Source organism: Lissotriton vulgaris, chromosome 8 (genome assembly GCF_964263255.1).
Source record: "Lissotriton vulgaris chromosome 8, aLisVul1.2, whole genome shotgun sequence".
Lineage (NCBI taxonomy): Eukaryota > Metazoa > Chordata > Amphibia > Caudata > Salamandridae > Lissotriton > Lissotriton vulgaris.
Window position 1 is genome coordinate 472,290,113 of NC_141696.1, and position 288,358 is coordinate 472,578,470.

At 45.3% G+C, this 288,358-nt stretch overlaps 1 protein-coding gene across 1 annotated transcript; it reads left to right on the top strand.

The window, feature by feature from the left end:
• The first annotated feature begins 23,800 nt into the window (after positions 1–23,800).
• Positions 23,801–228,229, top strand: RAI2 (retinoic acid induced 2). Its single transcript, XM_086934267.1, has 2 exons — positions 23,801–24,088; positions 226,055–228,229. The coding sequence occupies exon 2, from the start codon at positions 226,159–226,161 to the stop codon at positions 227,833–227,835; it is 1,677 nt and encodes a 558-aa protein (XP_086790393.1). The 5' UTR covers positions 23,801–24,088; positions 226,055–226,158; the 3' UTR covers positions 227,836–228,229.
• The last annotated feature ends 60,129 nt before the right edge of the window (positions 228,230–288,358 follow it).

Genomic DNA, 288,358 nt, shown 5'->3' on the forward strand with positions numbered 1-288,358 from the left:
AAGTCGAAAGAAATGCACAAGTTATGGTGTAGTACAACAAGAACACTTTCCGAGGCAGCATGTATGAATCATCTCTACTCTAGTCTGTTTCCAGCATTGATATTCAACAACAACAGGACAGAGCAGGCACACAGTGACGGCACGTCGCTTGGCATATCCGCCATTTTAAGAGTACTTTTTTTAAAGAGTTGGACAAAGAACATATCCAGCAACATAGCATTTTACAATTTAAGTGAGTAAATCAATGCACCGCAGTCATCCCACCACTACACTCGACTCCACTTCTATACAGACATTTATGTCTGCTGTGGTTGTTGTTGACGTGTTTACCTTTTATGCCACTCATGAAACGTCCTCCTGACTTGTTATTATTCAAGCAATCATCTCCGATACTTGTACTGACTGACTGTGAAGATCGGCCTGCAGTGTTGAAGTACAATTTTGTTATTACACAACAAGAGTAAAAATATTGTTGACTTGAGTCACTCTTTATTGTGTACAGTAAGACTACTAGTAAACTTTGACTTCACTTCATGCACAACAAACAAACAACAAAAACACAAACACCAATCATTCAGAGTCAGGTGTCCAATGCATGACATTCATTTTCATTACCTGTTCCTTCTCATCTTAAGTTAACGGGCCGTCTTTTTCGCCATCATCAGCATGGACGGTGCTGTTGTCATACTCAGTGTGCCGATTGAGTCCCCTTTCTGTACTCAATCTAAAGCAATGTATCAAGCAGCAGTAGAAGTACAAATTTCTTATTAAAAATAGCTGCAAGAAGGGGAAAATTGCCTTGAGTTACGTTTGTGTACTGTAGAAAGATGATTAGTGCACAATGAAATAACTTCATGCACAACAAACAACAACAAAATCAGTCAGTCTGCGTCCAATTCATGGCATCAATCATTCATTACCTGTTCCATCTCATTTCCAGTTAATGGGCAGTCTCTCTCGGCTCTGAAAGGAGGATAGCTATAGTAGTCATCATGTTCCACTTCTTTTGGCGGAACTAGGAAAGATTTTATTTTGTCTTCTATTTTGCATCATCCAATCATCATCTGTCTTGAGGGCAATGGATTAAGGGAGATTCAGGAGGATGGAGTGAAGGAGCTGGATTCGGAGGACTGTACTGTGAAATGCAGACACATGAAACTTGTATATTGAAATAAGAAGAGTAGAAGACGGTGGTGATGGATTTGTTGTGATTCAAAGTTTGTAACCAGAAATACAGACACACAAATAAAGGAAAATAAGGGAGGAAGACAGTAAGTGCGAGCCTAATTGTCAGGGAAGTATAGCTCGTCCTCAAACTCTGGGGGTTCAGCCAGTAGTAGGTAAGCATGTGCTGATTCATTTTGATCATTGTTAACCTCTCCAAGGTTTTGGGCGAGAGACTAGTCCTTCTAACTGGTACAATGGAACCAGCAGCACTGAAAACACGTTCGAAAGCTATCTGGCTTGCAACAGGGCAAGCCAGATAGCTTATCGCCAGCCTGCTGATCGTTGGTCATTCAGCCCTTTTCCTATACCAATACTGCCATGGGTTATGATCAATGTACACCTCTGTTTGGTCGTCCAGATAGGGCTAGACCATCCGCTCAATGTTCAGGGGTGCTGCTGCTAACCTTTGTTTGGGCTCTTTTCTCTGTGAATCAGCACTGTACTTAATCCCAATGCCTAACTGTAAATACCAATCGTGTAACAATTCTACTGGGCCTAATGATCCAGTTGTTGTTGCTGTTGTCGATTGTGATGGTAAGTGTTGTAAGCCAAACGCACTGCCCTCAGCCTCCCAAGTTGCACTTGAGGCCGCATGCCCTGCTGCAGTACTTCTTGTGGGTTGATCTAGCGGGCTTTTAATTAGAAGCCGTTCATTTTCCAATTAACTCGCTGCCTCAGCTATCCAAGTTTTGTAGCGGGCAACATCCATCTCTGAAAAAGGAATTAATGTCTTCAGTGCCGATTTTGCCCATGGATCCAGAATTCTGGCAGAAATGTAATGTTCTTGTGACAAAATTTTATTTTGCACCCTTGTATTTTCAGCTAAGCGACGGGCTAAGCTCTCCACCAAGTCATAGGCTTCTTTTTTTTCCTCTACGCCTTTGTATGATTCAGACACCTTCTTCAGCTGATGCTCTAGCATTTGCAATAATGGGATAGCTTGGCCCATTGTACAGTCCTCCTTGCTGACTGCACGTGTGAAGACCTCAAAAGGACAAAGCATGTCAGTCAGGCATTTAACTAGGCAGCATTGGTCCATCTGAAGGGTCATGCCTTTAACAGTAGCATCCAGTCTTTGAATGACATATTCATTGAGTGGCCTGTACTGCTCAAACAGACAATCAAGCATGTAATACGTTGTGTTCCGACGTGTTGCCACCTCCTGGATAAGTGCTTTGACTGGCATGTTATATTCACGTTCAATAATCCTCAGCTGGTTCCGAGCTTTAAAAGAATGGTTGAAATGAGTGCATATTCTTCGGCAGATGGTCAGTAAGTTGCTGACTATGGGTTCTTTTTTCAGAAAATCTTCAACTACAATGTTTATGCAGTGCGCCAAACACAGAACCCTGAAATAGGAACCAAGCTCCATGGCCTTAAGTACGTTACTGCCATTATCTGTGGCAACAAAACCAATACTAAGCCCTCTTGGGCGCAGCCATTCAAAAACCTTGCTGCAAAACTCTTCCAAAATGTTTACAGCAGTATGAGATTTCCCCATGACGAACATGGCTACAGTTGCATGTTTCCGAGTAGCTTTAAAAATCTCAGCTGTTTTAACAGCACCTTGTTCAGATAGCTTATCTCTAACCCCCACAAAAGAGACCCAGTATGCAGTGATGCACATGTAATCTGTGGCTTGGCAACTGGTCTACTGTCTGTTATCAGGTGGATATTGTGAACAGCACTCTGCTGCAAAGCTTGTCCAACCAATTCCAGCACATCATGATGTAGTGCCGGAACAGCAATTCTTGTGAAATAGGACCAGCTGGGAACCTTCCATTTAGGGCAGATGGCTGACACAAATTCAAGGAAACCCACCCCTTCCACAAATGAAAAAGGGAGACGGTCCAGTGCTAACATTTTAGCCAGCTTCGCATTGTACAACCGTGCCGTTGGGTGGTTGCGTTGGAACTGCCCCTCCAACCTAAGCATGCTCTCAATGGTAGGCTGGATTACTTTCCTTTGTGGTGCTGTTGTTTTCATTAACCCACTTAGGCTTAACGACGCAGTTTGTCTCATTGCAGTACTCGGTCGCCTTGGTGTCTCAGCCTGACTCTGAGTATGGCTCTTACTGCGGTGCCACTCAGATGTTACTGAGGAGGATGTGGGCGGTACCACTACACTACTGGGGACAGGGCTAGAAATGCTTCCCTCTTCTTCACCTTCCACCGCAATAATATCGTCCCCTGATTCTTCATGCCCAACTTCAATGGGTTGAGTTTTTTAACTTTGTTTAAAGTGAAGTAGGTGAGTCTACCACACGTTAGTGTAGTGTATTCTGAGATGACTTGCTTGACCTCCGGTACCATAGTTTGTACCAAGCTTACCCCGCCAAACACCTTGTCGACAAATTGAGCATATTGCAACATTCTCTTTCTTGGTGCTAACAGAACAGAAGTCCCAAACTGGGGAGGAGAACTTTTTGGCACTGCTCGATGTGCCACTTTCAATACCAGATGGACTGGAGGGTATGCTTGGAATGTGACTCTGTGCAGCTACACTGTGACTTTTACTACCACTACCTACTGAGATGGTTGAGCTGGATGTAGGTCCCAGCCGGGCCTTTGAAAATATGGCAGCTGGAGGTCGTGGTGGTGTAACCTGTGTTGGTATCCCTGCTACATCCCGCTCAGTAGCAGCCTTTCTGGATAGGGTGAGAGTGTTGGTCTCCATCCCCTTTGGGGCGGGAGTGATGTGCGTGATGACTGTCTCGTCTTCATCAGCATCATCCCCCTCTTCTACATCTACCCCCATAACTCTAAGTTTTCTGAAACCTTCCTTTTCAGAAGCATTGTCTTGTGGCGTGCATCACTCTCAGACTGAGCTGGTGGCTGCCAAGTGGCATCACGATCATCAGAAGCGGGGCTTGAAGAAGAAGATGATGGACTAAGCCTCCTTTTCCTTGCTGGTGGTCTGGAAGACAATAGATCTTCCGAAACAGTGTAGGAGTGTAATCCCCTTCTTTCTGACTAGAGGAGAGGATCCCTACTTGTCACATGTACCTACCTGTGCCAACTAGAGACCCCGAAATCTAACACTAAGCTGCTGGCGAAACGCCTGGATCCCCACATGCCGGGGCTAGTGGAGGCGGACCAGGTTGGCTTCATCCGCTATCGGCAGGGGACGGATAACGTGCGTAAAATTGCACACTTGGTGGGGAAAGCTCACCACTGGAATATACCGGCCTGCCTCCTGTCATTAGAAGCGGAGAAGGCATTTGACCGGGTGGATTGGGCTTTCCTTCGGGCGGTTCTGTATAAGCTAGGGTTGGGTCCGAACATGGTCGCTAGGGTCATGGCACCATACTTTGCCCCGCAGGCCAGGATTAGTGTAAATGAGCAGCTCACTGCACCCTTCTTCACCCATAGGGGCACTAGGCAAGAGTGCCCCCTTTCACCCTTGTTGTTTTCCCTGGTAGTAGAGCCCCTAGCGGAGTTGATCCGGCAGGCGCCGGACATTCATGGTATCCACCTTGGAGGACGCGAGAACAAGGTAGCGCTTTTTGCGGATGACCTTATTCTTACTTTAATGCGCCCCCAGGTGTCCCTTCCAGCTCTACACTCTCTATTGCGGCTTTTTGAACGGGCCTCCGGCCTTAAGATTAATCACTACAAATCCTGGGCCCTGAATCTCACTATTCCGAAGGAGGAGATCCCTGTCCTTGAGAAGCTTGCGCCGTATAAATGGGCCTCCAACCACATTTGCTACCTTGACCTCCAGTTGACTCCCTCTCTAGACACATGGATGCAAGCAAATTGGCGGGAGTGTCGGAAGGCGGTCCTGGAAGACCTACGGAGGTGGAATCCCTTAATGATATCATGGCTGGGTAGGCTCAATACCATTAAGATGTCAATCCTCCCTAAAATGTTATACCTATTTCAATGCCTCCCCACACCTATTCCATTGCATCATATACAAGGCCTCTGACGAGAACTTACGGCCTTCATATGGGGCGGTCATCGGCCACGTTTCTCTCAAAAGCTTCTTATGTCACTGTGTGATGGGGGGGGCTGGCCTGTCCCAACTTGGTGGATTATTACTGGGCCTCGCACCTTCGTTTCGTGGTGGAATAGACGACGACGAAGAGTGAGAAGGTGTGGTTGCATATGGATCGGGTGGTGACGGGGCGCACCATTTGGGATCTCACATGGCTTGCACGCTCTAAGAGTGCATATATAGCGGTGCCTACTAGAACGGTGCTGGATATATGGGACAAGGTGGCGGAGAGCAGAGGTCTTACGACGTTTCCCTCACCGCACACCCCTCTAGAGGGGAATCAGCTCTTCCCGCCGGCCCATCGCACGCGCGCCTTTGCAGCCTGGGCGCAAGGGGGATGCAGGGTGATCTGTGATCTGTATGATGGGGGTGCACCTAAGACCTTTTCTCAATGTAGAGAGGAGTTCCGTGTCCGTGCAATACGCTCAGCTGAGGCACTGGGTATCTGGGAGCGAGATGCAGCAGGCAGCTACCCGCGCCTTCGCCCCCTTTGAGTGGCTGGTCCCCTCCATTGACGAATCCAAGGGACTGATATCTCGGATCTATCAGATTCTGCAGGACCCTCCTGTAGTGTCCTCCCACCTGAACCAACAGCAATGGCAGTCTACATCCACAGCGGACATTACGCCTGCGCAGTGGGGTCGGTTATGGCAAGATATCCCCAAAATCTATCGCAGGATCCCGCAGCGGGAGAATGCATATAAAATTATGACTCAATGGTATTATACACCCCAGCGTTTGCATAGGATGTTTCCTGCGTCTTCTCCCTTATGTTGGAGGTGTCTGACTGCATCTGGGGACTTCATCCATGTTTGTTGGACATGTTCAGCATTGACCATGTTCTGGAAGGAGGTACTTAGCCACATTAGAGGGGTGTTGGGATTCCCTCTGCCTGAAGTCACGAGCATTATTCTTTTTTTTTTTTATTCTTTTTTTTTTTTTTTAAAGTACATATTTTGATCATTCAGGACACAGGCTTAATAATTAATTCTCATATTCTTTAAATACAAAAGACAAATACTCAATCCAAACATGCATTAGATAAATAGTTAAGACTTCTAAAATGGAAAAGCTCATGTAAAATCATCAGAATATAAATAGGAGGGGGAGACAGAGTGCATAATTATATTTCCAATATTAATAGACATCCAAATATGCGGATTAACAATTCATACATCTTTTACATGAGTCTCCCTCCAATTGGTTACCGGGGCCCAGAACCTTCTTCCGAAGTCCCGTACTTTCCCCCTCTTATACTCATATAGGCAGGTCTCAATATTGTGTATACCAAGGAATCTAGATAGCCACATTTGAAAGGATGGTGCAACTGTATCCTTCCACCCCGCAGAAATCAAGATCCTAAGAACGGCAACAGAAATAAATACCGATGCTTCTTCTTCCTTGCCCAAATTTAAATTTGAATCTGTACCCAGAATCATCAGGGTAGGGGATAGATCGATCTTATGACCTAGCAGCCCCTCCCATAGTTTTTAAATCTCTTTTTTCACTGGAGTCAAGAGAGTGCAAGAGAAGTACATTTGCAGTAGGTCTGCTTGACCCCCCCACATCTTGGGCAATTATCATCCGCTCTAGCCCCCCATGTGTGTAATGTTGCCGGGGTATGGTATAGGTTAAATACCGTTTTATAGTGTTGAGCTCTTAGGTTTGTAGCTCTGAATATTCTTTTATTCAATGCTATAGCCTGGTCAACATCTACATTCGGGTTCCCTAATTTGTTAGACCATGCAACCTCTGTTTTATCAACATCATCCTTGATCTCAGCCCGAAGGATGTTGTATAAAGGCTTGATTTTGCTGCATCCTTTGGACAATACTTCCAAGAGGGGGCTATTTTCAGGGGGAGGTGGCTTTGGTTTAATGGACTTCAGGGAACGGTCAACCTGGGTATAGGCGAACCAGTGATTATCTGGAATACCGTGCCTCCTTTGTAATGCCTCAAAACTCATAAATCCTTCTACATCCATTATGTCCCGTAGTGTATTAATGCCCAGTTCCCTCCAAATTTTCAAAACCCTTCCAATCCCAAGCCTTGAAAAGAGGCTGAATCTGTAGATGTGGATATAAGCATTAATTTTGGGGATATTACATAGTTTTCTACAGGCCTTCCATACCCTCCAAGCGCTATCAATAATCTTGTATCTTGCTTTTTTATAAAATCTTCGATCTACTTCACATAACATGATACCAGTAGCCTTTCTTCCCAATAATAATTCATAAATGGAGGGGGGTTGATATGCTTCTGGTCTAACATTGTCAATGTTAACATCTAATTGAAATAGTATTTTCATTTGTATTAAAAGACAGGTCCAGTGGTATAGCCTTAAGTTGGGGAGATCCAAGCCCCCCCTTTCCCGCTGGAGAGATAAAAGACTTGTTGACCTTCTTACTTTGCCGTATTGCCAAATAAATTTGATGAAGACCGATTCCAGTTTTGACATTATTTTTTCCTCAATAAATAGTGGTATGGCTCTAAAGAGATATAAAAGCTTCGGGAACATCGTCATCTTGACTGCATTTATCCTGCCAATCAAAGAGAGGTGCAGTCCATCCCATCTTTTTAGGTCAGTCTCTATTGATTTTATCAGTGGTAAATAATTACCTTCCACTATTTTCTCTACAGAAGCGTTAATTGTGACCCCCAGATATACTGCTGCATCCACGTATCTAGAATCTGCCTTTACCACATTCCCTGTGCAAATTATCTGGGTCTTTGCTTCGTTTAATAGGTAACCTGACTTGGAGCCAAATTGTTTTGTCAGATCGACCAACGTTTACATTGCTTGTTGGGGATCCTCGGTAAAGACGGCCAAATCATCGGCATAGGCTAATATTTTGTTTTCAAATCCATTTATTACCACCGGTTTTAACCTAGGGCATCCCAGAATTGCCTGAATAAGTGGGTCAATATATAGGGATAAAAAGAATAGGGGAACATGGGCATCCTTGCCGGGTTCCTCTTTTAATGTTGAAAGTATCAGATTTCTCACCCATGACCGTAACTCTTGCCACAGGATTAAGATACATAGCTTTTAGAGCTCCGATAATTTTTTGCCCAAAACCTCTCCCTATCAAGATTTCCCACAGATAGCTCCACACCAAACGGTCGAAAGCCTTTTCCGCGTCTAGCAGGATCATTGCGACTTTCCCCCCCGTGACAGCATGGGCGTCAAATATAGCTATTGCTCTGCTTGTATGATCGGTAGTGCCTCGTCCACGGACAAACCCATGCTTCCACGGAGAGACCAGACCGCCAATGACCCTGCCCATTCTAGAGGCCCATATTTTGGAATAAAGCTTGGTATCGGAATTAATCAAGGATATCGGCCTATATGACCCCGGATTCTCGCTGGGTTTCCCTTTTTTGTGGAAGATAATGATGTTTGTCTCTTTCCAAGATTCCAGGGTTTCTCCCTTGTATACTATCCCATTAAAGAGGTCAGCTAATAGGGCTATGATTTCGGATTCAATACATTTGTATACCTCCAAGGGGAGGCCATCCGGGCCGGCAGCCTTCCCTGGAGCCAACTCCTGAAGGGCAGTTTTAACTTCCAGTTCGGTAATATCTCTGTCCAGTTCCTCTTGAAGGGAGGGATCAAGACAGGGACCAGAGTCTTCTAAATTCGTATAATGCCCCCCGATCATTGTTTCTTCGTCATATAATTTTTTATAAAAGTCTCTAAAAACACGGAGGATGTCTGTTGTATCTGTGTACTCTCTACCCCTTTCTTCTATCTTTTTAATAGTGTTTTTTGACCGTTCCTGCCTAAGTCGCAGGGCTAAGGCTCTGCCGGCGTGTTCTCCAGTTTCATATCGACTGGATCTTGTAGCCTGATATTCACCCATCGCTTTCTGAGTGGAGATTTTCTGGAGATCTGCCTTGATTGCCATAAGTGCTTTATGGCTGCTGCTACCGTCTCCCCCTGATGCAATGACTTTCACATGCTCTTCCTCGATATTCATGAGTCTATCAAGTAATTTTTCTTCTTCTTTTCTATCATCTTTTCTTATTTTGGTCGAATAGCTAATAGTTTCTCCCCTCAAAGCCACTTTAAAACAATCCCACACTATGTTCCTGGTAGAGCTATATCTATTGGCCGAGAAAAAGTCATCTGCCCAGCTCTTAATATGGGCAGTAAATCTGGCATCCTCCAGTAATCTCCTCTCAAAAGACCATGGTGGTCTATTTGTTGTACGGTAGCTCCTTTGATAGGTTATTACTAAGGGGTTATGGTCAGATAGTATTCTTGGTAGTTTAGTAATAGTTACCTTATTTATCTCTGGTGTAGAGATAAAAAAATAATCCAGTTTAGAATGCTTCTGAGCAGGATTGGAAAAATATGTGAAACCAGAATTATTAGGCTCCTTGACCCCCCAGATGTCCACTAGATCTATTGATTTTTTTCAAGGATTTGATTGCCCTGTAAACTCGTGATTTTCGACCAATATATTTTACATTATTCTCCCAGCTAGCAGAAATATTTAGATCCCCACATATTATTACAGGTACAGCCCAACCTGCAAGTTCAATCTCTAAAAAATCAAAGATTTCTGGGTCGTCGCCATTCGATCCATAAATTACACAAATGGTAAATCCTAACTCCAGCTCGGCAATCACCCATCTGCCATAGCTATCAGCTTTTACCTTCTTAACCCCCCCCCCAAGGTTTTCTTTATCAGAATAGCCACCCCTCTGACCATTGAGGTTTGCAGTGAGCACGCAACCAGATCAAATCCATTTATTGACATGAGGTTTCGTTTTGCCCATGGGAGGTGCGTTTCTTGGAGGCATAACACATCAATTTTATTGAATTTGACAAATTGGTTCATCCTTTGTCTTTTCCTCCAGTCGTTTAGCCCTCCGATATTCAATGTACATATTTTAATGTCTCACATCTTTATTTCTAGTTTGACCTTTTGTCATCTTCTGCCTCTTAGATTTGGTATTATCTTTCGACTGAATTAAGTGGTTCCTGTGTCCTAATATGATCTTGGCCATAGCGATGCATCCTGAACTCCCTTTTATGTCTTTTTTCATTTTTTTACCCCCCCCCCCCAAGCCCACCCACCACACCCAACCCCCTCTTCCTCCCACCACCCCCCACCCTGTCCACCCAGCACACCCACCCACACTGTGAGGCACACAACACTTGTTTGTGCGTGTGATGGTCATGCAGTTGCAAATGAGGATACCTAAATACCATGATTAGTTACAATAAAGTTACAGCCGGGAAAAAAAAAAAACAACTACCATAATTATGACAAAACCAGCTTAAACACCCCCTAACCAAGCTAACCACACATAAGGAATCCACACATTACATTCCCTTTTTTCATTCTGACCATTTACTATTATTTGTCTAGGCTATCCAAATATTCTTTGGCCTTAATCTCAGATGAGAAATATAAAGTCTTCCCTTCATTAATAACCTTAAGCTGGGCTGGATTTATTAGGAAGGCTTGAAGTTTCTTATCTTGAAAAGGCTTTATTAGCCCTCATAACCGCCAGCGTCTTTCCACTGTCACATGGCAAAAATCAGGGCGGACAAAGAAAGAAACACCATCGCAGTTCTTCTTTGCATCTGGTCTTGCCCTTTCCGAGATTGCCTGTCGGAGTACGAAGTTCCCCAGAAAAATCAGCACTGCCCTGGGTTTATCTCCTTCTTTAGTATTTTTTCTTATTTTGAAGGGAATACGGTGGACTCTCTGTATCTCTTTGGTCCAATCCCATCCGGGCAATTCAGGGAAAGCCTGTTGGAAAAGTTTCACGATATATGCTCGGATGTCTGACCCTTCTCTTCCCTCCGGAATTCCTAGGACTCTAAGGTTATTCCTTCAGAGACGATTCTCCATCTCCTCCAGCTTCCATTGTATGTCTGTAACTTGGGAGCATTGAGCCTCGACTTTAACCGTAGCAGCTGCCATCTCAGTCTCTGTAGTGACCACCCTCTCCTCTAGATTTGACACTCTGTCCCCAGTGGTGGCGCAAGCCTTGGAGAGCTTTCTCACTACCCCCTGCATTTTTCTCATGGCAGCCTGTGATTTTCTGCTGTCTTGGCGTGTCTCCTCGCGGTGTGCTAATATGTCCTGATGGATTGTCTCAAGTAGTGACATTTGAGCTTGTTCCAGATGAGGGCTTCCTAGTAGCGGTTGTGTGGAGGAATGATCCCAGGTGAGCTCCTGATGCTCCTGATGCTCCTGGTATTCCATCTCTTGACTCCAGTCAGCTTTTTTTTTCCTCAAGGCTGTGGTCGGGATGTTATCCTCCAAATCAGTGTCCGTCTCCACACAGGAGCTACGTTCCTCATCCTCATCAGACCATTCTCCTCCGTCAGAGACCGAAAAAAATGCCTCACTGGGGTCATTTTCTTTATCACCACCACCCCCTCCTATAGCGCCATTTAGTATTGTTTTATCTTTAGTAGTAAGGGGGATTAAGGGTTCAGATAATGCTCCATCTGAATTACTAGTGTCTCCCCTAGTGAATTGGGTGCCTGTATCCAGCTCCTGTGCCTCAATTATAGCATCACCGTTTTTGTTTAATATAGGGGCTGGATTTAAACCCGCTGCCTTAGTTACATTCTCAACTTCATTCTCGACTTCATTTATCTCAATAGTCTCAATCTCCATTAATGTTCCTGTTGTTGATAATGGGGTTGGTATTTGGGTCTTGGGGGAACACGGCTGGTTCAAGTCATTTATAATCTCAGGTGTTTTAATATCTTTGCCCCCCTTCTCCTTACCCGCTTTTACCAGGAGGTCCAAAACTGATGCAGTCGCCAACCGGGTCTTGGGGGCCCCCTGATGACGTTTTTTTTGTGGCACATCGGGTAAGGTGGTGGTCTCATCGCCGCAAGAGTTGTCGGGGGCTGCATTACCAGCATTACCAGCTTCTTCTTTTTGCATTTTCTTTCTCTGTGTTGATTTGGACCCCTGATTTACTTTGGGCGCCATTACAGACAGAGTACTCTGCCTAAGGTGCTTCACTGCTTGACGGGCTTGGCTGCAATCACTGAGCGCTACTTCGCTCTTTTTTCTCCCTTTGCTCCTGCTCCTGTCGCTGCAGCAGCCCCTCGGTCGCGCTTGTTTCTGCTCTGGCTGCTGGTGTTGAGCGGCACTTCCCCAGCCACCTCCGTTGTTCAGTGTCAGGTCTCTCCTCCACGGCTGACTCCGCACTTGGCTCCGCAGCTGACTTCGCAACTGACTCCGCCTCTCAGCAACGCGGAAGGCGAAGGTAGCAGGTAGAGACCATAGAGTCAGCCGAACCGCCCGCAAAATCAATTTCGCCACCACGGCACAGGTGAGAGTCAGCATCCCACCCAGCCCTCCGAAAGCCGGTGAATGTTTTTTCCGCGAGTATTATTCAACCGCGGTTCTTCATATCCGATAGCATGCTGCTTCAGAAATGGATTCCCCATGCATGTTGCTTGGTCCCGGGCGAGTTTTCCGTCTGTATCCTCACTGCTGTACTACACCGGCCGTTCAAGCGGCCGCCATCTTGCCTCTATGCATCCCTCCCCCACGAGCATTATTCTATTGGGCATCAAACCTGTTGGCCTGAAGGCGCTCACACCGAGTGACTGGACTCTGGCACTTCACATGCTAGGGGCGGCCAAACAGCTCATAGCCTTATACTGGAAAAAACTGAAGCCCCTCCAGTCCCTGCCTGGTTTGTGCGTTTATGGCATGTCATCGCTATGGAGCTCTTCACAGCGCGGCAGCAAACATGTGTTACCCGTTTTAAGGCTGTCTGGCAACCTCTGATTAAATATATTTGTGCAGTTGAGCGTGCGCGTCACATGCCTACCAAGCTTAGGAAAGGAAAGGAAGGAGCAACTTGGAATGGACCCCCCCAGGAGGTGAGAAGCGTTACCCTGGGCCCCTGGAACTTGCTGCTGGGACTGTCTGCCCCCTAAGCACCACAATCCTAAAGCGCTGTGCCTAGAAGAAGCGCTGTGTGCCTGCAAAGTGCTAACCTTGTCCAGGACTGTTGCAGCCTGCTGTGCCCTTGAAAGCGCTGGCCTGCAGGAGACTGCCTCGTGTCTCCAAAGCGCTGTGACCAAGACTGCCCTGCTGTGAGTGCTTTAAGCGCTGTATTGCCCTGGGAACTGCTGCTGGCCCAAGCACTGTGAGCGCTGCTGTGTACGCTAAGCGCTAGAACCCTAAAGCGCTGTGCCGTGAAGGCGCTGTTGCCCTGCAAAGCGCTGCACTGCTGGAAGTGTTACTGCCTGACCTGCTGGTTCCTAAGCGCTGTATTACGAGGACTGTGCCCCCAAGCGCTGTGGGCAGAAACACTGCTTGGCCTGAAGGAACTGTTTTATTGGGAAGAACTGTCTTATGCCAGGACTGCTGTCTCTTACAGCGCTGCGTCTACAAGCTCTGTTTAGCCCCCTGCAGTGGCCGGTGTCCTTGATACTGTTTTCTTTTGGTGCTAAAGTTAACCCCTGGCTAGGGGAGTGTTCTTTGCAACCTGTACTTGAGCAGGAAACGTGGTTGATGCTGACCAGGTGCATAAGAAAGGTTGTCTCTGTTGCACGGACCTAGGAAATGTTACAGTCACTGTGTCTACTGCCTACCTGTGTAGTTTATTCCTCTTACATTTCTAGGCCTATGGTGTACTTACCTGCATGAGGTTAAGCCCCAGGTGTTTAGGCCATGTTTATACGCACAGTGTTACTGGCCTAATGAGTTCATGCATGATGTGCCTTCCTGTCTAATGTTTTATGTCAAGCTGAGATGCCCAAAGGCTGATGCCTAGTGTTTCTTCCCCTCACAGTGATATTGCTGATGTTCTATGCCATTTTTATGTGCAGTGTTCCCGTCCTCGTGATTTAGGTCTATGGCATGTCTATGCCTAATGTTAATGCTGTACGCTTAATGTTCTTTTCGCAGGGGGTGCTGATGTCATGCCTAATGTTTTCCCTACCAAAGGTATGTGCTCCATGGTAGATGTGATTATGCCTGCCTAGGCCTGATATTAAATTTGCATGCCTATGCCAGATGTTGATGCTAGGTGTTTAAGGTTCCATTTTGCAGGAGGTGCTAATGCCAGGCCGGCTGTGTTTATGCCTAGTGTCCTATGTTATGCTTACAGCCTATTGCTAAGGTGATGCCAAGGATTAATGCCTGTGTTTACACTGCAATACTGCCCTTGTGTTACATGCCAATTGATAACATTCTTTTTATTTTCAGCCCGGACACTAATGGACTTACTTACCCTTTTCTTACTTTTCCCATTTTCCTTGTAAATAATTCCCCTGGTATCCACTGCCCTGGCGCCCGTTGGCACCCTATTGTGATTACTGGGCTTTACTGTGTTTTACCTTTGTAGGTTGGAGACATACATGAGTTATTCTTTTACTTCCAACCCAGTGTTGTGTCTCTTGTTGTGTGCCTGGTGTGTTGTCTGTGGGTACTGCGTGGATGCTTCACACATGTCCTCAGGAGTTTGGCCTGTCCGCTCTGCTCCATGCTACCCCCGTAGAATTGGTAACCCCATTTCTAACATTGTTGGCGGGCAGTGGGATAGGACTTGTGTTTGCGCAGTACCACAGCTGCCACAGGTTACACTTCAAATAAAGCTCTGAAAAGTAATTACAGTTTTTGGGGATTATTGTTTTGCTGATTATTGTGTTTTCTTTATTATTGCTTCCTCCTGAAAAGTGTTTCTGGAATTGTGTCCCCTTGTTGTACTGTGGGTGGTGTGTCCCGGGTGTAACTTGTCAGGATGGGGTTGGTTTATGATGAGGACGAACTCATGGAGTACAGCGAGCAGGAAGTGATAGATTTCTGCAAAGAGAGAGGGATACCCCCAGTAGGCAACATTAGAAGGAAGTTGTTCCTTTACGAAGCCCTCAAGAGGGGAGAACCCTTAGAGGTAGGTGGGGACCTGTCTGATTACCCCTCCGCGTATTTGAAGGGTGGATTTGGTAGAGACCAGAGGGAGGGCTCCCAGTCCATAACTCCGGAGGGTGGTTACTCCGATAATGAGGAGGAAGAAGGTTATAGGGCAGAGACGCCAGTAGCTGATGAGGACACCATAGATAGGGAGTCTCACACTGGGTCCAGTCCCGGGGGCACTACCCCATCCCTTTCCCTGTCCCTAGAAGAGCGGGTAGATAGGAGGGAAGAAAGGGAGTATCAGCTGGCACTGGAGAAGCTCAGGAATGCCAAGGGGTTAGCACAGCTGAGGGTGGAAGAAAAAAGGCTAGAGACGGAAAAGGTCCTAGCGCAAGAGAGGATAGCGGAGGCGGAGAGGGCCTTTGGCAGGGAGAGAGTAGCTCAGATGGGTAGGTTGTCCCCTGAGAGTGGTTTTTGTGGTCTGAATTCACCAGTGAGGGTGGGATCCAGTGGTGGCAGCGAGAGTGATTCCAGTGCAGGGAGTCCCAATCCCAGAGCCCAGGAGACGGTGCCTGATTCCCAGGAAGAGGGGGACGGGTTAGTGGTCAGGGGCAAGGGAAAACTGTCCCACCAGTCCTGGGGTGAGTTTGCAGAGGAGTGTTGGACTACATTGGAGGATTGGGTGGTGAGTAGAGCAGTAGAGGATTGGGAATGGCTGTGCCATGCAGTTATCAAGGAGCACATGCTAAGGAGTTGTTTTCCCAAGCTGCGTCACCATCTATTGCAGTGTAGGTTCTCAGACCCCAGGGAACTTGCACAGGAGGCATACCTTTGGGTAAGTGCCAGAGAGTCTGAGAGGGCATTGGGGATTGATCCAGAAGGGGGTGGTGCAGGGATCTTCCGACCCAGCAAGGCGGGAGAGGTGAGGAATAGCCCAGCTAGGTCCCAGGGAAGTGAGAGGGTTGTAGGGCCTCACATCCTATCTACGGGAAGGAGTGAGACGGGGAGGTGTCCCAAGGTGCCCCAACCGCAGTCACAGGGCCTGGAGAGTTTCAGAAGGGAACCCCAGGTTGGGAGCCTATGCTGTCCTGATGTGCCTTCCAGTGAAAGGGATCCCCGCGTGTCAGGAGAACCCGGAGCATCTGTAATCGAGCTCCAGTGGTTCGGGGGTCTGACTGGTTGCAGAGTTTAGATCCTGGGTGCCAGGTTCAGGGGTTGCTTGACCTGGCGGGTGGGACGTCTGTAACCAGTGTCCCCCCGGGTTTGACTCTCAGGGGTACTTCTCCGGGTAGGAGGGTGCGGAACTCTGGGAGGGGGTGCGGAGGGAGGAATGACTCTCCTCTGGCACCTGCCCAGCCACAGGGCGTAGAACCTGGACTGGGGTGCCAGGTTCAGGGGTTGCCAGACCTGGTGGGTGGGACGTCTGTTATCAGTGTCCCCCCAGATTTGACTCTCAGGGGTACTACTCCAGTTAGGAGGGTGCGGAACTCTGGGAAGGGGTGCACAGGGATGGAGGACTCACCCCTGTCACCAGTTCAATCTAAGGGTTTAGAATATAGGTTGGGGAGAGAGGGGTGTCCTGAGGGTGTCCCACGTAGGAGGAGAGGGCGGAACCCCAGAAGGAGAGGTAGGGGGAGGAGAGCCTCGCCCCTGATGGCTGTTCAGCCTGAGGGTTCGGACCCCAGGTGGGAGGACCAGTGGCAGTTTGGTAGGAGGAGAGTGGTAAAAGGGTAATACGGGCCTGGGGCTAGAGCCTCCCACTCTGTGAGGGAGCAAGGGCCAAAGACTTCTGGATGGCCTTGAGGCCAGTCCTGGCCACGTCCCGCTAGAGAGCTTCAGTGGGGTGGTTTGGTTGGTGAAGGGAGGGTTGGGCGAGGGAACCATCGGGTTCCAGAGTGGAGAAGGAACTGCAGGTGCTCCTGTAGTTGCGGGCCTACGTCCACCTTTTTCCGCCCCAAGCAGGGAAGCCCATCAAGGCAATGATTGGTCTACCCTGGCTTTTGGCTGGGGGAGAGTTGTGTAGTATAGGCCATGTGTGGTATGAGATACCCTGTTTGATGTGACAATGTAATGCAATGGTGTGTTCACTTGTAATACCCCCATTGTAGAAATGCACCTTAGTTGTTCGGTACCCAGTCACCCCATTTGGAGGGAAAGCCTGGCCCCAGGGTGCTCTACTCCTCCCCTTGAGCCAGTTAGAACTAGTTCCCCTGAGAATTCCAGAAGCTTCTGGCACTGACTGGTAGGTGGGGTGAGGGGCCTATAAATAAGAGGGCTGTGCCACCATGTGCTGAGACAGAGCAGGGACAAGAACGTGAGGGGACCTGCTGCTAGGGGATACCGCCACTTGGGCCTGTGTGCTGGACCCTGCACCTATCTAGAACCCCTCGGCTGTCCTCAGGGCTAGTGGAAGCTCCACTGCAGGAGTTCAGGCTGCTGTGTAGGAGGAGGGCCACGCTACAGTGGAGGATGGTGAAAGCCTACCGCCCTGTTTTGATGAGTTCCCTCTAACTGTTGACCTGGCCCAGTAGTGCCTGCTGCTCTGCCACCCGGCCACCTGAAGAAGGAGGGCCCCCCTAGGTCCCTGAGGCTGGTGGGACCTGGCGCCACTCAAGCGCTGCACCTGAAAGCGCCTGAATAGGAAAGTGATATATTGGGGCGGGACTGGACCCCCCCAGGAGGTGAGGAGCGTTACCCTGGGGCCCCTGAGGCTTGCTGTTGGGACTGCCCGCCCCCCCCCCCCTTGCGCTGTGTGCTGGAAGCGCTGTGCCAAGAGGAACTGAGCCTGTCAAGCGCTATACCTCAAGCCCCAGAGAAGAGGAGCTGAGGCCTACCTGCCTAATCGCTACGTGGAAGGGGCTGCTGGTATGCCCCCACGTCCTGTTGAATCAAGCGCTGTGCTGGTAAAGCGATATTGCTGAAGACGCTGCTGCCCTGCGAAGTGCTGTGAGTGTTAAACCGCTGTATTGCCCCGAGACTGGCTGCAGTCCCCCAAGCGCTTGGTGGCTGCATGTGTGCTGGGTTGGGGAAGTGCTGCCGGTGTTCACACCGCGTATGGCCGCGCTTCTGGCCTAATTGAGACCAGCGGGAGCCTACCCCGCACCGCAGATTGCCGCCAACTCACCGCCGCTGCCCGGCAGATTCGTCAGCCTGGGAGCGCTCTCTGACAAATCACCGCTGCAGCCTGGCGCTATATTAAGAAGAGTGCTGCTGCTGTTTGTGGCCTCTGCTGCGGCCCCCGGAGCCTGGGGAGGGACTCCGCGGTAGTGAGCAAGCCGCGCTGGGCCTGGTGAAGCCGGGAAGGGCGGTATCACGTGGCTGGGGCGCCGGCTACGTCACCGGCCGCGCCCCCAGCCCTCCGCACACCGATTGGTTGTTGCCGCCGTGCCCATTGGAGGGCACGCCCTGATTGGCGGCTGGCGCCGCACCTCTGTGCCTGATTGGCCCTGAGGCACAGGAACCTTCCAGAGCCTCGCGCAGTCGACAGAAGCCCCGGGTCCCAGGAGGGGGGCCCGGGCGAAGACCGGAGGAGGCCACATTGTGCGCCCCCTCCCCAGCGACCGCCGCTAGCCCGTGTGTAGCCCTAGCTGTAGGAGGGCAGGCTGCAACGGTTGAGAAGCAGGAAGAAGCCGCGAAAGACCCGGGTCCGCCTGGACATCGCCGAGGGGAGCTCCAGGCCAGACCAAGATGCCCCAGACCAAGATGAGGAGCCGGTGAGTGGGGCTGGGTAATTCAACTGTTGGGGGCCGGCCGAGGTGCATTGTCGGCACCTGAGGCCACTAGGACCCGCAGTGGGAGCCGGCGCGGGAATCTGCCCGCACAGTTGCACCCAAGAGGAGGGGCTCCAACGTGGGGTGAGCCGCCCGGCCTGATTTATGGAACACAGCTGCCCTGCTGGACAGTGGGCAGCTGCAACAGGAGGCATTTTGGACATCCGTCCCAGACGTGGATGGTCTTGGGCTGAGGGGTTGGTGCGGGACATGCCTCTGAGTGGAGATCCTCAGGCGGACACGTGCCAAAGGTGTTTTATGCCCCAGAGTGATAATCTAGCGGGGTTCCTGCCAGTTAGCCTATCGGCATGTCACCCCCATTGCAGGTATAACCACAGGTGTTTAGTTATCTGATTTTCCTGTCCAAGTGAGCCTAATGACCTGCCCTCCATAGATGTTTGATTCCGTGTACCAGCAGGGAACACATGCCTAGGGTTGATTTATAAAATTATGCACCCGTGCTGAGGAGGATGCCCAGACGTCCTTCAGCTTATGTTTATCTTGCATTTATGGGTAATGGGGCTACTGCTAAAGTTATGCCTCTCTGTTCTTACGCTTTGGGCTGATGCGGTACAGTGAGTTATATGCCTACGCATAATTTCTACCTAATGTGTTATGCGTCTATTGTTCCTTTTTGCAGGAGACGCCAATGCAGGTCATACTGTGTTCTTTTACTGCCCCTGCTTAGGCCAACGTGGATGCTATGCCTGAACCATGCAATGTTGCCTGTGTTTTACAGGAGTGGTTTACTTATGCTTCACCAATGACAAGTTGCCAGATGGTGTATTCGGCTCCTGTGTTCTGCCCATACCGTGGTGCCCAAGGTTAATGACAATTTATGCTAATGTCTCTGAGCCCACTGTGTACCTGTGCTGGATACGCCCTCATGACGCCCAGGTTGCCCACGTGTTTATGCTAATGGTTGCCCGCCTACCCCCCGGTGATGCCTATGTGCCTATGGGTTTGTGCTTAGGAAAGAGCCTCCGGGTCCATGCAAACATGTGAGATGCCCCTGGGGTTTATGTTGATGAATTCCTGCCTAATGTTGACGCCTAAGGTTAATACTTTGTTTCTATTTCAGCATTGCAACTAATGGACTCACCTTGCTTTTTCCCTTTCCCCTGTAAGTAATCCCCCCTGGTATACATTGCCCTGGCGCCAGTTGGCACCCCATTGTGATTACTGTGTTTTATGTTTGCATCTTTAGTACAATATTAAAGTTATTCTTTTTCATCCAAATTGGTGTTGTGTCTCTTTTTGTGCTGTGCCTGGTGTGTCGTATGTAGGTACTGCGTGGATGCTTCACACATGTCCTCAGGAGTTTGGTCTTCTCGTTTCGCACCATGCTACCCCCCGTAGAATTGGTAACCCCATTTCTAACAGACTTAAAAGTCATTGTGTGGTAGTCATCTTCCCATAAACTGTCCAGTTGAATTAGTCTTCAGCAAGCTACTGGCAGAGTGGCTTTAACCCCTGGATTTGCCATGAATGTCCCCGACATTTATAGGGTGAGAAGCTCCATAGCCTCTGTGAAATTCTTTATTGTTTTAAATAGTTGTCCAAACCAAATGTGCTTTAAAATACACAATTGTCCACTACATTTAACTAAATATTTTTGGGGTAGCATAGTTACAGTAATTTGAACTGTACAATGAAAATTATGATGTACTGACTTTAGTATCGCTAGGCTGAAGGTCCCGGTAATGAATTGTGTGGGTGAGGGTACCTTTGAAACAAATGATTACCTATTGTGTTCCCTGTTAAGAGGCTGTATCTTGCATATGTTATTATTTTAACTGATGATACCATTTCCTTTTTTTAATACACAATATTTATAAATCACCTGTATAAGAATGATAGTAGAGAACGGGCTTTATCAGTAAACGTTTTGTACATGTATTTTTGGGTTGGGCCCGTCTTATTGTGATAATTGTGACATTTTAATGTTTTTATAACCTGCACTTCTATGGTATTGTATTGATGCCGAATAAAGTATATATATATATATATATATATATATATATATATATATATATAAATATATATATATTTCTTCGAATCTTCACGTCCTCGTGTTTGTCGACGGAAGTCACGGCACCACAACAGTAGGTTAGTTTAAATGTTATTTATTTTAAGTACACCATGTGCAAATAGTGCAAAATGGACGGCCTACGCGTTTCGACTGCAATCAGTCTTCAACTGGACCATAGAGTCCTGGCTGTCTAGAACGTTTTTTTAAAGTGCTCAGTGCTCAAACCATCATTTGTTTCCATAATTAAAACGCCTAGGCTACCGACTTCATTCACAGTTTAGGCCACAATTGATCGTCATTCTCTACATAACTTTATCTTTGTTTGCATTTTTTCTATACATTGTAAAGTACTTTCTCCTTATGCATATGACTACATCGATAAAGTGAAAAGTGCCAATTCAATTCACAAAGAGATCTAAGGACATCAAGGGGAGGAGGAATAAAATGTGGATAAAAACTGTACATTTTTTTATATGGGGAGAGAAAGCGGAAATATTGTGCAAAAAAGTTTTGTGCAAAAAGTTTTGTGCAAAAAATGGCCGAGTCCTCGAACAGGATTTGATCAGTCATTGGAGTTCATTATTAATTTTAATTTCAATTTTTTTGTGATCATATGTTCTTTTCATGCTCCCTTCAATGGATATTTCTGTAAAGTACTTGATCCATATCATATCCATTTGAAAGTTTCCTGTCAGAGCCATGAGTGTATGCTTTATCAGTAAACGTTTTGTACATGTATTTTTGGGTTGGGCCCATCTTATTGTGATAATTGTGACATTTGAATGTTTTTATAACCTGCACTTTTATGATATTGTATTGATGCCGAATAAAGTGTATATATATATATATATATATATATATATATATATATATATATATATATATATATATATATATATATATATATTTATATTTATTACCTACTGGCGGTCGCCAGTAGGTAGTTATAGTTAGGACCTAGTTTCCATAGGAAACCCGCAACATTCTATTGGGAATAACTGGCGCTGGTTAATAAATCTTCGCGAATTTCTCAAAGAAGATGGCCTGCTCCGCTCCGCTCCGTCGCTGAAAGTTTTGGGGGGATTCATCAAGTGGGGGCTGAGAAAAAAGGGGGGTCCCAAAACGTGTTTCCCCATGTTATTTTCCATAGGACGATTGGCTACAGCCCGAACGGCTGAACGGAATTATAAGAAATTTGCGAAATGGTAGAGTCTGATTCGCAGATCACGCGTTTCCTTAAATTATGTAAATTCCTCCAGTAGTTCCTGAGAAAATTGAAAGAAAAAAAATATATATATCTATAAGCGCGTACCGTACGAGTACCGTGCGCGTACGGTACACACCCGGTACGCGTACCTTCCTGTGCACGAGCTGCATGCTGATTGGCTGCCACTGTCTGCCAACACTACAAAACAGAAATTGTTGGCAGCCATCTTGTGCTCGGTAGACTGAGGCACAAGAGAGCAGAAAAACAAACGTGTAGAACAGAAAAAGGGGGCAGAGTAGAAACACCCTGACCCCCTAGGCCTGCCCAGGTGGTCCCACAAGGACCCCCAAATTTTTTTTAAAAACCTAGTCTGTTTTTTTCAAATTACCCCCAGGGGGGACCAAATCGCGGGGGCATAGTGATAAAGAAGTGTGGGGGGGCCTCAATCCCCCCACACTGCCCCGGGGACCGCCACCCCCGGGGCAAAGCAACACAGCCCCCTGGCGCTTACTGGAGGCTCCTGATGGGCTAGTTGGCCCCCTGGGACCCCCAGTATGCAAGGGGAATTTGTTTCCCCTCTGCAAACACACCAGGGGGCTGCGTTGCAGAGAGGTGTAAAAAGGGGCATAGCCTCATTACACCTCTCTGCAATGCAGCCCCCTGGCGCATACTAGAGGTTCCAGGTGGGCTAGTTGGCCCCCAGGGACCCCCAGTATGCAAGGGGAATTAGTTCCCCCTTATATTAGTTATATTATAGTGAGAGGAGGTCTGCCACTCTTTTACAAGGATGATGTCATCAGTGATGTCATTTGAGATGTCATCAGTGATGTCATGAGTGATGTCACTGACCATGTCATGAGTGATGTATATGTGACGTCATCAGCAGTGCATTGCGGGCGCGCGAGTTATAGTTAGCTGAACTAACTATAACGGGGGAATTTCAAAGGTTTTGTATGAGTAAAATGACCAGCTAACTATAACTGGTGTGAAACCTATGGTTTTTTCACTGAATTTAAAAGGTTTTTAAAATGCTAATTTCTAACTATAACGTGTGTGTAACCTATAGTTTTTTCAGTGAATATATATATATGTACAATAGTGTCTTACAATAATGTAGTATTATTTCAAGATAAACCTAAAAATTACCGTCCCCATCCAAGACACCTTTATATTGTTTTTTCCATGGGACTTTGCCCCCCCCCCCCCCTTTCCCCCTGAAGATATATATGGAAGGAAATGTTGTCCAGTATTCGCCCCTACGTACTGGTTGCGTGCACTTGCTACTTTTGACAGTGGGCGGGCGCACAGAGAATTGCTGATTATATTCTTCTTAAGCGGATGAACAGTGGTCACACCCCTCATTTAAAGTCATCAGCCACAAATACTTTTGAGAAGAGAGTGCACAATCAGGAGTGTTCAAAGAACGGACTTGCATTATTTACTGGTGGAATCATAACAGAAAAAAGAGCTGAAAGACAGATGAAGGGCAGTGGGGAAGAGAACAATGCGAAAAAGTGTGCCTTTAAGAAAGAAAGAAAGGAGAGAGTGAGAAATAACGAAAGAAAGGAGAGAGTGAGAAATAACAGAGAGAGGGGGCGGAAGAAGAAAAGCGAGAGGGAGGGTGACGAGAAAGACGTGAAGAGAGAGGCGCTTCGCAGACAGCAGGCGAGCGGCGGAGGGCGAGGGGGCGGGAGCGGGGGAGGCGGTGGACAGCTGCGGCGGCGGAGGTCCCCGGCACATCCCTCCAGTTCCTGGTTACATCTCTGAAGCCTCGCAGGAGCGGCCGAGGCGGGCGGGAGGCCCCGGGCACAGGTGTACAGAGAGGCGGTCAGGCGCCGCCCTCCGCCGGAGGGCCTCGTGCTGCACGGAGCGGCCTCCCGGGCACAGAGAGGATGAGGCGGCCCAGGCCCTGCGCGCACCGCCCGCAGCCCAGGGGGGACTGACGGCCGCGTATGGAGCCCCGCTAGGAAGCGGCGCCCCTCCGAAGCACGGCGAGGTAAGACGAGGACACGGGTGAGGGCAAGGCCTGCTGAGGGAGGGGGCCAGTCCTAAGCAACCCCGGGGCCTGCGAGGGCCCCGCGGGTGTGCGCACTTAGGGCCCTAGCTGTGGTGAGGAGCGGGGGTGTCAGGGCAGCGAACCCCTTTCTTTGCACTGTGTGGGTCCGGGAATATTTGATTCACTCTGTCCTCAGGGTTACCCAGACTCCCCTTCTTGCACGTTCGCATTAAACCTTGAAATGTCACATATGCAAAATAAACAAATGCCCGGATATTATCCGAGTAGAGCGCATGCTCCTTCGCTGACAGCTAGCGGTGTTCAGGACCCCAGGGCGCGCTGAATCCTGAACCGGCCTCGGGGACAGATTCTTTCCTCGTGAAAACGCGATTACATCCAGATCTTTCCTTAATCCGATTGCCGGCCATCCCCCCTCGGTTTTCTCCTTTATGTTTGGGAGGTTTGTTTGCCCATTGCCTTTGCAATTTGCACACACTACTGCACTTGAAGGCGCGTGCAACCTCTGAATAAACCCGTTCAAGGCAGACCTTACTCAGCTATTAGAAAAAGGGGCACAGATGGGCACAGGCGGGCACCAGACGGGTGTGTTGGATGGCACCAGGCTTTGTTTAATCATGCAGGCGTTAAAGGGTTAAAAGACGCGCAATTGCGATAGCACAGGTCAGTATGTGGTCCCATTTCTGTTCATTTTTCACGCTATAAGATTATGATAACACTTTAATATAATATTTTATATATAACAACGCACTTCTATTATAACATAATGCGATTTTAAGTGATATAGTGCAGGCTCATACTATCGATTCTGTATATTATAAAGCGATTAATACAATACTTTAGAATAATTCCGTTCCCCACGTGGCATGTCAAAAGCCTGGCATTTCTTGCCCACGTCGATGCCATGGCTGTCACAGCCTTCTGGGAAGCCGAACCTTTTGTTTCCCCGCCACAGAATGAGATCTGCATATTCAGTGGAATGCAGTCACATCACAGTTGCTGTTTTGGGGTGAGACGTGTTGCCAAACAGCTGCTGCTTTGTCTTGCTGTCCCAGAGGTCCCACGGGAGCGGGCCATTTTTCGGGTTGTGTTTTTTGGACACGCATGGGATACGCTGTGTAAAGGAGGGAGCTGAGGAGCGGCACGTACGCGCGCAAAAATAAACAACATGGAGTGTAGGGGGTTTGGGAGTAGAGTGGGGAGTCGGTGAAAGTGGTGCTGGGTAATTGACATTGAGGGGGGTGCTAATAATGTAGGCTTTGAAGGGGCCAAACGCAAGCCAACAATAGCAAAATGTGAGCCATCACTAGCAGCTATCAAGTACTTATGGGTCTGGGGGTGCAGTAGCAGCTTCTCTTTAGCACCCCATCCCCCAAAAGAGCACCTGAACAAAATATAGGATGCTTGTGTCGCCATTACGGAATACCCCATTCTGTTGGATAAATTACATAAATTCGTTTATTGTGAGTAATACAAACACACAAGTCTGAAAGCAGCGCCGCGAGGCAAGTAGGGTGTGCTAGTAAGCGCTATCTAAAGCAGAAGCCATTTATCTTTTCAAACGTAGACTCTCATGTGATAACCCAGGGCTGTACAGAAATGACGAGGCCGCCAGAGCTAATGACGCGTGTCCTCCCAAGATATGAAATGCCGTGCTATTTAGAATAAAACATGATGAATTCAGGGTCTGAAACCCCACTATCTGAGATTGTGGCAGCCCACCTAGTCGCCACTCCGCCCCCAAAGCCTGCTCCATGATGTTAGTAAGTCCTAGTGTAGATAGGACGTGACTAGTAGCCGGGAATCTGTGTGCCCGGCCATGCTGAAGTGAGGAGTCGGGTTGTCACGAGGTTAGTTACTCTCGAAGTATTATTGTGAGGGTTCTGGGGACATGCATGTAAAAATGCTTTGTCACGAGCTAGGGTATGCCTGGAGTGCAGAGCAACCATTTGGTCTGGGGCGGATTGCATGCACTGGTGCATCGACATAGCTTTCACAAATTGATTGCTGGAGCAACTGCAACCTTTCAGGGGCATTAGCATTGCATGAAAAGGTGAAAAAGCAACATTTGCAGGAACAAACATTCTTTAAAAACGACGTTTTGCATCCGCAAATAAATCCAAACGTCGTTGGAGAATTGTACCGGGGCCAGCGCAATTTATATTGTACTTATAAATGTAAGTGCAAACTTGGACTAGCTCCATAGCTAAATTCTTCTATATTATTTTCCCGATAAATGACAGCAATTTACAACTGAACACCGAGCACCCTTAAGTGTTCTTTCATCTGCGAAACAACCTGGTCTATTCCAGCCCATTTGTACATAGAAAAAACACACGTGATATCCGCTAATGCCATCGGGCACAACATATAAAATGACTGTATGTACTCTGAGACTGGTTTGTCACTGATTATGTCATTGGCTTCCGCCAATAGGGTCACACAGTGCTTGAAATGGAAATATGGAGGTACTCCTTATCCCAGTGTTCCCTTTTGCTGCTGAGAAGTGGCGGTGCGCTCCCATTAAAAGCATCTGCGCAATGCCAAGAAGTGCCTGTTCTATCTATCCTTCACAAATTAAAGCATTGGAGTACCTGATAGGTTCAAGCTGTTTAAAGTATTGGGAGCCACAATAATTATAAAACTGGAGAGGACCAAACTATGCAGCAGGGTTGACTAAATTATGCAGCAAGAAAATGGAAATTATATGGCCCATGTTTGTGGCAGTATTACTTCATTAACATGTTGCCGTGTTTTTAGTAATACATTTTGATCCCCTAGGGCTAGAAACAATGTTTGGTAAAGTCTGCAGATTATGCAGCAGGTGATGGATTATGTGGGAAATCCATAATGATGTGAAAAATGCTGTGCCTCAGAATCACACAATTCCAGTGGCCCTGCCCATAGTGTGCTTGCATGTTTCGGAAATACCTTGGTCTTCCCTTCCGGCTAACGTGAGCATCTAAGAAGAAACGGTGTAGTTTCGGGTGGCTGGATGTTTGGATGCTAGAGTGCAAGGATAGGTGTATGGCTGATTGGTTGCGTTGATGGATGAATGCACTGATGGATGGCTGGTTGGGTGCATGAATGGATGATTGAGTTAGGAATGGAGCGATCGATGCTGGCGAGCTTACGCGGAGAAATAGGAACGTAGATATATAGAGGCCAAAATAATAATAAAACAAGATATTATATTTCCTTGGTCAGAATTGGATGAATTTGATATTGCAACTTTTGATTGAGTCTATACATAGTATATCTAAATGATGTAATGTTGGTATTGTAAACGTGTTTAGCGCTTCATGCAAACCGATAGTCGAGGTTAAAAAAAGATAGACATGGTGGTGTGCGGAGGGACACAAGGCAGCCTGTGTCAGTGGAGGAGATATAACCGATTATAGGTAATAATGGAAATTGAGGGGAGGGGCGAGCATGTCCCAGCCTCGCACCCCCTCCCCACCTGAACCCAAGACAGAAAACCATGCATTTCTGGGCCCTGAATGGAGGGGAGGCTGCCAGGGCCCGCGGGCAGACATTTGCAATTGCATTTGGAGCGCCGTTGTGTGGCGCTTCCGACACTGCCGCTCTTCACAGAGGGAGCGTCGGTTTTTGGAGGCAGGATGAAAGCGGGGCTCTGGGGGATCGGAGGCCGCAACTCCAGTGCGCAGGAAGCGGGCCAGGCAGACGGCTCCGCCTAATGAGATCCGGGACGGCTGCCCTCGTGACCGCAAGTGCAACTGGCAATGGCTGCCGGGACGGGCGCTGCGGCGCGAGGGTTCCACCCGGAGGCGACACTGAAGATACAATAGAAGTACAGATGTACTTTCACACAGGACGCTGTACAAACACCAGCCTGCGTGCTGGAGGAGCCAACTCACGTGTACGGGGAAGGGAGTGCGCGCGCGCTCACGCACCGCACGCACAATCACACCTACACAAACTATAGACACTCAGACGCGTGCACATACATTACACCCTTGCACAAAATACGAAGTACCACAGGCATTTGAATATATACTTATAAACATGATCTATAAATCCGTCTGTCTGTGTGCGTGTCTGTACGCCGGTGTGCCTATGAATCTGTATGCCTGTCTAACTGTGTGTATATGCACGCTTTTATCTGTCTTTTTGTGTATTTAAATAGCAGTAATTCTGTGCATGTATGTACCTGTCAATGTATATATGTCTGTGTGTCTTTCTTTTAATCTGTCTATGTAGCTGTCAGTTTCTGTCTATGTGTTAAGGTATATGTCTCCCTCTGTGTGTGCGTGTAGCTGTCGAACTGTATCTGTCAACGTTTTATGTACTTGTGTGTTGGTTTATATGTTTGTGTGGATCCAGTGTACATATGTTTCTGCATGTATGTGTCTGTATGCATGTGTGTATGTATGTGTGGGCTATCTAGGTGTGTGTGTTTATACATAAATATATTTGGCTACCTGTATAGGCATCTGGCAATCTGTATGTATGTACCTGTATGTCTTATATACTTCTATCTCTAAGTCTGCCACAGGATTTACGCACGTAGGTGTCTGCCTCCGTCAATATACGTGTCTGTGGGCCTGCATCTGCTTTTCTAGTGAAGCAGCATGGTTGTTTCCTTAACTGTTTGTGTGAGTCTGCCTGTGCACCTCTTTGTTCTGCCAGCTTTAAAAGCTCTTTGTTCACCCGGCCGTCTTGTGCATGAGCGTGCTGGTGTGTGTATTGCAGTCACCCTCAGTGCAACCCCATCTATTGCTGGTTAACCAGTTCTTCACCGTGACCATGCTGCCTGCAAAGCGTTCACATACAACCTGATTCTGTTTGGCATATATGCGGAAGTGGGGGTTTGTGTGCCACCTGCTGAAGCAGTGCCCCCGTTCGCACAATTATTCATGGGGGAGGGGCATATTGCAATTGTGTCTCTTGTTTTCTCGTCCCCCATGGCGGCACCCTTAATTGCTGAGGTTTGCTGATCTCCGGTTCTCTGTAAACGCGGACCGTTGAATATTTGAGAGCACTTATTTACAGTTTTTTGAATCTGCTGTTGTTTGTTCTGTTGTAAGAATTGTCAGTGTGTGTACCCACGTGGGTGGCCAACTGTGCATGTGTGCGCGCACGCGCTCATTCATTTAAGACTGTCTCATGCCATGTTATTTATTTAATATATACATGTCATGTAATTGTATATATTCTTGTCATGTGGTTGGAAGAGAAACGCGTTGTAGCTAGGGCTTTCGGTTTCATTTTTTAAATATCTTTTTGTATTTATCAATACTTAGTTTGTTATAATCTTATTGCTATATATACATATGTAATTAGGAGTTCTGTGAAAAAATGAAGTTGTAACTAGTATATTTCCACATTTCGGTCACAGATAAATGTACACTTAAATGTAGATGCCTGCCAGAATGTAGCATATCCACCACTCGAATTACTTTCTTATATTCACTATACTAATTCAGCACTAATCCTTAATGGATTCCAAAGTAGCGTGCTACTTGGCGAAAAAGCACTTCAACACCCCATCAGCGGTAGAAAGTGCTATATAAATGTAAACCCTTTTCCCTCTTCCATCCCTCCACTATCTTTCTCAATCCAAATAACTGACTAACATATCCATTACTCAAATCACTTTCATATTTCACTATACTAATTCACCACTAACCTTTTATGAGTTCAGGAGTAGTGTGCTACTTCCCGAAAAAAAGCTTTGACGCCTTGTCAGGGGTAGTAAGCGCTATATAAATACAATTACAATACAATACAATTACAACATATTGCCTGGTAGTCATGAGTGAAAGCATGAACAGTCACTGAATAGCAGACCTACTTCCTATATTTTTCAATTTCTAAAAATAATTGTAGACAGGAAACCCATTTGCCTCTTTGTGTGAAAATCAATAAAAATGGAAGCATAAGGCCAGGATTCAGAGTTTATTGGAATGAAGGTTCTAGTTATTGTACCCGATAAATAACAATACTGTGAGGTTCGTTGTTTATTTAGGGTGATAAAATACCACCTATCACAAGTTTTTGGGGAACAACATGCATATTTAGAGGTTACTGCACCAGAATCCTTGTGGTACATTAAATAGTACCCCAAGGTACTGATCTGATAGATTCTGACACGTTTGTCCCGTCAAAATTTAACAAAGGGTGAGATATTTAAAACATCCGGGAATTACCGGCTGTGGTAAATCCTCTAAATTCATCATTCCAACCCCTGTGCAAACAGGAGTTTGCACAGGGGGTTGAAACATTTGGACCAACTTGTAATCAGGGCCTCAGATCCTTATTTGCAAAGTAGCTATGGTACCAACACTCCTCCAAAACACATAATTTTATTGCTTAATCAATCAATCAGGGAAGTTTTAAGCACACTACTCACTGGTAAGGGTCTCAAGGTGCTGGGTTTGGGGGAGCAGCTTCAGTCTGTCGAAGAGCCAGGTCTTGAGGGTCTTCCTGAAGGTATGCAGGGTGGGGGCGCTACTGATGTTGATTGCCAAATTGTTCCAGGTCTTGGCCGCGATGTAGGAGAAGGTTCTTCCACCAGTTCTTGCTCTGCGGATGCGCGGGGGTGCGACAAGGGCAAGGTCAGTGGATCGGAGGTTCCTCTTCGGTACGTGGAAGGAGATTCTGTAGTTGAGGTATTGGGGTCCGGTGTTGTGCAGGCATTTGTAGGCGTGGGTGTGTATTTTGAAAGTTACTCTTTTCTCGACGGGGAGCCAGTGGAGGTTACGCAGGTGCTGGGTGATGTGTTTGTGTCGAGGGATACTTGTGTCGAGGTATTCAGAGGACGAGTCTGGCTGCAGTGTTCTGTATGGTCTGGAGTTTGCAGAGCAGAGACTTGTTGATCACACCGTACAGGGCGTTTCCTTAGTCCAGTCTCCCGGGTATGAGTGTGTTGGTGACGGTCTTTCTTGATTTGGGGGGAATCCATTTGAAGGTCTTTCAAAGGATGCGGAGGGTGTTGACGCAGGTGGAGGTGACAGCGTTGAACTGTTGGGTCATGGAGAGGGAGGAGTTGAATGCGATGCAGAGGTTTCGGGTGTGGTCCGTGGTGGTGGGGTAGCTGCAGAGAGCGGTGGGCCACCAGGAGTTGTCCCATGCAGATGGGGAGGGTCTGAGGACAAGGACCTCTATCTTCTCCGAGATGAGTTTCAGGCAGCTGCGGCTCATCCAGGATGCAACATCTTTCATTCCTTCCTGGAAGTTGAGTCCTGTGGTGACGGGGTCCTTTGTGAGAGAGAGAGAATGATCTGGGTATCGTCAGCTTAGGATACTATGCTGAGTCTGTGCTGTCTGACGATGGAGCAGAAGGGGGCCATGTAGAGGTTCAAGAGAGTGGGGCTGAGCGGCGATCCTTGGGGTACTCCGCAGTTGATTTCCGTGGGTTCGGAGAGGAAGGTGAAAGTTTGATTCTTTGGGTTCTGCCAGCAAGGAAGGAGCGGAGCCAGTCGAGGTCGGTTCCCTGTATGCCAGCTTTGTGGAGTCTGGCGGTGTGTGTGCTGTGGGAGACGTTGTCGAAGGCTGCAGAGAGGTCGAGCAGGGTCAAGGCTACGTTGTGTCCTTTGTCGAGGAGGGTGGGGATGTCGTCGGTGGTGGCGAGTAGAGCAGTCTCACTGCTTCGGTTGCTACGGAATCCGGATGGTGAAGGGTTGAGGATGGAGTTTTCTTCAATGAATTTCGTTAGTTGGATGTTGATGGTCTTCTCTGTGACTTTTGCCGTGACGGGGAGGAGGGAGATGGGTCGGTAGTTCTTGAGATCCGTGGGATCTGCAGAGGGCTTCTTGAATAGGGGTCTGACTTCTGCGCGTTTCCAGTTGTCGGGAAAGATGCCGGATTCGAAGGTGGCGTTGATGGTGTGTTGTTCTGGGGTGATGGCAGCGGTGGCTCTGTGGAAAATGTGCGGGTGGCTGAGGTCCGTCGGGGCTCCTGAGTGGATGCTTTTCATATTCGATGCAGTGTTTTTCGGTGGTGACTCGGGTCCAGGAGGAGATGGTGTTCTGGCTGGCGTTGCGGGAGGATGAAGCGGGTTCAGAATCAGGTGTCTGGCCGTTGAAGTTGTCGTAGAGGCATTTGATCTTCAGATGGAAGTATGAGCCAAGCTTGTTGCAGAGGTCCTGGGAGGGGGTGATGTCCATGGTTTCACTGGGGGGTTTGGTGAATTCCTGGATGATGCTGAAGAATTCCTTGGAGTTGGCGAGGATCTTGTACTGGATGAAGGTCGTTTTGATGAATCTGATGTGTTGGTGGTATTCTGTCATAGCGTTCTTGTAGGTGGTTTGGTCCTCTGAGGATTTGCTGTTTCTCCAGTTCTTCTCGATGCGTCTGCAGGTGCGTCTGGATACTTGGAGGTCGGCGGTGACCCAGGTGGCCTTCCTGGGGCGCTGTCTCTTGGGGTTACGTAGGGGGTGCAAGCTTGTCTGCGCAGTTGTAGGTCCATCTGTGGAGTTCTATGGCTGCGAGGTTGGCGTCGGTCGAGGTGGCGGGGGCATCGCGGTTGAGGGTGGAGTTGAGCGGGTACTCGGTGATCTTGCTCCAGTTTCTTCGTGGAGGGCAGGGTGCAGGTTTGTGCTCCATGGGTTTGTCGACGTGGAAGAATACGCAGTGGTGGTCCGTCCATGGGGGTTGTGTGGTGTGGCTGAAGTGGATGTTGTTACATCCTGCGAAGATGGGGTCGAGGGTGTGTCTGCCTCGTGGGTGGGGGTGTGGTGACGAGTTGTTTCAGTCCAAGGATGTCCAGCAGGGTGTCGGAGTTGGGGTCGCTGAGGTTGTCGAGGTGGAAGTTGAGGTCTTCGATGAGTATGTAGTCCATGGAGGCGATGGCGTGGGGCGTGATGAGGTCGGCGATGGTGGTGGTGAACGCAGTTCGAGGTCCGGGAGGTCTGTAGGCGAGGGTACCCCTTAGGGCCGTTCTGGGGCTGGTCTGGATCTGGAAATGGAGGTGTTCGGTGGTGGGCGGGATGTTGCTCGAACTGGAGGTCGTGAGTTGGAGGGTGCTCTTGTGTGCAATGGCAAGTCCTCCTCCTGGGCGGTTGGGGCGGTCCTTCCTCTGGATCTTGTATCCGAGGGGGATGGCGGTGGCCATGTCGGGGGCCCAGGTGGAGTTGGTCCAAGTTTCTGTGAAGAAGGCGACATCTGGCAAGAGGGTGTTGAGGAGGTCCCAGATCTCTACCGCGTGTCTGTGCAGGGATCGTACGTTGAGGAGGATGTATCCCAGGGCCTCAGAGGTGTTGGTGTTCGGCATGAGGGCGGGGGCTGTGGGGGTGCGGGCGATGGTAAAGGTCTGGCGACAGTGATGACAGGAGAACTGTCCGTTGGTGGTGTTTGCCGTGGACAGCTGGCAGTTGTTGTTCCACCCAGGGCTGAGTGCGAGGAGAGCAGCTGAATCTTAGCTGTGTGGTCTGAGATCCAGGGTCTCGGGCGCAGGTCGCGGACGGGCGCAGACGGGCTTGCCATTAAATAGGTAAGGGGGTAGGGAAGCGCAGCTGGGAGGCAGGAGAGGGAACTGGCAGGGAGGAGGGGAAGCAGCGGCGGGAAAGGAAATTGGCACAGGGACACAACAGGCCGAAAACAGAACAAGGCACAATAAAACAAAAAAATGGAACAGAACCAGAAAAGAGAAACAGAACAAGACACAATAACCAGATACAGGGCACTGAGAAGACAACAGAAGAAAACTGGCACAAATACAGAACCGCCTTGAACACCTACCAGATGGAGGTGAGCGGTGTCAGTGGCACAGACAGTGGAGCTGCTGGGGAGAGGTCAGAGGTCTTGCTTACCCTGATCATTGCTAAAATGAAGTAATTTTAGGTATATTTTTTCCATTTTATCAAGTTCATAGTCTGTCTCTCACTATTGCAGTGCTTTAGAATTAAATGTAGGCACCCGTCTTTCTGTTTGTGGTGTCTGAAAACAAACATTCACTTCCAGATGGGAGCTGAACTTAGTGACACTAGAAACAATTGATTGCCTGTGTTTGTATTTTTGTCCACTGACATTTGTCTGTGTTTGATTTTGACCTTGGCATGGGTAGAGGTCAACAAATAAATAGGTTAGTATTTGGACATCGTGTGAATTGTGCAGATTTTTGTATATAGCCTCATCAGAAGGGACATGCATGCAAGGGCACGCAGGAGATCAGATTTTTAAATCCCTTGCAATCCATTAGAGGCAGCCTCAGCTGCAGCTGTGACCCCTGATATTTTGTACTGGAAAGATCAGTCTCATCATAGAAGAATGTGAGGTAGCATAGAAGCACGAGGAGTGTGTGAATACTGCATGCTATTGGTAGGCCGCAGAGTACGGAAGCCAATGCCAAAGGCCTCCCTCTTACAGACATGTAACAAAGGCTCCTGCAGCTCCAGCAGTGCAGGGCTTCCCTCAAAAGTCGCACCATTATCCAGTTCTGGGCAGGAACCTGGAGTTCCTGGTGAGATGGATTCATTTGATAACCTTAGTCAGGAGATACACTTCTGGCTATTGCCTTTGTCGGCGGCAGCCAGGTAAGTGAAATTTGATGATCCATTCTTCAATTTTTTGTCTGATCCCCCGGGACGTCCAATTGTCTCGGGGTGTGATTCTTGCCTAGAGCCATTGTCCAAATTTGTGGATTTCTTCCTTAAGCCTTTTGTAGTTAAAGTCAAAGCTTACCTCCGTGACACTACTGATTTTTTGACAAAAGTCGAGGACACTGTTTTTGATGACACCTCACAACTAATGGTCACCATGGACGTGACGTCCCTCTACACACAGATTCCGCAAGAGGAAGCGCTAGAGGTGATTGAATTCTATCTAGACTCCAGAGAGAGACCCCACAGAGTCCCAACGTCTTTCATACTTAGACTGGCAGAAATAACCCTGAAAAAGAACTATTTCCGTTTTGACAACGAGTTCTTCATGCAGATTAAGGGCACCGCGATGGGGTGCCCTTATGCTCCGGAAATGGCGGTTCTGTACATGGCTGAATACGAGCGAAAATTTGTCGATACAAATAACCCTTACATGCAACACATAAAGCAGTGGTATCGTTATATCGACGACGTGTGGCTCCTGTGGCAGGGGAGCCACACAGACTTGATTGACTTTCACCACTGGCTCAATTCACGACACCCGGACATTCATTTTTCACTTGATTCAAGCAACGTCAAAATGACGTTTTTGGACGTTGAAATAAAAAATGTGGGAGGAAGTTTGAAATCATCATTGCACAAGAAGGCAACGGATAAAAACACCATCCTGCACTATGGCAGCTCGCACCCTCGAAATCTAAGAGCTAATTTGCCCTACGGGCAACTACTCCGTATTCGGAGAAATTGCTCAGAGGTTGAACAATTTGAACAACATGGCCAACATTTTTGTGACGAGTTACAACAGAGGGGATACCCCAAAAAGTTACTAAAACACTCCTACAAGAGGGCACGTTATACACCCAGAGAATGCCTCTTTGAAACTAAAACCAAGCGTGAACTAGAGAGTCTGGTCTGCGTCACTACTTTTTGTGCTGAAACGCACAAAATAAGACAAATGGTCCTGAAACACTGGCATTTGCTAGAAGAATTAGAAATACCCTTCCCCCGACCAATATTTGCTTTAAAAAAAAAACCAAAATATTGGCCAACAACTGGTCCGTGCAGACATCAGAATAACAAAACCAAAGAACGACTTATTGTCGAAATGGGGTCTGAAACCAGTCGAGGGACACCACAGATGTGGGAATTGTGTTGCATGTGACACAACCATAGAAGGGAAAATCTTTCAACACATGACTACCACGTGGACCCACTCCAATTTCACTAATTGTAGAACCAAAAATGTGGTTTATGCCATTGTTTGTTCTTGCCCGAAAATTTACATCGGAAAGACCAATCAGCAGGTAAACACACGCATGACGCAACATAGGTCACGCATTAAGAACAAAATAATTCACAGCGCCACTTGTCCAACATTTCATTGACAATAGCCATGGGGAAAATGAGTTCAAATGGACTGTGCTGTTCAATCTGAACCAATTGAATTCTGGCACTAACAGTGAACAAATGCTTCTAAAAAAAGAAGCATATCTCATACTAAAATTCAATAGTACACAAACAGGGCTTAATTCACTATCAGAAGTTTCGCGTTTGTAAAAAGTTTTCTGAGTCACTACAATGACCATAATGCTTAGCGGTAGGTAGTCATCAAGTAGGAAGCTCACATGGTGTGAGTCCACCAATGGGTTCGCATTTCCTGATGCAATAGTTGGAGAGGAAGGTTAGTACCTGTGCGCCACAACCTGTTACCTAGAGGAGTTAGTTTGTGCGCTCAGCGCTAAATAATATACTGTAACTTTCCCCAGAAACCAGCGTGATTTACACCGACTATTGGGAAAACCGCATTAAGCTCTCAGCTCTCGGCTCGCCGCCCGTGCGATCACTAAGGAGCTACGGGCTGGCGGAGCAGCAACTCTCCTGCTCGAAAATTTAATTACCAGGTACGGTTTAAGTTTCACCTACCGTATAACTTGTCATTGTTAAACTATTCACATGTACTTAGTGCCGCTCATGTTTATATGTTCCAGGCTGCAGCAGCCCTGCCTGAACAGCGGAAATAAGTACAGCGCTCAAAGAAATATTAGCGTCATCATTTGTCATATCGAAAGGTAGGACCTTTTATGCTTTGAAGGGTTTGAGCCACAATTACTGCGTGTCTCTGGATGGTTGTTAACCATCATATTCTTTTAACAGAACCTCTGCCTAAACTAAAGCCCTCACCTGAAAAATGGCACCGCGGGACCGCGTCTTCCATTTCTGAGGTAAAAGTTGTAATAATCTCTTCATTTAGGGGACCAAAATGGTTAGATGTATAGTGGCTAAAGCAAGCTTCCTCTCTCTTTTCCAGAATCTACATTTAATGAGCCCTGAGGAGAATCTGAGCTCTGACTCAGATTCGAAACGCGTTGGCAAATATCAGCAAATTAGGCATCCCTGGTTTAACATTCTTATGTTATTGATTCACTAATCTGAACTAACTGTTGAATCTGAAATTAATTTTCTTGTTGCCTCTTTTGTTGTTTGACCCTGGTTGGGCGTCATAATAATTTGATTCTCCACAAAGAACTATTATTTGTGGTTGTTTAAACTGATATTCTTTTTCAAAAGAAGCTTGTATATATAGCATGTATAGATTTTGTGGATTACTTGTATATATGTCAGTTGTTATAGTGGTATGAAAGGTGTATGCATGTGAGCTGTAAATATTGTAAATGTTAGTATTTTTGTGTCTCTTCTCACCTATGAAAAAATGTTTCCATAAAAAAGACTAAATACTTATGAAAAGGGTAAAATAAATTCACCCATACAAACAAAATATTTTTGTCTGTTTGTATTCACAAAAATTGTGAGAAAAAGTGGTTTGAGGGCTAGCATTTTCACTTTTCCAGGTTAGAATTAAATGTAGGCACCCGTCTTTCTGTTTGTGGTGTCTGAAAACAAACATTCACTTCCAGATGGGAGCTGAACTTAGTGACACTAGAAACAATTGATTGCCTGTGTTTGTATTTTTGTCCACTGACATTTGTCTGTGTTTGATTTTGACCTTGGCATGGGTAGAGGTCAACAAATAAATAGGTTAGTATTTGGACATCGTGTGAATTGTGCAGATTTTTGTATATAGCCTCATCAGAAGGGACATGCATGCAAGGGCACGCAGGAGATCAGATTTTTAAATCCCTTGCAATCCATTAGAGGCAGCCTCAGCTGCAGCTGTGACCCCTGATATTTTGTACTGGAAAGATCAGTCTCATCATAGAAGAATGTGAGGTAGCATAGAAGCACGAGGAGTGTGTGAATACTGCATGCTATTGGTAGGCCGCAGAGTACGGAAGCCAATGCCAAAGGCCTCCCTCTTACAGACATGTAACAAAGGCTCCTGCAGCTCCAGCAGTGCAGGGCTTCCCTCAAAAGTCGCACCATTATCCAGTTCTGGGCAGGAACCTGGAGTTCCTGGTGAGATGGATTCATTTGATAACCTTAGTCAGGAGATACACTTCTGGCTATTGCCTTTGTCGGCGGCAGCCAGGTAAGTGAAATTTGATGATCCATTCTTCAAATTTTGCTGTACGTACCTGCCATCTTGTTTGCAAGCAGTAGCGTAGCAAGACCTGTGACTGCCCTTGGTGGTCCCTGCTTTTGCCGCCAAGTGGGCTGCAGTTAAGAGGGGGTGGGGTGCTGGCAATCCCTGCTTTGCCTCCTCGTGGGGCACTGGTAAAAGCGGGCGGGGGGTTACTGTCGATCCCTGCTATGGCGCACTGCGACAGCTGCAGGTAAGAGCGATAGTGGGGAGGGCAATCACCTCCCCCAAAACTCTTGCCGCCTGGGGCAATCCACCCCTCGCCACTCCACTGTTTGCAAGCAAATTATCCACACTAGAACACCTTAGCAATGGTGGGTAGAAGCAGCTCTTGACAGGGCTTTAAGTGGGCCGGGTCTTAGACCCAGTAGTAATTAAAAACGGACTTTGAAATGGGTCCCAGTCGGGCCCTGTATTCATGTCCTTAACTACAGCGGCAAAAACAATGATCTATTTCTGAGAAATGAATGTAAAAAACGTTACAATAATCCACTTCAGTAGTTTTAATTCCTCTTAATATTTCTTGCATTCCCCAAGAGATTTAGCTATTTCCAGGATTTTGTGTTTCACTCAAAATCGTTTTTTTACATTTAAGTCATGACCGGGACCCTACTAAAGACCCGTCACTGTTTTCATCCGACCTAAAGCCCTGGCTCTTGGCATGGCCTAGGTTGTTATAAAGGGATAGATAGGATGGATTGGTGTGTGTGTCTGTGAGTCTGTGTTTCTGCATGTGTAAGTTCGAGCTGTCATAGCCTGACATGTGTAACAAATGTTTTACTTAAAATGAGCTTTTTTTCTCTACTTCCTGTATACTTGTGTCATTGAGGTAGTTTTTACTTTTCCAAATTCTCTAAAACGGGGTTAAAAACCATAAAATGCAATTAAAAAAAAGACAGAGGGTTTGATTTAGAGTTTTGAGAGAACCGAAATTTTCCCATGTCTGGAGGTGGCTAGACCGTCTTGATCAGGTTCAATATGTGCACCCTATGAAATAGACATATATTTGGCTATTCCCTCTGCAAGCACCCCTCCCCCACCTTTTCAATCATCTGGCCCAACCCTTTCCACATAGTGGGACTGGGTGAATCAAGTAAAGGCAGGAGGTGAAGCTAGCTGTAGCCATATGTACAGCTGTCTGAGCAAGGTCGCCAGCTTACCCCTACAAGTTGCAATAGCTGCCCCTGTGGCAAGGTAAGAGCGAAAAGCGATGGTTGGTAAAACATTTTTTTCCATCACAGCCTCATTTGGAATATCCTCATGGATAAGTATGTTAACAGTGACAGCTGAAGCTACTGTGGGGCATATTTACAAGGGTATTGCACCACAGGAACATCACTTGTAAGGACGTTCCTGTAGCACAATGCCCTTCTCTTTATTTCTAAAATGGTGTTAAGCCACTTTTTTGTTGCTTAATGCTGCTTTACAAATATGGACACCTTCCTGCACATAAATAATCATTCCCTGCAAAGCAGGCACCCTTGCCCTATGGTGCAAGAGTACCTGCGTTGGCGCTAGGCAGCCAATTTTAGCACCAGCGGTGGGTAAAACACAGGGTTGCGCCGTATTGTTATAAATATGGCGCATCCTTGTGTTTTGGAATTGTCGGAGCACTGCGCTGACCAATTTGGTGCAGCTCTGTGCGCCGACATTTCCTTGTACATATGCCCCTGTGGTCCTACTGCCTTCTTGGTGCTTGCTTCCTGACAGGCACTGCCCAAGACCTGCTTAAATAAGTCCAACTGCCTTACCTGCTGCATGAGGACTGTAATACTGTTGCCCTTTCAGCCCCCGCCACCAACCATGATTGCGTGTTGGAGCCGGACGGACTGTCAGCGACATCTTTTCAAGTCAGCACTGCGGTGTCAGTGTCAGCACCAAAGATCATTGTTTCTCCTTCACTGCAAGAGATGCAACATTTATATATGGTTCTCGACGGTGAAGGGTGCAAACAAATAATCCACTAGAAGTGAGTGAAGAAGGCTATAGCCCCTGGGCTAGGACAAGGGAGATTCGCGAGCACTGGAGAAAGGACAGGAGAGATCAGGTGTGACAGAAGGAGCCCTTAAGGTCTACCCAGATCTATGGGTTAACTTCACAAGGTTCTCTGGGGCTCTTATGTATAAATATATAACCATGCTACAATGAGTTTGGAATAAGGAAATTATGGTCTACGTTTGCTAAGATTTCAAGCAACGCAACCAGTGCTTAATTTGAGCCTGTGGTTATCAATGCTCAGCACCGGCACATAATCATCAACACAGCGCTTTTTATGAGCACCAGTTAAGGACACATTCATTTACGAGGAGATTAAGTGATTTGCGTAGAATCACAGGATGTTGAGTCGATACCGAGACTCAAACCAACTCCGAAGTCATCTGCTCTGGCCATTATGCTACATCCTGCCCCCCACTTTCATGGTTAGTGGTTGGTTCTGTTTTAGGCAGCGCTAACAGGAGAAATGGGCTGGTGCAAGCTGACTGCTGACGAGAGCCCCAGCACTTATTTTTTTTTTACAAATTAAGCACTAAACGCAATACATCATCTAATTTTACTGTGCTGCATTGCGCAACAGGGAAAAAAACAGTGCAGAGATATATCTACAAAGATTGGCCTGGTGCTTGTGTCATCCCCTGAGATTGTTCACAAACAGTTTGCCTTGCGCGATAAACTGCCTTTTGCCATGGCACAGTCTTTGTGTAAGATTTGTAGTGGAAGCATACACTTACAGTGCGAGTTCCTATGCTTAGACAATCACAGATGGGTCAGACACATTGGATGCATGCCCTAAGTGGCAGAACGCGTGGTTTCTTTTTCTTGGGGAAATCGTTGCATTCCCCCATGTTGTGACCTGTTTCAACAAGGCAGTAGTTTATAACGCAAAATCTTGGCCATCATGCCTTATTCTGCCTTTGATAACTGTTCATGCACTTGCTGACTACTGTTAACCCATGGTTTGTGGCAAAAGGCAGAGGACCCAGCTCACAAAGATTTCACCAGAAACCAATCCATAGATGCAGTGAGTTACTCCGATTTACACCAACCTTTTGTTAACATATTTACAAAAACTTGCACTTGTGCAGATCTGGTGACGACTGGAACATCTTTGAGGTGTTCTTGTGAAAAATGGAATTCTCAAAGGTTTGCCCAAGTTTATCTTGAAAGTGCTCCAGGAATTCTCAAATTCGCCCCAGAGCTTGTCTTTGTGAATATCATATTGGACGGTGACGAACATTCTGAGAATCTCCCAACATTTCCCGATTTGCTCCAGAGGAAACCCTTGTGAATCAGGCCCACAGAGCTCACATCCATCCAAAGCCAGTGCTGCGCCACAGCTGTTGTAGGCAGCTGCCTTATTGCTCCACCGCAAACAGCCACAGGAGGGCGCTCGATATAAACAAACAGTAACCATAAAGGCTTTGTATATAGAGGAAAGGAGGCACTTAAATCTCAAAATATAGTTTTGCCTAGGGCTCTGAAAACCATGCACTGGCGCTTAATACATCTGCTTAAACCATTATGTACAGACAGCACATAGGCCTATGGTACTGAACCAGGAAAATTGGATTCATTATTCATCTTAAGAGTGTTTTTTAATACCCGTTTTGGGGTTAGTGAAATAAAATCATGGCAAAAACTACTTGAATTTTCTTATTGCATGGATTTCCACATCTTAATAAATGTTGGAAATGCAGCCAAGTGGGTTAGGATCTAATAGACAGGGGCGTAGCTTTTGGGCGAGGGGGTTTGGGGTGTTACACCCCCTTAATAAATGTATTTGCTGATAAATAGCCGGGTACAGTTGCTTTCAGTCAGGTATTGTGAGATGTCAGTCGGATTTCACCAGTTTGCATACAGTTTGATAAAAATGCACACACATACACTTATGAAAGTCCTAAAATATTGGTTATTTTCCAAAATATTGTGTTTTCTCTCTTAGTACTCCTACCAATCCGCAATTCTCTCCCTTTCCATAGCCCCTAGCCCCTTTAGGTCCTCTCATGCATCCTGCTTGTCATATAATGCATTGAAACATTATGTGCAAACTGGATTGGCGGAAAATCCGAAGCTCAACCGCCCCCCCACACCCCCACCCCAATTTTACTGACCAAGCTACACCCCTGGACATAGCTTAGATACATATGTACATATGTAGGCTAATGTACTCTGTTAAATTAATTTAGATGGGGTTTCCTAAGTCATCCGTTCCATGTCGCCAAGAATGGTTGTTGCCGAAAGCAAAAGTTCTTCAGTGCTCAGATGCTGATATATATATCTCGAGCCTTCACTCACAGGCAGCGTGCTCTACAAAAAGACTGCTGAATGTGCTTCTGACTTATGGACATACACAGGAAATCTGCTATTGCTGGTTTTTGTCACTAGGACAAATGCGGACATTCTTTGACATCCATATTAATTTACACAGCGTAAATATTACCGACCTACAAGACATTGGGGGGTAGGAGTGTTTTCACCTAAGAGTTTTCACCAAGCAGAACCATTTTTTGTGACTTTCAAGAATGTAGAAGAATTTGTGGAGCACCGTCGTGTTTGCATGTCATAGTCTAGAAAAGTCTGTCTCTACCAGAATAGTTGGAGCTGAGGAGGATAATTTTAACAGGGTGGCAAAAAAAAACACGTATAGGGAGAAACTTGTGGGAAATGTATGTGAGTACTGCAGTGGGGGAAAAAAATAGGGGAACTGTGGGCGGAGAATCAGAGGGCGGGAATAACCCAAGGATTGGATCAGTGGGCGGAGCCAGAGGTGTGGCCAGAATGCACAAACATCCCAATTTTTAGTATTTGTTTGGCATTTCACTGCTCAATTTAATCAACCAATGGATACACATGATTATTTAAGGTTATAATGAGTTATTGGCATTAAAATACATTCACAAAGTGGGATATGCTTCTAATCATAGAATGTCCAAAATACGATAAAATGTGGAAGTACAAGCCATTTGTCGCCAAGCCATGGAGTTTCTGTCATCAGCACTTCTCCCTTTTTTCACAACAGCAGTTCAAACATGAATGGCAAAATATCCTAGTTTGCAAATATTTTCTATATAATTATGGCTCTACCCTATTTGCCTCATAATGCAAGATCTGCTGCATGATCTGACCATTTAAATGAATAAATTATTTATAGCTCAAACGTATCAAAAGTTAATTAAAAATGTGACTTGTATTGCTGCGGAGTGGATGGCTTATCGCAAAGGTTGACTGATCACCTTTCTCACTGCTGCATTTGTATGTTATACTGGTACTAATAAGGCAACATCTTTCCAGAGACTGTTAGCATGTGTACACATGTCAAAATAATAAAATATCAGAAAATACACTGCATTACGCTGCAGCCTTTTTTTAATGCATCATTTAGTCAACTCTGCAGCATCATTTTGTCCTCCTTTGCTGCATAATTAATTCCAGTGGCCCCATAGCAAGCAGCACATGTTAAAAGTGTTTGTGAATGAAGCAAAGAGACTGTGAAGTTTGCAAACTTAGTTTGGTGTGCATGCAAATCCTGCATTGCCAATCCCTGGTGAGTTGCAGATACTACTGCTGAAACAAGGCCAATGGAGGTACCTATGGGTGAGGCAGACTGGCCCCAAGGGCAGTGCCCGCCTTAGCACTGATTGTGCCCTGTGCATTATTGTTTGTTATTGCCCCCAATGACCACCTCTGCCATGGATTCCTTCACTACCACCCTTTGACAGTGCCCCTCAAGTCTCCATAACCACACTGTCTCCCAGATGTATTTAATTTGATTTACAGCACCACTCATACCAGTGTAGGGAGTCAGAGCACTTTACATCACACACATTCCACAGAGACAATCAATATGTGTGTAAAACACTGTATAGAAAATGTTACATAAGACTAAGGACTACAAGGTGTAGGAGTCACATGAAAACCATACTAGTAGGCTGTATAGTTTAATAGTGTTTGGTCTGGAGAAACCCAAACTCCCAATTTAAAACATAATACCATGGTTGGGGGTTACCTTTAATCAGAATTGATTTATTTCTGTCCAAAAGAACACTTTTTGCAACATTAGGATAATCAAAGACTGGGGGGAAAACATAACACTCTAATGTATACCTTGCAGTTTGTATGAAGCTCTTAGATAAAGGTAAAATAGCTCACTGATCTATGTTAGGATTTTAACTTATAAACTGCAAGTAACAAAAGGATCTCTATGACAAAAACAGTAGCCCACTGACCTATTTACATTATGTGCACTTTGTGATCTGCATGGTACACCAGAGTCATCATGACATTTTTATTGTTGCCGAAAATTGCTGGAGGCCAGGAAGGAGGCAGCAAGCGCTTTTAAAACCCTAATATACTTGCAAACATAATGCCTCCACCCAAAGTCAGCACCTGGTGCGGTCACACAGATTTCACTACCCTAGAGCTGGCCCTTCTCAAGGGTCCTGTGACCTCAGTGACAGTCACTGTTGTTCTAGGGTGTGCTGCTTCATAGGCCTGCCCACAAGACTGGAGGTGAACTTCAGTATGGATTGTGGTGGACAAGCCTTGACGGTTAAACCACACGTGTCCCTGCTAGGGTCCACCTGCTGATGCTAAGACACCAGGGCTTCTATGGTCTTGCAAAGCCTTCTGAGGTCTAGCATGGGATTGTGCTCTCTAAGGAGAGTGGTCTGGTGGACTGGTTATTAAGGGTAAACCTGGTTCTCCAGTTCCAAATTCAGCAGCTCTGGCCATAGTGCCACATCCTCTCCCCCACTGAACACCATACTGCCCCACTGAGAAAAAACTCATACTGCCTTCAACTACAGCCCAATTGTTGCGGGCTATAAACACCTGGATGCGGCTCAATTTAAATGATGCACTAGACAAGGGCAATATGTGGCCTACAAAAAAAAGTAACAACATCCTGGAAAAAGCAAACTCTCATGGGGAATGCAAAATTTAGCAAACCATGTGAAATGTAAGCTGGAACAACATGGTTGCCTTACCGCTTTTACACTCACTATTCATAAATCAGTGAGTGATTTTGCCTGAAACGTTAAGGACATGACTACAGGGCCCTGAATTGACCCATTTTAATGTCCATTGCTTATATCCTTACAAAACATAAACAGTATGGTAAAACGACCATGTCCCTGGACACAGTGTTGCAGTGCACATTTTGTTTTCCAATCCACACATTGCAGTACCTCCAGGATTGGTGCACTAGTTGCAAGCCCAGGGACAACAAAGACAAGAAAACAAAAGTAGCGTTTTACTGGCAAACTCTGTAAAAGTGACACTAATGTATATGGGTGTGAATAAAATCAATCTGGCCAGTTTGCTACCACTCTCTCCTATTTAGTTATTTTTCATATTTTTACCTTTTATTCCCAATGCTGCACCTTGGAATTAAAATATCAGAAAAATACGACATTTCCAGCTAAAGCGTTTTTCTTTTTTGGATCCATTTCACAGGGGAGCAAATAAAAGATAGGAGAGAAAAGAGAGTGAGAACCCTGTCTTGAAGTTACAGTTTTCAGTAAGAGAAGAACTGCTAGACAGAAAGAGAGGGAAGAAGGAAAGAGTGGGGGAGGGATAGCTGAAGTGGCACAACATAAGTGGACACTGTATTTTTCTTCTCTGGGCAAGAAAGAAAAAACAAAGTCCTATTACTTCTCTGCCGCCCGTCCTCGAACACCAGGAACGCCGAGATTTATTTATAGGCGATGGTGATTTCTTGCGTCCTGGAGTGCATTTTAGAAATAAAAAAGAAGGGGAACGGAATCCTTGGAAATGAAGAAGTACTGGCACGCTGTGCCCTGCCAATCCCGCCCACTTCGACCACTGGAGTACTGGAGATGAACTCCAGCATTTCGTGTCTTTAACACTCATATGAGTGTCTGCAGTTCCACCGTTCCGACAATGCAGGCCTCACCTGCCGCCATGTTTTTTTTCCTCTGAAGTGTCCTATGTTGGAACTCTTTTTTGAGAACATATCTGCCACGCCAGCAAACCTATTTAAATTGGGCATCTTGGCAGCCACTCTGCAACAAAGGCCTCTCGCCTCGAGCGAAATATCGTTTTAGTGTCTCGGCTCCCAACTGTAAATTTAGGACCATATTTATCAATGAATTGTATCACCCTTGAACATAGCAACTGGGCGCCAGAGCAACTCAACTTAAAAGCTCGATTTATCAAGCTAAGCAAGGCCCCTTTGCGTGGCCCTGAGTGGCTTGATAAATCTAGAGTAAAGCAACACAGCCAAATCTCTGTGTTGTGTTACTGTGCCCCAGGGAGGTGTTTTATTGGTGGTGCGTGGGTGTTCCCACACAACACCCATGGTTTTTGGCACATTCTCAGATTTATCATTACTGGTAGACCTGCCAATGTGTCAAAATGCTACACATTCCCAGGGGAGGAATAATGAGGAGAAATATCTTTATTTCTCTTGTTTTTTTCCTCTTTCTATGTATGCTGTGTTCAGCACCCATAGAAAGAGGAAAATGCCTCAGGGGATTGTTTTTGTGCAGGAAGGTGACCAACTTTGTGCAAAAACAGTCCATCCTGCAGGCACTCTTGCACAATGAGTGCCTGCATTGGTGCCAGGCAGGAAATTGTGCATCAGCACTGGGGAAAGACAGGAATGCACCATATTATGTTAAATACGGCACATTACTGCCCTTTCCCTGTTGCACATCACAGCAAGGTGGCTTGCTGAGCTGCATGATTTAATGATAAATATGCCCATAAGTCCTTAGGGCTCAATTGAGTGCCTCACAAAATTTCGACACCCATGCAAACCAGGGGTTGCACGGGTGTCAAAAGTTATGGGTATTTTGGACATTTCACAAGATAAATTTAAACAGGTCAAACCTGACAAAATGTACCTGGTGAAAAAGCAAATAATGGACATGGAGATTTTGGAGCACCATGCACCATAATCCACGTTATGCCTCATTTTTGGGTCGACATTCCTAATTGCCCTTATTATTTGCATGCGATAAATAACATCTCACAGGAAATTGTAAGGATGTAAGTCCTAGGGGACCATCTGTGCAGCTGTACCATCAACTCCTTTTGTTCCATTTGTGACAAAATTAATCCCAGATCTCTCTGATAACAGCACAGCAGAGATGGACTAATGGAAGGTAGCAACATTGCTGGCAACATAAGCCAGTAAATTACATGCTTGTCATGACATCGCATCCTGGTAAGGTCACCTAACCACCTAAACTTTCCAAGCTGATTGCAATTAAATTCATTAATAGTAACATATGTTATTCACAGTGTTTAGAAGTGAAAGAAGCACTATGTAAAACAAACAAGCCTGTTGAGTAATTCTGGTGATATTTGGGCTGCAGATTGCTGTCTGCTCTTGGGGGCATCCTGGGGCCTTGGGTTTAGGACATTGGGAGCTTACTGTTACATGCAGACCTGGTTCAGAGAGCCACAATATGCTAGTCAGCGCACTATGGAGAGTCAAAGACATACTTTTGTAGCTGTATACATGTTAGTCCTATGTCATCCAGGTAGATGAAGCAGAAGAATGTTTTAGGACACTTATGTCATTTCATGTCATTACACACAGCTTGCTTATAACCATAGACTAGCCATGAACTACATTTTTTGCTTTCCATTATATTAATAAAAGCGAATATGGGATTATTGCATTGATATTTAAAGTACGGCCTGGGGGGTGCATGCAACGCCCTTGACCTTTACATGCGGCCCCATGGTAAACAGGAGCACCGGGCTGCAAGGGCGTCTCCTCCTAAATGGCGGAGGAGCGTCATCCAACCTGCTGCGAGCGCAGCAGACAAACAAATGAATAAAATGGAATAATAAAGCCATTTTATTTATTTGCTAACACCTCGTGCTGTGTACAGCGCAAAGCAGGGGGGCAGGACTGAATCCTGCTATTGCAGAATTACTGCTGCTCCTTTCAGTGTGCATGTCAGGCTGGCTACCCGCACTGCACACCTAGCAATGCCGTGAAACAGCCGGGGGATTGCTGTACAGGCCCCCGGCCTCAAAATGAGCGCTGGGTTAGCCTGCTCCCACCAATCCTGGAGCTGCTCTCATGCTGGTTTGGTCTGGAGTTGCATTCCACTGGGCAGGAAGGGAAGTCCTTCTTTTTTTTGCTCAAGGATGCCAGACCACCAACACCGGGAGTGCCGCACCAGGCTGTACAGGATTTTGGTGAGTTGGGCGCATGGCTGCCCCTATATTTTTGTATCACCAGCCGCCGCAGCTGCTGGGCTGCTGTTTACTCGACTCAGCACTAGCAATAACAAGATGTTAAACAGACAAGCAAGCATTTATTTCAAGGTGAATTGGTGTTAAAGAAAGGATGTAACTAGGGAGACCTGCACTCTTTACTTAATAAACACCTTCAGTTTTAGACACCTCTTGCAATAAAAGTGTAAACGCATGACAGTCTGTTCAAAGTTCATGAAGTGTATTTCATTAACATGCAGAATCTTTTCACCTTAGTGCCAATGATTATATCAGTGCTTTGAGAAGTAATTTAAAAGTGATAGTTTTCAAACACGAATTTAGAAAAATTAAGTCTTTCCCCCTACCCTGACAACAATGCCAATATTAAACTAAAGAGGCAAGTCATTTGTTATGTGCACTCTTTGGGTGGCCTGGGTTCCTATTATACATGAAAAACATTACAGTTTATTAAATCAAACACAGGAGAACATTTTGTTCAGCGTACACCCTGAAATCATGTTTTTTTAGTTCCTCTCATATGGGATAATGAAGAAAAAGGAGAGAAAGTGAAATTAAACAATTACCTAGGATCACACAATTTGGTAAAGTGGGGAAACCAGGATTAATCCCAGGTTTTCTGGTTTCACATTGTTCAATTCAGCTACAAATGTATCTCCTTCGCTACGCCTACACCGACCTTACTACCAATTCCCCCCAACATTCACGCCCAACTGCCACTCCGCTAGCATCAATGTGGCCCTCAGGCACATCACAGACTAAATGTTTTGTCTCCTGGTCAACAGTGAAGGTGCTTTCTAAAGCATCCGTAAAATGCAAAGAATGGGTTCAGCAGTAACAGCAGCGTGAAAATACACACCACACACTCACATACACGTGCACATACACTCATACACCCCTACCTTTTACTAACAAAGAACAAAAATCAGATCAGTTATACACTCACACACTCTCACTCAAGAAGTATGAGATTAAAAATAGGGCCCAGGTTGTAATTTTGGTGACTGAAATGAGCCATTTAGATATTGCCGTTGCTATTGGGAAATCTATGCAAAGAGTGAAGGCACTTCTTATCTTTTTTAAATGAATTTTTTTGCAAAATAATTTACCCTGACTTAATTAATGGAGGGTTTTATAATTGTATGTATTTTAGTTATTTAAGGATGTGTAATTTTAGATGTATTTTTATCAAATATATGTAATGTTTGAGGACCAACGGTCCAAATAAACGTGAATTTAAAACTGAACTTAAACACACTCACTTTCCCTTTCCCTCTTTTTCTGTGTCACTTACCCTGTAGGACCGGGAAACAACCTTTACTACGCGGTCAAAACACTGCAGTACATTCACAACGCAGCTTTTACAACGCAAGTCGTTACCACGACTTGCACTGGAGGGCGCTCTAGACTAAGGCATAGTGTGATTTACTATTCCAACACCGTTCCTACTGTACGTAGGCTGGAGTTGGAATAGTAAATCATACTATTCCTAAGTCCAGCACCCTACAGCGCAAATGGTGGTAACGACTTGCGTTGTAAAAGTTGCGTTGTGATGTACCGCGATCATTTTGATTGCGTTGTAACGTCATACATCCGTAGGCTCAGACTAAGCAGCAGTGCAAGCTTCACTCAGAAACACAAAAGTAATTCAGTCAACTGATCATAACAGGTACAACAATAGAAACAGAACAAGCTCCCCCTCCACTCTGCACCCACACATGCACAGCACTAGTACAGTACAGACTGCAGTCACACACCCAGAAACAGAGCAAGCTCTCCCTCCGCCCCACGCCAACATATACAGCAGCACTGAAAGCTCCAATCACACATAGAACAACAGCATGGATAGTAGCAGAGCAAACTCCCCTTCCTCCCTGCACCCACATGCACAGCGCTGGTACAGACACCAGCACTGCAAGCTTCAGTCACCCGCACAGCTCTGGTACATCATGGGCAGGAAAAGAGCTTGCTTCTCCCTCTCAAAAGAATCACTGGTGCACGACTGGCAGCAGCACTGCAAAGTCCGCTCAAAGAAAAACAACTAATGCAGCAGGCCCAGTGGCAGTGCAGGAGCCCTTTAAAATACAGCACCGACAGCAGAAGTGCATTTCTCACTCTTGGTTTCAGTTTTCCCAGCACGGAGAAATGGACACAAAGCACTGATAACAACAGCAGGGAGCACTCCTTTCACACAAAACACGCAGACACCCTCCCAACCCCCATAGCTCAGGTACATTAACAGAAAGCTATGGCAGCAGTGCAAGCTTCCTTAAGCATGAGACCTGCCTGCAGATCCCTGTTCAGTACTGTATCTAGTTCATGGTGCCTTATCTGGAGGATTGTTTCCGATTCTAGAAGCCTCATCTTGAGTATTTTGTCCTTTAGCACCCTCCGTCTGCTGATGGAGGTCACCTCGGTCCTATTGCATCAGTTCTAGATGTCTCGCTTGGATGATTAAATGTAGCTCTGGCGTCCACCTTTGCCATATTGTACCCAGGTCTGCATTCCACATCTGGGGCATTATATTCAGTTTAACAGTTCACATCTGGAGTGTTGTGTCCAGGTCTTCAGGTCGCAGAAGAAGTATTGAGTCCATTTCTATTGACCATCTTAGAGATCTGTGCCCCCACCCAGAGCATTGTGTCCAGTTCTGGAGGTGTGATCTGTACTGTTGTGTCCATGTGTGGAGGTCTGATCTGCAGTATTTTGTTCATTTCTTAAGCTACCTATAGGATATTATGTCCATGTATGAAATCCACCTCTAGTATAGTTCATGCATTCGTTGCCTTAAGTCCTGGCCTCTGCTCCCTGTGTTCAATAATGAAGACACCATTGAAGTGGAATGGAGAAGTGTTTGTGTAATCATGAGTGAGTTTGTGCCCAAGTGTGGTTGTCTCATTTGGTGAGTGAATAATTGAAAGTGTTAGTCAGTAGACTAAAGAAAATGGAATGGTGAGCAAGTGGAGGAACACTTGTATAAGTGATTGAGTGGACAAATGAGTGAAAGAGCCAGAGAATAGAAGGGCGGGTAAGTAAGGTTGTATGCTTGAGAAAAGAGAAGAATGGACGGTGAAAGGAGTGGCTAGGTGAATGGATACGTAACGTGGAGAATTGATGGATGGATACATAAATGAATACATGGTGGATGGGTGGGTGGTGAAAGTCAATGGTTGGTGTGAGTGTTTCGGTAATGGTGACTGGAGGAAGAGTGGATTGGTTCACGAATGAATAGTAAATGATGAATAGTGAGCGAATAGATAATGAATGGTTGATTAATGGACCTTGAATGGTGAATAATCGATAGTTAACAAAGAATGGACGACCAGCAAATAGCGAGTGAACAGGGATTGGTATACAGATGGATGGTGACTGGAGAGGGGAATGGAAACTGATGGTGAATTGGGGAGTGATTAATAACAGACAAATGGCTGGAGAAAGATGAAAAGATGGACAATGGTGAATGTCTCAGTTGAGAATGGAGTATAGCGATTGATGGATGGATTGTTAGAGAATAGTGAATGAATTTTTGAAAATAGTGAATAGAGGGTGGATGACGAAGAGTACGTTGAGGGTAATTGTCCAATAGTAAATCGGATTGTAAGGGATGAACGGAGGATGGCAAGTGAATGGGAGGTGGAAAGTGAATAAGGAGTAAAGTGTGAATGAAGGGTATGGGGTGAATGGTTGGTGAATGGTAAGAGGGTGAATGGTGGGTAAATGGTGAATGGTAGATAAGGGTGGATTAAGGGTGGAGGGGGAATGCTTAACTGAGGTAGAACACACCCAGGGCCGTCACACTGGCATGCATCTCCACCAGCCCAAAGTGTTGCATGCCGGAAACACTCTGGCAATGCAAAGGGTGCACTCGGTGTTTTCAAGCCCCCGAGCTCAGCAGATAGATGAGGGAGAAGATGGAAGCCGCTGGAATAAGGGGGAAGAGCAAGTGGAAATTTCCCCACCTGCAAAAGGCAGTGAGACTTTCTGTTATATAAGGACAGGCTGTCAAGGTAGTTCCGCCTACCATGGGTAGGAGGCAGAGTTGTGCCCCATACCAGGGTACAGCAAGCAGTCTCCCTGGCCTAGAACCAGAAGCAGCAATCTCTGTCGGCGTGGGGGTCTTATCGTATTCTTCAAGGCACCATAGAAAGACACGGGTATCTCCTCCCTGAGCGCCTCAGAACCACATGCGAACATGGGACAACAGATCTTGCTCACACCCCAGTGCTAGAACCCTTGGCCCACCATTTCACTCAGCTGTGTAGATGGTCGTCAGCAGGGTAGTACCGCCCCGTTCAGAGTGTTGCTCGAGATAGTCTGTTGAAATGGAAGAAGGGCTACAATGAGAACAAATGCTACATTATCAGTAAAGTGGATGCCATTTTGAGATGAAACAGCCAATAGCATTTGATTAATATCCCACAATTACATGGAACAGATGCTTTACCAGGCAAGCAGAGTATAGAAAGTACTCTGCTATAAAGTAAGGCTACAGGATATATCTAGCTGCTTCCTGTCCACTTACTGTAATACCATTTCAATAGTTTTGCCCAAAGAGCACTACAATGCCATTTCCACAGAGCATAAAAGAGATCTATGTTACTTTTAAATGTGCTGGATTACCATCCTGTGATTCATAGAAAATAATTTAATCTCCCTATACCTAGAAAAATAAGAAAATTACTAAGGGCATTATTACAAGCTTGGTGGTTCTGTGGACCGCTGTATCAGCAGTGGCGGTCCGAGCGTAGTGAGCTAGCTGGTTCAACTGCCGTATTACAGGCTGGGCAAATTGGCTTTGCAAAGACTGCGGCTGGACCGCCGAGACCACCAGCAGAACGCTGACCACCAGGTCACAGTCGGGGCCAGGCAAACGCCATAGGGCGGTACAGGGGAGCTGTACTGCCGTCCGTATTATGAGTTGCCTGATCCACAAGCAGACCGTGACGGTCCGGCCACCTGCTTCAAGGTGGCGATGACAAAGGATTTGGGGTGCATACTCACCCCTTTCTTCTTCTTCTAGGCTGATTCTGAAGTGGATCCTTTCTCCAGGTCACCCCTTTACAGCAGGATCTTCACATCGAGGATTACAACCCTGTTTGCAGCGATCTACAAGTGAGTCCTTTTCTTACCATATACACATTGCTAGGACTGCCCACACATGGGCTGAACCCTGGTAATGGGTATATGGTATTTTTCACATATACCATGCATATGCGTGCATCCAACACATCTGTAGCCGAAATGCACACACAGGCATCAATATATTTGTGAAAAGTACTCACCATTGCTGCAAGATCCCCACACCGCCGGCCCTGTGGTCAACTCGTAATACGTCAGTCTTTGAACCACCAGCTCTGTTGGCTGCTGGCGTGGTGGATGTGGTCCTACAGCAGTTGTACTGCCAAACTCGTAATAAGGCCCTTTGAGTAATGTAACTTGATGTTCATATTATGGATTCGAATCCCCTTGGACAAAGTTTGCACAAAAAAAAGAAAGCCTTGCAGCTGCTACTAAAAGAGGTGTGCCTGTCAAAGGGAGCAGGAAGCACTGTTTCATGAGGGCAGTCCAGTATTTTTGGCAGGCTCTACAATGATCAAAGGTTATTCAAAAATGTTGTTTACTTTCCTTGTGCAAAAATCATGAGAGGGAGGTATTGCTAAAGCAGCAAGAATGAAAGAACTAAAAATGGAAGGTCACTTCCTGGATTCCTGGCGGTGGCTGCCTAACATCAAAACTAAATGTTTACTGGAAGCAAATGGCTCCAGAAATAGTAAATTTACAACTGATGTGTCGTTTGGAAGTCCTTGTTGGTTTTCTACTGAGAAGCAAGTATTATTTCTTACATTCCTTGGTCAAACTTTGCGCTGAAACACAGAGCTTGGGCACTGCAAAACTAGCACTGGTCGAAGTGTGCTGATGCTCACCAGGGCTTAGTTTGTAAAGTAATAAGTGCCGGTGCCCAAACATTTTTAGACGTCTGTAGATGGCACTGCTGAATGCTGGGGTTGTTGAATATCAAGGCTGCGTAGCTTTGATTCCACCTCATGCCTCTTTAATCCACCACAGCACACTCTGTGCCACTTTATCCCATTTATGCAGGTTCTGTTGTTTTCCAGTAGTGGCCCATGGAGGGAGTTCCGTGGGGCGGGGAGGCGGGGCAGGATGGGGGGTAGTAAACACCGGAATATGGAGGATCAAAGGTAAGTAAACAATTAAATAAATAAAACTAATTTTGTTGCACGCGCGGCATCACAAAATGCGATGCAGTGCGAGCAACAAAATTTGTTTTATTTATTTAAATGTTTACTTACCTCCGTTCATCCATAATCCGGTGTTTACTACCCCTCACTCTGCCCCTCCCCCGCCCCGCAACACCGCCCCACGGAACTCCCTCCACAGGGCGCTACCGTTGTTTTCACTGCTTTCTCTTTTTTGTCACAGTTTTTCTCGTCTTACTCTTTTCTCCTTTTTTGTGTTTTTCTGTCTAGCTCAGGGTCAAAGTCTTTTAAGGGAATATAATTGGCAGTCCCCAGAAACGAGTACCAGTGGGCCCCATCTGCCACCATCGCCTCAAATAAAACAATGGTTCTCACCCAAAAACGACTTGCAGGGCCAGACTGGCCATTGTGCCACTCTGGTGTTTTCCCAGTGGTCTACAGGCTAGTGGGCTGATTCAGAGCGAGAGGGGCTGCCATATCCTCACAGTGGCCCTATGGCCTCTTTCTAATCTTGGCCTCCTGCCATGTGGGGTTGGTTTGAACATTTTGACCAGGGCTTCTTTTGGTTTCCAGTCTGGGCTGGACAACCTGCTGTCTATGGGCCCCATTGACAGACTTTTTCTGTGAGTAAGAGTTGTTCATGATTTTCCAGGAGCAAGTTATACGCATGGTTCCATTAGTTGGCATATCGTATTCCTAGAAACTATTCACAGAAAATGCTTTGAGAATCCGGCCTGAATGTTCAGGTGTACCTTGCAAATAAGGCAGGTTTAAGACTCAATTACTCAGCCAATAACACTTTATCAGATGTTCTACACCATGGGTAATCACAAACTTTACCTCAGCGGCCAAACATACAGTCTGGTTTGTGGGCGAGGGCTGCACCGATGGGTCGGCAGGTGGGGCGGGGTTAGGTGGGGTTGGGTTGGGACGGGACGGGACTACTAGAGTAAAAATAAATCACACTGTTGGACTTGCCCCTTTTGGCAAGTTCACCCTGAAACTTTTTGCATTTTTGTCAGTTGATAAGGTGCTGTGAGCACTTTATCTGGGTTACTGGGATGCCTAATGTTATGCTGGTGAGGCCCATTGCATAATGTGTTTATGCTGATGAGGTTTGGACCTAGAGTGGGTTTATGTCTAATGTGATAAGGCTTAGGTCAATATGGTACCAGTAATTACTGGTTGTGGTTTACATTTTACTGACCTGTTCTGATGGTCTGACAGTGGCCCGATTGGCCTGGTCCTGTATATAGTCCCCTGTGAATATTTCCTGTGCCAGTTGGCACAGTGTAAATGTGTGATTATGATTCTAATGTGTTATGAGAATACAAAGGCTATTTATTGGTATAACCTTGTGTGGAGTTTCTTTTGTGGTGTGCCTAGTGTGTTGCTGCTGTATGTGTGTGTTGCGCAAACGCTTTACACATTGCCTCTGAGATAAGCCTGACTGCTTGTGCCAAGCTACCAAGGGGGTGAGCAGGGGTGATCTTCAGCGTGTAACTCTCTTGCCCTGACTAGAATGGTGGTCTCTGCCTGGCTTTGGCGCAAGCCTTAGCCAACCAGAGATCCCATTTCTAACAACCACCTTTTCTAAACATTACTTGACAGTGCTGTATTTCAAAAGCAGATGTAACTATAAAGCTGACAGAGAGAATGCAAGAGGGTTGGTTAAGTCTGTACAGTAGCGTACTGTTGCATGCATTCACTTGTATTGGTTCCTCTCTTCTATGCCCTGCTTTGACTTTAATGCATTCAGAATTATTTATTGCACCGTGGTGGGCAATGGGCAGAATGCTCATTCACACTCACATACACACACACACACACACACTTTCATAGACATGCAAGTGTGTATATGCACACACTCACTCACTTACAAACACACAGTATTTGAGGCAGTTCAGGGTTTTCTTTCACTCTTAATTCCCACTGCCAGGGGTTGCATCTTCCCTCCTATGCATTTTAAGATCCATACATTTCATAATAGAGCGGGTAGCAGGCGCACAATGCCCAAAGGGCGAAAAGGGCTTCAGCCCAGCCCCCCCAACATTATTTATTTACTCCAACCATGATTAATGCCATAATAGAAATAGTTTAACTTATATCTTAAACCCTACGCCTCCGTCAGTAACATGAACAGTTACTTCAAGTGTCTGGGAAGGCACCTTGCATTCAGACAAATGTCCACAGGCCGCCTAGGAAGGCCTGCCCGCGGGCCGTACTATGTGTACCACGGTTCTACACCATATTGCGGGGGTGTACGCGTATAAGGTCTAGCATAGGCTTTGTACTGGAGGGATTGATTGCCTTTCAGTACAAAACACTGTGCTTAGACAAAGTTTAACACTATTCACACTTTGCAATTGTGCTGTACAATACAGCACACATGCAAAGTTAGAAATATTTGGAGAACAACTTTTCTCTAGTATTACCAATGTAATGCTTGCCTCAAGAAGGTATAATTGTTTTAGGTAAATCCCTGTCTATTAATGTTAGTAGATAGGGATTTGCATCAAAATCTATTGGTGGTTGCATGGGAACACTCATGTACCACTTTGGCATACCCACTTCAAGCAAAGAAGCAGTTAGTGCTACTTTGCTTTACTTTAGGGCAACTTTTCTGTGAAAACGAGTTTTATGCTGGAAAGTAAATCCAAACACAACACTTTGCACTGGTTTGCACCATTATTGTGATGCAACCCCGGCACAAATTGTTAGTAAGTCTGCCCCTCTATGTGTCAGGCCTATTGTATGGAAGTAGCACGAACCCTCACTGAAACTAATCATGCATGATGGGGCAGGAATTAGCTAATGGAAGAACGAACAGAACAGTAGTGCCACACAAACCTCTGACTCCGCAGCCCTTTGAGTGAAGCCTAGTAAACCTGTAGTGGGCACGGCTAGTGCACCAGTACCTGGCTGTGAGAAGGACCTAGGCAGCAATTTCCTGGGCCTTCCACGAACCCACTCATGCAACACTATTTACAAATGCCAAAATTCTACCATACTGGTGGCATGTCTGCATTTATAAAGGCCCTATGAATTGTGAAAATTGAACCAATCCTGATTTTGTGGATTAGGTTTAGCAATTTCCAAAGCCGGCAACCATGGGTTTATGTTGCGAAGACGGCCTAACATGAAAATCTGTAAAAGTTACCTGGTCCTGGCAACATGGGGGCTAGCAGTGAGCAATATCAATAAACAAAAACAATGAGATTATAATCTTAGGTCTTGTCTGAGGGAGAGATTATGTAGCGTGCTGGATGGTTTACGATTAAAGGGTGCATTAATGTTCTGTCTGCTTTTTTGGCTGCAGACAGTTAGAAGCTTGATTCTACGTCATGATGATACTAGCACCTCGTCGGCTTAATATGCATAATCATGTCCGGTCACATAGAACTATAGAAAGCAAAGAAGCATCTTTATACATCTGAAAGGAGGTCACAGCATTCCACGGGCGTTTAGGTCAATAGTGGAGCAGGCCATGGTAGGGTGCAAATGTTTTCTGGCTTAGTCAACCAGAAACATTAGACAAAGAAGTCTGATGTGACGAGCAGGAATATACAAAAGCAAGCAGATTTTTTGGGATGGTATATGATAAAATGCATGGTCCACATAATGTTATTGGCGTTTGTAAAGTACCTTAACCCCTGTGGGCCTGGGTGCGTCTACTGAGGAGGCCTGAGTAAGAGACCAGATGAAGAAGTAGTGATATGCCATGTTTATTGGTTAAAAACCACAACTTTTTCAGTTTTCTTGAGTGTGGTGAGGGATTGTTCGCACTGAATTCTTGTAGAAGCAAATTATGTATTTTGATGCCTAGAGTGCAGAATGACTTGCCTCCTGCAGTCAAACATGGGCTATCATAATATTATGACTGATCTGAATTTCTTGATCGGTTTCTTGTCGTTACTTCTTTGTGTTTGCAAGTCGGTGACTGTGAGAGTTTTTAAACAGATTCTTTATGTTTAATAATAATAATGAGTTTTATAAAGCGCATAACTACGTCAACATTACGTGTCCCAGCGCTATGGTATTAGTCCTATAATGCAAAGCAGAAATGTAAGAACCCTAATCTAAGCTGATCTGAAAAAACATGTTTAAAAATTATTGCGAAAAACTGTTTATAGTCAGTGAGGTCTTTTGAGGACTTGGTTACTTGGTAAATCGCTTTTGCTCTTCTGACTCCCTGCTGCTGTATTTAGAGTCATTTGGAATCTGTTAATTGTTGTAAGCAGAATGGTATGGTATGGATGAGATTATGCTGAGAGCAACAAATCTGAGCGATTAATTTTACTCTGAGTCTGTTGTTGCTCCTTATTAAAAGAAGAATATTGGAGTTTGCTCTATGACACGGGGAAGCTTTTCAGACTGGTTTGATCTTCAACCCTTTTCTAAAATGAAGAATGTGGAGCTCTTGTTACAGATCCATTCCTGCTTGCTGTAGAGGCAGGCAGCTGTAATCAAGAAGGGAGTAGCTCTAGATGATTTCATTTTCCACGTCTCGGTCTTCCAAGGGTCCTGCTTTGTGGGCCTCGAGGAGTGTTATTGCTTTATCTCACAGATGTTTTTTATGTGAATGAACTCCGCATAGACAAAGATCTACTAACATTATTTGAACTATTTTAGAGTCTGTAACTTTTTTTTTTAATTTCTGAACATCAAAGTACCACAGGGAGTGTGTATTCATTAAATGTATTAGTAAGTGGTCTCACATTTAGGAATAGGAGAATTATACAGCAGTTTATTGTTATTATTTTCACTAGGTAGAGTACTCGCAAAAGTGGACAAATTCAAATAAACTAAATATGGCCTCCATGTTCCTTGAAATGAAACAGTCAGCCTAATCTACCATCATCCACAAGGAGATCCATTAAAGGCATAATGGCCGAGGTCGACAAGGAGTCAGAGAGAGGGATAAGTAGCTTATCACACAAAGCAAAACTGCTAATTTTCCATCAGTGGAGATGTCTTGATGTCATTAACTCCTACTGAATAAGAAATAGCAGACATTTTATTATTGCTGAATAACTTCCTGAGCCACTATCTGAAACAACCGAGGAGCTGCAGGGGTTTGTATTGGTCTTAGGATCCTAAGACCAATAAAAAAACAAGCATTTGCAATGCAATAGGTCTCGCATTAGGAAAGTTTGAGCTATTGGTATTGTAAATGACAATTTTTTTATTTATGTGTTGGTTTTGAAAATAGCGAAATTAATAGCTTTGTCATTTACAATGCCAATACTTTTAACGTTCGCCAATCTGACACCTATAGCATTTGTAATGCAATATGTGTCGCATTTACATGACTTGGATGTATTTATTACAAATAACAATTGCTTTTATTTTTTTAAAATAATTAATACTTAAATAAAAGTTATTGTAATTTATAATGACAACAGTTTCAACGTTTGTAAATATCTTTTGTGAAGATTATGTTCAGTGTATTTTATTGTGAAGAAAATCCAAGAACACAAGTGAAATATCAACATCTTTTTGTGACATTTGTAATGAAGCTTGAAACAATGGGTAACATATTTGAACCATTTGTTGTTGAATGGTTGCACAGATTGATGCTGTGGACGCGCTGAGTGATGTTGTGGTTGCGATGAGTGATGCTGTGGCGATCAGTGATGCTGTGATAGTGCATAGTGATGTTGTGGTTCCCCTGAGTGATGCTGTGGTGATGCGATAGATAGAGTGTAATTATGTGGCGTTTAACTATGTGGCACTGAGTGGAATTTAGAGTGTATGTTGCATTGAGTGCAGTGTAATTATGTGGCACTGAGTGGTATTTGGAGTGTATGTTGCGTTAAGCGCAGTGTACATATGTAGCATATACTTATGTGGCACTGAGTGGTATTTGGACTGTGTGTTGCATTGAGTGCAGTGTAATTATGTGGCGTGTAATTATGTGGCACTGAGTGGTATTTGGAGTGTATGTTGCGTTGAGCGCAGTGTAATTATGTAACATATAATTATGTGGCACTGAGTGGTGTTGTGTGGAGTGTATGTTGTATTCAGTAGAGTGTAATTGTGTGTGAGGGTGCAGAGTGTGTGAGGGTGCAGTGTGTGAGGGTGCAGTGTGTGTGAGGGTGCAGAGTCTGCAGAGTGTGCAAGGGTGCATAGATAGAGTGAGGCCGATAGATAGATAGACAGATAGATAGATGTGTGTGTGGTAGTGGTTGTGTGTGGTTGTGTGTGTGGTAGTGGTTGTGTGTGGTTGTGTGTGGGGTTGTGTGTGTGGTTGTGTGTGTTGTGTTTGGGGTTGTGTGTGTTGTTTTGTTTGTGATTGTGTGGGGTTGTGTGTATGGTTGGTTGAGTGTGGATGTGTGTGGTTGTGTGTGTGTGTGGTTGTGTGTGCATGGCGTGCGTGTGTGGGGTGTGTGTGGGGTTGTGTGTGTGTGTGGAGTTGTGTGGGTGTGGAGTTGTATGTGTGTGTGTGGGGTTGTGTGTGTGGAGCCGTGTGTGTGGAGCTATGTTTCTGGAGTTGTGTTGTGGGGTTATGTGTGTGTGGGGTAGCGTGTGTGGGGGTAGTGTGTGGGGTTGTGTGTGGGGGTAGTGTGTGGGGTTGTGTGTATGTGGGGTTGTGTGTATGTGGGATTGTGTGTGGGGGTTGTGTGTGTGGTGGGTTGTGTGTGTGTGTGGTTGTGTGTGTGTGTGGTTGTTTGTGGGTGGGTTGTGTGTGGGGGTGTTTTGTGGGGGGGTGTTGTGGGCTGTGTGTGTTGGGTTGTGTGTGTGTCTGGGGTTCTGTGTGTGTGGGATTGTGTTTGGGGGATTGTGTTTGGGGGTTGTGTGTGTGGGGGGGTCGTGTGTGCGTGGGGTATGTGGTGTGTGTGTGTGGGTGTGGGGGGTTGTGTGTGTGTGGTGTTGTGTGTCTGGGGTTGTGTGTGGGGTTCTTTGAGTGTGGGATTGTGTATGGGGTGTTGTGTGTGGTGTGGTTGTGTGTGTGGTGTTGTGTGTGTGGTGTTGTGTGTGTGGGGGGTGTTGTGTGTGTTGGGTTGTGTGTTTCTGGGGTTCTGTGTGTGTGGGATTGTGTTTGGGGGTTGTGTGTGTGGGTGTGGTGGTGGTGTGTGTGTGTGGTGGGTGTGTGGGCGATTGTGTGTGGGGTGTTGTTTGTGTATGGGGGGTTCTGTGAGTGTGGGATTGTGTGTGGGGGCGTTTGTGTGTGGATGTGTGTGTGTGGGGGGGTCGTGTTTGTGTGTGTGTGTGTGTGGTTGTGTGTAGGGGGGGTTTGTGTGTGTAGGGGCTTGTGTGTGTGTGTGGGGTTGTGTGTGTGGATGATGGCTGAATTCAGTGCTCAGTACCAGTCTCTTAACACACTGCAAGACCCTTAAATTTGGTTTTATACACATTATGAGAATGAAGCCAGAACAAAATTGTAACCATTGGAATTCACAGGATTCCAGTAGAGGCCGAGTAGCAACATGTTTTGTGGCGTACAGTTAAGTAAGCAGGAAATGTATCAGGCATTGATAGAGAATATTAAAATATTTAAGGCAAAAAGGAAATCATTGATTGAACCCCCAGCTATCCTTGAAATAGGAATATTATTGACATTGGTAAATCAAATATCATCTAAAAATCAATACTTGCACCTTGTCTCTGCACGCCATATATAATGAATTGTTACATCACAGGATGAAGGTTAAGCCAAGCACTACAACAGTAAAAACTAGTGACTTCAGGCTCTGGTGGTCTCAAGGCACAATAGGGTGTCAGAGGACACAGAAGGTCGGCTGTGGTGATGAGATGAATTTATATTTGCACTGGTATCCTCTTAATAGACCTGTAAACAAAACCCCCGTTATGTATATAACATTGATTAACAAAGCATGGGATGTGTTATGAAGGGAGACGAGTAGGCACAGATCAATGCTGCAATGATTTTCTTAGCCAAGAATGGAAGTAGGTCTGCGAGATGAAGAGAGGGTGGTAAATTGGATGATGAAGATGAATGAATAGGAGACAGGAACAGTAAGCGCGGGAGAGGCAAGGGAGAGAGGAATGAGGAGGAGGGAGCCGAGATCCAAGATCAGCGAGGAAGGAGGATGGAGATAGGCCAAAATTCATAGGAGCAAAACCAGCGAGCAACAGAAGTGAGCCTGTATGGAAGAGAAGAGCCAGGCAAACAATTTGAAACAACAAGGTTGAAAGCGAGAGAGAGGGAAAGAAACAGAGGTAAGGAGAGAGAGAGCTGGATGAAGAACAGAACATGAAAACAAGTAAATAACGGCTCACAAGAGCGAGGCCAGTTCAGGAGCGGCTTCCTTTGAAGTCTGATGCCAAGGCATAGACAAATGGTGGTGTGTTATGTGGCTGACGATGGTGTGCACGCGCATAGATCACATGAACTGTATGCGATCCGCAGCCGTTTTCGGTAGACTTTTCTCTTTTCCACTTACTATAATCTCGCCGGAGCAATGCACAAGCGCATTGGCTCAGGCGAGACCTTAAAATATACAGAAGGGAGTGCTTAGGAAGTCCAATGTTTTTACTGAAAGTTCACTTAATTTCATATTAATCAAGATTATTCAAACATATGAATTCTTCTTATAGATCCGATATAACTCAGGAGCCATAATATGGTATTCCAAAAAAGATTTTCTTTATTCTTCACACATTAAACGGCAGCACAGTCAACGCATTTCGCCCTGACAAAGGACTTCATCAGGGCTGTAAACGAACAATACATACATTTTGTGTACATATATAGAGTATGTATTCATAAACCAAACCAGCATGTGCATATTCAAGTAACATTATGTAAGATGGTGGAGAAGGAGACCGAGAGACCAGAGTATGAGGTGATAGAATATCTTTATTTGATTTATGAATGCGATCTCTACTAATGTGAAAAAGAAACAGAAGCAAAAGTCTTTCTCAATGTCCTCTTCGCTCTCTTCCCTCATAGAGCAAGGATGTCCTTCGGCTTTTGAGATGCTTTAATTTTAAGGGCTTGTTCTTGTCATACAGTCACTCAGGCCACCAGGAAAACGGGAGAAAAAGGAAAGAAAAGAGAGAGGAAAAAAAACAAGAAAAACAACTCTTTTTAGGAGTGTTGTCTACTGGGTAATTCAGTGTCAGGGAAAAGGGTGATGAGGGAAACTGCACCCGACCTTCACCAGTGTGAGCACACGTTTTTATCAAGCTCCTTGACGTCTCCCTTGCTCAATTCCATCCAGAGCGGAAGGTTCCAATATGCGGTTTAACCCTCCCTTCACTTCCGCATTTCCTCTGCCCCACACGGCCCGTACCTTGTGAAGCCACGACCCTCCTGGGTCGTGGCCGTCTCTTGAGCGTTGCCGAAGTGGGTCCGGCTCCCTTCTTTGGAGATTTGGGGTCAGCGCTTCTGCTCGACCGGTTTCTGTCGTCTCTTCTTCCGCAGTAAGGACTTCTCCCTCCCGAGGTCCTGGCTCCACGAAGAAGGTTTTAACGACTCGCTCCCTCACCGGCAGTTCCTTCTTCCACGATTCGGGCTCCCGATCAGAACGTCAACGTAGCGTCTCCTCTTCCTGTTTGAAGGCCCAGGGATCATGTGACCAGCCCACGTGATCGGCTGACGTAGGCTGAGTCCCGGGGTCCTTAAAGGGACAGCTCTCCTCCTGTTTGTAAGACGGAGTCTGCAAGTTGAGAAGGGAACAGGGAGTAAGTTAAGGGGGTAATTGATCAAGTTCGGGGTCTGAGGTGGGGTGGTACTTCGGTTCCTCGCCACACATTATAAAACATACAGTGGCTCCCTACACCCAAACGTAATACAACAAAAATTCCATAAAAACATGTAGCTATTGTTACATCAAGAGAAAAAAGTCAAAAACACATATACCACACACATATATAACAATATGATATCCCTTTCTTAGATTTAAATGTATAGCTTTACCAAAGAAAATATTTAATATTGTGTATTGTCTACTAAGAGTGTTATAAAGAAAAGACAGTCACAGTCCTCCATTGAGAATTTCAAATATAGAGTCTAAACCCTCAGAATTGTTTGAATTAAGTTTCACTTACTTTAGAGATTTCTTAGTGTTTCCTTGTGGGCAAGTGTAATGCACACAGAAGAAGAGAGGGATAAATAGTGGTATCACCCAAGGCTCCTAAAAAATATATATAAAAGATCCTATAATTAATTGTGAAACACTGTTTTAGGCGCACATTGTCACCTAACTGGGGTGAAGTTACATTTGAGAAATTAAGATTGCAAATCAACAAGTACCACCTTAAAGTATATCTGATTTAAATAGCACAAATCATTTCTCATTTCTTACTCTCATTAAAAATTCCTTATTGATTTTTCCTGGATAGATGCAAACCAGAGAAGGGAAGGCTGAATATCCGTATCCCCAGTGAGACCTAAAAGAATAAAGCAAAGAGGTTAATGGTCTTCGAACTGAGCAGGTGAAATGTTGGTCTTTCATCACAGGGACTGTTATAGTTAGTCTGCAACTGCTTGTTGTATGGTGTTTGACAACTTGTTATTTAAGTATGCTGTGGAGGCATTCAGGTTGACCAAAATGGATTGCTTTACAGAGGATGCAGCAGTTTTTTAATTCAATGTTTGCCTTTAGTGGTAGCCAATTCAAGTCCAGGAGAAGTGGAGATGTGTAATTTATTTGAGGCATATTTCACAAGCCTACCGGCTAGATAGAGAATTGCTTTCAAAGGGGTTAAATATGAAGGATCAGAGGAGAAGAAGGAATTCTGTCTTTTGAGAATGTCGCCTTAGTAAGGATTGAATATATTTTTTTCAGATTGGATTGAACGATTTTCAGCCTACTGATGTAATTTTGGTTTGGTGGCATTCAGTTACAAAACAGATTATCCACATATTAGTATGTGTCTGCTCTTCAGTATATCCGGGGATCTAGTGTCCAGATCAAACAGGATCAGAAAAAAAGCGGACTCATAAGGCACTTCCAAAGAACTGTGGGAGAACAAGGGATCTAGACCAGAGGAGGAAACCTTTTTGGCAACCTAGGATCCACATGAGCGAAAGGAGAAGAACCAGTCCAGCATCTTACTGCTCATCCCCTTCAATGTGAACATAATGAGCCACTGAAAGGCGCTGTTCCTGTAGGTTTTGCACGACATTTCTGTAAATTCTTAACAACAATTTGTGTAACCAATCTGATCACTGATCTTTTAAAAGTAAGATAATCTTTCACTTTTGCTAATTTTAAAAATTGGTTGTCCGTACCTGTTTCCAGTCATTGGTTATTAGTTTGCTTTAAGTTTGAGGTTTCGATTAAGATTTAGTAAAAAAAAAAAAAGAGATATTATAATAAAGTTGAATGTTCACTCAACACATTCGAAGGTTGTGTGATGTCACTTCTTTTACTCCATAATTCTGGTGAAATGGTCATCAGTATGGAATGCAGCTGTGAGACCTTGTAGAGCAGTGACACTCAAAGTACAGCCCGGAGGCCTCTTGCGGCCTTCTTGACCTTTTCATGTGGCCCTCCTGGTGAGCAGGAGCATGGGCTGCTGTTTACTTGCTGAGCACTAATAGACAGAAAAAATGTTTAAATGGGCAAATATTATTTGCAAGTTAGCGGGCGTTATGAAGTATCTAAGTTAGTTCCCTGCACCACTTAGCTTTAGGAACACCTTTATTTTTAAAGACATCTTGCAACAAATGTGTAAAATTAGGGTTATGTTTCTTCAAAATTCTTTTTTTTTTTATTTTGTTAACCTGCAGAAGCGTTTTACCATACCACTGCATTGATATGGTTTTTTTGTGTGATAGTTTTGAAACATTAATTTAGAAACATTCATGTTTCCCCACCCTGACAACAATGCCAATAGTGAACTAAGAGGCAAGTCACTTGTCATGTACACTCTTTGGGTGGCCTAGGTTGCTAATATATGTGGACAACATTATAATCAAACACAGGAGAAGGTTTTATACAGCGCACATTCTGAGCTTATGTACTTTTAGGTCCTCTTGTATGCCATAATTGAGAAAAAGGAGGCAAAGTGAAAAAAAATTGCCTTTGATCACACAGTTTGGTCAAGGGAAAAGCCAGGATTGATCTCCGTTTTTCTGGTTTCACATTGTGCATTTCAGCCACCAGCTGTACATGCTTCGCTTCCCCTATGACCACATTATACTATCCCTGACCCACCTGGACCCCCTACCTCCAACCTGCTGCCATTAGTGCAGTCCTCGGGCACACCACAGACCATACTTTGTGGCTCCAGGGCAAATGTTTGCGAGTACCCATGCTGTAGAGCTAGAAAACAGACATCTACTTCCTTCAGGATATGCAGGACTTCGTCTACCATTTAGTCGTCTGGGGACTTAGCTCTACATGTTAGTTTGATTCTTGCCTGATGGTGCACACTATGTGCGATAACTGCAAAGCATTCAGTATAGCCATAGGTTAACCAACATGCTAGGAGAGTGCAGTTCACGTCATACACCCTTTGACTCCTAATAATACCAGGATTGATTCGATGTCTAACTCCACAACAGTCCCATTGTTGCTACTGAGGACGTAGGTTACTGGCAGAGATTGGGAAGGATAGAAAGTGAAGCGGGCTCTCAAAACCCTGTACATACACTTCCTGTTGTTGTCCAGGTTTCAGAGACTCTGAACTCAAAGGTAGCATCGGTTGTGCCAGGGAAACCAACGGGAAAGGCAGGGTTAACCGCTGCTATGCCTGGCTACCCCTATTGGTCGTCCATGCGAGGCAGCATGAAAAATTGTGCCTCGGGCAAGGCAACACATCAGTAAACGTCCATATTAAAAAAAAAAAAGAAACTCAGTTTTTCGTGAAACAGCAATGTGTTTGTGGAAGCTGACCCAATGAAAAGAGTAATTTAAAAAAGAGCTTGTTTGCCAAAAATGTACTTGTCCTACTTTATTGCCGCTGAGTATCTGGCAGAATACAGGAAGGACATTGATTCGCGTGAATTTCCTCTGCTGGCCAGAAACAAGCGCGAGTGCTTTGACCTCAGCAAAGCATTGCAAATGGAAAGTCACTTTCAAACATTAATTTTGACAGCGTTTGTGTAACCCAGGGCCAGTCAGCCAAGGCAAAAAAAAGATCAACATCCTCGGGGCTGCTTGTGAATAGGACCGAACCATGTGTACTTAAAATGGAAGTCTGATACAGAGGGATGCGTATTTCATGTGTGCTGTGTTGTTTCCCTTTGTGGAGCAGCAGTGTGCAGCCTATGCCAGTTCGGAGTGAAGGAAGACTTGGCGTGTGGCGTTCGTCCATCCGTCCTTACATGCCGGCTCGCAGCTGCATACAATTTGACTGCATTACCACGCGGGTATTATTTTTGGGATGTAAAACGAGGGTAAGTCAGGACAGCTCGGTTGTTTGTCACCGAGGCAGCCTCCTTCGCTGGCCCCCGTGCAGACCAGGTCAGCTGTGGTCAAACGCGGCCACCGTCTGGGGCTGTTCGATGCGCGCCTCGTGAAGGCCGCGCGCAAAACTGGCATTTGTGGGCCTCGCGAGGGGCACGAGGAACCTGATGCCAAGGACATTGACCCCCTTCCCATCCCCTGCAGACTGCCATCTAGTGAAGACTGAAGCATTGGCTCTGGGGCTGCCCATGCTACACTCGAGCTTTGATTTATTTCTGCTTTTATATAGCGCCGACATTACCCGAAGGTGTTAGAGAGCTTTACAATAAAACAGGATTCATCACAGGCTTTACAAATTTACAAATGGTTGCTAGTTACGATCGTTACAAAAGGTACAAGGTGGCAGGTAGATAGATACATAGGGATATTAGTTCGTTACGATAGATACAAAGGCATGGACTTAAAGATCGTTAAAGGATGTAGGTGGAATAGGTAGAAGCGGCAAGGTTAGGTCAAGTGAGACATGGTAATGCAGTTAGTCTCATCTCAGGGAGGGTCATGGAAGAGATTGGCTAGGGGATAACAGGCCAAAATGTCATTGTAGGAGACAGGCCTTCAGCTCTGTTTTGTAAAGCGGCATTGAGATTTAAGTTTAAGGAATAGGGGTATTCTGGTTGCACTACCTGAAAAAAAGATTGTGCCATGAGTCATTCCATTTTTATAGGCCAGAGATTCTAACAAAATAGCTTCAGCATTTCGCGTTGGTCTGATGCCTCCCGATAGCTTCCGTTTGTTCGCTAAGTAGCGAGGAGTGGATGTTTGCAAGTCCTTGTGGGTGATGAATATATGATTATTCCACGAAAACAAGTACTACGCATGGCAATACCACGCGAATTTTACTTCGCAAGTGGCTTTACCACGCTGCTTTTTAGAACGTAGGATTTTACTTCGAGAAAAAAAACGTTATGAAACACCTAACGTCCCGTCATTGAAATCTACATAATGATAGTGATAGGCTAAATAAAATATGTCTAACTGCATAACCCAATACATCGATTTTTAAAACAACAAATTACCTTTGCTTTTTAAATTCAGTTTCTTTAATGTGCGCTTAAATATATATACTTTTTAATATAGATTATGTTCTTACCTGCACGCCTTTCACCAGCAGCCCTTACTTCTATCCACCACTGAAACAAGCCTCAAAACACGTCTACCAAAATTAAAGAAGGACTTCTATTATGACGTCTTTTGGGAGGCTCTTTCCTCGTCAGAGGCACTGAATTCCTTTTTTTAAATGTTATTAACCCGCTCGTTTTTTTTGGGGGGGGGGGGGAGACCCCCCCCAGCCCCCCCATACCCACACACGTTGGTCGACTGTTATGATTTTTTGGGGGGGGGGGGAGACCCCCCCTACAGCCCCCCAAGCCCACGCAGATCGTACACGCTGGACGACTGGAAGGAACACCACTTGCGTGGTAAAGACGGTCGTGGAAGGCATACGCGTGGAAAAGACGTTTACGTGGTAAGTGCCTCGTAGTAAACGTCACGCGTAGTATTGCCTTCGTTGTAAATGATGTTTCCCGTGGGTGATACAGGCAGTCTTATATATATCACCCTGGCTTCTATGGTGAGCCGGCGAAAAGTGAGAAGCATAGGTGAGGTATGGTAATTTCTATTTGCCCCATGGACGAAGCGAGCTGCTGACTGTTTACTGATCTTAGAGAGTGATGTGGGTCTTGTGAAGACCAGTCAAAAGACAGTCACAGTAGTCTATTCTCGGTGTAACCAGTGATTGAACGAGAGATTTCATAGCTTGCTCAGGAATGTAGTGATGGTTTCTCTCGGCCATGGTGCTGATTTGGGTGTGAGGTTAAGCCTTTTATACAGAGTGACTCCCAGGGATCTGGCACTGTCACAATGATGGGTTTGCTGTTAGCGATGTCGACTGTATCCTCTCAGGATTGAACGGGTGGTGGGTGAGTTAGAAGAGGAAATAAGGAATTTTGTTTTGGAAAGGTTCAGTTTCTGATCCACAAAGTGAACTCTTAATTAGTGTTTAGCAAACATAATCTTAATCATTTTTCACAGACAGATAGCAAGGTTCAGAAATATGTAACATTCATTTCAATATTCATGGCTACTTGAGATAAGAATGCTTACCCAGCACTCATTGCCGATTTTATCACCTTGAGTCATTAGTATATTGTCTGAGCCGTCTAACGCACATACTGTTGTGGCAAACCAATTTAACTTTCACGGTAACCAGCGTGAATCATTTAATGGCTAGGCACGTAATAATTCTCTATTAACCAAAACTTGAAAACACCCATGCAAAACCGATCAATGAAAATCCGAGGACCGGTACAAAAGGGGGTGGTGATGGACGGAGCATCTGAACCAATCAAACACTCACACCCAGTCAAAAGATCTGGGTTTGATCCATCACCGTTCTTTAGCCCACTCTGCCACCCCAGTTCAGACATGGCTATATGCAAATCAGTCTGACCCTGTGCCTCATGGGAACAGTCCAGCCCAAACTGCCAAGCCATGCCTTCCCTGGACCGGAAACAAGCTTCTGAGGACCGGCCCTCACTACCCCCTTTTGTACCGCTTTTGGCCGCCATAAGTGTGGCAGGGTATGGTCAGACGTGAGTCCCTAGCTCACTTTGCCACTGGATTCAAGCAAGCCGGGCTGAAGACGGCTGGAATGCCAGAAACCGGTCCTCGGAAGCTTGTTTCCGGTCCAGGGAAGACATGGCTTGGCAGTTCGGGCTGGACTGTTCCCATGAGGCACAGGGTCAGACTGATTTGCATATAGCCATGTCTGAACTGGGGTGACAGAGTGGGCTAAAGAACAGTGATGGGTTAAACCCAGATCTTTTGACTGGGTGTGAGTGTTTGATTGATTCAGATGCTCCGTCCATCACCACCCCCTTTTGTACCGATACCACAACACAACATACCTCAGGCTTCAAGACCCTTGTGGCCATGCAGTTTTAGTACTTCATGAAATACAAATAAAAGAAAAAAGCGTTGTGGGTCTAATGCTAATTATTTGTTTCTATCCAGTGGTAAATGCCAAATATCTGTCATTTCTACTTTATAGTAATCAATGTACACTGCTTGAAGGAGGGAAAGCGAGTCTTCCTTGCCCGGATTCCAACTCATTACCTCTAGGACCACACTTTTGTCACAGGTGATAGACTGGGAGGACTCTGAGATTCCTAACATTAACAGCACAACTATTCAACAATACGCCTTCAACTCACAAAATGACCAGTTTTAATGTCAGTGTAGACAGTCTAGTCATGGCTTTCTGACAAAATCTGAACCCCCCCCCTCCCCCCCCCTCGGTTTAATGACTGTTCGGCTCTGACCTACTACTTACTTTATCATTCTTTGGGTCGCCAGGATAATATGGACAACTTTTTGTTCTTGTGCCAAAGAGCTGTAGGCTAAATACAACGGAAGAGCTTCAGTGTTGCTTGTACTAACGTGTCAGTGCTGCTGAAAAGATCACTCAAGAGTGAGTCGAAGAAGTGAACAGGTATCTTACACATGGGAAAAAGTGCAGATATTGGGGTGAAATACTATCTAGAACTCACATCAGAAGAAATAGCCAACAACAATGCAAGTGATGTCAACTATTGGCACAGGGACTGGATGGCCAAGGATATGCCCAGGCATGGGACCCATGCTTAGCGTGCCACTGGAACTAAAGCTAAACCCAACTGAAGAATCCCAATCAGGGCAAAAAGGGTCTTGGGTGTCTTGTACTCTGGTTCAGAGAGGACCAGGCTTGGCAGTTCGGGCTGCTCTGTTCCTATTAGAGCAGGGTCGAGGCTGATTTGCATATGGTTGAATCTAATCTGAAGTGGCATGGTGGGCAAAGGAAGATGGCTTGGAATGCTACCCAGAGCAATGGCCAGTGGTTCGACTTATGGCAAGCATCCTCGCATCACCTTTTGTGTATTTGACTTATTTTATCCTCATCTGACTTTGACACAGAGCAAGAGGGTGAAAAACACACGAGGGTAAAAGAAAGAGGTAGCGAAAGACAGAAAAAAGCATGACAAATGGAGAAAGCAGGAACCTGCAAGAGCAACATTAAAGAGCACAGGGTATCTGGTGGTGGATTAAAGAGGCATGAGGTGGAATTAAGACTAAGCAGCATTAATATTTGGCTTGCAGACATTTCTAGTTCTTGGAGCAGGTTTCTGAGCAAAACATTGTGCCCCAGCACCTTTAAAAAAATGTTTTTACACAGTAAGCACTGGTGGGACGAGTGCTAAATTCAGTAGTCGGAGTGCATCAGTGACTGAGATGAAAATCAGTAGAGGGAAGTCCAGCATTGATTTGCAATTACCCTTGCCACGACTCCGCTGTCCTTGCTGGTACAAAGTGTGTGCTGTTTCCATACCATGTTCTTTTCACCCTATGAGTTTCAAAAGAATGCATCTTTTCACTGCCACCTCAGGGGATTGGGGCTACAAATACCAGCATTCAGATCAAATGTTAGATTTTTGAGAATCTGTTTGGAAAACGTGCAAGTTCTTCCTAGGCGGTGTTAATGGAAAATAATTGGTAGACAGCAGAAACAGCAGTGAACCTCACTACAAAGAGAGGAAAGAGCACAAGCTGCGCTAAATCACTGGACGATACAAGTCAGTGCGATTTTGTTTTACATAACACCAAGATCAGATTTAAGAGACCATGTAGCATTTTAATTTGAAAGGAACGTGAATAACTAAAAACATGTCGGGTAGAATGAAGGATGGCTTAGTTACCAAGGACTGACACTAACAATAGTTTTTTCGTTCGAATAGCGAACATGCTCTCACAAACACAAGACATACACAGCATGGGCAGAAGAAGGACACGCTTCCCTGACACTAGAAAGCAGTGCAGGAGGCAGGGAAAGAAATGCAAGGATCCCTTGCATGCTCGAGTATACATATAGATGCACAAACCAGGTACAACACGGGGGAGCGCGTGTGCATGCTTTCTCAAACACACAGTGGTGCAAGCTTCCCTCACATCTGCTTAACAGTAATGTCAAAGGTGGTTGCAGCTTTGTATGCTTCATCTCTCTCTCACACACACACAACCGGTACATCTAGAGCGGCAGCAGTGCGAGATTGCTCCCATACATAAAACAGTAGTACTAATTTAATTCCCCAGCAGGCTCCACCAGTGACGGCTCGTCCATAATAGTGGAGGAGCGTCACCCCCACTGAGAATGTAAGATAAAGCACGTTTTATTTTCACTGGCACTCAATGCTGCAGAGTGTAGGGCAGGGCGAGGCAATCCGCTCAACACTAGCCAGGGACTGGGGGAGGAGAGAAGGGCACTTGTAAGTGTGCATGTCTGTTTGGCCGTCCTTCTTAGGTCGGCCAAACAGACATGCGCACTTAGAATTTCTCCACCCAACTATTTTATGGATTGTATGGATTCGGCCCTCCAGGACCGACTTTGAAGAACCCTCCTCTAGAATGTTGCCAGTTGGAGCCATAAACAGGAGTGCGCGTGCCTCGGCTCCTTTCATTCTACAACACCTCTCAGACAGATGTGCGTCCCTATTGAATTCGGAGGGAGTCCTGAGCAACCTCAGCCCATTGAACACCATCCCGGGAGGCTGTCAAAATACTGCATTGCTGCCGCCGAGCGAACAGACTCTGGCGCCATGACGCATATGGTGGGCCCACAATACCGCAATGGAGAGTGCTCCCAACAAAATAGAATAAACCTTGCAGTTACTGCCACACACACGACTGATACAGTTATGACTGAAAGACATGACGAAACATGATGTGGTAAGGTGTGAAGGTGCCTTTTATGTAGGCAAGGGGTGTGCTGATTGGTGGTGTCTGGGAGGGAGGACTGCCTGACGTAGTAATTAATTTAAGTGATGGAGTGGGGGTGGAGCTACCGAGCTAGAGTCTATACACTTCGTTTGACTGTTCTGGTGCAAAGCCTGAGAGAATTGTCTCTTGTAATTAGCAAATAACTAACCAGGCATGACCAAAATTGCCTAGAAGTCAATCTGTACCATGTTGAAAGGGTGGCTTTCAGTCTGTCTTACTTTTACAGTCAACAGCACTAAGAATATTGGGGCTAGTTTGGACTTCTAGCATATAGTCCCATAGCTGTAGGTAGAAAAGGGAAACTACAAGTCCCAGCATTCTTTTTTTCCAATGGTTGACAATCCAGGACTCGTTAATTGCTACCCGATTAAATACATGAACACCTGCCTGTTTTTATTTTTATTTTAAACAGAGCTTTAGATTACTAAACCTGATTATTAGAAGACCTGCAGCTAACTAAAAACAAGGCTGTGCTCCCTGCATGATTGCTGAAACAGCCATCGGCATTAGTAATGGCCATTAAGAGAACCAATTACATTACAGGGACTGGCAATCAAACTCCAGTCCCATTTTACGATGGCTAAATGCTAGCCCCCAGGAGTGTAATTACCGAAGGCGGGTGCATGCATCCATTAACCCGATTGGCCGAGTGATGTCACTGATGGGGACATTATTTCATTGATAGCAGTGTAAGCAGTGGTCACTTAACCGCATCAGTGCACGCAGAGGAAGGTGATCTGTATTCCAGGGATAGCATGAAGCTTACTGAAGCATTACACTAAAATAAAAACACAGATATATGTCTTTGAAATGGCAGTCCAGGCATGAATGAGCATCAGCCAGCAAGAGTGTGGTCTTGGAACATGTGTCAGCAGCTGTCTCTGTGGCTGGCGGAGCATACTGTACGCATAGGCGGACGCTGCAATGTTTACATCATGCTTTCCAGATTTGTATAAATATATATGTGCCTCCGGGTCGGACTGGCAGTAGCGGGCATCGGGCGTTTCCTCGGGAGGCTGGAACGAGGAGGGGGGTTGTGTTTTTAAGTGGTGGCCAATTTTCCAGTGGTGCTGCAATATCGGCCCCCAGTAACACAAGCAGCAGTGCACAGTTGCTCACCCTTCCCCTCCACCACTCCATCCAGGGGGACCGGTCCGACAAAATTGTCAGGGCTACATTGGGTTCCCAGGTCCGCCCTGATGTGCCTAGACACATTCTCTCTCACACACACTCCCACCACCACCACACAGGTTCCAGGTCTGGGTTTTTGTGTCAGGCTAATGCATTCTGGCTGGTGTCGTCTTGGCTTAGTCCCACTGAACTAAGTAGACTGCCTGATAGAAATGATTTGTTGGTGGAAATGTCAGGACTGGGATCAGTGTTTATGATGACATCGAAGTAGGTGGTCACCCTAAATAGGAGGGGAACACACACACACACACACAAGCACATGCTGGCGCATGTCACAATCACGCCAGGGCTGGACTGAAAACTAAAATGAGCCCTGGCATACATGCTCCAGCCAACCCGCGCTGTAGGAAGCCGCAGCTACAATGAGCGAGCCAAGGGGCTGCGGGCCTTGCAGCCCATCCTGTTTGGAAAAGGGTCCTTAGACTGCTGCAGGTGTCCTGGTAGATGCCAGAGTGGCGGGATGGTCCGCCCTGCCCTCAGTCACACCCCAAACCGTCACACATTCTCTCCTTCACACTCAGACACGTGCACGGTCTCCGTCATTCTCGCGCACATCGTGATACAATCGCAACCACACAGTGCAACAGACCCATATATCACACCTTGGCTTCAGCGTCACCGTGACCCATGCATGTGCAGAACTTGGAATACATTTTCTTTTCAGGCATCTTTCGGTTCAGTTCAACATGTTTAAAACATTCAGGAGTCTCTACAAGCCCCAGAACTGTTTAAATCATTTTAACATGAAATACACGGAAGAGCTGTGAACGACATGGTTCTTTCTATATTGCTCGGACAGAGCTGCCTGCCGCCCATTCTTTGTAATAAGCTAAAATAAAAATAAAATGTTCACTTCTTTGAAACGCTGCCTGGTAAGTTTTATGGGCTACAGTTTATGGTCCAGGCTGCTTCAAAAAGCCTTATTTATGATTTCCTCCTTCGGACATTGTGCGCTTCTCTGAGTGGTCCCTGGGTGGGGCGGCAAAGTGCGGAGGATGGAAATTTCCATCGCTATTTCCTGTCTGGTGCACTCTCATAAAGGAACGAGGGCTCGTCTGCACTGCGGAGTCAGGGGAGAGTAGTGTGTTGCAGCCTTACGTTCATCAGCTGAGCGTCGGCAAGGGGGTGTTGTGGCCTAATCTACTGGACAGCTATCCAGGCCCTCACGCACAACCGGAAAACTCGAGGAGAGCAAAACCTACTCATAGGAAAGTGAACGAAAAGTGAGGGCTACAGTAGAGAAGAAATTGACATTGACCTCTCGGTAGCAATTGTTCTAAAACAAAAAGGATTTGTACTAAGTATGCATGCTTGTATTTTAGGGTCATCACCAGTGCGGTGCGTGGCCTAGTGGGGGAGCTGGCCAAATCAGCACTCGGAGGCCTGGTACGGTTTCTAACTCCCTGTTCGCACAACTGTACGCGCGGGCAGGGTTCTGTGTCACCATCATTGTGGTCTGAGTGCCCACGCACTATTCAAAGACATAGGGGCATATTTACAATAGAATGCTGGAGCACGAAGCTGGCCGAAATTTGGCAGCACTGCGCTCTGACAATTTAAAAACGCAGGGATGGGTCGGAATCACAAGAATTCGGCGCACCCCTGGGTTTCCCCTTGCGCTGGTGATAAAAAAGTTGCTTAGTTCCAGCCCAAGCACCCTGCCGCCATGTTGAAAGGGTGCCTGCGCTGCAGGGACGATTGTTTATGTGCAGGAATGGACGCCCTCCTGCACATAAACAATCAATAATGGCAATTTGCATCATCTGTATGTGTGCAGAATGCAGCACATGCAATGAGCAAAAAACGAGAAATTGATAAATTCTCCTCATTGCACCATTCTAACTTCTGGTATTCCAAGGCATTCGTTTTTGCTGCGGTCTCGAGCCTTGTAAATCTGGGACAGCGTCAAAAAGCAATGGGTGTTGCGGTGGAATGCCCACAGCAACAACCATTGCACGCCCTTTGCCACAGAGGACTGCTGCAGAAAGGGGCACAGAGTGGCTTAGCATCACCTTGTAAATTTGGAAAATGGCGCTATGCCACTAGAGGGTCAAAAAAAGTGAAGCTCAGGTGGGCAGTGAGGGCTTGTAGATATGCCCCATAATCCTCAAACTTCTTTGGTCTTGTGATGGTGTTCCTCAGCTGGTATGGGTGTCCCTGGCCAGTCTCTGGTGAGATCCGTGGTTCATGTGTTTGTGGTTGTCAATTTGCTTCCGCATGGGGAGCTGCTTTTAGGGGCAAGGGGCAGGGTGGTATCTTGCTTCTATGTATTTCTACCTCCCGATCTTCCTAGCACTCTCTCAGGGGGTATCTGGCAGTTGCCCATGGGCTTACGGGCAACACAGGATTGGTGCCTGCCACAGCATACCTTTGCAAAATGGTTAAGGAATTGGCACATCCAGCAAGTTTTGCTGAGGGCCAGGCATTCAGTGAGGAGGGGTGGACAGCCCCCAGTACCCCAGAGGTCATTGCATCGTTTTGTGCAAGCCCAGGTGTATGTTGACAAGTGGGAGGATTTGGAGATGACTGCAGCCGTTTCTACTTTGATTGGCTTAGGTACTGGTTCTGGTGTGGCTGAGAGCTAATGGAATGGCATCTTGTCCTGATCTCCCGATCATTTGACAGTTTGCGGGGGCGAACGTTAGGTTCTCGTTCTGCATCATGTTGGGCCGGCGAAGTAAATGATGCGTCGGTACTGCAGACCGACAACCTTGGATGTTTTGGGATATTACTTCTTTCTGTGGATCGTCATCTGTAGAGGTGCTAGCGAGCTCCCAGAGGCAGGCATAGAAGAGGAGTATGGATTCCCCGTCGTGCTGTTGGGATTGGTGAAGCTTGATAGTTGGGGTTCATTTGGGGGTCGGAGTTAGCATTCAGGGTAGTGATGGCTTTGTCATAGTCATTGTCAGCACCTGTACCAGCAAGGTTGTAGAACAGCTTGAAGATTTCCTCCTGAGTGTAGTGTAGCATCAAGGAGTGTTTTGTCTCACCATCAGTTTCTTTTGTGGCAGTGAAGTAGTTGTTCAGACGCACGGCCCACATGTGCAAGTCTGGGTCCTCAGTAGCGGGGTCGCTGAGTTTACTGAAGGGCAGGAATGGGTTGGAGCTGCCCCTGGTGGCATGAGCCAACACGCGATGCAGGGCAGGAGAGGTCCTTTTTGGTCAGGCACAGCTTGTTCATCACCTTGTTGGGTGACGCTCTTTGCAAGGCATGGTCGCAACTGCCACTAGGGACCAAGTAAGAGTGCAGGGTGGTGCAAAGGTTTTCAAACTTGTGGTGGAGAAAAGCTGCGTGGGCCAGATGGCTGAGTGGGGTGCCAGAATGTTGTAGCATCGCGCGGTGCAGCGACTGTAGCGAGGAGAGGCGTGGAGAGCTGGTGGCCGCCTCTTGGTGTGAGCTGCATGAGCGTGGCTCGCTCACATGATCTCGGTTGTATGGCAGGGAAAGGGGCGTGCACTGACCTACCCGAGGATGAGAGCCCGAGAGGGCGAATGCACGTACTGTTAGACCTGTAGCAGGGAAGGCTATCGGCATGGGTGCAGCTGGGCTGACTCCTCCTAGTCACCACTGTGGTGCCGGGGCCTAGAGGGCCTAGTGTGGGAGCATGCTAAATGACCACTTGAAGGCTTGGTATGATCACTAACTCCATGTGCGCACAATTGTATGCACTGGTGGGGCTTTCTCCCTTTATTGGTTTGCTGCAACCTCCAATGTGGGGTCGGGATATGCGTGCAGGTATGCATACATCTCAGGGTAGGGCCCTGCTCCGTACTACAACCAGATGCCTCCATGTTGCCAGACACCACTTTTCCATTCCTGGACTTTGCTTTTATCATGGTTATCAGGTCTGTTGGTCCAATTGGCACAATTAAAGTGAACCAGGACCAAAGTGCACTGATATATAAAGGCAAAGTCCAGAATGGAAACGTGACATCCCAATGACATGGAGCGATCTGGTCTCCTTATTGTCACTACTTGATTTGTGCTGTTGGTTGCCAATGGTGGACACCTGCATCCATTTATGGGGACTGGGACTTGTTTTGTATGTATATGTTATTAGTACAGAGTGAACCTAGCCAAAATGGAGAGGAATAGTAACGAGTTCCAGGAGCAAAAGTTGCATGTTACTGCACAGGGATGCAGTGTTCTGTAAAGAGGTGTCTTTACTTCTTTTAAAAACTGAAGTAGAGTTAGGGTGTTCCTGATGGATATGGGATGTTTTTCTAGATACTATGGGGCCGATTCACAGAACTAACTTAAGACAAAATCCTAAACTTACTACTTTTGGTATTCACAGAAGGCATTTAGTAGTAGTAAAGTTAGGATTTTGTCTTAAGTTTGACTTAAGACAAACTTTGACTTGACTTAAGACAAACTTAAGACAGACTTTAGGCAGACTTAAGACAAAATCCTAACTTAAGTCTGTCTTAAGTCTGTCTAAAGTTTGTCTTAAGTCAAACTTAAGACAAAATCACAACTTTACTACTACTAAATGCATTCTGTGAATACCAAAAGCAGTACGTTTAGGATTTTGTCTTCAGTTAGTTCTGTGAATCGGGCCCTGGATGCATAGAGAGACAAGAGGTTTTTGTTGTCTTGTATTTTTCCCTATTTACACTGATTTGTCTCCAGTCTGATGGTGTCCTGGCTGCGGGTGTGCAGAGAGATAGTGAGTGAGTTGGATCATCGAGGAGTGTGGTCATATTACAGATTTATCATCAAACGTTTACACAGAACAGGAGAGCAAAAGGCAGAAAGTGGAGGAAGAGAAAGGTAGGAAACCGTGACAAAGGGAGAACGCAGGGGGTGAAAAAAGAGGAGGGTGAAAAAACCGGAGTTAAATAAAGGGACAGGAATTTTAGGATGTTGGAAGATAAAGGCATGAGGTAAAATCAAGACTAGGCAGCTTGTTATTTGACAAACCCAGCAAACACGAGCACCAGCAGCGGGCTCGTAAGAAAATCTTTCATTCCCTACACTTATTTTTTTATTTTTTTGCAAATGAATTACTGGTGGTTGAACAACAGCGTGTTCATAGAATGGGAGTAATATAGCCCTGAAAAGGATGGCCCAAGCGTTTGCGCTTCTCTAGGTGAAATTAGCATTTTGGCCTCCAGACCTCTAACGTCGCTAGTGTTGCCACCTAGCTACATGCCGTCAGGACCTCACCTATACAGTTCTGTGTATTTAATCACCTGTCATGTCTGTCCAGTTGGTTCAACTGAGGCAACCCATCACGGCATCTCCCAGAACACCTCAGGCTGTCAAATGAGGCTGGGAACCTAAGGTCCAGACGACATGGGGCTAGGTGTCAGCCCACTCCCTTTACAGCAAATTTCTTATTTTGTTTACTTTTGCGGTGTCCCCTGCTGGTTACCACCCTGTACGATTGCCTGCATTGTTTGTTGTGTTGGTGTACAAAATATCCATCCATACCAAGATTCCCAACATACAAACTAGTAGAGCCATCCTGCCCAAGCCGGACCCAATGTGCTGTTTCACTTAAGATTCAGCGGCCCCATAAATTCAGGTTGGAGACAGAAAAGCTTATTTATGAGCCCTTGCGTCATTTTTACGCCGCTGGTGCGTCACTTTTTGTGACGCACCAGCAGTGTAAAAAATGCGCTATGTTGCGTCATATTTACAAAGTGACGCATCTAGGTAAATGCATCTCTTTGTAAATCCCTGCGCCACATTATACCTGCGCCAGGTGTAATGTATGCAGGGTGGGCGTTCTGATGCATGTATGCCTCGTAGAAGTGGCGCAGTGAAATCTATGAGATTTCACTGCGTCACTTCTAGGAGACATGCGCCAATATCTTACACCTGCCTCACAGCAGGCGTAAGACTGAAGCAGGCACATTTGAAACAGGACTTGCCCATGTGAAATGACCCATTGATGGAGTTGCATCCCTTTCTTGACACACTCCAGCAATGCGTCATTTTTGTGCCTACAGATACATCAGAAATACTGACGTATCTGTAACTCCTTGTGACATGATGCGTCATACCGTAAATATGACGCATCCAGCGTTTCGCAAGGAGAGCACAATGAAAAGTGACGCATCGCTGTTTTCACGCAGAGATGCGTCACTTTTAATAAATGAGGCCCAGAGTTTCTAGTCACACCTCACACCTCATTAACACTCTTGAATCGAAATGTACATATTATCTTCTAAATTTTTTAAAACTTCTAATTAAATGTGACCTTCACTGTAAGCCTGCCACTTCCTGCATTCATCAGACCTCGTGTTCCAAAGCGCCAAGAAACAAAAACCACACCTATATCTGCTCTGTACACATCTTCTTGCTCTTCCTGAATCTTGAGCACACAGACCTCCCTGATGCCCTCGCAACAAGCTCTAGGAATTAATAAATGTCTGGATCCTCTAGACCTCATCAATCAGGTGGCAACAAAGAATATGCTGACTTGAACCTCTTATGATCTATTTTCTTCTCTTGAACCTACCAGCAAATGCCTTCCTTTTGATAATCCCCACTCGGGGGCTAACTACCCACACTGCTCCTTTTTCCCACCACAGTAATTCATTTCGTTTTCATTGGTTCTAACACAAAAAAGTATTAATATTTGACTTTAATCCTTTGCCTCCAATAGGAACTCTAATCGATACCCTTTACTGGTGGAAATACCAACAGTTGCAGCTTACTGGGTTTGTCCAAAATCAATGTACCGAGATGAAAAATCTATGGGATGAACAGATCGCTATCCACTCTATACATACTCTCTGTCCCAGTCCATTACAGCCATCTAAGGTCACACAAAGGTTAATTAACTGGAGAAAATAAAGGGGTCAGCTGAATGCCAGGACCCAAACAGTTCACTGACGTTTTTGTGCATGTAAGCTCCACTGGGGGTGTATAAACATCAACGTACAAAGTTCAAATCTACATCCTGATTCAGAGAATCTGGGCTGCTGACATTTTACATTTGTAAAATACACACATGAATGCGTAAAATGTGCAAATCTCAGAAATGTTCTATGGCATGGACAAAGTGGCTCTGGCAAAGGGCCCCAGCCTTTTGGGGGGGCCCCTGATAGAGCCAGCGGTGTTCTGCAGAGAGTCTGGCTCTGATGACTTTCAATCATTATTACAGAAATTGTTACAAATAGGGTTTTCCTTCAATTTTTTTTTAATGTGGGTAAAGTGTGAGTCTATTGCAGACATTTGGCAGACAACTGTTGTGTTAATATTTTATGCAACATCCATAACAAAAGTTTCTTTTAGAATCCAACAGGATCTCGCATATGAGAAATGAGATGGTGTCACAGAGATTTTTTGCAGTAATATTAGTACGCTGCGGGTGTGTTACCATATTCAAAACACACATCAGTATTGCTCAATACATCACTATCTCTGAATATTAGATGTAAACACATTTAGAATTTGGACCAGTTTGCCTGTGCATGTTCAGTGACCTGGACAAAGTGGGCATGAAAGAGCTGAAAGTGGATCATAAATTCAAACTGATCTGAACAGGGCCCTCATAATCCTTAAAATGTCCCTACCTAGTCTGGCAGAATTGATCCGTTCGAAATTTTAGCAAGAGCTCAAGATTGTGAAATGGCATAGCCCTCCTCCACCCTATCTTGAGTTAGCCAGATTTAATTCCTTTCTGACATATCTAATACACACTGTGTTAAATTAATAAAGGATTCTGCTTCACTGTAAAAGCCCAGGGTCAGTTTGCATATCCATCAGTATTGACTGTACTAGGCCGCTATTCACCTTGCTTAAGGTAGTCTAGTGGTCAATTAATTGTGAGGAACAAATTCTACTTGATGACCTATACTATACTTGACAAATTCCATACAGTCTCATAACCTGTTGTTTAGCACTCCGGGGTTGACAACTACACTGGATATAGGTCGTTCAGAACCATAAACAAATGATTTCTCTTATTGTTTAGTAGAGGCATATAAAAGATCTATAGGTGCAAGTCTGTGGCTATAGCTCTTTATGGATCTCCGTTATGGGGTTATGTTAACCTCGAGCCTATCCAGAGAGCGGAGAATAAATTTATTAGATCTCTCCTCTCCCTACCACAGTCAGCCCCAACTTACTCAATACATCAGGAGGTGGGCTTACCCTACCTGTCGGATCTATTAAACCTAGCGCCGCTGACCTCATGGCTGAAAATGTGGTTGAACGACGATCTCCCTTTGAACCATACCATCTTGAAAGATGTACTCTCCCTAGATAAATCTAAGAGCATCCCATGGCTGTCCTACTTAGAGAAGTCATTCACTGATTTAGACCGTCCAGAACTTTTCTTATGTCCAGAAAAAATTAAGGCATCAGATATTTCCCTCATAAAAAAGGCATTTATGGAAAAGAAGGCAGCTAGTCGAGAGGATGTTGAAATATTGAAGCCCGCAGTTAGGGCACATAATCTCCTGGTCAGCGCTACCTTACTCGCCCCTTATCTTAGCTTTGTTACACATCCCTACCACAGGTTTTTATTAACAAAGTTCAGGTTTAACCTGATACATTTTTATCTGGGTTCTTTTAAGAAATGGCAGAAGCCAGAGTTAGCACCACCGTGTAGCTGCGATGACTTTTCGGTGCAGGACACAATGCACATCGTCATGTTCTGTTCCCACTATCAGGAGCCGAGGAAAAAATATTTGCTCCCCATTTTGAGAGAAGCAGGGTTTACTCAGGTGCGCCCGGCGCTGCTCTATCTACAGCTTGCGTCAAACCCACATTCAACATTTTGTATTGCTAACTTTTTAGTGGCCGCAGCAAGGGCGAAAGCTGCTGGTAAAATTTCGCCTTCTTAAATCATTGTATATAGCACTTTTTTAAACACTTAACTGTATATATGTATTTTTTATGCCATGTGTTTTTATTGTTTATGTTTCTTTGTATGACTTGGTTAAAGTCGAATAAAGATATCTTGACTGACTGACTGACATACAGTCTCATAACCTGTTGTTTAGCACTCCGGGGTTGACAACTACACTGGATATAGGTCGTTCAGAACCATAAACAAATGATTTCTCTTATTGTTTAGTAGAGGCATATAAAATTCAGTTTAATATGAGAAAATCATACTTTATAGATTTGACTCCTTTCTGTTTACAATGGGTGGCCCCACTCTCCATCTAAGTGGATCCTTTGCTATTTTGCCTGCATCCTGCCCAGGATCACTCTATCCTTCTTTCTGTGCATTTCTTAAGGTGCATTATTATTCATACAAGTATTTTGCAGGGCTGTGCAAGAGCTTCTTTTCAGGTTCTTTTGCATATTTCACACAGTTATCCTCCTGGTCCTCATAACCATAATCCTTCCCTACTCAACCCTCCACCCCCTTTACCAAGATCTTTATGAGCCAGCTTCCCTTCTGTGGATGGTCTCTGTTACCCTGATTTCACCCCATCACTGGTTCCTCTTCAGTGCCTCTTTTCTGCTCCACTCTTGGTCCCGTTTTTCCACGATTCATCTGCATTCACTTCCATATTTTGTTTTTTTACAGATTTTATTGGTTTTCACAGAGCTTCAAAGACATTTATTGTAGCCATCAATCATCTGTCTAATGAAGTACAAACAGTAAACATTCAATTCTCTCCCCTCACCCCCCAATGAGTCAGTACAGCAGCGCAAGTACAATATTACCAGGCATATTCAAGTAGGGGGTTCCAGCGCTCCTGGTAAGAAGACCTGGAGTTCATGCAAGCTGATATAAGCTTACAGTAAACATTGGAGGACTTACAATACCAGGCAGGGCAGGTGGAACATCTGTAAACAATACTAATCATCTGGTTGTGGGTTTGATTACCGGTCTACTATGGTGTTCCAAGCTCTTGTTACTTCAATCTTCCCTATGCCTCTCCGAGCTTTGTGTAGGAGTATTCTCCCTTTGCAGCCTGTCCATTTTATTAATTCTCTTCTCCATACAGGGATTCGAGCCCCCCGAGGAGTTCCAATTCCCTGCTATCTCTGTTTTGGCAAGGTCAACGGCCAGGTCCTGAAATCTACTTGTAACTTTTGTTTTAGATGTATGGGGAAACCATCCTAGTAAACAATGCCCGGTGTGCATTCACTTCCATTTACTGTTTGATTCTTCCATCCCCCGTCTGTCTTTTTTTTACTACATTCTGACTCCATCCATTCGTACTCAGAGCGTATCCACTGTTCCCCTCACAGTCCTGCCGTTCTTTCCCTGCACTCCTCATCAGTACGGTTCCCTCCTCCACTGGTAGACTTCTGGCACCACTGAGCCGCAACTGCCCCCTTCCAACGGCTGCTCCCACAAAGACCTGCTGTTCCCACCGATCCACGTTCAACGGGTTATAGCACTGCAGTGCCCAACGATGAAGCTGATACACTCATGGAGCATTACCGTGCTGCTTGAAAGAGGGAGTAGACTCTACTGGAGGATATGTTGATATTCTTTGTGTAAACGTTTAGAATTGATGCCACTTGAGAGGCGGGTTGGCGGGTTAGTTCTCAAACTAAGTATAACCAGAAGCTACTGAGAACAAACCTGCTCAGCCTGTACCAACTCAGGATAGGCAGTTTGAAGGAGCCTGGTAGTATCAGGGAATGGGACATACTACATCTGTAACAACAGTACGGTTAGCATTGTAGGTCAGGGGTTAAATGATGTTGATTTTATGTAATCATTGGTAGAGTGAGGGAGGATGTGGATAGAGTGAATGGGGGTTCCTCTTACCAGAACCACATCCGGTCTCCACTTCTTGGTCCTAGTGAAGGTGGTGCAGAGGTAAGGAAGAGAAGAACAAATTCTCTGGCAGGGCAGTGAAAGTTGTTTAATTTGGCTGTCGTGTCCACACCAGATACCGAAGTGCGGCACATGTGTGAGTTGTGCAATCGCTCTAGTAAATCCACAGCTGAGGAGGCAACTTGCAGTTGAAGGGTTGGAGGGAGTTATGAGATCCGGGGCCTTGGTTGTAACTTGGAAGATGTTTTTTTTGTTGTTGTAAAGCTTTTATTCGACATTTTGCCATAAAGCCAACACATATAAAATACATTTAGACATGATTCTTAAAAACAAAGTTACATCTTTTGGAAAAATACAGTGTAAACGAATGTACAGTCCCCATACAAAATCACAAGTTATTTACAATTCATACTAAGATACATTACATTTTCACCTTTCAAGGAGATTTACAGACCTAGTATTAAAAACAGCTATATACATTCTATAAATAGTTAAAAAGCCAGTATTAAAAAGAAGCTTTATATCTATGTTTTAAAACCATGCTTTTTCCTTATCAAGCAGATACTATGAAGGAACCGACTGACTCCAAAAATTATCAGGCGAATAGTCGAAGATCTAAGTAATCTTTCTGCCTCTTTATATGAACGTATGCCCAAGTTTTTACAGAGGGGTTTAATCCATTTTATACGTTGAGATTTATACAATGGGCAAAAGAAAAGGATATGTGCCTCATCTTCCTTTTGTTTCAGGTCACACAGTTTGCAATGTGATCATTCCTATTGGGATTAGAATTTCCCCACCGGCAAGTATTAGCGTTTATTTGTAGAACCCCGTACCTATATTGAAGATACATAGTTTTAGCCAGAGGTGGTTCCACTTCGTCCATAAATTGCTCGAATATGGGGATATCCTTAAATTGCAAGAACTTAATTGTTAGTGAACCAGTGGCACGTTCATGTATATTAGTGTTCATTAATACCAGAAAGCAGATTTTACCTGGTCTTTACAGTTTGGTTGCATAGATGTTGGGTTTTTCCAGAAGTGTGAAAGACCTATTTTAGTAAGCCATACAGATATATGTCTCAGCCACTTGATTGAGTTATAAGTGTCCAGTTCCATGATTTCCATCAGTCCCGCTCTATAGTCTGCGAGTTCCGGGGTGGACCATATTCTTACCCAATAGATCAATGGCCTCAGCCAACACAGATAGTCTGTACGTTTTAGGTTAATGTCTAGAAAAACGGGGACTAAAGGTGTTCTTGTTGGTAGCCTTAACAAGCGCCTACAAAACATATTTTCCTCAATATGGAATGTTTGGTTTGAATAAGGCCCCCAAATCTCGGCGCCATATAAGGCGGCAGATTGTGCTTTAGCTTTAAACACTTCAATCGCAGGTATTATAGCTTTTGAAGTACTCCCTCCATGGATTTTTAGAATAGGGAGGGAGTTGTGTTTAAGTGTCAGTCTACTTTTTTCTAGCTGGTTTAACCAGGACAATTTGCTATCAAACCTGATGCCCAGGTAATCAAAGGATTCCACGTACTCAAGTTTTGTGTTGTTTAGAGCCAAATTTTTCTTAAAAGATTTTGGGGGATTAATGGCCATGTATTTAGTTTTGGTTGAATTGATTTCTAACCCCTTCTTTACGCAATAACTATCGAATTGATTTATTAAATTTTGTAGTCCCTTGGGTGTTTGGGATATTAAAATGGTGTCGTCTGCAAAAAACAGTGCTGTATTTGCCTCATTGCATAATTTGGGGGAATCATGGTTACATTGTGCCAGGTAGGGGGGGATATCATTTACAAATAAGGAAAAGAGGGTCGGGGCCAGCACGCACCCTTGCCGTACCCCCCGTCTAACTGGGATAGCTTGGGTGAGTTCACCATTTCTTCCCCATCTTATTTTTACAAAATTATCAGTATGAAGTTTTATAAGGTTAGACAGCAGTTCTTCCGGGACACCCATGTTCCTCAAGGTATTCCATAACAGGGAACGAGGGACAAGATCAAACGCTGAGCGTAGATCCATGAATGCTACATATATACTACACTTTTTTATTTGGACATATTTCCAACAAATACACATAAACCTATGTACCTGATCTACAGTACTTGTCCTAATTTTAAAGCCTGCTTGATATTTTGAGAGGATTTTAGTTTCCTCTACCCAATCTAGAAGGCGATTTAAAATGTGTCTGGCAAAGATTTTTTGTAATATGTCTATTAAACTTATCGGTCTGTAATTACCGGGATTGTAACGATCTCCTTTTTTATAAATGGTTACTATTTCCGCCCCCTTCCATGATTCGGGGATCGGAGTACCAAACAAAATAGAATTGCACAAAAAGTTTATATAGGGGCACCATACTTCAATATTATAAGTGAACAGATCTCCTGGTAATTTGTCAGGGCCTGGCGCCTTACCCGCCTTAACTGCCTTTATTGCACACAATGTCTCTTTAATGGTAAATTTTTCTGGATTAGGATAAGAGGGAAGGGGTTCAATGCAGGTGTCATCTGAAGGTACCTCAATTACATCATATAGTTTTGAAAAGTGGTCATACCAGATTTTTTCATCTAGAAAGAAATCTCTATTGGAGCTCCCCGATTTATTATTTTTTGTTATCAAGCTCCAAAAAGTGCATTGGTCATGCTTCCTGGCAGCGTTTAAAAGGTCTTCCCAGATCGAGTCATCCCACTCTTTTTTCGCTCTAGAGAGGAGATTTTTATATTCAATTCTACACTCTCTTACCCTCTTCTGATCTTTAGATTTTACGGCATTAATTAGGTTACCTTTGGCTAGACGACACTGTTTATTGTACCACGGTGTCTCCAGTTCCAATTGCTGTTTTATATTGCCTTTACTGTTACTGCAAGTTTTACTCAGAAGGGGGATTAATTCCTCTACTAAATGATAATGCATTTTGAGGACTTCGTGGGATCCCATAGTCAAATTTTTATATGAAGAAACAGTGTTTGAGAAGATATTATAAATGCCTATAAGTATATCCTCTTTTGCCAGGATATGTGGCCATTTTATGGCTTTCCTATTATTAGAAACCTCAACCTCTCCCACCTCCTTGTTTGATTCCGTTCCACTATCCAATGTTAGGAACGGATTAGGAAGTAGCCCTACCTGTAGAGGGAAGTGGTCGCTTTCTGGTCTATTCACAACAGAGAAGGTCAACAATAGATGCCACAAGTTGGTAGTGATCAATACAAAATCAATAAGTGATTTAGAGTTTCCTTTACTATAGGTATAGTTAGATGGCTTATCCGGGTCCAATCTACCATTGCATGCCCTTAAGTTATGAGATACCGTCAACTCATAAATCTGCATAGCTGCCACTGAGCTTTTAACTGCTTTTACACTGTCTAAGCAAGGTATATCGTGGGCCCTATCTTCATTTTCTAATAAATTTTCGAGCCCCAGCACAGGCTCGAATTGACTGTTAAAATCCCCGTGTTCTGCTCTAAGTTGCTCAGATACAAACTTAGTTGTTCCACAACCACTGACTCCTTTTTTTGTGGATTTGGTCTATTATAGATATTTATCAAATAGATATCCCCAATATCCTTCGTGGTGATCTTCACCCCGAGCAAGTCTTTAGAACCAATGTTACAAGGTGATACAACAACATTCAGGCATACTTTTATCCAAATTAACAAGCCCCCTGAGGGTCTACCTCTTACAGATGCAATAGCCCCACAGTAAAATGCTTTATATCCAAGTCTGTGCACCATGTTAATTGCCCATGTTTCTTGTAGGAGAATAATGTCATACTCTTCCATAAAGGTACTCCAATTCCTATCACACAAGTTTCTAGACAGCCCTGCAATATTCCATGACAAGATTTTTATATCACGATTTAAATTGCATGGTACTGAGGTGCTGGGGCAAATAATACATGCACTAGGTATGCTTGATATTACCCCCTCATTGGGATCATCAGAAGACTCGTGGATAGATGTCAAATCATGCAACTCATTGTATACCACTAATGACCTGTCTGTAACTTCTACATGGCTACCATTCACTGTGTCCCCTCCTTGAAGGTCTTCGAGGGGGCTAATGGGCAAAGCTCTGACCTGTATGATTTCAGGGTTATCAGATATAGGAAGCATTACACAAGTACTTACAGTTGATTTTACACATGGATTCCCTGTATGACTATTGGACATGGGGGGTGGAGACCCATATAGGCCACTTTTTCCTTCTTGTCAATTACCCCACCATGACCAATTTTTATCCCCATCCATATTTCCTGGAAACATTCTTCCAACTGGGGTTGGAGGGTCAAAAAATGAATACCTATTATTCATCAGGCCTGACCGGGATAGATCTCTAGTATCTTGGGGCCGCTGCATAGGATAAAAATAACTACGGTCACAGGTACCAATTCCTAAATGACCCCCTCGTTGATTTTGGCCATACACAAGGTGAGCAACAGAGAGGTCCTTGAAATTAACCAAAATACAATCCCCTGCTATGTCTTTCGGCCTAGTACCTAGCCAACTGATTCTTCGGACTTGTATAACCTGGCAATTAACAGAGTATGGCAAGGGTCTATTTTCTCTAAGCCAATATAAGGTCTTGTTTTTCAGCTCATCATAAGACTCCCTTTTGTTAGGTTTCAAGGGAGGAACCCCAGTAAGCACAACTACATATGGTTGACATCCCGGTGGAAGGTGTGCATTTGGGGTCTTTTTCAATTCTGGTTTGTCTCTGTTATGATCAGCTACTTGAGCATTATTGTCCAAGCCGCAATTGGTAGTACGAGTAGTAGTTTCTATCCCATCGTCAGGCTTAGATGGTACCAGGTCTTGAGAGGTAGTAGTTTTGTTCACCAGATTTACTTTGCGTGGCGCAGGTTTCGGGGGAACAGTCAGCTGGATACCTCCATTAGTTGGGTGTGCCTTGGCAGACTCTGATTGACTTCCCCTTGAAGCATTGTTGGGTTTATTCTGATCTGTCACGTTGTCTCTCCTGGGTCGTCGGGTTTGGTGCATTGGATTTGGGGCTATAGGGCTAGGTTCCACCCTTGTAATGTCTCCTCCAATCTTGGAGTGTAATTTTACCAAGGATTTCAGGGCAAAAAAATTGTCCAATGAGGTTTGTTCAAATTTGTCTAATCGCTCTGTTAGCCCTTTGAATTTTTCAATGACTGGTGAGAGCAAGGTTGACATGAGCAATTGGATCTGGTCAAGCAACGGGTTCACTGCTGGTAAGTTTTTTGGGCAATTTGTTGGTTCAGAGTCCTGCGCTTGGCCGGGTATAGCATTATGGTCATCCCCCACTTGTAAGTTGCTTATTTCAGGCCCATGTTCGTAGCTTCTGGCTCTAGAGATTTGCAATAGGTACCTCCGTTCATATAGTTCCTACGAATTCTCTTGAGTGTTTTTAGTCTATACGCTTTTCTCGGGGTAACCACTCTCTTCCTTTTAGCAGCAACTCGACTTACTTTTTGCGACGGGGGTGTAAGGGCTAGCCCTGGAGGCGTATCATGTACCAAAATTACAGGTAGTGCCGGCGGGTCAACTATTATGTTGTCCGGACGATTATTTGTGTTAGTATAACCTTGGATTCTGTTTGTGGGTACAGAGTCTGGAACGATCTCAAAAGCGCCATTGTCTTGCCTTGTGTCAACAGCACAAGGTTGCAAGTGACCAGTTGGTACAGGGATTAAGGGTTCAGCTGGAGTTATATTCACTGGAGATGTAGCATGTACTAATGATCCTAGAGAAGAACGTTTGTGTGCCAGGTATTCGCGTGATAGTCTGCGTTCTGCCAAGATAATTTCCTTTTCTACAACAGACACTGCGCGGGTGATAAAGTTATCCATCGTGCATATTGTTGAATTCCCCCCTCGTCTAGAACTTCTACCTGAGCGAGTAGACATTGGGGAATATGAAGACATGTGTGATTACGAAGATAATATTGTAACATCCACGGCAACAAGTCAATAGTTTTACCTGGCTTGTTAGGGGGGTGGCCCGTCCCGGCCCCTGCTGGCCCCGGACGGCCACAGACGGCCCGCCCTTTGCCCGGGCTTCGCCCGGCGTCCCGCTTGCGTCCCGCAAGACGGACTCTCCTCTGATGATATAGGATGGGCGGTGGGGGCGGGGCACGCAGGGGTGCGCTGACCGGATGTCTCGTGGTCAAGCAGGGACTCCTGGGATAGTGAGTCCCTGCCGCGCTACCCCTGCAGCCTCCACAGATGTTCCTTCCTCTCGGCGGCACGTCAGCCAGACGAGTGCAACAGCGTTGGTGGGTCAGAGGTGTCCTCCCACGGGCGAGCAGCAAAGTCCAAAACAAACGGGGCAAGTACTCTCCCACAGCGTCTCCGCGTTCCAAAAATAGGGTCTTTTTTATATTTCTTCTTAAACGGTGTTATGATCACACGTTTATTGTAACCAATTGTTTAATACAAGAAACATTATTACCTACCTAACTTGGAAGATGAATCAAAATAAATGGTTTCAGTTCAATTTTTTCAGGTGGCTGTTCAACATAATTTCGTAATGAAAGGGGTGGAAGACTATGTGTGCACTAGCAGCGGAAGGGGACGACAGCATGGAAGAGAGAGGGGGCGAGAGGATTGGAGGGAGGGAGTGGTGAGCAGGGTCTGCTATTTTGGTGATTTTCATTATCCTGATTTCAGTAAGAGATTTGAACTTGTTCATTTTTTTTCAGGAACTTAAATATATATAGTGATTGGTTTACCTAAAAACGTAGTACATCTGCACCCATAGAACTACTCCTTGAAGGGATGCACATTTACTACTTTTTGGAATTCACAAACATTGGCAGTACTAGGCTTAGAAAGCTGTATCAGTCTCTTGTTTCCAGACATATTACTGGTAATCAAACACCCAGAAGGGGATGGGTCAAGTGCTTGGAAATCGACTAACCATTGGCAATCACTCGCAGTAGCATTCCAAACCACCTTTTCTCACCCACTGTGCCACTCTAGACAGAGGGCCTTGCAAGACGGAGTAATGGCGCAGGATTTGGAAAGCGGAGTAAAGGCAGTTTGGGTGGCGGATGACTTTACATCCACCACCCTGCCTTTACTCCGCCTGCCAAATTTAGAGAGGTCTACCAACTCTGCAGACATCTCTATACATTGACAGGAACCACCATCATAGCAGTTTCTATCTGTGTAGGAAAAGTTTTAGGGACAGCTACATCAAACCTGACGGTCGGCTGACAAACTTCTCCAAAGTTTTTTATTTTTCAAAAGCAAACTCCCAAAGTGGAATTTTGTTCTTTTTATTAAAAAAGCTATGATTCCCCACACCATCAGAACTTTCCCCCATGGTGTGGAGGTAATTTTTAGGTCTTGCCTAGTGTTGCAGCACGCGTGCGCTGCAAGCTGGAGAGAGATATTGTGAGAGAGGGATTTCAGAAAAGGGCTTGAAGCCCCACCCCTCATTTCCATTGGCTGGCGTCACCGTTTATGCTAAACGGTGGCCTGCCATTGGAAATGAGCCGTTTGTGTTGCCTTCCTTTTGCTTTTTGGTCCGGCCCATCAGGACTGGATCGCCTGGTTCACGGCTGTCGTGAAGCAATTTCTTATGTCAAGGAGCCGTGTTGTATAAACAAGCAGTGAGATCCAGTTCGGATGGGCCATCTTAAAAGGAGACAGGGTGCCGCGTTTTTATTTTTGCATCACTTTAAAGTGAAAGCGCAATGCAAAAATAAACAGCTGGAATGCTGAGCGCTTGGTTTTATTGTTTTTCTCGACGTATGCTCAAGTATTTTATGGGGCCCTGGACTTTAGATTGTCAGAGTGCATTTCTGTGGGCTACTCAGAGTGTGTGTGCTCATGCTTGCAGGAGAATCACCATCTGTTTCCTCCATCTTCAGGGGCGTGCAGCGCTGCTGTTGTTATTCCATGAAATAATAAACCATAGCTGGACTTGATTGTTCACTGAATCACGCCCCTCCCTCCCCAACACACACAGCGGACCCGGACGCCTTGATCTGTTGTGCGTGTGTACTTTGCCAAATCTAATTAGACCTGACCACAGTAATGTGCTAAGAAGAATGTGTGTTGGTCTCCCAAACAGTTTTTTATTTAGTCGTGGAAATGAAACCGATGCTGCCAAAACAGTGCTGGTGCTTTCTACAACTGGATGTGCCTTCAGTTAAAAAAGTAACAGATTGCATCCCCCCTCCATCCCCATCTCTGTTTTGGGGTTAAAGACCAGCGTCCATACGTTGATTGCGTTTGCTTCACCCTGTGGAGGGGAGGGCGAGGAGAGCTGTACCTTCACCTCAGTATAAAGGGGCCTGGAAGTCCATTTTCCGCTTCACTGCACTGTAATAGCGCCATGTGGGCCGCCGCTGACCCCTCCCTGCTCTTGCTGCTGGTAGCGGAGAGCAAGATTGCTTTGGAAGGCTCTGCACCCCTACCTACCCCTACACCCTGCGTCCCCCGAAAGCTAAGCATCCCAATCCCATCACAGGTGGTAATTTTGTGTGTCAAAAATACCGCTGGTATCGGAAGGGCTCTCCTATTGACAGCCGGATGAGGAAGGGAGTTAGGTGCAGGGCGCCATTACCGAGTAATTTTGGGATTATGTAGGCTATATTGGCGCTAGTGCATTTTCACACTGGCACTTCAGGACCACATCCGTTTCACCAGTGCAATTGTGAATCAATGTTTCTGGAGTAGATAAAGTGCACAGGGGAAATGTAGCACAGCTGTTTCTGGGTTGCAATGATTGCATAGGTGCAATTTTGCACGTATACTTGTGCATCACACAGATTGATGTTTGGACAGATATTTCAAAATTCCCCTGACCGCACTCGTGTTAATACAGTTTTGTAATGACCTTTGTGCTTGCAACGGCAGCGACCAGCCAGGGAAAATTGTAATGTTGCCGCTGCCCAGTTCTTAAGCTTGGCAGGCCCGGAAGATGTTCGCTCGGACTGCACCAGCCAAGAGCAGCCGCATCTAAGGATGCTAATTTGTACAGCAGATCACACTGCAAATCTGATTAATGACTGGGGAAATCTACCACCCACTCCCGTTTCCTGGGCACTCCAGGGGTCTGATGGAGCGTTCTAGGCATTTTTAAAAAATCGTTATCAGCCTACCTTTATCGAAATGGCAAATTTCAGGGCACGCACTTGGTCCCCACATATGACTTGTACCAGATTTTATTTAAAAAAAATAGAAGATGTTAATATGTCCCGTAGAAGAACAAACGACCATGTAATGCAGTTAAAAAACGAAGTGCAGAAACATAAGATCCAAATATATAAGTTTTCTACCTTTTTTATTCCTTTTGCTGCAAGAGCCGTCTGGTAAAGTAATATAATAAATTACGGTAAATTGTAATGTACACTAATCAGACAAAACATACAAAAATACAATATATAATCATACAAAACGTTTCCGATCGCAGCCCATAGATCGTGTACTCATAGTTTAAACGGAATAAAATTATATATTTCATATTTGTGTATCCGATAAACAGCATCTTTTACATATTAATTGTCTTGAGGAGCAGCCTGGTGGCAAGTGTTTAGTTAAACTCTGTTTTAACAAGCATTTGCAATGCAATAGGTCTCGCATTTACACAAGTTTAAGCTATTGGCATTGTAAATGACAATGCCTTTTATTTATGTTTTAAAAACAAAAACAAAAAAAAGGCATTATTATATGCAATCTCAATAGCTCAAACTCGCGAAAATGCAAGACCTATTGCATTACAAATGCTTGTTATTTTTTTACAGACACCCATAGCACTGATGGACAGTAAAAAAAAGCAATCGCACCATCCGCTATAAATAGAGTGGACAGTCATTTGGCTTAACTCTGATGGCCCCTATTCCTTTGGGCGGTCAGAGGAAGCTATATACTAATACATTTTATTCTGTTGGTGTAAAACTTGTGGTCCATCGACTCAGAATTGGGCAGGTAGACCTTGAGTTTGGCAAGTAGAATACTCTGTTGCAACTGAGTACTTTTACACCAAACTCTAAATCAGCCCCAGAGGCACTCTCAATGCAGATCAGTGGTGACCCTGCTCCTCCTGGGAACAGTCCCTCCTGGACATTAGTAATCTCATCCATTCACCCTCCTGCCCACTGCTTTTGTAGTTGGGAAACTTTAGATTCACACCCATTGAATCTCACTGATTAAGCTCCACCTCTGGGGGTGAGGGAGAATAGAGAAAGAGAGAAAAAGAGAGAGAATGAAAGTCTGTGTGTGAGTGCACAGGTGTAAGGGAAACTTACACTGCTTCTCCTCAAAGTATAATTTAAAGTCACGAAAATAGACTGCTCACCATTTCAAAATAATATTTCCCTTGGCTCACACCATAGTTATATATTTAAATCAATGAAATATTAGAGTGTTCTGTGGATAAGGTAATCATGGCCTGGCCTTGGTGTTTCTGTAAACTAGGCACAGTCTTGCTAATGGTTTCTTCAGAAGTTTTTCTTGGTTTAAGTGGGCTTTTTGTGAGACTTATGTAGAGTTTATATCGGTACATGAGTCATGCAATGACTAGCATTATTTTTTTTATTCAGGAACTTTCTTCAAGCTACAGCATATATCCACGCAGGGAGACAAGAACGTATCATGTAAACGTATGTGAATTCGTGTGGTCATTAGAAACACATAAAAGATAGACTTACATCAATAATACATTGAACTTTGTGATCATTATGTATAATGACAGTTATTTCCAAAATGGTTTCATTAATACAAATGCATTAAGAGTTAACTGCTGTATGGTGTTGCACTTAATAAGCTCTAAGTGGGTGCAGGTGAACTAGGGCACCGCCACAGGGCATTGAAGCGCAGCTACTGTGCCTCGCCTCGCACTACACTACAGGACTAATAGCCGCCTCTTCACAGTCTGCGGCAATCCAAGTAGTTTTCACCCTAGACTGAAACCAATCTGCTGTGGTTCTTTCCTTGGGTTCGGCTGAGTCCACAATTGCTGATTTGGTGGACAGCAAATGAAAATTTGGCAGCTTTACAGAATGGGCTGAAAGAGTATGCTGCTCAAGAGAGAGTGAGGAAGCAGGCTGATGATACGGAGTTTATCTGTTTTTTAATGGTGAGTTTGCTGTCTAGTATGATGCCTAGGTTCCTGACATGCTCTGTGGGTGTAGGTGAAAGTCACAGCTGTGCTGGCCACCAAGAGTCATCTCACTGGATGTGTTGCTCCTGAAGATGAGTACTCCTATTTTGCCAGAGTTGAGTTTGAGGCAGTTGTTTTGCATCCAGCTGACGGCGCTGGTCATGCACAGGTAAAAGTTGGCCTTGGTGTTAACGGGCTCTGAAGATAGGGAGAGGATGAGCTGAGTGTTCTCCATGTATCATATGATGTTCATACCATAGGTCCTAACCAGTGTGGCCAGAGGTGTTAAACAGGGTGGGGCTTAGTTATGACCCTTGGGGGACGCTGCAGTTTGTCATTTGGGGCCGAGTTGTAGGGCGGAAGGTGGATGCTCTGTGTTCCTCCAGTAAGGAACAATGAGATTCATTTGAGGGTGTCCTCTTGGATCCCCATCTGGGGAGTCTTATTAGGAGACTGTAGTGGGATACGGTGTTGAAGACAATTGAGAGGTCGAGAAGGATCAGAGCTATGGTTTCTCCTAGGTCTAGGAAAACCTTTATGTCGTCCGTGGCTGCAATTAGGACGGTTTCTGTGTTGTGACTTGTGCATAATCTAGATTGGGATGGGTCCAGTGGGTTGTTGTTCTCTAGGTGGTTGGTGAGTTGGCAGTTGATAGCTTTTTCTAGACCTTTGGCAGGAAAATGGAGATGGGCTGGGAGTTCTTGAGCTCTTCCGAGTCTGAGGATGTTTTTTTGAGGATTGGTTTAACTTCTGTGTGTTTTTATTCCTTTGGGAAGATTGCAGAGTTGATGGAGGAGTTGAGATGGTGGTGAGTTCCTTGCTGATGGTGCTGCTCTCCAGGTTGAACATGCGGTGGGGGCAGGGGTTCCTGGGTGCTCCTGAGTTGATGGAGCTCATGATGGTGAAGGTGATCAGCGTAGTGAGTTGGTCCCAGATTGTAATCCTAGGGTTTGAGTGGGGGTCAGTGAGGTTGAGGAGGCTGTGTTGCTGGCGATGGCTTTTTGGGGGACAAAATGGTCATCGATTGTGGAGATTTTGCTGTGAAAGAAGTCTGCTAGGGTGTTGCAGAGCTCTTGAGAGGGTTTTGATGGTGTTTTTGGTTGCTGAAAGATAGAAGAACTCTTTGATGATGCTGAAGAGTTCTTTGCTGTAGTTGGCACTGTCTTTGAGGCAAGTGGTCAGGTTGTCCTTTTTAGCCTCTTCCAGGCATTTGTGGTAGTTGTTGAGGGACATTTTGAAGAAGGCTCTGTTGTTTGGCTCCTTGCTGGCGTGTCAGATTATTTCTAGTCATTTTCATTTGCGTTTGGTGAATGTCAGTTCCGGTGTGAACCAGCTGGAGTGTTTTGTGGGTGTGCCTGGTTTGGCGGGGTTGAGGGGGTACACTATGTCGGCGCATCCGGTGAACCACGAGTTGAAGTTTCGGGCAGCCTCCTCAAGGGTGGACGTGGTGTCCAGGAGAAGGGGCTTAAGGTGTTGGTCCAAAGGTTTTCGGCTACCTTGCTCCAGCTCCTGTGGGAGGCGCTGGTCTGGATGGTGGGGGTATCGGGGTGACTGTGATGGAGAAGTGGACAATTGAATATTTCGACCAGGTGTTTTCAGAGGCATGGCTGTATCTGATTTTGTTGTTGGATGTGAAGATGGGGTCCAGCGTGCGTCCGGCGATGTGTGCACGATCGGCGACAAGTTGGGTGAGGCTGAGGTTGTTCATGCTCTTAAATAGGTTGGCTGTGTTAGTCATTAGGGTCGACAATGTGGAAGTTGAAAGTAGGAGAAAGGGTTTAGTAGATGTTGTCTTTATCATCACTGACCGCCCAAATCATAACAAATCTAAAACTTTTCAGAAATTTGCTTTTGGGGGGGACACTCTTACATTTGAAGCACATGTTCATCTTTTTTTGTCATTCACAAAGATTTCTCAGAATAATGAGCACAATCTAAGGCAGTTGGAGAGTTCCTTCAGTACTCAAAATCCTAAGTCTGTCCGCATGCAAATTTTCAGCAATTGTGCAAGTTTAATTGCATAAATTGAACACAAAATGCCTAGTTCCACATTTCATTTTTATTTTGTTCCTCCGTGGGAACAATTTTTTTTGCTAAAGTATTTCTCTTGCCCGTTAGGGATGTTCCTTACCATGAAAATACCCATATCCCTGCCCTTGAATGCAGTACATCTGCATGCCTTTCTAGGATAGGAAACTGTGCGCTCGTTAATGGGGAACGCCTACAGAAGTGCACGTTTGTGGGTGTTTACCACCTTTTCCATGTAGACCCACTCTGGACGGATTTTGAAAATCGCAATATTAGCACCGGGTTTTGTGCATATATTTAAACATCCTGTAGACGCCTATTTGTATCTAATTTAGTTCAACTGACACTTTTACTCCTGGTTTAACTTTCTTTTTATTGAATTCTTTTTTTTTTCCTTTTTTTCATATATATTATTTTTTCTTCATTAAATGTGAAATCATTTCTTAACATATATATTACAATGGATTGATTTATGTACAAATTTTAAATTACTTGTATAGATAAATTGATACTACAAAATTCAAAATTCATAGATGTGGATATATTTACATAACGGGAGAATTGTCGCGCAGAGACAGGTATCTCAAATCGCCTGTAGATTTCGGTCCCTTGTTTGATCTGATGATCTTTACTACAAGGGCCAGCAGTCCAAAAGTGTAATACTGTCAAAACGTATCACTTTAAAGTTGTGTTCTTCACTTCATGATTAGTGAAAAAGCGTCCCGTGGTATTCCAGCATGTTGTTGTCTCGATCTCCCGTTATGTAAATATATCCACATTTATACATTAGATCTTTACATGGTTTTAATCTTGTTACGTGCCCAGATGGAAGAAGATTAAACATCAGATACAGACATATCACGCAGTTGTTTCTGCCCTTTTTTTGGGATCCGGTATTCCGTTATCTCAACCAGTTATCATTGATAAAGAATATATACAGAATTCCTGAGGAAGGCATTGCCGAAAGGCGTTGAATGGAATTTTTTCTGTATATAATCATGGACAACAGTATTGTATTCTATGAATTTTGAATTTTGTATTATCAATGAATCTATACAAGTAATTTAAAATTTGTACATAAATCAATCCATTGTAATATATATGTTAAGAAAGAAATGATTTCACATTTAATGAAGAAAAAATAATATATATGAAAAAAAGGAAAAAAAAGAATTCAATAAAAAGAAAGTTAAACCAGAAGTAAAAGTGTCCGTTGAACTAAATTAGATAAAAATAGGCATCTACATTATGTTTAAATATATGCACAAAACCCGCTGCTAATATTGCGATTTTCAAAATCGGTTTTTCCTTGCCAGGGTTCATCCTTTTAGGCAGGGGCCCCTAATCTTTTCTAAAACACGACCCACTCTGGACGCCCATAATCCCGCTTCTAACCTACTAGTTTTGAATATTTAAATTTCAGACTACTGCATGTTCCTTTTGCCACAGTAATGGTTTCCTTGAAGTCTGTGCCTTTAGCCTTGCACTTGCTGTGTGTAACCGCCTTTAGCACCGGGTGCTGATAAAACAGTAACAGTCCCCAGTGTTTAATTTGTGCTGGTGGTTTCCGGTGCTCAGCACCAGCACCTAATTGTCAGCACTGGCACTTGTGATAGTCTGCCACAAAGTGGCACTGTCAGGTTAATTTAGAGTGACCATAACAACAGCTAATTATTATTTCAATATACATTAAAACTGACTATTACCTGTCTCCCAAGCCATTCTTATAGATTTGGGGCCCTGAAAAAGTCCGAATTGTCACACTCGTAGGCGTGTGATGGGTAGTAGTTGTGTTTTTACTACTGTTGGCAGCCCTGGCAGGGGAAATGTGTGGAGCAAGCTGCAGTGGCCTCCTGGCGAGAGCCCTGGCACTTATTTTCTTACAAATTAAGCACCGAGTCCCCTCCATATATAATGTACGATTTCCCACTTGCCCTAGTGTTGCAGACACCTTCCCTGTCGACCTTTGAATTTGTCTTTCTGGCTAGCCCTTTAGTACTGCAAGACCCCCAGTGGCCCACACCCTTCTCTTCGGGCTTCCGTCTTCAGGGAGCGCGAGAGGAAGGCGCGAGCCTGGCCAGCCGCCATGCGATTTTTCCTGGCAGTTCTACCGCGGAGTCCTGCCAGGTTCTGCACTCGCTCACTGGTTGGATAACATTTTCTTCTTTTCACTCTGAAACTGCGTGAGCCTCAACCGCGTCACAGGCTGCTCGTGGGACAGATACTCTTCCCTGTGTGACTTTACAACTTGTACATTAGCAAAATGTTTTCCTGTTTGTATCTTTTATGTAACTCATGTAATCCTAAATCCTTATGTATCGCAACTGGTTCTTTTGTAAAGCGCTCTGACACCTTTGGGTAATGTTCACGCTATAGAAAATCGCATTAAATAAATAAATAAATACCTTAAAACGAGAAGACTGCATAAGCAGGTGTGCCATGAACTAATTAGTATAAGGGGCCTCTTCCGCCCAATAATCGTCTCAAATGTCTTTGGGCAGGGTGGTATTCGTGTATAAGAATTTTTTTAAACGGAGCTTAACTTTCTCATCCAAATATGTTGCGACCCTAGCTTTGAAAACGTCGTATTTCTGTGCGTTTCACTACACCAGTCTATGATTGTTGATAGCGACAATTATGTTTATTTAGAAAAAGTCATTGAAATATATTCTCATTATGTGGCCTTCGACGAAGGCGCCACATGTAGGCAGTCACCGAACTGAGGAATGCGTAGCACGTCCCCTTCTGCCACACGCTGCACCTATTTCTGAGGAATATGTGTATGATCTCAAGCTGCAGACAAGGACACAGAGTGGAAGTGACATCACGTGTTTTTTGTCTTTTATTACACATCACAGGAAGTGGCACAGCCCAAACTATCGCCTAAGGATTGGCAGGTGTTGCTTTCTATAGCTACCTTATTTGAACTATCCTGGAGACAGCATTGTAATAGGCAATGACTGCTGACATTTACTTAGGCAACATCAAAGCTATAAACATAACTCTTGGAAGAAGACTATGGGCCATAATACTGAAACTTTGTAATGGTGCGAAAAAGGGCATGCCCCTTGTGCAATATTTGTTGCGAGTGTCACTTACAATGAGGCAAATGGATTTTTCTCAAATCTGTATTCCAGGAAAGTGCTTCCACCCCTGTTAAAACAAGCACTGGCGTTGCCAATAGGTCTCGCAGTAGGAAAGTTGGAGCTATTGGTTTTGTAAATGACATTTTATATTTATGTTTTGTGATTTACAATGCCAATACTTGTAACTTTAGCATATGTGACACTTTTAGTATTTGTAATGTCGCATGTTTTGTATTGCCTTTACTTAGATGTATTGATATTACAATTAACATTGGCTTTTATTTTTTTTAAATAATTAATACTTAAATAAAAGTGATTTTAATTTTTAATGGCAATAGCTTAAACTTTTGTAAATAACTGTTGTGAAGATTATGTTCAGTGACTAAAATCCAAGAACAGAAGTGAAATATTAACATTTTTTTGTGACATTTGCAATAAAACTTCAAACATTGAGAGAACATATTTGAACCAGTGATGCTGTGGTAGTGCTGAGTGATGCTGTGGTGGTGCTGAGTGATGCTGTGGTGCCCCTGAGTGATGCTGTGGTGAAGCGATAGATAGATAGAGGGCGATAGATAGATAGACAGAGTGACGGCGATAGATAGATAGACAGAGTGAGGGCGATAGATAGATAGACAGTGAGGGCGATAGATAGAGTGAGGGCGATAGATAGAGTGAGGGCGATAGATAGAGTGAGGGCGATAGAGAGATAGAGTGAGGGCAATAGATAGATCGAGTGAGGGGAATAGATAGAGTGAGGGCGACAGATGTGTGTGTTTGTGTGTGTGCGGTTGTGTGTGTAGTTGTTTGAGTGGTTGTATGTGTGAGTGGTTGTATGTGTGGGTGGTTGTATGTGTGAGTGGTTGTATGTGTGGGTGGTTGTATGTGTGGGTGGTTGTATGTGTGGGTGGTTGTATGTGTGAGTGGTTGTATGTGTGGGTGGTTGTATGTGTGAGTGGTTGTATGTGTGGGAGGTTGTATGTGCGAGTGGTTGTATGTGCGAGTGGTTGTATGCGTGTATGGTGGTGGGGTTGTGTGTTTGTGGGTGTTTGGGGTGTGTGTGGGTGTGTGGGGCTGTGTGTGGGGTTGCGTGTGTGTAGTTGTGTGTGTAGTTGTGTGTGTGGTTGTGTGTGTGGTTGTGTGTGAGATTGTGTGTGTGGTGTGGTTGTGTGTGTGGTTGTGTGTGTGGTTGGGTGTGTGGTTGTGTGGAGGCTAGCCAAAATGACTATGTGAAAGTTTTAGTGATGGAAAAACGACTTTAATAAATGGCCCAAAAATAAGCTATACAAATGACATAATTAGTTGGCCACAAACCAGCAAACCTTCTGAAGTGAGAAACCTCTAAAGAACTGCAAATTGTGTTCTGGCTTAGTTCAACTGCTGATTGCCATCTAATAGTCTTTATTGATATTTGAGTGGCTTCTCGTTGCCCAGCAGCAGGCAGTCCCAAGGACTGATCCCAGCCTCTGCTCCTGCTGTGTGATGAGCACTGACACGAACTTCAAAGGACCTGGATATGCTTGCAACACGTAGAGTTGTGTTAGTAAAGTCATTGGATAAACGTGGCTGCCAAGAAGCCCCGGGTCATTTGTGATTCCTTCAAGCCCTGGATTTTTACCTGAAAGTACTCTTCAAGCTGTTTTTTTTCCACAATGCTTATAAAGGTAAATTAAAACCTTTAAACTCAGATTGCTGCTCTCTGCACAACCAGGAGAGACTGGGGGTGTGATGTCTCGAGACCATTCACAGATATTGGCTAATTAGTGCTCGTGCTGTGAGCAGCCCCTGCCCCCGACGTCCTCCCTCCGTCCATTTTGCTTCTTGCAGGAGCAGAAGTGAAGTGAGGGTAAAATGGAGCTGCAGCGAGGGGCTCTCTAGCCTCCCTGCACCGCATCCCTTTGTGTCCCTAGGTGTAACCAATGGGGCTTAAGAATGTTTTGTTTGCCCCCAGAGCCTCCTTTCCTGATGCAAGTTGAACTGCATGCGACCAATTCACATGGCAAAGCGCCTTAAAGATTCAAAGCGCTGCGCATGATAACCAGGGCCCCTTCATTAAGGGGACAAAGAGCTGCAGAGGTGGGCTCGCCACCGGAGCCCCATGCATTTCAAAGGGGGACATTCATGTGAAAATGAACCTCAAAAAGCTGAATGGCTGAGTCCACATGAGGCAGGCATGTGTGTAGATCAGGGCTCAGGGGTCACGCCTACAGTAGAAAGTAGTATCTTAAATACTCCACTGGGAAATAACAAATAAGTTTAAGCAGCTTGCAGGCTGAACTGGATTGCAAATTCGGTACTGCTCCCAAATGCCCAAAGTGGAAGCTTCTAGGAGGGACAATTTTAATATCAGTAGCGCCGAGTGCTCTACTTATTCCTTGACGTCATTTATCACTGTGTGATATGGACGAAGGGAGGACATAAAGCAGTGTAAAGACACAAGCATTTTAGCCAAAACAGGTCTCCCTTTAAATCAGGCAGTGCCATTTCGCTGACGGGCAAAAAAAAAACCTGCAGCGTTGGTCTTGGGTCGGGTTTTAGTTCTGCCAGTGCCTGTACGGAGTTCATGTTTTTATTATTTTTTTTGCGTGAATCTACAGAAGATGTAACCCCGGGAAGAACTCCCCAGCACCCCCATAACCTCTCCACCCCGACCCCCCTCGCTGTCATTGGCCTCTGGTGAACCTTTGACCAGAGGTGCCTTCTAGGGCAGTAAAGCCATATACTTCTCTTTCTAAACCCTGCCATTTGTTCCTGCCTTCCTTGGAAGGGATGGCGAGGGCGTGGGGATGGGGCTGGAAGGTGGGCTAGAAGTTTCACACGTGGGGGGTCTTGGATAGCCGCGGGGAGGGAGGGGGAGGGTTTGAGAATTGCAAATATGTTTGGTGAACATGAATATGACTTTGAAGTCTCAGTAATTTGAATTATTTATTTTTTAATCTATGGCACTTTACGGTCTTTGCTGATAAAAAAAAACGGTAGCTTTCCATCTATTAAGCGCCTTGTGTCAAACATCACCAACGAGGCACTCGCACGGCTACTAACCTGTCATATTTTCTATTCATTCAGCTACACATTAAGATAGTTTCAAAAGCTACAAAAGAAAAAAAAGCTCAAAGGGTGGCCTACTCTTCAAATTAGAGAAAAAAAGTTAACGAACCGTTCTACAGTTACAGTCACCCGGCCCTGCCAAATTCCAGCTGTGAAACAGATGCGGCCGGAGACAGAACATGGACACGCGTGCAGGGTAGCTGCAGCACTGATCATTGTACACAACCCCCGACCGATAGCCTGGCAATATTAATGGTGCTACACCATGACTTTACCTTTTTTTAAAAAACAAAGCCACCCTGAAATCAAGTCACAATTGGGCTTTAAGCCTTAAGACCCTTTCCTGTTGCACAAACCCCTGCAGCTCTCCACAGCCATTCCTTCGATTTCAAGATGTATCTAAGGCACCAGGGCAATTTCACCACTCTCCTTACAAGTGAGTACAGCAGGTTCGCACGGTCAGTTACTCGTTAAGTTTAAAAATCATCCTGTTGGGAACCCCTGTACATAGGGAAAATGCATGATTTTATATGAAACATTCAGCACCAACAGGATATACTAAAAAAAATAGTGTACGACAAAGAAACGCGGTGTAGTGTACTATTGTGTAAATGTTATACATTACTCAAAAGTGGACAACGAAATAACGAGTTTAGTAATAGCACAACACTACCCTCTTGAAGCTGCAGTGTGAATTTACACAGCGCCTTGAAGACGATGCAAGGCCTCAAAGACCTCACAAAGGAGTAAAGGAGAGAAATCACCAGATAAGCAGGGCTCTTCCATGATTTACTCTGCTGTTTGGAAAACACCCCATACAGAAATTAATAATGAAGAAAAGATAGCACATTTGCATTCTACAGCATGCACAAGATCACAGGCTCATGCAGTGAAATCAGCAGTGATGTGCTTCTAGAAGGCTCCCTATAATTATTGGAGTTTTTTTAAAAGGTTATAAGTAGAGATTTCTACAAATGCAAAGAAAGCATGGTTAATAAAAAAATCAAATACAATACTGGTGGTTGTGAGTGAAAAGCGGTATACAAACGAGGGAGCAAGAAAACAAATGGTCTCCCATGCAGTGCTGAAATAAGAAGAAAAACAAGTTGTGAATAGGTAGCAGGGGAGGGAACACGGCCTGGGGGAAGCTGGCTGGGGAGGGGGAGGAGAAATCCAAGTAAGGCTGTGCGCGGGGGAGAGAGGGGAGGTGCTGGAGCTGGGGAACAGATGGCCGTGAAAGTTTATGGCCCAAAAGCGCGTGCCTGTGGCCACGTGAACTCGAAGAAAACCGCACGAAAAAACCAGTGGTTTCACAAGTATTTTGAGCACTTGAATTCTCGCCATTTCTCATTCCTTCGGAATGGAAAAGGCGAGACCTAAAAAGGTACAAGACTTGGAAACAACGTGTAACACGTACTTTTTATTAATTATTTTAAGTGATTAAATTTGATACTAACAATGAAATCCCAGATTATAACCCGTTGAAAAACAGGAAACTTTCTTTGTTCTATTTTCCTGCGGCTGTAATAAGAAGTGCAACAAACTGATTGTACATCAAAAATAGTTCCATTTTGATTATTGTATGTAAATGTTGCAAAAATTGTTAAATGTGTTTATTCCTTTTTTGCCTTGACACAATTGTCTGGACTACTCCCTATTACACAAAGTGCAAATATGGTACAAATGGATTTGCCCTGTTTATTCGCAATAGTACATAGTTTCTGTATTAAGATACCAGTAGTCAGGCTGGCTAAATTAGCGGTTGCAAACAGAAGTGTAAAAATAGCCCCCGTGGAGCAGGTCGGCAGGGGCCCTGGTCTAGGGGGCCCCTGCAGGCACAGTGCATGGGTGGTGGGACCCTGGCCTCAGAGCTCCTGATTGGGTCCAGAGCGTGGGGGGTCCCCTCCATGTACTTTGCAGGTGGGCCCCCCTCAAGTTTAATTAAGTCACTGGTTGTTAAGAAGACAGATTGGTTGTACATAGCTCTAGGTAAATTACATAATTTCTCATACAGGGGCATAACTATTGCTAGACAGCCAGTAGTGGCAACGGGCCGAGGAGTGTGTAGAACCTACCAGTGGCAGCTCATCCACTAAGGTGGAAGAGTGTCACTGCACTACTTTTCAGCAGTGTAAAAAAAGGAAAAATAAAATGTTAATAACTCGATGTTATTATGATTTTATTTTTCCCTGCGGAGGCAGTTTTGTGGGTCGGGGGCTGGGCTGCTCTGCTCACAGAGGAGGGAGGCATGGTGGGCACTCTCTAACTGTGCATGACGGTTTGACCGGCCAAGCAGTCATGCGCACTTTGTGGTGGAGAACATGCACAGGCTCATAATCCCTGTCTGAGCACTTCGGCGCCCAGACCTATCATGAAGCTGCTGATTGGCTTACAGGAGACTGTATGCTTCCTGCTTCCATTCCGGCCGGATGCGGAGAGACAACGAAGGAGAGACACTGTGCGGTGTAAGTTTGTTTTTATTTTTCTACACTACAGTTCTTATGGAACTATGCTTCATTTGTAAAAGAAGAAGTTTTGCTAAGATGGCTGTGGCTGGCGCTAGTGTAGTGTAGTTCCTATATTACCAATAGGCTCTGCGCATTGGAATAATATATTCTATAGATGAGACGTAGGACTGAGGTCGACTTGGTCTCTATCGAATATACTAAACTTAATAGTGAGTGCCAGCTATCTCAGAGGTCACAAGAAACTTTCTCGAATTCATAAGAAGGGATTCGTTTCTGACAAACGCATAAACATGACAACTTTGTTTCCCAAGAATAAGAAATATATCTCTAGAGTCGCGGAAACAATAGATAAGTATTTCACTCAGTCAATCATGCATGCTTCGTTTCAACGGAGTTTGCAGAGAAATATAGAGACAGGCGTTTTCAATTAAAAGGTTTATTGAACAGTCTTCTTTCTCATACAAGAGAAGTGAACTGCTACAATCGTTAAGCAGACTGCAAAGTATAATGCTTACAGCGAGAATAGTATTATAAAATAATACTGTAAAAGCATTGTATGGTTTCTAAGCCATATAAAAATACATACATAAATAACATTGTCTAAAAATACTCAACTGGTGTTTCTAAATACGCCTACCCCAATGTATTTAACCTAAGTCTAGTACGCGGGAAGAAGTATTGTATAGCATAGGTTTAGTTGTTTTTGCCAAGAATCTACCAAAGGTTTCTCTAGGTTCTAATCAGCTCCATACCTTGCTTTAGAATGAAGGAGGTCTGGTATCTCTGTCTCAGGGCTCGATTTCCCAACACCCCGCAAGGGGAGCTTTGAAACACCGGAGCTCAATTCTCGGCGAGACAAAAAAGGCAGCCTCTTGATCAGTGCGTCAGCTGGAGAGTCGGCTTCCTTCTGCACTTGCTGTAGCGAGCTGCGTCGGGCAAGTAGATAGTCGAACTACTCCAAACCATTGTAGTTTGCCATAGCAAGTGAAGGTATATTTATACCTTGAAGGGGTTAGGAATCCCATAGATTGACGTAAAGTCGGGCATAATAATGTCAGGAAAGAACCCCTAGGGAATTGTTGTTCTTTGCAAAGTACATGAGTTCTGGGACAAATCAATATGCAAGCAATGGGAAGTTCCCTAACTGCTTAAGCCGATTTTCAAAGAAATTGTTGTGACGTTGATACGGGTGGAAGTAGCCATGCCTGTATTTGGTCTGCATGGGCTATGTCTAAATTAGGGATTTATTTTTATGCCTATATAAGGGCAATGTGAATTGTACCTATATAAGGGCATGAATCGGGAAAATTCACTCAGAGCTCTAAACGCTACACAACAGAAGTTCGCAATGCTAAATACCTGGGGTATATGGCCTTGATTTCATCTCATGCCTTTTTAATCCACCACCAGACACTACCTGCCCGTTTATCTCACTCTTGAATGTTTCTTTTTCATTCCCTCTCTATCCTTTTGTCACTTTTTCTCAGTTTTTCTCTTTCTACTTCTTTCTCCCGTCTGTGTTGTTTTTGTTTGCTCTAGGTAAAAGTCTGATGAGGAAAAATGTGTCCCAGTTCTTAAACACGAGTGGTAGTGGGCCCCACCTGCAACCAGCGGCTCAAAGTAGGCACTGAGCATTTCTTTAGGACCCGTGGCATCCTTGCTTTGCCACTGCTCCCATATGCACAGTAGTACATTAGCCCTGTAATAGCAGTATAATAAATAGGGTTGAATGCTCTAGAGTAAGGCTTGAGACCTGGTAGGGCCAATTTAATGTGTTTCTGGTTAATATACAGAACCAGTGCGGCCTCTATGTAAATGAATTGCATTAAATTCTATTTATATAAATGTATCTTATGTGGATATCCTGAAAATGTGGCCTGGTTGTAGTCTCCGGGCCTCCATTTGGACACTCTGGGATGGGAAAGGCCCATTTCCCACAGACACCAGCTACTAAGTAGATCTGTGTTAACAGGAGACAGATTTATTTTCCCAGCTGTGTTTTATACCATGCTGCCGCTGCAAGGTCACCCCAAATGCTCATTTGCAGAGCGAGGACCGGGTCTGCCCCCGTCATCGGTGTCTCTCTGGGGGCTATCAGCCCTCATCATCGGACACACTACTTCCGAGATTTCTGCAAACATGCACCCGCCTGGCGGAAGCGGTTGGTGTGCGCTCTGTACACTGTATACAAGTGTAGGGTTATGACAAAGTATAAAAGTCAGTTTTATACAGATGCACTTTCGGAGGCTTCTGCCAGTGCTCTCCGCCTCATGTACAGAGTAAAATCGTTAAGCAGCATCTGGCGGCGACTAACAACTTCCGCGATGGCTGGTGGATATTTTACAGTAGGTATCTGCCGTCAGCGGGTTGAGGAATAATAGTGTCTCGCTGGCCGTAAAGCATCCGTCCATTTTGTCTGCAGCTCTCTGGCACCATACTGTCTAGCCTCCATGGCTTGGGGAGACCGAAAGCTGCCGCAGAGACAAAGTAAACCGCATTTTTTTTGCGATGTGTATATACAGAGCAGAGAATGATATGTGTGTTTTGGTCTGTGCTATCAGTTGTTTACGCATAACCGTTCCTAGAGAATTAATGGAAGGCAACACATTAGCAAGCCTTAGCTCCGTTTCGCGCCCATCCCTCCACGGCAGCTAGCAAGCGCGTGAATTATGGCCTACCCAGAAGCCCCTGCTCCTATGAAGTCAATGGAAGCAGTAACACACAGGGCTTGAAAAATGTTCCCGAGTCCTCGCCATTAAAAAGCCTTTATCTAAAGTATCGGACTTGTTTTTTTAATGGCTTTGGGGTTTTTATGACTGGCCTTGAGGCTTCTCTATAGCTGGCTTGTCAGCACCATGCAATAAAAAACATAAATTAAAAACGTACATATTGGTACATATGAGGGCTTTGGTCAGACATCTTCATGTCCGGTCTGTTCAAGAACCATTCAGATTTTGCTTCCGCACACCGCAGCATACAGCGTGTGTCTTCAGCGTGACTGTAGGAGTCACGTTCATACACGGTAGATGAAGTTAAAGATGTTTATTAGAAGATATGTAGATGAGGAGGAACAACCCCACCAGGAGCATCCAGAGAATACTACAGTGACCTTATGCGCATATCCTTCTAGAAATCTAAAAAACATAACATGCCTCAGTGCCAGTGCTGGTTGGAGCAATGTTGCCATGGTTCGAGGTTTTTTTTTTAATTTCTTTGAAAGCATATGCCGGCAAACCGTAGACAACAGCATTTTTACTTTTTTTGAACTTTTAATCTTTTAATTTCTGTTGTATGTGCTTGCAACATTTAAGTATATATTTTTCTTAAATTGCACGTTTGCCAAGGCCAGACCTATTGACTTTGACAGTTCTTGTTTGCTTTGCTACTAGGCTTTGAGTCATCTGGTATGTGGCAGCTGTTGTGTGCACGGACTCGGTTCAAGGTTAAGACAAGACAAGACTAGACCTTCAATTGCAAGATAAGCACCACATATTCTATCAAAGCAGCCCACTTGCCGGAGGTAGGCAAAATGTTTGCACCAGAGTAAAGGGTGTTGATTTAAGGAGTGTCAATTTAGCCCCCACTTCTGATTTAGTGGAAGCCCCTAGAGTGGACTGCCGGCTTCCTTTCTTTCTGCCTATCCCTCAAGAGGTTACTGAGGTGTTGTTAAGGGGGATCAGATCTGGTTCTCCCCTTGAACCATGTCCTCTCAAGATTTTGAAATTGGGAAGCGAGGCGGTGGTACCCCCTTTAACGGCCATTCGTAATATGGCCATTTCCTCCGGCCAATTTCCTATTGCGTGGAAAACTCTGCCTCACTCTTGCTTTCAGTAGCAGGAGAGATCGACGTTAGGAAAATAAGCCTAGTAGCAGGGAGCAACAAATAAGAGAATCCTACATTACATATTTTTTTGGTAGTCTGATGGTTTTCGAAGACACATGCGTGCATGATCCCAAATTTGTCATTCATGTTCAGAACTGACTTAATGATCCAGTTCTACCCCTGCTTTCTAAACACATGGCTAATTACCTAAGACATGTGAAGAGTCCCTGAAAAACTCCAAAGTGCAGTCATCGCGGAAAGGACGTAGCAAAGAGTGTGGCCAATGAAGCACAGGAAGGACAGCAACAGTGACACCACTTCAGCATAACCTTAGAAGTAGCGGACGTGACAACACATGACCTTTATAATCTCAATGACATCACTGCACAGTAAACCTTGACCGTGGGTCAAGGGGTCCTTGTATGTTTGGGGCTGTAAAGCCGTCCACTGTGGCTGCAAGAATCTACAGTGGGGTAGCGGTCTGTCACGCTACCTACCTCTAAATGACTTTCCTGGACAGTGATCAGGATAAATTGAGGAGGCAACTCTGTCTTTTTTTATGAAGTAATCTGCATTGAGTGGTGGGATGACGGGCCGTAGTGTACCCCTGTACCCACAGAGCAAAAGGGGACAGGGAAACATCAATTTGGGCTGTGGGGTAGAGGCAGTTGTAAGGGCTACATGTGCCGAGGGGTCTTTTGCTGATCCAGCAATGAGGAAGTAGCTGCTGTGGAGAAACCTTGCTACTGGGCCCTGCTCCATGCCCCAAGAATTGTAATATTTCAGGATTCTCTCAGAATCTTTAGTAACACCTTTGGCCGATTACTCAATTGATTTGGAAAATGTGCTTAGTGGGAAAATCCCCTTAGACACTGCTGAGGATGGATCAGTCGACTTGCTCGGTTACCCAGTGTAAAATGAGCAAGGTATCAATTTTTATTCCAGGAGTGCTTTTAACACTCAGTTTAACCTGGCCTAGAGATTCTTGAAGCGCGGGTTTTAAAAGGTTCTCTGATGTCTGGAAAGAACGAAAAGGGTCTGAAGGCTGTTATTATTTAGTTTGGTTAAAGATGTAAACCAACAGCACATTGCAAATCTGTATTTGATAAAAATAAGTACGTGCATCGTATGCGCTCGCTTTATAGGATTAACTGTAATCATTCTGGTGAGGCAAATCCCTTTCTAGATGTGGCCTAGGACTTCCTTGTCTGTTTTGCTAGCCTCATGATATAAAAAAAATCACAGTCAAAATACATACATCTATCCACGCTTACCGGGGCTTTGAGCCAGCCCTCTTCATCCATTGGTATATTAAACATTCTTTCACATTTTGTATTTGGCTTCCACAGCATACAGCTTTGGGCAATGGGTCAGCCTATTCCACCATTTTCTCTCTTCATTGTGAGTACGGGTGTTTTGCTAACACACATCTGCAGAAAAAAATACCATGGCTGGTTGGCCAATCTCTGCTTTCATGTAATTTTTTTTTCTTATTATTTTTGTGATCATGCATTTTTTAACTTACTTTTTTGGAAATATATTCACTGCACATTTAGAGTGCAGCATTTTAACTTTTTATTACTGATAAACCTTTAATGCCCATTGCTTATGTTTGGGGAGAAAATGCAGGCTTGCCAAGGCCACACCTATTGACTTTGCCAGTGCTTGTTTGAAAATGTGACTCCAAACACAAGTCGTGAGTCTGTCTGGTGTTTTTGATAAGAAGAAAACAGGCACCTGCTCTGGGGGATGTCAGCTAGTGAAAGGATGAATTATATATAGGCATTGCCCCCTCTCCCCACTGCTCTCACGGGAACACACATCATGAAGGAAGCCCAAACCACACTCTCTTCCCAGCTCCAGACAGTATGATGCGTAAGGTCAAAAAGGTCATCATAATACCATGAAGTCTTGGCTGGGGAGGCTGTGCAGAAAGAAGAGCACAGGAAGGGCTCTTTCAGCAAACGGATTTTCCTTCTATTTATACCGGATTATCTTGGGCGGCTAACAGGGAAGGTTTTTTTCTATTCTCGGGTGTTCTCTATTTGAAATGTGGAAAACATATGGACAAATAAATTATGTTTTCCATTAATCAAAAGCATGATTCCAAATATCACATTTCTCTTCAGGTTTCCTAAAGTATTTTTGCAGCGTTTTAGATTACTGATAGTGTAAAAAAAACTGTTTGTTTTGCACAAATAAATCCCCAGCTAGCAGTGCAAATTAATGCTCGCCCAGCCACTGGGCTCCCGTGCCGTGCCGCAGCGCTACACGTGTGCACTGATGTAAAAAGGGGTCAATCAAATGTTACAACAACGAGGGTTTGCTGGACTGTTCCAATATACAACTAGGGAAGATTTAGCTGGCGTGACCAAAGGTGTAGGAGTAACACCCTAGGGCATCCATTTTGTTGGATGGATTTGCCTCACACACCCAGAGGGATGTCATGCTTCATCATCGGCGGTTGCTCCTCGTCGGGGAGGCGGTGCAATCCCCGACGGGCTCACCTCAAAGAGGGGCTCTTTGGCGGAGATCTTTTTATCCAACAGCCTTATGGTGAGGTGTGGGTGTGTGGGCAAGGTGGTGTGTGATAGTGAAAAGGGATATTAAAATGTAGCTAGGGGTACCGGAATTCACTTTATTCTGGGGGTCCCCTGGCTGCAATTAAAAACAAGGGACTAGCTCACTAGGTGTCAGCAAGTAAGGTCAGGTGACCCTAGATGGGGCTAGGGGTGAAGATGGTCGACATGTTTCTCGCAATGGGTATTAGTTGCCCGCGATTCATCAGGACCTTAAAAAGGTGAAAAACAACATGCTAGTGTCATGTGTGTAGTGGTGTATGTATTACCTCTGTGGGTTGTCCTATGCCTATACATAGGGAAGAGATAAACAACAAAGGTTAAAAAACAAATTTGCAATATGCAAAGTAGGTCACGTCATGAAAAGGATCTGTGAACAGTGTGGCATGCTGTTGGTATTATTGAGCATTAAACAAAAACCACTGCATGCCTTATCAGTTGTATGTGCATAGTGTAAATGGTGGGGCACAAACAACAAACACTGAGCTGGTGAGGGGGTTTGTGGGGTGGTGGAGGTTAAAAAGGTTAAAAAAGTAAGTAAGTACAACAGCTATCCAGGCTACAATCACTGTCCACCTGGGTTCTTACCACGTGCAGGCATTGTATGGAGGTAGAATGAGACACCGTTTGTAACTTAAGGTGGCTAGGTGAAAACACACACACAAACTAACTCTGTGACTAGAGGAGCTACAGGTATGCAAGGCTCGTATCCCCTACTCACCTATTAGTCAAGAACTAACAGCCACATGAGGGGTCGGCGGGACTGAACATCAAGGATGAGCCCTTGGGTTATAACTGAGGTTAAGGATAAAAATACCGCCAAAGAGTTATTAGCAGGTGAACAATTCCTAAAAACCAAGGGGCTCCTATCCTCCCATCCCTCGTTTACCGCTACAGCACTCACCTCTAATCTCTTGTGTCCGGGCTGCATGACCTACCCTTCTCCGCCGAGCTCGAGTAGATATTTGAGCTCGGCGGTCAGGGTTATTTAACCCAAACACAACGAATCGGTGTGTATCACGCGTCTCCGCCTTCTAAGGCGTGTCACGTGATTTCGGCCGATCGCGACGCGGCCATCTTGGACTAGTGCATTGGCATATCAAGGGTTGATTGCTTGTTATCATTAGCTCTGTTAAACAGTAACCAATGTCTCAAATACGGTTGAGCATAACTGGCAGTCCAGCTTACTATATATGGCATCGCAGCAACTTTCGCTGCAAGAAGACTCACGCAAAAATGTGTAAACATTATGTAGACGCCGGCCATGACGAAGAATCTGTGAAGTGGGTAGTACTAGAATCCAGCCCCAACTGCCCGAAAAATGCCCTCTTTCAGAAGGAACAGAGATGGGTCCATCATTTGTCTTCAGATAAGCAGGGTCTCAACGAAGACATCCCGTGGCACTCTCTTTGAGCCATCCATTCCCAACCAATATACTGTTGCCACCATTATTAAATAGCCTTTCAACCATCATTGGGCTGTACTCTGAGTCAATACCTTCCCCCGCTGGGACCATATCTTCCAGTGAACAACATACACACTCTACATGGTTCACCTACCTCTGTGACACCATGGCCACACTGATTGCCACTCACTCAGCCACTCCACGACCCTGTGCATTCCCTGTGCCGGTTGCGCCTGGGTGGCTGTCTTTCTGACACACTCGAGACAGGTGATCTATCCCAGTTCATTCAGGACGCCAATTGAGCCCCCAGCGCCTAACTACTAATGTCACCACACCGCCTATACCTCCCAAACTATGCACAATTTTAATAACATTAAGCATAGTTTGTACAAACTCAGGATCACAGGCACCGATGCACCAGTCCAATATGGCCGCCGTTACACTGGTCTACACCACGCTAATGCAATGCTATGGGATTTTTCCCGTCACAAAAGCCGTCTCGGCGAGACAGAACACACCTAGTCCGAATAAAATAAGATAAAGTCCTTCAAATGCCATATATAGTAAGCTGGGCTGCCAGTTATGCTCAACCGTATTTGAGACATTGGTTACTGTTTAACAGAGCTAATGATAACAAGCAATCAACCCTTGATATGCCGATGCACTAGTCCAAGATGGCCGCGTCGCGATCGGCCGAAATCACGTGACACGCCTTAGAAGGCGGAGACGCGTGATACACACCGGTTCGTTGTGTTTGGGTTAAATAACCCTGACCGCCGAGCTCAAATATCTACTCGAGCTCGGCGGAGAAGGGTAGGTCATGCAGCCCGGACACAAGAGATTAGAGGTGAGTGCTGTAGCGGTAAACGAGGGATGGGAGGATAGGAGCCCCTTGGTTTTTAGGAATTGTTCACCTGCTAATAACTCTTTGGCGGTATTTTTATCCTTAACCTCAGTTATAACCCAAGGGCTCATCCTTGATGTTCAGTCCCGCCGACCCCTCATGTGGCTGTTAGTTCTTGACTAATAGGTGAGTAGGGGATACGAGCCTTGCATACCTGTAGCTCCTCTAGTCACAGAGTTAGTTTGTGTGTGTGTTTTCACCTAGCCACCTTAAGTTACAAACGGTGTCTCATTCTACCTCCATACAATGCCTGCACGTGGTAAGAACCCAGGTGGACAGTGATTGTAGCCTGGATAGCTGTTGTACTTACTTACTTTTTTAACCTTTTTAACCTCCACCACCCCACAAACCCCCTCACCAGCTCAGTGTTTGTTGTTTGTGCCCCACCATTTACACTATGCACATACAACTGATAAGGCATGCAGTGGTTTTTGTTTAATGCTCAATAATACCAACAGCATGCCACACTGTTCACAGATCCTTTTCATGACGTGACCTACTTTGCATATTGCAAATTTGTTTTTTAACCTTTGTTGTTTATCTCTTCCCTATGTATAGGCATAGGACAACCCACAGAGGTAATACATACACCACTACACACATGACACTAGCATGTTGTTTTTCACCTTTTTAAGGTCCTGATGAATCGCGGGCAACTAATACCCATTGCGAGAAACATGTCGACCATCTTCACCCCTAGCCCCATCTAGGGTCACCTGACCTTACTTGCTGACACCTAGTGAGCTAGTCCCTTGTTTTTATTGCAGCCAGGGGACCCCCAGAATAAAGTGAATTCCGGTACCCCTAGCTACATTTTAATATCCCTTTTCACTATCACACACCACCTTGCCCACACACCCACACCTCACCATAAGGCTGTTGGATAAAAAGATCTCCGCCAAAGAGCCCCTCTTTGAGGTGAGCCCGTCGGGGATTGCACCGCCTCCCCGACGAGGAGCAACCGCCGATGATGAAGCATGACATCCCTCTGGGTGTGTGAGGCAAATCCATCCAACAAAATGGATGCCCTAGGGTGTTACTCCTACACCTTTGGTCACGCCAGCTAAATCTTCCCTAGTTGTATATTGGAACAGTCCAGCAACCCCTCGTTGTTGTATTCTTAGGTACGGACACACGCTGTGACTGGACCTTCCACCAACCTGAGTGGTAAATAGTGTCCGCTGATCAAGTGATCACTTTTCCTTCCTCCCTCTTTTTGACAAAAAAAGTCAATCAAATGTTACAATGTTCCAGACTCTGCGCCCTATTGTGGGGGAAGGCGATGAAGCAGTACTTAATTTGTGCAGGTGATGAGTATTGGCACTCAGTTTCGGGGACTGGCGCTTATTTTACATCATCATGCTTCTGCCAAGAGCTAAAAAGGCAGACAATTATGCAACGTTTATTGTCAACATATTTTGTTAAAGTGGCAAAGGTGTGGTTGGACGTAAAAAAAAAAAAAAACACTTTCTAGACTCTTCCCTCGTCTATCCCTCTATTATTCCTTTTCAATCCAAATAAGACTAACATTGCCACCGCTCAAATTCATTTAATATTTCCCATTACTAATTCACCAGTAATCCTGTTTTGGGTTCCGGAGTAGCGTGCTACCTGCCAAAAAGCGCTCAACAACTCGTATGGGGTAGCAAGCACTATAGAAATGCAAACCCTTCCCTACTATCCTTTTCAATCCAAATAACAAACTAACAAATCCAATCAAATTAATTTCATATCTCCCTATACTAATTCACCACTAATCATTTATGGGCTCCGGAATAGAGTGCTACTCTCTGAAAAAGCACTTCGACGCCGCATCAGGGGTAGTACACGCGATATAAATGCAATTACTATACAATACAATACAATACATAAAGGTAAAAGATAGGGAAACCGTGACGAGGGAGAAAGCAGGAATAAAAGAGAACATGGAAGAGTAAAATAAAAACATAGGAAGTGTCTGGTGGTGTGACTAAGAGCTAAAAAGCGTAATCAAGGCTTGGCATGCTAGAGAAGGTCATAAAAATAGTTTGGACAGGGAAAAGGGTATGGCCAGACACTACACCATGACTCAGAAAAGTTTGCTCCTGTGCATCATGGTACATTCAGTGCACAATTTGCACTAATATCAGTATTGGCTGCGGTGTCGACACTACAGTCAACACTAAGGGGAGCACCCTTAGTGTTGACTGTGGTGTTGACACTACAGTCAACACTGAGGGGAGAGCAAATTGTATCAAGATACAAAGGAGCAAACTTTTCTAGGTTATGATATAGTGTCTGGCCATACCTTTTTCCTTTTTCATAACCTCCTCTACCATTTATCACACATTCCAGATGTTCCTTTTTGTAAAAATTGCATTCCAGCCCATTGATTATACTTTATCCGTCCCGAGCCGGAGAGTACGGCCCTAGCCGGAGAGTACGGTCCGGGTGCGGAGAGTACCGTCTGGGTGCGTAGATTCCGGCCCGACTCCGGACATAAAGTTAGGAGCCGTAAGTGCTTTCTGTGAATACCAAAAATTTTGAGTGCCTCCTGTGAATATCAGAAGTAGTAAGTTTAGGATTTTGTCTCAGATTAGTTCTATGAATCGGCCCCTGGAATCCTGCACGTATTATTTTTAAGAAATTGGATGTTTACTATTTTTTACCTTTCCCAACTTCCTTCCTTCTCGCTTTTCAAACTTTTTCCTGTTCTGGATCAATGACTGATGATGAGAATGTCCTCAAACATCAGAGCTGGTGCCCACCACCTACTGCCCAATTTTAGCTCTGTAATGTGCATATCCTTGTGCCTTTCAGCTCAGGTACATTTGTACCTAGCTCAAGGTGTATTGGAATTGTGGCGGGATTCAGTTTGATGTCAAGTGTCGCTGGAAGGACTTTGAGCTTGCTGGGGATTTTGTCTTTTCGCTTTTAATGTTTGCGAACATTTATTTTCCGTGCCTTATCACCCCAGTGTGTTTTTTGCTCCTGTGGCTGGATTAACTGAAGTCATGTTGATTTGTGAGCCAACCGCGTAGACATTGTAATATTCCTCGAGTGTTTGCACCACATTTACCTTGTTGCCCTTATTACCTGGCATGCACTGTTGGGATCGTAACTGCTTCAGAGCAGATGTTTGACTTCTCTCAAAACCAAAAAAGAAGCAAAAAATAAAAAAATTAACCCTAGGCACAGTCAGCAGCTTCTGCTGCTAATGCCCTCAGTTCCCACCCATCTGAGGAGGAAGTTGAAAGGTCTGAGTGCTTTTAGAAAGTTGAGTTTTATGAGTTGGTACTGGGTGACCACCCACTCTATACTTTCTGTACTGTGCAACACATATACCGTTGAGTTGGCTCAGTTCAGGATTACCAACTAGGCAAAGTAAGCACAGTCCTATGAGGCCCCACTCCTTTTAGGGGCCCCGCGTCAATAGATCACAATGATATTGATTTGATCTTGAAAGAAAATTATAATCAAGCTTTCATAAATAGTTTTCCAAAATATAGAAAAAAAATGAATCAACTCTAAGAAACTAAAAGTTTACATTAAAGACTTGATTGAGAAAATACTGTATTAATGTAATGTACCAGAAATATCAGATTCACATAACAGTTTGTTTTTTAAAAGCTCATCTTCTGGCAGCTGTCAGTTAGTAAAAATATCAGTTGCAAACTGCGCACGTGTAATGTAATTGGTTTATTAAAAATTGTTGGCTGGTTAAATTAAAAGCGTATTGGGAGATGATTTGCGAGGGGGCCCCCGTCAATTCAACTGCCTTGGGGCCCCACAGGGTTTAATACGGCACTGAATTCTTTAGAATTTTTAAGCAAGGTGGTACTACGTGTGGTTGGGATTGTATGTACCTCATGAGTTCACCCTCAAGCAATGAGTGCCTGCACCAGCGATTCTCTACCTTTTCCCACCCTTCCCTCCTTCAGAAACCCGAATGCCCATAGACTTGTTTCATTTCTCTGGAAGCAAATGAAGAGAGCTTGTCTAGCCAAAGCAGCCTGGCTTAGCAGGCCCAGGATCATGCTTGCAAACGTTCAAGATATCCTTCCAGAAGCCATTGTCAAGGAGACTATTATTTTTTCGCATGCAGATCTAATGAAGGCTTCTCTCAAGGAAACTGGGCCCAGGAGAAAGTCTAAACATCAGTCATAGAGACCTGCTAAAGAGAAACCAGATCGTTGTGCATGTGAGGGGTGTAACCTTGTTGAAGAATTGGAAAATCCCACAAAAACAGATTTGAGTTTGGAGACTAATATATTAAGAGTTAAAAGGATATTTTAACCAGCATTACCCAATAATATTGCAGAGTGATACGAAATCTGTTTCACCATAATACTGCTAAGGAGGCTTCAGGCTAGTTACCGTGTGCCAACACGTTTTAGCTCTACCTGACGTTAGTTAATGTGTGACTCTCAAAAAATGTGAGGCTCCGTAGCAGTAATTGGGGCGGATTTATTGAAAAATAGCGTTAAGAGTTTTTTTTCGCAATGTTAAGAGCAACTTTCTAGTGCAAAAAAGTTTTGCTCTGGAAAGTAAATACTTTAACAAAACTTTGTGGGGCTTCGCATCACTTTGCTTGACTTTGTGGCGGCGCAAAGCCTTGCTAACTATGCCCCATTGTGCTTAATATTTTCTTTAAGATTGCTCCCTTTTATCTTTAACAGGCCATCTACATGATATAATCCCTGGCATCACTCACGTATGTACAGGCTCAAATGATATTAATGACCAATGGGCGTGAGGGGCTGACCTCACAGAGATTTGGCCCTGCACTGGTTTTGTAAATCTAGTGATCCACAAAATTGGGAGTCAAACAGTAAAGCCATTCAATTGTGTTTCCCTCTTTCAGTGTCTAAACAATCAAGTATGGTAGAAGGGAGGAGTCCGTGTGTTTCGTGGTCCAGGGAACAATAGCTCATCCTTCAAAGAGGTAAAAAGTACTCACAGTGTAACTTAACTTTAGGCTTTGGACAGCACATCCTGCCTGAGTGTCCCATCTGTAATCCTGTTTGCCCTTATATAGAACCATGTATTATGAAGATAGTGACAGATGTTTGTTTTCTTCCAGGTCCCTCCTGGTGGCCGTGGCTTGAAATGTGCTGCATTAGTCAGTTAACAGGGGTGCGTAACCCTTGCTAATTATTCCGAAGCATAGGTAGAAAAATATTCCCCGTGCTTGAGCTTGGGAGTATTCCTCCATTACTGCTTGCCCATGTATGAGGTCAGCTCTTCCCAATATGGGCATGTTATACGGTGGCCACTACCCGCTCACAGGACACGAATAATCACATGCAACCTCGTGCGTTCCTTCTGTGGACCACAGAACCCCTCAGTGCCACTGACAACTCAATTCCTTCAATGGGAGGAAGCTACAGCAGTGCCTAATTTGAGCCGGTGGCTGCAGGTGGGGGCCACCTTCACTCATTTTTGGGGCCAGCACTTATTTTGTCCTCTTCAGACTTTGAATCAGAGCAAGCGAGAGGAAAACATTAAAGGGAAAGAAGGACGGTGGAAAACCAGTGACCATGGGAGAAAAATGGGGGTGAAAAAGAATCTGCAAGAGTGGGATAAAAGTGCAGCGTGTGTCTGGTGGTAGATGAAAGAGGCATGAAGCAAAATTAAACTAGGCAGCTTTGGTATTTGGAAACCATGACTCTCTAGCACCAGGCATGGTCCTAGAAACAAACATGTAGGTGCCAGCACATAGTAGTTTATAAATTCAGCACTGAGTAGCAGTATCAGAAGCCTTGCTCTACTTTGTTTAGGAATAGAAGACAGCAGTGTTGTTCTGTGCAAGTGAGCAACCCCGCTGTGCTCACTGTACCCAGCTCATTAATATTCATGAGTAGGACCAGGAAGCCATGGCTTTGTGCTTTATTCTGCTAGCAGTGAGCAAACTGCCTAGGTAATGCATGGGCTCTGGTGCATTGTACTACACTTCCCCAGAAATGACACATTTAGCCAGTGCTTAATTTGGGCCGGTAGTTTCTAGTCCTCAGCACCGTACTTAATTGTCAGCACCAGCGCTTATGACAGTCTACCACATGGTGGCAGTATTTGTCTGATTTAGAGATGAGCCAACAACAGTTGTTTATTAACTCAATGTACATTAAAATGACTAAAACCTGCCACCCATGCCATTCTTATAGCTTTGGGGGCCTGGAATAGTCCCAATTGTCACACTTGTAGAGTGATGGTTAGTAGTTGTGTTGGTACTGTCATTGGCCGGGGCAATGGGTGGTTGCAGTGGCCCACAGACAAGAGCTTTGGCACTTTTTTTTAACAAATTAAGCGCTGCATGATCTAGCTACTAAATACTGATTATATACAGCACTGATAGGCCTTTTGGGAGACCAAATAAAATCGTTATTTCCTGTTATGTTATACCTTACATGCAATCAGATCGCAATCGAGGCTTCGCAGAAGTTCAGGGGTGCTTCTGAAACTGTTCAATCAATACACTTTTTAAGAAAAGTAGCAGGGCCAGCCAAGGACTCCTGGCACCCAACTCACTAAACATACATTTCCATTCCTTTTCCGTGTCACACATTTGGAAGTACCACATGAAGTAAAATCCTGGAGCCTGCTAAGCAAACATTTGCTTATGATTTGTACACTGCCCTAGAAGTTCTTTTTTGCTTTCAGAGCAGTTCAGAAATCCTACTTAGTGGATACAGATTCTTTTGTACTGAATGTTCGTTTGCCGTAAGACTTGCACAGACTTATTTACAGCCCACTTATTCAGACTTATTAGCTTTGCATTTTGCAGGACAACATAATAATATTTCCCCTTCGATGGAAATAGGATGCAGCTAACGAAAACAGGCCAGCTCGTGTAAAATTATAAATCTTGACAAATTGTCCTACTCTGTAGTTTTTGTTCCAAAGAAACACGCTGCCATAGTAACTTAGAAAGGGCCTGGTTTCCTTGTATTCCTGTGTTCATTGAAGTGTGTTCGTTGCCGTGTGCTCGGCAGTTTGAAATTAATTTAAATGAGCAATATCTGCAAATGCGAACGTGGGCAGGTCTCCCTTTGTTCTTAACCACAGAAGCGTGGGCCGCCATTTTCAGGTTGATTGGGTTGCTCTGTTTTTCATAAGCTTTGATGTTTATCTGTTTTCAAAAGTTCTAACCTCTGACCCTCTTTCCTCATACTGTCTCTCTAGATTTATTCATATAACGTGGGAGGCTTGGGCTCTTCCTTGACATTACTAGTGACTAGCATGTTCTCGGGTCCCAGCCTTTTTTGGGGTGACGGGTCCAGAGACAACTAAGGTCTTCTGATACTTGGGGCACAGCAATATCCTAATTACCCTTCCCGGTTGGAATCACCACGCCTGTACTGGTGGTCAATTACAAGTTTTCAGGTCCAGAATGGGGGTAACATGCAGGTCTCAGATACCGGGCCTATTACCACATGCGATTCCCTAGTTCCAAGCCAGTTTCTGCACACAATTTACACCTACTTGGAGTAGATGGAATGTGTGAATGGAAACGCAAGTGGTGTTACTGGGTCCAAGTCTCCTGTGCAGATATCACTCCACACGACTCATAATCTGGCCCGAAGTGTAAGAGTTCAAGTTTCGAAATATACTTGAATACAAGTCATTTTAGCACAGTTTTTCAACAGAAATTCCCAAACCGTGTTTCTAGGTGGGCAAGTGTACCGAGTGGCTACAGATTACCATAACAACGTCGTCAAGCAAAATTGGAACACCTTTCCATGCTTATAGCGGGGACGTGATCGGAGGATCTAGCGTCGGATCACTCCCTGCCTGTAATGAGCCGACCCTGGTGCCCGTAGCTGTTCCGGAGCGAGAGCTGCGCCGAGTGAGGCGTCCATGGCGGCAGCGCGACCCAAGGGAAGGAAACGGAGCGTGTAGCGAGCTCCTGCGAAGCGCAGCGGCACACCCGAAGTCCTAAGAAGAGAGAAAGTAGGTGGATGCGTCTACGGGGGAAAGTACACACCGGGTCAGCTGTATTACCGATCGTGTAAGTACGATCTGATCGGCCATAGCAAGGCTTCCCTTGCCTTTACCAAGATGGCGGCCGCAACTCGGTAATGCATGTAAAACCGAGGCAAACTGTCTCTCCTCACTAGTGATGCCCAAACGGCCGGTTTTTGGCTTCAAATGAACACTGCTGATAACTGTTGGGATCTATCCTGATATGAAGGGAGAAATTAATCATACACTCCTGCACATACTCCTGCACTGATCAGAGGGGATGGTTGTTGCTGCGCTGTGTTCCTGGAGTGCCTGCCTTAGCCCACAAGCAGTCTTTACAGTTACAATTCATGGTGGTCTCACAGTATCTGACAATCAACTCATGAGGACTTACATCTGCTGAAATGTGCACCTGGATTGCCTAACGCCAACTCGCAGTGTGCTCCCTAATGCTCCAGCCTCAGTTATCGCCACGTGCACACAGTGAATGAGTGAATGAATGAATGGGACGCCCTGTTCCACAAATGTCTTTTTGCAAAGTGCTATCATCAGTAAGCTGAGTTCATGCTATCATCAGTGAGCTGAGTTCTGGCTGACCAACCTCCGAGGTAGTCGAGTGCTGGTTATTTGCTGGTTATTTGCTCCGCGTCAATACCGCGTCAATACCGAAGGGAACTTTCAGGTCAATAATTACAGTTCTTGATAGCACGGAGAAAGAACCGGTGATCACAATGGATACCAAAGACCAAGGAACCTTTAAGAGACTTAAATCTGATCACTCTAACCCGGGATCGCCAAACAAGCCAAAGAAAGTTACCCCGGACGCACTTGACATGATATTGAACAGATTGGATGAGGTGAAGGACCTAGCCAAGGCCACCAAGGAGGAAGTGGCGGCAATCCGTCAAGATATCCGAGACACCAATGCGCGCCTGACAGAAACAGAATCCCGGATCAGTCGCCTGGAGGACATAGAGGTCAAAACTACAACGGCTCTGAAACACCTACACATCTCCTCTGACCAGACAACTAGACGACTGGCCGAGTTGGAAGACAGGAATAGGAGGGGGAACCTACGGATTTTTGGAATTCCGGAAGGATCCGAAGAGTCGGAAGGCTCATGCATTCAGTTCTTAGAATCCTGGTTCACTAAAGCCACGAACCTGACTTTTTCCAACCCTCTTGAATTTGATAGGGCACATAGAGTCCCAGGGAGAATCACTAAAACGCAGAAAGGACCAAGGCCCATCGTCTGTAAACCATTACGCTACCAACACGTGGAGCAGATCCTTGCCTTCGTGCGGAAGCACAATCATATCTTGTGGAAGGACTCCAAGGTCTACATTTCTCATGACTACAGTAAGGAAACCGTGGAAATAAGGAAGGCCTTCCTTGCCCTTCGTCCACAACTATCGGTGAAAGGATACCAATTTGGTTTTGTAGGTCCAGCGAAATATAGGGTGACAATACGAGGATCGTCTCACTACTTCACGGACCCCAGGAAGCTCAAACGTATGCTTGAGGATGTAGAAGAACGAGACATGGAGCGAGACATGGAAATTAATAACCCGGATGGTCTATTAGCCTCGGCCTCTGCCTCAGGATACAAGTGACCACGTTAGGTTCTGTCATAAAGTTTTCTGCGCTCTGTTCTTACTAAAAGTCAGCTCTGCTTAACTATTGCTGGGTTCTTACAGGATAGGTCTCAAGTCTACGGAAACCTTCCACAACTGGAGGATCTATGATGACCTGGAAGTCTCTTTACTTTACCTCCCTGGCTCAAGCTGGCGTGGTCCAGCTGTTATTGATCTGATCCTTTTGACTAGTGCTGGCTCGCCTTGTTGGCCCCGATGTGACGGTGGCCGGGATATATAAATCATAACGTGCTGTCTAACTCCAGTCTTTGATATACTGACAGGTTACTCGGAGTAGACCGGATTCGTTCTGACAAAACTGTGATTCTTTGATTATTGATTACTGATGTTCTATTGTTCCTTGTTTAGGTTTTTTCACCACTGATGTGACGACTTGGATACTACTAGCCATTACGTGCCTTTAGTGTAGGATATGACGCTATAATATCTCCCATGGGCCATGAGGTTATATTCTCAAATTTCTGTTCGATAATCATAGTCTAGTGAGCACTCAGGAATTATTCTGATTTAACAAGAATGTATATTGTGTATGCGCTGTTGTTCACATGTCGGTTCTGCTGCATCATTCCAACGTTCCACTGCTTGCATAGTCTTTTATATGCATTTTTCGTTATGTATTGTTGTTCCAATGTCTATACATGACTAAGTTTAGACGGGGGGGTTACTGCGGTTTTCCTCACGTCGCCATGCTTCTGTATCACAATTGGGGTGGGTGGGGTGGGGGGTTGCGTGGGATTGGGAGGGATGGGTGCTGTGTTATATGGTTTGTATTATTTTTCCTTCTTTCTCCTTCATTCTCCTTCTTTCTTTTTCCTCTCCTCTCCGTACCGCTTCTTTCTTTTCTGATCTATCTCTTTGCTCCTGATTGGACAAGTTGTATCATGCATATGATGTGTTTGTATATCCATACTCAGTCCAGGCGTGCTATATCCTTGGGTAACCAAATATCTGGTTGTGGTTTTCGACTGTGTTTCAGCTTAAGTAGCAGAACATTATGCCCCTTACATGATGCGCCGAGTGCTATGTTTTCCCTTGGCTCTCTTGGTACAACCATGACACATACACCGTGGTAAATGTCACATAGAACACTGTCCACTCCACTTGGTACAACCTCTCTTGATCGATTGAAAATTTTATCCATGAATGTTAAGGGTCTGAATCAGCCCGTTAAAAAACAAAAGATATTAGATTATTTGCGGAGACAAAAGGGGGACATCGTTCTGCTGCAAGAAACCAAATTGGATGCTAAACAGTTCTACACTCTGCGCAACAAGTTTTATACAGAGGTTGTAGGATCTAGTGCACTTGGTAAAAAGAATGGGGTTCTGGTATTAATGTCAAAGAAGTCCAAGGTAGAGCTACTGTCATCCTCATCAGATGAAAAGGGTCGCTGGGTTACGGTGAAATTCACTAAGGATAACACGGAATTCTTTGTCACTAATGTCTACGCACCTAACACTAATGATTTAGAATTCTGGCAGGATTTAGTCAAGCAGATTGCAACGGTGCCTGATACGGCGATACACATAATTGGGGGTGACTTTAATCTTCCGCATGACCCGGCCTTAGATAGGGACTCTAAGTGTACATTCAAACCAAACAAGTCACATAATGCCTTCATCAAACTATGCCAACAATTCCATTTAATTGATGCGTGGAGGATGCAAAACCCTACTGGTAGAGACTACACATTCTACTCTTCCCCTCACGACTCGTTCTCCCGTATTGACTACATTTTCATTACTCAAAATGGTGTGGCAAGGATAGAGGATACTTCAATTGAACCAAGGGTACTGTCGGACCATTCATGTATATCTCTGTCCATCAGTAACATTAAACCGTCCCCTAAACAAACGTCCTGGAGGCTCAATGAAGAAATCCTGCACAAAGAACAGAATAGGACAAAAATCTTGGAGGCTATTAGATTATTACTTGGAGACTAATGTGAGAGGGGATACTTCAGAACTAGTGAGATGGGAGGCCTTGAAAGTGCAATCAGGGGGGTGTGCATCAAAATCCGTTCAGCAATGAATAGGGATTGTAATGCGAAGTTAGAAGGGTTGGAAGCTGAGATAGCTACTTTAGAGAACAAACACCAAATGACAAGGGACCGGGAAACGTTCAATATCATGACCCACAGAAAATACGAATATAACAAGCTAGTGAGTGAAAGAGCGGGAGTGTGGCTGGATAGGAAGCGAAGGTTTAAGCTATGTGAATCTAACAAAGCCGGTAAGAGCCTGGCAGCATACTTAAAATTTAAAGTACAAAAGAATGCTATTAATGTTATCAGGGACTCGACGGGAGTCGCTCACTCGGACCCCCAAAAGATAACTGAGGTCTTTAAAGACTTTTATGAGGACCTATACTCTAAAAACGAGTTGGTGGCGGAGGACAAAATTCAGGAATATTTACAAGAATGTGTACTACCAAAGTTAAAGCCTGAGGAGCAACTCAGTCTGATTGGGCCGATCTTGGCTAATGAGGTGGAAAAAGCGATCAAGGGGTTAAAATGTGGGAAAGCACCAGGTCCGGACGGCTTCACGGCCAAATTTTATAAAACTTTCGCATCAGACTTGGTTGATCCTCTTCTAAACCTCTTTCACGAATTTACGGAGTCAGGAGAAGTCAAAGGCACGTTGGCTGAGGCGACTATTGCAGTCCTGCCTAAGGACGGCAAAGACCCATCACTTCCAAAGAACTACAGGCCGATTTCCCTGATTAACCTTGATTGTAAATTACTGGCCATGATCTTGTCAGCCCGTCTGCAAAAAGTCCTCCCTACCCTAGTACATCCGTCTCAAGCGGGTTTCTTAAAACATAGACTATCTAGTGATAACACCAGAGTACTGGCCCATGCTCTAGAAAAAGCGAAGCTTTTGACGACCCCCACGGTGGCAGTCACACTAGATGCAGAAAAAGCCTTCGACAAGGTAGATTGGTCCTACCTTGAGGCAGTTTTACGCAACTTCAACCTAGGAGAGACGTTTACTAAACTCGTAATGGCTTTATATGCCGGCCCTACTGCTAAGGTCAGAGCGGGCGGCTCCTTCTCTTCCTCTTTCTGCCTAAAACAAGGGACTAGACAAGGCTGCCCACTATCGCCTTCTCTGTTCTTATTGGCAATAGAACCCTTTTTGTGGCACATCAGACACAATGAAGCCATTGCTGGGGTTCCATTTGGTGATTGCACTGTAAAATTGACTGCATACGCCGACGATGTCCTGATCTTGTCGGAAAAAGCTGACGAGGCCATCCCGGCCTTGATGGACACAATTGAGGGGTTCTCCAGAGTCTCAGGATATAAATTAAACAAGGATAAGACAGAGGTTAAGTTACTAAACAACATCGGGGATAAAGGAATTCTGGGAACATCTGGCCTTACCTGGCAACCGAAAGCTTTTAAATATTTAGGCCTAGACTTTGAGAAGGACTTGATTACGACTCTGAAGTTAAATGAAGACTCAACATTAAAAAAGATATCCACTTTGCTAGACAGCTGGTCACCAAAATTCTTGTCCTGGTGGGGTAGGGCTGAGACTCTAAAAATGATGTGCACGCCTCTAGTTAACTACCTGGCTAGCATGCTCCCCATGACTTTCTCAGACGAATTTATTAAGAAGGTAGACAAGCTGTTCGGAGAGTTCCTATGGCGAGGGAAAAAAGCCAGGATATCACTTAAAAAGCTGCAGCTAGCAAAAGATAAGGGCGGCCTGGGCCTGCCCTCGTTTAGGAACTACCAAACGGCTTTCCTATGTAAGCAAGGGGCCCTTTGGTTGGTTGAGGATACATCCTACACTCCAGTATGGCTAAATATTGAACGGTCGTTAATAGCAGATGCACCCCTCTCGTCTCTCCTCACCATGGATCTGGCCCATATACCTCACTCTAAATACATCCTTCTAAATACCAGAAGAGCACTTCTCCGACTTGACCAGTATCATAAGACTGCTCTGGTGATTAAGAGATCCACCCTACTCTCACTATGGCATAACCCTAAGATCCGGATAGAAGGGAAACCCTTTACTGGGAAGTGTGGGCTGTAAAAGGTGTACACATAGTGAATGACCTCTATGATAATGGCAGACCCCTGCCCTTTTCGACATTACAAGAAAAGTTTAGCTTACCACCCATAGAATTTTACCAGTTCCTAAAACTGAAGGCCGCTATCTCCAAATGCCCCCTCAACACAGACTTACCCTGGCTTGTGACCCGGCTACGAATACTATACCATGCTGACCATTTTGTATCAAGAATATATAAATTGCTCCTCCCCGTACCCAAGAAACCACATAGGCTGACCGAAATTAAGTGGGAAGCGGAACCTAATTCCACAGGCATTGCATTAGACTGGGAGGTGATACACAACACCGCACTGACAAACAAGATATCCCCGATCCTATGTCAAACTAAATATATGCTGTTAAATAGAGTGTTCTGGACCCCCCAGAGACTGTTTAAATGTAAACTGAGGGATACGCCTACCTGTTGGAACTGCCATGAAGCTCCTGGTGACTTGGCACACATGTTTTTTCATTGTTCCCTATTACGAACATTTTGGAGTAAAATATTTACATACATTCAACAAGTGCTTGGAATCACGCCTGTCCAAGACTTCATATATGTCATTTTAGGTCCTCTGGAAACACAATTGCCGGACATTCATGACAGGCAATTGCTTGACATTATGCTGACATTGGCGTGCAAGGTCATTCTTTACAAATGGAAAAATTTTGACGAAGTCAACTTCAAAATGTGGCTGGAATGGCTCTCATTTTTAAGAGGGGCAGATAATCCTGCACTACAGTCAGCCACTTGGAAGCCCTCGAACAAAAAACTCTGGACATCCCTGGATGCGTCATCCTCCCACTTTGAACCACCATGATATGCATCTCAACAATTGACTTTCCTAGACAGTATCTAGGTGGAATTTGAGGTGTTTGCTTTTGGTTTTGTATACTTACTGCATATTCTCTGCCACGCACACAGTGTGCCAAGTCTGGGTAAACCAACTACTATTGCTCTATGGATACACCTGTCCTCTCTCTTCTCACCTCTTTCTTCTCCTCTCCTCTATCTTTTCCCTTCTCTACCTCTCTTTCTCTTTCTCCCTTTTCTTATCTTCTTCCCTTGATTTGCTTTTTGATTATTGTAAGTGTCATGATACCAAGAAATTGTTCATTTGTACCTTTAAAGATTTATTGTATTGTCTTTATTTTTATCCTTATTCTTCAATAAAAAAGATTTGAAATAAAAAAAAAAAGATTACCATAACAAAGAGGGAACAGGACTGTGTTGAATGTGGCCTAAATAACTTTTAATGATCACTCAGTTGTAATGTTGATTCACCATATCTTTGAGTTTATGTGGGACCCTAGAAGACTGTGATTAATATCTGCTTTTTGTTTTCAGGTGGTTGGTGATGCATGGGCTTGGTTGCTGTGCCTGGAGTGCGTCTGCCAGGGGTGGTTCCTCTGTTTCAGTGGGACAGCGTTGCCCCGCCTGCTGCGAGCGGCACAGCAGGCACAGACGAGTAAGTAAAATGGCATGTCAATGCCATTTTACTTAAACGCTGCAGCGCGAGGGCAGAGGGCGGGACTGATTCCTGCAATTGCAGGAACAGAGCTGCCCCTGCAGTGCATATGTCGTTTTGGCCATCTCTATTGCTTCGGCCATCCCAAACTGCTCAGTGCGCACACAGGAACTGCTGGCACAGGCCTCAGGCCTCAAAATGAGCACTGGGTTAGCCTGCTCCCACCAATCCTGGAGCTGCTCTCAATATGAGAGGAGCTCCAGGATTGGTTATATTGGTGTCCACTGAGTGGGAAGGAAGTCCTTCCTTTCCTGCTCGTGGACGCCGATCGGGGAGGAAGATGCGCTTTGGGGGAGCATTATATAGTAAGTTTGGCACCGTAGCGACGGACCATATTTTTATAGCTGTAGCTGCTACTGGCTTCTGCTACCCAGTGAACCCATCTGCTGGGTGCTCATTGAGGAAGGGGTCTATTCTACAGCTCACTGCTAGTAAAATACAATTGGTTACAAGACCCATTGCTTTGTTACTGCAGAGGAGGCTTTTCTAACGAGAAGCTTGTGAACTGCTGATAGCTCTCCAGCTACCTGCAAGTCCCTCTCCTGTGGTCAGCCCTGCCTTTACATTTGGAGGTTTTGTTTGGTGAACTACTTACAATATGTATACCAAAAGTGAGAGTGATTTCAAGAACAAGAATGTTTATATTTCCAGCACTCATATTCAGATATTTATAGAAAAATTGCAACATTTCCAAAATATATGTAAAACTGATATTTGAGTGATAAATCATGCGACATTTGAGAGATGTACTACTAACATTATTATCATGGTGCAAGGGGCATGGCAGATAATGCTGTGACGTATCACCCTTGTCGAGGCACTCCAAATTGACAAAGCCTTTTTAACTTTACTGCTGGCAACCATGCCTGATGCACTGAGGTGACCACTGCTAGTAATCTTGGATATGGTGGCCACAAATATTAGTAGCTCGGGATGACTGTCAATCAGCATAAGTAGCTCTTATTACAGAAAAGGTTAAAGACTCCTTCTATAGAGTGTAACAAAATCTCATTACAAACAAAAGTACACATTAATGGATCTTGTTGACTGATTGTATAAAATCGTAATAAAATTTGTACTCCAAATACATATATAGGCATTTGGTCACCAGTGTGAGGTTTGTGCTAGCTCTGGTTAGTGAACTGTCCTGCTCCAGGACAGTAGCAATGCACTGAGGCAGATCTTGTGTGAAGAGCAGCCGTGCAGTGAGCTTAACCACAAAGCCCTGCAGACGTCTGACCTGCTTGACTCAAACTGTGATTCCAGGGCTGAGGCTGCCAATCACACATAACTGTGGCAGGTCTGTGGTGAGGATTACCAGCCACCAGGGACTTGTTGAGAGGCAAGGAACCAGCTCACATTAAGAATCTCTCGGAAGCAAGGAAAACAAAATATGAAAGTTATAGTCAAAACAATCTTACTGATACGGGCCTCTAATTGTGAACTTTGACCACTATTATTTTTACCGCCAGGCCCCTCCCCCCCTCCCCCCCAGAAATACTTAAATAGATTAGTGCATATTTTGTAGGGATTTGTTCACAATCTGCAGGGCACAGAGCTGTATCATGACAGAACATTTCGTCATTTCATACCTTCTGAAGGTTATAAAATAAGACCCAAGTCTGCTGGGAAATAATAGTTCTGGTACAAACTTAGTATAGTGCACAGAAGCTCGAAGGGGTATTGTGTAGTTTATAAGCACAGCTGTTTTATCTCATTTTCATTTATAGAAAAGGGCCCGGGTGACTCTGGGTCTATCACACTTAAAAACCTAACAAGCACGGAACATAATTATAATGATAGCCTAGTTTGTTGTAGACTAATTTAAAGAGTGCCCATGCCGTTTGTTTAAAATATGTAACAGAAACTATATTTAGCCATAATTTTTAAATGTGTGCACAATTAATCGCTACATTGCGTGATATGTTATAGGGCACGTGTGACATATGTAGTGAGAGGATATATAAAACATATATATTTTTTTAACTGTGAATGGCAGCTCCTGAGTGTCCGTAGATGATAACTGTGTCTTGTTGAGTGACACTGAAGTTTGCAGAAATAATTCTGGCTCAGTGCTGCAAGGTTGGCGAAGGAACAGAGGCAACTGAACTGGAATAAAAACAGACACACAGCGCCAGCAACATGCGTTTACACAGTGCTGTGAGAGTATAATCAAAGTTTAAGACATAAAACCAGGCGTAGACATAAAAATGTGGAGAAGAAGCCCTTTTCTAGTAGTTCTACTACAATATCGAATTTTAAATCTTGTTCTCCCGATTTATCACTACCAAAATATTGAAAATAAAATATCTTGAAGATAATTATATAAAGGTAATTACAAATTTACTAGTTTTAACTCCACATCTACTTACCTCGACTATATTGTCATGGTGCATAAATGAGAAATTAAGGGGCATATTTACTCCGCCACTTCCAAAACGCAGGGCTGCACCGTATTTACAAGGATATAGTGCAGCCTTGCGTTTCCCCCTGCGCTGATGCTAATTTTAGCTGCCTAGGACCAACGCAGGCACCCTTGCACCATAGTGCAAGAGTGCCAGCGATGTAGGGGAAGATTTTTTATGTTCAGGAAGGTGTCCCTTCCTGTACATAATCTGAAATGGCATTTTGAAACTTCTGTGTGTGCTGCAGCACACATAGAAGTTGCAAAATGTATTTTTGTATTTATTTTTTATGTGCAGGTAGGATCGCCTTTAATTTGCTCAGCTAGCTCCTTGGCAGACATCTAGAATGTCGCAATTCCCTGAGCCCGGTCAACTGTCTCACCGAGTGATGGATTCCCTCACCGTCCCAACAACTGACCACAGTTTGGTCTCTTAACACCTTCACTGCCGGGCTATTTTCCTCGCGGTGTTGGGGGGAAGGGGGCGCGCAGCGCCATGGTGCTTGTGACGAACTCGGCTCGTCACGCTGCATGGTGGCACTGTGCTCATGACGAGCTGAACTCGTCATGACCACGCCCGTTTCTCAGAACGCTCAGCACAGTGGAGGAATTATCCCCGCCTGTGAGAGCCGCATGTGTCATGACGAGCTCAGCTCTTCATGAGCACTACGCCACCGTGCCTCATGACGAGCTGAGCTCGTCATGAGCACGGAAGGAGTTTAACCCCTTCGATGCTGCGGACAACCCCCGGCCGTCCTGCGTGACGTGGGCGTGTACGGAAGACGGCCGGGAGCCGTCCGAACACCGCCCACTGATTAGAATGCCAGACCGCTGCGGAATTCGCGCCGCTGTCAACGTGTTAAGTAACCCCTTCCATGCTGGTGATGGATCCACGCAGTCACGAGCCACGGCGTGGTTCCGTCACAAGTATGGAAGGGGGCAGGTCCGCGTCGGCCAACGGACGTGCGCAGCACGACCAAGGTAGTGCTTGCGATGGCCGACGGGTGACTTAAAGGGCTAAGAATAGATATCTACTCAAACAAACCTTTTTCAGCAACATTAGAAACAGATAATGAAAGACTGGGGAAAAAAACATAACGTCCTAACCTATTTTATGCAGTTTGCAGGCAGCTCTTTGATGATGTTTCTTACAGTCACTGTTCTAGTTTAGGGTTGTAGCTTATGAACTGCTGTGACAAAAGAATCTCTGTGACAAAAAGCATTAATCCACTCAGCTATCCACATAAAATACATATCTGTGGTATGCACATTAAGAGTTCTTTGCAGCAGGCATATTAACCCTCTGTGCTACTTTAAAGTGAAAACTGCCACTAGCTAAAACTCTGATCTCTCTTTCTAGCAAGAACATTATCACGAGAGCTATCTTGACGTTTTTAATGCTGCCTGAAAACTGGACCCACAAGTAACTGTGCAGCAGGTGTTTTTAAATCATGTTATTGTTAAACACAGCGCCCCCCTGAGGTTAGCACTCTCCTCCTAAGGCCAGAGTCCAGTGAGGCCACACGTCGCACTGCCCTAAAGCCAGCCCTGCCGCCACATTAATCTGGATGGACCCCCGGTTAATCGTAGCAACGTGTGCTTGATTATCCAGATGCATTTCAGTGAGACAAATGTCATGAGTGTTGCATTTGAACGTGCCGTGTTGCTGTTGGCTGCCTCTCAAGCTCTCAGTGTGCTCGCGCGGTCAATCCTGCAGTTTTGAAATCCCCCTCAAACTGTCAGCAGCCTCGCAGTCACGCGCTGACGCACGCACAAAGGAAAGACATGCCTTTCTGGAAAACTGAAAAAATATCTGTGGGTCACGCGCTGGCAGAGTCGCGGCTGCACCCTGGGAACAGTGACGTACCGTCAGCCCCCTGCAGAGGGTTCCGAGCTCCAGGGGGCACCCGGCGCTGTGCACGGGCGGCGCCCCCCTCAAGTTTCGCACTCCAGTGTCTGGGAAGGCGCTATCGCTTAACCAACCCTACATACTCTTTTGCAGAGGCCGCCGCACCCACCCGCAGGGTGGGGGAGGCTCAAAGGCCGGCGCCATAACCCACGCTGTGCCAACAGGGGGATGGAACTGGTCCTGGGCGCCCCGAAGCGGCCTGGACCAGCGGAAGCGGGGTGCGCACCAGCCACCCCGACAGGAAGTGACCTTGTGACTTTGGCGCCCATGGGGGGCGACCAATGGCCAACCTGGCTACCTTTGAACCCCCCAATCAAAGGGGTTTTCACCTGAAGCCCATAGGGGGCAAGGGGGCGGAAACGGGGTGCGCACCAGCCACCCCGGCAGGAAGCGACCTCGTGACCTCGGCGCCCATGGGGGGCGACCAATGGCTAACCTTGCTACCTTTGAACCCCCCAATCAATGGGGGTCTCACCTGGAGCCCATTGGGGGCTCAAGGGGATTTAAACACCGCCGCTCCCCAGCCAGAATCACAACGTCTTCGAAGGAGCTGGGAGAGCGGCGCGACAACGACATCGTTTGAAGAAGACCGACTGCGACAGGAGGCGGCGAAGGACGGACGAAGCAGAAGGACGACAGCACGGAGTAGCGCGCCGGTCAAGTTCTCCACCCAGCTCCCCGGGACCCGAAGCGTCGAAGAGAGAAGACGAGCTCGGCGACCTTTTCCAAGCTCCAGCGCGGTGAGCATCGTCTAGCTTGAAGCGCGCATCGAGCCGCTTCTTCGGACACACAGCACGCACGTGCATAGAAGTTCAAAGGCGGGTCCGGAATTCCTTCCGACCCAGCGGCGCAGACCAGCCCGCTGAAACCAGACCTAGACCTGGGGGACAACATGGCGGAAGATCAGCCAGGAGACATGGCGGAAGTGTTGAAGAAGATCCGCGAGATATCGGCGGTACACGGCGACGAATGGCTTCAGCCCTATTTTGCCAAAGGGAAGGAGAATAGGCCAGACGGCCAGGCGGAGGAGGAAGCAGGCCCGTCAGCACCCAAGAAGCCTAAGATCTCGCCGAGGAAGAGGACGGCCAAGAGGAATCCCCCAAAGAAAGTGCGCCAGAAGCTCCCGCCGCCGAAGTCAGTCGACAGCAAGCAAAAGGATACGAGCGACAGATCGGTTAATGGTGAGCATATTAGTACCATTGTGAAAGAATGTTTGAAATCGCTCGCTCCGTCCCTACTGAACAGCTCAGGGCAGGGGGCGGCGGGGCCCAGGGAACAACGCACCGACGAGTCAGGGGGCTTAACTTGGCATATGATGGAGCCGGGGTGGGCCCGACAGTCAAGGGTGCAGGATCAGGTGGGCCTGTCCCCACAGGGGGATCAGGTTTCCCCACTACCCGGTTGGGGGTATAATACTGGGTCCGGGAGCCCGGGTTCGGGGGGGCTAGGCAGTGACCTGTACGCCAGACCATCCCCCGGCCCTGCCTCCTTGACGACGAAAGCCACGGGGCTCGCGTGCCTTATTCCTCTCGCAGTGAAAGAGAGGATATGGCGCAAGGAGTTCATCGATATATTCTCGCTCCTTGAAATACAGCTAGAGGGCCTCGACCTGACCACATGTGACAGGAGAGAGGACGAGAAAAGGGAGAGGCGAGGGGCCAGAAAGGAGCGGAACTTTGAGAATTGGCTAGACGCTTTTAGGATCATGGCATGTATCATAGTAGAGAGGTTCCCGCATTGCGCGGCAGACCTATGGCTGTATGAGGCTAACATACATTCTGCGCAGAGGCAATTCCCCGGGGATGCATGGTTGGAATACGATAAGGGTTTTAGGTTAAAAATGCAGAGGCACCCAGAGATGGAGTGGAATGAGGAGGACGTTTCAGGTTTTATTCATAAGATGCTCGCGGCCAAGGAAGTTAGAGCCTGGACGGGGAAATACGATCAGTCCTTTCGGAGCTCGTCCCACAAGGGGAAGAACAAAAGTCATCAGAAACATTTCCCTAGGCGGTCCAACTCCCCCCCCGCGACCAAGGCCATATGCTGGCGGTATGATGCGGGGGACTGTTCATGGGGCTCCTCGTGCAAATTCCAACATGCGTGCTCAAGCTGCGGAGGAAAGCACGCGGCAGCTACATGCAAAGGCTCCAAGCGGGAAGCAAAGAGCGAAAAGAAGGAGAAACACAAGAAGCACTAGCCCGTTGGCCAGTGGGGGCACGACACTAGTAGACATTAAGCAGTGCCAGCTGGCCAGGTCCCCCATTAATACACAACAGCTGCGCAGTTTGGCAAACAGGTATCCCAGCAAAACAGACGCAAAGACGCTGGTTGAGGGTTTTGAAGAAGGCTTCATTATCCCGTTTCAAGGCTCACTGCCATTAACAGGAGCGAATAACTTACAGTCAGCCAGGCAGCATCCCCGGGTGGTGAGCGCGAAGATAGAAAAGGAGAGGAACTTGGGCAGAATTGAGGGCCCCCTCCCTCAAGAAGTGTGCGAAGGAATAGTCATCTCCCCACTAGGGGTGGTCCCAAAGAAAGAAAAGGGCCAATTCAGGCTGATACACCACTTGTCATACCCCGAGGGGGGGTCCGTAAACGATGGCATCGACCAGGAAGCATGCTCGGTGGGTTACGCGTCAGTGGATGACGCTATCGCGCTAGTCAAAGCGTCAGGGAAAGGGGCTCTCATGGCCAAGGCGGACATCGAATCTGCCTTTCGTTTATTACCGGTACATCCGACCAGCTTTCACCTGCTGGGCTTCCAATGGGAGGGGGACACGTACATCGACAAAGCCATGCCCATGGGGTGTGCCATATCTTGTGCCTATTTTGAACAATTCGCCACTTTCCTGGAATGGGCCCTCCACGACAGACACCAAGGGGGCGGGAAGCTGCACTACCTGGACGACTTCCTGTTCACAGGGCCGGCGGGATCGCCGACGTGCGCCAGTACATTGGCGGCGTTCGAGGACCTGACCGAAACACTCGGAGTCCCCTTAGCAAAAGAGAAGACGACAGGCCCAACGACGAGACTGACGTTCTTGGGCATTGAGCTTGACTCCACGACGGGGACCGCCAGGCTCCCCCCGGAGAAGGTACAAGAGTTCAGGGAAGAAATAGCCAAACTAAGAGGCCGGCACAAAGCCACCCTCAGGGACATACAAGGGGTGATAGGCAGGCTGAACTTTGCGGCGAGGGTCATCCCGCCCGCCAGGGTCTTTTCCAGGCGCCTCACCGCGCTTACGGCTGGTGTTACCCACAAGCACCACCACATCCGACTGAGCACGGGTGTAAGGCAGGACCTACAAGTATGGGACGAATTCCTGCAGGATTTCAATGGTGTGCTGATTTGGAAAAAGGGTTGGGTATCGGCCGATCAGCTAGCGCTATACACAGACTCAGCCGGGAGCCTGGGATTTGGGGCGGTCCTGGGGAACAAATGGTGTGCCAGCCAGTGGCCAGACAGGTGGCATGCGCAGGGGCTCACAAAAAACATCACGTTCCTCGAACTATTCCCGATAGTGGTGGCTCTGACGGTATGGAAAAAAGAGATAAGGAATCTAAAGCTCACTTTATGGTCGGATAATTTGGGGGTAGTGCAGGCCATTAACAGAGGCGCAGCAAAATGCCCGGGCATGTTGAGGCTAATGCGAGAGTTGGTTAAATTGCAGCTCGAGGGGAACCTGGAGCTGAAGGCTCGGCACGTGCCGGGGACGGAGAACACGGTCGCCGACGCGCTATCCCGGTCCCAGATGACACGGTTCAAACAGCTTCTGCCCGGGGCGGACGAGGTGATGACCCCCTTTCCAACATACCTGTGGGACCTGGGGGGGTTGACTTGTCAAGACTAATAGGGCACTCGCTCACCTCTGAGGCGCACAAGAGATACAAGAAATACGCGGCCACAGTAATGAGAATCGGGGGCATAGTGTCGCTGGTAGACAAATCAACGGTCCGCACAGCGGCTGAGAAATTCGTGCAATGGGCATTCGACGCCAAGAAAACAAGATCTTGGGCACAGGCGCACCTGGCCGCCATTGCATACTTTGCCAGGCTCCACACAGGCGAGGACCCCACGGCAACGGTTTACCTGAAGGCAGCCCTGAAAGGCTGGCGAAAGCTTGAGGGGACCAAAAAGGACACCAGACGCCCCATTGATTACGACAAGCTGGGTCAGTTACTCAGCGCCCTAACCAGCATCATTGCAGACAGGTATGAACGGCTACTCTTCGGGGCCGCGTTCACCACGGCCTTCTTTGGGGCTTTTCGGGTAAGCGAAATAGTAGCCCCCAACAGGTCAGGACCGGCGCAGCGCTGCTTGCAGGCAAGGGACGTCAAGCCAATGGAAAAAACGGTGGAGCTCACGCTTAGACAATCCAAAACGGATAGGGCTCGAAAAGGGGCGACGATTCGTCTACATTGTATCCCGGAGGTGGGGCGCTGCGCAGTGTGCTGGCTGCTGCAATACATGGCGGTTCGGCCGGCGGGGGATGGCCCCCTCTTTGTGCACCGAGATGGAAGGAACTTGAGCAGGTTCCAGTTCACGGCCATAATGCGCCAGGGCCTCAGCAAGGTGGGGCTCCAGGCAACGTCATATGCCCCGCACTCCTTCAGGATAGGGGCGGCCACCTCGGCATCGCAGTATGGCATGCCAGAGGACAGGATACAGGCCGTGGGCAGATGGCGGTCCAGGGCATACAAGTCTTACATACGGCCGCATCTCATATAAAAAAAAAAAAAAAAAAAAAAAAAAAAGGGGTAGTAGGGGGGAGGGGGGCAGCCGCCTTGGGATGCCGCACGGCAGGGTTTTATTGCCCCCCCTTCCCTCGTCCACACCCGGTGCGCAGAAAGCCACCTTAATGGAGCATTTTCTCTCGACAGGGGGACGCCCACAACTGGTATGGGTCGTGGGACACTCATTCGTGTCCAGAATGGAGTCCTGGTGGAGGCGAGTGGGGCACAACCAAAGCAGACCCAAGGCGACGTACATCCGCTGGATCGGACGGCCCGGCATGAAGTGGGAGCAGTTACTACCGACCCTGGACGGCCTCATGGCGGACTCAGCCTGGCTGCCAGATGTGCTGATCGTACATCTAGGAGGGAACGACCTAACGCAGTTGGGCCGCAAAGCAGTGGGCCAAGCCATCCAGAGGGATATCGCCAAAGCGGCGGCGTGGCTGGGGACCACGACAGTGGTGTGGTCGGAGATGATCAGCAGGAGGCACTGGAGGGGTGCCGACTCAAATAGAGCGGTGGACAACGCAAGGCGCAAGCTAAATACCGCCATGCACAAGTTTTGCGCAACCAACGGCCTGGAATCAATCCGGCACGGCCTCATCCACCCAGGCCGCCCAGAGCTATATGGACAAGATGGGGTGCATCTGTCCGATAAAGGAATGGAGGTGTTCTGGGGCAACCTGTGGGGCGCAATGACGCTCGCGGGTTGTCTTTAAAAAGGAGAAAGAAAAAAGGGAAAGTAGGTAGCCACGAACCAAGGGGCAAAGGGGGGAGCCGCAGAAAGACGTGCGCCTCTCTGCGGCGTGGCGGAAATCCTACAATCGTTGGCTAACCAAACACACCGGTGGGCGGTGTGTAGGAGGAGGGCCACTCACTTTTCAATGCCGTACGGCAGGGTGACGTGGCCGCACAAAGGAGGGGAGGAAAAAACGGAGACGGCACTCGCGGCCCAGACCCGGCCGGACGGCAGGGCTCAAATGGTAGCGAGCTGGGGACCTAACTCCAGGCAAAGAAGCTCCCCTCCATGACACCCAAAAGGGGTGTGGCCAACCAACTACCGGAACACCAAGAAAACTGATTAAGAACTGGTTGTACAAAAGTGCCATTTACGAACTGATGGGTGCACGAGAGACAGACACCTGTACCACTGGAAGGTGTCGTAAACTGTAATGTGATGTGCATGATTTATGGTTAAAGTTCGCAAATGAAGATTGTACAACCAGTACGTTATTAATATTGTTATTAATAAGCAATATTGTTATTAATAAATCTGCGGCCAACAATGACCATCAACAAGAACTGAGATTGTTGGCTGACATTATTTGCTAGGATTGTTGTGGAGATGGGGGAGGAATGCAGATGCCGACCGGCAAGTAAGTATATACGGGGACCCACTGAGTAGGCACATGCGAGGGTTATTGCAGAGGCCGCCGCACCCACCCGCAGGGTGGGGGAGGCTCAAAGGCCGGCGCCATAACCCACGCTGTGCCAACAGGGGGATGGAACTGGTCCTGGGCGCCCCGAAGCGGCCTGGACCAGCGGAAGCGGGGTGCGCACCAGCCACCCCGACAGGAAGTGACCTTGTGACTTTGGCGCCCATGGGGGGCGACCAATGGCCAACCTGGCTACCTTTGAACCCCCCAATCAAAGGGGTTTTCACCTGAAGCCCATAGGGGGCAAGGGGGCGGAAACGGGGTGCGCACCAGCCACCCCGGCAGGAAGCGACCTCGTGACCTCGGCGCCCATGGGGGGCGACCAATGGCTAACCTTGCTACCTTTGAACCCCCCAATCAATGGGGGTCTCACCTGGAGCCCATTGGGGGCTCAAGGGGATTTAAACACCGCCGCTCCCCAGCCAGAATCACAACGTCTTCGAAGGAGCTGGGAGAGCGGCGCGACAACGACATCGTTTGAAGCCCACCCACCCACACCTAAGGGACAGCAGAGTCGCAGTGCTGGACAGTGGGGAAAGCGTTGGCGGAAATCCTACAATCGTTGGCTAACCAAACACACCGGTGGGCGGTGTGTAGGAGGAGGGCCACTCACTTTTCAATGCCGTACGGCAGGGTGACGTGGCCGCACAAAGGAGGGGAGGAAAAAACGGAGACGGCACTCGCGGCCCAGACCCGGCCGGACGGCAGGGCTCAAATGGTAGCGAGCTGGGGACCTAACTCCAGGCAAAGAAGCTCCCCTCCATGACACCCAAAAGGGGTGTGGCCAACCAACTACCGGAACACCAAGAAAACTGATTAAGAACTGGTTGTACAAAAGTGCCATTTACGAACTGATGGGTGCACGAGAGACAGACACCTGTACCACTGGAAGGTGTCGTAAACTGTAATGTGATGTGCATGATTTATGGTTAAAGTTCGCAAATGAAGATTGTACAACCAGTACGTTATTAATATTGTTATTAATAAGCAATATTGTTATTAATAAATCTGCGGCCAACAATGACCATCAACAAGAACTGAGATTGTTGGCTGACATTATTTGCTAGGATTGTTGTGGAGATGGGGGAGGAATGCAGATGCCGACCGGCAAGTAAGTATATACGGGGACCCACTGAGTAGGCACATGCGAGGGTTATGGGAGATTTCAACAGCTTTAATTTGAAAATTGTCAGTGATTCGCAGTCTTCACGAGGTTCTCTGGGTGTTTTATGTTTTAGTTGCTAGCAGCCACTAGAATTACCAGTATTTCGCATTCTTACTATACGGATTTTAGGAACCACGTCTGGTCAATTTGAATGATTTTAAGGGTTTTGCTTTTTGCTTTTTAGCTCTACTCTATAATTAACTGCATTTCTCATTTGCTGTGTGAATTTACTATCCAGGGCCCCACTCCAGTGCCTCCCTTTAACATTGGATCTAGGGTGACCAACTGGCATTGGTGCAAATTCAGGACGGTGAGTGTAAAAATTCAGGACAAAGGGTCAAAATTCAGGACACAAATTCAGGACAGGAGGTCAAAATTCAGGACAAAACTTCAGGACAATAGGTACGTTTTACAGACACATCAGAGGTCGCACAATAGTATATAAGTAAGCCCAGCCATTTCCAAACATATTCAACCATTTGCAAACCTATCCATCATGTATCCTTGCATCTATCATTTCACTCATCCATCCCTTCATCCATCCCCTCATCCATCCTTTCACTCATCCTCCATTATCCATCCATCCATCCACCCTTTCACCCTATCCATCTGTACACTTATCCATCCACTCTTCATCCCATCCATCCATTCACTCATCCATTCAGCCATTTACCCTTTCACCAATCCAGCCATCCTTTCACTTACTAATCCTTCCACCCATCCACTCTTTTAGTCATCCATCCATCCTCCCTTTCTCTCTCCGTCGACCCTTTCACTTAGCCTTCCTTCCATCCATCCATCCACCCACCCATCCATCCATCTACTCATCCACTCATGAATCCATCCATTGCCCCTATCACTCATCAATCTATCATTTCACTCCTTCACACATCTATTCATCCTTTTGTCCATCTACCCTCCCTTTCACTCACTCATCCATCCTTACACCCACCCTTTCACTCATATGTCCATTCATTCACCCTTGCACTTATCAATCCATCAATCCACACACCCACCATCCACCCACCCACTCATCCATCCTTTCACCCACCCACCATCCATCCATCCATTCACCCACCCACCATCCACCCACCCACTCATCCATCCATCCACCCTTTCATCCACCCACTCATCATCCATCCATCCATCCTTTCACCCACCCACTCATCATCCATCCACCCATCCATCCTTTCACCCACCCACGTATCCATCCATCCATCCTTTCACCCACTCTCCATCCATCCATCCTTTCACCCACCCATCATCCATCCATCCATCCATCTGTCCTTCCCCTCATCATCCATCCATCCTTCCCCTCATCATCCATCCATCCTTTTCCCTCATCATCCATCCATCCATCTGTCCTTCCCCTCATCATCCATCCATCCTTCCCCTCATCATCCATCCATCCTTTTCCCTCATCATCCATACATCCTTTTCCCTCATTATCCATCCATCCATCCATCCCCTCATCATCAATCCATCCTTCCCCTCATCATCCATCCATTCTTTCATCTATCCTTTTCCCTCATCATTCATCCATCCTTTTCCCTCATCATCCATCCATCCATCCATCCATCTGTCCTTCCCCTCATCATCCATCCATCCTTCCCCTCATCATCCATCCATCCTTTTCCCTCATCATCCATACATCCTTTTCCCTCATCATCCATCCATCCATCCATCCATCCCCTCATCCATTTATCCTGCCCCTCATCCATCCATCCTTCCCCTCCATCCATCATCCTTCCCCTCATCCATCCTTCCTTTCATCCATCCTTCCCCTCACCCATCCATCTATCCCATCCATTTATCCTGCCCCTCATCCATCTATCCTTCCCCTCCATCCATCCATCCATCCATCCTTCCCCTCATCCATTTATCCTTCCCCTCACCCATCCATCCTTCCCCTCCATCCATCATCCTTCCCCTCATCCATCTTTCCCCTCATCAATTGTTCCAGCTACCTTTCCACCCATACATCCAGCTATTTACATTTTCTCTCCACCCTTCCCGTCACTCATCAATCCATCTATCCTCTCTCATTATCCATTTTTCAATCTTTCATTCATCCATTCACCCTTTCACTAATTCATCCAGCCATTCACACATCCCTTCACTTACTTACTCGCCCACCTTTCCATATTAATTTTGAGCTGAGCCCTTTTGAGAAGAGGCCCATCAAGAACTTCACCCCCGCTGCAGGGGCCGTTCCAGGACTGGGACAGAAGCCACCCAGGGCGGAGACAGGATCCACCACAGGGGGGGGGGCAAGAGCTATCACAGGCGGGGGTGGACTGGAGCCACAACATGGGGGACAGGAGCCATCACAGGCGGGGGGTGGACTGGAGCCACCACATGGGGGGACAGGAGCAGGAGTCATCACAGGAGAGGGAACGTGATCCACCAGGGTGGGCACAGGGGTGGGCATGCAGTATTCTAGTATCATCTTGGGCTTCTCGCCCCCTCCTGCACAAGACAACGAGAAGACAGGCTCTCTGACCAAAATGCCATCCCCCACTTTGATGTACAGTACTTACAGGAGATACTCTAAGAGAACTGATTGAACTGATTGTCCTCCATACTTTGTTAATCAGTGTGGGTGCGATTGTGCCATTTCTTTATTGTATTACATTATGCATGTTTGAAGAACCGAGGTTTGCTTACAAATTAGTGACAGTAATTAAGCTCTGTGAAGAGAAGCCTGTGCTGCCTAGGTGTAATCAGGGGTGTAATCTGGCCGAGTCTCGGATGTTTGGGGCCCTGGGTAGAAATGGAATGTGTGAGCCCCCCTCTAAATAGCAGATACAAGACGCATTCAGGGCTGTTTGCATGTGAATGGATGCCCCCTGCTCCTGAACCTGCAGCCCCTCCCTCTGTCACCTTCAAGCACCTCTTAACGGGTCATCAAGGGCTGAAGGTGTGAGAGTTGCCATCCCGCTGTGCCTCTACAGTGCTGCTGGGGGTGAGCTTTCTTACAGCATCGGAGTCAAGAAGGGAGGTGGGGGCAAGCTGTCCCCGGTTAAAATTACGGACAAATGGCGTCCGTTAAAGAATCCTTCACGGACAACGGACAGACAGCCAAAATTACGGACTGTCCGTGAAATTTACGGACGGTTGGTCACCCTAATTGGATCCATCTATTAGATGAAAGCCGGTACTAAGGGCTTTTACACCTTCATGTAATGTAATATATATTAAGGGGCAATGGACGATTTTTGGTTCAGGCCAGAAAATAAAAATGATGGTGCTGCATTACTAAATGGCTGAAAAGCAGAGCATTTTGAACACCCTGAAAGAATCAAGCAAGTGATGGGGAAGTTTGGGATCAATAACACACAAAGCAATGGATATTCGTGCCATCGCGCTGTTAGAGTTTCGTTATTGAAAGCCGTACTTAAGACTGTTGGCTGTGGACTGTGAATTTGAGAACTTTCTTACACAGCTCTTTCAAACAAATTAAAAGCATGTGAGAGTGTCTATAGAGAGATGAGGGGACTTTTGCCCGGTGGTCATGCGGGAATCTGAGGAGGAGGTCATTGAGAGGGAGGGGGGGGGGGGGGCAAAATGATTGCTGCACCGGGCGTCAACAGTTCTAAAGCTGGCCTGTGAGGCTTCAAGTATGTTAGATATAGATACTGTTTAACGCCTAGTACTCCACTGTGTACTCTTATATATGCCTTTGTGGATTGGCCCAAAACATCTAAAATGGGAATAGTCGGGGAATATTCATATACAATTAGAAATAAAAAGGACTGTGCCCTCTCTGCACTATTACTAACTGGGAGTTGGATATTTCGGGATCTGTAAGAGTACATCCTGTAGTACTACTTCCATACTCAGAAATGCCTTTGTGACTAGGCCCCGTTAAGTGTGTTCTTGTAGTTTACATCGCTGTAGCCATGTTTGTAAGGCGCTGTACCACCTTGTGCTGTATCCAGACCTTTAGGAAACAACTCAACATTTTCTAGAATGTTATATATATTGTGAACTTCAAGTGCAGGGGCAGCTCCATTTTTTTTGTATGCATTGTTCAAGTATTCCATTGTATTCATTTTATAAACCCATTTTATCACACCTGTACCTAGGAAGTAGCCCAAATATCTAATTTGCACTGGATGATTTAACCCTCTGGGCAATTTCACTACCTGAGGCGGATGGCGGCCATCGCCAGTACACAACACATGAAGTGATTAGCCATCAGCACTTGCAAGATGGAGCCACTCACTCTAGCACTCCGTGTCCTTTCAGTTTTATGCTTATGGTCTTTGAAATGTTCCCCTGGGATGCTCAATTTCTGAATTTGGCTGCTCAGTCATGTTCCTACATACTCACCTATGCTTGGGTTACTTTATTGTGTCCCTGGGCTGCTTGAGTTTGCTATGGTGCATTAAGATATGGCCACGGCCTGCTCACTCGTGCCCAGTGCAGATCTTCAAATCAATATGTCGCCTCTCTAGTGTGACCCTAGGGTGTCAAATTATATCCTGCGCTGCTCAGTTATACCACGGTTGTGATTGCACTGTTGCCTCCATAGTCACACTCATCTCCCATTTTTACATGTCTGGATCGTTCAAGACCCAAAGCATGTGTCTGGGGAGCCTTTTGAATGTATAGGGCAGACAGGGGCATAACCTAGACACCCGCAGCAATTGCAGTGCAAGTCCATCGCTTAAGTGGCCCTACTTGGTTTAAGAACTTGGCATATCTATGAGGCAGCCAGCGTGAGATACATATTGAGGTGCCCTCACTAACTTTTGTTGTGGATGGGCATCAGTTTGGCCTCCCTCCCTGACGGCCAATGTTCTGCAGTGAGATAAATTAGGTTTGGTTTCTCTTTCTGGATTATTATTCAGTCCCCCACCCCCCAGTTTCATATCTAAATTTAGCCTCCAGGGAAGTGGTTCTTAACCTTACTAGAATCCGGGGACCCCAGTTAATCATTATTTCTGTGGTTTGAACCTCAAAACAACACGCAAAATTACAGAAACAAGTATACATTAAAAACAAATCAATATTGAAATATTTACTTAATTCACAAACAAATATTGTAAAAATCGATATTTTTAAATTTAATTGGGAGCTTGGACCTTTTCCTAATTTTATTTTTAATTCTTAAATACAGAGACATGTTAAACTCTAGCAAATCACGTTTTCTTTTTGGCTCTTATTTACGCTCTCTTTTTGTCTACTTTTTTATACTTGTTCTGCTCCAATAAGCTAACAAGACCAATTTAATTTTTTAGCATCCAATTTTCAAATCCCTTAAGATTGTTTTAAAATTTCCGATTTTCAGTTTTGATACTTTATTTATATATACATTTTTAACCTTAAGATAATTTCATTTTTTAAACAGTCGCCGACCCTTGAGTAGGACTTAACAATGGCACAGTAGACCCATAACCTCCATGCGAAGTAATCATTCTAAGGAACATTCTAGCATGCCTATTGTTGCTGATTGTTTGAAATGTAGGAAAGAGAACTTTTGTTTTGCTTCACAATGGATGGTCCCTTTAAGACGAGCATGTTTTGAGGAGAGATGCAGTTTACGAACGCCAGAATGTAAAATATGTTTAATATTGACGTTTTTATGATATTGTAAAATGTTTTAGAATTGTAGCATGGGCAGCTCTTAGTGGCGTCTCTCAGCACACCCTCTGGGCGCTTTGCACAGTGCACACCATGGCGCAGTGTAGACAGGTAAGCATGGCATACATTGTTTCTGAAGTAACTGCCGTTCAGGGCTTTTGCTGTAACACATTAAAACGGATTAGAATCCGAATGTCCTCACTCCCAGCGGAACACTAACCAGGAACTGAAAGGCTGCTGCGTCCAGATTTATTTATCAAGGCTATCCCTGCAGGCCAGCCATTCCCGAGCCTATGGAAGAGAAACTCAGAAGAGGAACAAGTAAAACAAGCACTGGCAAAGCCACTAGGTCTCACCTTTGAAAGGTATTGGCTTTGGCAATGATTTGTAGCCATGCCATACTGCAGTGTGACAAATCTTTTTTTTTTAAAAGCATATTTGTACTGGTTGCGTTCTGTTATGTTTTTAGAAACAATTTTTAGCCGTGTGCTCCCCCATATCCCTGGTGTAGAGTCATGATAAAGATATGCTCCACCCAACCTTGGTGTAGAGTTACCATATCGATATGCTCCACCCAACCTTGGTGTAGAGTTACCATATCGATATGCTCCACTCATTCTTGGTGTAGTCACCATATCGTTTTGTTTCAAAAGCTTTATTCGATTATTAAAAAAAAATCATAAAAGCATATGCATACACAGAAAAATTCATTAAAAGCTGGAAAAATTACAGATTAGGTGCAGCTCGAAGATACAATAAAACCGAGTAATTAAAATATCATGCTTTTCCTTGCGGCCACGGATTTCAAGATAAACATAGCTGTATAAAAGCAAATGTTAGGGTCATCTAAGGAGAATAACAATCTCATAGCCGAGTTAACCATAGTAACTGTCCGTTTTATGAATAAGGGGTTTAAATAAACAACATGAAGATATTTATAAAGGTCACACAACAATAAAAAATGTACAGTACTCTGTTTGGTGACCCCATCACAAGGACATGGTATAGAGGGATAATTTTTCATTACGGGGAATGCCACCAAATGGTGGACAATTCCAAATCTTAACCCCTTCCACGCTGATGACGAGCTGGGCTCGTCATGGCGTAGCCTCCTCGCACGCTGATGACGAGCCCAGCTCGTCACGTAAAGTGCGTTTTCGCAAATCCCAGCGTGAGAGCGGAATTCCGCTAGCGCGCATGGTGTTAATCTAGTAAGGACAAAACAATGGGATGGTCTGGTGACAACCTTTAGGTATTTTGAAAAGCCAGATGAATTTCGATTTGAGTAATAATACTGGGGGATAGTTAGCATCATTGTGGTATCTCTGCGTACTAGGGCTTTCTTATGTAGATAGGAGCACTTGAGTTCTTTCTTGGAAATATCAGAGAAACTCTCTTGATCCTCAAGGAGATTGAGATTGAATAGATCCCTTGCAGTTGTCACAGCATAGTCAATCCATGGGATCAGTGTGCATTTATATGTGTGAGTCACCATATCAATATGCTTCTCCCAACCTTAGTGATCATCACAATATCGATATGCTCCTCCCAACCTTGGTGTAGAGTCACCATATCGATATGCTCCTCCCAACCTTGGTGTAGAGTCCCCATATCGATATGCTCCTCCCTACCTTGGTGTAGGGTCACCATATCGATACGCTCCACCCAACCTTGCTGTAGAGTCACCATATCAATATGCTTCTCCCAACCTTAGTGATCATCACAATACCGATATGCTCCTCCCAACCTGGGTGTAGAGTCACCATATCGATACGCTCCTCCCAACCTTGGTGTAGAGTCACCATATCAATATGCTTCTCCCAAACTTAGTGATCATCACAATATCGATATGCTCCTCCCAACCTTGGTTTAGAGTCACCATATCGATACGCTCCTCCCAGCCTTGGTGTAGAGTCACCATATCAATATGCTTCTCCCAACCTTAGTGACCATCATAATATCTATATGCTCCTCCCAACCTTGGTGCAGAGTCACCATATCGATACACTCCTCTTAACCTTGGTGTAGAGTCACCATATCAATATGCTTCCCCCAACCTTAGTGACCATCATAATATCGATATGCTCCACCCAACCTTGGTGTAGAGTCGCCATATCGATATGCTCCTCCCAACCTTGGTGTAGAGTCACCATATCGATACGCTCCACCCAACCTTGGTGTAGAGTCACCATATCAATATGCTTCTCCCAACCTTACTGACCATCACAATATCTATATGCTCCTCCCAACCTTGGTGTAGAGTCACCATATCGATAAGTTCCTCCCAACCTTGGTGTAGAGTCACCATATCAATATGCTTCCCCCAACCTTGGTGTAGAGGCACCATATCAATATGCTTCCCCCAACCTTATGACCATCATAATATCAATATGCTCCACCCAACCTTGGTGTAGAGGCCCCGTATCGACATGCTCCACCCAACCTTGGTGTAGAGTCACCATATCGATATGCTCCTCCCAACCTTGGTGTAGAGGCACCATATCAAAATGCTTCCCCCAACCTTATGACCATCATAATATCAATATGCTCCACCCAACCTTGGTGTAGAGGCACCATATCGATATGCTCCTCCCAACCTTGGTGTAGAGTCACCATATCGACATGCTCCTCCTAACCTTGGTGTAGAGTCACCATATCGACATGCTCCTCCCAACCTTCGTGTAGAGTTACCATATCGATATGCTCCACCCAATCTTGGTGTAGAGTCACCATATCAATATGCTTCTCCCAACCTTAGTGATCATCACAATATCAATATGCTCCTCCCAACCTTGGTGTAGAGTCACCATATCGATACGCTCCTCCTAGCCTTGGTGTAGAGTCACCATATCAATATGCTTCTCCCAACCTTAGTTACCATCATAATATCTATATGCTCCTCCCAACCTTGGTGTAGAGCCACCATATCGATACGCTCCTCTCAACCTTGGTGTAGAGTCACCATATCGATACGCTCCTCCCAACCTTGGTGTAGAGTCACCATATCAATATGCTTCTCCCAACCTTAGTGACCATCACAAAATCTATATACTCCTCCCAACCTTGGTGTAGAGTCACCATAATGATAAGCTCCTCCCAACCTTGGTGTAGAGTCACCATATCAATATGCTTCCCCCAACCTTAGAGACCATCACAATATCGATATGCTCCTCCCAACCTTGGTGTAGAGTCACCATATCAATATGCTCCTCCCAATCTTGGTGTAGAGGCACCATATCAATATGCTTCCCCCAACCTTATGACCATCATAATATCAATATGCTCCACCCAACCTTGGTGTAGAGTCACCGTATCAACATGCTCCACCCAACCTTGGTGTAGAGTCACCATATCGATATGCTCCAACCAACCTTGGTGTAGAGTTACCATATCGACATGCTCAACCTAACCTTGGTGTAGAGTCACCATATCGACATGCTCCACCCAGCCTTGGTGTAGAGTCACCATATCGATATGCTCCACCCAACCTTGGTGAAGAGTCACCATATCGATATGCTCCACCCAACCTTGGTGTAGTGTCAGCATATCGAAATGCTCCTCCCAACCTTGGTGTAGAGTCATCATATTAATATGCTTCTCCCAACCTTAGTGACCATCACAACATTGATATGGTCCTCCCAACCTTGTTCTAGAGTCACAATATAAAAATTTTCATATCAACGTGCAACAATTACCACTCCACAGTATCGACTTGAACTACATCTTCAAGATAAGCAAAATTGCAGTTAGAATAGTAACTCTCCACTTGCCTATATATACTTAATACAACACTGTAATGGTAGCCAATATTGTGGAGCAAATATTTGTGCTTCTTGACACTTTTGTAGTAAATATTGTGGCATACATCCCATGTGCTTAATTTGTGTAAATATATAAAGTGTTGTTGTCCAAAGTTTGTCTTAGGAGCCTGCAGCTGGCAATGCCAAATGCCAAACTTACCAAATACGAAGGCTGCCTAATTTTGGATACACTTATGCCTTTCATCGTACACCACCATGCACCATCTCTTGATTCATTTCACTCTTACAGGTTCCATTTTATCCCTCTTTTGTCCCTTTGTCACCGTTTTCCTTTTTTTGTCCTCCTTTCTCCTTCTTGCTCTGAGTCAAAGTCTAATGATGAAAAATAGGTCCCGGTCCCCAAAACTGTGTGCTGGTGGCCACCATCTATATACCCAACCGCATAAATTAAGCTAATTAGCCCCCTATAAGATGTTTGGACAACTGCTCCATCTAGGATGTTCCAATAGCAACGTGGTTCATTCCTTCTGGTGATAGCTGGAGGGACTGGGAGTTGTGCCAATGATAGTGAGTGTCTTTGCTTTACTATTATTTACTTGAATCAGTGCTGCACAAGACATGTTGGCTGGAGCATTCCACATATTTACTTACAGAAAACTCATGCGTTGAAGAGGCCGAATGGGTTCTATGTCAGCATTTCGAGGACATAATTATTGTGAGGACAAAATATGTAGGTCCAAATATTGGGGATCAAAATATCATGAAGGAAAGTGCATGTAGGAAAGTATAGATTTACTCTAATTAACTTTACATCTTTGTACCTTGAAGTTAGTGTATATTGTCAAGGTATGTATATGAGAAATATAGTAAACCTATACTTTCCTATATACCTACCCTCAATATTTAAGTCTTGATCTGTTGTGGTGGATATTCTGGTGAAATGTTAGCAGCATGCACAGTAAAAGCACTCACAGAAGTACCACAGATGAGTATCCTATAAGAAGGCATCTTCCGTGCCGTTGTGTATTCGGTGCCAGGCTGCCAGCCAGGTGGCAAGGGATAGATTTGAAGGGAGAGCTCTCTGGAACAACAGGTCGAAGTTTCCATGCAGCAAACAATTCCATAGGGAAAACATAATAGAGAGATGAAATGTAATGCTATATTCTAATGCGAAATGCATGACGCATTTTGGTTTAAAATAAGAACGCAAAAACAGAAGTAGCTACTCGGTGGTCAGACCACATACACTGCAGGGCGGGTGTTGTCTTTTTTTCATCTGTGCTTTGCACCACGGTCTTGAAGACATTTTTGTGATGGCGAGATACTTTGCTCCATTTGCTTTTTGTGGCAGTCATTGCTGCTTTGCTGCATCATAAAGCTATCGGGCCGACTACAAATGGTATCTCAAAAAGTCATAAATCTACTATGTTATTTATTTTAAGAGTTTTATATAGCATGAACTAGACCCGAGACATCGGGTATCAGAGCGCTTTACACGAGCACCAGTTTCTTTACAGAAAGACACATTCATTTTTGTTAGGCACGGGGAGATTAAGGGTTTTGCCCATAATCACAGGATGTTGAGCGTCGTTGCCGAGACTCTAACCCGGTTCCCCAGCTTTGAGGTCAACCGCTCTAGCTGTAAGGCTACATCTGCTCCCCAATATGATTTGAGTAACTTGTTGGGGAATCACGTGCCCGGCTTTAGTCTTGGAAATCTATCCGAGTTGTAGATATTCCTTCATTTCTTCTGTTGCGCTGTATTTACTCCTAGAGATTGTTCACAAAATAGATAATACGCAAGTTTAATTGTGATGGTTTTTTTTTTGTTTTTTTCTTCAGTTTTACGTAGCGCAAACTCGACCCAAAGGTATTGGAGCGCTTTACATGAGCACCAGCTACGTTACACAGGGACACACTCTCTTTTATGGTAGGCGCGGGGAGATTAAGTGATTTGCTCAGACTCGCAGGATGTTTAGCCAACACTAAGACTCGAACCGGATTCCCCAGCTCCAAAGGCGGCAGCTCTGGCCGTTATGCCACATTGGCACATTTACCTTTTTTTTCTTTTCCTGATGGAGATATCCGCAACAGAGGGGTGTCTTTGGAACCTTTTCGATCCCATTTACACATTTATTATAACCTTTTTAAAAAAAATGAAATCTGCATGTTCAAATCGGCCAAAAAACTTAACATTTTGTGGCTAGCCATAGACCTATGACTTGGTGGGTGTTCACTACTGTGACAACCTCATTCCGAGTCATTAAATACACTGTTTCCCGCCATAGACTTTTGTGCAAAAGCCTGATGCATTCTGGGTGTTGTACTCTTGTTTTGCGTATATTCGTCTAATTAGACTAACACAACTAAAACCAGTGATTTGAAAGTGAAAACTTTAGTAGTACTGCAGATTGTATCCATAATGACCTAGAGTCACCCTAGGGCTTACTACCGCACCAAAGGTAGCCACTTTACCACTCTCTAGGGAAAACCCATTCCCACAATTAATCCTAATTGTATAGCTGCAGAATATCTTGCACTTCCAGTATTTTGACAGAAATCCCATCTGTGGCCATAAATATTGGCAGATTCTGATCTAGTGCTTGTTTGCCCACCCTGGGCAGTCACAAAGGGAGGGCAGCTGAGCTATAGGTCTTGCTTTTCGGTTACATCACGTTTTTAGGTTTCGAACCTGGCGAGGGGCACGAAAGTGCCCCTCCCAGTTTGAAAACTATTGTCTTCAGTATGGATGTCGGCCCCGCCTCTGCGTCTCATTGGCTAGCTCCATAAATGGAGGCTAGCGATTGGGAGGCAGAGGCTGTCAATCGCGCTTTCTCACGAAAACGCGATTCGGGGGCGTTTCTGGTGCTTTTTTTAAGCCCCGCCCCTTTGTCCCGGGCCGCGCTGCGATTGGCTGCCGGCCCGGGACACCCCCGTGATGTCATTACCCGGCCCGCGCTGTGATTGGCTGCCGGCCCGGGACACCCCGTGACGTCAGCCAATCACAGCACGCCCGGGACCTGACTTGTTTTCTCTGTTTTCGTCCTCTCAGAAATTCAGATACAGCGTGGCATCATTTAGATAAGATTGAACCGAACGGCAGCTCAGTAATGGATCTGCTGTGAATTTAAAATGCTCCCGAATGTCTCAGAGCGTTGCCAGGGGAAAACACACACACACCCATACATCTTAGCGTTTTCTGTTTAGTCTTCATCCTGAAACAGCTCCCTTGTTTCTTTTTACAAGCGCAGAAGGTGACAAATCGCTTTGAAAGGCAACATTGCAAATCTAAAATCTCTCCCTATAAAGGAGATACAGAGGGCCATTTGATTTCTGAAGCGGAAATGGGAAGCGCGCCTCGCGCGCAGTCCTTTAATAAGGCAGAGCTGCGTCTACACAACAGCCAATCATTCACTTTCCAGTCAGCCACTAACCAAGCATATTCATCAGTGCCACTGCTGCGGCCGGGCAAAGCTTTCCTCTGGAATTTAATATCTGAGGAGTATTGTCAGCATGTGCTCTAAAAAGATTTTGCAACATAACACTTCAATGAGTAACTGCCGCGTCGGTGTGATTCATTACAGGAGCCGAGCAAGACAGAAAATAACGCCCGTCTGAGATGTTCAGTTACGGAGAGAAATTATCTGTTTCCCCTGGTTACGGTAGAACTCATTACGTACAGCGTCATGATTCATACATCAACCACCTCTGCACTCGCTATAACTGAACTGCGATTTAAAAAAAAAAAAAAAACGGATAAACATACCTGTTAAAAAAATTGCGGCTGGCTATCCAGAGAGAGGACAGAGAAATGCGTCCTATTCGCACTGACTCATTAATGCAGGGGGGGAGGGGGGCGTACCTCGAAGGGCTTTACTGGGACAGCGCCTAGCCAAGCGCCTGTTTTCTAAGCATGTAGGCAGGCCCAAGCACACCAAACTTTCATGCCAGGCTTTGTAAATCCAGAAACACATTTTGCATCTTGGTGGCACCAAAAACAGTGACACAAAATATGAATAAATATGGGCAACAGTGCATAAAGTGAATTCATGAAACGCCATATTTATTTAAGTTAGAGCTTTTCAGATATTGCAGCAGAGAAACAGTAAGGTTTGGATCTTTCTGTTTCTGAGCTGTGCTGTCTGAAAACAAAACCCTTTCTCAGAGAAATAAGGAGTAAAATGAATTCACTTTAGCCACTGCAGGCATCTTAAACAGGAGCGCGAAACCCATCACGATAGGGCCCCAAATATCTTTGCTTCGAATAACCTCGCCTGAGAGCTATGCAAACAGCTCAGGTTACAACGTTTCCTGGTGGGAATTCACCAGAGCTAAACAGAGTCTCCTTGAGGGGATTACACAACCGTTTAATTTAATTCTCTCTTGGATTTTGAGTTAACCCAATACTTGTCATGTTGATCTACGAAGAGCAGCATAATTGGAAGACGTACATATGCTGGCAGGGATTTTTCTGTAAGGGACTAGCATTAAGATCTTGCTCATACAAAACAAACACGCATTAAAATGCAACCTTTTAAAAATGCTACTGTATGTTACACCAAATCGAACTGCATAACAAACACTTTTTTTCAATCTGGGATAGTAATAGTTTGTTTTGCATTTTTTCAGCATCTGCTCTATGAACATATGGTTTTGTGATCATTTAAAAACAAACCTGCTTGTGGGGTGTTTTTGGAGGAGGCAGGCTGGATGTGCACCCTCATTTGATTAACTTAGCATTATGTCCATCCACACACTGACTCCTTACTGTGCGCCCTACTGCACAATAACAAGGTATACCTTTCTTTTCTGTGAATTTCTGTTTAAATTAAATTTTCTAATTATAACGTCCCTGTAACCATCGTTTTTTTCAGTGAATTTCTAAGGCTTTTTAAATTCAAATTCCTAACTAAAATGTCCCTGTAACCTTTGGATTTTTAAATGAATTTCTACATTTTTTTTTACTAGTAGGCACATTTGCAGAGTAGTGGAGAAAGGGGAAGGGGCCTCTGACCAGGTCAGACTGTAAGTAAAACTCCTGGAGTTCTATGGTTTTGTATAAGTGAAATGTGAGTTCTCTTTCTCCACTATTCTGCAAACATGCCTCCTGGGTCACTACTGGTTGAGAGAAAATGCAAGTGGTGTGTATAGCCATGTTTTCATTGTCAGTTTGATAATATATATTTGTATAAATCTGTGATCCCTTACTTAGTCTTTGTTAGCATATTTGAGAAATGATGGTAGTATCTGAGTGCCTCTCTCTCATTTAGTATATGACTTTCATTGGATCGATTTAGACTTTCTAAACACATTTGGTGAATCTTGCATGGAGAATTTGACATACAGAGCTTTGGAGTATGTAAAACTAGGCATTTCACTATGTAAGTGATTTGGAAAGATTCTAATACTTGAATATATATATGTAATATTTTAGCTATATCATTGTGTACGGGCTACTTATAGTATATGTTAAGAGTAAATTATCTATAGTATAAACAGTTTTATCATCTCACAAAGATATTGTTAATATTAAATCTGCTTACCAATAATAGTACATATTTACTTGCATTCTATAGGGACTGATCGAATCACAATTAGAGAACTTATTTCATTCTACCTATTCAACTCTACTCAATTTCTAATTATAAAGATATAACTTTTGGTACATTTCAATAAAGAAATACGTCAAATATTAGCAAGTTGGGCCATTGAGACAATTCTTCTGACATAAATGTCAGTTCATCTAACTTTCTGTATGCATGCATCAATCTTTTTATTATCAGATGATAAACAACATTAATATGATTTTCCTAAATAGGTTTACCACACAAAAACATTTTTAGTCCTTGATGAAGCCCCAGTGACCATAAAATGATGTTCTGTATAGATATTTTGATTTTCAAGCTATGAGAGTGAGCAGTTTCAGACTTATTGTGAACTGCGGCTGTGCTACCTCACTCCTCAAACTAAAATCTTCAGAGACAAATGGAATTAATTAAGGATAACCTTGGCTCTATTTTGGTAGGTCGACCCGACCATGTGAGACAGTCCTCAGGAACAAATAACCCAAGCAAAAATCTGATAAATATATTTACAAATTACATTGCCACGCCAAGTTTAAGTAATACAAACAACCTTGTACTGTCTATTAAAATGAAAACACCACTCTCTGTCTACACAGGAGCCTCTTTAGTGCAAAATGCATGACTTCCTACAAGGAGTGTAATTAACTGGCCTGGGATGGTCTCAGGCTAGAAGAGGTAATAGGAAAAATGTTACTTACCAATAGGTATAGTTCTCCAGCACTGGCATGGTTCAATGTTTCACATACTTGGCTTGTAGCCTGACTTTGGATCATAAAATCGAGTGGATAGGCTACTAGTGGTTCAGTGCTTTTTAGGTTTCGACCTGGCGAGGGCACGCCCAGATCGAAAACTTTTGTTTACACTATGGGGGACTTGAACACTCCCCTTCTTCCATTGGCTAGCTCCATAAATGGAGGCTAGCCATTGGAAGAGATTGGCCGTCAATCACGCTTTCCAGAGAAAACGCGATTCGGGGGCGTGTCTGGGTCTTTTTTCAAGCCCTGCCCCTTGTTGCCGTGTGTCCCGGGCCGCGCTGTGATTGGCTGCCGGCCCGGGACACCCCAGTGAGGTCATTTCCCGGGCCGCGCTGTGATTGGCTGCCGGCCCGGGACACCCCCGTGACGTCAGCCAATCACAGCACGGCCCGGGACCGGACTTGTTTTTTGCTGCTGGCGCCATTGAGTTGCGTCATCCCCACATCACTTCTGTGGGACACGAGTATTCAAAAGGATCTCACCAAACTGAATGCAGGTTAGATGTTAAGTTCGTTGTTCTAGAGGCTTTTTTATTTTATACAAATATATTTTTAAGATGGTTATAAGTGTGTCGAGGGTGACTTGGGTTGAATGGTCTAATTTTTCTGTTGCTTGGTTCGTAGAAACTGTTTGTGTGTTATAATTTTAGAACTTGCCTTTTTTCGCCCTTGAACTGTGCCATTTTTATACTTTCATCAGTGGACCCCTGTGTATATGCACTACGACGGTCGGTAGCCATTTTTTAGGCTGCCTTTCTTTTTAAAGTCCGCTCTATGTTTTCGATTTTAATGTGATGCGTTTTTCAGTATTTACCTGTATTTTGGTTTACGTTACGTTCTGTGGCATTACTAGAACGGTGATGAGCCTTTAAATTGTAACCTTTTCTTATGTGAGGGGTTAAGAGTGTGTAGTGTGTTTTTTATACCCTCCCCCCCACTACAGACACGCACCCACCCACCCCATAGAGGGTTAGCGATCCAAGAAATAAACGGGGGTTGGGGGGAGCGAGGCTGTGCACGAGCCGAGTCCCGAAAATCTTTAGCAAGTAACTCGTGCAACAAACATCCTGTAACAAACCTGCCAGGCTCTCAGATTGCGTATATGACCTTTCCAGTGTTCTTGAATGCTTGAGCATGATGCTTAAATGTTTTTAGTGTGAAAGTTAGAATGACGCTTTCCCATAAACTTAATAAATTATCCCTTTTAGTGTAAATGTATTTTGAATTTGAACACTGGAGGCAGCTCTGCAAGGTTCCGAACCCAAGTATGCCACCATGTGTAAAAAGCTAAGAGGGAGATTAAAAAAGTCGGTTTAATTAATTTTCTATTTGCATGGAAGCGGTGAGTTTTGAGTTGAGAACCTACAATGAACATTTTTTTGTGCAAAATTACAAAATCTCTTCGGAATACATTGGGAATGTATGCTACCTTTCTTCCTTTTGTCACCAGCAGGTTGTATTATGGGACTTGTAGTTTCTCTTTTTGACTCTTCGGGAAATGGTCATTGGCTACTAGAATAAATAGATGAAAGAGAAACGGGACACTTACCTGGCTTAGTTTTTCCTTAACTTTGGTGCTAAGCATAAGTGAGTAGGAAGGACTATCACTGTCAAATGGTTGCTGCTGCAAGATGTTCAATTGCTGCGAAATTGTGACGGCTCGCAGATATCTTTCTTGCCTTTGCTGCTGAAGCACTCGCTCACCTGCCTCTTCTCTTGCTCTGCTGATCATCTGCTCCTAATCCCTGTCTGTCTAGGCTCATACCTGTCCCCCAGATTCCCAACCCCTTAGAGGCCTTTCATTTGGCCTTCCTGCTACCTGTATGGCCATCTATCCCTGTGGTTCCCTGAAGGCCTCTTGCCTACCCCTCTGGTCTCTGGCCTCTCTCCTGTCTCTTTGGATCACTTTGTGACTTATCACCGGCTCTCCCAACTCTCTGCCTGTCCTCTCATGTCACCTTCCCGCAGTTTTGTGTGCAGTGGCAGCCGCTGCAATTTGAAAGTGGTAGGGTGAAAGACTTTGGCCTGCGAGCGAACGTAGGAAGCGAGCCAAAAATGTCTCCGGGCTATACTGTGTAGTTCTCCCTCGAGAAAACAATCTGGTGTTAAAATGGTGCATTTTCTAGGGCACTGCTTCTCTCAGTATATTCTGCTGTTTGGTGTCTTGGAGAGCATGAAGCAGTCTGGACACCTTGCTGGCTCGGCCCCCACTGTGTAAAAAGATGTAGCGTTTAAGATAGAACAAGTGCTTTCAAAAATACATTTTTGGTAAAATTCAATCAGATTGTCTCTAGTGCGCAAATTTTTTCAAAGTTTGCTTTATTAGGACACATTTCAAAACTCAGCTGGTAGCATCCTTGCATTATCTCTACATCTTTGGCTCCTTGAAGCTTCAAATGAATAAATCAATTCAGCCATACATATTGGTTTCCAAGCAGCCTTTACTTTTGCTAACTGGCCAACTGCACATATGGCTTGTTTTTTTCTTTCACTGTTTGCCGCTCCTATGACTTGATGGCACAGAAGGCCCCTGGTCCCTTTCTTTCACTTAGAGGCCACCCAAGGTCATCATTCAATTATACTTTTGATAATACAATTTTAAAATAATGACTTGCACATTCGCTTCACTTTTTTTTAACGGACTGGGACTTAATAGCACCATATATATGCATGTCACTATGTATTCCCCACACTAAGCAAAACCGGATTTAATTCTTAGATTGGCTGATTATACAGTCATATGAACTGTTCACATTAACTGACTGAGTTACCATGACGTAATACTGCAATTCCCAATGTTTTTGTTTAGTTGCATGTATTTTTCATTGTAGGTCTTGTTTTTACCTAAAAGTGAAAGGCTAACAAAACCGCTGCAGAAAATGGTGGCCTTTTTTTCACGTCACAGACCACATCCCCATTATCAAGCAATGCCTGCACTAAAGTCCTTCGCCATTTGCACCCTGGATAACAGTTCCCATACTTTATTTGAATGTACCTCAATGTGAGCCACTGGCAGAGCTTGTAGCTCCGTGCTTACCGGAGAAGAGAGTTAAGCAGACACCAGGTAATGGCAGTCTTCTGCTCCAAGTCCTGTTATCTTTCCCGTGGTGAGAGGTTGATGACTGTCAACACACTGGTCCCTCTATAAACTATTTGCAGTCCAATTTGAAACTCGCAGCTGCTCAAAACCAATTTCTCTAAACAGATACATACTTTTGCTCACAGAAGTATGCAGTGTATCTGAGTACAAAGTGCTGTCATATGTAAAAACAAGCATTTACAATGCTACGGTTTCGCCTTTGGAAAAGTTTGAGCTATTGGCATTGTAAATGACAACATTTGTATTTATGTGTTGGTTTTGAAAACGGATAAATAAATGGCATTGTCATTTACATTGCCAATAGCTCTAACTTTTCCAAAGGCGAAACCGTTGCATTGTAAATGCTTGTTATATATTGAAACAGAAGGCCTAACCCGTTCCTTTTGACGTAACTAACCTGCAATACCACTAGGTGGTATCAAGTACTGTTTTTTCTCTTGTATAGCTGGTGCACCTATACCTCCAGCACTCTCATTCGGCTTTGTTCCCTCATTTGAACGGGGCGTGGCCCCATGCTACTGAGGAAAACACTTTGCCTTTTTCCCCATTCCCTATTATGGGCTTGGGACCAGAGACAAAGTGCCTTCAGGAAGCGCACACTGTGTGCGCCACAAGAAGCTGGCGCACAATCAGTGCACCCTTCAGTGTGCGACCCCCTGCATCAGGGTAGAAGGGGCCACATTGACGCTCAGACCTCTCCCTACAGACAAGTGTAGTCACTTACTGCACCTGCCTGCATGAGGAATTTCTGTCCACTCTTTAACATGATGGTGGCTGCCACCTGCACTGTGAAACACAGAGCGGGTGATTCACTGTTTCACTAACTTGGGGGTACTACAATTTCACTTCTGCCCTGGGGGCACCGTATTACATGTAATGGGGCCCACAGTCCCTCTTTGTGCTTGGTACACCTGTTTAAAGGTCTGTCATGGCACAAACCGGGACAGTGTGCCCATTACATAATATGGGACCTAATCTTCTTAGTTACAACCCCTCTTTGGATCAGAAACCAAGGAGGCCTTGCAAAAATGTTGGCCCAAGCCACAAAAAAAGCTTCTGACAAGCCTGTGCGCACCCACCTCTCAAGGACTCTATATGTGCTGTGGACCTTGATTCGGATTTTGTGGGTTATGATTAGGGCTCCCGGTTTTATTGTATTTATTTTTTGCCATTTCCGTCTGTATTCATCCATATTTATTTTTTGCTGATTTTATCTGTATTTATCCATATTTATTTTGGATTTTGAGGAAAAATTAAGCTGAAATTAGTAGATTTCCACATGTATTTAACCAATAAATATGCACTCATCCATGAATGTCTGACAGGTTTCAGTGCTGTGAACACCTGCAAATTTCAGTATCAACCTAGTGCCTATCCACTTCTGTTAACTCTTCTTTACTAAAATTCCTTTCTTTTTAAATCCCCTTATCTATCAATCCACACATCTACTGGCCTGTCAGTTATGGCAGACAGTATTTAGAATTACTCAAAAAAAAGCAACCCAGTTTTCGTTTTTATCTACATTTAAAAAGAAATACAGACAAGAAAATGAACGTTTTCTCTCTGTATTTACCTGTAAAATCAGTAAAAACGGAAAACAGGGAGCCTTAGTTATGATCTGCAGTTTGCGACAGAAGATGAGGATATGATACACTGAATTTGACCTTTATTGCGCAGAGAATTTGTTTTGCAAAAGACAAAATATGATTATCGATGTTTGGTGTCGCAAAACAGCACTGTCAGATGCAACAAGAAATGCAAAACCACACTTTGAAGAAAACTAGCGTGCACCAAATGATATGTTGCACCATCAGAAGCAGTTTTTGTAATCCAGTCCCTTGTGTTAGTAAACTGTCCCTTTCGCACCCTAGATAGTAACAGGCCCTGTGCTGAGTTCTGATGGCTAGTTATATAACCATGTAAAGACACTGTGTCAATCATACGTACTTGCATTTATATACATTAGTGGTCTTGACAATGAGTAGACAAATGAAGGTTTTTTGCTTGTACTCTGGACTTCATAGGGCAGCAAACTCTCAGAAACTGTTTGCAAACTAGGGTGCGAACTACGGCCCCATTAGAGCTGTGTGACTTCTGGTAACCTTGTAGTGGAGACTCTCTTGAGAGTTTACACACACTATGGCAGTCTGCCCATGAGTTGAAAGGACATCCTGCCACGCAGGCCTCCGGGGTGTGTTCTTTGCAGATAGGACTCCTCTAGTCTATTTTCTGGTGAGTTTTTAATTATACCTTCACTGCTGGGATAACTTTCCATTGCTTGAAGGATTATTGTTGTCAGTCATGCCTGTACCAGCTAATTTTCATGCACAATCCACAAACTGGTGCAGGTTGTGCACGGCAGCACTTTGGTATGTTATGCTGGTGCTTCTACAAAGTGCACCACACACCAAGCACCTGTAGGTGTGAGCACTTTAAGGTTTACTCTGTTACTGCAGAAGCACAGCGATTGATGAGAATTGTTAAAGAACGGAAACGCTTGGTGGGCCAGCCAGAAGTTCTGAGCTGGCGTTTACTAACCTGAGGGAAATTAGGGGGAAGCATTCCACAGTCAGAATGAGTTAATATCTCCTTCATAAAGTGCGCTACACTGCCACTGCACATATTGTTAGTTGAAATGCACATGGCTAGATAAGACTTTACCCAGATTCAAAACAGACTACCATGCGGTACATGAGGTAGGATTCCCAAAAATTTAAATTAATCTTTATTGGCAGAGCAGGACTCTGCCTTACTGCCATTAAAGAGGTAATCCGGTGAATGATGTCTCAAACATCTCAAAACCCAAGCTGACACCAGCAAACACAGCAATACCTATAGGTAGTGCTTAACTTGTAAAACAATGACTGCCAGTGCCCAAAGCCCTACTCTGTCGGAACATCTTGCTAGCACGCCAACCTGTTCTTCTCTGATTCAGACACCAGCGCTGCGAGGCCTCAGGGTAGTCTATGCACTATATAAATATAATTTTCATTTCATTGGTGCTATTAACAATCAACATGCTGCTGATTATCAAGGCTGTGTAGCCTTCGATTCACCTCCGGCCTCTTTGATCTCCTACCAGACACTTCTGCCCCTATATCTTACTCTTGCCTTTCCCCTTTGTGTCTGTTTTTCGCTCTTCTTCTCTTTCTCCTTTCCCATGTGTATGTTTTCTCTCTCTCTTTCTCGCGGTCAATATCCAATGAAGAAAAAGAAGTGCTGTCACCAAAAATGAGTGCCTGTGGACACCACCGGCATACACCAATCAAATTAAGCAGTGCCTATTGGTAATGAAGACGTATAGATGCTAGGCTGGGTAGAGAACTATTTTTCTCTACACTGCATGGCACTTTGAGGTAGAGCCGGCTCTCCAGTATTAATGCTTGTACCAGGTGGAGTTGGGAGAGTATCTGTGGAGTCAGTTACCATTGGTGCTGAATGGATGAGGTGCCTAATTAAAGATGTTCTTACTTTAATCCATCAAGTGTGTCCATCTGTGATTTCCTCCATTTTACTGCATGTTTGTGCCACCAGCATTGGATTTACACAAGAATCCATTACTTGAGTCAGAGGATACATGCCATAGCTAAGAATGGGAAGGAAAGAGGGATAAATTCTTTGGCATCACCCCCTCACACCTCTCAAGTGTACATACAACCTTTACCCATCCAAGATGGTTGATCCCTGACTGATAGGAATACATTGATGCAGCTGAGTGCTGGGTGAGTCACTCACATCAGATTTTCCAGATGTTTATTAACCCCTTCCCTGCGGGGCATATTACCCCGCTCTGCTGGGGGAAAGGGGCGCGTGCAGCTCCCCAGTGATCATGACGAGCTCCGCTCATCATGAGCCACTGTGGTCGTGTGCTCATGACGAGCTGAGCTCGTCATGACCACACCCGTTTCTTTAGAACGCTCGCACTCATGACGAGCTGAGCTCGTCATGAGCATGGAAGGTGTTAAGCACTGTGTGGTGTACAATGTGAGAAGTAATTTCTAGATTTAATATTCTAACATCAGAATTTGCATGATGGTATTTAAGATTGTTATCCAAAATACCATCTGGGAGAAATATTGTACCGTATATATAGTATAATATATAAGATATTGTCTAATCTTGTGAAAATGTTCTAATATTAACTCCCATGAGTGGATTTTTTCGTAAACAATATTTAAGACACACTGGGGCATATTTACAAGGCGCCACAGGAACATCACTTTTAACGACGTTCCTGTGGCACATTGCTCTGCTCCATATTTGCAAAGTGGCGTTAAGCCACTTTTTGTGACTTAACGCTGCTTTGTAAATATGGTACCCGTTCACACAGGTATCTGTGTGAAAGAGAAGTGCAATGAGTGTTTCTGTGGGCATTCCACTGCAGCACCCATTGCTTTGTGACTCTGCTCCAGATTTACAAGGAGGTGTAAGTCTGAGGTAGCGCCAAAAACTAACACCATTCAAGAGCAGAAATGCTTTTATTTCTCCTTGTTTTTGCTTTTCCTATGTGTGCTGCAGAATGCAGCACACATATAAAGAGCAAAACGCCATTGAATGATTATTTATGTGCAGGAAGGGACTACTTCTATGTGTGCTGCATTCTGCAGCACGCATAGAAGTCTCAAATAACCATTATGGATTTTTTATGTGCAGGAAGGGACACCTTCCTACACGTAAACAATCATTCCCTTCAACGCAGGCACCCTTGTAATATGGTGCAAGGGTGCCTGCGTTGGGGCTAGGCTGATAATTTTAGTATTAGAGAAACCACAGGGGTGCGGTATAATGTAGTAAATACAGCGCAGCCTGCGTTTTGGAAATGTCAGAGCACTGCACTGCCGAATTTGGCGCAGTTCTGCGATCCAACATTTTGTTGTAAATATACCCCTCTGTTTCTGGCAGAGAAGGTTTTTGTTACGGTACTTTTTTTCCATCCCATTTTCACTCGTAGATGGATTGCCTTACATTTCATTTTAGTTGTGAGTAAATCTGCTGACAGGAGCAGGATATGGGCATTACATTGCAGGATTTCCCTCCAGAATACAAGAAATTCCACAAACTCAAAACTTTGCCGGTATTCTCAAACGTTTGGCAGAAAATTCCTACCCTGAAAACGAATGTATATTCACTCCTGTCAAGAGGCAGGAGTAAGTCCGTTATTAGTTTGGCAAAGGGCAGGAAACCCCAAATTGGTGGCTGTGTAGGCACAAGAGTTTCTTCATGACAGTTTTGTGTTCAGTTTCTTTAGTTCAAGCAGCCCTCGGTCTGCCACAAGGGCATTGATGATGGAATTTTCACTAACCTTTAATGCTTGTTTGAAGTGGCAAATGTGCATTGTCAGTTGGGCTACCATTCTATTTTTTTATATTCTGTCAGGACAGAGGAAAAGTTTCATATGTGTATTGTTTCTTTTAATTGTGATGTGATTTTATATAGTGTAATGTCACATAGTGGCCTTGTGAAGGCACTGAAGAGTCAATGAGAGGGATGTGAGGGCATTGTCAGTTGGGCTACCATTCTATTTTTTTATATTCTGTCAGGACAGAGGAAAAGTTTCATATGTGTATTGTTTCTTTTAATTGTGATGTGATTTTATATAGTGTAATGTCACATAGTGGCCTTGTGAAGGCACTGAAGAGTCAATGAGAGGGATGTGAGGGCATTGTCAGTTGGGCTACCATTCTATTTTTTTATATTCTGTCAGGACAGAGGAAAAGTTTCATATGTGTATTGTTTCTTTTAATTGTGATTTTATATAGTGTAATGTCACATAATGGCCTTGCGAAGGCACTGAAGAGTCAATGAGAGGGATGTGAGGTTAAGCGGGAAGTGATCAGATAGCTGCTGTAGAAAAGAAACGCAAGCTCAGTGTTCTATGATCCTGCCTGAAGTGGAACAAATAAAGCTTTAGGAGGAGTTGTGTTGACAATCGGTGGTTTTGGATGAAGATTTCAAGTATCTTTAATAAACTAAGACCAATTTGAGATTGGACTGTAAGCTGCTTTTTTGCAAACTTCTCTTTATTAGGCATTTATATCATACATACATACTTTCTTTTGTTTCGATGCGTCTGTCTCCTTAGTTATCGACCAGTCACAGGCATGCCCAACAAATTTTGGGTAATATGTATGAGGAAATGTCAGAGTGCAGAGCTGCGGAAAATTTTGCAGCTCCGCGCTCCAACATTTCCAAAACGCAGGGATGCGTCATATTTACAACAATACTGCACACCCCTTTGTTTTCCCTAGCGCTGGTGCTAAAATTAACTGCCTAACGCCAACGCAGACATCCTTGCACCATAGTGCAAGAGTGCCCTCATTGCAGGAAATGATTGCTTATGTGCAGGAAGGGGTCCCTTGCTGACCATAAACAATCAATAATGGCGATTTCCAAAAGTAGCAGTTCATCATTATTAAATGAGGGCCACATGCAGCCCTCTTGACCTTTAATTGCCGCCCCTTGGTGAACAGCAGCACTGCGTTGCTGTTCACTCGACAGAGCAGGCACATTCAGAAAGGTACGAAACAAACAGACCTACTTTATTTTCACATTAACTAAAGTAACTGTACAGAAGAAAAGAAGGTGTCCTACACAACTTATCTTTATGAACACTTTTAGTTTCAAAGACATCTTGCAATAAACATGTAAAAACATGATAAACTCTCCAAACTTCTTAAAACGAGTTTTTTATTAACATGCACAAGTGTTTTACCTTAGTAGATCAAAGTATGTCACTGCATTGAGAGGTATTTATTGGCAGTAATAGTTTTCAAGCATGATCTTGAAAACAATGCTATTAGTGAACCAAGAAGCAAGTCATTTCCCAGGTGCACTTTGTGTGTAGTCTTGGTTGTTAAATATTTGGAACAACATTATAGTTTATTAAATAAAACTCAAGAGAATGTGTTGTACAGTGCACATCCTAAACTTGTGCATATCAAGGGGTTTTCATATGTGGTAATAAAGAAAAAGGAGGTAAAGTGTAGGATCACACAAGTGCCTAAGATCACACAATTTGGTCAAGTGTGGAAGCCAGAACGGATGCCAGGTTTTCGGGTTTCACATTTTGTAATTCAGTCACCAGATGAGTTACTCTTTTCCTCTCACGTTTTACTTTAGAAGTTAATGCTTTGACTTTAATTCTTGGTGCATGAGAATAGAGCGTTGGTGGCACGTAAAAGTCGGTTTGTTGTCCACACCTTGCATCTGCTTGGCTTCCCCATATGCCCATCTTTGATCACCCTAACCCTTGCATTGCTGGTATCGGTGCCACCCTCGGTAATGCCACAGATAGTACTTTCCGGCCCTTGGGGAATTGTTTGCGAGTACCCATGTCTAAGGAGATTCATATCATTTCCAAAAGAGGGGTACCGATTGCCATGCCGCCCCCAACATGTGGGAAATCAAGGCCCATTGCAAGAATGGAATATCTTCTGTCTCTTGTGGCCTTAACCCCATAATGCATGCAGATAAATCGGATGTCATGGTGTATCCTACTGTTCCTGTAACCAAACTAAGTTATCTCCTTCCAAAAGGCTTGTATGTGGAGTAATAATCCTTCCTACTTTCCGCATCTTCAACAGCGATCTGTAAAATTGGGAAATATCTTGTGAAGCCACACAGGGGTCATGTAGCCATGGTACATTAGTTTGTATTCTGTTTCCCTCTGGCTGATATATTTTTTTTAACTCTAGGAATATTTGCCCACAGGGTCTCCCATTGCCTGTTGAATATTTTCCTTCCTGCGTCTCGCTCCCGATGATGTCAAATTTTACTCTCCCCTACCCTTTGTATAGGGTTGAAGAGAGACCCTTAGCTTCCACTCGTTTAGGGATTGCTGTTCTGAAAGAGGTTAGTTAAAGTGTGACTGAGGTGTCTCGATTTACAGAATGGAAGACCCAGTGTATAATCTAGTAATACTATAACCGTTCCTATTCTGTGATGTGGCATTGTGCTTTACATTTGCGAATATTACCTTTCTTGCCCTTTTGTAACAAATTAACCATGTTTCTGCATGCCCCCTTTCCCATTTTTGGAAAGTTTTTGGTTTCGGCACCAGCGTGAAATCAGGGTTGTGAAAAAGGAATTTAGATGGGGAGGGGAAATTTGTCAACTCTCCCTTAACAGTGATTTGGTCCCACACCTTCAGCGTTGTCTTCACTGAGAGGACTTCATAAGTGATACATTGTTATTTAGCTCTGGCTAACCAGGCCAGGTCCCACACGGGGTGCCCAGCCACCACCTTGCCATGAATAGCCATTATTTCTTTGACTCTCTAGCCTCCCCCCACCATTCCACGATTATACTTAGGTGGGCTGCCCTATAATACTTTACCAAATCTGGACAGGTCTTACCACCTCCCCCACCCCAACCACCCAACATCTTGAGGATAGAGAATTTTCTTATGAATACGGACTTTCTTCCCTGCCCATATGAATGACGGAAGGCTGTGCTAGAGCTCTTGGATATTCCATATTGGGAGGTTTATTGGAAGAGACTGGAATATGTCTAGAACCCGAGGCAAGATAATAATTTTGATTATGTTGATGAGCCCATGCCATGGGAAATATAGCGAGGCCCAGCGTCTTAAGTCTTCCCTTATTTGGTTCTCTAGCATATGCCAGCTGGCCCATCTCCATCCCTCTACTCTCTTTGTTATTTGAAGCCCTGAGTATCTGTTTGAATAGCTGTTGAATGATTATCCTAAGGAATTGAGGTTAGAGATTGGACCCTGGTCATTTCCCCTTCCGACAATGTGAGGTTTGGGGTGACTGATTTGTGTATGTTTACTTTAAACCTTAAGCCTTTTCAAAAGCTCCCACTTCCTCCAAGGCAGCCTGGATCAAGATTTCTGTCTCGTTCAGACCTGCCAGGTGCTCTTATAATGGGGAAATCACTCTTCCTCCCTCCATTAATTTTAATCACAGCCCTCAGAGCTTTTAGCTCTCCAGAGCCAACGTTTCTTGTGGTTGCCTACACGTAACTTTCCCTGAACTGCTTTGAGAAATCGCCAGCTCATCCGGTTGAACGCTCAATTTTCGGCATCAAGCGAGACCAAGACCGCAGGGCTTTTATTCCTTTGGGCGTTTCCCGTGAGGTGGGCTAGTCTTAATTTTGGCCTCTTTCTTTCTATTCTTCATGAAAACCATGTGATCTGCCTCAATCAAGCCGCGGAGGATGTTCTTGAATCCCTTTTCCAAAATCTCTGTAAAGATCTTGACTTTGCTATTCAGTAGAGCTATCAGCCTGTATGAGGCACAATCTTCCTCTGGCTGGAACCAGAGCTACGTCGGCCAAAGTCATGGTGGAGGGTCACTTCCTGCGTCTGGACAAAAGAGTTAAAGAGTTCTGCAAAGTGGAGGCCTATCAGTGGGAAGAAGGCTCTGTAAAAGTTAAGTGAAAATCCGTCTGTCCTTGGTGTTTACCCAGACAGCATGCTTTTTAATGCACTTTTAATTTCAGTGAGATTGATGTCTCTCCATATTATCCCTCATGCCCCTTGGAAGAGAGTTCTATTTGCAATCCATTAGATATGCCAGAATAGCCTCTGGGTCTTCCCCTCCCTTGAATTATTGTTTCTTAAAGTTGGCCCTTATTACTTTTTGTTTGTCGGTTTCTTTAATTGCCCAAATTCCCTGGGGGAGGGGAATGTTTAATTTAGCTATATGAGTTTTAGCCTGTTGGAAGCATATTCTTTTGGCCAGCAGGGAGCCAAGCCAGCCTTGTTTCCTTTTGTGTAAAATATTTCTGCCCTGTTGCCTCTATGGAGTTTCTGTTTGCTTCTGGTTCTTGCTAGTTGTCTTTTTAGTTTTGTGTGGGCTGGCCCTTATTAGCTTCCTCCAGGGATTTTATTTCAGCTGTTAATCTATTCCCTAAGAGACATACCTCTCCCACGCTCTACCCGCCGACAGCCCTATGGCTACCCTTCTTGTGATTGCCTTATGATATATTGTGTTTGGGAGCTCCCTAGGACTCGCTTTGATTGTCAGTCTAACATTCAAATAATTTTTGCCCGAGCTATACTTGGCACAGTATATGCATCTTGTGAGTAAATTAACAAGCCACTCTCCAGTCTTTTCAATTTAAATAAATATAGCATGTTGGGTTGTTTTTGCCCGTATCCTTTAAAGAGCATGTGATAATAAAAGGCCTGTTTCCCCTGAATTTTGCTGTGACTTACTTTTGTACTGCTAATGATGTATTTCTTACTTACTCCTCGAATTTAAGAGTAAATCAGGAGTACTGCTATAAAAATCAGGCACGGCTACTCGCAGCGATTCTTTTGTAAATTGAACACATAGGATTAAAAATGTATTTTGCAAAAACTCAGACTTCAAAACAAAAAAAATAAAAATCTCGACCTTGCATAAATATCACTTTTTAAAAAATGTCGCCCTGTCCCAATACCTCATACATGCACTTGCCCTCAAGTACTTTAGGATTGGAGTTAGAATAGTGAAGTAACAGTGCTAAAACATTCAGAAAAAGAGCTTGGCTGGATTTAGGAATTAATTACAGCTTGTATCATTGGCTTCAAGATAATTTTGTTTGGCTCAGATTTTAAAGGCCAATTATTTGAAGTCTCTGTTTCTGCAAAATATATTCTTGTAGCCAACGTTTTCAGAGAATTTGCAGTTGGGTGGTGTCCAAAAGTTGTGGTCTCGTAAATCTGGCTGAAAACTGCAGATGACTGCAATAGGTGTTATATCTCTTTAAAGTGCTGGCAGACACCAGGACATCTTCTCCCTAATGCAGCTTGTAATTTGAGGGTTGAGTGTGCGATGTAAACAAGCAAACACCTTAAAGCATTCCGCGCACAAGATGGGAGAGGTCATTATCGATAAAGAATGGATGCAGTTCCTAGAATATTCCAAAATGGTAAATAGAAACCCGCACTTTAAATTCAAACAACTGAAATATCTACATTGTGCCTATCCGACCCCAATGTGACTGGCCACAATGTTCTCAGGAATAACTACCACATGCCCCAGATGTCGAACAGATTTCACATATTTTTTAGGTCGAGCCTGGACAGTGCATGCACTGCTCACCGAGGCATGCTGTTCCTGGATATGGGCTTTAAGCACTGCCCATCTTTTTAATTTGCTTCCTCTTACTGTTGCTTGTAAGTGGCTGCTTGTTATTGGTCAATAGGCCTAGTAGTCCCTCCTTTTTGGACTTTCATATCCTCCCATGAGGACTGCCCCTGTCACACGTGCTTTTACGCTTCACATTATTCCTCAGACTTCAAGCGCACTTCTTTTTAGGTTGGCCTTCCTCTGCTTATATTCCTGCCATAAAACCTTTGTGGCGCCCACCATGCCGCTCTTAATCTCCCCATGCCCTACTCCACACACCACCTCACCCTCCCTCAACAGTACATGCCTGTACCCAAAACCCCTGAGGTCCAACCAGGTTATCAGTGATTGTTTTGGACAGGCTGTCCTTCAACTCTGCACCCTCCAACTCTGCATGGTTTACCTCTTCCTATTTCACATATGGTCCCATTTCACTAGACATTCCACCTTAGCCTCTTGAATTTGTGTCCTCCTTTCACTCTTGCCTACTTCCATCTGTGACATCCTTTCACACCCACCTACCTTTCTCGTGAGACCTTCATGTCCCCATGCTTTGACCGTACACCCTTTTACTAGGTGTCCTATTTTACTGTTTCCTCTTCCAGTCTGTATCCGCATTATGTCCAGTCTCTTACCCCCCACCCCATTCCACCCATTTCTCATTCTGCCCCCCTTCTTTCTCCACAGCTCCTTCCTCATCTTGGCGCACTTCCTCCCTCACACATTCCTCTCGGTAGTTCCTGCTTCCCCCGCCCTTCTTCCTGGTGTGTACACAGTACGGATACACGAAAAGGCACAAAACAGATGGGTCCGGAAAGCGCAATTCCAAGGTGAAAGTCACAGTTCAGGGAGGGAGGCGGTGTCGGAGCTGGGACACAGGGGGAGGGGGAGGGAAATAAAAGAAATAATAATAATAATAATAGAAATAAAAGACATAAAACAACAAATTAGAAAGCTGCAACATACCTGGCTCAAAACAAACGCCAAACAAGACAAACTTCACCTACAGAAAATTAACAGATTATACAAGTCGGCTATCAAAAAAGCTAAGAAAAGGTACTATTCAGACAGTATTCAAAACGTTAAATGTGCAAATAAAGAATTTTATAAAAAACACAATGAATTTCGCAAACCAAATTGCCTAGAAGGAACTTATCCTGTTACTCAAGATTTCACAGACAAACTGGCAAATCATTACACGGACAAAGCAGACACGTTGGACTCGTTCTTAAAACAGAAGCAAAGCACCAGCACTAACCCTTGTACAAAACAACAATCCAAGAATGCTCTAATCAAGCCTCTCTGTTCCTTCCAACACATCTAACACGATTAATTTATGGACCTGGTTAAAGCAAGCAGGCCTGCCGGCAGCCGTTCTGACCCCTGTCCGCCACAAACTTTCAAGACAATTCTTTTAACAACCTCTGCTACCACTCCAGTAAGAAGAATCATCAACGATTCTTAAACTACTGGAATATTTTCAGAAGAACTCAAAAAGTCATACATACGCCCATTACTGAAGAAAACAAACTTGGACCTGGTGAACCCTGACAACTACAGACCCATTACAAATGGACCTTTTCTGGGCAAACTGATAGAAAGAGCAGCGTTCGCCCAGATGTCACAATTCATTGAAGAGAATGACATACTTTCAGGCTTCCAAACAGGATTCCGTCCGGGAAGAGGCACTGAATCTGCTCTCCTTGCCATCTGGGATGACCTAAAGAATACAGTTGATCGCAACGGGGTTGCTGCACTACTCCTCTTGGACCTCTCAGCTGCCTTTGACACGGTCGACCATGACACTCTGAAACAAAAACTCTATGAAGCCGGCATAGAGGGAACTGCTCTAGACTGGATCGCATCCTACCTTCAAAACAGAACTAATGTCATCCATACCCCACCTTTCTCGTCCAAACCGTACTCCACAAAAGCAGGGGTCCCTCAAGCTTCTATCATCTCGCCCATGCTTTTCAACATCTACATGAAGTCATTACCAGTACTGATCAATAAATTTCACCTCACGTGCTATAACTATGCAGATGACACACAAATACTCCTTCAACTGGAATGCCCCAAAGACAGTGGGAAATCACAGATTTTCAGCTGTCTCAGAGCCTTGTATCAGTGGATGACTTGGAGCCATCTCAAATGGAATGCTTCAAAAACTGAAATACTCACGTGTGGCAATTGGAAACATTACAACCCGCTTGCCGCATGGCCTGATGAACTGGGATCACTGCCTAAAGTATCGAAGGAAGTAAGAAACCTCTCAATGACCATGGACTACAAGCTGTCGATGAATGCCCAAGTGGATAAACTAGCAAGATCAAGCTATGCTAGTATAAAAAAAAACTGCAACGAATTTTCCCTCATTTTGGGATTTCCACAAAAAATCCAAGCTACCATTTCCCTTGTTCTGTCCAAACTCGATTACGCCAATAGCCTCTACCGAGGATTACCTTTAACGACCATGAAAAGACTACAACGGATTCAGAACTCGGCTGCCAGACTATTCTGGCATATCAAACCGCGAGACCACATCTCCCCTGCCTTGAAATCCCTGCATTGGTTACCGGTTGCCAGAAGATCCACATTCAAGCTGCTTTTTATCACCCACAAAGCAATACATGGAATGGGACCACTCTTCATCAGTAATAAAATCACCAAACACATTCAACAAAGGAACCTCCACTCTAAAGGAGCAACTCACTTCAAAATACCACCATACAAGAAAAAAACCATGGGTGGCACATCCTTCTCTGTTCAAGCAGCCAAACTGTGGAACTCTTTACCCCCCAACATAAGGTCCACCGACAACCACCTTATCTTCAGAAAACTACTCAAGAATTGGCTCTTCCCCACAAGCTAAAGGTGGCCAGGCATTTCTCTTAATCCGGCCAAATTAAAAGTGATTCATAAAGAGCAAACACAGTATTTTACATCAGTAATCTTGGCACAAGACTTTTTGAAGACACTCGGCAGTTAATAATATACTGTATCTGCTTTTTTCTCTGCAATAGCTAACCTGAGGCCCGGTGCTTTTGTTTTTTTTAGTTTTTTTTTTATTATTACTGCTTTTCTTTTCTGGATTGTAAGGCTAATGACGCAATTAACCTTGAAGGTCTTTGATCATAATTGTAATATTTTGAGTGTATAACTAATTGTACATGTTATGCTTTTTCTATCTATTTCCGGAAGAGCATTTTGTGTCAAGCTGAAGAGATGACGGATGTTGGGTGGTGGTCTGGTTGAGGGCCCTGGAGGAGGGTAGTGCACAATCAGGATCACTGAAATAATATCGAGGGACAAAATATCGACTTGCAAAAATATCGTGGTCAAAATATCGACAGTCAAAATATCGAGTTTGTATCTACAAACAGGTAAGTACAAAAATATCGAGTACAAAATATCGTTTACAATAATATAGTTGTAAAAAATATCGACTTTATTAAAAACAGTGTTAAATTAAATTAATATTCAAAGTTAATTACTAAAATATACTTAAAAATACTTAAATTAACTTATAATAATTAAATAATAAATGAAAATAATAAAAATATTTTTTTTAAATCTTATTTCTTAAAACATATATATATAGTAACATACTATAATTAAATAAGATACTATTATATTACCGTACGATACCAGAAGTGTAAAAAATACTATTCCCACTCCAAAGAGTGCAAGCGTAGGGAAAGCATTGGATAGCGTAGGGGTTAAGATTACTATTCCAACTCCAGTGGGTGCAACAGTAGGGAAAACTGACCCTGAACCCAAAAAATACCCCTTTACCCAAGAACTGAAAACTGACCCTGAACCCTAAAAATACCCCTTTACCCAAAAACCCAAAACTGACCCTGAACCCTAAAAATACCCCTTTACCCAAAAACTGAAAACTGACCCTGAACCCTAAAAATAACCCTATACCCAAAAACTGAAAACTGACCCTGAACCCTAAAAATACCCCTTTACCCAAAAACTGAAAACTGACCCTGAACCCTAAAAATACCCCTTTACCCAAAAACTGAAAACTGACCCTGAACCCTAAAAATAACCCTATACCCAAAAACTGAAAACTGACCCTGAACCCTAAAAATACCCCTTTACCCAAAAACTGAAAACTGACCCTGAACCCTAAAAATACCCCTTTACCCAAAAACTGAAAACTGACCCTGAACCCTAAAAATACCCCTATACCCAAAAACTGAAAACTGACCCTGAACCCTAAAAATACCCCTTTACCCAAAAACTGAAAACTGACCCTGAACCCTAAAAATACCCCTTTACCCAAAAACTGGAAACTGACCCTGAACCCTAAAAATACCCCTTTATCCAAAAACTGAAAACTGACCCTGAACACTAAAAATACCCCTATACCCAAAAACTGAAAACTGACCCTGAACCCTAAAAATACCCCTTTACCCAAAAACTGAAAACTGACCCTGAACCCTAAAAATACCCCTTTACCCAAAAAACCAAAACTGACCCTGAACCCTAAAAATACCCCTTTACCCAAAAACCCCAAACTGACCCTGAACCCTAAAAATACTCCTTTACCCAAAATTAATTAATATTATTTAATTACCAATTAATTATTAATTAACAATAACAATAAAGTAAATATATTAGCACATTAATTTAATAATTAATATTATTTTCCCCAATTAATTAACAATAACTAAAAAGTATATATATAAATAAACTACTCTAATTAATGTAATTAACTAATTAATATTATTTAATTACCAATTAATTACTAATTAAAAATGTGTACAAAATTATATTAATTCATTAACTAATTATTATTAATTAATTACCAATTAATTATTAATTACAAATATTTACAAACATATATTAATTAATTATTATTAAATTACTCCCCACCCTTATCCCCTATTAACCCAACATCCCGCTCCTAAACATTAACTACAATTTATATTACTATTAATAAAAAAATTCTTTTTTTTTTAACCTTTTTTCTACATATTATCTATATTTTTTACTTTGACTATTTATCGATATTTTCTCTTGTCAATTTTTTTGAGTCGATATTTTTGTACTCGATATTTTTTTATCATTATTTTATTCGATATTTTGACCAACGATATTTTTGTTATCGATATTTTATTATTGTCGATATTTTTAACTCGATATTTTGTCCATTCGATATTTTGGAGTCGATATTTTGTCTGTGCACCGCACAATCACTCTCATCACTGAGGACATGGTCCTCAAGCCCTGGTGTGGGTGGTGGGGGGCAGGGGTTAAAAATAAAACTAATACTTGAGTACATTTTTTTTAATTTGAAACCTAGGTATGTTAGACGTATGCTTTTTGTTGATATGGCTAAGATAGAGACTGATGGCGGTTAAGGGTATCTGATTGGGTACATTGAATGTTAGGGGCTTGAATTTTGTTAATAACAGACAGCGGGTTGCAAGGGAGCTTCAGATGCTTTGTTGTGATGTTATTTGTCTCCAGGAGACGCATGTAGTATGGGCTAAGCGGAAATTCCTAACTGAGCTGGGTTATAATGTAGTAGCATGTACTAAACAAGCCTGAACATCTCGTGGCGTTGCAATTCTGGTTAAGAAACATATTGGGATTACAGGCCGGACATTAGCGGACAGATTTGGTAGATGGGCAATAGCTGAATGTGTTGTAGGGGCGTCACAATTTACGCTATGCTCTATATATGGTTCTAACTTGGACGAGCCTGCTATTTTAGATTTTCTTAATGTGGAGCTAGAGGCTTGGCCCACTCCTGTAATCATGTGTGGCGATCTAAATATAAACCTACAACCAAATTCACTGGGCAATATAAGCTACAAGTACACTGGTAGGAAACCAAAAGTGTTTAAATCACTCCAATCACTTATAACAGCACATGGGTTGGTAGACTCATGGACCTTTCTCAGGGGTAGTGATCCGGGATACACTTTCTTTTCCTTTCCTCACCAGAAGCTGGTGAGGTTAGATTACTTTTTTGTCTCGCAATATCTATTGATCGATGCGTGTATTCAGGTCTTCCCAAGGGTCACATCTGATTACGGTCCGGTTGTTTTGACTATAGCTGGCATTGGGGTAGCTAGCAAGCCCAGGGGTTTTTCTTTTGATCGCAAATTGTTGTTTGACTCAAAATTTCATGCCTATATAAAGGTTTGGATTATTGATTTTTTTAGGAATAACAGGGAGAGTACTGAGATGGGTTATGTTTGGGATGCGTTTAAAGCCGCTTTCAAGGGGGAGGTTTTCAGTGGTTTGTATACACAAAAACAACTGAGGTTAAAATTACAGGAACTATATCAGGGACTTATAGTGGCTGAAGAGATGCTCATGCAGGGTACACATGCAGGCACTGACATCCGAGACTTAACTGCGGAAGTGGCCCGCTGTAAGGCAAAAATAAATCTCCAATGTAGTCCAGAGGCGGCCAAAACATACACTATCAAGCGACTGTTGAACTACGAGTATAGGGAGGCAAGTGGCAGGTGCCTGGCCCAAAAATTGAGATCTAAGGAAGCTGCCCAAAGAATTAATTCTCTTGTCGACTCCAGTGGGCGATCGGTTGAGAGTGAGACTGAAATACTGGATGTATTTAAGCGGTTTTATGAAACATATGCAAGTGAATATTATGATAGTCAAAAAACCACAACATTATTACAGCAGCACTGTAAGCAAGGTCTTGGGGAGGAGGCAGCAGCAAAATTGGAGGTTCCTATTGCGATTTCTGAACTCGAGCAGGCTATTAATGGGATAGCTGCAGGTAAGGCGGCGGGCCCTGACAAACTCCCGCTGGATATTTATAAAAGTTTTTTTCAATGTCTTAAAGGATGATATGTTAGCTATTTTTAGGAGGGCTCAGACTGTTGCTTATCCTAAGTCATGGGATGAGGCCAGTATTGGGGTTTTTAGAAAAAAGGATAAACCTGCCGATCGGGCAGCATCATACCGCCCTATATCCTTGTTAAACACGGACGGCAAAATGTATTAAAAAAATTCTGGCGACAAGGCTAGCAGCAGTGATCTCTCCACTGGTGTCAATACGGCAGCATGGATTTATCCCTAATCGTGGAACAACAGATCACGTCAATCGGGTGATAACTTTATTAGATCATGCTAACGGTACTGGTGCAGCCCTCCGTCTCATATTATTAGATGCTGAGAAGGCTTTTGATCAAGTCTCCTGGGGCTTTTTATGGGCTGTGATGAGAAGTCGGGGGTTTGGGCCACAGTTCATCACAGCCTTGCAGACGCTATATCATCAACCAGTAGCCAGGATTTGCACTATGGGGCTTCGATCAGACTCAGTGTTTATACGGCGGGGAACAAGACAGGGCTGTCCCTGTTCCCCACTCTTATTTTCTCTATACATTGACCCATTTATAAAGATGATCGAGACTAACCCCCGGATACAGCCAGTAATAATACAGCAACTAGAGTACCGCGTTTTCGCATATGCTGATGGCGTGGCTGTGGTCTCCCCTAAACCAGCAGCAGAAACCGGATCTTGGGTTCCTCACAGAAACATGAATCAAGACCACTTCCACCCCAGCCATAACTACAGCCCTGCCGGATGGATACAGGATCCTGAAATTAGATAGACCCAAGAAAACGGGTGGTGGGATCGCCATTGTTTATAAGGCCCCCTATTAAAGTAATCATCCTAGATCAACACATGAGTACAGACCTAGAAGTGATTATATTCAGGATAGAGGGAAGCCAGGAAGGGTTTCGCAGCGGTCGAAGCGCCTTGGGACCCTACGGGTAAGTAGTGCGCTATATAAATGCCAATACATACATACATACATACCTCCATTCAAAACTTAGCTGGAAAGGTGTACTTGTATACCGTCTCCCTGGCCCCATTGCAAAGTCGATCAATCACTCTTGCAGAGATAATTGCACCCCATGTTATCTCCACTAACAGATTTGTCCTTTTGGGCGACTTTAACATCCATAGTGAAAATATTCTTGAGCCAGAGACCATGCACTTCTCCAGAGAATTATTTCCCCTTGGTCTGATTAAGAAAAATGTAGAAGCATTCAAGCGAGAGTTAAAGAGCTATCTGATGAAAAAATACACTACCTAGAACTGATCAGTCTCGAAATGACAATGAACTAAATATCATACCTGTTTACACACTCTACTTATGATAGATATATATCCACCTACGACCTTATTTATCATCTACCTCCTACCATCTACCTCATAGTTGCTTACACATCTTCTCGTGATTGTAGTATATCCAACACTGTCTATATTTATTACCTACCTCCTATCTTCTACCTCATATTTGTTGTCTGTAGAACTGTTTGATATATATGTCTTTGTCCACGCCTCATATGTAATTCGTTCCGATGCCCATATAACTGAGTGATATATATTGTCTGTCGCATACGCCTATATGTTAAGCGCTCTGATACCCACGGGTCTTGTTCGCGCTATACAAAACTTTCTAATAAATAAATAATAAATAAATAAACGCACCCTCACATAAACAGGTCATACGCTAGACCAAGTATTATCGCATTCTTCAGACCTAATTTATAAACAAACACTCCCACTCACCTGGTCAGACCATCAAATGATTACATTTGACTTAGCAGGACCCAGGGCGAATGTACATAACAAAAAAACGGGAATGCGTAGCTTTAGGCAATGGCATAAACCTTCGCCAGCGTCCTTCGCAGAAGCATTCCATGCCTTCTCGCTGCCCTCTGATAACACAGTTGAGGAGCATCTCAAATCATTTCAGGAGGCTATCAATCTAACCTTAGATGCCACCATACCCATAAAAAAGACTTCCACCTTGGCTCGTCTGCCCCAAGCCTCATGGTACACGCAAGAATTGAAGGCAGAGAAAAGTAAATGCAAAGCACTGGAACGTACCTGGTGACGATCTAAAACACAATCAGATAAGGACAACTTTAAAGAGATGCAGAGGAAATATCATAAGAATCTCAGAAACACCCGTAAAAAGCATACAGCATCTCAATTGGAGCAAGCTGATAATACCTCCAAAACACTCTTCCAGATTCTTAACTCCCTAGTTAACCCAAAAACCTGCAGCCCTGAAGACGAACCGTCCCAACTACTGTGACAATATCGCTAATTACTTAACACAGGAGATTGAGGATATCTATGCCAAATTCCCCCACCCGGACCTTGTCCAGACATAGACATTCCTCTAATCTGCTCCCCTGCACTCTCCCAGCCGTCTTTAAAAGCGTTTCCCCTTCTCACTACAGGAGAAACCGAAACCCTGCTTAAATCAGCCAAGTCAGGGTCCCCCAAAGACCTCATCCCAGCAAAAATTGCTAAAACTCTTGCTACTGAACTGGCTGAACCCCTGGGGGTAGTCTTTAATAGCTCAATCACTGCGGGCAAACTTCCGAAGGAATGGAAAGATGCACAAGTGATGCCAATTAGGAAAAACTCAAAATTACCACTGGATGTGATTACTAACTACCGACCAATCTCCCTGCTCCCGCTATATAGTAAGCTGTTGGAGAAACACATCAATAGGCATCTTTCATCTTTTGTTGAAATCTCCATTTGTCTTGATCACTCCCAGTCAGGATTCCGCCCCAGGTATAGTACGGAATCTGCCTTGGTCAAGGTTTTAGATGACATCAGATTGCAAGCGGACGGGGGTCGAGCAGTCATTCTTGTACTGCTCGACCTATCCGATGCCTTTGATACCATCTCGCATCAGATTATTTTAGACAGATTGCGCACTATAGGCATTCAGAACACAGCTTTGGATTGGCTAATAGACTTTCTCAAGGACCGAACCCAAACCATTAATCTGGGCTCTTTTAAAGCTAAGCCCACTTCTGTCACTAAAGGAGTCCCACAGGGATCCTGTCTCAGCCCCACCCTTTTTAATATTTATATGGCTCCGCTAGCCGCCCTGCTTAGGAAAATCGGGTTCATCCCGGTCTCCTACGCAGACGATACACAGCTGCTCCTAGCCTATGATACCAATGCGCCTAATATTCACGAAATATTTTCTGAAGGCATGCTCCAAATCACGGCATGGATGAGTCAAAATTTCCTCCAGCTCAATCCAAGCAAAACAAAAAAAATGCTATTCACGGAGGCAGTCAATAGCTGGTCCCCGAGTTGGTGGCCGGAAGAGCTAGGTACGGCTCCAACCCCTAAACCGATTGTAAAAAATCTAGGGGTGCTTGTTGATAACAAGCTAAATATGGAGTAGCATATTGCACTCACGAAACGATCCTGTTTCCATGCCCTTAGTCTTCTACGTAAAGTCTTTCTCTTCCTTCCCCTTACTACCCGTAAGACTCTCATTCACGCATTGGTACTAAGCCGGCTGGATTTCAGTAATGCCCTTCTGATTTCGGCTAAAGATTCCGCCTTACAAACCTTACAGGTGGTTCAGAATACAGCAGCACGCTTAGTTACCAACTCCCCACGTCGCACTCCCTCCCTCCCCCTTCTTCACAAACTGCACTGGCTCCCAGTCCGTAAACATATCCATTTCAAAATCTGCTGCTTAGTCTTCAAAGGTCTCCATCAGATAGGCCCAACATATTTATCAAACAAGCTGACTATATACACTCCCTTGCGCAAGCTCTGTTCAGAAGGCAAAGATCTCCTAGTCATCCCCCGCTTTAAGAAAACCAAATGGGGAGGTAAAGCCTTCTCCTACCTTGCGCCTAAAATGTGGAACCAGCTACCTAAGACACTTCGTCTAACCCACAATTACTTCAGTTTCAGGAAGAAGCTGAAGACATTCCTGTTTAAAGAGATATGACCTCACCTCTATAGTCCTTAGCGTGGAGACACCCCATGTGGGGCGATTCATGCGCTCTATAAATCATCTAAATAAAATAAATAAAAAATGCTGGAAATCGAGCATTTGGCGGCTGAATATGGGGCAGTATTGGGCTATAAATGTGTCAATACTGGCTCTTATACAGACCCAAGGGTATTACAAGAGGTGACGTATCTGGGGGTGCGGATAAGGGCTTCAGCGTCTGCTCTGGTAGAATCCAATTGGGGCAATCTGATGACTGGGATTCGCAATCAATTAGAGCAATGTGAATCTCTGCATCTATCGTTGGTAGGTAGATGTAATATTTTAAAAATTATGATCTTACCAAAAATTCTATATTTTTTCAGATGCGTACCCCTGGAGATACCTCGTGCTAATCTCATACAACTTCAGTCTCTGTGTATGAGATTCATATGGGCACGTGGAAAAGCTCGCAGAGCAAAGCGGTATATGGTCTTACCTAGGGCCGTAGGTGGGTGGGCTGTTCCCGATTTTACTCTGTATTATTTTGCTTGCATGCTCCTCCACATGAATATACTGCTTACTGGGGTAGGGCCGGTAGACCCAGCTGAACTACCCTCTATATACTGCATGCTTTTAGGCACTGAAGTTAAAAATCGTCTGTTTTTGAACTTGGACTGGAGCTATTATAAGCGTGCAAGATTTAAGGTTCTAATAGCCGCATACAAAGTATGGAAAGCCATTAAAAAAATATACATGGTAGAAAAAGTATCTTGGTATACCCCATTGATAGCTCCCATCTTTTTTCCCAGTGTTTTTTGGGATCGGGTTGTGTATAACTGGCGGGCTAAAGGTATTACTTGTGTCGGTGATTTATATATGAAAGACGGGCTAAAATCGTTCGATCAGTTTAGGGCGCAATATCAGCTTCCGCGATCGGATTTTTTAAAATATCTGCAAATACAGGACCATTTGCTGAAAGCCCGCTTGAACATACAACCTAACCCTCGTATTGAAGCAAATAAGAAAGCCGCACGGATAGGTATACTCTATAATCTTATGCTTGATGCAATGCCTAATGATTTGGAAGCTCATACTAGTAAATGGGAGAATAGATTAGGATGTCAATGTATATTACTCGAGACTACAATTGAATTAGCTGGACGACTATTTATGTCTGCAAACTTAACTGCTCAACACTACAAGACTATTTTTTATTTGTACCTGACAAAATATCAAAATGGGGTGGGGATCAGGAGGGAAAATGTTTTCGTTGTGGGGCTCCAGCTGCTGATGTGGTTCATATCTTTTGTTCATGTGGGGAGTTGAGGAGCTTATTTTAGCAAGTGGGCAAGTTTTTAACTGTGATTTTGGGTGCACCCGTACAGCTGTCACCTATGCAGATTTTATTGGGGGAAGAGATGGGTGCACAAGCAGGTTCTGTGCCCAGTAATACTCTCTATTTGATTTTTGTAGCCACAGCTGTGCTTAGGCTCTGTATAGCCTTCTACTGGCTATAAAAAGATGCTCCATCATTTGATGCCTGGCGGGCGAGGTTTTTTGTCATGTTCAATATTGAGCATAGTCTATATGCTCTGAAAGGCAGTCGGAAAAGGAAATTAGGGGAGCAAATCTGGGGTGCAGTTATGTCCCACTTGGATGTGGATGTGTAAATCCCTCTGATTCTATAAGTATTAATGTGCTTGTCTTATGATTTGTACCCTGATAGTCTCATTCTATATTTGGTTCTGCTAATTAGTGATTTATTTTATTGCATATCATTATATTTGCCTCGCCGCTTGCGTTTTGTTCTTCTTGTACTCATGTATTTTCAATAAAAGAATAAAAAAAAATTTAAAAAAGAATTGGCTCTTTCCCACATAAGCGCCATACGCAAACAGAAATTTACAGCATATCCCTCTGTATATAAGCTTTTGTTTTCACTATAGATATGTACCTATATTTTTGTATTACTTTGTGTAAACATGTAAAATAATTATGTTGTTGAGAGAAAAAATAATAATAATTACAAATAAATAAAAATCATCTTTGGTCTACATGTACATACTTCCATTGCACATCTATGTACCTTCCATGTACTTGGATCTGTGTGTCTGTTACTTTTCTCCTGAAAAAGCATATACAATGCATATACAATCTTGGAGAAGCATATTCACAGTGCTCTCAGCACATTTATGGAAAACAACGGCTTGCTCCATTTCTCCCAGTCAGGCTTTAGGGCTGGACATTCCACCGAGTCCGCCCTTCTGGGAGTCACTGAGAAGATTAGGGAGCTCTTGGACGATGGGCAAACGGTTGCACTTGTCCTGCTCGACCTTAGTGCGGCCTTCGATACCATCTCTCACTCCAGGCTGCTTGCCAGGCTGGGTGAGGATGGTGTCGGAGGGGCAGCGCTGGACTGGATTGAATCCTATCTTTGCAACCGTACCTTCCAGATCGCGTCATCTCAGGCTCAGTCGGACATTTTCAGCTCGCCCCATGGCGTGCCTCAGGGCTCAATTCTGAGTCCGTTATTTTTTAATCTGTACCTTCGTCCCCTCGCTGACTTAGCGGAGCGAGTTGGCTTAGAACTAATGACTTATGCGGATGATTCGCAGATTATTTTTTCTCTCTCAGAATCTGACCCTTCATCTCCATCTGCGCTTAAACTTGGCCTTCATGAAGTCTTCAGCTGAATGTCAAATAACCAGCTGAAGCTCAATGGGGAAAAGACTGAGATTCTTCTCTTAGGTAAAAATAGGGACCTCTGGAAGGACACTCATTGGTCGCCATCCCTGAGTGCTTTTCCTACACCAGCTACCCAGGTTAGAAACTTAGGGGTGCACATCGATGACACATTATCGATGAAACAAAGATTGCTTTACAATTCTTAAATGGCTGCGCAAGATTATATGGATGCTGCCCTCGGTCACCCAGAAGACCGTAGTCAATGCCCTCATTACATCACGGCTTGACTACGGTAACATCCTTTTCCTGGGTTCCAATCAAGCTGTTATCAGACGTCTCCAGCTTGTCCAGAATTCTGCAGCCAGGCTGTTGTGCAAAATCCCCAGAACAGCGAGGATTTCTAAACACCTCAAGGACTTACATTGGCTCAGGGTGGAAAACCGGGTACGGTTCAAGGCCCTGAGTTATATGTTTAAAATAAAGGCAGGTACCGCACCAAAGTATCTGCAAAAACTGGTTAGGCCTTATCTCCCCACACGCAATCTCCGCTCCTTAAATGCAGCGAATTTTGCAGTGCCCAGATTCAGACTGGCTAGAGTCGGAGGGAGGTCCTTTTCCTTTTTGGGACCGACCCTCTGGAACTCCCTTCCTCTTGTTATACGAAAGGAGGAAAACTTTGCCAACTTCAGGAAAAGCATTAAGACCTGGCTTTTCAATAAATAATCTGGTCTCTAGTCGTTTCTGCTTTTGTACAGCTCTGGTTCCATAGGCCTGGCGCCGGGAAACCCTTTGTGGGTATCTGTGCGCCTTACAAATGCAAAAAATAAATAAATAAATAAATGCACTACCCTATTTCTCATACTGTGCCTATCAATATTTGTAATCTACATATACTTACCTCCTTTATGTATCTATATACTTTCAATGTACTTATGGATCTATATATTTATCACTTTCTTCTAATTTAGCATTTCCAATGCACTACCCTATTTCTCAGCCTTTACTTCGCTCAATATATCTTCTAGCCCAACCTTCTGACTCATCTCAAACTTTTCTACTATTCCTTCCAATTCACTACCCTAGCTCTCATCCTATACATTTATCAATATATCCTCGACATCCACTCTCTCATTTAACCCAAACCCCATACCACTACTATAATCGCCAAAATAACCCTTTCTAGACCTTTCTAGACTCTCTCCTACTCTACCCCTCCTTGCATCATCTTTTTACTATACCGATCCCCTAAAACAAACCTTTCTAAACTCTTCCCTCTGACTCCTCCCCTCCAAAACTCCTTTTTACTCATCTAAAAGCCTCCTCCTACTGCTAAGACCAAAAAAATCCTTCACTCTTTTATCTCTCCACTATCCTTTTCAATCAAAATTAACAGACTAACATGTTCACTTCTCAAATTCCATATTCAACTATACCAATTCACCACTAATCCTTTATTGGGTTCCAGAGTAGCGTGCTACTCGCTCTCAACACCCCATCGGGGTAAATGCAAACCTTTTTTCTTTTCTACCCCTTCCCAAACCTTCTCAATCCAAATAACTGACTAACATATCCACCACAAAAATTACTCTCCTGTTTCACCATACTAATTCAACACTAATCCTGATGGGTTCCAGAGTAGCGTGCTACTTGCGCTTCAAAACAACATCAGGGGTAGCAAGCGCTATATAAATACAAACCTCTTTCCCTCTTCTATCCTGCCACCTATCCTTCTCTACCCAAATAACTGAATAACATATCCACTACTCAAATTATTTCATATTTTACTATACTAATTTTCAACACTAATCCTATATGCGTTCCGGAGTGGCGTGCTACTCGCCAGAAAAGCGCTTCAACACCCATCAGGGGTAACAAGTGCTATATGAATGCAAATCTTTCTTCCCCTTTTATTCCTCCGCTATCCTTGTTATGCTCCATGTAAATATATATTTTTCTACAATAAAAAATTACAGAAATAAAAAAAAAAAGAAAAAAAAAGAAATTACTTTATTGTCACCATATTAATCACCACTAATCCTTTATAGGCTTCCTGAATAGCGTGCATCAACAAGCTCTATATAAATACAAACCTTTGTCCTCCTCTATCCTTCTGCTATCATTCCAAATAACTGACTAACCTATCCACCACTTAAAATGTACTTGCATGTTTCACTATACTAATTCCACACTAATCCTCTTTGGTCCCGGAGTAGCGTGTTACTCGCCGAAAAAGCGCTTTGATGCCTCGTCAGGGGTAGTAAGTGCTACATAAATGCAATTACAATACAATACAATACTCGGGTGGATGAGTCAACCAGGAAACAAGCATTCAGATTCAGGGAGCCTGGCAAGACAGGTAATAAGAAATCACAAGCGCTTCTCCCACAGCTCAAGAAAGCGCTTTATGCGGTTTGATTTTAAGCCGATGGCTATAATGAGAAAAGAACTACACGTCCCCGAATGCAAAGCGCGTAGTAATTATGGGGTGAAATGCCTCAATAAAGATCTCAACACTGTTTATTTATTTGGATATTCTGGTCAGCCTCGCACGTCTCCTTGCGCTTACTTCAAAGCACTAACCATTACCATGGTCCTTTTGTACAACAATCAGGGGTCTGGCTTCGGTGGAGAGGGGTGTTTGGGGTATTACACCCCCCTGATAAATGTATTATTTAATAAATAGTTGGGTGCAGGAACTTTCAGTCGGGTCTGACAAGGTGTAAGTTTGATTTCATCTGGGATTTTTAAATACTCAAGCACACACTCAGGGCTCCGTTTTGAAGGTCATTATACATTGTTATTTTACAAAATACAATGGGGCAGATTTATGAGGTCCTTGCGCCTCTTTGCGCCGCAATTGCGTCACTTTATTTGACGCAACGGCGGCGCAAACAATGCGCCCTATTTACAACGTGACGCATCTAGGAGATGCGTCACGTTGTAAAGCCCTGCGCCATAAGGAGGCGTTCCTGTGCAGGGGGGCGTTCCTGCGCAGGAACGCCTCCTAAAAGTGTCTGAGTGAAATCTATAAGATTTCACTCAGTCACTTTCAGGCCAATGCTGCGTCAAAACCCTGTGCCTGCTTGAAGCAGGCGTAGGTCTTGACGCAGCATTGTGAAGATGGGGCACCCCCGAGCCTTGCTGGAGCTGCGTCGCGCTTGCCGTTTTTGCCCCATGGTGCGCCGCATTGTAAATGCGGCGCACCATGGGTGGCGGAGCTGTGGCGCACATTAACTGATGCATCCCTGGGGATGCGCCAGTTAACATAAATCTGACCCAATGTTTTAAGTACCTCTCACGATCCCCACTCCTTTCCCTTTCCACTGGACCTTATACCTCCTTCATGCGCTACTTCTCATTAAATGATTAACATCCCATACTCGCGTGAGTGTGGGAAAATCTAAAGCTCTGCCCCCTCCCCTCCCCCCCAGTCCTGACCAGGCTACACCCCTGACTGCAAAATACATATACACTCGTAAAACACTGTGTCGAGGAGAGGTATGCTCTCTGTTGGCAGCGGCTAGGGCCTTGTAAAATGAGGTATATTTGTATTACAACAAAATGGGATTTGCTGGTATTGCATGAACTTTTTTCATGCAATCTTTGGGTTTTTTTTATTGAAAAAAGAAAACACAAGATACCACCAGGAGTGTGGTTCAAGCAGAATACATTTCCTGGTGAGACACTTTCTGTTAAAACTAGTTTTCCTTGAGCAAAAAGTAAACACAGTGTTAAGAAATGTTTTGAATTTCACATTACAAATTACACCACCGTAATTTAAAGTGTGCCCTGGTTGGTCCTGCACGTGCACTATTTTGGGTTACTGGGTGACTCCATGGCTGGCACTGCACGTGCACTATTTTGGGTTAGTAACTCCATGGTTTGCACATTAACTATTTTGGGTTACTGGGTGACTCCATGGCTGGCACGGCACATGCACTATTTTTGGGTTACTGGATGAGTCCATGGTTGGCACTGGACACGCACTAATATGGGGTACTGGATGCCTCCATGAATGGCACGGCACTAGCACTATTTCGGGTTACTGGGTGAGTCCATGGTTGGCACAGGACATGCACTAATATGGGTTACTGTTCCCTCCATGGTTGGCACATATTTTGAGTTACTGAGTGACTGCATGGCTGGCACTGCACACACACTATTTTGTTACTGATGACTCCATAGTTGGCACTGGGCACACACTATTACTCCATAGTTGGCACTGCACACACACTATTTTTGGTTACTGGGTGACTCAATGGCTGGCACTGCACTTGCACAAATATGGGCTACTGGGTGACTCCTTGGGTGACACTGCAGTGCACCAATTTGAGTTACTGTGTGAGTCCATAGTTGGCACAGAACAAGCAATATTTTGGGTTACTGGATGACTCTGTTGTTGGTACTGCACACGCACTATTTCCAGTTACTGGGTGACACCATGTTACCACGGAAGCAGCGCTCAGGCCCGCGCTTTTCCTTTACAAATCTATGTTCTCATTTGCCATAAGTTCAATTTGATGTACTGAAGTGAATCAGGACTACATCTCCCAGAATGCATTAGGTTGTCAGACTAAACCCCAGGAGTGGCACACTGCACTCTTGATGACATTCAGTTGTGCGTTAACTGTAGCAGCAGTGGAAGAGTAAAGGTGGGACAGGCCTAGGCGTGAACAGATCAGTGATAGTTGCACCGAGAGACTGTCTGCCCTCTTTTCACTTAGAGGAGCAGGCCTCTGCTTCATTTGTTTGACGCCTCGTCAGGAGTAGTAAGCACTATATAAATGCACCAGTGGAAAGAGAGCTCCTGAGGTAATGTGCACTATGTGAAACATGACAGACTCTCTCTATCAAAGGGTTGCATCACAGAATTTGTGCTTCACAGGGAGAGTCAACAGCAGGGCCTGAGTTCACGGCAGATATGATAGACTGAGAATGGCCTGGGGGCATAGGGCTAGTTCTTTTCATTTCACCCCTCCTTGTTTTAATTTTAGGTCTGGGGTTATCCAAGACCTTTTGATTTTACTAAAATATGTATAATATACTTATGTGAATTAACTTTCAGCCTGGTTTTTCACAGCATATCAGATAGAGTCTGTCCATTTGAAACTGTTCTGTATTAGGTTATCCTCTTTTTACTTTTTTCTTTCACCTTATTTCTTTCTTTCTTCCCCAATTTCTTTCTTTTCGTCTTTCATTCTTGCTTTCTTACATCTTTCCTTCTCCCTCTTTCTCTCATTCCTTCTCTTTCCTTCTTTCTCGTTCCTTCACCTCTTGCCTTCTTTCATTTGTTCCTTCTTTCTTCCGTCCCTCTTTGTTTCCTTCCCTTTCTTTTTTTTACTCATTTCCTTCACTCTTTCTTATGTTTTTCTCTTTCCTTCTCTCTTTCCATCTCACATTCTTTATTCATGTTTCCCTTTCCTTTTTCCTTTTTTCTTTTCTCCTTCCTTCTTTCGACTTCTTTGATTCCTTCTTTCTCTTTCCTTCTTTCGACTTCTTTGATTCCTTCTTTCTCTTTCCTTCTTTCTTTTGTCCTTCTTTCTCAATCCTTCTCTTTTTCCTTCCTTCTCTTTTCCCATTTCTTTCTTTCTTTCTTTTTTTTCTTTCTTGCCTTTTTTCCTGTATTCTTTATTTCTTTAATATTTTCTTTCTTTCTTTAAAGCAAGAGGTTTGCAGCCAATGCCAGATGGACAGACTTTTTTTTAGGTCTTTTTTAACCAAGACCTTTTGATTTTACTAAAATTATGATTAGAACATAGCTATCTACAGGGGTTTCAGCCAGTCATCAACCTCTAATCTGTGGCTGGCGTCAATCACATTTTTCTACCAGCTACTCAAGCATGCATTACGGGGCAATGTATCAGCTCACTTTAGCCATCCGCTTACTTCAGTGCCAACAGCAGTTTGAATTGAGTTATAGCATGCCACCCTTTAACAAGGAAGATATCCAGACACAAAGTAGTTTCCTTCAGTGCCAGGGACTACTATGGTAAGGTTTGTGTTTTTTTACACCCAAAAACGTTATTGTCTTTAGCAAATGATAATTTCTTTTTTTCCATTGATGAGTGTCCAGCGCAATCAATCAATCAATCAGTGACACTTATAAAGCGCGCTACATACCCGTGGGGTCTCAAGGCGCTGGGGGGGGGGGAGCCGCTACTGCTCGAACAGCCAGGTCTTCAGCTTCTTCCTGAAGGAGAGGTGGTCTTGGGTCAGGCGCAGGTCGGGAGGGAGGGAGTTCCAGGTCTTGGCGGCCAGGTGGGAGAAGGACCTTCCTCCTGTAGTCGCTCTTCGGATGCGGGGGACGGCGGCGAGGGCGTGGTTGGCTGATCGGAGGTGGCGTTTGGGAGCGTAGAAGTTGACTCGGCTGTTGAGGTAGCTCGGGCCTTGGTCGTGTAGGGCTTTGTGTGCGTGGGTGAGGAGGCGGAAGGTGATTCTTTTGTTGACGGGGAGCCAGTGAAGGTCTCGCAGATGTCCGGAGATGTGGCTGGTTCGTGGGATGTCGAGGATGAGTCTGGCTGAGGCGTTCTGGATCCGCTGGAGTCTCTTCTGGAGCTTGGCGGTGGTCCCGGCGTAGAGGGCGTTGCCGTAGTCCAGTCGGCTGGTGACGAGGGCCTGGGTGACGGTCTTCCTGGTCTCGGTGGGGATCCACCAGAAGATCTTCCGTAGCATGCGTAGGATGTTGAAGCATGCCGAGGAGACGTTGTTGACTTGCCTGGTCATGGAGAGGGAGGAGTCCAGGATGAAGCCCAGGTTGCGTGCATGGTCTGTCGGTTTGGGTGCGGTGCCCAGGGCGGGAGGCCACCAGGAGTCGTCCCAGGCGGAGGGAGAGGAGCCCAGGATGAGGACCTCCGTCTTGTCCGAGTTCAGTTTCAGGCGGCTGGTCGTCATCCACTCGGCTACCTCTTTCATCCCTTCGTGCAGGTTGGCTCTGGCGGCGGCGGGGTCGTTGGTCAGGGAGAGGATCAGCTGGGTGTCGTCGGCAGTAAAGTTTTGCAAAAACCACAACAGAAAAAAGGAATTGCCAGAAGGCTGTGGGCTAACACCAGACCTACTGCCTTTGCCAATGCTTGTTATTAAACATGTGTGTTCTTGATATCACTTGCAGAAATGCATTAATCCTCCCTAGGGGCTGCAAAGCCCTGTTTTAACCCACGCATTTGGTGGCTGGCACCTCTACTGACATAAGAAGATGGCAAATGGTGCCATTAAATTTTGCCTAGAAAGCAGTTGGTACCCACAAGTGTAAAATGGAGCAGTACTGCAATGGCAGGGATGTCTTGTATACACCGTGAACAAACACACAAATGACTGCAAAGGGAAAGGTTCATTTACTGAGAGGAGGAAGCAACAGTACAGATGGTGTAATCACCTCCTGTGCATGGATATTCAGAGCTCCATGTACATGTCCTGTGATGAAGAAATGTGTGCTGCTCTGCCCTACCTTTACCAGTCCTCAGTAGAAAGGAAGCTTACACTGTTTCTGCCCTACCTGTACAGGTTTCTCTATAGAAAGGAAGCTTGCACTGTTTCTGCTCTACCTGTACCGGTCCTCTAAAGGAAGGACGCTTGCACTCTATCTCGTTCTCTCATACACTCTTCCTGCCTCTGTCATATTGGTTCACTTCAGGTCTTTGAGCACAGTTTCTTTCACGTGCCTTTTCAGCATTTCCGTCCCTCAAACTCATGCTCTCCTCCTCTTCTTTGTGTGTCTTCGGCATAAACAAGAATTGAACAGTGAGCAACCCTAAATACCCTTGAGGGCTTGGGTAAATAAATGAAGAGGTAAGGATGCCTTCAAGGGAATTCGTTTAAGCAACTATTGGTAGTTCAAATTTAGTTAAAGGGGATAATTCAATAATCCTTATAAGAATTGAGAATTTCATAAAGTAAGTTACTGATTTCAATAAACGCAATTCATCAAAACACGGAAACAATACATGGATAACAAACACAAACACAAGGTGTATAAGAAAAATAGAATTTATCAAGTGGTAAAACAGTGAATTTCATATACAGGAAAAATACATTTCAGATTGAATAGGTCTGCAGGTATACACACAGTATATTAATGAGTAACTCAACAGAACCTAAGAACACCTATCCAAAATCAAAATAAGTGACATAGAAATGAGGATGAGGCGGAGGTCGACGTTTCGGTCTCCTAGAGAATAGTTTGAGAGACCATCTTTAGGACTGGTGTCAATTGAAAACTGTATATTTAACCAAGTGTAATCTTAATTCAGACAAGGGCAACGTTAACTGTCGGATATAGGCGTTAGTTCAGAAAGCTGGTATGATTATTCCCTGTGTTAACGGTATTTCACTTCGATACGCTTTCAATTTCAGTAGTGACGGTCGATTTTGCAGCTGAGTTTGCGCATCTCGTCTTGATTCAAAGAGGGGTACATCCGGAGGGCAGAGTTTGCATGAACAGAAAAACCTGCCTGACCTAAACAAGCCACTTTTCACCTTGATTGCTAATTGGGGGGTCAAGGCAATATCATATGCGGATGACACTCAATTGGTCTTTCCCTATACAGACACGTCAGAGGCAGCTTTTAGTAAAATCAGGGGCTGTCTTCGAGGCGTGGCCAAATGGATGAACACAAATAAACTCAAAATGAATGCTAGCAAAACGGAAGTGTTATTCTTTGGAAACCTCAAACATCCCCCTCCGGACTTGTGGTGGCCGCCGGAAATGGGCCCTGCCCCATCTCCCGGAACCCATGCAAAAAATCTAGGAGTTAGATGGGATGAGAATCTTTCCTTCCTGCCGCATATACAACAGCTTACCGCTGGTTGCCTGCACAAACTCAGAAATTTGCGAAAATTTCTGCCTCTGCTACCAGTCGAGTGTCGAAAAACGGTTGTTCATGCAACAATTACATCTCGACTAGACTATTCAAATGGCCTCTTCCTTGGTCTGCCCAAATATGTGGTGCAACGCTTACAGATCGTGCAGAATGCGGCTGCGAGATTGATAAAACGTGTCCCTTTCAGACATCATATCTCTCCGCATCTGCACGAGCTTCATTGGCTGCCAGTGGCAAGCAGAATTAAGTTCAAGATGCTTACCTTGGCGTTTAGAGCGCTAAAAGGCACGTGCCCCAATTATCTAAAACTTCGACTTCCCCGTTTCCACCAAAAGCGAGAGCTGCGCTCAAACTCCATGCTCAAGCTTACTATTCCGCGCGTGAGGAAAGCTAGACTTGGAGGCAGGTCCTTCTCGGCCGGCACGGCGAAAGTTTGGAATTCCTTGCCCCCTTCTATCCAATCTGCCACGACAGAAGCTAGCTTTAGGAAGCTCCTAAAAACTTGGCTTTTTTTGCAATAATCCTGTACTTCCTCCTGGATACTCGCTCTTTGCTGTAGGACTCGCTAGCGCCGGGACACCTCACCAGTGGTAGCTGTTCGCGCTTTACAAGCATCTGTATTATTATTATTATTTTAAGTAGGGTGTCTGTCGGGCTGACATTTGCTCAGCCTGACAGGCACTCTTCTTGACTAGAAAAAGGTGGGGGGTGGGACCCCTCTGCCCATAAAGACAGCCATGGCTGATCAGGTGCATTGTGTATTCAACTAACGTCCCCTTAGTGCCTTAACACACCATGGACTTCCACCACAACTTGCACAGAGGTTACTTACAACATGAAAATATTTTTTAAATGATCTATTGCAAACAGTTTTAACCTTAACACCACTTCAGCAACAGATGTGGAAAAACCCACTCGATATATGATCCATGTGTTTCAGGTACTGAGTGGGTTGAATAATGTAATATTAAGAATAAATCCACATTTGTAAAGCGCACAATCACCCGCAAGGGTCTCTAGGCGCTCGGGCCCATCGGGAAGATTAAGCAAGCTATTGCCCAGAGTCACATGGTGCTGGGCTAATCTGCCGCCGGTGCCGGGGATCGAACCGTGATACCCAGATTCCGGAGTCAGTCGCCCTAGCCGCGGCGCCACACCTCTTCCCCGCGGCGCCACACCTCTTCCTGGAACTGGTACTGAATATGGTGAAACCTCTGATTTGTAGCTAAAGGGCCAAATCACAAAAACTTAGTGGAACATTGAGTTTCGGATGGCCAGGAAAGTTTAGGGGACATCACTTGATCAAAAGTATTTGAAACCATGCATCTCTTTGGTTTGTATTGCACCATTGTATTAGGAGTTTTCTACCAATTCTTATTTTAATCAATACTATACTACTTATATACAGCAAACCTAGCCAGGTGCTGGATATATAAAGTAGGAATATATATGTTCACCAAACAACCAAAGGTTACAGGGACGTTATAATTAGGAGATCGAATAAAAAAAAACCAAAGCAGTTCACTAAAAAATAAAGGTTACAGGGACGTTATAGTTAGGTTCAGATTTGACAACCCCTGCATGCACCTAACTGTGCAGTGGGGGGTTTCCCTGTGGCCAACCCCCCCAAAATTTCCCAACCCGTGAACCCCTGTGTTGTTAAGTGGCTGTGTGAGTCTGTGAGTGGGTGTGTCACCAGCTGTATGAGTGTGTAGGTACGTGGGGGCGGGGGGTGCCTGTGTGGGTCTGTGAGTGGTTGTATGAGTGGTTCTCTGGGTCTTTAAGTGGGTGTGTTAGTGGGTATAGGAGTATGTAAATGAGTGTGAGTGGTTTCTGAGTCTCTGACTGGATGTATTAGTGGCGGGTGTCAGAGTGGGTATGTGAGTGGTTTTCTGGGTCTCTGACTGGGTGTGTGAGTGCCTGTGGGTTCGTGAGTGGGTGTGTGAGTAGTTCTCTGGGTCTCTGAGTAGATGTATCAGTAACTGGGTGTGTGAGAGGGTTTGTGAGTGGCTGTATGGAAGTGAGTGGGTGTGTGAGCATCTGCTTGGGTGTGTGAATGGTTTTCTGGGTCTCTGAGTGGGTGTGTGAGTGGCTGTATGGGTGCTTGAGTGGTTGTGTTGGTGTGTAAGTGGGCGTGTGAGTGTGTAGTGGGTGTATGAATGGGTGTGGAAGTGGCTGCATGGGTCTCTGGGTGGTGTGTGAGTGGCTGTATGGTTGTGATGGTTGTGTAGGTGGGTGTGTGAGTGTGTAGTGGGTGTGTAAGTGGCTGTGTGGGTCTCCGAGTGGTGTACGAGTGTCTGTATGGGTGTGTGAGTGGGTGTGTCAGTGGTTTTGCTGTATGGGTGGGTGAGTAAATGACTGTAGATCTATTAGGAGTGTGTAAGTGGCTGTATGTGTGTGTGTACGTGACTCTGAGTGGGTGTGTGAGTGCCTGCATGGGTCTATGAGTGGGTGTGTGAGTGGTTCTCTGAGTGGATATGTGAGTGACTGTATGGGTGGTTGTGTGGATGTGTGTGTGGGTCTGTGAGCGGGTGCATGTGTTTTTTTTATTGGGGCCTGGATCTGTGGTTCTATTACGCATTTACAAAGGGCCGTGCTGAGCACCGCAGTGGATCCATAGATCCTCATGTGCGCAAATAAAACTGTTTTTCCCACAATTTCGCCCCCATGAGTCACAGACCTCTCCATCAGTCCCATGGGGGTCAGGGTACGTCTACCCTATCCCCTTCTATAAGTTTTTACGTTTTATTTTTCCTTCCTGAGAACCGAGTCCCAATACAGAAAATGGTGGCTGCAACTTTTATCTCAGGCTGCAGCCAGACTGATGAGATGAATCCACATCTCTAGATATGCTTAAATCTGCGTTATTTAATAACTACTGAACACATTACACCAAATTACAAAAAGCACTCTTTCTGGACCAAGATCTAGCTTTCGGACAATTTTGGTGTAATTCCGTTCAGCGATTCAAGCTGTAGTCTAAAATCCCTTTTGAAAATTCCATTGGGGAAAACATGTTTTGGGAACCCCCCTTGTTCCTCGCCCGCCTTGACGAATCAACCTGAAACTTTACAGAATGCAGCTGAAGTGAGTGGCAAACTAGTTTTGAAAATTTTGTGAAGATTCATCTAACGGCGCCAAAGTTATTAGCTAAATAAAAAATGTGTTTCCTATGCACCAGTAAATAATATATATGTATGTGTATATATATATCAGGTAACTCCTTCACCATTTCCTCATACCACGAGAAAGAAATATATATATATATATATATATATTCTCCAGCAACAAGTTTAAGACACGGCACACTTATCGGCAGTAATTGCAGTTTGTTTATTTTAGATCACCTTCTCTTCACCTACGCATTTCGAACACAGGGTTCTTGATCACGGTAGTTTTCGAGAGTCCCTCTTCCATTTCTCTTTAAGTAGTAAATCATCACTTTGCTCATTATGAGGCATTGGGGGAGATATAGTTACTATATTTACAAATTATCATAAAAATGGCCTCATAGTTTCTGTAATTGTCAATTCCATATTAACATTGTAATTGAGATTTCTTTTTATCTTAAACATGTACCCAAGTGAGTTCATTATTTCAGATTGCACACGATATGGTAATGTAAAATATGTATTGCTGTTACATATAAACATTGGTCGACTGAGTGTCACATTAGAACTTTCTCAAGTGCCTCATATCTCGGGCTGAGTGCCCTCATTGTATCTCACAACCTATTGAATAATTGTCAACAAAAACAAAAAGATAGTGCCCATTTCTTGGCCCTTTCTATGATTAAAAAATAATAACATTACAACATAATGGTACTATATTTACAGTTGCGAAAAGGTTCGATATCATTAAGCAACACAGCTCCACCGATGCACCCACCACACAGCTCCACCGATGCACCCACCACACAGCTTCACCAATGCACCCACCACACAGCTCCAGCGATGCAGCCACCACACAGCTCCACCGACACAGCTCCACCAATGCACCCACCACACAGCTCCACCGATGCACCCACCATACAGCTTCACCGAGGCACCCACCACACAGCTCCACCAATGCACCCACCACACAGCTACACCGAGGCACCCACCACACAGCTCCACAGATGCCCCCACCACACAGCTCCACCGATGCACCCACCACACAGCTCCACCGAGGCACCTACCACACAGCTCCACCGAGGCACCCACCACCCAGCTCCACCGATGCAACCACCACACAGCTCCACCGACACAGCTCCACCAATGCATCCACCACACAGCTCCACTGATGCAACCACCACACAGCTCCACCGACACAGCTCCACCGATGCACCCACCACACAGCTCCACTGATGCAACCACCACACAGCTCCACCGACACAGCTCCTCCGATGCACCCACCACAGAGCTCCACAGATGCCCCCACCACACAGCTCCACCGATGCACCCACCACACAGCTCCACCGAGGCACCCACCACACAGCTCCACCGAGGCACCTACCACACAGCTCCACCAATGCACCCACCACAAAGCTCCACCTATGCACCCACCACACAGCTCCACCGAGGCACCCACCACACAGCTCCACAGAGTAACCCACCACACAGCTCCACAGATGCACCCACCACACAACTCCACAGATGCACCCTCCACAGATGCACCCACCACACAGCTCCACTGATGCACCCACCACACAGCTCCACCGATGCACCCACCACACAGCTCCACCGATGCACCCACCACACAGCTCCACCGAGGCACCCACCACACAGCTCCACCAATTTACCCACCACACAGCCTCACCGATGCACCCACCACACAGCTCCAGCGACGCAGCCACCACACAGCTCCACCGATGCACCCACCACACACCTCCGCCGATGCACCCACCACACAGCTCCGCCGATGCACCCACCACACAGCTCCGCCGAGGCACCCACCACACAGCTTCACCGATGCTCCAACTAAGCTCCACCAATGCACCCACCAAACAGCTCCACCAATGCACCCACTAAGCTCCACCGATGCACACACCACTCAGCGCAACCACAGCATCACTCAGCACCACCACTGCATCACTCAGCGCAACCAAACTTTCCTAATGCGAGCCCTATTGCATTTCCAATGCTTGTTCCTATTTGCACTGTCCCTTTGGGCCAGGGTGTCCTGCAGATAATCAGTTTGCACCTCTTTGCCAACCATTATATCCGATATATATTCCCCTTTGAACGAACTGCAGAGCCGTGCAGACTCTGAGATTGAATTTATGATTGTGGACTGAAAATGTGATTCATTAACTCGTAACAATTATACACACACACACTATATACAGTTAAGCCACATTCCAGGCTTTTCTTCCACAGCGGTACAGCAAATAAAAAGCCTTTCATGGCACATCTCAGGTCACCGACCTTCTGGTAAACCGCTTAGCGCGCGCCTTTCACATTTGTAACCAAGAACTAATCATTTGAAAGATTATGTTTTTCCAGAGCTGCGGGTCTCGGTGGCGTGTTCACGGGCAGTTGTCGCTCAAACCATGCCCTTAGCCCAGGGCGGCGAATTATGCACCCACCTTTTGCAGTATTACATTTTTAAACAATTTAAGCACACGGGAGATTAGCACCAGGGTTCCTAATCTGGGTTCATGAAGCAGGTGTCCTGGTACCTTCTGCGCCATTCCCTCGCAGCCTGTGTAGCGCTTTTGTTCTTTGCTGGACATTCAAGAAGGGCTTTAAGGGGGCCGGGTCCTGCCGGTGCTCAGCACCGACAGTTCTTAAAAGCAGGTGCTGAGACGGGTCCATTTTTGCCCGCAACCTCGATGGAAAAAAATCTTACCTCAGCAGCAGTACCACTGCTCAAAGCCTTTGATGTAACGTCAAAGAGACTCGTTTTAAATCTTTCATTCTTATCATTTCAGAACTAAAGCACGTTCATTAGTATGTAAAACCATGCCACAGTTGTTGCTCATTTATTTTATGCAACTAACAACCACTGACAAAGCCAATCGTCCTGGCTTGTTGTGGGTGTAATGTTCCGCGTTGTATTATATATCTAGGTGCAATGACAGAGCAGCAAAATGCCAGTCACACTATACTAAGCACAGATGTTTAGCTTATGTGTTTTAAGCCACGCCCCTAATTACATTGGCCACGCCCCTTTGAGAGACCCCTCCAGTTTTTTTCATCCCGCTCAAAGCCCTGCATTCAAGTGAATGTTTTTCGTTCACAGCTGGGCAGGACTTTGGCATGGGCGAGCTAGGCCCAGGGCGCCAACCTTTAGAGGTGCCCTCTGACCTTCCTGCATAAAGGTTTGCATGCAGCAGTCTCCCTCAGACCGGGCTCCAGTGTTTCTTCCTAAAATGCTTTAAATCTTTTTTCTTTTCAATATGCTGCAGGGTGTGTTTAGCACCTATTAACGCCCACATTTCCCCTCCCATCTCCTCCCCGGCCCTTGCACGTGTTCACACCCCATTACCCCGCCACCACCAGCTTGGCAGCAGTGTGAAGGGTAATTAAGGTGGGTTGGCGGTGAAGGGTAATTAAGGTGGGTTGGCGGGAGCTCAGCCATGTTTGTGTTCACAGGCAGTCACTGTGGGAGGTAGCGCCTGGCCTGTGGCTTCTTGCAGCCTGGGTGCCAAATGCGTTTCCGCTTAGGGCGCTAGCTGAGCAAAGGCTGGCTCTGTTCAGTTTCACCCTTGAGCACTGACATGCATTCGATTATACCACTTCCGCTCCTTGAGGCACTGTTCCCGAACGTGCACTATGCAGGTCTATGCCTGGCAGGGCTCCCTCTTTACTGGGACATCGTTATCATGCCCTTGACCTCAGGGCCCAAGTCCTAACAAGCATTAGAAATGCAATAGGTCTCGCAGCATTAGAGTTAGTGCTTTTAGAATTGTTTATGGGTTTTTTTGTAAATCTTTAGCATGAGGTTGAGGGTGAGTGAGGGTGAGGGGTTGAGGGTGAGGCTGAGGTGGTGAGGGTGAGTGAGGGTGAGTGAGGGGTTGAGGGTGAGGGGTTGAGGGTGAGTGAGGGTGAGGGGTTGAGGGTGGGTGAGGGGTTGAGGGGTTGAGGGTGGGTGAGGGGTTGAGGGTGAGTGAGGTGAGGGGTTGAGGGTGAGTGAGGGTGAGTGAGGGTGAGTGAGGGTGAGGGTGAGTGAGGGTGGGTGAGTGTGAGTGTGAGTGAGGGTGAGTGGGGGTGAGTGTGGGTGAGTGTGGGTGAGGGTGAGGGGTTGAGGGTGAGTGAGGGGTTGAGGGTGAGTGAGGGTGAGTGAGGGTGAGGGGTTGAGGGTGAGTGAGGGTGAGTGAGGGTGAGTTAGGGTGAGGGGTTGAGGGTGGGTGAGGGTGAGTGAGGGTGAGGGGTTGAGGGTGGGTGAGGGTGAGTGAGGATGAGTGAGAGTGAGGGTGAGTGAGGGTGAGTGAGGGTGAGGGTGAGTGAGGGTGAGTGGTTGAGGGTGAGTGAGGGTGAGTGAGGGTGAGGGTGAGGGTGAGTGAGGGTGAGGGTGAGTGCGGGTGAGTGAGGGTGAGGGTGAGTGAGGGTGAGTGTGAGGTGTTGAGGGTGAGTGAGGGTGAGTGAGGGTGAGGGGTTGAGGGTGAGTGAGGGTGAGTGGTTGAGGGTGAGTGAGGGTGAGGCCGAGGTGTTGAGGGTGAGGGTGAGTGAGGGTGAGTGAGGCGTTGAGGGTGAGTGAGGGTGAGGGGTTGAGGGTGAGTGAAGGTGAGGGTGAGGGGTTGAGGGTGAGTGAGGGTGAGGGGTTGAGGGTGAGTGAGGATGAGTGAGAGTGAGGGTGAGTGAGGGGTTGAGGGTGAGGGGTTGAGGGTGAGTGAGGGTGAGGGTGAGGGGTTGAGGGTGAGTGAGGGTGAGGGTAGGTGAGGGGTTGAGGGTGAGTGAGGGTGAGGGGTTGAGGGTGAGTGAGGGTGAAGGTGAGTGAGGGTGAGGGTGGGTGAGGGTGAGTGAGGGTGAGTGAGGGTGAGTGAGGGTGAGTGTGGGTGAGTGTGGGTGAGTGAGGGTGAGGGATTGAGGGTGAGGGGTTGAGGGTGGGTGAGGGGTTGAGGGTGAGGGTGAGTGAGGGTGAGGGGTTGAGGGTGAGGGGGTAGGTATTTTGGGATGCGAGGTGACACCGCCACGAGACCTTGTCATAAATGCATAAAAACATATCCCTATAAAAAGAAAACAAAACACGAGATAAACAACATCCCTTAAGGAAAGTTACGTGCTGTGAGCCGCGGGGAGGGCTGTCGGAAACACCTACGGAACTGACATTTTAGAAACGCGTGGGCTGCAGGAAGGTCCCCCGGCACCTTGCAGAACAGAGCCTGCTTGTGATTGTGAACAGTGTGTGGTCGAATCTGCCCTCCAGCGGAAGGAACGCATCACATTGTAAATGCACGCAGCCCCCCTGCAGGTGCTGCGTGGGGTGGGGCTTGAACTACAGGCCGGGGAGCTTTGTGTACTGTGCTTGTGTGACTACTTTCAGTAAAAAAAAAGGTTATTCTACTGTTTGTCCTTTAGACGATCCGGGGAGGGTAGAGGGGAGCTATTTATTAACCAAGGCGTGGGCGGGGGGTCTGGCCCTGAACCCCAGGGCCGTCCCAGTGCAGTTTGCGCATCACCTCGAATGCTGTTCATGCAGCTTCAGACCCGGAACTGGCCTGCCCCGTCTGGTCTGAGATATTGGCTCAGTCCGCTTTCTCTTTACAAGTGGTAACAAGAAAGGGTGGAGGGGGCAGGGGAGGAGGGGTCCGGGGAGGAGGGAAGGGCCAGAGGGACTTGATGGGAGTGGTGGGGGGGAGGGGGAGGGTATAGAGAGGGAGAGGAGGAGAGACAGGACAGGGGCAAGCAGCAGAGACACGGCGGGTAAAATAAACAAAGCAGCTTCAGACCCGGAACTGGCCTGCCCCGTCTGGTCTGAGATATTGGCTCAGTCCGCTTTCTCTTTGCAAGTGGTAACAAGAAAGGGTGGAGGGGGCAGGGGAGGAGGGGTCCGGGGAGGAGGGAAGGGCCAGAGGGACTTGATGGGAGTGGTGGGGGGGAGGGGGAGGGTATAGAGAGGGAGAGGAGGAGAGACAGGACAGGGGCAAGCAGCAGAGACACGGCGGGTAAAATCAACAAACAAGCCTTTCACCGTAACACGGCGGGCAGGGGAGGGGGCGGAGAGGGGAGAGGTGCGACACGGCAGGCAGGCAGGGGAGGAGAGTAGGAGGAGGAGGGGGGAGGAGAGTAGGGGAGGCACGGCCTAGCGGCAGGCAGGCAGGGGAGGAGAGGAGGAGGGGGGAGGAGAGTAGGGGAGGCACGGCCTAGCGGCCGTGCAATCAAGTAGTGAGGGGGCGGAGCTGGGGGAGGCTGTGAGAGAGAGTAGGCAAGGCAGGCGGCTGGGGGCATGTGCACGCGCATTTAAGCTCAATGCGCATGCGCATTGAGCTTAAATTTCTCGTGCACTGCAAGGAATCGCCACGATTCCTTGCAGTGTGGATAAAGAGTGGATAAGTGCCAATACTCTCGCCTTGCTCGATGCGCATGCGCATCGACAGGCGAGACCTAAAAAACGAAGTGGGGGGCCTAACCTAGTTAATCAGAATGCAAGTGGTATCACGGCGTGTGACATCCCGGCGCGTGACATCACGGCGTGTGACATCACAGGAAGTGGCATCATAAGAAGTGACATCAGATCTTAAGCCCTCACATATATGTTTAATAACATGTCTATTATGAGTACATTGGAGCACATTTCTAGTATATAGGGAAAACCCTCCTGATATAGGCAGAAGATTCACACTTTTGTAAGCTAAACATAAAACAATGTTGTCTTTTGTCAGCGTAAACTTCCTCTACCCATAGTGCTTTAAAAGAACAGATAGTGGTACTTAAATTATTTCAACACCTCCTCAGGGGTAGTAAGCGCTATATAAATTACATTTATTTTGTGTAAATCCTGGGAACCAACACATCTGACATCCATACAGCGCATGCATATCGACCTAAACAGAGTATGAACAAAGTGAAAAGCTACCTCTATTAAGTATGTGTGAAGCACTAACAAGGTGCTGCGTGGACAAATTCAGCATATTTTTCAGTGGGGCTCAACTACTTGGCAAGGTGTACAGCGTCCACCCTGTGAAAATAGTGGGTGGACACCATCCACCCGCATGTACCCCCGAGTCCGACTCGTGCCCTGCTTGACCTGCAGGACTACATTGGCATGGGGCCTATCCCCTCGGCAGTACTTTCATGTGCATGGTAAAGGTCCACCTTTGGCAAGGGACCTATCTCTTCCATTGCCCTGGATCTTCGTGGTTGTGCCCTCATGTGCACTATGCAGGTGTAGGTCTAGGCCTCCCACTTTTGCTCCCCTGCGTCACCGATGCTGTGCCCACATGTGCATGGTGCAGGACCACGCCTAGTAGCTAGTGCGCCTCTTCTGCTCAACTGGATATTTGTTGCTGTGCTGTCGTGCTATGCAGGTCTGCCCCTGGCAGATGGCCTGTCTCTTTTGCTCCACTGTGTTGTCATCTCTGTGCCCTTGTGCACTTCTTGCTTGTCTGCACTTGGTAGGTATTCTGCTTATTTGCTCTGCTGTGCCATCGTCGCCATGTTCTCACTCGGATCGTGCAGCTCTACATATGGCAGAGTCTGCCTCTTCTATTGACCATTGTCACTGTACCCTTGTGGGAATCGTGGAGGTCTACATTTGGCATGGGGCCTTCAACTTTTGCCCCGCAGAGTCATTGGCAAGACGCCTTCTCATGCATGGTGCATGTCTACATTTGGCACGGGCCTGCATCTTCTGCTCTGCTGAGTCGTGGGCAAGATGCCTTCACATGAATGGTGCAGGTCTACAGTTGGAATGGAGCCGTCATCTTCTGCTCTGCTGAGTCATTGGAAATCCGCCTTCTCATGCATTGTGCAGGTCTACACTTAACATCGGGCTTGTATCTTCTGCTCAGCTAAATCATTGGCTAGATGCTTTCTTGTGCATCATGCAGGCATACACTTGGAATGGGGCCTGCATCTTCTGCTCTTCTGAGTTATTGAAAAGCCACCTTCTCATACATCGTGCAGGTCTACACGTGGTATGGGGCCGGCATCTTCTGCTCCTCAGTCATTGGCTAGCCTACATTTCATGCAACGTGCAGGTCTACATTTGGCATAGAGCCTGCATCTTCTACTCCGTTGAGTCATTGGAAAGCCACCTTCTCATGCATTGTGCAGGCCTACACTTGGCATGTAGCCTGCATCTTCTGCTCTTCTGAGTCATTGGAAAGCCACCTTCTCATGCATTGTGCAGGTCTACTCTTGGCATGTAGCCTGCATCTTCTGCTCTTCTGAGTCATTGGAAAGCCACCTTCTCATGCATTGTGCAGGCCTACACTTGGCATGGAGCCTGCATCTTCTACTCTGTTGAGTCATTGGAAAGCCACCTTCTCATGCATTGTGCAGGTCTACTCTTGGCATGTAGCCTGCATCTTATGCTCCTCTGAGTCATTGGCTAGCCTACATTTCATGCAACGTGCAGGTCTACATTTGGCATAGAGCCTGCATCTTCTACTCGGTTGAGTCATTGGAAAGCCACCTTCTCATGCATTGTGCAGGTCTACTCTTGGCATGTAGCCTGCATCTTCTGCTCTTCTGAGTCATTGGAAAGCCACCTTCTCATGCATTGTGCAGGTCTACTCTTGGCATGTAGCCTGCATCTTCTGCTCTTCTGAGTCATTGGAAAGCCACCTTCTCATGCATTGTGCAGGCCTACACTTGGCATGGAGCCTGCATCTTCTACTCTGTTGAGTCATTGGAAAGCCACCTTCTCATGCATTGTGCAGGTCTACACTTGGCATGGAGCCTGCATCTTCTGCTCCACTGAGTCATTGGAAAGCCACCTTCTCATGCATTGTGCAGGCCTACACTTGGCATGGAGCCTGCATCTTCTGCTCCACTGAGTCATTGGAAAGCCACCTTCTCATGCATTGTGCAGGTCTACTCTTGGCATGTAGCCTGCATCTTATGCTCCTCTGAGTCATTGGCTAGCCTACTTTTCATGCAACGTGCAGGTCTACATTTGGCATAGAGCCTCCATCTTCTACTCTGCAGAGTCACTGGAAAGCCACCTTCTCATGCATTGTGCAGGTCTACATTTGGCATGGAGCCGGCATCTTCTACTCCGCGGAGTCACTGGAAAGCCACCTTCTCATGCATTGTGCAGGTCTACTCTTGGCAGGTAGCCTGCATCTTCTGCTTGACGGAGTCATTGGCTAGCCTACTTTTCATGCAACGTGCAGGTCTACATTTGGCATAGAGCCTGCATCTTCTACTCCGCAGAGTCACTGGAAAGCCACCTTCTCATGCATTGTGCAGGTCTACATTTGGCATGGAGCCGGCATCTTCTACTCCGCGGAGTCACTGGAAAGCCACCTTCTCATGCATTGTGCAGGCCTACACTTGGCATGGAGCCTGCATCTTCTACTCGGTTGAGTCATTGGAAAGCCACCTTCTCATGCATTGTGCAGGCCTACACTTGGCATGGAGCCTGCATCTTCTACTCGGTTGAGTCATTGGAAAGCCACCTTCTCATGCATTGTGCAGGTCTACACTTGGCATGTAGCCTGCATCTTCTGCTCCTCTGAGTCATTGGCTAGCCTACATTTCATGCAACGTGCAGGTCTACATTTGGCATAGAGCCTGCATCTTCTACTCGGTTGAGTCATTGGAAAGCCACCTTCTCATACATCGTGCAGGTCTACACTTGCTACGGGGCCGGCATCTTCTGCTCCACTGAGTCATTGGAAAGCCACCTTCTCATGCATTGTGCAGGTCTACACTTGGCATGGAGCCTGCATCTTCTGCTCCACTGAGTCATTGCGACACACCCTTAAGTCAATTGTGCCGGTCTATACTTGGCAGGCAGCTGGCCTCTTCTGCTTCACAGTTTCATCATTCCTGAGCCATCGTGCAGCTCTACACTTTCTACCTAAGGTATGGGTTGGGGAATTAGAGGGCACGTCTTTCTATGCTTTAAGTGACTGAGACACATTGCAGTACAAGGACGCTTCCCATAATACTATTTAACTTCTATTTGGTTGTCCCACAATACACACCTACAGTATAGAGGTGGATACTGTGTGGCTGATTCAATCATCTCGGCATTGATTTTATTCGCACTATTTAACATGTTACACGCACAGTAAAACTTTGCATGCAGAACAGTTAGTCCACGCTTTGAATGTATTACCGGCTTTAGTTTACAACAAGTGACCTGGTTCCTTCTTGCTACTGGACAATATACCAGACTCAATTATTTTGCAGTCAGTAGACCTGGGAGACACTTGTTGCAGGACAATAGATCTGCAGGATAGTATGCCAGGCTGATACGTGTTAGAGGACAGTAGACCTACTAGTGGCTGGCACTGATCGGGGTGGCGGGCGTGGGGATATAAAAAAAAAGACACTTACCTCTTCTCTGCCTCGTCTCTCCTCCGCTTATCCTCCCAACGAGCCCAGGAACAGGAAGCACACAGGCTCCCCTAAGGAAATCATGATGCTTCTGTCACCAGCATGAGAGCAGCGTCATGATTGGTCTGAGCGCCGCTGTTTGGCACTCAGACAGGGATTGGGAGCCTGTGCATGTTCTCCACCCAGGCTGTGCAATATAAACGGGTGGAGAACATGCTAAGTGCACATGACTGTTCGGCAGGCCCAAGACGGCCAGCCAAACCGGCATGCGCACTTAGAAAGTGCCCTAACCAGCTGCCCAGCCCCACCCGGCCTTGCAAAACTGCCTCAGCACAGAAAATAACATTGTGTTATCATCATTTTATTTTTCCTTTTTGGACAACACTCCTCTGCCTTAGTGGAGAAGCTGCCGGTGCTGGCTCCATGTTACAGGACAATATATCTGGATAATGCTTGTTACAGGACAATAGATATGAGCAACACTTGTTATAGGATAATAGATCTGAATAATGCTTGTTATAGGAAAAATGATCTGGATAATACTTGTCACAGGATAGTGCATTAGGTCGATACTTGTTACAAGATAACAGATCTGTATAGTATTTGTTAAAGGATATCAGATCTAGATACTGTTTGTTACAGGACAATAGTTCTGGCTGATATCTGTTATAGAATGCGGATACATTTACAGGATAATAGAAATGGTCAATACGTGCTACAGGACATACAGCCATGCAAAATTAGCAGTTGAACCACTGAGGATGTAAATTAGATTCTAGGCACCTACCTCTTTTTATGTGTCTTGCAAAATAAAGCACACATTGAAAGTGGAAATAAGGTGGAGAAATAAAGATATTTCTTCTCGGTACGCATCTGTCGGGTAGGCGCACCATTTTGCCGAAAACCCAGGTTTACAAGTCTTTATACATCTGGGTTTGCATTAAAATAGTAAATGCCAAACAGGATTTACGCCGGAGCTGCGCCGCAAAAGTGAAGCAACCCAGATGCAAAAGCATAGTAAATTAGCGCCAAGATCTTTAACCCCTTCGTCGCGGGGGTAATAACCCCACGCGGGGGGGCAGTGCCACGGTACTCGTGACAAGCCTAGCTCGTCATGAGGCACAGTGGAGCTGTGCTCATGAGGAGCTGGACTCGTCATGACTCCGCCCGCTTCTTCAGAACGCCCACACAGGTGGGAAATTCGTCGCCCGTGGGAGTGGCTCGGCCGTTATCACGAGCCCAGCTCGTCATGAGCACAGCTCCACTGTGCCTCATGAAGAGCTGGGTTCGTCATAAGCATGGATGTGGTTAATTGAAGGCAACATTGTGCCACTTTCTTTCTTGTATCTCTTCTACTCGTTCTGTCTTTAGAAAATGGATGGTAGAGAGCTGGTGACAGGAGAAAGAGAAGTGTGGCAGAGAACGGCACTTTTTTCATGTTCATCTATCACATTTTATATTCCTTTATCAGTTTTCCTCCTGTTGTATGTCTTGACCCTCAATATTATGAATATGTCTCATGCTGCCCTCTCTTTTGAATGCAATCTTTACTTTTTCTTCCCTTTTTTCAATGTCACTCTCTTCAAGTCCCCATTCTCTTTTTATCCCTTTGCCAGTGTCTGGACTTTCCTCACATTGCTTCTCTTCTCTTAGGAATTGCTCACTGTTTGATGTTCATTCCCAAGCTCTGATAGTGCTTAATTTGAGCAAGTGGGTGCAGATGTAGGCTAGCCCACAGTCACTCATTTTTGGGGAATGGCACTTATTTGTCCTCACCAGACTTCCATCCAGAGCAAGAGAGCAAACACAGAAGGCTGAAAAGAAAGATTTGGACAAAGATGGAACAACAGTGACAGGGAGAAAGCAGGGATCAAAAAGAACCTGTTGGGGTGAGATAAAATGGCAGGGAATTTGTGGAGGTAGATGAGGTGGAACCAAGGCTACGCAGTCTTGGTATTCTGGAAACCTGACATTCTTTGGCACCGGCTGCATGCTTCTGAGAAAAACTTTAGTCCGCCACTTATCGTTTTACAAATTAGGCCCTGCTCTGTGACTTCTGTTCTCTGTGCCTACCTAACCCCTACTACTGTCTGCACTCTGTTGCTGTGTCTCCTTGCCCAGTGCCTACATCGCTGAGTAGGTTCAGCCTCACCTGGCAAAAACAGAAATCTGTGTTTCATTCGGAAATTATACTGGAAAATGCATAGTTTTGCCCATTAAAAAAAAGGTTTTATTAATCTCTCTAGGTGGGTGTGGAGGTGTGGGGGTAATGTGCTCGCTTCACTTGCTCGTACCCTGTGATTCTTAGTATGAATTTGAGCCTCACCACTTTCAAAGTTCACCAGCCGCCACAGCGTAATAGGAATATAAACTTGGAATATAAACTGTGTATACTGTCATCTCTGAGGTTTCTTCCAGGTACTTGAACAAGAAAAACATTTCAGTTTTGATTTAATGTGGCGCCACCATGTGCAAGAAGGCACAACAAGAAAATAAATGATGTATTTTCTGCCAGCTCAGTTTAACACGTTGCTCAATTTGACTCAACTTAAACATGTTAAGGTAGATTTACTAAGTTTCCATGCAGTGCAGCACAGCAACTAAAGTTGTTGTGCAGTGGTGTGTGAAACAGAGACAGCAGAACAGTGCCACATCCACTAAGACAAAGTGTTGTTGCTCTCTTGCCTGGCACTGCAGCACTTAAGGCTACCTTCCGCCAAAACTTACCTTTGCAAGGGTTTGTGTTTCATATAAAGTATAGGTTTTGCACTGGAAAAGTATAATTCCAATTCAAAATACTATACTTTGAAAAAGTAAAAACTACTCCCACTTTGCATGCATATATGCTTGTATGGTACAACACACATGCAAAGCTGGAAGAGTTTGAATAAAAGAAAATGTTTCTCAAATGTTACGCCCCCTTGAAGATTGTAGATTGTTTTACCAAATCCCTATTTTTTTCTTTTGCATCAAAAAGCATGAGTGATAGCATGGGAAAGTGCATGTACCACCCATAGTATGCTCCCTTGATGCAAAATAGTGCTAACTTGTGTTACTTTAGGGCTACTTTCCAGAGCAAAGCAAATTTTGCGCTGGAAGGTAAATACAAAAACAACTCTTTGCACCAGTTGCAATCCCAGCTCAAAGTGTTAGTAATCTGAACTGTTATATTATGTTTTGTGAAGGAGTGCAACGTCTCTAATCCAATGGTCTTACATATAGTGTCCAGGGCTGCAAAGAAAGTGTTCTCTTCCTCCCTAAGGAAAAAGGGCACAGATTTTAGAATTTTGTAGCAGGAAACTGATAATACGGTGCACTAATGTCTAAACTATTACTTAAAAAATCCCATACATTGCTAATAAACGTAGACCTGCATTACGTAAAACGTGGCAATAAACCAAGTTGCAAAAGTCTACCACCGGTGTGCCTGACCACCCTAATATATAAGGGTGGGCAAGAGGTGAGAACATCAATATTCAGAGCTTCTGCTCAGCAACAGAGCACATGGATGTGGTGTCCTTCCACACTGCGGCCAACCTTATTTGCATAAGGGTGTGTCACGTTCAGATGAGGCTGCCCCAAGGCTTCACTGGGTGTGTAATCCTCCGCCTGTTTACATAGCAGGTGTGCTAGGGCTGGCACTACACAAGATTAGATCATCTTTTCGCGGGTCGTCTTTTGAGAGGTTTCAGCAAGAGGCACCAGAGGGTCTCCTTCATGCTTGGTTTGATGAAGGGGGTCAAGGGTTATGCTACTGACTCCTGAAGAGGGGCCAGTGGAGGTCTTTTCTGCCATGTGATGTGAGTCTCAGTGGCACTCCTGTGGAGTAGAGGTGGAACCATCGACAGAGAAAGAGGACTAGCAACACATAATCCCTGTTCTGATTCATAAATCCAATATGGAAGTTGTGAATTTACTCAATTATGTCTTGCCTTGATGGCATTTCCTAGTGCCTTAGTCCACCTTCCATGTGTTCAGCACTATAGGTATGCAATCTGCCCTCCTCAGGAAAAAATTACGCAACTGAATAGTCAACAGATCTCCATAGTATTTCTTTGTAATACACAAGTTGAAGACCAGTGCCACTCTGCCCAGTGTTGGCCAGCACAATAAGTGCCACTGCCCACTTTCCTTATTAATTTCAAACCCATGTACCCCCCCCCCCCAAGTCCCAAGTGTTATTATCTCCTCACTGTTCTCCAATAACATACTTGTCTAATTTTAAGTTTAATGTTATTTCTCAAATTATATGATCTCCTATTTCTTGGATGTTTTTAGGGGCACAACTATTACAAACAGGTAGAGGAGTAATAGCTAAGCCATACATATCACGGCCTCTCCTCCCAGCCCCTAATGTAAAAAAAACACTCAGTCTCCTGCCTCTCGAATCCACCCCATCTGTGCCTCCCCTCCTACAACTGTGCTCTCTGTTCTCAATTGGAGTAGAAAGCCAGTGCTACACTAACAGGCCCCCAACAGCCCTAAGAGCAGCTTGGAATTCCCTTATGATGTAGCAACAATAGGAAACACACTTTGTTTTTGTTTGTTTTCAAATGTTGCTATGTCATAGCCATGAATATCCCGATTTAGAATCTGGTACTCATGGTAACAGTGCTTGGTGAGACATATGCATAACTAAACAATTCAGCCCGGAAGAAACCTGGCTTGTCTCTTCCAGTGTTCTTAGCACTTGCACTAAAAGAAACATTGGGAATTCTTTGGTTAGGTAACAGAACACAGCAGAAGAAGATGGTGTGGTTAGGTAAAAGATGTGGGTGTGGTTCTGTTACAAGAGGTGTGGTAAGGTAAAAGAATTAGAACATGTTAGATATTGGGTTTCTGGTGTCAGAGTTCGCAACCTGTACAAGCAAGAACCACAATACTAGTCAGGGTAATCTAGATACACACTAAAAGATAACCTGTACTCACCTCTGGTAGCTTAGCACAGAGTGGTCAGGCTTATCTAATGAGGTATGGTGGGATGTATTTGTGCAACAAACCCACAAAGTAACACAATGAAAACACCACAAAAAGACTATACACAGTTTTAGAAAAATAATTATATTCTGAAAAAAACAAGACCAAAATGACAAAAAACCAATAAGTACAAGTCGAGATATCAGTTTCAAAATAAGTGTCAAAATAGCGCTTAGAAGCACTGGCGCTTTAGGGGTTACTTGAGGTTGCACTGGACCGGGACAACGTCATCAGTTCAGGCCAACCACAGTGGAGCGTAGGCCGGGGACAAGTGTCACGCAGGCCTGGGGAATAGAGTACCTTGATCGTGGTCGCAACAGCAAGATGCGAGGTGAAGACGAGCGATGCGTCGATGTCAGGCCTGCAGTTGAGGTGATGCATCCATTTTCTTCACACAGTGGCAGCGATGTGTCGGGGTCGGTTGAGTGAAGCGCCGGTACTGAGTGGGATGGTTCTGAAGATGAAGCACTGGGTTAACCCACGCAGGAGGGACAATGCGTGGTGGTGATGCCTTGTTTCTGAAGCGGTGGTTCTGGATGCTATGCGCCAGGCTCTGCTCCCACAACACGGTTGATGCACTGGTTCTGCTACACGTAGGCTTGAGATGCGTCTGTTTCCGTGATGCAAGTATCTGGGTCCACTTCCAGTGAACCAGGCACAGGAGCAAGGGTAGAGACTTTGATATCCCTGAGTCTTAAGCAACAGGAGGAAAGTCAGCAAGCCCTTGGAGATTATTTCAGTAAAAGGCAGAGTCCAGCTCTCCTCAACAGAGTCAGAGAGCAGTAGGCAGCACAAGAGAAAAACAGGCCTTCCAGGTCAGCAGTCCAGCAGAGTGTCAGTCCGTGATGCAGCACAACAGTTCTCCTGACAGAGTCCAGTTGTAGGTCCAAAAGTGTCTGATCTGGTGGGGTCAGAGACCCAGTACTTATACCCAAATGTGCCTTTGAAGTGGGGGGTGACTTAAAAGAAGGGTGTTTGAAGTGCACACAGGTCCTTTTGTCCCAGCCCTAGCTCCAGACTATCAGCAGGGGGTAATAAGCCCTTTGTGTGAGAAACAGGACACTGCCTATTCAGGTGTAAGTGTCATCTCCCCCGTCCCTTCCTTCTCAGGAAGAGCCAAAGTATAGCTGTCACCCACCCCAGATATGTATTGGAGACAGCCCGCAGGCACACAGAGCAGTAAGAGCAGAGAAATGACCACTTTCTAAAAGTGACCAGAAAAAAGTAATGGGGGACGCACGACTTATTTAATAAAGTCTGCTCATATTTAAAAGAAAATGTTTGTTGAAAGGTAGGGTGCTCCATCCAGGTGGCGTGTTCGTCCAAAAACACGTCTGTGAAGTAAATTCAATTAAGTGTCACCATAGATCCTTGGTGACATCCCTGTGCTGTGGGCACACCTTAGGTTCTTGAGCAAGCAAGATTCCACAAGAGAATGATTTCAAAGGTTTATTTTGATGTCATCATTATTCTTCATGATAACTTTCTGTATAGAATTCTTTTTTTATTCATGTAATAGTTTCATCACTTTTCATATTTCAAACTGCTCCAATGCATTTCGGGCAGTAAGCCCTTCGTCTGGGAGCTGTGTCGTCCGACGTTTGGAGAATTGAATAGTTAGCTGGCTCCGTGGCTGGTGGGAGTTAGTCCGGCATTGGTGATCCAATGATTACATGAATAATGAAAAGAATTCTATACAGAAAGTTATCATGAAGAATAATGATGACATCAAAATAAACCTTTGAAATCATTCTCTTGCGGAATCTTGCTTGCTCAAGAACCTAAGGTGTGCCCACAGCACAGGGATGTCACCAAGGATCTATGGTGACACTTAATTGAATTCACTTTCTAAAAGTGGCATTTGTAAAACACTAATCCAACTTTTATCAGTAAAGAGGATTCATCATTACAATTCCAAAGAGATAAAATGCGATTTAGCTACTCCTTTCTAAGCAGGAATTACACTTTAAAAGTGGATTTAGGAACTCCCAATGTTAACCTATGAGAGGAGTAGGCCTTGCAGTAGTGAAAAACTAATTTTGTGTTTATTACTACCAGAAAATGCAAAACTTAAAAGTACATGTCATACCTTTTACTTCTACAGCACCCTGCCCTGTGGGCTACCTCGGGTTTACCTCAGGGATGACTTATGTGTAGTAAAAGGGAAGTTGAGATGAAGGGTATATTTGTATTTACAAGCTGACTTCACGATGCAACCTTTTTCTGGTCTCTAACATAACTGAAATCCCCGCATGAAACAAACATTCTTAACTCTGACCTGGCACAATTACAACAAATTGAAGTTTCTTTTCATGCATGCTTGTATTTATACACACAATTTTACATTCTATCACAAATAGTGTCATTGGCCCCTTTTCTCTGTGTGAAAAGTTAACTATATATAGTGCACTGATGCTTACGCGTAAACGATCAGAAGGATCAATATATTTCTGTTAACGCTGGGTACTGGAAGCAGCCAGCTTGGTCATCTTCCATAAGTGATGTGTTTGGGATCCCTCATTGAGGTCCGCTCAGATGCTCCCTTAACCTCTAGTGAAATTTGGAAAAAATCCAAAGCATTCAAGTGAAACTTCTGAAAACCTCATCAGTATTTTCAATTTTCTTTCTGCTCCAGACAGATTCTAGAGCTTCGGAAAGAAATTCTTGGGCATGCCTGCATTGATTTCTACTGCAGAATTGACTTGTCCTCACCACCGGAACTATATTTGTAATATACGTTGTAATGAATTATACTTTAATTAACTAATATCATATAAAGAATCGACCATGAAGAATCCTCAGGGCAGAAAAATTTAACCATCCATGCTGAACCCTGAACTTAAAACGTAGCCCTAATCCTTATCCTTGCCCTGACCCTAAGCATAACCTTAAATCTAACCCTTGACTTGTCTCTTAAGAGAACCTTAGTAATTCTAACCTCTATATTTTTATGCGGTAGTCCTTGTTAACTCAAAGAAATAAAGTTCAGATTTCAGTGCTACTTTTATTTTCACTATAGTGACTCTAAAAATGACATTTGTTATGACTTCTTTTTTCATAATGATTTCTCACAATGTTATCTCTCCAATGATATGATCTCTTATTTTCGCACCTTACTGGCTCCATCCACATTGTGCTTCTATTGCACAAAGCTTGATGGGAACCAGAAGGTAGGTGTGAAGTAAGGAGAAGTGCATATCTTTAGTCGTAATATATCTTCATTTGAATGATGGACCTCACAATATTGCTCAATGACAACAGCCATTTCAACATGTTTTGTGTGTCTCTCTTGACATAATGAACATTTTTCTGAAATATTATTTCTTCATCCGACATATTGTTCGTTGTCGAATCCATGCACCAAGTACAGCACATCACTGATCTGTTAAGTCTGCTGACAGCAACACCGAGGTCGGGAACTATTTTTTTCTATTTTTTCCTGGCTTGGTTGAATCAGTGTGCTGTCTTTGCCCACATTCTTTTTATTTCCTGCCACCTATACCTTTACTTAATACACCTCTAATAGTAATAAAACGGAACTCAGTTTGTGGACCAAGGCTGCTTGTCCACAAAATATGCGTACTTCCATCAGACGCTATTCCAGATGAAACTATGTCATTTTTAGGTCTCGGCCTGCATAGGCTCCGCTTGCGCAGTCTCGCTGGCGAGAAAATTTTGTTTTTCAGTATGGGGGCTTGAACCCACCCCTCTTCTCCATTGGCTGGCTTCCTAAACGGAGGCCAGCCATTGGAGGAGAGGGGTGTCACTCCTTTTAAGACCGGATTCGGGGGGGGGGGGTTTAGCTTCTTTCTGTTTTCTTTCTCTCCTCTTCCCATTGGCTTGAATTTTACATTCCAGCCGATGAGACGGAAGACACGCCCCCGAATCCAAAAATGACGCTGCATTTCTCCAAGGCATTTCTGTCTCGCCTTGGAGAAACGTGGTCGTGTGGAGCGCTCCTCTCTCGTCGCAGTTTCCTCAGCTGATACGAACAGCTGCCGCTTCCTCTGCTCTCCTCCAGCTGGTGCCGCCTGCCGAGAAAAATTAACTGCGCCACGCGCTTCCGACTCACAAGCACCTTCTCTATTTTGAAATTGTGTACTTGGCGGAAGGTCTAGGTACGTTTTTCTCCGTTGCTGCACGCGCTGTAGCCTTGCCTACCACAAGACCGATATTCTGACATAGAACAAGACATGTTTCCTGAGGGTAGATTCAGCTTTTACTCAACAGTAAAAGCACGAAGGCCACAAGCAGAAGTATTTCATGCACAATATGTCTAACGCTTCTAATACACGATTAAATGTTTCAATGTTTGGTAAACCGTTAAAATATGGTACGCATGCGTTTGTAGAAACGGCGTCCCTGAATTTTAGAAAATGGTCAGGTTGTTGAGAAATAAACGCAAGGTGCTAGTTTTGTAACCTGAATTTTAGTAATAAGACATCAATTCACTGTATCAACAGCGAAACTGGGTTCTCTACAGTGTGTTTAAAACAGAATGTGAGATTGCCAGAGGCATGTGCTGAAAATGCATGCACTTTTGAGTCCTTGCCGAGCCATGTAGAAATTTTTTGCAGGGTTCGTTAGAATTCATTGAACATTGTAGGCACGCACAGCTGCTCGAGCAATAATGTGTCCAGTGACTTGACTAAAGGAGACCGCAATTTGATGCAGGTAATCAAAACCGCTGCGGACTAAAATTCAGCATTGTATAGTTGTCACCAGATCAAGCCTTTTGTGTTGAAAATGGAACTCTGTTTCTATCAGGAAAAGCATTTGGGTTGAAATGATCTGAATCCAGCTGAGGCTCCCGCTCCCTCCCTCCCGCCCCGTGGCAGCCCATCTCCCTCCCTCCCTCTCCTCAGGCCGACTGCCATGTTACTGGGGAGATTGTAACCCCTTGGTGCCCTCCCTCTTCCCTACCCTGGCTGCCCCAGCCCGTGGAGGGCAGGAGGAGCTGCCTGCATGGGCTGAGCTGGCAGGGCCGCCATCAATCAACCAGCGCACTCACACACTCCTGCCTCCCTCCCACTCTCCACTCCGCCTCCCTCTGCCCCCTTGCTTGTTTTTGCTTGTTTTTCTTTGCCCCCCTCGCATTAATAATGGGGGCAGAGAGAACCACAATTGTTCGCCATTGCGGGACATTGTGCGCCTGGATAACTGGATGTCGGCCGTGTCTGTGCGGATGGGCCATATGGCTATGCACGGATTGGGGGAAGAGGAGGGGGCCCTGGGGGCTTGTGAAGAGGGGGAGGACGCCTTAGGTACACCAGCAGGTTAGGGTTAGAGGTATTCATCCCGCAGAACCCACCTCAAGACGAGAAAGCTCTTCAGTGCATTAGTGTGTGATTGTGTGTGTGTGTGTGTGTGTGGCTGTGTGTGTGTGTGTGTGTGTGTGTGGCTCTGTGTTTGTGTGTGTGGCTCTGTGTTTGTGTGTGTGGCTCTGTGTGTGTGTGTGTGTGTTGGGCTGTGTGTGTGTGTGTGTGTCTTGGGCTCTGTGTGTGTGGCTCTGTCTGTCTGTGTGGCTCTGTGTGCGTAGCTTTTTTGTAGGTGGCTTTGTGTGGGTGGCTCTGTGTGTGTGTGGGTGGCTCTATGTGAATGACTGTGTGGGTGGTTCTGTATGTGTGTGTGGTTGGCTTTGTGTGTGTGGCTCTGTGTGGGTGCAAATGCAATAGGTCTCGCATTTGCTAGTGATTAAGCTATTGGCATTGTAAATGACAATGACATTTATTTATGTTTTGAAAACAAAAACATAAATAAAAATAATGTCATGAGCAATGCCAATAGCTCTAACTTTAACAATGTCAAGACCATTGCATTGTAAATGCTTGTTAGTAGTCTTGCTCAGCAAAGGAGGGTGGACATGGGGAACTCGGGTCAGCTGCGCGCGCTTTCCCGAGCCTCGCCTTTCCGTCCCAACAATGGCGGTCACGCATCATGCCCCTGCTCGTGCCACTGTCGACCAACAGGTGATCTTGAAATGCGGCAAATGAGCTAACCAACTGGACGGCCATTGTCCCCACCTGCCTGCCTGGCGGGACCGGGACAGGATCAGGTTGGTCGTTGGTGCAGGCCTCAGTGGGGGCTGCTGTGTAAGGTGCAAGCAGGAGACGGATGTGAGCCCACCTCTGACGTACACACAGTTGTGGTGTACAGTTCCAGCATTCTCTGTCTGATAGACACCTTACATGTGACAATCTGCCGTGTCATGGTGTGTGTTGTCAGTGTTTAATGCTAGAGTGGCTGGTAGCTGGGTGGAGTGTGTCAGAGTGCAGCGTGAGGGCTACAGTATCAGGGTACACATTGTATGGTTAATGCCGGGGTGCAGTGCATGTGCCTAAGGAGGTACCACAGGCCGACCGACCCCTTCATGGGCCTTCGATGAGAGTCCTGGCACAGTTCCGTATATGCATATTTTGACCAGTGTGAGTCTGCTTGTAGCATCTCGCTACATTGATGGTTTTTCCATATTTTAGTATTTCTCCCCACGGATTGTTAGAAGTACATATGTGGCAGCGAAGAGCTGAAGCTAACAATTTAATTTGCTGCAGACAGAGCCAAGAAAAGCGAAAACACTTCCAACAGTTGAGTAAGGTGAACGAAAAGAAAAAAAGACAGAGTGACTGCTAAGACCTAAGATTATTTTTCTTTTTTGGAGCTCTCTCGGCTTCGTTCTGAGCTGGCAACAAACGTGAAAACCTGACCACCTCTGATTTAGTGGAATAGATTAGAAAAATGCACATCCAGTAATCTCCCAATAATTTTAGGCGATGCAACCCAGGCCTGTGTGAAAGGAGTGGCAGATTTAAAGAGCTCGTTTCCTTCGCCATGGCAACCTTGCTAAATGTGGGCACGTTTCCATAGAGATTGTTATCGCCAGTCACCGTGTTTATTACTTCACGAGCCGCACGGTTTCCTTGCTGTTCAGCCGGTTCCAAGGGTACATTTTTGCAGCGTGGGCTGCAAGTTCTCGGATAGAAAGGCCAGCATTCAGGCAGAGTGTATCACCGTTGGTGTGAACGGTATTCAGAAAAGAAACAGGGCCCATTTGACCTCAGGCGCCCGGCAGCAAGGATTTATTATGAAAGAGATATCAATATGCAAAACTGTAATTCAAAGCACGTGAAAGGCGGCCTGGTTAATTTTCTCCAGATGGAAAAAACGTCGACCATCTTTAAGGGAAACTGCTCTCTGGAGAACAACATATTTGCTAGATATTTGTTGCCAAAAAAAAAGCCTGTTTACTAATGAGAACATTTAAAATGTAAAATAGTGCAGTTTCGCCTGCTGGGTTCCAGTATTCCAGTAATTATGTCACGTTCCTCTATATATCACGGAATACCTACGGGACTTGGAAAATTATGATAATGCGCAGCAAGGGGTACTTTGGGCTAGATGCACCACCAGTTTTTGCATGCGCAAACGGGTTTGCAACCCGTTTGCGCATACAAATACCTACATGGCCAATGTACTAACACTATTTTGTGAGTTGCAAATTGCGACTCGCAATTTGCGAGTCGCAAAAGCCAATGGTCGTACATCTGGCCCTTTATCCCAAATATGTTGAGCAACAGCTTAACCAGGAGCTGGGGCAGCCACACAGTTATTATGAAGGTTTTCCTTTCTTAAAGGGGCCATCAGATGAATCAGCCATCATTTAAAAAAAGGAACATTTTTGAATGCTGATTGTCGGTTATTGTTATTTGGAAGAGGTGTGGTGCAGCAGCCAGGGCGACTGACTCCGGAACGCGGGGGCGCACGGTTCGATCGCAGGTGGCAGATCAGCCCAGCACCATGTGACTCTGGGCAATCGCTCGCTTAATCTGCCCGACGGCCCCCAGCGCCTTGACCCCTTCGGGTAATTGTTCGCGCTTTACAAAATGCTAGACATCGATGCAAACTGTTCTCTCCTTTTTTCCCTCTAAACTGGATGCATGTTTAAGTGGATTTGAAAATATATTTGGCAGTCTGATCAAATCACATTTTGATAGCAAAGAGTTCAATTTTCATTAGTAACCATATGTTTGTTGTTGCGTAGAACCCATGACACTTTTTTTTTTAACCCCTTAGCTGCGGCGGTTATTCCGCCGCAGTGCTAAGGGGGAGGAGGGGCCGCGTGGCGCTCCCGTGCATGTGAAGTAACTGCTCTGTCACGAGCCTCGGGTGGGCTGTGCTTGTGACGGAACGGTTCCGTCACGGCCCCCCCGCCCAATAGAACCCTCAGCGCAGGCGCGGAATTTGCGCCAAGCTGGCCGTGACGGAACCGTTCCGTCACAGCCCACCCGAGGCTGGTGACGGAACGGTTCCGTCACGAGCACGCAAGTGGTTAAGAAGAAATGTTTGATTTTCGGACACGTTTTGACGAGGATGTCTGCAGCTGGAAAAAATTGACAGGAAATCCAGGAAAAAACGTACAATTAATCTAGAGAGAAATAAGTATCATAGTGGTTGTCCTGAAAATGTGACCTGGAACTGATCACTTCAGACTAACAATCGACTCCTCTAGTTTTAAAAACAAAACAAGCAATCGTAAATATATATTATAGACTAATACATCATCAGACCCATTATCTGGTAGCCAGTAGACATTTTTGATTCTGTGGCCTTTTCCCAGGGAGTAGCTGGTCCAACGCATAAGAGCTGATTTACACCTGCATTCCAATCACAGTTTCACTGTGTGACATTTGGTAAACTATTTAATGCCTTAGCTTTTACCACTTGTCAGCTAAAAAGACCATCAAATGTCACAACACTTTCGCACCATCAAACTCTTTGCTCCAATCACAACCCAGTATTTTTCCACAACAGTTGACAGATACCTATTAATTAGCATTTGATATGGCATGGCTAAGCGCTCCATCTTTATTCAAGAAAACATTAGGGTTATAGCGTAAGAAGTCTCCTTCTGAAAAAAAACGAAAAAAACCCTTGTTAGGGTAGACCTGGCATTTCCCGAAAGAAATGTGCTAAATAGAGAAGACCACCCTTACAAAAGTCAAGATAGAAAATTGTAGACAATATCCAAAGGCCCGGTAATAAAACTGATGAGGCAAGGCCAGAGACCTTTTAGTGCATACTCTACCCGTTCTCCCAAAGACTGCATGCCTCCAACATTGTGTCAATCATGGGGAAAATCATTCCCACTGCCTTATTCTGGATGCCTCTTCAGTTTTGTTGGTAGTGGAGTCTGGTGTCATTATTCCACCTTAGACACATGGCATTGTGAAAGGATCATTTTAGGACCAGCACAATAGGAAAGTCAGTAGTTACTCCCCTCCTCAAATTGATGAAGCTGGCCAATTTATGTCAGAGATTTTTAACCTGTGGTCAACAACGCCTCATCAGGGGGTCCGTGACTGTTTAGAAAATCAAATAATATTATCAGAATATTAAAGTATATATACGTAAAAAAGCTAAATGTAATACTCAAATTTTAAAAAGCTAAGAAACTGAGAAAGAATTTGAAATTGGAGGCTAAACATTATAAGTTGGTATCCTTAGCTTGATTAACAGGAGAAGTGAAAGTACCGCAAAATAGCAGTATCGACAATGGGTGGCCTCAACTGAAGCCCCAATTTGCGCATGCATATTGAAAGCATGCATTTGGAGGAGCAAAAAAAGACAAATTGATATGCAAAAATGAAACAGATTGCTTTGTCTTTTGGAAATAAAACCACATTTTGAAAAGATCCAACCTTCCAATTCAAATTTTGATTTTTGTATAATTGTGTTTGATGTATAGATGTTTCTGTAGTTTTGTGTATTCTTTTTAGGTCCAAATCATGGACATTGCTTAGGCCAGGACCCTTGCTTCAGTAGAGTTTTAATGGTGGTCTGCAGAAGTCAAATGGTTAAGAACAGCTGTTCTGCACTGATGCTGCTCGACTCGCCCTTGAAACTGGAAACCGCAGACATACCTACGGTCTGTGGCTGACTTGGTTAGCATGGATTAGCAGTTTCTTTAGGGACGGAGAAGGAATTCCACTCCGCACAACTTGTGTGTGTCAGAGTCACAGCTTTATAGTTCTGTCCCCTTTCGTACATAATTCTAACCTTCTTACCTTCTTCAGTACCCATATTTGTCTCAAGTACAGCATCACATGCATCATACAATCTTAAAGGATTCCATGGTGCCTGCTGGAAATAAATGTGTTGACGACTAAGATCTTGCTTAAGCACAAACTTTCAAATCAAAGATCATATTGTGTATGTGTATGGATGTATAATGTCTGCAGAGTTTCTCATGAGACCTCATTTTCTCCTCTGGCATTATATGAAATTCAGTCCCATCACTGGAAAAAACAAATACCAAGAAAACCATAACCAATTCTTAAGGGCGAGGTTCACAGGAGTACAGGAATTGGGGGGATACAAAGAGAACCGGTGACCATTAAATGTTTAGGTGATGCATGGGACAGGCCAGGAGGCATGCTGTTGAAATCAGACTCTTGTCTGTTCGACTTGAAGGTCAAATCCCTCAGTGAATGCAGGATGTAGAGTTGTACAGAATCTCCTATTGAATAGTGGATGCACTGCATTGATACAAACTACAGCCACACTTATCCACTATTATTATAGACAAGCAAACATGTAGTAACATACATTAACTACAGGTTAAGAAGCAACTGTGATATGGGAGATGATGCCACCCTGATTTGTCTCCCTCTCCGCCTCACAGAAAAGGATCATGCGGTGATGGTCTATTTAGGTGATCTGGCAGAAGCGAAATGTTATATTTCCTGGCCATTCATTCCTTCTAATCCCGGGATGGAGTGCAAGGTAGGTGCTAGGATGGGAGGAGCTTTGTAATCCCTCCTTAACTCCCCCCAGGAAATAGGGGAGTTTCAGGGTGTGAGGAACGTAATGGGAAAGGCTAGACGGCAGGAAAGGGAACAGTCCTTTAAAACAAAGCTGGAATCACGCTGTGCCTATACCTTGCCGGCAATAGAACAAACGTGTCGTTACCACGCATCCGTTAAGCACGCAAGTCATTACATCGATTTGCTTTAGGGAGGCACATTGGTGGAATGGTGATGGATTTCAAGTCCAACACCTTCTCTACTGTTGCGCAGACTTGAGTTGGAAAAGTAAGATACTATTCCAAATTTCAACGCCCCCCTAAGACAAGTCGTTGTAACACATTGTGTGCTAAAGGAATGCATCATAACGGAGTTCCTTCTAATGCCGGCATTGTGAAGGTAAGCATGTGTGATGAACGCATGCGGGATTCCAGCAATTCCCATTTTAGCCCTATCACCAGGTCCTTACCTTTGTGGGGAAAGAGCGGCTAGGAACAAGACAACGAAAAGGGAAGTATAATAAAGATTTCAGAGACACATCTGTGAGACAGGCCTCACAGGAAAAGAAGCCAGAGAAAGACAGACACGGAGGGGAATGACAGAGAGATTTGAACAGCTGATCTCAGAGCAGGGGGGAGGATTGGGAACAGAGCTGGGAGCGGGAACAGACCAATCTCAAGGTACTTTGATGCTGTAGGTGCAGCACATATCCTCGCTCCATTTTGTTTGCATTCGCAAAGCATGCACTCTCTGCACTCATAATATTTTTGTAATGGGTAATCTTGTAGGATTGATTAACAGCATGTGCTTAATAATAAAATGTATCTGAATTGAATCCGAATCAGTGAGCCACACGTTAGTTTATCATCGTGAATTGAGAGGTAAATCATTTTATGGCGTGCAATCTCAAGATAATGAATATTATTCATCGCTATGTGGCATATATGTGTGAGGTCCTTCCTTGTAGCATGTTTCGTTAAGAGAATCGCTTCTATTTCCAGTTATTTCATTAAAGGGAAAAAGGCACACAGAGGTAAAGTCATCTGTCCAGCTCTACAGAGCTCTTGGCTAAGGAGGGACAGCCGAGATTTCTGCCCAGGTCTCCCCGCTCTACTGTCTAGAATTTAGACACGTTGCCATATCTCCTACTGTATTTATTTTTACACAAATTTAAAACGTTTTTATGCATTGCCGTCTTCTACAACTAAATTAGTATTCGTTTTTAAAATTGAGAACAAAGACCTTACTCGTGTCATGCTTCAGCAGCTTGTTATTTGTGCCCGTTGGCATTCACTGCTCATTTACATCCAGCATCATCGGTTTTTAATAAAAAAAAATTAAAAAGCCAATCACCCATTGTTGGGATCAGGGGTCATGTGATGTCACTTCCTTTGACGTGATCTCACGGAGTTCAAGGTGCATGCAGTGTTTACCCGTGAATTTGTCGAATTGCACTGCTGAAAGGGGCTGTCTAAAAAGCGAGCGACATACATAGATGTTGCAAATTATGCACCTATTTATGTGCAACTCTAATTAAATATTTACATATAAAAGATCAGAAGCTCGGCAGGTAATTGGATAACTATCTTGAAATACATTTGTATCGTTCTTACTTGTGAAGTCACGCTGTTTACCTTCACTGTGTATTTTGTACTGTACCATTGAGCCAGACTTTTCTTTCTGTTCCCAGGTCAAGTAATGTGGCCGCGGATCCCATTGTCAGACCATTGACGTCGCAGACACGTTGGCAACAATGTAAGCGGTATTTCCACAAAGTCACAAAATTCCTGGAAAATGGAGGAGATTTACAAGGACTCGCAGAATCTACCAATGGACGTGCCCAGCCCAACCCCAACGATAGCCAACAACAAGCTGGAAAATGGAGTTACACAGTTAATAACTGCTGAAGCGTGGAACATCAACTCCACAGGCTTGATGAAGAAAGCACTCCCTCCTTTAGTGGCTGTGCCAGCTACATCGATTTTAACGCCGCCTGCTGATACCCAAAGTGGTGTTGCTCTAAAAGTAGCTGCAACTGTGCTCCAGCCCATTTGTTTAGGAGATAGCCCAGTAGTTCTTCCCATACACTTACAAGTTGGAAGTAGCACTGCACCTCAGATAAACTCTAATAGCACTCCCTATGTAATGACTACTCAGGGTCCTGTGCCACTACCACTTCTGTTGGAGCAACATGTTTTCCAGCACCTAAATTCTCCTTTGGTGTTGCCGCAAGGTTCTTCGTGCATCGCAAACCCCATTCAGAGCCATCTTTACTCCAGTTCTTCCCCACCTGTTGGCCAGTCCCAGATGCTAGACCAAAAACCTTCGACTCAAACGCAGGAATCTGTGTTGCCACAACTGTTCCAAACACCGGGATTTGCGACCGTCCTACAGGATTTGTTTCCACCTCAGAATTCTATTGGTTCATCGCCCTGTCAAGCATCACCAGACTATTTATCTGCTAACCTTCATGGTATACCACCACAGGCCTTCAGCTCGCCCCTGTCACCGCTGGTTCCCCCAGCAACTCTCCTGGTTCCATATCCTGTTATTGTCCCCCTCCCTGTTCCGCTACCTATCCCCATCCCTATCCCAGTACCTGTTCCGCACAACATGGAATCTAAACTGGGTACTGACCAGGCCAGATCAGCCACCAACAACCTGTACCATTGCAAAAGCACTCAGACTAGCCTGGAAAAAGAGGAATTCAAGCCCTTCGACTCGACACACAAGAGCGAGTTTACGCAGTTCAGCCGCCACACTGTTATCAAAATGGGAAACGAAAACGAGGTTCTAGATCTTTCAATGAAGACATTGCCGTTGATAAAGAGAAAAATTGAAATGAGTCCCCCGCCCTACCACGAAGAAGGAGTTCTAGATCTGTCAGTCCCGTCATTCATAAAAAGCGACACTGCGAGCACCCATTCAGAAATGGCCACGGGGTGCGGTTTCATGAACGACAGCGAGTGCCTTCCGCTAGAAAAGAACTCTAGCGCTGCCTCCCCTTTCGACTCACCAGTTAAGTCCTTTGTAACCCCAGTACAAGTAGACAGTAGAATGCTGAGCACCAACCATTCAGAGTTACTCCGGCAGCAAACGTGGGTATTGGATCAGAGTAATAGGGCGGTCAGCGACCCTAAACCTGGGGGCAATGGCGAGGCAGTGACCTCTTCGCAGACGGCAAAAGTCATAGTATCCGTGAAAGACGCCATGCCCGCCATTTTCTGTGGTAAAATGAAAGGGCTCTCTGGGGTATCCACCAAAAACTTCTCCTTCAAACGGGACATGCCCCAGGACCCAGTACTCCATGGTTATGATGGGAAGAACCAACCCGAGCCCAGGGAAAACACAGACTCTCTTAGAAAACCTATCAAAAATAGGAACGTGAAGTTAAAGAAAATAGGTTCGCAGGAAATACATATTCTTCCAATCAAAAAGCAAAGGTTAGCTGCCTTTTTTCCACGAAAATAAATTATGCGTTGTCTCTTTTTTTCTAAGATGTAAGATAAAACATGATGTCGGAGATGCACTTGATTATGCATTTAAACTTTAAATATCTTTGTAAGTTATTTTGGGTGGGGCTGGAGGGCTAGGAGATTGCCAATGGGGACAGATGACGGTGCAATAATACGTGTATCAGATCACAGGCAGTCAACAAACAAAAATCTTTTTTTTAAATTTGAAATTTGGACATTCGGTGAAGCAGTAAGGGGAAGAAGACAATTTCATAAGCGAACTGCTTAGTCCTTTGATTAGATGAAAGCGATTGAAGCTGTTTCCACTGCCGTGAAGTGCTGAAATGCTGTTAAGTCCTCATTGTGGGTAGATTGCTTATTTAAAATAAATAACTGTTTGTACGTGTTAATTCTTTGTGGCATTGTGGCTTTGTTTCTTTTTAAGAAAACTTGGAGGAACTTATTCCCAGTAGTAGAGTGTATGGAAAATAGGAACTGTATCATTAACCCCTTCTATGCTCATCGGCATGAGTTACGCCTCTGGTACACTCATGACGAGCTGAGCTCGTCATGTAACGCAGGTTTTTCAAAAACCCAGCGCAAAGCGGGAACACCGCTATCGCGCAAGGTGTTAAAATGCCATGGCTCTGAAGTATTTATGTAGGTGTCCGACGATGCAGAAAAGATGAAATAGCATTTCTTTTACCCATTTCTGCACCAGAAACAAATCGCCAACAGGCAGTCTAGAATGTTTCTTTGTTTGATGACGTCTGTCGGAGTTTTGAGATTTATTGTGACGCCAGTCACCGAATGGCTTCTTTAAACAAGTAGCAGCTTATGTGTGGGTAGTTCACAACCGATTTTCCAACTGTGAAACAAGTCAAAATACATGCAAATTATGGCTGCGTAGCCTATCCGTGTATCCCCGAACTACGCAGATTTGGGAGTCTATTCATAAACTGCATTTTGTAGTACTTCTAGTAGTAGTACTATTAGAATATCACAAAATGCTATTCACAAACCTACGTGCAGAGGTCTCTGCCTCTCCTATCTATTATATGCAGAGGTCCCTGTGCACGTAGGTGTATGTTTTAGTAGTAAATGTTTCAGGGATGAGAGGAGTGACAGGAAAAGAGGTAATATTCATGAATAAACAGGAGTTTTTTTTTTAAGGAGTCAGGAGATGTTTAGAGAGGGACGTGCACCCACTCGAAAAAGAGCAAGCCCCTTTCTACTCACAAACTTCACTTGTATAGTTACTACAGCCAAAAAGGCCCCAAAACAGTGATAACATACTACAGCACAGAGCTGGAGTCAGTCCAGCACCAGGCATGGCCCCACAAGGGTACTGCAAAACTGTTTCATAAAAAAGAATGCAGGTAGGGACTCTAATAAAACCCCATAGAAAATAATGATAAATAAATTCATTTATTTAACCTATATAAAACATATATATATATATATATATATATATATATATATATATATATATATATATATATATATATATATATATAAAGAAAAAGAGTTGCTCCTAGTTGGAACGCACCCGCAGGAGACAAGTGAAAGTCAGGGGAAGTTTCCTCACGGACCTGCAGCCAATCCTGACGCGTTTCGGGAGTTACCCCTTTATCAAAGGTGAGCTGCTACATAATGGCAAACATCGAACTTCAAACATATTCCCTCTTCTATTTCTCGTGCATTCATAAACAACAGGTGAGTTTACACAGCATCCTGCGATTTGCATGGCATCTTGGGATTTGAAGTCCTGTCATAACACCCATGTGGGCTGCGGCCACCACGCCGTAGAATTCACTTGTATTCAGGGTCCATAAAGATCTGCTCCCCCCAGTGCATTGGGGAGGGAAGCAGCAGCAGCATGCTGCTTAAGGTGGTACGAATGAGACAGGACAACCTTGAGCCCTGCTGAGACTATCGACGGCGGTGAGTGAAACACGCAGCCAGGAATGGGACACCACTGTGTGTATGCGAGAGCGGATCACTGTATCCACGTGCACAGCGTGGGACAACAAAACCCAAAATGGATTCAGCAGGAGAGGTGGAGTGGCAAGCTGTGGGAGGCGGGGCCCAGAGTTTCCTGCACCAATAAGGGAAGCTCCATCACCCTTTTTAAACCAGCCCCTCAGGCAGAACTGTATTCCAGGTGAAGCGGGCACTGAGGAAAGTCGAAAGACTGAAACGCGTCTGCCCTCATTTCACCACCACAAGACTTTTCACTGGGAAACCTTCAATAAATCTCTTTCGAGCCACTGAGCATGTGTCGGACCCGTTTCTTCGTTGAGTGGGACTGGTTTGTATATTTGTCGGGAGCAAGTACCGACTTACCGGCACGCCTTCACGGTTAGGAGCTCCGCGCATAACTTGCAGCTGGGTGGTGTTATGTTTGGAAGACATAGCGCGGCCCCCCCCCCCCCCCAAAAGGTCGGAAACACTCACCTGAGTTGGAGCCCAATTGGGGAGTGAAGAAGCAACAGCATGCTGCTTAAGGTGGCACGAATGAGACAGGACAACATTGAGCCCTGCTGAGACTATCGACGGCGGCGAGTGAAACACGCAGCCAGAAATGGGACACCACTGTGTGTATGCGAGAGCGGATCACTGTATCCGCGTGCACAGCGTGGGACAACAAAACCCGAAATGGATTCAGCAGGAGAGGTGGAGTGGCAAGCTGTGGGAGGCGGGGCTCAGAGTTTCCTGCACCAATAAGGGAAGCTCCATCACCCTTTTTAAACCAGCCCCTCAGGCAGAACTGTATTCCAGGTGAAGCGGGCACTGAACAGCACCGCAGCGTTACCAGCGCGGATCCTTGGTTGCCTGTAACGGGCCACTAAATGTGGAGCAGAACGAGACTGTTTGCACTGGGGGGAGCAGATCTTTATGGACCCTGAATACAAGTGAATTCTACGGCGTGGTGGCCGCAGTCCACATGGGTGTTATGACAGAACTTCAAATCCCAAGATGCCATGCAAATCGGAGGATGCTGTGTAAACTCACCTGTTGTTAATGAATGCACTAGAAAGAAAAGAGGGAATATTTTTGAAGTTCGATGTTTGCCATTACGTCGCAGCTCACCTTTGATAAAGGGATAACTCCCGAAACACGTCAGGATTGGCTGCAGGTCTGTGAGGAAACTTCCCCTGACTTTCACTTGTCTCCTGCGGGTGCGTTCCAACTAGGGGCAACTCTTTTTCTTTCCATATATATATATATAAATAATTTTTGATGTATGTAATTAAAATGTAAATTCATATTAAAAAATGCTTCAGCACTATTAACTACATTTTAAATTCAAAGTTAATTAATTCAAGAATATTTCATCAAATTGAATTTTTTTAAATATTCTTTTAAACATAGCCACATACAGTAAAATAGTTATACTTATTTATTATGTATTAAGTTACTAATATGTATAAAATTATTTCATTCAATTGTTTTACAAATTGATAATATTTATTCTTCAATTGAAAAATTTCATTAACTTGTTTTAAAATAAAATATTGACATGTGATTTCTATTATATTGGGGGAGAAGGCCGCGAACGCACCACTTGCGCAAATTTGAATATCTTGCCCCAGTGGGCGTATGCGCAACTTGTATGCTGGTAAGTGTTGTGTGTTTTTCATTGTCCACCCCAGTGGGTCTTTAACTTGCAACTATTTAAAAAAAAAATTTAACTTTCATAAACTTTTGAAAATGTTCTTATTGTTTACCACATCGAGATCATCACCCCAAACGGTGGCAGAGTCAATATTAATAACTTTACTATCGTAAATGAAATTTTTACTGTCTCCGCCCCCTGCTTCACGGGGTGAGGACATGCAAGTCTACACTTTTAAGTAACTTTAAACTCATAAAAAAATGGTTAGCGAACAACCAAAAGTAGTAAAGAGTAAATTTGTACATGTGGTTGCACTCGTGTAAATGTAGCTTTGTGAGTAGGTCCCAAAACCACTATGGGGTGTTATGATTGGTCAAGGAAATTCTATGCAGAGGTGGTGAAAAATCACTGACTCACAATTTATTATTGTTTGGCAGAGAGCTGTAGATGCATTTACAGCACTTTGCACTATCACTATATTATACATGAATGATCTAGGTGCTTTAGGTTCATAGTTTAAACCCAAGGATGATCGAGATTTTACATTCTAGTGTTGAGGTTAACAATGGTCTCTGATACGCCTCTACTAGGGGTGCGCTAAGATGTGTTAACAGAGAAGGACAGTAGGAATATGTTCTGCAACAATTTTCCCAACATTGTGATGTTGACACGGACTAACCTGTGGTGGGCCTGCACAACATCCGAACGCACATCGTCTGGAGTAGCACATATCAAAGAGGAAGGCCTGACACAGGTTCAGGACAAGGATAATATCCTCCCGGAAACAGAGGTAACACAGAGAGTATGACTAGGAACTATGGAAGCATGCTGGAGCCACCTCTGGGTCCTGTATTTATTCTTCAAAGGCAGCGTACAACGTAACTAAATAGCCTATAAAGCTATTTATGTTGCCATGCATGCCTTGAAAGTGTACAGCTCGACTAAGAGACACCATAGAACATCTCGCTCTGGCTACAGATACGGGTTGGCAAAGTGATAAAGGGGCAAAAGATTCAGGCTTGAGAAGATCAGTATAACAGCAATTGCTGCAATGTACAAGCCCCGGCTACTGGTCTTAGTATGCTGCCAATATGAGTGCTTTGATACTTATCGTAGGAATCGGACTGCATGAGACCTGTTTTTGTCTCCTGTTGAGTGCATGAGGTCAGTATAATCCTGTTTGGCATCCTCAAGGCCATCTCCAGAGTACTGGCACAAAATGACCTTGATCTAAAGGGTCGACTTGCAAGCCATTCTTTGTATCTGGCTCACAATTTAGGACCTGCTCTGGAGGATGAACAGCCCACCAAAAGTGGGGAAAATGACCCACCGGCCCTATCGATGTTCTGCCAGGATTTCTGTTAAGGCTTAGATGAAGGATCTTCTGGTCAGTGAATATATGGATCTGGAAAAGGATATATGACCCATTTTTTCATCTTGGCTAAGTGAGATTTAGACTTACACCAGAATCTGCTGTTCAACTCTCGACTACCCAACCTCTCAGGACAAAGATCAGAGGTGTTAAAGGATGTGGCACTATCTGAACCTGGGGGGGCAGAAAGTTGCAGTCATCACTAGATAGGGCATTTGATAGTTTTAACCTGTGGGACTCGTGTGGCTTTTCAGGTGACAGGTGCAAGATTTCATTTCAGCTCGCATAGAAGCTCAAGCAAAGTTTATTTCAGACATGACCTCCGATGAGCTCAGTGAAAGTGTTGGCGGCCAGAAGAAATATACCTCTTGAGTGGAAGTTAAGAAGATCAGTCTTCTTCGTATGTCCCATCCTAGCCTCAACTATTTTGGTATAAATTCCGTAAAGTCTTTAAAAAGCAAAAATGTGCTAAAGCATTGTAAGGTAAGAACTTTGGAATATTCAGCCTAGGCAATCAATTTAGATGCAATGTTCTGGCCTCAAACAGAGGATACTTTCAGTCAATCAATCAGAAATCTTTATTCGCTACTTTTCTGTAGCATAAAAGCATAGACAAGTACACCCACATTTAGATGGAAAGAAAAATATACATTCATTAGCCTTTCTCGACAATAATTACCCCTTCCCATCCAAATAAAAAATTAAGAGAAAACGGCATATCGTCTAAGGAATCATTGCAATAAAATAACATGAATAACATTTTCACTTACAGTACATTACAATCACCCACAGCAGTACAAATCATTTATTTAAAAGCTATCTACAACCACACAGTCTTTCGGCATATTGCACATCTCCTTATTCTTAAAATCTGCAACATAAAAAGCGCCACAGAATAACAAACCAGAAGGCATTGTAATTGCTGCAAGAACAGAGCGCTGGTCTACACTGTCTGAACTTAAACACCTTGAAAAGTGGCAAAATCAGATCTCTTCTAGGGCCGTTATAAAAGGTGCAAAAGAGGAGAATGTGCAAATTAGACTGGGTAGATACATCATCACAAGGGCGAGGACCTAAAGCAGATAGTGAGATATTTTTCGCTGGATAACCCGCCATTAGAGGTAAATAGAGGTTAGTAATTAATCTGGTTAAAACAAAAAGATCTTGCAGGTTCTGAATTGAAGAAAGGTAGGTTTGGAGACCTTGTTGTAGATGCACCAAATTGTAGGAGGTCACCAATATTTTGTGTGTCAGCCAACAGTCTTTTTGCCGCAGCATTGGCTAAGAACATTTGCTTTGGCTTGGCCTTGCTGTAGTCCAAGCATAAGTTGGGAGAAGAAAATAGATCTGGGAGTCAAATCACCTGGCATTTATTTCACAACCGCAAGCCAAGGAATGTCCAGGGCTGCAAGCAGTTTCAGGCAATCCCCTAGGACGAGCTGATTCAATAGTGCACTCTCCTGTGTCCAAATAGAGTGCCAAAGCAAATGTGGGGCAAACATACATCTTGAGTGGAAGTTAAAAGGCTGTAGGATGATCAGCAGCATTCTTCACATGTCCCGTCCTGGCCTCAACTCTTTGGGGATAAATTCTGTAAAGTCTTTAAAAAACTAAATTGTGCTAAAGCATTGTAAGGCAAGAGCTTTGGAATATTCAACCTGGGAAATCAATGCAAATGCAATGTTCTGCCCTCAAAGAGAGGGTACTTTCAGTCATGGTCTTTTAGGAGCTGGGGCTAATCCTCTGTCCACCTGCTAAGGCCCAGCAGAAGTCTTGACCATGCCCGTCTCATGACACAGAGGCCACTGGGAGTAAGGTATGCACATTTTTACCAGGCTTCATTTAAATGACAACAAGGGTAATTAAATAAATGGAGACAAAGCTACCTATATACCTAGAGTTATATGTCCCAGGAACTCGTCTACCTTAGCTTTCCTATCAAATTCATTCATGCCACCAAAATATTAGATGTGAGCAGATGGTGGAATTGGTCACGCATATTAAAACAAATAACATTAGAACAATAATCAGTTGATACACGGTTCTTAGACTGAATGAGTATCTCATCATCCTGTCCAGTAGTAACAGCCAGAGGGGGCACTTGCCCAACACAACAAGAATATGGAAGAAAAACATGAAACAAAATGGGCCACTAAAGTCCTCCTTAACATAACACAACATCACCAGGAGCCACAGCTCCAAATACATATATTTATCAAAGTAAAAGGTAAACTTGTGAAGTTTGAACTGACAACCAACTAGTCTGTAAAGTTTCAGCTTTCTTCAGAACGTATAGTTATCTTAATAACCCAATTCAATTATAATTCAATATTGCAGACATCTATAACTTAAAGAGTGACATCAAATGACATGGTAAAAGTCCAGAATGCACCTATGGAAGGTTCCACTTGCATACCTTATCGGACCCGAAAATTGCTCTACTCTGTGTTAAGGTAATTTCTACTGTATATGGCTCTCAGTCTGTTGCTTTCACAACATATATTTTCTTAGGAATTTAAAAAACTTTGCTTTCATATATTGTTTTGTTACATCTGCACTCAATGTATGTGTTTTTAACAGCACATGCTTAAGGGCAAATCGGACGCCTGACTACTCAAGGTCATTAAAAGTGGCTGCACTTTACAGATTGAGAATCTAACACCCTATTAAGGTATCATTACCATGCATGGTAACCCTGGCAAGAGACTGGCCATAAAGTGAAGGTTTCTCGAACTATTACAGAAAAAGCAGCAGTCCTGATCACATCACAGGGTGTACACCCACAGTGCTTAATTTGAGCCAGTGATTTCCAGTGCTCTGCACCAGCCCTATATTTGTCACTATGGCACTTATAGGACTCTGGAATGTGGATGCTACCAGAACGGTAGCAGCACTGCGCACTTTTCACAAAGTGGTCACAAAATGACCCTCCAAATCATTGAACAAGATTATATACAATATATCAAAAAATATGTAAACCACATTGACACAATTATACTTGTAAATGTAAATCTTTATATGTAATTTAAGGGAACAGATTAATTAACACCACATTTTGATTGTGTTCACATATAAAGTGAAATGAAATTCATAGCACAATTATCTTAAAAAAATACACATATGTACAAACGATCATATCTTGACAATAGATCTTGTAGGGGCCCGATGCATTTCCGGACCGAAGACTCCCTTCTTCAGGGGCCAAACTGTAAAGGAAAATAATGAGCATATATCACTCAACAAGATTGCATGGAAAAACAGTGAGAAGTCACTCAAATGTGTACAGATTGCCATTCTTTGTCTTTTATTTCCAGTCACCCTTTCGGTGCATCCATTTCTTTTCTCAGCAGACATTGTTTACTTGTATTTATAATCTTTGACCCTTATCCTCAGTCATTATTTTGGTGTACCTATTTTTTCTATCATTTTAGTCATGTTCCCTTGTTCTACAGTGTGAGACTGGTTGTCTATATGATTATCTGTTCAGAGATAGTGGGTGACCATTCGCACCAACAGTGAGCACCGGATTATATACTCTGGCTTACACCAGAGATTCATTATGTACCTTATTTACTGACACAGTGTCAGTTCGTTTTTTCATGGGTCCTATCAAGATAGTTTTTGATCACTGTTTTTTTTGTCGTTATAGTTGATTAGTAAGCATTCCCTGCCTTATTCTATTTTTGATTGTGGCACCACCGTAATGTTTTAACACCATTCTAAGATGGCGGCCGTTCTTTTGCGGCGTGAGTCCTCTGTTTATGTTGACGCATCCTCACGGGGCAGTCGGGCTGTTAATACGCCACGCGCAGACCGGGAGCGTTATTCAACTTGGTGGCATCTTCAGTATTCCCCCTCGCGGTTAGCAATTGGTGAGTCATTGTGGTGATTTATGATACTTTTCCCCTTATACTGTGTTGTTTTAGCAATGCCTTCGACTTGAAGACTTTAGAGTCACGGTAATTTCCCCTTGTTTCAGGGGGCGAGTGAGAATCAAAAATTTGCTAGCATTCGCGACAAGAATTTTCAATTCTATTAAGGACACGGAGGCGAGGATTATGCTTCTCAATCTTTACTGCATAAAACACAGCAGCCAATGAAAATATATATTTTCACAAAAAACAGTAAATAAACTTAATTTCCCATGAACACACATGAGCATAGGCACGCCTCCATAGTCCATAAGAACCCCTTGCGTGCTCCCATCATCCTCTTTCTTTGAGGCGAAACAAGTCCAACGAAACTTGAACAGGTACAACTCCTCCAACGTGGAAGAAACATCTGTAGGTTAACAATTTGACATCCGACGTCGTTCAATCCGACTTCTTATCAGATCCTGAAAGAAAGAAATAACACCACCGTAATCACTGGATAATAGGGTGGGTAAGCTTATTACATACTGTACATTAAGCCGGGTGGGTTAATCCTCGCCTCCGTGTCCTTAATAGAATTGAAAATTCTTGTCGCGAATGCTAGCAAATTTTTGATTCTATTACAGGACCTGAGGCTTCAGATTATGCTAGTTTAACGCTGATTAAATACCACTGAAGTAATATCTCCCACCGGCTTATAATAAAACGTTTTACACGTTGATTCAGAAGACCAATCTGCACAACGCATTATATCTTGGATAGTAGAACCCAAACCATATGATTTTGACGCCATAGCGCCTCTCACTGAATGAGCACCAAAGATCTGTGTATCAACACCGGCTTCTTTCATAATGAAGCGAAGCCATCTGGCAATAGTGGCAGCCGCCACCGGTTTAAAGGGCTTTTGGATCGCAATCAACAACTGAGTACAGCCCTGAGGCCGCAAGGCCTTGGTACATTCCTCGTAAACCTTTAAACATTGGACCACACATAGTTTTTCATTATCAGGGAAAGAATTGTAAGAAATATGTTGTGACAATGTTTTAGTACGACCTGTAATATGGAAAGAAACCCCTTCCGGGGTAAACACTCTACCTGTTATGTCGAGTGCTCTCACATCTGAAGACCTTCTGCAAGACGATAAGCAAAGCAACATGGCCAATTTCGCCGACAATTGTTTTCTAGACAGAAGAGCATTGATCGGCCAACTGTTAAATAACGAGATCACTAAAGAAACGTCCCATAACCCGGTATACTTGGGTTTGGGAGGATTAGCCACCATGATTCCTTTCAATAACTTGCAAACCACCGGGTGCATGCCTACCGGTTTCCCGTCTACCTGAGCATGCCTCGCTGATATAGCAGAACGAAAATTATTGACCGAACGGTACGCTAAACCGTCGGTAGCTTTCTCCGACAGAAAATTCAAAACTTGGGGCAACTCTGCCCCCACGGGATCCAGATGTCGTCCCACGCACCAATCCACCCAGCTCTTCCAGGCTGCGGAATAACGTTTCCTGGTGGAAGGTGCCCACGCCTGCCTGATGAACTCTGCAGTTTTGCTCGAAACTCCCGGCAACTGCCACTGCTCCCGGAAAGCCTCCATGCCATCAGCGACAGCCTGCCCTCCAACAGCAACGGATGTTGCTCCTGACGAGGGCCCTGCAACAACCACTTTGAGTCCGGTAGTAACCGTGGACGATCGCGACTCCACTGTAACATGGGAAACCATGCCTGCGACGTCCACCACGGAGTCACCATGACTATTTCCGCCCGTTGTCTGATCACCTGAGTCATCACTCTGGGAATCAACAAGAACGGGGGAAAGGCATACTGAATCCCTCGAGACCAATTCTGCAAAAAGGCATCGGTCGCTGCCGCCATCGGGTCCGGTCTCCAGCTGAAGAACCGGGGAATCTGATAAGTCAATCTGGAGGCAAACAGGTCCATCTGAAAGGGACCCCAAATCGCCTGCAGCCAGTGAAAGACCTGGGGAAGCAGTTTCCAATCGCTGTAATCCCGCAAATGTCTGGAATTCCAGTCCGCCACTTGGTTGGCCTGACCTGGTATGTATTCTGCTATTACTGAGATGTGATTCTGGGGGCAATAATGCCAAAAGTCTTTGGCTATTTGGACTAGAAGAGACGATCTCGTGCCGCCCAACTTGTTGATATATCTCACTGCTGACACGTTGTCCAGGCGGAGGAGAATGCAACACAATGCCTGCCTCGGGGATAACGTGCGAATCGCGAACGACCCTGCTAGTAACTCTAAACAATTTGTGAAGTTCGAGCTCTTGCGTCGACCATCTGCCGCCTGTGGAAACCTCGCCACAACGCGCGCCCCAGCCCCACCTGCTGGCGTCTGACTCTATCACCACTTCTGGTTGCGATCCGAAGATCGCCCTGCCGTTCCAGGCGTCCACGTGGCCTAGCCACCACTGAAGATCGGTACGGACCTCCTCCGAAAGGGGAACCGAGTCCGTGTATGAGAGTCCCCTCTGAAGATGCTTGATCTTCAGGCGCTGGAGGGCCCTGTAATGCAAGGGGGCCCGGGAATATCGCCTGAATGGACGATGCCAATATCCCCACTACTCTGGCAAGCGCCCTGAGCGTGACCATTTTCTTGTCCAGTAGTTTCACAATCTCCTTCTTCAAATCCCTCAATTTCGCTTGGGGCAGACACAGCTGCGCTGTCTGAGAGTTGATCGTGAATCCCAGGAACTCTATCACCTGTGTCGGGACCATCACCGACTTCTTTAGATTTATCACGAACCCTAAGTCCTGGAGCAGCGAAGTAGTCATGATCAACTGCTGCTGTAGGACGAACTGATCCTGCGCCATGATCAGAATGTCATCCAGGTAAATGATCAGTCGCACTCCCCTTTCTCTGAGATAGGCTACCACCGGTTTCATCACTTTGGTGAAGCACCAGGGAGCAGAGGAGAGACCGAAAGGAAGGGCCAAGTATTCGTAGCAATGGCCGTTCCAGAGAAACTGCAGGAACCTGCGGTGTGGAGGAAAAATCGGTATAGAAAGATATGCATCTTTGAGGTCCAGACGGACCAACCAATCGTTTTCTTGTAATAAATCTGCTAACAAATGGATACCCTCCATTTTGAAATGGTTGTACGTCAGGTACTGGTTGAACTCTTTGAGGTTGAGCACTAACCTGTTGCCACCTCCCTTCTTCTGAACAATAAAGACATTGCTGAAGAAACCGCGAAGGCCTCTCTGACATCGAGCAATCGCGCCTTTCTTCAGCAAGTTTGCCACCTCTTCGTCTATGAAATTGTGATCTAGTTGGGAAAAATGGAGAGGTGGAGGGGGGAACGCTTGCGCTGGGTAAGAGTAGAACTCCAGTTGAAACCCCTGAATGGTCTGCAGCACCCAAGCGTCGTGAGTCAAGGCTTGCCACTGTGGCAGACAGTGCTGCGTGCGCCCCCCCCAATGGAAGTAGAGAGACATCTGTTACACTCACCGGTATTTTGGCTTGACTTGAAACTCGCTCTGTTGTTTCCCGACTGGAAACGCCCTTTGTTGAACCTCCTTCTGGATGGGTAGAAGGTGCCACCGCGGGTGGAGTCCCACTCTCCACGACCAAAGTCTCCTCTTTGGGAGCCTTGCTGGAAACCACGGCCTGACGAGCGACCCCCGCCTCGTCCGGCCCTGTTGAAAACCCCTTGATTTAGGGCTCGCTTAATTCCACTTTGTGCCTTGTCCAAGGCGGTGAAGGTCCCTACGTACTTAGTGACGTCCTTGACGAAGCGGTCTCGGAACAAAAAAACCCCTGCCAGAGGGCCTGGCTCAGCTTCGGCGAGGTCAGTCAGATTACTGTCCATCCTTAGTAACAAGGAATTGCACCTCTCGGAAGAGATCGCGCAGTTTGCATTGCCCACCAAGCAAATAGCGTGCTGAGCCCAGCCAGCCAATATGTCCGGATCCACAGGAGTCGCACCTTCCTTGGCCACCAGGGCCATTTCCAAGATTTTTGCCATAGGCCCCACCACATCGTGCATCTTATCTTGGCATCCTCGCCAAGCCCGGTCCAATCCCCGTTTGGTATCCTTCGAGAATTTCCTCAAGAAAGTTAGCATGCTGGCATCTATCTCCGGGGTGTCAGCTACACCAGCCGGGATATCAGGGTGTGGGCACTCCGACCTCAACCTATTACGGACTTCCCTGTCGAAGCTTTTCCTGAGGTTCTCATGAAGATATTTGGAAACTTCCTGCGGCGGAACCCAGTCCGACGACCGCGGATGTACCATATCCGAAGGGTCAAAGTTGAAGGTTTTGGCAACCTTGTCCTCCGCAGTTTTAGGTACAACCTTAGCCTTTTTAGGAGGGGGAGGTTGCTCCACCGAGGTGTCGGTGTCCGTATCGGTATCGGTATTAGTGGTGGTGGTATCGGTGTCCATTGGTGCCGATCTTTTGGTTCTCGCCTTACCACTTGCGCGGGGCTGGTCCGATGCCCCTTTCGCCGGCAGGGAAGCCAAAGACTGCGTGTGCGGCCATTGATGGTCGGCCGAACCTGTGGCGGCAGAAGAAAAGGATGCCTGCTTCCCTTTCCTTTTCTTGGTGTATCCGTGGCGTTTCGCAAAACCCTCTAGTTGCTTCCGTAGAGGGCATAGGGCCACCGCAGTGCCTGTTGCACTGTCTGAGGGACTTTCGTCTCCATGGCTCGGTTCACGGAAGCTTGGACCGAGGCATCCAACGCTTCCACAATATTGTCCTCCAAGACAGCTTCCTGCTGTCCTTCAACATTCTCCTCCCCATCGGCGTTTACTTCGTCCGGGTACTGTACCCTATCTTCCATGGTGCAGGAATACACCTTGCGGTACGAGGGAGAACACTCTGGAATGTCTCACACTTGGGGGGGTAATGGGAGGGGTCAGCCCAAAGCACACTAGAACAACTAAACAATCCGGCAACGTTACCCAAACCCCCTCAGCAAAGCTGTAGTCAAGTATGTCAGTGACCCCGGCCCTTAGATCTCCTGAGCGTGTGCAAACCCTGGGCCACCACTATTTTCCAACCAAAATCTCTGGCGATCTAACAAGGAGTACGTCGTTGTGTGGAACGTGTGAGCACGTGTTCCTGTAAGCCAGGGTATCGCGTCGAGGCGCGCAGCCCCAAGGCGATCAAAAACCTACCAAAAGCAGCCCAATTTGGTCCGCGATTCGGACGCGCGCGTCGACCGAGAGCCACCCGGTCTAAACGTCGGGGCGTATCAGGGGAGCCCATGCGCGCCCTCAGGCAGCCGGTACCGGGCTCCACTGAAAAGCGCAACGGCCCCTTGCCGGTTAAAGACCGTCTGAATAAATGCTTGAAACGAACGCTCCACAGCGGAAATAATAACAGCTGAAGCTGAAAGGCCCAAAGCGAGATTATAAATGGAACTAAAGTCAGAGAGTGCAATCATTTCGGACAAAAGGCATTAAAAACAGTAACAAAGATAACGCAATAAGACTCCAAGTATAAGCGGAGAATCCCGCAATAACATTAAATCACAGCAATATAAACCCCAAACAGTATCCCAAACCACAAGCAGGTTGAGGGGACCCGAGGGGAGGTGCACTTAACTCTGACTTGTGAGCAGCAAAGAAAGAGGATGATGGGAGCACGCAAGGGGTTCTTATGGACTATGGGGGCGTGCCTATGCTCATGTGTGTTCATGGGAAATGAAGTTTATTTACTGTTTTTTGTGAAAGGCTGCTGTGTTTTATGCAGTAAAGATTGAGAAGCATAATCTGAAGCCTCCGGTCCTGTAATAGAATCATAGACCTAGACTACAGCGCGGCGTTTGGAGTTGAGGACTTACGTTTAGGTGAGTGTATCACTTGTCCTTATTAGGAACTACAAGCCCATATGTCCTGGCATTTTCTCATATTTGAACATGGCTTGTACCTTTCATGCCCTTTCTAGCACTACAAAAGAACTTTCACCTGTCGATAGTGGTTTAGAAGTTTCGACTGGCTACCTAATTGGAAATTGGAGCTTGTTTAGGTGGGTGCCCATGACTGTATGTTAAGGAGGTGCTTATGACTCTTATGTTTTTCGAGCTTATTTGTTATTAGCGTATTGCGACGTTTTTTACGACTGGTGGTATCTGTATTTGTGTTACAGAAGCTTACATCTCTGGACATTCAGGTACGCTTTTCAACACAGGGTTGAAGCTTGAGGTTCTTGGGGTTTAGCTTTACACACTTTTCTTCTTTTTTCGGTGTCAGTTCAGGTGAAGGGTTTCATTGCTTTTTCTTTCTTTTGATCATTTTCATTACTGTCTCATACACGTGGAGCTGACTGGATTTAACAAACATGGGTATTATGTGGTGGTTACACTCCCACTGCAGTCATCGACAAGCAATATTATCACCTGGTCATGGCAATCTGTACACATTTGAGTGACTTCTCACTGTTTTTCCATGCAACCTTATTGAGTGATATATGCTCATTATTTTCCTTTACAGTTTGGCCTCTGAAGAAGGGAGTCTTCGGTCCTGAAATGCATCGGGCCCCTACAAGATCCATTGTCAAGATATGATCATTTGTACATATGTGTCTTTTTTGAAGATAATTGTGCTATGAATTTCATTTCACTTTATATGTGAACACAATCAAAATGTGGTGTTAATTAATCTTTGACCTTAAATTACATGTAAAGATTTACATTTACAAGTATAATTGTGTCAATGTGGTTTATATTTTTTTTGATATATTGTATATAATCTTATTCAATGATTTGGAGGGTCATTTTGTGACCACTTTGTGAACAGTGCGCAGTGCTGTTACCGTTCTAGTAGCATCCACATTCCTTTGTTCACTGGCTCTTATAAGACAGCGAGGGTCTCACTGCAGCACCATTGTATTGTAGTGGTTTCATTTTTTGCAAATAATTGATTACTTCTGGTGTGCGCTTCCAACCCCATTGCATCACTTATAGGACTCTGCCACATGGTGGTGCTGTTTGTCCAATTTGGAGACTAGCACACCAACAGTTGTTTAATAATTAAATATACATTACAATCACTAATACTTGCTGCCCAAGCCATTCTCATAGCTCGGAGACATGGAATAGTCTGATTGTCACACCTGTAATAGTCTGAAGGCCAGTAGTTATGTTGATACTACCATTGGCAGTGCTGGCAGGGGCGATTGGTGCTGCAAGCTGCAGTGGTCTCCTGAGGAAGGCCTGGCACTTATTGTTTTACAAATTAAGCACAGACACCACACACTATTTTTAGTCAAGAAGACCGTGTATTGGGTGATCACAGAATTAAAAGGACTAAACTGTTTTCTCTGAATGAATGTTTTTGCGGATGTAAACACTCCTGCAGATCCAAACTATAATCAGCAGGACTATCTCCCATCGCTGGACCTTCAAGTTGTGGAGAGGAAAATCTCGATCAGGCTGGCGCATGAGATCATTTAGGTTTGTGTGTGCTGGGAATGCACTTTCAGTTTAGACTCTTCCTGGTCAAACTGAAACCACTCTGAAATCTTCCTTATGATTCTTCCTTGGTAGGTGAGTATTCTTCACAAAGGACAAGTTACTTACCTTCGATAACGCCTTATCTGGTAGAGCCATGATCAAGCCACCCCTAATCATGGCTTATTTCTCTGAAGCCCTTGTCAGCCTGTCTGCTAATCTAGAATGAATTGTTGTCTATTTCAGGGCACCATTTTATGCTATGTCAGAACATCCAGACCAAGAGGATAATTTTTGCTGTTGCTGAAGGACTGTACTTCACCATGCTACGGTTGTGGGTGCAGGGGACTAAGGAAGCTGCTGAGTCAGAAATCTTTCATTTCTACTCTATTAATTTCACAGGTTGCAGGCAATGGTGTTGGATATGTTGTTTGGTTTCAATGCAGACTACAGAAAGCTTTGTGGGGCCAATAGGTCACCTCCACCTGGGTATCTTGTCCTGTATTATTTTACAATGTTGTAGACCATTCTTTCAGGATTATAAGACTGGAAATTGTGTGGCCATTCCATGCAGGAGATCTACTATAATCCAGCTATTGCCCACATGTGCCCAAATACCTCATATGCCATTCTTTGCCATCACGTGCCTAGGAGCCCTGCCATATGCACATGATTGCTACCATGTGTACTGGTACAACAACCACATGCAAGTCATTGCAATCATGTGCCTAGATAATTGATTGTTTTTGACCCCTTTTACCCCCCCTTCACTCCCAGATTCCCACCTCTTTCCGCAACCTCCACACACATGGAAATGGTCAATGTATCCCTTGGGGGACAGAGTGTTTGGTGTTGTGGTGGACCGCATGAGTGGTATCTGAAGGAGAGCAGCCAGTCCAGGACATTGGGGGTTGTGGGTACCTCTATTCGCCGACCTTACTGCAGTCTACGGGACGCTGGAAAGAGTGGAGTTAGAGAAGGACATGAGCGATAGGTTTCCATTTTTGCCTTTTACAGAGCCTCCAGCAAAGCTGGGTATTAGAAGGGGTTTTCTGCAGCTCTCTACACTACACAGCAATGGATGTGTGAAGAGAGTGGCGCAGGAATATATTTCCATCGCTTAAATGCACAGTTGTCTACTATCTAATAGACATGCAAGTGCTTTGTCTGACTCCTGCACTCCTATTGCGGATTATAAATAATGCGGCAACAACTGTTAGCCTTCTCTCCCAGGGAAGCACTTCTGTATTTGATGAGATGAAGCTACGAATATAGGTCACTACAACGCAAGCCAACACTGTGCAAGGTCATTACCATGCATACAAAGCGATTACAATCATAGGGCATCTACTTACACTTACTGACATTTACCATGAATGCACATTGCAACACCATTACAATGCATTCATTTAAACAAACACACACATATATATATATATATATATATATATATATGTGTGTATTCATTAAAAAAAATCAATGGTTAAAGTGATGTTATAGTTCAATTAAATTTTTATTGTTTGATTAATTAAAAATGTACAATATAGTGACTATAATTCCTATGGTAAAAAGTATAAAAGTCTGGCTTAAAAATTCATAAAAACATATATTAATAAATAAATCCATCATCCTTATTGTTAAATATAGCAGCACTTAATATTTCCGACTTCAGAATACAAATTACATATATACATCCTATATTATATCTCAAATTAATCTTGCTGGTCTAATTCTGTTCTTTTTATTTAGAAAAGCTGAGTTCAGTGTTATGTCACCTAAATGTAGACATCTTATCAGTGCTTGTCTACAGGTCCGTATTCCTCGGGAATTAAAATGCCACTTAAGTATAGATTTTCTTTCAGCTTTAAGTTTTGGGCATATACACAGCAAATTAATAATATTCTCCCATTTTGCATAAGGGGCAGGGCACCAATTCCATTGATCGAAGCCAAGGCATTACGTGACATAAGCCTGGGAAATCGCCAAAACGAGCTTTTATAAAAATATTTTTTTGCTTCAAAGACCATGGAGTTTCTAAATATGATTGGAATCTGTTTTTTTTGTATACCCATTCATTAATGACCATGCATGCATTCTTTTTGCAAGAGAATCTTTATCAATATAAAGTGATAGATGTTTTGTTATTTTATTTATAGCTTTTTTAAATGAGTCTGTAGTTATTGGCATATCCCAGATCATGTGCACTGGATATTCGTCTAAAGTGGCTTGTAAATACTTGCAAAATTGAGACTTCTGATTTGGTTTTATTTCCTGCCATAACAGATTTGATTTATAATATCCATTTTAATTCTTTTCCATACTTTTATAAATTGGCCTTTTTGTGCAATTAGCTGGTTAAGTAACCCAAATTCAAATCTAATCTGTGGAGGCGATGCATTATGTGGAAGATGAAAAAGTGATTTGACATATTTTGTCACAGCATTATTGATGAATATAGAGTCTTTTCCACACAGTGCTACGCTACCATACGTTAGTGTTGGCAAAAGTTTTGCTAATATTACTTTTAAAAGCGGTAGGTAACTCAGCCCTCCTAATGACTTCTGCAAGGTTCTAAATGCTGTCAGTAGGGTATTAGCTCTCCTTTGCATATCAACTTTATGTGGGTGAAATGATCCTTTATCTTTAAATAGTACTCCCAGATAATTGTATGATCTTACTTGTTCTAATTTCACATTTTTGGGGCACAATTTATGCTTATACTTTGATCTTATATTTTTGTTAATCTCCATAATTTTTTGTCTTGGTGTCGTTTATAACCATACCATTTGCTTGTGAATACTGTGATATCCTATTTATCAGACGTTGTAACCCGACCTTTGTTTGGCTTAATAGGATAACATTGTCTGCATATAAAGAAATTTGATATCTAGTACTAGCTAATTTTGAAGGGTAGGCATTCACTTCTTCCATCGCTTGTGTTAGGTCCGATAAGAACAGATTAAAAGATAATTTTGATAGTAGGACTCCTGCAAATAATTTAGCGTCAGTGCCCTGTAAGGTAATTAATCGATAATTGCCAGGCTGTGCCCAATCACCCTTTTTATATATTGGTGATATTACCGAGCCCTTCCATGTTTCACGTATAGTTAATATCTCCACAGTTTCCTTAAATACCTTCGTAAGATATTCTGCCCACAGAGCAGGATTTTCCTTATATAATGCGAATGGAATGCCATTGGGACCAGGAGCACCAGCTCTTTGTTTTTTTATTAGTTTGCATACTTTATTTTTTGTTATGTCAGTTTCATAGTCCAAATCCTTTCTTAACATGTCTGCCACCTTCACACTGTCATCCTTTTGGGTGATTTCCCGGTTGGTGTTTTGTCAAGAATCTGATCTAGTCTTCTTTGCTTAATTTGGATGATACAGCTGTTTCAGTAGGTTGAGATATACCATTTATCATTTTCCAGAAATCTGTTATAGTTAGGTATGTGAATAAGATCTTAGCTTATGTTAAAAAAAAACTACAAATCCATTGGAAAAAGAAAGACTAAAGTTACATAGTTATGTGTAGAAATAAGATACAAACTAATGTTTAAAAACAAAAAAAACACTGAAATTCACCAGTTGTGGTTTAGTGAGCTAACTATAACTTTCACCCCCACCATGCACTGCTTATAACCTCACATCTTACAGCATCCAATGCATATTAAGTGACATAATTGATGACATCATTGATAGAGAATGAGGATGTGGCATTGTGTGCAGAGCTGCCGACTTAGGAACTGGGGAACCAGATTTGAGTCTCAGCGTTAGCTAAACATCTTATGATTCTGACCAAATCACTTAATCTCACTGTGCCTTAAAAAAATGAATGCAACATTGTGTAATGTAATTGGTACTCAAGTAAAGCCCTCTATAAAAATACTCATGTACAATGAGTGTACATGTGTGGGTCCATAGCATCGAAATAGCCTTAGCCCCGAAGGCAAGTGTGAATGCGCATGGTGAAAGTTAAATGGTGCACCAATTACAAGTCACTAAAGCTTGGGGTGCAAGTATGTTCTACAAGGTAACGCTAAGTACATCTGACGTAAATTGCAGCGGTATGTTTCAAAGTAGGTTGTGGATTAAAGCCAAATCCTGTTCCAAAAAATCTGTGACAGACTATCCATCAGTTTTTATCTGCACATGCCTATGTTAAACATTTGTAATACAGTGCATTAAGATACATTTTATGTAGAGATGACGTTTAGAAGGAGTGGGTGTTTATTTCCTGAACTTTGCTGAAGATTTTAAAGCACTGCAGATTGTTGAATAATGTAGAATATATCATGATTGTTTAATAAAAAAAATAATAAAATGTAGAATGTAGCAGTATGCCACTTAGTGGTGATCTATCTCACACCGGCGGTGTAAGAATGGCTCTAACTTTGTATGCAATTGTGCCGATCATAGGAATGTGTGTAATGTATATACATTGCCAAAATTGTCAAACTACAGAGGGTTGTCCATAGGACCTGGCAGACGATGTCTTTTGGTATTCCTGTCAACCTTTTTACTTAAAGTTTCAGATAATCTAAAGTATTTAAGGTGTTACCCAAATAAGGTAAATAGAGAATTGGTCACAGGTGTAACACGTTGAAATACTTCGCAGTCCCTATCAGACGTTGTCACAATAACTGGATGATGTCATTTGAGATGTCATCAGTGACGTCATGAGTGATGAAACCTGAAGGTCTTAAGCAGTGCTTGTTTATTGATTTTTATTCAGTTTAAACACACACACTGTTTACTTTTTATCCCATTTACAGCAATAATAGACAAATTAAATACCTGCGAGCACAATGGAATAGCTCAGTAGCACACTCGGAGAGCAGCTTGTGGCCACCCTGATCCCTCCACTACAGTGTGCATCCATAAACTGTGCAACCAACCATCACTATGTCTCGTCCACAATTGAGTCCATTATTTTATCAACCATGTCACACCATAGTGCTAGGTTCTCATCCGCTTTTTTGTCCCTCGTGAGCTAGTCATGTTGCTCATTAGCTATAACCCACTCAAGGAAGGACACATTATAGTTAACTCAGTAAAATACAACGTACTATAACCTTACTGTAATCTTTTTTTAACTGAATTTCTAGTATTATTTTTTTTTACATAAGGGAAGATGTTAATAGCATACCTAACGCACAAGTTACTTACCTTCGGTAACGATATATTTGTAAGAAACAGTAGTTAGTATTAGATTCCTTACCTTAGAATATCCCCAGGCATCAGAATGGATCCGGAAACTTTTGCTTAGCAGTACCCTTGCGTGTCGGTAGGCGTCGTTTGCGACTCCGCGTCCGTCGTCAGTGTCGTTGGCGCCGGGATGACGTCGCCGAAGTACTTAGACGCCGACCTCGCGCGCTGACGTCAGTTCTTATACATAGCTTTTCCGCTCCAGAAAAGCAGAGCCATGATAAAAACCAACACTGGTGCCATGAAACTAGGGCCCTGAAAGGGGATGACCTTAACCCTAGAAATCGGTTTGCAGAACAGGGAGGATGGGTGGGGCGGTAAGGAATCTAATACTAACTACTGTTTCTTACAGATATATCGTTACCGAAGGTAAGTAACTTGTGCATCTGAAAGAAACAGGCTAGTATTCGATTCCTTACGGTACAATAGATACCCCAGCAATACCAATCCCTGGTGGTGGGTCTGCGAACCAATGATCACACCAGAAAGTCCTGGAGAACGGAACGGCCGAAAAAGCCATCTCTCCGGACTTGGCTGTCCAGGCAGTAGTGTCTTGCAAACGTGTCCAGCAAGGCCCACGCAGCTGCCTGACATATGTCCTGCAATGGGACTCCCCGACCCAGGGCAGTAGTAGCCGCCGTAGAATGGGCCCTCAGCCCAACAGGAGGCTCTTTTTTAGTCAAAGAATAGCATACCTTGATGCACAACATGACCCACCGAGAGATGGTACGCTTGTGTACCGTCCGACCTTTCTTAGCGCCCACGTAACCAACAAAGTGTTGGTCATCCACCCGGAACTGGCGTGTGCGATCCAAATAGAATGAGAGCGCACGTTTTGGGTCCAGACGGTGGAGCCTCTCTTCCTCTTTCGAGGGATGCGGAGGCGGAAAGAAGGTGGGAAACGTGATGGACTGCCCGATGTGGAAGGCTGTGACTACTTTGGACAGGAAAGAGGGTCGCGTCCGCAACCCAACTTTGTCCGGATGGACAGAAAGGAAGGGAGGTTTAGAGGAAAGAGCATGGAGCTCACTCACCCTCCTGGCAGAGGTGATGGCAACCAGGAATGCAGTCTTCAGAGTAAGGAGACGAAGAGGACAGTTATGAAGTGGCTCGAAAGGAGCGCACATCAGAAAGGTCAGAACAAAGTCCAAGTCCCACTGAGGCATCACGAAAGGAACAGGAGGAAACATATGAGTGATGCCCTTCAAAAACCTATTTACAACTGGGGACTTGAACAAAGAGGGATGATCAGGGAGCCTTAAGAAGGCGGAAATAGCAGAGAGATAACCCTTGATAGTGCCCAGAGCAGAGCCCTGCTGGGCAAGAGAGAGAAGAAAGAGGAAAACCTCTGAAAGAGGGGCAGAAAGGGGATCCACAGCCTTTGCTGTGCACCATGCCACAAATTTTTTCCACCTGCAGGCATATACCGATTTTGTGGAGGGACGCCTGGCTGCCACAATCACATTACAGACTTCAGGTAGCAAGTTAAATGGCCTCAACTGCCGCCGCTCAATCTCCACGCATGTAAGTGGAGACTGGACAGGTTTGGGTGGAGGACCGTCCCCTGCTGCTGCGACAGAAGGTCCTCCTGAAGAGGCAGACGAATCGGGGGATCGACAGACATGTTGAGTAGCTCAGATACCAGTATCTTCGTGCCCAGTCCGGAGCCACAAGGATAACTTGGGCCCGGTCGCGTCCGACCTTCTTCAGCACTCTGGGCAGAAGTGGTATAGGCAGAAAGGCATACAACAGACCGCAGCTCCACTCGCGACGAAAAGCGTCTCTGAGCGAGTGCCGCCTGGAAATTCCAACGCACAGAACTGATGACATTGCGCGTTCTCTTCTGTGGCGAATAGATCTAACCAAGGCTCTCCCCACTGCTGAAAGAGGCCTTGCGCCACGTCAGAGTTCAGACGCCATTCGTGATCCATCATGCACCGACGGCTGAGTTCGTCCACCCTGGTGTTCAGGGAACCTGCCAGGTGTTGAACCACCAGGGTCACGCCCTGATGTTCCAGCCACTGCCAGAGGCGCAGAGCCTGGCATAGGGTCCACGACCCAACCCCGCCTTGTTTGTTGCAGTACCACATGGCGGTGGTGTTGTCCGTGAACACCTGCACTACACTCCCCCGGACAGAGGGGAGGAATGCCTTCAGTGCAAGCCGGATCGTCCGCAGCTCCAGAAGGTTGATGTGGAGCCGGGACTCCGCCGCAGCCCAGAGGCCTCTGATCTCCGCCTTTCCCATGTGGCCCCCCCAGCCCTGGAGGGACGCGTCCGTCACAACTACGTGATCCAGTTGGGGTAAGGAAAGGGATCTGCCGCTGACCCAATCACGGTCCGTGAGCCACCACTGCAACTGTCTTGCAGTGCCCTCCAAGATCAAGACATGGTCGGACAAGTTGCCCTGATACTGGGCCCACTGAAACTTCAGGTCCCACTGCAGAGCCCGCATCCGCCATCGGGCGTGATGTACCAGAAGGATGCAGGAGGCCATCAGGCCCAGGAGCCGGAGGGTCATCCTGACCGAAACCAGGGATAGAGGCTGAAAAATCGGAATCAGCCTGAATATCCCGGACTCGCTGCTCGGGAGGATAAACCTGAAACTGCGCCGAGTGCAGAACCCTTCAGCGGAAGAGGAGCTTCTGAGAGGGAATCAGGTGCGACTTCGGCACGCTGATCGAAAACCCCAGCAAATGCAGGATGTCGGCCGTAGTCTGGAGGTGGGAGACGACTGCCTGGGGCGAACCCGCCGTCGTCGAGATAGGGGAAGATTGAAACCCCTGATCTGCGCAGATGGAATGCTTCGACTTACCTGACCCCGAGTACGAAGACTTAAGATCCAGAAGAATGATTGTGACGGCTCTGTAACCGGTCCCTCAACCTCCAATGTTACCGGGACCTTGAACGGCACAGAGCCGACTGCCGGACTCCCAGCAACTTCGGGACCACTCCCGCAATCTTCGGCGCCATTGCCCAGCAGTCGGGGGAACGACTTGGAGTTGTGTCGCGCCCCAGGCAGTAGAGACACACACGATGTGGGTCCGTCACTGACATCATGCGGGGACAGTCCATACAGTTCTTGAAGCCGGGCAGCCCTACGACACCAGGAGTCGATCGACTCGAGAAATGAAACAAAAGGCCCCAAAAAAACTCAGGCAAAATGTGACTGGGGGTACTAGCTCTTCCCAGATCTGAGCTTGCTGGAGCGGTAAAAGAAAGAACTGACGACAGTGCGCGTGGGCGCGTCTAAGTAGCTCCAGCATCATCATCCCGGTGCCAACGACGCACACGAAGACGCCTACAGACACGCAGGGGTACTGCTGACTAAAACTTTCTGGATCCAGTCTGATGCCTGGGGGTAATTCTAAGGTAAGGAATCTAGCACTACGTGTTTCTTTCTGATGTTTATTTTCACAGTCACCGTTAAGGATGGGGTTATACACTTTCCTGAGTACTTCTAATATGGCCACCACCGTCACAATAGAAATCAAGGGTTCTACAGGTCCCAACGCGTCTGCACTGCACCCCTCGTAGCCCCTCACAGGCTCATTAAACAGATCGGTGCTGGTTGAGTCTTGAGTAGCTCCGCACTAAGAGAGACAAAACTCTTTACTGAGGTGTGTTTGACTGTGACAGATGCCCTGATGAGATGTTGTACGGCTAATTAAGGTCAAATTGTTCATTTTTATACTCTACATCCACATTGTCCTTCAGACTGCTAAATAATGATTGCTGCACGAGTGAAACTTCTTTGATTTCCCGGGTGACCAGTGCCCCTTCCTCTTGCCTGATCCTAGCACGAGGTTGCTAAATCAATATGAAAGGGCCCTATATTATTAGGCCAGGGTGAACAGTGCCCTAAACTAACTTAACTGGTTTCTTGGTGCTTGGTGAGTACAGGAAGTGTCCTTCTCTCACACCTTGTGAACCACCTAATTAGGGTACTTTATATATAGGTACCCCTTTGAGACAAGACAATCAACTGCACACTATACTTAGCCGGATTCCTTGCCGGAGTCTGCCCGACCCACGAGAGGATAAGCTTATCTAGCCTTGTTTTGTCCTTTTCCCGAATTCTGGTTTATTCACGCCTTCTATGTATTCTAAATTACCTACTTGCTTTATCAGGTCATTTTCCTTGACCATCAACATCAATACAAATTATTTGTAAACTTTCGGCCAAATGTAAATGCCTGGGGTAAGCCCACTTTTGGTTATCCTCCTTTCCACTGCTCACTTTAAGCCTTCGTCATTTTAATCCATTGTCCCATTACAGTCCCGAGAACCGACCCAGTATCAAGAGCAGGTCGAAACTTCGTTGACTACAAAAAGGGAGAGTCCTAGGGCCCTATAAGAAATTCCTACAAAGTGGATTGATATTTGATTTCATAAGGGACCTCCCCGATTACTCCAATAACCAACTGCTTCTTTTTATTAGTCACTGTATAATATGTCACTGTTGGTTTTGGTCACTATCCTGGGGCACAAAAGTCTCTTGGATCACTTTTTACCTTGTATATAGTGTGAATACAGAACAATTGTTTTACTCTTTTTTCATATGATTGTTCGTTCCAAAATAAAAGTTACGCTCATGTTCGGCTGAAGTGGGCTTTATAGAAATTCCTTTGTTTGTGGGCTTCAATTTAAAAAATGTGATTGAATCCATATTAAACCAATATAATAACAGAGTTAGAACGACATAACTCCCCGGTCGAACTACAAACTCTATTTTGGATACAAGGAAGCAACATACCTTGCTTTATTTTCACATTTGTTTTTCAAATGAGTTCCTTGTGAACATTGTTGGCCGACAACCTAGAGTCAAGCACAATCATATTACCAGTAAAGGGTATTCCAATCTAGAGAAGGCACCTGTGACTTAGGTAGGCTGCCCCTATGAAGTGCTAAATGAAGAATCCACTAGAAGGTTGGAGGGACACAACCATTAGTGGACATCCGAAATAGACTGTTTCAATGAACTACATCCAAGCAAAGAGGCTCCCTTGATGTTGGAGCTACTGCTTTCTCAGGCACCACTGAATGACTTAAAAGACCATACAGGCATGAGACATCAACAGGATGCATTAGGCCAGACCCGGCAAGCTAGGTGTGCATTTCCCAGGTCTAAACGTGACTCTGAAATACAGAAATTCTCTCCCGAACATCAATAATCCTCAGAAGAAAAGGTCTTCATGCAGATCATCCCAACCACTATGCCATAATGTTTAGACTCTGATTGGCAGACAGCTGAAATGTTTGGGCATTGGTCGTAAAGTCAAAATTGTGGAGGAGGGACATATTGTGCTGGAGATTTTCCTTGACCAGCACTGGAGACTTTGTTTTCAACAGTCAAGCATCAAAGTATGGAAATGCATCAACATCTTACCTTTGCAGAAACCTGCCTCACTACCACCAGTTTTGTGAAGATACACAGTGCTTTGAATCTGAACAGTAAGAACATTAACTGATGGTATAAGATCCCACAGTGAACCACAGGAAACACCTGTAGGTGAGTAGAATTAGAAGATGAAGATATGTTACCTGAAGATCCTGGGACAGCAACCTTTATTTCTTGCATTTAGGACCAGAAAACCTCAGCTTAAGGACAGCCTTTTTGAACGTGTTCCACTGAATGAAAAGATTCAGAAGGCGAAGTTTTCAGCATGGGCCTCAGACCACAGTCATTTTTCAGGACCAGGAAGCAAACTACTGTGTCCCTTTCTACCATGGGCACTATCTCTGTGCCTTCATGCAAGCCCAGAACTTGCCTCTGTCCAAAACAGAAGTGTATGCCAGACAGCACGTCCTGGATCAAGGAGTGGTCCAAGTGAAGGAATATAAAGGGTAGATCGTGGCTCTTGCTTCGTAGGTGGATGCCCCAGTACTCCATCAAGATAGTCTCCCAACTGTTAAAGATAAGAGACGCTCTCCCCCTCTCACCATAGGACAGTGGTTTAAAGAAGAGGAATCAGAGAGGATTTGAGGCAACATAGACTGCAGAAGTTGGCTGGTACAGGATCTGCTGCAGTTAGTGATGTCCCATTAGGTCCATTGCACCGAATCAGAGTGGTACTTCTGTTGCGGAGCATAGACAGGCTACAGAGGCTGGCACTGCTAGATTTGGAGGATCCTGGAATAGCTTCAAAATGTTCTGTACTGCTGATGGAACTTTCTTTATGTTAGGTTACAGCGAACAAGCCCCAGCTCTCCTGTTCTTCAAGAACTGCATAAGAGTCACATATGAACTATCAAAAGGCATGTCTGTTAGAGTGGCTTTGACACTGCCTGAAAAGTCCACAGAACGCATCCAAGCATGTTGGCATAGGGTGACAACGAACAGGGTGGCTTGATCCATGGGCATGGTTGAGTCCAGGCCGCAAGTCATGCTTTATATGGATGCATCCAAAACATTGCTAATAGTCTGTAAAGGGTTTTCAATAGGTCACGATGACTGATAAGTCAGATTTGCCAGTTCCCCAAAAGCCTGAAAATATCAGTCAAGAAGCATGCAGCACTTAACATGGGAAGGGCGAAGCCTCTGGAAGCAAAATATTGCTATACAAGACCCAACCAGTCCAGGTTTTTTGTTTAATGACTGGAGGGTCCGTGGTGAAGGAATTCAAGCTCACTTCAGATAGTGGAGAAGTGTGGCTCACTAGTTAGAGGAGGCAGACATGGAAGCAGAGGTCAGCCCGGGACCAGGGTTCGATTCCCGGCTCGGTGGGGTCTTGAGTCCTAAAATGTCCATGGACTCGACAATTCTCGCTCCGGTGCCTACTCGATTCACGGGTTCACACTCTGCGACTCTGGGCAATAGCTTGCTTAATCTCCACAACGGCCCCTCGCGGCGGGATGCCTGGCTTTCACCTTGCGGATACCCTGCCGGGGTTATCTCACAGGGGAATACCAGGACGGGTTTCCTAAGCAAGCGCTTAGAAACCGCTCGGTGATTTGCGCTATATAAATTCCTGTACATTTACATTTAGGGAAACTTTCCTTCGGAGAGTGACACCGTAGAAACTATGGAGAAGCTCTGTACCATCTGCCTATTTGTCTGTGGGCTGGTGACCCAAAATGACTTGGTCTCAAACAAACATAACAGATTTAAGGAGTGCCTAGTTTTAAGAAAGCAAATGCTTCACAACTGCAGAGGGCTGCACTGTCCCTGTCAAAATGTTACATTCTGCTTCCACTGAAAGTAAAGTTTAATGCAGTTTTACATACCAATATAGCTATCATATCAAAAAGACTTGTTCTGAAAGATAGCCAGATCAAACACAGACTTGTTCTGAAAGAGGGCCAGAGTGAACAAAGACTTGTTCTGAGAGGGGGCCAGAAGGGTAATAGCATATCCTTCCTTCTGAAGTAAACAAAGTAATTGCCTTTTGTAGCTCAGTCTGTGAGTAAAAGTTGCTTCGTACTCTTGGTTTGCTGACATTTACCATGCATTTCCTGTAAGATGGGATGCATTTGAAGCATGCAATAAGAAATTAGAGGAATGTGTTTGAACATTAGTCTGAGGCAGCAGTTTGCACTGCCTGAATGAAACAGAATCACTGTTGAGCATGGTTGGGTCTAGAGGCATCAACAGTGATGCGCTCTCAAGAGAATGGAATGCTTTCCCTCGTGTGATGTTGACGTAAGCTCCTACTAAAGTTAGGACAGTGCATGGTGATAGAGAGGACCTAGCCTTATTCAGAGTGAGCCCCAATGAAATGATTCAGTATGGTACACAAGTTACTTACTTGTGTACCAATATATCTGTAAGAGACATTAGTTAGTGATAGATTCCTTACCTTAGAATATCCCCAGGCGCCAGACTGAATCCATTAAGTTTTTCTGCTTAGCAGTACCTCTGAGGCTCCGCGTCTGTCACTGGCGTGGTAGGCGCCGAGATTACGTCACGGAGAGTACTTAGGCGCCACTCATGCGCGCTGACATCAGTTCTGTACACAACTATTCTGCTCCGAAACGCAGGGCCATGCAAGATACTGACACTTGGTGCATAAAACTAGGGCCCTAAAAGGGGATGAACTTAACCGTAGTAATCAGTTCGCAGAACAGGGAGTATGGGCAGGGCGGTAAGGAATCTATCACTAACTAATGTCTCTTACAGACATATCGTTACACAAGTAAGTAACTTGTGCATCTGAAAGAGACACGTTACCTTAGAATAGATACCCCAGCAATACCAACCCCGGTGGTGGGTCTGCAAACAAGATTACACCAGAAAGTCACGGAGCACAGAACGGCCAAAAAAGCCGTCCCTCTGGATCTGACTGTCAAGGCAGTAGTGCTTAGTAAACGTGTGCAGCGAGGCCCACGTAGCTGCCTGACAAATGTCCTGCAAGGGAACGCCGCATCCCAAGGCAGTAGTGGCTGCAGTTGCCCTGGTCGAATGGGCACGCAGCCCCACAGGAGGCACCTTCTTAGCCAAGGAGTAACATGCTTTGATGCACAGAACGACCCACGGGGAGATGGTTTGTTTGTGCACCGCCCAACCTTTTTTGGCGCCCACTTGGCCAACAAGGGAGCGCACATCAGAAAAGTCAAGACAAGATTCAAGTCCCACCGAAGCATTATGAAAGGTATTATGAAAGGTACGGATGGAAACGTATGTGTAACGCCTTTAAGAAAACGGTTAACAATCGGGGACTTAAAAAGAGAAGGCTGATCTGGGAGCTGTAGAAAGGCGGAGATGGCCGAAAGATAACCTTTGTTAGTGCCCAGAGCAGAGCCCAGCTGGGCTAAAGAGAGAAGGAACAAAAGAATCTCAGAAAGAGGGGCAGAAAGGGGATCCACTGTCTTAGCTGTGCACCATGCCACAAATCTGTTCCACCTACAGGCGTAAACCATTTTGGTGGAGGGCCGCCTGGCCACCAGAATGACATCACTGACTTCGGGAGGAAGATCGAAAGGTGTCAACTGTCGCTGCTCAATCTCCGAGCATGGAGGTGGAGGCTGGACAGGTTCAGGTGGAGGACCGTTCCCTGCTGCAGCGACAGAAGATCCTCCTGAAGATGCAGACTGATCGGGGATCGATGCTCATACCGAGTAGCTCGGGATACCAAACTCTTCGAGCCCAGGCGGGAGCCACAAGAATGACTCGGGCCCGGTAGCGCCTGATCTTCTTCAGCACTCTGGGCAGAAGTGGTATAGGCGGAAAGGCATACAACAGACCGCAACTCACCTCGCGAAGAAAAGCATCTCCAAGCGAGTGCCGCCTTGGAAATTCCAACACGCATAACTGATGACATTGCGCGTTCTCTTCGGTGGCGAATAGATCTAACCAAGGCTCCCCCCACTGCTGAAAGAGACCTTTCGCCACGTCCAAGTTCAGACGCTGTTCATGATCCATCAAGCACAGACGGCTGAGTTCGTCCGCCCTGGCTTTCAAAGAACCTGCCAGGTGTTGAACCACCAAGGTAATGCCGTGATTTTCCAGCCTCGCCAGAGGCACAGAGCCTCCTGACAAAGGGTCCAGAACCCCACTCTGCCCTGCTTCTTTTAATACCACATGGCGGTGATGGTGTCCGTGAACACCTGCACCACACTTACCCGGACAAAGGGAAGGAATGCCTTCAGTGCAAGCCGGATTGCCTGTAGCTCCAGAAGATTGATATGGAGCCGGGACTCCGCCGGAGACCAGAGGCCTCTGATCTACGCCTCTCCCATGGGGCCTCCCCATCCCAGGAGGGACGCATCCGTTGCACAAGTTACTACATGTGTAACGATATATCTGTAAGAGACATTAGTTAGTGATAGATTCTTTACCTTAGAATATCCCCAGGCGTCAGACTGAATCCGGAAACTTTTGCGTAGCAATACCCCTGCGAGTCGGTAGGCGTCGTCCGCGGCTCCGCGTCTGTCGTCTGCGTCGTTTGCGCCGGAATGACGTCGCCGGAGTACTTAGACGCCGCCCTCGCACGCTGACGTCAGTTCTTATACACAGCTTTTCCACTCCAGATACGCAGAGCCATGATAGAACCAACACTGGTGCCATGAAACTAGGGCCCTGAAAGGGGATGACCTTAACCATAGATATCGGTTCGCAGAACGGGTAGGATGGGTGAGTCGGTAAGGAATCTATCACTAACTAATGTCTCTTACAGATATATCGTTACACAAGTAGTAACTTGTGCATCTGAAAGAGACACGTTAATGATAGATTCCTTACCTTAGAATAGATACACAAGCAATACCAACCCCGGTGGTGGGTCTGCGAACCAATAATCACACCAGAAAGTCCTGGAGGACGGAATGGCCAAAGAAGCCATCCCTCTGGATGGCTGTCCAGGCAGTAGTGTCTTGCGAACGTGTGCAGCGAGGCCCACGTAGCTGCCTGACAAATGTCCTGCAAGGGGACTCCTCGGCCCAGGGCAGTAGTAGTCACCGTGGCCAGAGTGGAGTGGGCCCTCAGCCCAACAGGAGGTTCCTTCTTAGCCAAAGAGTAGCACGCTTGGATGCACAACACGATCCACCGAGAGATGGTCCGCTTGCGCACCGCCGGTCCTTTCTTTGCGCCCACGTAACCAACAAAGAGTTGGTCATCCACCCGGAACTGTCGTGTGCGATCCAGATAGTAAGAGAGCGCACGTTTTGGGTCCAGACGGTGGAGCCTCTCTTCCTCTTTCGAAGGATGCGGAGGCGGAAAGAAGGTGGGCAAGGCGATGGACTGCCCGATGTGGAAGGCTCTATACTACCTTGGGCAGGGTTTTGTCCGCAACACAACCTTGTCCGGATGGACAGAAAGGAAAGGAGGTTTAGAGGAAAGAGCCTGGAGCTCACTCACTTTCCTGGCAGAGGTAATGGCAACAAGGAAAGCAGTCTTAAGTGTAAGAGGACAGTTATGAAGCGGCTCAAAGGGAGCTCACATCAAGAAAGTTAGAACCAGGTTCAAGTCCCACTGGGGCATCACGAAAAGAACAGGAGGGAACAATGAGTGATGCCCTTTAAGAATCTGTTTACAATGGGGGACTTGAACAAAGATGGGGGACTTGAACAAAGAAGGCTGATCAGGTAGCCTTAGGAAGGCTGAAAGGGCAGAAAGGTATCCCTTGATAGTGCCCAGAGCAGAGCCCTGCTGGGCAAGAGAAAGAAGGAAGAGGATAACCTCAGAAAGAGGGGCATTGAGAGGATCCACAGCCTTTGCTGTGCACCATGCCACAAATCTGTTCCACCTGAGGCGTATACCGACTTCGTGGAGCCTGGCTGCCAGAATGATATTACAGACTTCAGGAGGCAAGTCAAATGGCCTCAACTGTCGCCGCTCAATCTGCAAGCATGGAGGTGGAGACTGGACAGGTTCGGTGGAGGGCCGTCCCCTGCTGCTGCGACAGAAGGTCCTCCTGAAGAGGTAGACTAACCGGGGGATCGACTGACATACTGAGTAGCTCGGGATACCAGTACCTTTGCGCCCAGTCCGGAGCCATAAGGATGACTTGGGCCCGGTTGCGCCTGATTTTCTTCAGCACTCTGGGCAGAAGTGGTATAGGCGGAAAGGTGTACAACAGACCGCAACTCCACTCGCGACGAAAAGCGTCCCCGAGCGAGTGCCGTCTTGGAAATTCCAATGTGCAGAACTGATGACATTGCGCGTTCTCTTCGGTGGCAAATAGATCTAACCAAGGCTCTCCCCACTGCAGAAAGAGGCCTTGCGCCACGTCCGAGTTCAGATGCCATTCGTGATCCATCATGCACCTTCGGCTGAGCTCGTCCGCCCTGGTGTTCAGAGAACCTGCCAGGTGTTGAACCACCAGGGTCACACCCTGATGTTCCAGCCACTGCCAGAGGTGCAGAGCCTCCTGGCATGGGGTCCATGACCCCACCACGCCCTGTTTGTTGCAATACCACATGGCGGTGGTGTTGTCCGTGAACACCTGCACTACACTCCCCCGGACAGAGGAGAGGAATGCCTTCAGTGCTAGACGAATCGCCCGCAGCTCAAGAAGGTTGATATGGAGCCGAGACTCCGCCGGAGACCAGAGGCCTCTGATCTCCGCCTCTCCCATGTGTCCTCCCCAGCCCTGGAGGGATGCGTCCGTAACAACTACGTGCTCTAGTTGCGGAAGGGAGAGGGATCTGCCGCTGTCCCATTCGCGGTCCGTGAGCCACCACTCCAGCTGTCTCGCAGTGCCCTCCGAGATCATGACATGGTCGGACAGGTTGCCCTGATGCTGGGCCCACTGAAACTTTAGGTCCCACTGCAGAGCCCGCATCCGCCACCTGGCGTGATGCACCATAAGAATGCAGGAGGCCATCAGCCCCAGAAGCCGCAGCGTCAACCTGACCGAGACCCGAGATAAAGGCTGAAAGATTGGAATCAGAGCCTGAATATCCCGGACCTGCTGTTCGGGAGGATAAACCCAAAACTGCGCTGAGTCGAGGACTGCTCCGATGAAGAGGAGCTTCTGAGAGGGGCACAGGTGTGACTTCGGCACATTGACGGAAAACCCCAGCTGGTGCAGGAGGTCCGCCGTTGTCTGGAGGTGGCTGACGACTGTCCGGGGCGAGCCCGCCTTCAACAACCAGTCGTCTAGGTAGGGGAAGACTGAAACCCCTAACCTGCGCAGATGAGCTGCGACCACCGCCATCACTTTCGTGAACACCCGTGGGGCGCTGGTAAGGCCAAAGGGGAGCACGGTAAACTGAAAGTGCTCGTGGCCTACGGTGAACCGCAGGTAGCGCCGGTGGGCCGGCAGGACGGGGATGTGGAAATAAGCGTCCTGCAAGTCCAACACTACCATCCAGTCTCCTGGGTCCAGGGCAGCTAAGACCTGAGCCAATGTCAGCATTTTGAACTTCTCCTTCCGGAGGAAGCAGTTGACGTTCCGTAGGTCCAAGATAGGACGCAGGTCCCCTTTGCCCTTCTTGGGTACCAGGAATTAGTGTAAGTAACAACCACACCCTACTTCTGGCCCAGGAACACGCTCGATGGCCCCCTTGGCCTAGAGGGCAGTAACTTCCTCTTGCAAAAGTTGCAAGTGATCCCTCGACACGCGGTGGTATTGCGGTGGCATGGCTGGAGGGGTCGTCTTTAAGGGGAGAGAGTAGCCCCTTCGGACGATTTGCAGCACCCACATGTCCGACGTGACAGTGCGCCAGTGGAAGTGGTGATGGCGAACCCTGCCCCCCACTGGCATCACATGGGCCTGAAAGCACGGACTAGGAGGGTTTTGAGGCGAATGCTGCAGGGGAAGGTGTGGACTGGCCTCGCCGTTGTCCCCGACCGCCGCCACAGCGGTTTCCACAGCTGCCACCGCGCTGTGTATTAGTCTGCAGTGCGTGGCTAGCAGCACATGTTGGAGCGCCCCTTCCTTGGCCACGAAAGGAGCGGAAGGCACCCGTTTGCTGGCGTGGGACCGAGAAGCCCAAGGACCTGGCCGTAGGCCTGGAGTCCTTAAAACGCTCAAGCGCATGGTCTGCCTTGTCGCCAAAGAGGCGACGGCCATCAAACGGCATGTCCAGAAGGGTGGCCTGGACATCAGCTGAAAAGTTGGCGGTCCTCAACCAGGCGTGGCACCGAACTGCCACCTTCGTTGCCATAGCTCTGCCCAGTGAGTCCGTAGTATCCAGCCCACACCGGATGGAATAGCGTGCCGCATCTCGACCCTCCGCAAGGGCTTGGGCGAGTTTAGTCCGGGCCTCCTCCTGACATTGTGGCAGCACGTCTGCGACCGTGTCCCACAGAGTGTGGGTGTAGCGGCCCAAGAGGCATGCGGTATTGACTGACCGCAGTCCCAAACTCAGGGACGAGAACACCTTCTTACCGAATTGTTCGTACCTCCTGGATTCCCGATCGGGCGGAGCAGTCGGGAATGCGGTCTGGGAAGTAGAGGCCTGGATAACCAGGCCCTCGGGGTGGTGTGGGTGGACAAGAAGCAAGGGTCGCCCGGAGCCGGGCGGTAGCGTCTGGCCACGTTCCCATCTACAGGCTGACCTGTAGAGGGCTTGGACCAAGTGCTCAAAAGAACGTCACACAAGGTCTCATTAAACGGCAGCAGAGCGTCAGCCGAGCTTGCCTGTGGTTTAAGGACCTCAGTGAGGAGGTTAGTCCTCACGGCAGCGACTGGGAGCTCCAGCCCCCAGGCTTTGGCCGCCGGCGTCAACACTACACTATAGGCAGCCCCCTCCTCCGTAGCCACAGTTGGAGGGGAGACAAAACCAGTGTCTGGCGAGTTGTCCAGTCCACTGGCATCCCCAAGCTCACATGTCCAGTCCTGCTGAGACTGGCACTCCTATGCCAGAGGGTCCACAGACCCCTCCCAATCTCACCCATCACCTGAAATTCAGGTTCAAAGGATGGGGCCGGTTCGTGGAAATAAAAGTCTCCATACGACGCGAGAGCGGCGCCGCTTCGGCGCCGGAACCGAATCGAGGGCAGGATCGGGGACGGCGTCACCGGGGGTGACACTCTAGGGGCCGGCGTGGGTGAGGTCGACCGGCGACGACCCGGATCCGGAAGCGGATCCAGTGGGGGCCTTCGGCGCCGGGACCAAAGTCGCCGGCGGCGTCGGGGCCGCAAAACCCGGCGGCGTCGGAGCTGGAGCACCCGACCTGCTAGGCCCCCCAGCCGGGACCGCTGGGCCCGAAGGCGCCACGGAGCCCGGCGGAGGAGGGAGAGACCTCATGTCCATGAGATACCGATCAACCTCCTCAGGTGTCTCATCGTGCCCAGGGACCGGAAGGTGTGGGGCAGGCTGTGGCGCCCACGACTCCGTTGGAGCCACGTGGGTGGTGTCACCCGAATCCCCGGCCGTGTCGGGGTGGGTCGGAAGAGCGGTGACGCCTTTCAGACCGCTAATGCCTCTTAACTGAGGATCTTGATCCCGAAGACCGATTCCGACTCTCAGAGCTACCAGGGCTCCTACCCCGCGACCGGTCCCTCGACCTCCAGTGGGACCGGGACCTTGAACGGCGCGGGGCCGACTGCCGGAGCTCAAGTCGCTTGCGGGACCACTCCCGCCTAGCCTTAGACGCCAGGGCCCGGCATTCAGAGCAGGTTCGGTCGTCGTGGTCGAGGCCTAGACACTGAAGGCACCGGCGATGGGGGTCGGTAACTGACATCAGTCGGCTGCACTTGGAGCAGGGTTTGAACCCGGGAATCCCTACCGGCACCGTAGGAATCGAACGACTCGAGAAAAACCAGATCAAAAGATCAAAAAAGTTTAGTCAAAAAGTGACTAAGGGGTAGAGCTTCTCCGGATCTGCGCTAGCTTGCGCGGAAAAAAGAAGAACTGACGTCAGCGCGCGAGGGCGGCGTCTAAGTACTCGGGCGACGTCATTCCAGCGCTAACTACGCCAACGACGGATGGGGAGCCGCGGACGGCGCCTACCGACGCACAGGGGTATTGCTACGCAAAAGTTTCCGGATCCAGTCTGACGACGCCTGGGGATAATCTAAGGTAAGGAATCTATCACTAACCTGTCTCTTTCAGATACCACTCTGTGCTCCGGTTGGGGAAGGGAGAAGGATCTTCCACTGACCCAATCGTGATTCGTGAGCCACAACTGAAACTCCCTTGCAGCGTCCTCCGAGATGTGGACGTGATCGGACAGGTTGCCCTGATGACACACCCACTGGAACTTCAGGTCCTACTACAGAGCTCACATATGCCTCCTTGCATGTGTCACCAGCAGGATGCAGGAGGCCATCAGGCCCAGAAGCCGGATGGTCATCCTGACTGAAACCCGGCATAGAGGCTAAAAGAGCAGAATCATAGCCTGAATATCCTGGACTCGCGGCTCGGGAGGATAAACCAGAAACAGCTGCGAATCCAGAATTGCTCCAATGAAAGGGAGCTTCTGAGAGGGACTCAGGTACAACTTCGGCACGTTGATGGAGAAACCCAGCAAATGCGGGAGGTCGGCCGTAGTCTGGAGGTGGGTGAGGACTGCCTGGGCCGAGCCCGCCTTCAACAGCTAGTCGTCGAGGTAGGGGAAGACTGACACCTCCGACCTGCGCAGATGAGCTGCGACCACCGCCATCACCTTCGTGAACACCCGAGGGGCACTGGTAAGGCCGAAGAGGAGCATGGCAAACGGAAAATGCTCCTGGCCTACCGTGAACCGCAGGTAGCGCCGGTGGGCCGGCAGGATGGGGATATGAAAATAAGCGTCCTGCAAGTCCAACACTACCATCCAGTCTCCAGGATCCAAGGCAGCCAGGACCGGAGTCAGCATCTTGAACTTCTCATTCCGGAGGTAGCGATTGACGTCCCAGAGGTCCAAGATGGAGCGCAGGCCCCCCTTGTCCTTCTTAGGGACCAGGAAGTAGTGGGAATAACAACCACTCCCTACTTCCTGACCGGGAACGCACTCAATGTCCCCCGTGGCCAGGAGGGCCGTGACTTCCTGGCGGAGAAGAGCCAAATGATTCCCCCAACAGCTGGAGTTACCGAGGTGGCATGGCTGGAGGGGAGGACAGAAAGGGGAGCGAGTAACCATGGCAGATTATCTGCAGCACCCACTTATCCGAGGTAATTTTGCGCCAGTGGTGGAGGTGGTGTCGTACCCTGCCACCCACCGGCGTGGGGTGCTCCCTGAAGCTCAGCTTAGAGGTGGAAGCAGCAGGGGTGGAGGTGGACTGACCCACTCGTTGGTTACCAGAACCGCCCCCGCGGAAGCCACATCCGCGGCCACGCGGAGCGTGCTTGGGTGCTCTTACCCTGGCCATGAAAGGAACGCAAACCCGGACGTGGCAGGTACCTTCGTGGAAAGAACCAAAGACTTGGCCGTGGCCCGCAAGTCTTTAAAGTGATCCAGGGCATTGTCAGCCTTGTCGCCAAAGAGGCGGGAGCCAGCAAAGGGCATGTCCATGAGCGAGCACTGGACATCGGCCCAGAACCCGGTCGACCGCAACCAGGCATGGCACCACAGCGCCACAGTAGTGGAAAACTCCCTCCCCCAACGAATCAGCGGTGTCCAGACCCACCTGATGGCAAACTTTGCTGCATCCTTGCCCTCCGCAACCGCTCGGTAAAGGACAGCCTGGACCTTCTCAGAACACTGAGGCAAGACCTCGGCTACCGAATCCCACACTGCATGGGAGTAATGGCCCAATAAGCAGGCGGTGTTAACCAACCGCAACCCCAAGCTGGCAGAGGAAAACAACCTCTTGCCATATTGGTCCAGCCGCTTAGTGTCTTTATCTGGCAGAGCCAAGGGAAAGGCACTCTGCGATGTTGAGGCCTGAAGGACCAGGCTCTCAGGGGTGGGGTAAGTGGTCAAGAATGCAGGATCACCAGGTGCCGGGCGATGACGCCTAGCGATGTTTTTATCTACCGGCGCCCGAGGCACCGCAACCAAGTGCCTAAGGGGACTTCGGTAAGAGCCTCATTGAAAGGGAGCAGCGGTTCTGATGAAGTAGATGCCGTCTGGAGCACTTCCATAAGGAGGTTGGTCTTAAGGGCCACTGTTGGGAAGTCGAGATGGAGAGCCTCCGTAGCCCGACGTAGCACCATAGTGTAGGAAGCACCCTCCTCCATAGTAGACGAAGGGGAGGCAAATCCCGGATCAGAAGACACATCAACTTCAACCGCATCTTGAAGGTCATCCACACAATCCTACTCGGAGTCACACTGTCGCGCAAGTGGGTCTTCGGAGCCGTCCCAGTCCTCGTCTGGCTCCGGAGTAGAAGGAGCCGGCTGCGGTGGCAGGGCCGGAGCCGGAGAGGGGGCAAGTGGCGCCAGGCGGGGCCGCGCTGGAGCCGCATCCCAATGCGGATCCCAGGCCGGAACAAAATGGTCCAGGAACCAGGGCAGGGGTGTGATAAACAGCACCCAGTGCGGCGCCTATGGACGGCGCTGGGGCCAGAGTCAAGGGCAGCGCCGGTGCAGGAGCCAGATGCGCTGCACCTTGTGGCGCTGGGGCCGGAACCAAGGGCTCTGGATCCAGTGGCTCCGAGGCCGGCGCCAGAGGCGGTACCGCCGGGCCAACAGGATCTGGACACGGGACCGCGGGGCCCGCAGGCGCGCTGGCGGGAGCCCGAGGCCTAAAAAGGTGGTCCATGGCAGCAAGAAACTCTTGCATCGGGGGCAGTGATGGAATCGGTGTGAGGAGGAGCCGCGATCCAGCAGCTCGCTGCTGTTGCACGCCGGGAGAATCCCTGAAGCTCGGCTATCAGAGTGTTTGACAGCCTGTCATCCAGCGCGGCAGCAGAGCAGCGAGTCAATGAGGAAATAGATTCATAACGGATTGAAGGATTACCGGACGATCCGCAGTGGCACAGAGGGTTGCCTAATACTCTGCGTGACTATCCTCTTTAGGCGCCGGCATCGGGGCTGTCTTGGGACGGCAGTTTCTACGGCCCTAAAAGCATGATCACCGGCGGTGGTAAAACGGCTCTTCTTTATTATTATTATTATTATTAAAACAGTTTTGTATAGCGCGTAGTTACCCTAGAGCATCCCAGCACTTAACCAAACAGAGTAACAATAAAAGTGAGTAAGAGGCACAGCGGGTTAACAAAAGAGAAAAGTTTTCAGTTGTTTACGAAAACGCAAAAGGCACGGCTCAGAGCGCAAACCTAGGGGAAGTGAGTTCCAGTGGGTTGCAACCTTTACGGAGAATCTCCTCCCTCCTGAACGGGCCTTTTTGACCCTGGGGATCTTGAGTAGGTGTTGTTGGTCTGAGCGTAGTGTTCTACTTGCCTTATACGGGGTCACCAGCTTTTGAAGGGCCTTTTCCTTGCAAGATTTTATGTGCGAGGCAGAGAGATTTAAATTTCACCCTTTCTCGCACTGGCAGCCAATGCAGCGCCCTCAATGCGGGTTTAGCCGAACGTGACATAGGGATGTTATAGAGCATTCGTGCCGCCGCGTTCTGAACCTGCTGTAGTTTGTTCAGAGTGATCTCAGGGGCACCCAGATAGATTGCATTACTGAAATATAATCTAGATATAATCAGGCCCTGGATCAGAAGCTTCCGAGATAGAAATGGAAGCAGGGGCAGCACTTTGCGCACCGATCGGAGAAGGCCGAAACAGACACCAGCCAGTTTGGTAGCCTGGGTCTTGAAGGAAAGATCTTGCTCCAACCAAATACCAAGGCTTTTGATCTCAGCCTTGGGTTTGGGAGGGGATCCCAGACAGCTAGGCCAGGCAGACCGGGGGAGTGAGGGACTTTTCATCCCCATCAGCATTATCTCGGTCTTTGAACCGTTCAGCTTTAGTGCTGATTCCCCCATCCAGGTATGGACTTTGGATAGGCAGGAATGTAGCACCTGGGGATTTTCCGTGGCCTGGGAAAGGGCAAACACCAGCTGGGTGTCATCGGCATAGCTCACGATTTTGATGTTAAATGGAGCCACCACATCCTCCATGTACACATTGAATAATGTGGGGCTCAAAGATGAGCCCTGCGGCACTCCACAATGGAGGTGGGTGGATGCCGATCGTGCGCCCCCTTCCCAGACCTGAAAAGTCCGATCGCTGAGAAATGACCTGAGCCATTTCAGCGCCATCCCCCTCACTCTGGCATCTGACAGCCGTTGAAGTAACACTCGATGGTTAACAGTGTCAAACGCTGAACTTAGGTCCAGGAGGATCACTGCCACTGACCCTCCTGAATCCAAAATGCAACATGCCTCTTCCGCGACTGCCAGCAAGGCGGTGTCAGAGCCTTGACCCGGGCGAAAGCCTGTTTGGGAACTTCTCAGTACACCGTTGGACTCAAGGAAATTGGATAGCTGGGAGTTAACCAATTTTTCCGTGATTTTACTGAGTCCCGGAAGTAACGAGAAGGGCCTGTAGTTCGCCATGTCAAGGGGGTCAAGGCTAGGTTTTTTTAGGAGGGCTTTTACTATTGCACCCTTCCAATTGGGTGGCACCACACCGGCACCCAACAAGGCATTGATTACCTCGGTGATAGGTTCCACAATGGAAGGGGCAACCAGTTTGAGAATCCTCATGGGGACTACGTCACGGGGAGAGCCACTCTTGACGGACACCAGGACTTTAAGAACTTCGTCCTCAGAGACAGGTCCAAGAGAATCCAGGGTCTTCAGGGGTCTTCCCCCGTCCTCGGGGGGCTCAGCTATGTTAATTTGGGGCAGGGTAGTCAAAAAAATGTCAATTTTAGTGTGGAAGTACTCTGCTAGATCGTTGCATTTTTCTTCCAGGTTATCCGTAGAGGCAGGTGGTGAAGGGACCCTCAAAAGCTCCTTGACCACTAGAAATGTTTCTCTGGAGGAGTTGGAGGCGTTGCTGATTCTCTCCTCCAAAAATTGAGTTTTGGCGCACCGGATGGTGAATTTGTACTCCCTTATCGCCACTCTGTATTCGGTCTTACAAGCTACTTCCCAATTCCTCCTCCAGGCACGTTCTAGTTTTTTACAGGCCCTCCGCATAGCCCTCAGCTCTGGCGTGTACCACGGAGCGGAGCACGATCTTTTCTCCCTCCTTCCTGCCGATCTTAAGGGGAGAACGGAGTCGAGTGTATAAGACATCCATCTGCAGAAATCTGTTTCCGCCAGTACTGGGTCCTTAGCTAGTGAAGGGCGCAAGCCCTCCAGACTGCGGGACAGGTTTTCCACAGACAGCCTAGACCAGGGTCTTTCAGGCGCACAGTCACTAATGGAGGGGGTACTCTCCAGCTCGGTTTGCCAGGCAAAAGGAGACCATAAAATGGTCCGTCCACGGAAGAGGGATCGGGGAGGCTGCTTTCATAGCGGTAATGTTTGTAAAAATAGGATCAAGTAAATGACCCTTATTATGGGTAGCCTCCAGGTTTATAAGGTTAACCTCACAGGTTTTTAGGTCACATTGAAGGGCTGTCGCCGACCGGTCTTCCTGGTCGTCGAAATGAAGATTAAAATCTCCCAAAGCAATGAAGTTTGTCGCAGAAGCGGCAAGAACCATTACCGTTTCCATAAAAGAGCCAATGAAGTTTCCATTACTTCCTGGAGGACGATAGACTAATAACCCAGACATCGCCACAATAGGTGAAATTTGGAAGGAAAACTTACAGCTCTCACAATCCTCCACCTCACCATTTTGGGCTCTGCATACCAACGAGTTCTTATACAGGATAGCAACACCTCCCCCTCGACCCACCGGTCGGTCCTGAGTGTAAATTAGGAAATCAGGGGGAAGGGCGTTCACTATGTCCGCTTCTGAGCCTTGCATAAGCCATGTTTCTTTTAAAAACAGAATGTCTAACTCATGTTCCTGAATAAGGAGGTTGACTTCCAATGAGTGCCTCGGAAGAGATCTACAATTCAGAAGAGCTAATCGTAAAGTGTTCTTTGTCACTACTTGATTAGGGGAACTACATAGTGCACAGTATGTGAATGGTTCAATGCCCTTATGCACTAATGTACAGTGCGAAGATGTTAGGGGGCGAAGCTGAAATAGTTCAGTACGCGAATAAGTGGTTGCAGAACTTACTGAATTAGGCAGGGTGGTTGGCCCTAAGCCCGTCCGGGCGCAAACGGGCATGACTCTGGCACGACTCTGGCACAGGTCCGGCGCGTCCGCTGTACGCGTCCGCTGCGCGGAGTCATAGCCGTCCTTTATGAGCGCTGCTAGAGCGCGTCACTCACCAACCCACACCCAATATGGCCGCCAAAGTCGGAAGAACCAGCCCTCGGCGTCTGTACTCGGCTGAGAGCTGTCCGGGGGCAGAGGGAGGGGGGAGAAGGTACACAGAGCAAAGGGGAACACAAAGGGAGTCTGCACGCTTTTTAGATCAAGCGTCAGAAATACGAACTTTTTGAAAGCATTAAAACGCTAAAGAGCGCAAAGTACAGAGAGACCTCCCAGCTTCCGCCTCAGGAGGGAAAGTTATCTGCTTCTGGCAGCCAGACGGGAGCAGTAGAGCTCTGGAAAAGAGGATGACGACGAGACAGCAAAATACAAAACTGAATGTAATACAGGCCGAAGGCGAGAAGGCGGACATGACCCTGAAAGGTAAAAGGGACTTGGGAGCAGTTAAAAAAACTAATGCAAAGACTACTGTAAAATCTAATATCGCTAAGGAGGCAATTGTGAACACTCCTGGGCACCCTCCCTCAATTAGCCAACATTTTTCAAGCTTGGGAACTAAGTCCACAACCATCTCAACTACTCCTACGGCAGGCGCTAGTTCCAAAGAGAGTGGGAATGACAGACAGAACCACCAAGATAACAGCCCCCAAGATCTCTTACCTGAGGAGATTACGCAACTATCACAAAGCACTCTAAATGAGCAATCCGAGACAGGGACAAACATTGCACTAGCGGTAGATATTACCGGGGATCTGGAGCAACCAACACCTATAGTCGAAGTGACCGGAGGAGGGAGCAGAGGCAATGACAATGACAATGAAGAGACCCTCGTACCTAGCCGAGACAATCTACTTCTCCAAACCCCAGACCCTGTCACGGAGCATTTTTACTCAGTATCCGACGGTTCTGAAACCGAAAACGACCAAGAGAGCTCCTCACTGTCAGAAGATCCACAGTCAGAAGGGCTCTTGAGTGAAGAAGAGGCCTCTCAAAACAAAACAATGGATACGGTACTAAGGAAAAGACAGTCTAGAAAAAAACGTAGACAACTAAGTGGGACTACACTGATTCCCTTAGCTTGGCACCCAACGGGGAAGGCGCAATGGCACAGTTACCTAGTACAATATCCCCCCCCAGAGTCTGAAGTACCCTCACTTGACTCCATCTTTAAATCCATCAAACAATTTCAAGAAGAGGTACGAAACGAAAGCCTTACAGCTAGAAATGCTGCTAAGAAATTGCAGTCTGGTATGAGGAAATTGAACAAAACGTGTACTGAAATTGGGGATAGGGTGGTAATGGTGGAGACCAGGGCGGAGGTATTGGAAGTAGAGGTAGCTAATGTCAAAGAACAGAGCAGCTGCCACGAAGCGTGTCTGATTGATCTGATGACAAAGCTCGAGGATCAGGAAAATAGTCAACGCCGAAACAACTTGCGACTGCTAGGTATCCCGGAGGGGGTAGAAGGGGACGATCCAAGGGGGTATGTAGTCAGACTACATCAAGCCACATTTCCAGAAGAGACAAAGTGAGACTGGGATCTCGAAGTACAGAGAGCGCACAGATTCCCATTTAACATCAAAGTAAGAAGGGGGAGACCCATACTAATGCAAAACCCCGGGTCTTCCTAGTATTCTTTGGTAATTTTTTACTGAGACAGAAGGTCTATGACCAGGCAAGACCAAATGCGCAGAAAGAAGCTAACGGGGTTAAATTCTTCGCTAAACCAGATTTCTGCCACGCCACGGTCGAGCGCCGGTGGAGACTTCGCCAATTAATCTCGCCCTTTCAACAACAAGGAGCACAAGTCTTCCTCATGAACCCGGCTAGGCTAAAAGTAATAGTACAAGGGGAAAACCCGTGTTTTTCTTTCAGAAGTCAAGGCAGGAGAATTCCTAAAAGACATTACTGAGCGGAGGTCTCAGAGATGCTGAATCTAGTCATGAATTAGACTAACATACTCTGGTCGTTAAGGATTCCAGTCTATTTTTTTTTTCTCTTTCTGTGGACTTTGTTGGTTGTTTTTGCGCTGTATTGGTTGTCTATTTTAGTTTTGGGGTTTTGATTCACCGTTTTTGTTTGCTTCTACAACCAATAGTGGCGGGCGGCTGGAACTCACACATGATTTCCATCATACAAGACCAACTTGACTGCTCAGCAAGGGAGGGGGCGGGGGGTGGGCACACCTAAAAATCACGCACCAAGGGGAACACTTAGACACAGTAGGCTAGGTATTAAGGAAGGGGAAAAGAAAAGAAGAACATTACTGTACACAGGGGCTTTATGGTATGGACTGGAAACGGTAGTATAAGCTGAGGCTAGGAAACTTAGACGAACTAGATTAAATAAAGAAAAATTAGTGGAATAAACAATCTGAAAATAGTAACACTGAATATCTGCGGGCTCAATGATATCAAGAAACTGTAGAAGGTTGCACTAGGATTGCGGACATTGGGCCCAGATATAATATGTTTACAAGAGACACACATTGAAGGGGCTCAAAAACAACTTTTAAACTCAATGGGATTCAAACTAATTGGGGCTACCACCCAGGAGGTCAGAATGAAAGGAGTTGGGATTCTAGGAAGTCACAGACTTCTGCTAAAAATAGAAAAGGTCAAATCAGATAGTTTGGGCCGATGGGTAATCTCCCGATGCTCTCTACAGTCACAATACTCATTCACAATATGCTCCATTTATGGGAGTAATCTAGACAACCCGGGGGTAATCAACTGGATAACAGACGAACTGGCACATTGGCAAACTCCTATTATATTATGTGGAGATTTAAATTTAAACCTACCAAGCCATTGGCAAACTGAGAAGAATTGGAAATACACGGGGAGAAAACCCAGGGTATATCAAGCCATCCTAAATTTGATTGAAACACACGGGCTCGTGGACGTTTGGGCAGACCTAAGACCTATGCAAGATGGCTATACTTTTTTTCAGCTCCCCACGGGTCACTTGCTAGACTTGACTATTTTCTTATTACCGCAGGTTTGATCGATTTCTCACAAGTGGAAATATCCCCCCGGTTTCTATCAGATCACAACCCAATTATACTAACTCTGAAAGGTATAAATCCAGAAGCTCCAAGCATAACATGGACTTTTGAAAAAGCACTATTACTAGATGACAAACATAAAACGCATATGAAGAGTTGGTTCTCTGAATTCTTACAGGCAAACATGGGAACCGCTCCTCTTATGATTGTTTGGGATACATTCAAAGCTGGAGTCAGGGGCGAGACTATTAGTTACTCACTAAGAAAGAATAGAATTGAAAGGGAACAGGTGCGGATGCTCCAGGAAAGGCTAAAGGGAGAAGAAACTAAATTAACACAGGCCATTAAAACTGGTGGGGGAACTGAGACAGCACAGCAATCGATAGCCAAGGTAAAAAGTGGAAATTGGTTCAGTATTTGCAGAAAGAATAGCGGCAAAATGGGCCTCATCCCGCGGGAAGATATACGAATGTGGAGAGCAAATAGGACATCATCTAGCTCTCGCTATCAGGCAGCAATCAACCATAAATACAATAATGGCAATCAATACAGAGGCTGAGGGAGGTACCAAAGATCCGGGGAAAATTGGCAAGGCCTTTGAAGGGTATTACTCAAACCTATACCTTGAGACAGATGCTAGGCCTTTAGAGATCAGGAGTTCTGATATTGCAAACTACTTATACTCTACACCAATGATAAGACTTAGCCCCGACAAGCAAGAGTTAATGGAACACCCCCCCTCCTGGGAAGAAATAGAAAACTCAATAAAATCCTTTCCGGACGGCAAAGCAACTGGCCTGGATTGTATCCCGGCCGAGTTCTATAAAACATTTATTGGGCAAATTAAGAAAATTTTCACGGCAGTCGTTCTTTCCATTTTTGGCGGCACCCATCCTCCTCTCTCTTGGTCTCTTGCGAAGATAGTCATCTTTCCGAAAAAAGACAAAAAATCCACATGAAGAGGGCGGGCTTCGGCCCTAATATGTTGCAAGCAGTCCAGGCACTGTATCGAACCCCAAGGGCCAAAATTATGGTAAATGGTAAACTCACGGACACAATAGAAATCTCAAGAGGGACCAGACAGGGATGCCCTTTGCTCCCCTCTACTTTTTGCCCTATTCATTAAGCCACTTATTTACAAAAGACTAACCCTGAGATACCAGCCTACACTAGACATGGTATAAGTACAAAAATCATGGCATATGCGGATGACTTAGCTATAGTGACCCCAAACCCCAAGAAATCCATAAAAGCCTTAGAAAAAGAAGCCCTAGTATTCGGGAAAATTTCTGGATATGCACTAAACAAAACAAAGACACAGATAATCGTGAACGAAAATATTGTCTGGGTTGATAGCCGGGAAGTTCCTCAAGAAAAATATCTAGGAGTAAATATTATGGCTAATCTAGAGCAGATACTTGAGAAAAATGTGAACCCCCTATCCATAGACATGAAAAAAGCCCTCAAAAGAATTGATAATCTACATCTGACCATAATTGGACGCTGTAACGTAATAAAAATGACGTATTTCCCGAAGCTACTATACTACTTCCGCACGATCCCCCTCGAATTTAATAACTCAATCCTGCATCTATTTGAACACATTTTTTGCCAATTCATTTGGGCCTATTCTAATACAAGAAGGTCTTATAAATTACTATCACTACCTAAAGAGAGAGGAGGCTGGGCACTTCCATTGGGCAACCGTTTTACAGTACAGCTCATGGTTATTACAGGAGACTTGCGGAACGATAAATTCAGGATTACCCTCCCCATACATGGTATTACTAGGGGAAGACAGTAAGGGATCCCTATGGAGACAACTTGAGTTTGGGTACTACAAACTAGTACGCTTTAAGACTCTCGAGAATGCATACTGGGTCTTCACCAACTTCCGAAAATGATTTGGGTTGGGCAGACTGAACTACTATACACCGCTAAATAACAACCCACTGCTTCCATTGATATTTGGCAACACATACCTTCAGAGATGGTATAGGTCAGGAGACAAGAGATTGGGTGATCTGATTACAACTGAAGGGGTAAAATCCTTTGCTCAGCTCAGCTCGCAGTTCTCGATAGAGGAGAATCAGAACTTTCACTACCACGCAATCAGGGATTTCTTAATACGCAAGACAGTGGGCCCAGCCGGCTTTAGAAGGGTAGATATTGTTGATAGATTGCAAGAAGAGATAGCACCTAGAATAGGTATAATATATACGGCTATGAACGTAAAAATGCCGGATGACCTGAAAAAAATTGACATAAAGTGGCAGACCAAATTTAATAATAACCAGAACATCCGTCACAAAGCCCTGCAGTTGTCCCACAAATATCTATTGTCAACAAAACTACAGGCCCAATTCTACAAGACAGGATTCTTTCTCTATATAACACCTAGCAAAATTGCCAAGTGGGGATCGGGTAATGGAACTCTCTGTCCCAGGTGTCATTTATTTGCTGCTGATCAAGTACATATGTTCGCTACCTGTCCGAAACTAAGTCCACTCTTAGAACAAATACAGCACTTCATTGGGGTGGTTCTGGGACAGGACATACAATTAACACCCACAATCATAACTCTTGGGCTGGACGACACAAACCAGATTGGGGGCCCTTTCATTTTCGTAGCCATGACCCATCTTTAGAATGTGCATTGCGGCCAACTGGAAAAGTTGGGATCCCCCTTCATTCGTACAATGGGAAGATAGGCTTTTAGCTACTTGTAAACTAGAGATAGCCATCTATGGGAAAAAAGGCAAGAGAGCTAGGAAAACTGGGATGTTGGTCTGGAAACAACTGTCTAGCTGGATAGTGGGGACACAGGAAGAAACTACCAGTCGGGAATAGCAGGAAGCGATGGATTAACAAAGACACCACACCCCCAGCCTCATTACGCCTTTACTATGCTTTTATAGTTCTTGATACGAGGCCGGTTAAATATAGAATGTTTTTTGCTTTCTTTGATGTAAAGTATGCTTTGGATTCTCTTCTTACAAATGTTTTCCTCTTTGTTGCTTTTTCTCTTTATCTGCCTTGTCCTTCTCTCTTCTTTTTCATTTATATGCAGTAAGCTCCAATCTTTTCGGTCTTAATTACTATGTGACCTAAAGGTGTGGGGGGGGGGGGGGGGGGGGAGTGGGGGGGGGGAACGCTGGAAATCTAAAAGTGATAGAAACTTTGTAACTCTGGCTTTTCTGGCTTTCTGGCTTGTGACAAAAAAAAAACAAAGAAAAAAACAAAAAGAAACTCTTGCATCTGTTCAGGAGTCGCCGACGGATGGTGGGTCTCCCAGGCTCCGGAGCCCCTGTCCCCCTCGTCCGCCTCCGAGGAGCAACGGGGGGATGTCGGAGAGCAAACGCGCTTCTTCGATTTTTTTTTATGGCGTCGCTTACCGGAATTTGATGGTGAAGACTTAGAGCCCGAGGAGCGACGGTTCCGGTCCCGCAAACAGCCCCTAGACCCAGAGCGGCGGTGAGAGGAGTGCCAGGCCTCCTGCAGCTTCCGGCGCTGTTCCCGCAAGGCCTTCGGGCCATGGCTCGACGGTCTTGACAGTCCCGGGAGTCATGGTCGGTCTCCAGGCAGTAGAGGCAGACATCGTGCGGGTCCGCCACCGACATATTAAGGCGGCACGACCCACAAGACTTAAAGTCGGGCCTCCCTATGTGCACCAGGAGCCAAGAGAAGGAGACAAAAAGTCTCAAAAAGTAGTCAAAAAATGAGGTACGTGCTCAATCCGGATCTGCGCTTTCGGCACCGAAAAAGAAAGAACTGACGTCAGAAGCATTGGGTGGCGCCTAAGTACTCTCCGTGACGTTATTTTGGCGCCTACGACACCAGTGACGGACGCGGAGCCGCAGGACGCCACCACTGGCGCGCAGAGGTACTGCTAAGCAGAAAAACTTTCGGGGTCCAGTCTGACGCCTGGGGATATTCTAAGATATGTTTTCCAAATCGGAGGCAAAAGCTGAACTCTTCTCATCCCACAGGGCGTAGATTGTGGGGAAAAGGCAGCAAAAAAATGGAGAGCCTTATATTTGTGTACTGATTCGGGAAGCATAAAGAATCTCCTCGCTTCACAGAGACTGCTTGTGGTTCAGTATCTGTGGTATACTTGATCACAGAAGGTTTGTTTGTACTGGCCATACTGTTTTTGCTGGGATTCGTATGGAGAGCACCCCCAGTTGAAGCTCTACAATCTTGTGAAGTCACAAAATCTATATGATTTCCAGTGATCCAAGAGAGCAGACCATTTAAATGACTTAAAAAACGTCATCCTCATACTTGCCGTCCAGTGTTTGATCATCAAAATGCATATAGAGGAGTTTCCTTATAAATCCAGTTGATATAAGGTTCTCAAGCCATACTTGTTTCAAAAGATCACAGCTGCAGAAGGCGGACAAAATCTCACATTAGCTGCTTCAATATTAGCACTGATGAGTTGACTCTTTTCCACATGATCATCTTCGTTACCTTTTTCTTTGGCAGGAGTTTCAAGTACGGGGCAGTGGTACTCCACATTTGTTGATCATAACAGCCTAGAATGGCATCAGTAATAGACCCTTTAAAAGCCAATGTGCCTTAGAACTCTCTTTAGCCCAGAGCTTGATGTCTTCCTTCTCTATTAGGTAGGGTAGAGAAAAAAGTAACTGGATAGAATGTTCTGAATTGCACTGCTGCAGTGATGTCTGAATCCAGGCTTGGGTGACCAGTGAGTCTATGTAGCACAGTGTCTAGAGCACAGCATTACTTTTCTGGACACAGCAATATATCTGGTATTGATGCTGGTCTTTCATCAAGTCTTTCTTGGCAGACAATAAGTGGGATGGTCTTGAAGGACTTTCTGGGTTACTCATTAAAATCATAGCAGAAACATCCTTTCTCTTCCGTTGTAAGGGGAAGGTCAAATTCCTTTGCTGCTCTTTAATTTGTGTTACATTTAGAAATATTATGCAGTCTGGTACCTCATAACCACTTTTTTGTATGAGTGAATTGTGTAGGTCATTATGATCTTGAATGTCACTATCATCATCAGTCTCTAGGTCCACGTCTGTCTTTTGGGCCATCATCTGTGTACTGGGTTTCACCCTCACTCGCATCTGTAATTTGGTCATCCAAATCCTCTGGGGTTGTTGGAACTAGCACCTGCTGTGGTGGAGGAGGCGGCAGGGGAAGAAACAGCTACTGCAGTAGTGTTTGGTTGACCAGTGGAGAAAGCTGCCACTGAGGTGCATGCAGAGCTTTTAGTCCTGTGCATATATCCATCATTTAGTGAAATTACTTGGAACATTCTAAAGGAACCTTTCACCAGCTGTGATTCTCATGAACCACGGAACGTTCTGGCATAGTCGTAATGAAAGTAAGATTCATACTGCAATACCAAGGGCCTCTGTAAATGTTATCTCCAGAATGATACGACTCATTTTGATGATTCCACAAGACATACTGAACTTTTAACAGACACAGAGACTGTACGCTAAGATTGCTCCCTAATATCACCTCTCTCATCTATTCCAAAATGTTGGAAGGGGACAGAATAAATTCGGAGGGCAGGGACAATGTATGAGGCTTTACGGTACTTCCACTGATAGTTGAAGAGAAATATCCCAAATTCAAGCTTCCAGCCCTGAATGGTGAGAACACCATTGAAGTGGTAGGGTCTGCTGGTGCAAAGGTGACCACCGCCGACGATGTGGAGACCGTCGACAATTAAAGGATTATCCACAATATGGGGTTCATGGACAACGAGATCAATGTAAATATATGGACCCCCTGCTACTAATATCTGTTGCCAGGGCAGGGGGAAAAAACAATTGTTCAAACCAAATCCCTAGACAACTTTTATTTTATTGAGCATTAGAGAACATAATTGCAGCACGATAATGGAAAAGGCTAATTGTACATAAAGAAATGCATTATAAAAATTGTATTCATATAAAATGACATAAAAGCAGAGTTTTTTTAGATGAACAATGCCTGTAAAATCACATGCTGATTAAAAGCAACATATATCACAATCTCATTGTTCTCACAATGTAAAGAAACAACACATTTACATTTCCTGTATATATTTCCAATTAATGCAATCCTGTTCAAATACTTTCCATACATTCATCTATTATGCAACCATGTTAATGTGAGATAACAACGTTACTAATTAATATTAGTCATAGATAAAATAGTCAAAGATACTAAAATAAAATACTATATCTAGAAAAAAAGTAAAATAATTTCCAATGTATATATTCAACCAGATCCAACCAAAAACACCAAAACATACCAATTGAGTGTTACTATCATCCAATTTCCATATTGTGCGGTTCAACCCGTCACAAATGAATGTCCTTTGAAAGAATTCCACAACAGACGTTCAATCAGGTCCCTTTAACTTGTTTTATTCCATTTCATTATAGAAAACAGCAGCAGCCGACATACGTTTCTCCACCACTGAGCTTTCTCAAGGCTTTGATTAAAAACAATGAATTACATTTTATATAGAGTTCCAATTGCGTGCAATCGGTCGTCGTTATTCCGATAAATGATGCAAGTTGTCAGCCCGACTGGCAATCAAACCAACTTCTGTTTTAGAATGCATTCCGACACAGAAGTTGATTCAAAAGGGTCATTTCTTACATAATCTTACTCCAAAAAGGGGGCATTCCCCCTTTGGATATGCAGTTTTAGACATGCAAGGCTTACAAATGTCACATTATGAAAGCTTTATGTTTAGGGTAAAGGAATTCAATGTGCAGATCATTTGAAAAAATATATATTTGTTTTAAACACATGACGAACAGGCCTTAAAGAAATATATTTTTCTCTTTCTGAGGAGAAGGTGATATTGCTGATATTTCCCCTGGCCCAGTTGTAAAACTTCCCAGAAACAACTCGTTGTGAACCTGACGCCGAAGCTGGTAATCAGGGGTCATCGAGGGTCGGTCAAAAGGTGAATTTTGAGGAACATTTAGAAGACGGCTCTGTCCAGGGACTTCCTCACACTCAACATGTGAGAAAAACAAATTCTGAACTATAGAGATCTTCAATGGGTAATGAGAGAGCAGGTGCATTTACTGGGTTGGTTGCTTTTTAATGATTTGGATGTACCACTAAGCAAGCAATGATCTTAAGCCTATAGACATTTTAACAATACTTTTTGAGATTTCAGATTACTGGGGTTCCCCTGTCTCATAACCAGGAATAATTTAAGTATGAGAATCTATGAAAGAGCCAATGCTTCAAAACTCAATAATTACCTGGCAAGTTCAGATCTTGCTGGGCCTCAATGAGGCACAATTTACGCCCTGCTTCACTGTGAGTTCAGGACACTCTAAGGCAAACCCTTCTATACAGGGAGATTCACTTAAAAAAAACCTGTGATGGGTGGCTTGCAGCCAACTTCCACTGCGCACAATAGCCAGCCTTTTTTTTGATCACATGAGTAGTTTGGAGAATGGCCTGACCCTGCGTGGTAAGTGTTGGCTGAATGTGGGCTTGGTGCAGGGCTTATTTAGAAACCATTTGTGCGATCGACTTCAGCTGCACATGACCAAAGGTTGTGCGCAGTAGGAGACTTGCTACATTGTAGGTTGGGTTTAGGTCCTGCGATGAATCTCCACTGTGCTCAGCCTTTAGCTACCTATGCACAGCCTTTGGCAGGAACTATGGCCAAACTCCCATACGTCCAAACCCCACAATACCAGCCATTTTGCCATGCACGTTCGTTGTTGCGACAGAAGGGTCCCTCTGGCCCAGCCCTGTGCCAAACCCAACCCCACTTGCCATGGGCAGAAGGGGTTTGCTGCATCGGAGGCTGAGCATAGTGAGCACCACATGTAGTATATTATCCCAAAAAATGAAGAAACTGATAAAAGGTAAATTATGACTAACTAGCTCAATCAATTACCAGTCTTTAAACGACTCAAACATTTACGGAAAAATAGAGTTAAAGTGACATAATAGCTCCAAAGAAAACCCCCATAAATTTGACAATTGTGGTATATTACGCAAATTGCAACAACCCCACAGAGCAATACTCATGACTTCTCTGATGACATCTCAAATGACAATATCACTGATATCTTAAATGACAGTTGATGACATCCTAAAGATCACATTTAGCATCATCAATGGCATCATTTCTGGCCGAAGTGTGCAAAAAAGTAATTTGTATGATGTGTATGCACAGTTAAGTGGCCGATTATGATCGCGGACAGACTTGAGTCCGTCCGCGACCCCTGAGGAGGGAACGTCCGCAGGGGCTGCGGCGTTCCCTCCGAGCAGATTAGGATGCGACCGCCAGGGTGGCGGTCACATCCTATCTTCAGCATTGCGGCGGGTGGAGCTTCAAGCTGCACCCGCCGCAATGTTAAAATGCATGCATCTCATTTGCATGCACAAAGTGGCAGGCAACGCGCAGTGCCTGCTGCTTTGTGCACACAAATGCAGGGGGGTACCATAGGTACCCCCATGTGCACCCCCCACGCCCCCTTCACCCAGGGGGCCCGCAATGGGCCCCCAAAGTGAAAGTCCGTATGCTTTTCCACGGCGGAAAAGCCGCCGTGGAAAAGCATGTCATTCCCACCATCCTAATATGGCTGGTGGTGTCTGATAGACACCGCCAGCCATGTTAGAGCTTTTCCGCCGCGGTCGGAAGGCGACCGCGGCGGAGAAGCTGCGGACGGAATTCCAGGCCCACCAGCCATCCTTATATGGCGGTGGGTCTTTGGAAGCTCCGCAGCTGTTTTTTCGCCTCTGCCGGCCCGGAGGATGCGGAAAAACCGCAATCATAATCGGCCCCTTAGTATGGACAGGAAATAATTTATGGCAACTGTATACTATTTACAAAGGCAAAATGACATACTATATAATTAGTAGTAGGAAAAGTGTTGAGGTGATAGACTGTGTTTACAGCATCAAGGTGAATGGTAAACAAATCCCAAGCTTGGGCATGTCACGACCACAGAGCGTACAGTTACAGGAAGTACTACCTGCATAATATGCACAAGTGTGCTTTGTGCAATCAAGCTGCGGACAGGTAGTCAAAGATTATGTGTTTAATTTATTAGGATTACATATTAGATGTTAAGTTCACACAATTTCCCCTCAGATAACATAATTCAAAGTAGTGTATTTGGCCTGGTCAGCTACATCCATACATTGTCTTGAAGCAGCTCAGCTACTGGAAATGTTAATGATAGACAAAGTAAATCTATAACATAAGTTTACAGTTAGGTTCTGGCGATAACCATAGAGTAGACAAGGTACCAACTGCGGCTCTAGTTTATGACCAATTTGGGTTCAGGGTCTTCGCATTAAGCAAGATGTTTGAAAAGGGTATTGTCTAATCTGATCACAAAGCTAGAAGAAAGGGTGTGGGTTAAACAATGTGCACCATTAATGCACATCAAATTTTAGGTAGGGCAATAAAATTCATTACACATATACTGTTACTCCTGGATGTTAGCACAGGTTAAAACCTCTGATAGCCTTATAAAAAGTGATTAACTTATATTCTGATGTGATGGAAGAAAAATGTTGGAATGTCCATAACAATGACAATCTGGTGATGATAGATGTGCTCTCATCAGTGAAGTCACCAATGCCATTTTAGATTCAACAAGTAAAGCCCTCTGTGAGGTCATGAGCAGTGCCCTTAGTAGGGTGTCAGCTATTGTTATTGTATTATACTTTCCACAGGGGGTTTGGATTTTGTATTGGGACCAAAATGTAACTAACTGCGTTTTTTTCATTGATTAAAAGTAGTGTTCGTGTCTATTGCTCACAAGATATTAATGTCTGTAAAACAACTCCAATCTTTCCTACCACAAGTGCAGTTGACGGGGAATAAAAAAGAGTGACATTTGCTCGTGGCAGCACTTCACTTTTGAAGTCACAAACATTCTAAGGTTTTAGTAGGTAGATCCTGTTTCAGTTAGAGTAGTGGATAGAAGATCATGGAGCCTTGCCCTACCTCCAAGCAGGGTTTAGAAGGCACATTAACACTTTGAACCAGGTCTTCAGTTTTTTGACTATTCATTGGAAGACGGTTTTAATTGAAAATTCCCATTTGTATCTGGTCATCGTAGACCTGAAGTCAGCATTTGACATGGTTCCCCGCTCCAAACTGTGGGACGTCCTAAAAGACAGCGAGGTCCCATTCAAACTCTTGGACATTATCAAGCATTTGCATATTGACACTTATGCACAGGTCCTATGGGATCCTAGGGGCAATTCTCAGAGCAAATAGGAGTCCACAAGGGAGTATGCCAGGGATGCGTCCTTGCACCAACAATGTTTTCACTATATCTAAACCGGGAGGTGGCTTTTTTGAAGATTGTGTAAGTGACGCAGCAAGGCTGACTGGTAGGAAGACTCCCCTTCTAATCGCGGAGGATATGCTGCTAATTTCATAAACCCAGAGTAGCCTTCAAACACTAGCAGATTGCTTTGAGGCCTTTTCTTACTAAAAAGGGCTGGTAATAAATCGCACTAAAATTAAATTTACGACTATCAACCCCCATCGGTCTTTTTACTGGTTCCACTGTTATTGACGGTTCACCATTAAATAAGGTCACCGATTTCAGCTATTTGGGAATCATACTAAGTAATAACATGTCTTGGCACTCCCAGGTCAAAATAGTGGTGCCCTAAACTTGACCCAACATGCTGCAGCAATTCTCAGCGATACCACGGTGGATGATTTTCAGACCATATAAGGCATCTAAAATTAAGCGAGTTTCACCTGCTCTAAAAGTTTATAGGGCTACGGCAGAGGCCAGCGCGTTGTATGGGGCAGCGATCTGGGGCTATATAAGTACATCTGAATTAGCCAGAGCTGAAAACAACTTCTTGAGAAGTGTAGTCAATCTGCCTCAAAACACCCCCCTTATTACCTCTAGGCGATGATATGGGCCTTGAACCAGTATCATCCAAGGTCAATTTAAGCCCTTTACTCTATTGGCACAGACTGAAATACACTCCTGCCCTTCTTGAATATTTTCAAGCTTACAAATAAATTGTGGACTTAGACAAATCAAGTAGAGTAAAATGGCTGTTTATGTGCATGACACTGGTAGAACTTGGTGATCATTGGTCTTATTGTTCGCTGTCATTATCAAAGGAGGGACTAAAGAAGTGTTTTTGGATACATAAGTGGGAGAACTTTATAAGGGAGAAACTTCGCTCTCTCACGGATGCTTGTCTAGAAATAAAACCCTTTACTGCATTTCAGCCCCTGCTTGATTATCTGGCCATTCCGGCTGCAAGTAATTTGTTTCTCAACTTTCGATATGTGACCCTGCTTCTCTTGTCTTTTACTTCAAAATGGCAGACCAATGCAGATAACAGTACATTGTGCACGGTATGCCTGCAGTCAGTTGAATCTCTAGCTCATTGTATGTGCTTTTGTCCCAGATATAGCCGCCCAAGAAAAAATGTGATTATACCCATTTGCAAGCAGCTGGCTTCAAGCAATATTGTCTAAAACTCAGGTTACTGCGTTATGAGGCAAGGGAACCTGTGGTATGTGCTGTTGTGAAATAGCTCCAATGGAGATGGGCCATTTGGGCAAAAGCTATGGTCTATCAGTGTGATTCTTCCTTTTATGAGTAACTCTATGACCAAAAGCAGGTTTTTGTTATCTGTGACTGTAAATTTTAGCAAAACATTTTATATTGGTTTTATCTATTTTAATATGTATATTTTAACTGTGATTTCTATTGCATTGTTAATGCTGACATTTCTGCTTTTGCTTTTATCTATTTTTAATTGAGCAAAGTGATATTTGCTTTTAATCTGATTAATTTTGCTCAATAGTGTAGGGCTTGTCTTAGTGAGGCCGAACTATCTAAACTAGATTAATCCACTGTTAGGAGCACATAGCGGACCCGAAACAAGGTTTCTAGCCTACTGAGCTTTGCTCGGTCTTCTCTTTGAGCACCATCATTACATGCCATTGTATCTCAAAGCTTTGGCCAACGCATGTATTACAGCAATAAACATATTTTTCCAGCCCTCTTTCTAACTTGCTTTAAACGTTCCCCGGTCATAATGTAATATGTCTATTTTCCAACGTATTTAGGTTATTTTGCAGTTTATTGTGGATGGAGTCATGTTGTACATGTTCATTTGAGCTTCTTCTGCTCCTGTTTTTGTCTCCCATGATTTCTATGTAATCTTCAATGTGCCAAACAAGTTCCTGGATTATGTATACTTTGGGCTAAACTGTGTATGCGGTTTGTAGGATTTTACTTTTATGGCCTTTTGGCTGAATACAGTTTATTACTGATTGCAAAAAAGCTGAGAAGCAATAATTGATGTAATGTGTGATTTTATCAACAAAATCTGAAGTCTCAGTAAAGTCAACAGTGATGCCATGAGTCAGACCATGAACAGAACATGGTAGGGTATGTGTTATGGTTGGCTCAGCAAACCATAATAGGCAAATGTTGGTGATTTTTTAGGTTTTGTTTTGGGATAAAAAATACAGTTAAAGTGAATTTTTCGAGAAATATGTACGTCATACATCTAGTGAATGAGTTAATATTGAGCACAAGTACAAAAAACGTTAACACTTTGGAATGAATAATACATAGATCAACATAGCCACTCATAGACAAAGGACTGTTTTCTCATTTATTTTTTACTTATATACAAATAGATTCAGTTGAAATTAGCAGTTAAAAAACAGAATATGAAATATCATTGTAGACTTTAATATAATGTACTGTGATAATCTATAAATTGTTGTAAAAACAATAGATGCTAATAACTGTACAGGTCTAGAAAACATTAGCAAAATATAGAAGGGTGGATGACTATGTAAATTTCTCTTTTGAAGAGGCTGGTTTCACGCATACACAATTTTTGTTTAGAACATGATTAAATGTGTCTACAGGTAAACAAAAATAAACTATAAAGTCTGCAAGGTACATTGTTGTACCATTCAAATGGCACGTTCATAAACAGAATAGCTTATATAACGCCTACAAGGTAACACACAAATGTAACAAACCATTCTCACATTGACAGGTGGCATGTATGTGCCATGGTAATATTCCAGTCCCTACATCACAATTCCTTCTTAAGCATCATGTTTGAAACTGTATGTCTCAAATTACACCAGGAAATTCTGCATTCCTTAAATGCAAGTATGTGTTTTCTAAAGGAGACAATGAACTCTGAAATTGTTCGTCACAAGAAGTTCCAACGCTCTGAACACAATGAACATTCTCAAAGTAGCTACAATGACTTTAATTTCTAGTGCAAAAAAAACGTTTTGCACATTGCTATGCAGAAGATAAGGCATGTCTGTGTAATTCTTTCAAAAGATTTTTTTTGTATTCAGCCTTTTTCTGTCAAGGTACATATTTTTGCAAAATTTGCACAACATCCAGTAAAGAACACCCAAGGAAACACCACAAATACATTAACCCCTGGGTTGCATCATACTATACTTTAAGAAAACACAAAAAACAGCTCTTAAAATATTGGATCAATGAAAGTATAAAAAAGAGGAGAACTAGAAAACGGATGAGTTAAAAGCATTTAGCTAGCAATACAGTATATTGAAACTAAACGGAATGGTCAAACAATACATTTTAAAAAACAGTATATAATGTGTTTGATATGTACAGTAAAAGAAAACTTAGACACAGACTCTTTTGGAAATAGTTTTGCTAATCACCTGCTGCTTAATGTACATTCAAGTTTGACAGAGAAAATACATTTTAGCCCCTGATGCATGTTGTTGGCAATTATCATGCACTTTTTCACTGTATTTTCATAGCTTATTTGAAAATAGCACCAGATACTTTTTCAGAACAATATGAATACAAATGTGGCATGACAAATTTACTATGGCATACAATATTTTTTAAATACTAAATAATTTATTCCAGAAAACACATAACTAATGGCTTTGTAATAAGTGATGAGTAATTTACAATATTGCATAGTTCAAAATATCCAAGCTATTATTGTTCCTATTACTTCAGAATTATATAGCAAAGAAACAAAATTCCACAAAGCAAAAGCATGCTCCCCAAGATCCATGGGCCCGATTCACAAAAGTAATCCGAGACAAAATCCTAACTTTACGACTTTTCAGTATTCAAAAAGGGCATTTAGGAGTAGTAAAGTTAGGATTCCTAACTTTACAACTCCTAAATGCCATTTGTGAATACTGAAAGTTAGGATTTTGTCTCAGATCACTTTTGTGAATTTGGCCCCATACATTTTGGATGCTTCTATTCTTTAATGTGGGGTCTCATAGCATTAAAAAAAAAAAGTTCTACACTTCAATAAAAAAAAATCATTTTCAAATCCAAGTTTTGAAGGTCCTCTGAGTGAAGAGATTTGGATATATGCACATGGGGAATTGCACATGCAGTCAGCTTGAATGTGGAGGGTCCATCGCCTTGCTAAGCTCTGTATATGGACTCCATATCTGACGGCCATCTTGTTTTCTAGGAAGATGTGTGTACGTTGCCAAGCAAGATTAATGTTAAGGAATCTTATATGATTTTTAGGTACCATCAGAAACTCTACA

Coding starts and splice junctions, on each gene's coding strand:
- RAI2 (XM_086934267.1), top strand. CDS start 226,159: ATGGAGGAGATTTACAAGGACTCGCAGAATCTACCAATGGACGTGCCC.